The sequence below is a fragment of the Mustela nigripes genome, chromosome 12 (assembly GCF_022355385.1).
Source record: "Mustela nigripes isolate SB6536 chromosome 12, MUSNIG.SB6536, whole genome shotgun sequence".
Taxonomy (NCBI): Eukaryota; Metazoa; Chordata; class Mammalia; order Carnivora; family Mustelidae; genus Mustela; species Mustela nigripes.
This window is the reverse complement of record NC_081568.1, coordinates 119,055,279-119,343,636: the sequence shown is the minus strand read 5'-3', so window position 1 is coordinate 119,343,636 and position 288,358 is coordinate 119,055,279. Positions and strand designations below refer to the sequence as shown.

The following is a 288,358-nucleotide window of genomic DNA, read 5'->3' as shown; positions in this document are numbered from 1 at the left end:
CTATCAGTGGGAACATTAGAAATGGGGTAGATGGGCCTCCCTCTAACCTGTACTGATAGGGTGCTTTCAAGTTCATCACACTTTTACATAGAAATTTTTCTACAAGATGCGGCTCTTGAGGGCTTTTCCTCTTGTCTGTAAGAATGTTCAGAAGCCTTTCCCATTATTTGGATAAGCATTTCACTCATATCGAAGATACAAGGAGTATCAAGTAGGTCACATATCAGTTGAAGGGGAAGGAATGCTGCATTCTGTCAGGAACCAGATTCTCATGGAGCCAGTGGTGTAATTCACATCTGTTCATTATTGACTAAAAGACCATAGACAGAGGGTGCCTGGGCGGCTCAGTCTGTTAAGGGTCTGCCTTCCACTCAGGTCAAGATCCCAGGGTGATGTAGCCCCACATTGGGCTCCCTGCTCAGCTGGGATTCTGCTTTTCCTTTTTCCCCCTGTCTTTGTGTGAATGCTCTCTCACTCTTTAAAATAAATAAATATGGGGCGCCTGGGTGGCTCAGTGGGTTAAGCCTCTGCCTTTGGCACAGGTCAGGATCTCAGGGTCCAGCATCAGGCTCTCTGCTCAGCGGGAGCCTGCTTCCCCCTCTCTCTCTGCCTGCCTCTCTGTCTACTTGTGATCTCTGTCAAATAAATAAATAAAATCTTTAAATAAATAAATAAATAAAATAAAATAAACCTAAAGAAAGAAAGAAAGACCATCGAAAGAGTTTCAGAAAAAGAGCACAGAAGGTAAACTAAAATAAAATTTTAGCTTTAATCTGCGGTTTGTTCTTTTTTTTTCCTAGAGGGAAATATATTTTTTTATTTTTACCTCCAAAGTACATTTTTTGCCATTTAAAAATTTTTCCAAATAAAAGATACTTCAGTTTTCTCCTCCATTTCCTCCTCCCTTTTTTCTTGATTGGCAACCGGGTTGATCAAATGGACACAAGTCCATGAGAGTTGAGAGAAGGAAGAGATCCTCTCCCATCCTCTGCTCAAGCTCTTCATTTTTCCGCCTCTAGTTTTTTTCTGGGTCTTTTCTAGGATCAGTGAGGGATGTAGGCAGCTGGAAGGAAAGAGAAAAAATCCTTTTGTTTCTCTGGTACTGCTTATCCAACTTTTTCTTTGTCATTGATGTTTTCTGTGTGATAAGCTCATATGTTTCTCTCTTATGAATTTTCTCTTAATGTTTTTGGCTCTCTGCTCAAATCCTGAGTGTCTTTCAAATTACGAACTTAGATTTGCATGTGTCTACCAATAAGTTTCCTACTGAACACATGCAGTTCTACAAATTTCTGAGAAGAGAATTTTACAGTTTTAACCTACATCTAAGTAAGTCACTAAAAAAACAAAAACAAAAACAAAACAAAACAACAAACAAACAAAAAACTAGTATTGTTCCTCGGTCCAACATATCAAAACTTCCCAATATTCTAAGGGAATTACTTTTGAACTTCATCTTTAAGAGATCCGAATCCAAATTGTCAGGTATAATAGAGTTAGTTCACTGAGGGGCAGAATTCCTTTTCAAAGTATTGTATCCCTTCAAGGGTTTATACAAGTTTCATTTATAATTGATTGACCCATAACATTTTGCTTTACCATTTTATGTTGTGAAAAATAACCTTAACCCCTCTACCACAGCGGAAATGTGATTTTTGTTTATCATTTGATGGAATATTTCTGTGCAATTTATAGCAACCTGGTGGACATAAAGGGAAGCAAAGCAAATCGAAGACTTTTCCATGATCATCTCTTCTGTACTGAGAAAAATGTCATTCTCAATGTACGTTCACTTTCCTTGAAATGCTCAGAACATCAAGTATTACTTTTAGAGAAGAAGGAAGCACCTGTTTGCTAATATGAAGGAAAACAGGAAGAAAAACATGAGGGTTCTATATATTTAGCATAGATTAAGCAGCTTTCAGCTCAGCTATTCTATTAAAAATAAGGCAATCTTTCTGTTTTGGAAGCTAACAGAGCTTTCTGCTTTGAAAGTGTCAAATCACCACCACTTACAGACAAGTGAGGGTAGCAACATTGTTCATTTCCCAGCTGTTTACTGTGGATACATTTTGGCAGAGTGCTACCGGGGACGGTAACCACCTTTGCCCTCATTTGAAACATTTTGTGTCCCTGTAAATATGTATATGTGTATGTGTATGGATGTTTCCTCCTTATAAGAATCACAATAATATACGCCTAGTAAAAAATCAACTACTACAAGAATTAGAATGAAAAGCAACAGAAACTCTCTCTACTCTTTCCTACCTATGGTCACACTTCTCAGAAGTAGTCATTTGTAAACTTTTCTCTTTTAATTTCTGATGGTTATTTACCCAATTCTAAACAACATTTGGGGTCACTATATCTTAAAATAGGGGTTTTTTAAGGGTCTTTTGACTCCTGGTTTGAAATATGAAGATTTCATATTGGAGTAGACATTCCTCCTACTCCAAGTTTTATTATTTTTATTTTAGTTCCTCTGTTACCTTTATATCTTTATGCAATACACATAAGCCTTGGTTTCTGCTTCTATCAACTTTAGACATTATCTCTTTAACCTCATATGTGTGAGACAGCAATGACTAAAATTTTGGAGTTTTACTATTTGCCAAACATGGTTAAGAGTCTTTTACATGAATTATCTTATTTCATCCTGATAGCAACCCTCTGAGGTGTCATTCCTAATTTATAGATAAGAAAAATAAGATATGGTGCGTAGGGAATGCCTTGCTTCAGGTCACAAGGCCAGGAAGGTGGCAGAGGGACCAGGTAATCTGCATCTGAACCTATTACCTTCCACAGGAGGGTATTACATCCTGAGTGTCCCTCCCTCCTTCCTCCCTGTTCCACTTCCACCATCTGTCAACCAGATCTTCACTTTTACAGCATTAAGCTAGATAACATTGCCAGTCTATTATGTAATTATATTTAAATCTTCTGTTTTTTTCCTTAGAGGTCAGATCCAAGGTTGAAAGTCATAAGTACGTTTACATATTGTGACTATGCAAATATTATTCTCAGCAGAACTAAGAAGTATGCCAAGATTACATTTTCTTCTCTATCTCCCCCAAATATTTGAACTCCTTCCTTCTTTCATTTCTTCCTTTATATGCTCAAGAAACATCTGAAAGCCTACTAAGTGTTAGTTAGAATTTGGGGAGAGGAGGGAGAGATGAAAACAATGAAAAATACAGTGCTATCAAACCCATGGCTTCTGCCCTTAAGAATTTACCCTTAGTAGGGGCACCTGGGTGGCTCAGTGGGTTAAACCTCTGCCTTCAACTCAGATCATGATCCCAACTGGGATCAAGCCCTGCATCGGGCTCTCTGCTCAGCAGGAAGCGTGCTTCTCCCTTTGCCACTCCCCTTGCTTGTGTTCCCTCTCTCGCTGTCTCTCTCTGTCAAATAAATAAATAAAATCTTAAAAAAAAAAAAAAAGAATTTACCCTCTGTATAGAATTTACATTGAACCTGTGATCAAGGAAGGCTTTGAGGAGAAGAGAGCATATAAACTGGATCTTAAAGAATTATGAGAATTTGGAAAATGGGTAGAGGGGACATAAGGAAGTGATATTAAATGATGGAGATAGGATTATATTTTGTTTGTTTTAAGAAATGAGATTTCTAAATTGCTTGCTGAGAAGCAGGGGTTTGCACTAGAGAGGTGTAGCAGGTGAATGGAAGCTTAGTTGTCCGCGGCTTGAACACCTGGTAAGGATTTCCACATAGAAATCAGTGGGTGTTAGAAATGTGAACAGGAGCACATGAAAAATTCAGAGTTGGAAGTTGTAAAAAAAAAAAAAAAGTGATAAAGTCTTTACAGTGGATGTGTCTGTTAAGAGAAAATACAGATCAGGAAGAGGAAGGGACTTTTGGAGGACAAGGAAAGGGAGAGAGAAGTAGAGAGGTCAGGGACAGGGGAAGAGCTCAAGAACATGACCCAGAAGTCAAGAAAGGAGAGACCCATTGGACTGGGTGGGGATGATTCAGATCACACCTTTAAGAGATGACATCAGGGGAAGGTAAAGGCTGAAACTTCGCTACAAAGAGCTAAGAGAGTACGGAGGGAAAACAGCTGCTGGAGTATGGAGGCTGTTTTTTCCAGAAGCTTACAGTTAAAAAGGACAAAGAGAACCACGGCAGTGGTTGGGGAGGGAGCGGAAGGTAGGCAGAGGTTAAGAAAGAGCCTTGATTACAGTAGGAGAAAATCAAACATGTTATTGCACAAGGAAAAAGTGAGGAAAGGACAGAGGAGTGAGATCCTGGAGGAGGCACGAAGGAACAGGGTGGAAGTCTGGTTTTGGGGATCAGTCCACAAAATACGCCTTGCCGTTTTTTTCCAAAGTACATTGGAAAACCCCCGGAGGATATTGGGCAAGGAAGTGACATAATCCAATTCACATTTTAAGACTGTGACTCTGACTGCCATATGGAGGATAGATCGGAGCAGGACAAGATTTGATGCTTCTCTTTAATACACACAGCCATCCTGGGGTTAGAAATGCCATCAGTGACTTTTCAGTGCATACCAGAGGGGCAAGCAGGTTGGGAGAATCTTAATTTGAACCCTGACGCTCAAGAATCCCATTCCACATTTCTAAAGTCCAGAGTGCTGTGTGTAAGTGACTTATGAAAGTGCTAAGGTAGAGTGGTACCTAAAAGAATGAGCTGTGGGGTCCAACAGCCACCACTTACCAACTACTGTTCTGCATTTCCTCCCTGGGCCTCAAATGCCTTCTCTGGAGATTGCAGATAAAAACGGCTCACCTTGTTATATTTTTATGGGTACTAATGAAGGAGGCCTAATATCTCAACAATAATCATACAAGAACCCTCTTTATTGCTTTTCCACATTTTTTGACTGCCTGCATGATTATTTATTTACGTAGTCAATCTATAGAGGCTTCAGAGAAGGTGACTCTGTTGCCATCAGGAAAAGACCAGTTGACAGCGGAACAAAGGAAGTCCTTAGAACTCAGGAGCTACAAAAAAGTTAACCACTCACCAGACTAGGATAGAGACTTTTAATGTCCTTTGTTCATAACCACCTAAATTTCAGGGAATTTCTGTCAAAATTTCCAAATCCTACATGGCTGCCTGTCACACCCTAAGGTACTTGCTAAGAGCTACCTTCTGATCATTTGTGGCTGTTTGGTTAACCTCATTCCCAGGACACTTTTACCCTGGTCAGGGGCCTTGATTCCCCTAATTAGAAGGCAAGTTTGTTTGATTCTTTACTGATTTTAAGAGTTCACATTTTATTGAGGCGCAGCACTTGTGTGACAATGTCTTGTCGGCTATAGAGCTTAGTAGTACTGATTACCTTTTCTGAAGATTGCTATAGCCCCATATTTATGGGACTAATTTTTTGGTTCAAGCCAAGAATTATGCTCTATGTGGGTTCACAAATCATTTTAGGATAAGAAAGGTATTAGGATGCTTTAAATTGCAAGTGTATTTTGATCAGAGAAAGTACAGAGCAGAATGATTGCTGGGTAAATGCCCAACAGTTTCCAAAAGGATGTTGGCCCCCCCCACCCCCCCCGCCCCTGTCCCCCCCACCCCCCCGCCCCTGTCTTAGCAGAGTGCTGAGCACATGGGCTTTGGAGTTAAGTGGCCTACATTTATTTATTTATTTTAAAGATTTTTATTTATTTGTTAGAGAGCGAGAGAGAGAGAGATACAGAGTGCAAGCACAGGCAGACAGAGTGGCAGGCTAGAGGCAGAGGGAGAAGCAGGCTCCCTGCCAAGCAAGGAGCCCGATGTGGGACTCGATCCCAGGACGCTGGGATCATGACCTGAGCCGAAGGCAGCCGCTTAACCAACTGAGCCACCCAGGCGTCCCTAAGTGGCCTACATTTAAAGGCTGGGTCAGGAACTTACTCCACCTAGTCGTTGAGGGTCTGATGCCTCAGTGTCTTCATATACAAATGAAGGAGGATAATTTAAGTACCTACATAGAAGGGTTGTAGCACACGATCAAATGGGATGGGGTCTGGCATAGCCTAAGTGCTCAGCGTGTATGAGTCAAAGTATGATACTTTTACTATCAGTAAAAGTATGCTTTTACTGATAGTGACCAATGTTAGCAGCATCAGGGGGAATGTTCCGAAATGTTCCGAAATGTTCCAAAACCCAATCAAGGCTTTTGGGAATATCTTCCGGTATCTTTGGAGCTGCTTATCGGCCTTAAGGCCATCACCGTGAAAGCTTTAAATGAGGTTCAGCAACTATTAGTCAAAAGCCACTTGGATTTTTACCTAATCTGCATTCAGATCCATTGGGGATGTTTGCTCTTCAGAAATTCTTCCTGAGAGAGAGCTCTTTCTCTTGCTGGGGTGTTAGTGGCAGATTGCCTTTCTGGAGGATTCGTGTCTTCATTATCTCTGCCACATCAAGGTATTAGTGGAGAAAACTCACATTGATGCCAGCAGCTTTGGGATGCTGCAGGAGGTAATAAGACCTGTAGATTTCATGGTGCCGGACCCTTTTTCACAAATCCTTTGCTGTGAAATGATTGGATACATTATTTGTGAGAATTTGTTAAGGGATTTTTGACAGTTTGAATAGTTTTTAGGAGGGCCATAGAAATAGATCTAGAAATTTCAGAGGGGACAACACCTGCAGAATCACATCAGCTTCCTGACCTTTCAATGATTGCTCTGTTCCATAGATAGGTAGCTGTCTCTGCCTACACTATTAAAAAAAAAAAAAAGTCCACAGGAAGTAGGTTGACCTATCTTGCTCCCTTCTGAATCAAAGTCCTATAGTAGTACATTAAATTGGTGCAGCAAACTAACTGTAAGAGAGGCTGGGAATTTGAGTCTAACTTCCTTGGGGCAGTGGGACTGAAAATGTGAGATAATTGTACTAAAAATACCAAATAGCCACCAAATGACACAGGCCTGACAGACTCTTCCACCTCCCCTACCAATCTACCTCCCTGGGTTCTGTACAGTTCCTCCTCATGGAAGTCTTCCATAAATTGCCTGTTGCTGAAGGACTCTCCCTCGATGGCCTAGAACTGGGTTACCCACACTGTAAGGTCATAAGGAGGCCATGTCTGTTTTCCTTGGCACTGTCGCCTTAGTATCTAACACAATGTGCTTGGCCCTCAGTTGTCGCTCAGTAAGTTTGTTGAATGAATGTAAAGCTATTTCTTCTCTTTTGGAAATCCACTCCAATACCTCCACAGCTACCCATTCAGTCCTAAGTTATAATTAAGACATATGAAATACTGTCATATTTGTAGATAAAATATATTTTGGAGCTACATTTTGTCTCAGTAGGTTGCTAAATCACACACGGAACACTGTTCTATGTCAAGTTACTAAACTATGTAGTTCAGCCCAGGTGCTCAGGGCAGGCCATATGCTGGCCATTCTTTTTTTGTCCTATATTTGTCCTATATTTTTTTTGTCCTATATTTCGGATTTGTCCTATATTTCGGATTTCATGTGTGAAAATCCCTTCAACAATAACAAAACCCCGTTAACCTCACTGATTTTATGGGGCTGGGGTCAGTAGATCAGAGTCAAAGAAACCAGCCAAAATTGACAATGCCACAAATACCACCAATAATGCCACTTATATTTATTAGGTTTGCTTTATAGTCAGAAAAACACTTTCATATATAGTATGCCATTGATCCTCAGAACAATTCTGTGCATAAATCAGGGCATGTATTATTTCATTTTGTGGGTGAGGAACCTGAAGCTCCATGAGGTAAAGTGATTTGCTGGAGTCTTTAACGGTGACCAGCGGGAAAGGTCAGGGCAGCAGTGTAGCCTTTCAACTCTGTCCAGGGTCTCTGCCCTCTTGCCATGCAGCTAGAGTTACCACTGAGACATAGGGTGAGTCCATTCTAGAAAGATATGAGCAGAGAGTCCTCTACCCCCCAGAGGAGAATGTCTGTCTTGGTTGGGTCAGTTTAGTATCCCAGAACAGACAGTATGGAAGTTTGAGGCAGCTCTGTAGCCAACTGCACTGTTCTCTTGACTCAACATGCACTCAGGAGAGCATCTTGTTGGGAATAGGAAGCTGAAGCACAGCCCACTGGTGTGCTTGTGACCTATGTCTCCAAGGAGCTTTTGGTCCATGTGGAACAGAGCCTGGGTACAGCCTACAAGGTCAGGAAGAATGTTCCTGTATGACTCAGAGAGCCAGTTCTGTAAACATCTGATGCCTAGGAAGCAAGACCCTGGGCCAGCCACCATGGCGGAAAGAGATGAATGAAACGTGTCTGCCTCCCACGGCGTGTGCATGTGGACAAGGGGCACGGGCATGGCACTGGTCTAACATGAGTTTCACCTTCTTCATTTGTAAGCATAACAGCTAATGATACGTTTTGAAGTCTCAATCTTGAGAGTGAGGCTTCTTGGAATTCTTTTGCGGTGGATACTGTTTGCTGTGTGTGTGCCTGTGAACCAAGGACATGGGGAAGTTTGGAGATGATAAGAATATACTGCCAGCATTCCACACCTCACTTTTATTTCATTGTTAATCTTCTGTTCTGGAAATGAAGTATTAGCTATATTGACTATTTATTTATTTACCGTGATTACATTAAGAGATTCTCTGGGCTCTTTAAAGGCAGCATATATAATAAGTAAAATGTTGGCTTGGCGGAGAATTGTCATGTGGCATAAATCAAGTTAACTTTATTACTGAAGATAAATACTGTCACCCAAATTTAAGGTTCTGAGAAATATGAGAAATAGTATTCTTTGGCATAAATCTCCAAGTCAAATGACTGTCACGGATCATCAAGTTATTAGCTCAAGGTTTATTAGGCGCAATTAAGTGAAGAGGAGATTTATAATTGCACCACAGCTCAATGTTTGCGGTAGCCAAATTGATCAGATACAAATGATCACTTCTTGAGGCTTAAGAGCAAAAACATGTTAGTAGAATCTAGCCTTCAGCCTCCTAGCCCCTCCAACCTGCTGTTCCTTGCTCTTGCTCTCTAAAACGCCTACCCCGAACCTTGCTATCAGGCCCGTTTTTTACACATTTTGGGGACCTGATCACGACTTCATCCTTTGGACATGATTTCTATTATTTTCCCTCTCGCTCTACTTATTTTCTTCCTTTTTCTCCATCCTGATCCCTCGGGATCCGCCATCTAGAGCTGGACATAAAGTATGTGTGTTCAGTCAGGATTAAAATAAACTGAACATAAAACATTTATTCTCCCTCATATGTGGCTTTTAAATGTAAGCTTACTTTGAAGTAACTGCAAACAATATTATGTTATTGCTATGATCCTACCTCTAACTCAAAAGCAAGGGCATAGGGTACACAGTAGCAATTGTACTCTGAAAAGCCTCTGAAGCCAGCCCAGCTAGATTTTCAAGTAAGTTACATCTATATTTCCTAGCTATGTAACTTTGGGAAAGTCACCTAATTTCTCTCTGCTCTGTCTCCTCATCTGTAAAACAGGAATGATGATGATGATGTAACTGCTTTGCAGGGTTCCATTAGAAGTATTCATAGAATTGACACACAATGTTAAATTAGTTTCAGGTGCATAGTATAGCCATTGGACAAGTCTACACATAATGCAATACTCACCACAAGTGTAGCTACTATCTGTCACCATATAACACTATCACAAGAAGTATTATTATTTTTACAACATTGCTATTGTTTTCCTCGTTACATTAAAATTTATTGAGATTTTTTATGTGCCGGCACTGTGCTGGGTATTGAGGAGAAAATGATCACAAGATGCCATTCCTTCCCTCCAAGTACCCACTTCTAGTTGCGGACACGGCCAAACAAAAAGACAACAATACCCGGCGTGATGAGTGTGTGCCAGGGGTAAGCCAAGGTGCTCCAGAGCACATGGGAGGCTAACCTAACCTGGCCCTGGGGAATCTGAGAAGGCTTCTTTAAGGAAGTGACATGACATGGAGTCCTGAAGGATGAGAAGGAACGAGTCAGGCAAAGGGTAGAGATCACATCTTAAGCAAAGAGAACACAAGGCTGGCGGGGTCGGGGGGTTGGAGGAGAGTAGGCCACACTTGGGGGGAACAGCAAGTGGTTCAGAGAAGCAATTGTAGTAAGGCCCAAATTAAAAAGTTCATCAAAAAGCTGAGGCTCTGAACGAAGAAGCCCAACTGAGGGTATCAGGATGCAGAAAGCCCAGATAGGAATTGGGTTTTTAGAGAAAGGGGAGTAATGAGAACTGGTCAATCAGAGTCCATAAGATCCAGCAAGAGGTAAGAGATGGAAAACTCAGCAGAAAGTGAAATGAGTAAAACGGGGAGATTCAGATGGGAAAGCTAGTAGTTTCAATTTGATATGGTATCACGTGGAAGGGACCCATGAAGACAGTGCCCCCATGAAAACGCTGTCGGAGATGTGGAGAGTGGAAATGCACCAAGCCCCACGGAGGGGTCAGCGTGGATCTGTGGCCTGGTTAATGGAATGAGAGCAGCAGAGCTGAAGTCACAGCACAGTGCACACGATTCCCTCCAGTGAGAGGTGAACTAGCTCTTTAAATGTCCCTGGGAACAAGACAGTCACCAGGATCTGAGGTAGGTAGGGTTTGAACATGCTCTGGGAAGGTGGCGGCTGGTATCAAATTGCTCAAACCCTAGCAGACTGAAACATATTCATATCCCTGAAAGACTAATAATTTATCCCCTTCCAAATTAAGATTCTTCAAATAGTTGTTCAAAACATCCTTATGGGGAAGGTTGGCTTCTTCCGGTGGGGAAGGGAGAATAGTTTTACTGCGATTGTCTCGGCCACCCAGCTGGGGTTGCACAGTCATTCCCACACTGCCCTTATCAAGAAGACCCGCTCTTCCTTCTCTTTCTTAGATGGCAGTAAGTTGAATGTGTTGCTGGTGTCTCTCATTCTGTTTTCCGTCTCAAGGATTTTAACACTGTTCCTTCTAGCTCCATATAGTGGTCTCCTGGATGGAAGTTGCAGAAAATACGATTTTCCCCATCAGGTGACATGTCCAGTGATGTTTTAGCTGGGTGGGAGGCATTGAAATATTTAGTAGTCACTACTGCACGTATAGAGACCACAGACCAACGAGGATGGTAACTGCCTGAACACAGAGCAAAGCCTGTTTGCCCACGGGGCCAGGCATTAAATCTTTTGTCTCTGGTTGGTGATGAAGTCCAGAGTGGGGTGAGATGGGATGGAGAATTTCTGGAAGTTGTAAGGGAGAAACTAGGGAGACCAGGATGGTGGTCTGGAGACTTGTGGGCTCAGGGAAGCTATATAGAAGTCTTTCAACATTTTAGCCATTGGAACAACTATGATGTGCATACTCGTGAACTATCAACCCTGATTTTGACGCACACGTCAAAACTTTGTGACCTAGAAAACTCCTTAGCTCTCCTATTTTTGAGCCCAGCTCTGGGCGTCAGTGGTGGTAGGAGAGGTAGAGGGGTAGAAAAGGCAGGTACATAGTCCACATGTGGAACGTTGGGGTTATACTTGAGAAAGAAAACACAGACCCACAAACATATATGAGCACACATGTGCCCATGCTTGTGTTTACACTAATCACCAGGGAACCGAAAATCACCTTCTTCTGCAACTTTCCATCCCCTTTTACCTACAAGATCAAGAAGGAGATGTCTTGGGCCTCAAATTCAGTTGACTGTGGAAGCAGATTTCAGTGTAGTTCAAGTTGTTGAGTAAGTGGTAGAGAGGTGGAAATGACCCAAGTGTGGCCAAAGTTGTGGTGCAATTGCCTCAGATTGGCAGTGAGCCAAGGTTTAAAAAATGTCATCATACCCCCCCCGCCCCCGACAAAGTGCCTCATTGCTGAGTTATGAAAAGGAATGGTAGTCTTCACGCTGAAATCAGAGGTTGCTGTGCAACTACCTAGGGAATTCCCACTAGGAGAATTGATCTGGTCATACATCTGCCCACCCATTTGGGCTGACCTTTCCTCCAAAGCCTTTTTTTTTTTTTTAAAGATTTTATTTATTTATTTGACAGAGATCACAGTAGGGAGTGGGGGAAGCAGGCTCCCTGCTGAGCAGAGAGCCCGATGCGGGGCTCAATCCCGGAACCTCATGACCTGAGCCGAAGGCAGAGGCTTTAACTCACTGAGTCACCCAGGCACCCCATCTCCAAAGCCTTCGTGACACACAGTTGTTTCAAGAACGAGAGATACAATGTATGCTGTGAAAGTATTTTGACAGTTACTGTTTATATTCTGCAGTTCAATTTCATTGGATATTATTTCGACTTTCTTCATAGGTTCAAAGTACTTTTCCATAGGCAAGAAGGCTTAGTGGTGAGTATCACCATTACAGTTGTTACCATGGTCATGCTGATGCAAACATACAGGCTGTTCTCCCATAGTGTGTTTTTCTTTAACACTAATTTATACAGTGTGTTAAAAGATAAAATGAGGCATAATAAAGATTTTAAGCATTTATTTGAGTAACACTCAATTTGAACCAGGCAACGTCAGACGACATAGTCAGGAGTGTGTCTGTCACAGACAGAAACTAGGGGAAAGACACCTATAGAGAAGAGGTGGAAGCAACGCAAGAAAATTATTTGGCTGTAGCTTAAACATTTATATCTGGGAAAGTGTTGTTGGCTCTTTGTGATTGGTTGTCCTTGGGTTGCCATTTCTTAACCTTAAGGCATTTACAAGCTTATGTTTCGGATTGCCCACTTAAGTTGCTGAGGTACTAGAATCCCCTCAGTCTCATGGCCTCCATGTTTAATTAATTTAATATATGTGATTCATAAATTGGAGAATGAGGTCAGTGTATTACGGAAGTTGTGTGAAGGCTGCTCTTGGATTGCATTTTCAGTTTCGAAAATGGTGAAACTGATTTCTGTGGAAGTGCCTGTCTTCAGGGACTTTATTTCAAAAGGCTAAGTAAGCATGACTCAAGTGTAAAGGGCCACCGAGATTGCAATGACTGAGATTCTTTGGCAAATGCCCATGGAATTTAGCTATATTAGGATAATTTCCTATTAGGATTTTAATTGGTTTTGTTTTGTATGTTGATTTCAAAGTTGCGTTGTTTTTGACTATTCTGCCCTTAATGCTATTTTTCCCCATAGACCCTATTGTTTTTAGTGTGCAATTTTTGCAAATGCAAAATTTTTAGGAACACATAGAATTGTTACTGTAAATTCCTATCTTTGTCACTCAAACAAAATAGATGAAAATAAAAAGTGAGGGTGTTTAGAATTCTTTTACAACATTGGCATTCATTGATTTGAGTCTATATATCTGCTTAATTTTATATTTATAAAATTTATATTTTTATTTATAAAAATCTATTTATAAATCTGAATAAAATTATGGGCTGCTGACTACTTCATCAATATCTGTTTACATACTCGAGGGGTCTATTGAAAAAATGCACAGTATTGATTTGCATCAATGTACAATCTTTTATTGACCTTTACCACCTTCTAGATGGCCAGTCTGCTAAATACATTGCATGATCATCTCATTTGTTCTCACAACAGACTTTAGAGGTTGATATTATTACTTGCATTTTATAGGTGAGAAAAATAAATTTTCAGAAGACTAGGTAATTAACTCTGGGAGCACGTCTGTATTTTTGTGTGTGTCTTCAAGACTGCTCTTAGGCAAGAGAGCAGGATTATTTAACTCAAGATGGGGTAAAAAATGGCAGTGAATACAGATTTCCTCCAATGAAGTAATGTCTTTTAAAAACCCACCTTTTACTGTTCTTTCTAAGTAAATGCTTCCCCCGCTTTGGGCACAAATGCAATTGTTAATGATAATAAGAGTTTGCATGATTTTGCCTGCCTTTCTAAGCTGCAGGAAAGCTATCTGTTCTTAGCTGAAGTACTTTGAGGCTGATTGGACTTCAAACTTGTAACACTATCTTCTGTTACCTTGGGCACTCTTCTCATAAAACAGAATCTTCAAAGATTTATCTATCTGAGAGAGAGTACGTGTGTAAGTAGGGGGAGGGAAGGAGGGGGAGGGAGAGGGAGAGAGAGAGAATCTCCAGCAGACTCCACAATGAGTGCAGAAACCCATGTGGGGTTCATCCCACAACCCTGAGATCATGATCCGAGCCAAAACCAAGACTTGAATGCTAGGTTCATTCACTGAGCTACAAGGAACCCCCTCACAAAACAAATTGTAAAATACTGCATGGGGAAATCAATCTTTCCAAAGCCACATTTCATTGTGAATTTCAAATTTACAGCTACACTGGCCTGTGTGGGAAAGGAACTTTGCCTTTCCAGGCTTGTTCCCTGGTTTATAATGTGCATGAATACAACTCAGATCATCCAATCCCTTGCTGGAGGAAAATGGGTCCACTGGGCCAAATTAAGTTGATAACAGTTGCCTTTCTTACCTAACAGGTGCCTTTATACCTTCCAGTTCTTGTATCTGCCCATCTGTACCATGTTTAACTAGAGATAAGTATACACAACATTGGAACTGAATTTTGGAGTAATTTTTGGAATTTGATAGTATACATATTCATAATATGTGTGAGGCTAAGGCAAGTGTAGCCTTTTTGTATTGGACTCATATAGTCAGTTTTACCTGTAGACTTCTGATCTATTTTTGCTACAGTCTAGATTCTGTTCTCCCTTACCTTCTGTCCACAGGTTATTTCCAACCAGAACAGAGAGCAACAATATCTACCCTGGAACCAGGCGCCCCAGTCCTGTCCTTAGAGAATACAGACTGGTCTTTCCCTCCTTTCCCTATCTTCTAGACTTGAAGGCAGATTGGCTCTTCTTTGTTTTAGCAGAGCTTCTGGTCTTCCTCCTTTATCTGCTTAACTCTGTTTGTGTTCAATGAGCGAACCTATGCCCACACTCCCAGCTCGGCCCAGTCTCTCAATTCTGCCCGCGAAGTAAATCCAGGGACATGATTTTTAGCCACGTAAGAGAAATGTTTTAATAAAATATTTCTACGAAATCAAATTTAAAATAATCTACCATCTACTACATATTATTCTGCCTTATTGTGGGTAGAGTGCATTCATATTTCAAGGTAGATGAATCATAAGATAATTTAAAACAGTTTAGCCATGAAAATCCCTGCAGCGTGTGCAGAACTAAGATTAAATTTAAGGCAATAATAATTCCCTGTCAGGAGAAAATGAATATATTCATCAAGGTACTTATTTGAAAAGTAATTGAGTTACCATTTCTATTCACATTGCCATCTGAACATTGTAAAACTAAATTTAAAACTATGGGATTTTAATATGGTTTTTTGAAAAATCTATTTTAATTGTCAGACTTGACTATGAGCCTCTGAATCTAAAATAAGTTATTTTTTCAAAAGCAAGAAAGTACTAAATTATATTTATGGGACTATAATACCATTTTTGTTGCTGTTAAATAGAGGTCCCATAACTTGCTATAAATTTTAACTAGAAAATTCTGGGAATGAGTTTTCCCTCAAAATTTATTTCCAAACAAACATAGGAATGTAAGTTTCTTGAACCACAAATCTAGTATGCAAAAACGGTATTTTTTTTTTCTATAACTGGCTTGAACTGACTGAACTACCCTGATTCTCAAATCCACCCAGTCTAGAAATTCAGGAGTCAAAGCACAGTTTTCTTAGTGGATTTTGGGATTCTGCCTTGCTTGTTCAGGGTTTATTTTCTATCTAGAGATGGGGATGGGGATTTATGGTCCCCAAAGATTGGGAATGTTAGAGATAGCATTCTTGTCTTTGGTAGGCATTCGTCCTTACTTCTCATAAAAATAATAGTGTTCATCTGTGTTTTCTGTGCCAGACATCATACTCCTTAGTATATAAGGTCAGAAAAAGTAGTGACACTCTTTTTGCTACAGCACATCCAGGAACCTAAGAGCCTTGGTCCATTAGAATAGAAGAAGTGGGAGTTTGGAAGAAAACCAAGTTTAGGATTCCCAGAGTGAGAACTCACTCTTTGTTGGATGAATGAACAACTGAATAATGAATGAACGAATGAATGAATACCTAAGTGGATGCTTTCACTGATACCCTTCTGAGGTCTTGGAGGCGGTGTGACCCCCTTTCCACATAAAAGAACCACTCTAAGTTGATTGCCTTTTCTCTCCTCAGCTGTCAGAGGACTTGCTGCTTGCCTTGTATGCCACAATTTTTATCTGCACTGTTTTTGCTGTTGGTCTCCTTTATTCTTCCTGGTTTTCTCTTTTTTTGGTATTTCCACTGGCTCTTGTCCTTTTCCCAGTGTCTCCGCTTTCCCGGGAAAAGGTTAGTATTTCATCACCATTCCCAGCTCGAGCAGTCAGGCACTCCTGGCTCCAGCAGAAGATATGCAGTCGTATTCTTTGGCTCCTCTGGAACGCATATTGGCTGCTTCCGGGCTGGAGAAGAGGATTACCAGGAGACAGATACGGTACTCACTGTCCTGGACTGACTACATCTAGCGAAGTCAGCCTCACTGTGCAGGTCTGCTGTGTTGTTTGGACGCAAACCTTCAGCAACTAGGCAGAGAAAAGAAGGAAAGCAGCGTCAAAAAAACACTGACCTCACCTATCAATCAAGCGGTCCAGCTGAACTGTGGTAGCACACCATGCCGGACACTGATCTGTGTCCTAAGTCTGCAGAGGGCTCTAGACTTCTGTTTTCCTCAGTGTTTAGCTTATAATCTAATGAATTTGTCAATGCTGGCATCCCTGCCCATTCTTCCTCAGTGAAAGGAGACACATGATTTAAGTCATGGCATAGTCCGAGGAAGTTCACCCAACTTCGACAGAGACAGAGTTATTACTTAGAAAAGTACTTTCAGATAATCAAATCTCAAAGTCATGCCTTCGGTTAGAAGAAATTTTTAATTACTATAATGTATTAATTAAATATAGACCATAATTTAATTATCACAGGCTTTTAATTACCTGAAAGCCTTTCTTATCAAAAATAATTTTCATGGCTGCTGTTTATATGTTAAAATAGGTATTTTTGAAGAAGGAGAAAGAAAGTGAAAGAAATTGAGCAGCCCAAGATGTTTTCTGACCCCCTCAAGCTCTATTATTAGGCCTATTACTCTAAAAGAGCATTTTTACAAAATGGGCACCATGGGTGCTGGGGTAGGGACAGGTGGACAAGTGGGTGATGGGGAGAATTCTTTGGAATAATAGGTAGGAAAGCAGTGGCCTGGAGAGAGCTGAGGAGCTTAATTTTGTATTTTTAATTTTTGCAAGAGTCTTTAATAAGGGACCCATTAATAACATGCCAGTAATGTAATATAAATCTCCAAGGGGGGAGTGCCAGGGGGTGGCTCAGTCTGTTAAGCATCTGACTTCAGCTCAGGTCATGATCTCAGGGTCCTGGGATTGAGCCCCACATCTGGCTCCACACTCAGTGGAGAATCTGCTTGTCCCTCTGCCTCTCCCCCTGCTTGGGCTCTCTTTGCCTCTCTCTCTCTCTCTCAAATAAATCAATAAAATCTTTTTTAAAATTAAAAAAATAAAAATAAGTAAAAAATAAAAACTAGCAAGATTTAATGGAAATCAATCTTATTTCTATTATTGTTCAATCAAATAAAAGCTTATTTAGATAGAGGGAACTTCTATTTCAACGTTTTAATATATATAGTAATCACAAAATTATCTTAAAGAGTTCGTAAGAGCCCTCTCCCCAGTTTGAGTTCTTTATTCAATAGGAAGGTGTCATCAGGACAAGTTTCTCATAAGCAATATTTCAGCATCCATTTATTTCTCTCAACTCTTCTTACTTACAAATAGGGGCTTTCTGATTATCTTGGTCTAGCACATTTTAAAAAAGATTTGTCTCATGTGAACTTAACATTTAAATGGCATTTTCCTGAACACTCATTATGCCATTCCAATGAGCAGCTGATTACAGCACCCAAATAGGACCTTAAATTCATCATTTGTCCCTTTTTTAAAAATTTACTTCTATCAGCAGTAGCAGTTCTAAATCAACTAATCCTTTTACCATTACTTCTCCATTTCTGAATTTTTGAATTTTGACATATTTTCTCATTGTACAGAGAGGGAAGAAGACGTGGGGGTTTGGGAAAGAAAACAAAATACGAAATTGTCATCCACAACTTCACTTCTCAGAGTGCGATCCTGGACCAGCAGCAGCAGGATCTCTTGGGAGCTTGTTAGAAATGTAAAATTTTATGGCCCCTCCCAGACCTACTAAATCAGAATCTGCATATTAGCAAGATTCCTAGGAAATTCATATGCACATTAACATTTAAGAAGAACTGGTAGAGGACACCTGTTCTCAAACTGGTTTGCATATTGCAATCAACTTGGGAGTTATAAAAGGTACTGATGTCTAATCTCCTTGTGGAGATTCTGATTCAGTGTACAGTCTGGCCTGTGTCAGGATTTTTTAAAATTCGAATTCCAGTATAATTAACATACAGTGTTTTATTGGTTTCAGGTGTACAACATTCAACAATTCAACAATTCTATACATTACTCAGTGCTCATCAAGATAAGTGTACTTCCTTTCATCTATTTCATCCATCCCCCACCCACCTGCCCCCTGGTGATCATCAGTTTATTCTCTAATTTAGAGTCTGGTTTTTGGTTTGTCTCTTTCTTTCTTTCTTTTAGGTTCCTTTGCTTTATTTCTTAAATTCCACATATAAGGGAAATCATGTGGTATTTTTCTTTCTCTGCCTGATTTATTTTGTTTAGCATTATATCCTCTAGATCCATACATGTGGTTGCAAAAGACAAGATTTCCTATTTTTTATGGCTGAGTAATATTTCATTGTATATGTATATATACCTCTTATTTATCCATTCATCTATCAATGGATACTTGGGTTGCTTCCACAATTTGACAATTGTAAATAATGCTGCCATAAACATGGGGGTGAGTAAACCTTTTTGAATTAGTATTTTTGTATTCTTGGTTAAATACCCAGTAGTGGAATTAATGGATCATATGGTAATTCCATTTTTAATTTTTTGAGGAATCTCCATACTCTTTTCCGAAGTGGCTGCACTAGTTTGCATTCCCACAAATAGTGTAAGAGGGTTCCTTTTTCTCCCAAGTCTCACCAGCACTTGTTGTTTCTTGTGTTTTTTATTTTAGCCATTCTGAGAGGCGTGAGGTAGTATCTCATTGTAGTTTTGATTAGCATTTCCGAAAAGATGAGTGATGTTGGGCATCTCTTCATGTGTCTGTTGACCCTCTGGATGTCTTCTTTGGAGAAATGTTTGTTCAATGTCTAATGCTCATTTTTAAATTTGATTATTTGCTTTCTGGTTTTGAGTTGCACAAGTTCTTTATATATTTTAGATACTAATCCTTTATCACATATGTCCTTTACAAATATCTCCTCCCATTCCATAGGTTGCCTTTCAGTTTTGTTGATGATTTCCTTGCTCTGCAGAAGATTTTTGTTTTGAGATAGTCCCAATCATTTATTTTTGCTTTTGTTTCCCTTGCCTCAGGAGACATATCTGGAAAAATGTTACTGTGGTCAATGTCAGAGAAATTACTGTCTGTGCTCTCTTCTAGGAATTTTAGGGTTTCAGGTCTCACATTTAGGTCCTTAATCCATTTTTAATTAATTTTTGTGTAGGGTGTAACAAAGTGGTCCAACTGATTCTTTTATATGTAGCTGTCCAGTTTTCCCAAAACCATCTGTTGAAGAGATTATCTTTTTTCCCATTGCCTATTTTTTCCTGATTTGCAAAGATTAATTAACCATATGATCATGCTTTTGTTTTTGGGCTCTCTATTCTGTTCTAATGATCTATGTGTTTATTTTTGCCCTGTGCCATATTGTTTTGATCACTATAGCTTTTTAGTGTATCTTGAAATCTGAGATTACAATACCTCCCAGTTTTTATCTTTTTCAAGGCTGCCTTGGCTATTCAAGATCTTTTGTGGGTCCATAAGAATTTTAGGATTATTTGTTCTCATTATGTGAAAAATGCTATTGGCATTTTTCTTTATTTTATTAACATACAATCTGTGATTTGCTTCAGGGGTACAGGTCTGTCAGTCCTCAGTCTTACACAATTCACAACACTAATCACAGCACATACCCTCCCCAATATCCATCATCCTATCCCCCCTCACCCCCAGCAACTCTCAGTTTGTTTCTTGAGATTAAGAGTCTCTTACGGTTTGTCTCCCTCCCTGGTCCCATCCTGTTTCATTTTGTCCCCCCTCCTCTCCTCCCACAATCCCCTGCCCTGCCTCTCAAATTCCTCATATCGGAGAGATCATATGATAATTGTCTTTCTCTGATTGACTTGTTTCACTTACCATGATACCCTCTAGCTCCATCCATGACATTGCAAATGGCAAGTTTCAGTTTTTTGATGGCTGCATAGTTTTCCAGTGTATATATATATACCACATCTTCTTTATCCATTCATCTGTTGACAGACCTCTAGGTTCTTTCCATAGTTTAGCTATTGTGGACATTGCTGCTATAAACACTGGAGTGCACATGCCCCTTCTGTTCACTACATTTGTATCTTTGAGGTAAATCCCTATAGTACAATTGCTGGGTCCTAAGGTAGCTCTATTTTCGAAATTTGGGGGAACCTCCATTCTGTTTTCCAGAGTGGGTGCACCAGTTTGCATTCCCACCAACAGTGTAAGGGGGTTCCCCTTTCTCCGCATCCTCGTCAACATGTGTTGTTTCCTGATTGGTTAATTTTGGCCATTCTGACTGGCATGAGGAGGTATCTCACTGTGGTTTTGATTTGTATTTCCCTGATGCCGAGTGATGTTGAGCACTTTTTCATGTGTCTGTTGGCCATTTGGATGTCTTCTTAGCAGAAATGTCATTCATGTCTTCTGCCCATTTCTTGATTGGATTATTTGTTCTTTGGGTGTTGAGTTTGATGAGTTCTTTATAGAGTTTGGATACTAGCCCTTTATCTGATATGTCAATGGCAAATATCTTCTCCCATTCTGTTGGTCGTCTTTTGGTTTTGGCATTTTGATAAGGATTGTAATCACTCTGTAGATTACTTGGAGTAGTATAGACATTTTAAAAATATTTGTTCTTCCAATCCATAAGCATGGAATCTTTCCATTTATTTCTGTCATCTTCGGTTTCTTTCATCAGTGTTTTACAATTTTCAGAGTACAGGTCTTTTACCTCCTTGGTTAAGTTTATTCTTAGGTATTTTATTTTTTTTAAAGATTTAATTTATTTATTTGACAGAGATCACAAGTAGGCAGAGAGGCAGGTGAGGAGAGAGAGGTAGCAGGCTCCCTGCTGAGCATAGAGCCTAATGTGGGGCTTCATCCTGGGACCCTGGGATCATGATCTGAGCCGAAAGCAGAGGCTTGACTCACTGAGCCTATTCTCAGATATTTTATTATTGGATATTATAATTAATTGGTATTATAGTATTATATTGATTTTATATAGGTGTATATTAGGTGTTATAAATGGAACTATTTTCTTAATTTCTTTTTTTACTTCATCATTAGTGTATAGGATTGAAATGGATTTCTGCATGATTATTTTGTATCCTGTAACCGTACTAAATTCATTTGCTACTATTTCTAGTAATCTTTTGGTAGAGTTTTGGGGTTTTATATATATAGTAGTGTCATCTGAAAATAGTGAAAACTTTACTTCTTCCTCACCAATTTTGATGCCTTTTATTTCTTTTTGTTGTCTGCTTGCTGTGGCTAGGACTTTTAGTACTACATTGAATGAAAGTGATGAGAATGGATAGCCTTTTCTTGCTCCTGATCTTAGGGGGAAATCTTTCAGTTTTTCATCATTTAGTATGATGTTAACTATGGGTTTTTCATATATGAATTTTATTATGTTGAAGTATGTTCCCTCTAAACCTACCTTGTTGAAGGTTTTTTTTATCATGGATAGATGTACTTTGTCAAATGCTTTTTCTGCATCTATTGATATGATCATATAGTTTTTATTCTTTCTCTTCTTCAGTTGGCAAATATTTGTTGAGGACTTTTACACCAATGTTCATCTGAGATATTGGTCTATAATTCTCTCTCTTTCTCTCTTTTTGTAGTGTCTTTATCTGGCTTTGGTGTCAGGGTAATGCTGACCTCATAGAATAAATTTAGAAGCTTTCCTTCTTCTTCTATATTTTGGAATAGTTTGAGAAGAATAGATATGAACCCTTTTATTTAAAAAAATATGTGTTTATTTATCTGAGAGAGAGTGAAAGCATGTAAATTGGGGGAGGGGAAGAAGAAGAAGAAGAAGAAGAAGAAGAAGAAGGAGAAGGAGAAGGAGAAGGAGAAGGAGAAGGAGAAGGAGAAGAAGAAGAAGAAGAAGAAGAAGAAGAAGAAGAAGAAGAAGAAGAAGGAAGAGAGAGAGTCTCAAGCAGACTCCTCGCTGAGCAGGCCACAGGACATGGGGCCCCATGTAATGACCCTGCGATCATGACCTGATCTGACACCAAGAGTTGGATGCTCAACTAGTTGAGCCACTTGGGTGCCCTGAACCCTTCATTAAATGTTTGGTAGAAGTCATCTATGAAGCCATCTGGATCTGAATTTTTGTTTGTTGGGAGTTTTTTGATTACTAATTCAATATCATTGCTGGGAATCATTCTGTTCAAGTTTTCTATTTTTTGCTGAATCCCGATTCAGTTTTGGGAGGTTAAATGTTTCTAGGAATTCATCCATTTCTTTTAGGTTGTCCAATTTGTTAGCATATAATTATTCATAATATTCTCATAATTGTATTTCTGTGGTGTTTTTATTTCTCCTGTTTCATTTCTGATTTTGTTTTGAGCCCCTCCCCCCTTTTTTAAATAAGCCTGACTAAAGGTTTATCAATTTCATGGGTCTTTTCAAAAAACCATCTCCTGGTTTCATCGATCTGTTCTATTGTTTCTTTCAGTTTCTATTTTGTTCATTTCTGATTTCATCTTTATCATTTCCTTCCTTCTTCCTTTAGATATAAGGTTAGGTTGTTTATTTGAGATTTTAAAATTTAATTCTTTAAATTAACATATAATGTATTATTTGCCCCCAGGGGTACAGGTCTGTGAATCATCAGGCTTACACACTTCACAGCACTCACCATAGCACATACCCTCCCCAATATAACCAAACCACCCTCTCCATACACCCCTCCCCCCGCAACCCTCAGTTTGTTTTGTGAGATTAAGAGTCTCTTATGGTTTGTCTTCTTCCCAATCCCATCTTGTTTCATTTTTTCCTTCCCTACCTCCAAACCCCCACTTTGCCTCTCAAATTCCTCATATCAGGAAGAGCATATGATAACTGTCTTTCTCTGATTGACTTATTTCACTCAGCATAATACCTTCTAGTTCCATCCACGTCATTGCATATGGCAAAATTTCATTTCTTTTGATGGCTGCATAGTATTCCATTTTATATATATACAGCACATCTTCTTTATCCATTCATCTGTTGATGGACATCTAGGTTCTTTCCATAGTTTGGCTTTTGTTGACATTGCTGCTCTAAACATTTGGATTCACGTGCCCCTTCAGATGACTACATTTGTATCTTTAGCATATATAGCCAGTAGTGCGATTGCTGGGTCATAGGGTAGCTCTATTTTCAACTTTTTGAGGAACCTCCATGCTTTTTTCCAGAGTGGCTGCTCCAGCTTGCATTTCCACCAATAGGGTAGGAGGGTTCCTCATTCTCCACATCTTTGCCAGCATCTATTGTTTCCTGACCTGTTAATTTTAGCCATTCTGACTGGTATGAGGTGGTATCTTATTATGGTTTTGATTTGTATTTCCCTGATGCTGAGCTATGTGGAGCACTTTTTCATGTGTCTGTTGGCCATCTGGATGTTTTCTTTGCAGAAATGTCTGTTCATGTCCTCTTCCCATTTCTTGATTGGATTATTTGTTCTTTGGCTCTTGAGTTTAAAAGTTCTTTATAGATTTTGGATACTAGCCCTTTATCTGATATGTAGTTTGCAAATATCTTCTATTTGAGATATTTCTTGCCTCTTAAGGTAGGCATGTATTGCTATAAACTTCATCTTAGAGCAGCTTTTGCTACATCCCAAAGATTTGGACCACTGTATTTTCATTTTCATGTATTTTTCTTTTTCTTCTTTTATTTCTTGTTTGATCATTCATTGTTTAGTAGCATGTTACTTAATCTCTATATATTTGTGTTCTTTCAAGATATTTTCTTGTGATTGATTTCTAGCTCCATAGCATTGTGGTCAGAGAAGATTCATGGTCTGACTTCTATCTTTCTGAATTTGTTGAGGCTTGTTTTGTAGCCTAATATATGATCTGTTCTGGAGAATATTCCAAATAAACCTGAAATAGGCACTGCAGTGGAATATATCATGCTACTCTCTTCTGGCCTGCAAAATTCTTCTGAGAAATTAGTTGGTAGTGTTATAGGGTTTCCCCTTGTGTGTAATTGCTTTCTTTTCCTTTGTTGCTTTTAATGTTCTCTCTTTATTGCTACTTTTTGCCATTTTAATTGCCATGTATCTCTCCCTGGTGTGGATCTCCCTGGGTTGGTTTTGTTTGGGGCTTTTTGTGTCTCCTGGATCTGGATTTGTATTTCCTTCCCCAGATTTGGGACTTTGTCAGCTCTTATTTCTTCAAATAAATTTTTTGCCCCCTTTTCTCTCCTCCTTCTGGAATTCCCATAATGTAATACTATTATACTTGGTGTTGTTGCTGAGTTTCCTTAATCTATTTTCATTTTTTATTCTTTTTTCTCTCACCTGCTCAGCTTGACTACTTTTCATTATTCTATCTTCCAGGTTGCTGATCCATTCTTCTGCTTCCTCCAGTCTACTATTTATTTGCTGTAATGTATTTTTTTAAGATTTTATTTATCTATTAAAGAGAGAGGGGGAGAGAGCATGAGAGGAGTGTGCAAAGGGTGAAGGAGAATCAAACTCCCTGCTGAGTGGGGAGCCCAATGAGGGGCTCTATTCTATAACCTTGAGATCATGACCTGAGCCAAAGGCAGTTAACTGGGTGAGCCAGTAACTCTACTATATGTATTTTTCATTTCAGTTATTGAGTTCTTTATCTCTGATTGTTTTTTATGTTTTATGTTTTTTATGTTTTATCCTTTGCTAAGGATCTTACTGAGGCCTGCCACTCTTCTCAAGTCTAGTGAGTATCTTTATACTAATTACTTTATATTCTCTATTGAACATATTACTTATCTCTGTTTCATTTAGCTCTTTTGTTATGATTTTGTCTTGTTCTTTCATCTGGGACATACTCCATTCTCTCATTTGGCCCACCTCTCTGTGTCTGTTTCTGTGTGTTAAGAAAGTCACCTATATTTCCTGCTCTTGAAAATAGTGGTCTTAGGAAGAAGAGGTCTTGCAGGACCTCTTGTAGGACCTTGTGCAATGTTTCCTGTTCATCAGAACCTAGCATATCAGGGGTGTCTCCAATGCATATTGCATGTGCCCTACTGTTGTGATTGAGTTGCATTTGCCTTCAGTTTGGTTGTCTGCAATAACTCTCTACCTATTGTGAGTACTGTTTGGTCCCTGTGTTGTTAGTGAGTCAGTCTGGGGCTGCCTAGGGCTTGAGTTGAGTCAGACCAGGCAATTGCCAAAACTGCAGTAGCACCAAACTGCTGTTCACTTTGTCTGTGTTGTTTCCCGAGAAGCTTTTGTTGGCAGGGAGTTCCTGCAGTTAGATCAGATGTCAGCCCCCAGCCTACTGCTGGGGTCACTATCTGACTGGTGTGTGTGTTATATTCTGCTCTCCTCAGGTAGTCACTTTGGAGTGGTGCTGGCCCTTGTTGGTGCTGCTTGCACACTGCCAGACTTGTGGTACTTCTTTGGATGGATTCCTGCCAGTGCTTTGCTAGAGGGGTATGTCCATAGGAAAACACAGTGGCTGGCTGGGTACATGGTGCCAGCAAGGTCTGCACAGATTCAATATGTAATGGGGACTTGCAGCTACCCAGGAAAATATCTGCTGAGGCTGGGATGGAGAGGGTGTTTCCATAGGAGAATGAAGGGGTTGGGTAGTGCAGTTAACAAGGAGGTGGAAAGTGTTCATGCTGTGCTGGTTCCCATGCCTGTAGGCTGGTAGGCAGGGGAGGAAAATGGCCCTTGCCAGCTCTTTTGTTCTTGGGGATGTCCCTCATAGATCCATGTCTCTGCAGCATATACATTGATATTAGTAAATAAATCTCCTTCCCTGGTGTTTTCCAAACTGCTGCTTCTATGCTATATCTCAGCAGGGCTGTTTGTTATGCTTTCTCTTTAAAGGCAGTTCCCTACTGCCCTCTAGTCTCTCAGGTCCAAGCCTGCTGATTTTTAAAGTTCCATGTATTAGGCACCCTGATTGTAAGAACTTGCAAAGTTACGACCCTCTTGTTTTCAAAGCCAACTGTAATGGAGATGCGTCTTCCCAGTGGGGGATCCTCTGTACCTTAGGTGCCTGTTGTGGGGTCTGGTCCTTTTGCCTCTTTAAGCCCTAGGCATCCCTCCCTGCTGTGGACAGTCTTGTGGCTCACTTTGACTCCCAACTGCGTCTCTGCCCTTCCTACCCTCTTTGATATGGCCTCTTCTCTACATCTTACTTTGGAAAACCTGTCCTGCCAGTCTTTGGGTCATCTTCTGGGTTATATACTGATGTGAGTGTTATCTAAGTGCATTTGTGGGAGGAGGCTCCACACTCGGCATGGGTTCTGTTTGTCCCTCTGCTGTCCGCCTGCTCACTCCATCTCTTTATGTCTCTACCTCTAAAATAAATGAATAAATAAAATCTATTTTTAAAAATGGGGTAATGACATTATGTCCAAGTCTCTTCCCAAATATACTGGAATGTTAAAGCATTCTATTCCTCAAAGTTTGCCAACTTGTCTACAGAATAGTGTATATATTGCATATGACAATCTATGTTACTAGGGAAAAAATGAAGCTCTAGTGCCAATAATGTATAATAGTTAAACTGGGAATAGAAAAATCAATAAAAATAAGGATGTCAGTTTATAACAACACTAATTATAGTCATTTATTCAAGCTCCTCGCCATTCAGCCTTCATTATGTTGCAAATTATTAATTATTACACATCAGTAAATATATGACCTATAAACTTGTCTCTTTAATTGACTAATTTATCCCTATAAATTAAATTATACTTAACCCACACACTTCGGGCTGATGTGGCAGGTTTGTCTACTCAAATTTTTAAAAATTATCAGAACTATTGCTCATATTCCAACATTCTCTGTGTGACCTTGGGGTATTCATTTAATCCTTCCAGTCTTCCTTTTCCTCACCTGAAAATAACAGCTAAATTAGATGATGCCTAAGACCTACTGTAGCTCTAATAGTCATGAATCTAAATTTATTTAGACATGCACAATTTCATGTATATGCAGGGAGTAAGAAATTATGTAAATACATGACTTAAAATCTGATTCCCTCATTTAGGAGGGAGGACAATGATTCTAATTTTCTGAATATTGAGAATGAAATGAGTGGAGGCTCCCAATGGAGCTATTCCATAAAAAATAATAAAATGAGGTCTTCTGATTTTGGTGGTGGGGGTGTGGAGGAAAGATCGCAAATTTAAAAATGTTCTTAGTAATAAAAGCTGAACAAACAAACAGGGCATAATTTAACTCCTGGATGAATCTACTCTTGATACATATTAGATAATAAAACAGAAAGGTAATAGAATGATCACAGACATGTTTATAGAGATGCTTATGTCAGGTTCTAACTCAGTCGTAAAAATGAGAAACCAAGGAAGGTCTCCAGGAACTTCAAAGAGGTCCTTAAAGCTACCCAGTGATTATATTATACTTTCTTGGTCCAGTAATTCTTAAATGTGAGTTTGTCAGCTGGGATATGGGGCACATATCCCTAGGCCTAGGACCGGTCCTACTGCAGCAGCTTGGCCCTCCGTATTGCTTTACTTCTTTATTTGGTGGTGACACACACCAAAGGTTGAGAACTGTTGCTCTGATCTGTTTGCACTTCTTTTCCCCTTGAACAGTGGTTCTCAACGTTTTCTGCAAATTAGAATGACCTGTGGGGCTTTTAGAAATACCAACACCTTGTTTTGGGGAAGGTGGCAGAGTAGGAGTGTGTATACAGTATGTACCCCGCCCCCCCCCCCCAGTTCTGTGGACAAGTTTGCAAGCATTGAGGAACAGAATGCTTTTGCACCCCAGCATATTTGGGAAGACTCAGACATAATCGTCTCTAGCCCACTTTTTTAAAAAAAAGATTTTATTTATTTATTTTAGAGACAGAGATAAAGAAAGAGAGAGTGAACGGGGGCAGGGGCAGAGGGACAAGCTGACTCTGTGCTGAGTGCAGAGCCCAATGCGGGTCTCAGTCTTAGAACTCTGAAATCATAATCTGAGCTGGAAACAAGAGTAGGACGCTTAGCCAGCTGAGCCCCCAGGTACCCCTACCCGGTTTGTTCTCTCTCTTTTCTCCGCCTCTCTTCCTTACTCCTCAAAGCTACAGTGTCTTGGCTTCTTTTAAAATAGGAGATGAGTGCTTGTAAGTAAACAACCCTAGCATCCTTAGCGTTTGGATCAATAGCCCTTTCAAAACATTTGCTGAATTCTCTCCAAGGGAGGTAGAGTGCCGGAAGCCATACTGGGCAGAGAATTCTGAAAATAAGGTCTGTTTCGAGCACTCCCTTGTCCTCCACTCCCCCTGTGACCCTCTCTTTCGTGTCTCCCGACAAGCACAGAGAGCCTGCATGCTACCTTCTGCTCACTTAGCCTTCCTTCCCAGGGACTCTCCTGCCAGGCCTGCCCTGTTACTTACTTCTCTCAGGAAACCAAGCATCTGATAATTAGGCAAACTAAAATGTTCATATGCTGAAGAGTGACCCCATGATTTTAGGATCTTTCTACTGCGCGTAGGAAAAGCTGGTTGTGAACAGCTTAAGCCACAAAGGAAAAAGGTACTTAGTGGAAGGAAGATGAATGAGACGGGCGTCTCTGAGAATTTAAGAGTCGCATCACTTAGTCCTGGGAAGTTCAGGAAATGGGGTAGGAAGTGTACTTGAACCTTATCCGAGTTCCTGACTTTAAGATGACTCAGCTCTCTGTGTGTGTGTTGGAGCTGGCTCAAAGTGGCTTGGGAGAACCCAATGTTACATTTTCAGGAGTTTTGCAAACCAGATGATAGTATATTAGTAGCTGGAAATTGGCCACAATGTATGAACACCAAGGAAATCATCAAAAGCTACAAACACCATTACTGTCCGTTAGCTCTAATTTTGTTCCAAGCTTCCAATTTTAAAGAGAGGTTGTTGGAATAACGTGGTCGAGGCATCCATTTCTCACGTATGGCCATGAGCACAGGGTTAGAATATAGGGGATTTTGATGAATGAGGGCAGCAACCCAGAGGGCTTTCTACACAGCTACTGTCCCTTTTTCAGATAATATATTTGCACATTCACCAGGGTTAAGCCATTAGGAAATTAGGAGATATGACTGGTGCTCTTGGTGGGAGCAAATTTACGAACCCAGCCATGACTGATGGATCCTGCAGCTATCCCAGTAGGACACAGCAGCCTGCATATCATAATCCCTTGGGACCTTTAAAAATAGACACATGCTAGGGCCCCATCAGACAGAGATTCGGCTTTAACTGAGTTTCAGTAGGTTTTAAAAGCACCAACGAGGTGACAATAGTTAACAATACTGTTTTGTGCGTCTGACAGTGGCTAAGAGAGTAGATCTCAAAAGCGTTCATCACAAGAATAAAAAATTGTGATTCTATGTGGTGATAGATGTTTACCCAACTTATGGTGGTAATCATGTCACAATATACACACGCATCAAACCTTTAGGTTACATCCCTATTCTAATCTGATGTTATGCATCAATCATATCTCAATTTAAAGGATAAAAAGCCACCCCCATGTAATTCCAGTGTGCAACCAGGGTTGCAAAAAACAAAGATTATGAGTTGACATCATTAAGGGTCTTGGGAGGACCTTTACACTGTAATATATGGCAGACTTCAATTTTACATTGTTACAGACTCCGAAGTGGACCCTGATTGGTCGTGGAAAAGGAGGAAAGAGTGAAAATAAAGCAGTCAAGGTGTCCAGGGTCAGGGGCAGCCTCTCCCTCTGGAGAATGAGAAAGAGTTTAATTTGGGGTTGATAACTGAAGAGAGATGTCTCTAGGAACGTGGCAGTGATGTGTCGGGTACCCTGTTGGGGTTAATAAGTCAAAGTTAAAAGTTTTGAGACAGATGGTGCAGATTAGAGAGTTTTCATGATTGGAAAGATAGGAGTTCTTAAGAATGCATATGAGCAGCCTTTACTCATTTATTGATTCCATTCTTTCTTTCAGGCAGCAATTATTAATTGAGCAAGTATTATATGCAAGGTACTGTGTTAGGCTACAGATGCAAGGGTTCCCACGATACTTTCAGGTTGGATGATGTGCTGCAATAACTCATAGAACTCAGGAAAAGTACTGCACTTAAATTATAGCTTTATTGTAAAGGGTGAAAATCAGGAACAGCCAAACACAAAGAATCCCATGGGCGAGGTTTGAGAGGGTTCTGACGTGAGCCCCTAGGCACCCTCAGTACGTCTCACTATCCTGACACACTGATGCATCTCACTGACCAGCGAGCTCACCATCTCCTCTACATCCAGAGCTTTTCCTGGGGTTTTATTACACCGTGTGTTTCTTTTGGGCGGGGAGTGGCTGGGAACGTGAGACTGATGGGGAAGGCTGGAAAATGACAATGCGGGACCATCTAGAATGTGCTGATATATGTCCTGAAGGTAATGAAAGCATTTTAAGAATAACGTCATATAATAAAGAATTTGGCCAGTTTTTGTCCCTGGTTCCTGAAAGATAACCTCTAAATCTGTGACATTTCTTGGGTAATGGGACTGTTCAGTATTCATAGTGAACCCCTTGGACCATTCCTGAGTTTATGTTAATGAGATACAGGCTGTGAACCCGAAAAAACACCCATGTCATTAGAGCTTAGAGCTTAGAGCCACATGATATCAGCCTGACCTCTGAGGACAGAAGTGGGCTGGAGATTGACTTCTGTCACTTGAGTGGACGATTCAATGATACCTTAGTAATAAAACACGGGGCTTGATCCCAGGTCCCTGGGATCATGACCTGAGCTAAAGGCAGACGCTTAGCCAACTGAGCCACCCAGGCACCCCCCCCCCCCATGAGTTACTTTAACGTATAATCGAACCTGACCGTGTTGTGGGAAGCCCTGAATTTGTAGCCGGCTTGTCAGAAGTGTAGGTGATGGGGAATCCCTAAACTTGCAACTGAGGTCTGAAGTAAGGGCTGTTCTGTGGGAGGCTGTGCCCTTGACCTATGAATTCTGCACATATTCTGGGTAGTTGGTGTAAGAATTGCAATGCAAATAAGTGTGTGTGTGTGTGCACGCACACACACGTGTGCATGTGTGTGTTATGGCTGGTGATTTGCTCAGTTCTCCTCCCGTGTTGCTGTTTTAGGCTCCCAACTTCGATCTCTCAGTTCCTCATAGAAATCTTTCCAGCCCGTTGAAAGCAGAGGTTGTAGCTTATTACTTGTGTCCCCAAAGGCTTTCATTTTCTTCTCTGTTCCGACGTTTACCCAATGTATTGAAATGATTGGTTCGCATGGCTGAATCAATCCCTGCACTCATCACCCTTGAGGACAAGGAGTTTGTCTGATTCTTCTTAAAGTCTTCAGGCCCCAGCCCACGCCCTGAATAAAGGAGTAAATGAATGAGTGACTGTTCAGGTGGAACGCTGGAGAGGGACCTCAGCAGTTTTTATAGCTTCTTAGGTGGCTTCATGCCATTGTCACGGATGGACTTTGAGAGGAAATAAGTGGACAGCAATGAGGAAGTAATACAGCAGGGCAACTGTCCCATAAGTTTAAGAATTCAAGTTGCAAGGCAGTAACTGTTGTATTACTAAAATGCATATGGATAAAGGTATACATCTGAGCCCCCGTGCTTCTCAAAACTAGGAAGAAGGGCAACCTAGATCAAAGTGTGTTTCTTAAATTGTAATCCTTAGCCTCCTGGCATTGGAACACTCCCAAGGACTGCCAGATCCATCTCAAGAGCTGGTCCACCTCGGACTTACTCAGTCTGAGCCTTTGCCTGGAATGGGCAAAGAATATTTTTTTTTTTTCTGCAACCGGGACAGTCCACATAACAATCTAGACATGTGTGTATTTGTAGAACCAGACATCTGCAGACAGCTGCGGATTATTCCTGGCCTACCAATGCTCTTTAACTGCTTTGCTGTGTCCTATAAAATCATTTTGAAATACTATATGTCTCTTAAATATTTAGAAAATTTAAATCTACCCCTAAATTTTAAATATCTAAAATACCAAGGTAGTTTTTAATGGTTACAAATGATGTAAATTTTGGCATGTTGTAAATATCGACATTTAAAATTCCTATATTACATTTTAAAAAATGTCCAGTAGAATATGAATGCCGTAAAGATTTGATATCTAGCATATTTGTACTATAAGATGAACATGTTCTTTTTAAATAGCTGGAAATTTCTCCCTCCTCCCCCCTTAACTTCCTTCCTCCATCTTTAACCTAATACATTCTATGATTGAAAGGCTTTACAATACCATAATTTCCTGAAACAAAAATATGCATATAAATGGAAATATAAACGAACATTTAATTTCCAATGACCATAAGGCTTAAATAATTTAAGATTTTTTTTTTAAGGCTTAAGTAATTAAAAAATCTTCTGGCTGGCCCTATCATTTTAATCATAACCAGTGCACCATTGATCAAAACAACAAAAATATATTATAAGTTTTGATGATTAAATTATTTAACATTATGCATCTATTAAGGAGATGAGTCTTATTCTTCAGGCACTGCATCTCTGTGTGACTATTACTAGAATGAGTCAGGATTCAGTATCAATTTTATTTCCATTTTGAATTATTTTTATATAAGTGCTGAAAAACTTTGTTCCCATAAGTTATTGGTGGAGAGTCCTGAGTTTTGTTCTTGCAATGTCACTCAATTACTCAATTCTTTGAACTCCTTGCCATTTAGATGCCAAAAATCACCTAGCAATGTATCAGTCAGAAGTATTTTTAATTATCTAGTATCTAGATTTGGCTTTAATTTTATTGCAAGCAAAGATTTAGAAATCATTTTCAAATGAAGAAGGATTTGTTACCCAATCTTTAGAGGCCTTCACTTTCTCAATATCAACATAAATAGTTCACCTTTCTCTTTATTTGCATCATGGAGGTTTTCTCAATGGAGGGATTGCTTCATAGTAAGAACAGCCATGGAGAAAGGTTGGCTTTTTTTTTTTTTTTCCATAAAGTGAAAGCAAAGGTGGAAAGGAGATCCTGTATCACCCCAACCCCCAGGGTTGTTCTCAGACCCTGTTTGGATAGGGTACATATGTAGCTGAGGCTCTGAAACTGATCACCTAGGGGCCACCAGTCTCCCTGGGTGTCCCTTAGGTCGTCTTTGTATGTTCCCAGAGATCTGATTATTCCTTGTGGAGACGCTGACCTACTTATTGAGATTTGTGGTAACTAACAATTAGGATGGGCCTTCCTTATTTGTGAGCCTTGCTACTCTGGCTTTTTTTTTTTTTTTTTTAAGATTTTATTTATTTATTTATTTGACAGATAGAGATCACAAGTAGGCAGAGAGGAAGGTAGAGAGAGAGGGGGAAGCAGGCTCCTCACTGAGCAGAGAGCCCGATGCGGGACTCGATCCCAGGACCCTGAGGTCATGACCTGAGCTGAAGGCAGCGGCTTAATCCACTGAGCCACCCAGACGCCCAGTACTCTGGCTTTTGAAGTATTTATTCATGTTGCTACAACTGAGTTTAGTTCTCATAGTGCAGTTTAAATACTTTTTAAAAGATTTTATTTATTTATTTGACAGCAAGAGAAAGAGCAGAAGCAGGGAGAGTGGGAGAGGGAGAGGCAGGCTCCCTGTTGAGCCTGATGGGGGTGCTCAATCCCAGGACCATAGGATCACGACCCAAGCCAAAGGCAGATGCCCAACTGACTGAGCCACCCAGGTGCCCCTCATAGTATAGTTTAAAACAGGGTTTTATCAGAAAAACATGGTTATATAGGAAAAACACACTGTAGACTTAGACTTTAAAATCAGACACATAGAGATAATAAATAACCAAATAATCAGCATTAATTTTTTAAAGCATCTGGCATTGCTTTACATTATTCCATACAAATAAGTTTTCTCTACTTAGGGATATTCCATTTTATTGTTGCTGTGAAATGATATTTGACGGGAAATTCTGACCCCAGGGTTGGTATTTGAGACTAGCATTTGAGCTTCTATCTGGCTTTCATTTGTGTTTTTCAAGATCCCTGTACTGATTCGTGCATTTAATGGGACAGTGTCCTGTCCTCTGTGTCCTCAGGGAATTTGACAGGTCCCGAGGACCCCATCATGTGATAAGAATCACTCAGCAAGTTTCAGAGTAGTTTCAAAGTGGCATGTGTCATAACCTACTTGGCAACGCCAATTATCCTTGAAACTCCTGGGTCAGTCAACGGAAGGGTTTCACCTTTCTCAAGAGGCAATGTCATAATTTTACATCAAGCCACAATGTCATAATGATATATTTTTCACTGATACCAAAGCTATCTTTTCAACCACCAGTATATTCCTAACAGCCCTGTAGTGTTCCTTAAGATCTGGAAGGGCTCAGCACACAGGATTTACTAAAATAAAAAGCCCTATTTCTACTGGTTCTAAACTGGTTATGTGCTTAAGAGTTACAAAAAGAGTCCTTTTTAAAAAAAATTTTATTTATTTATTTGAAAAAGATAGAGATAGAACACAATTGCAGGTGGGAGGCTCAGAGGGAGAGGGAGAAATAGATTCCCTGCTGAGCAGGAAGCCCAGCCCTGGGGCTCCATCCCAGGAAGGAAGGACCCCAGGAAGGACCCCAGGATCATGACCCAAGCTGAAGGCAGCCATGCTGCCTTCTACTACAAACCCATGAGTTAAACATGTTGACAAACTATCCACATATTCTAGCAAAATGAAAATGGATTTATTGAAGAAGATTCTTGTGACAGTGAGGTCATCAGAAACATTTTTCTTTCATCAAACCTCACTTTAATTGTAGATGTAGTTGAATTCCCGAACCAAAAATCCAATGCTACTCACAAGTTAGGGCAACGCTTTATCCATTCTATGGAGATATACCTAAGATTTCAAGTTAATGTTGAAAGTATCCTCCTTTGTTTGCAGATACGAAGACAGAGATGTATGGACAGAAGACACAGAAGACACATAGGGTGTTGCAATTGGAAAAAGAAAGTCCTGTCAATGAATTTGTATACTGTTTTCCTAGGCAAGGTGAGGTCAGGAGCCATGTGACTAAATTCTTTTTATTTTGTTGTCTTCTCAGTCTCTAAAGTAGTGATCTATGTATAGTAGTACCTCATTGAGCCAACATTTTGAACTGACTTTAGAATGGAGTTCATACTTCTTAAAACATTTATGTATTTTCCATCTTGTAAAATATGGTTTAGAGAAAGGAGAGCTTGCAGTTCTTGAGTGAAAAATGGAAACTTAGAAATTTTAGGGCAGAAAATTTAGGGTAGGGCCCTAGGTATTATCTAGAAGAGTGGTTTCAAATTTTTTTTAGAATCTGAGAAACTCCTTTGCCCAAATTCACGAGTTTGATATCAGTAAACAAAATTGACATTTCCCAATAACTTTATAAGGAAGATCTATCTGATCAAAACACATAGGAATGAACATGGACTCTTGAAGTTTAGGATCCCGTTTTTTAGAGAGGCGTCATGGAACATAAAGAGATTGTCAATTTGACAAAAGCAATCCTAAAAATGTCTCCATTTACAGGTTGAATAATGCAATCAATAATTTTAGCTTCAAAGTATTTATTGGTTCCGAACCTAATTAGCCTAAAGGAACTGTGAATTCAATTCAAGTGTATGCAAGAGTATTTCTATCAAGAAATCTAAAACTTTGGGGCACCTGGGTGGTTCCGTGGATTAAAGGCTCTGCCTTCAGATCAGGTCATGATCCCAGGGTCCTGGGATTGAGCCCCACATCGGGCTTTCTGCTCAGCAGGGAGCCTGCTTCCCCCCCCCTCTCTGCCTGCCTCTCTGCCTACTTGTGATCTCTCTCTAAATAAATAAAATCTTAAAAAAAAAAATCTAAAACCTAAGATATTTGTTGCATCATTCTTCCTTTGTATATTTAAAGTCATCTGTTACATATAGCACATTTTCAGAGACTAAATGTATTTTACAAATCCTGTCTATTTTTATAAAGATGATATATTTTTATGTATAAAAAAATCACAAAATGACACAGTTGGAAAGGACCTGGAAATAATTTCCTCAGATTCTTTAAGTTCTACACATTGCTCATTTAAGAGGAAGACTGTAAGGATTTTGGTGAAACAATCTAAACATAACACCCTACTATATTCTTATATTTTTTTCTCAGTCTTTCACAGCGGTTGTATTCACACCCAATTCTATTGAACTTTATTAAGATTTTCCAAAATAATCAGCTTTATCTTCATAGATGCAACAACAACTTCCCTTTACTACTCATTGTTTCATCACACTTCAACAACCTAACTACATCAAGGACACAACTGACATTAACAGGTAGGGAACAAACACAACTGACTCCTGGCCAGCATTTACCTCAGCTGGGAGCACACAGATCTCTGGCACACCAGGACCAAGTTTGCTGTGAGGTCTTATCAGTCAGCATGTTTTCCAGAGGGACGAGAAAGCTTGGCTTAATCCAGAAATCAGTTTTTGTACCCAATTACTGTACAATCGGTATGTTAGGTGGAACTCTTGTTTAAGCAAATTTACTCTTTACCCATACCATTCCTGAATGTTCGACCCCATGGAGCTGGCTGACAGGTGCCATGGTTCTGGTTATTCAGAGAAGAGAAAAAATTCTAATTACTTCCATCTCAAAATATTCTCACTGCTTTTGTCATATAGAATGGTTTGCTGTAATAATAAGTGAAAAAAACCTTGAAATTCAATCAAAGCTATAGCTCTCCTCAACCTTAGCTTGATCTTGCTTCAAGAGACAAATCTGCAGGGGGAAAAGAGGTGGGCACAGGCTAGCTGCTTTGAGAGAAGCAAGTTTCACATCTACCTCAGCTAAGCCTAGATTCTGGAGGAAGCAACTGCAGCATTTCCCTGACCAAATGTTATTCCAACGACTGATGGGACAGAAAAGGACACTGTAGGCTATATCGAACTGATGTGACTTGAGAGAGGCTACACGTTCACATTTTGCAATGAGACCCTCTGGGACCAGGTACCGGGGGGTATTGATCCAACTAGGAAATGGAAGGAAGGCAGCCATTGCACAAACTGCAGACTGGCCTTATAACCTATAAAAGGAATGTCCTCCTTGTCTTTCCAAAGTGCATTTGCATGCCAAGGACAGATTTGGAGGATCCAGAATGACTATTTCTAAAAAGAATGTCATTACTATGGCTGAAGCTCCCTGTACCAGAGGCAACTGTTACCCTGAATTTTGTTTGTTGTTCTCTTGCTTTTAAGCTTGGGAACACATATACTACATAAGCATTTATTCCTAAATAACATATTGTAATTCATTTTGTTTTGTTTTGTTTGTGCATTTGTTTGTTTGTTTGTTTGTTTATTTATTTTAAGGTAGATTCCATGGCCAGTGTGGAGCCCACTGCTGAGCTTGAACTCAAGACCCTGGGATGAAGACCCCAGCTGAGATCAAGAGTCAGAGGCTTAACCTACTGAGCCTCCCAGGTGCCCTGAGGTTTTTGTTTCAGAACTTACATTATTAGTATCCCATTACATATTATCTTTTGCTACATTATTTTGCCGAATATTATATTTGTGAGATTTGTCTATACCAGTGCACACAGCAACTGTCCATTTATTTGTCCTGCTCTATGTTGTGTTCGATTATATGAATAGCGCATTTTGTTGATGAACACTTGGATTATTTCTAGTTTTTAGTTATCACCATACTGCAATGAAAATCTTGGCGCATGTCTCCGGGTACCTCCTGCTACAGTTTCCTGAAGTTACGTACCTGGATGAGGGTGGAGGGTTATATACACATCATCTTCCGTTCCAAAGTCAATTTGAGGCCTCAGATGATGTTATGGAAATCATTCCCTTCATCAAGTATCAAAATCGTCCTCCTTTTTCGGGGTATCCTTGAGGAACTCAAGCTCGCCGACAGTCTGCATGGGCTGTTTTCCTTCCTGATTTATCTTTCCTCCTGGGATGCTGTCTTTGTGAGACAGGGATTCCTGGGGTCCCCACCTCTGAAGGGCCAGGACCCCAACTTCTTTGAGATTTCTTTCAAAAGGATCTTGAATGTCACTCCTTGACATCTTGTTACTTCTTTGATGCATTGGGTAAGATTCTTTTCAAACACTTTCAAGCTTTTTTCATGGTCACTGGGAGAATTGATCCAATTTACCTAGTCTTCCACTCACAGAAGTAGAAATTCCACACTTTCAACTTTACTAGCTAATGCCAGTTTGCTGTCTAACAGGGTTAATCCACCCACTAACAGTGAATGGCATGTTCACTGATGAGAGATATTTACTTTTCCATGTGTCCCATTTTGTACTCTTGGCCTTTTGTGTTCTGTGAATATATTACTTATTTAAAAATACATATAAAAATTATTTAAAAATATTATGAGTGAGTCATCATTAATTTGGAAGGTAGATGCCCTCAAGAAAACTAAGCCACATGTTGTAATTTCTTAACCCTGCTTCCTAGTATTTTCTTTAATTCAATATTGTGCTGATTTTTATTTCAGTCAGACAGGAAATTTTTTTATACATGACAATATCTATATTCACAGAATCTAAAATGATTAGCATCACTGGATTAGAATGGATCAAAAGATCACAGTGATGGGGTGCCTGGGTGGCTCAGTGGGTTAAAGCCTCTGTCTTCGGCTCCGGTCATGATCCCAGGGTCCTGGGATGGAGCCCCACATCAGGCTCTCTGCTCACTAGGGAGCCTGCTTCCCGCACTCTTTTTGCCTGCCTCTCTGCCTACTTGTGATCTCTGTCTGTCAAATAAATAAATAAATAATCTTTAAAAAAAAATAAGCCTTTAAAAAAAATCACAGTGATGAGAAGAATTCAATCAGGAAGTCTTAATGTGTATCAGAGAAATGACTAGTTCTTTTGTTGCTATGGGGAAAATGATGTTTTCAGTTCCTTTCCCATTAAGGGCATTCTTAGAGTTAGTAGAAATCAAAACAGGTCAGTATGCCAGGAGTACACAGGCTGTAGGATACAATGTGGTAAAAAAAAACTCAGATGAATTTTAGAAATTCACTGTATTTTATTTAGTATATGGAAAAATCTTATATGTATATGAAAAGATATTAAAAGATAAAAGAATCTTTTATCAGGGCAATGATATCTACATATATGTGTAAGTTATTTGGGATTAGACCACAAGGGACTTCAGAATTTGTTTAAAGTCCTGAAAAAGCAAAATTAAAATATCATGAAGAAGCAAACTATTAATCTTGATTGCCAGTGAGTGAGTAATTTCTTAACATCTAGATTATTATGAAGTTTATTGGCCTTCCCTCCTTCCCCAGGTGTCTAGAATTGCTGAAATGTAACATGTTTAAAACTAAGACAGATTCCCATTCATCAGAGATAATGTCAGAGTGAGCTTTGTTCTCATACTGAAGGATGGTTCTGAAAGTCTTTCACTCTCTCTTTACCCTGAAGATTCTATAATCCCCCCAAATGATGGGTGTACCACTATTCAGGGTGTGTGGCAAAACTGCTTAATTGGAGAACCTGTCTATAATGAATAAACTAGTTATTTTTTGGAAATAGCCTACTAATGCCATTGATTCTCAGTTAATTTTTCCTCTTAATACATATTTACCTAGGTAATATTTATGATTGAGAATTTAATATTGGAAAAGACTGACACCTAATAAGTGCTCAATAAATGTTTACATTATTACTATTACTAATACACATTTATACTGAATCTAGAGCCTTTTGTATTCTTAGTAATCCATTTACATTCAATAACTAGATTTCTTGGGGCACCTGGGTGGCTCAGTGGGTTAAAGCCTCTGCCTTCGGCTCAGGTCATGATCTCAGGGTCCTGGAACTGAGCACCACATCGGGCTCTCTGCTCTGCAGGGAACCTGCTTCCCCACCTTCCCCTCTGCCTGCCTCTCTGCCTACTTGTGGTATCTCTCTCTGTCATTTAAATAAATGAAATCTTTTAAAAAATAATAACTAGATTTCTTTTTTTGAAATGTATCAATCTTTACTTTGTGGTCATAATTAAAATCTAATAACCGATAACAGATTTATAAATTAGATAATCTCAAAAGATGCAGAAAAAGCATTAGACAGAATACAACATCCTTTCATTATAAAAACCTTCAACAAATTGCATATAGAAGGAACATACCTCAACATAATAAAGAACATATGTAACAAACTTGTATCATCCTCAACAAGAAAGGTTAAAACTTTCCTTCTAGTATTAGAAAAAGACAAAGGTGCCCACTCTCTCACCACACTTATTTAGCACAGTACTGGATGTGCTACCCAGAGCAATTAGGCAAGATAAAGAAATAAAAGCTTCCAAATTGGAAAGGAACAAGTAGAATTATCTGTGTTTGCAGATGATATGACCTTATATACAGAATAGAAAATCCTAAAGACTCAACAAAAATGCTGTTGGAATTAATTAACAAATTCAGTAAATTCACAGAAAGAAAACACACATGCAGAAATCATTTGCATTTCTACATGCTAACAACTAAATATCTGAAAAAGAAATTTTTAAAAATTCCATCTGTAATAGTATCAAAAAAATAAAATACTTAGGAATAAATTCAGTCAAAGAAGTGAAAGATCTGAAAACTGAAAGACTTTGATGAAAGTACAAACAATTGAAGTGGACACAAACAAATGGAAAGATATCCCAGTTCATGGATCAGAAGATTTAATATTACGTAAATGTCCATACCACACAAAGCCATCTATAGATTCAATGCAATCCTCATCAAAATTTCAATGCATTTTCATAGAAATAGAAAAAAACATCCTAAAATGTGTATGGAAGCACAGAAGACCTCAGTTGCCAAAGCAATCCTTAAAAAGGAGAACAAAAAGAGAGTGAAAAGGAGAATCACACCTCCTGGTGTCAAGCTATATAACAAACCCATAGTAATTAAAACAGCATGGTACTGGCATAAAAATAGACACATCAGTGGAACAGAATCAAGAGCCCAGAAATAAACCCCTACGTACATACAAACTAATATTTGACAAGGGAGCCAAGAATATGCAATGAGGAAAGGATAGTCTTTAATAAATGTACTGGGAAAACTGGATAATCACAAGCAGAAAAGTGAATTTGGATCCCTATCTTACACCACTCACAAAAATTAACTCAAAATAGATTAAAGACTTAAACATAAGACTGGAAACTGTAAAACTCTCAGGAGAAAGCATAAGGAGAAAGCTCCTTGACTGGATCTTGTCACTGATTTTTTATGTCTGATACCAAAGTGTATGCAACAGAAGCAAAAATCAACAAATGAGGCTATATCATAATGAAAAGCCTCTGCAGAGTGAAAGGTACTATTAGAAGGAAGAGGCGGTGTGCAGAATGGGAGAAAATATTTTCAAAATATATATCTGATGAGGGGTTAATATCCAAAATATCTAAGAAACTCATACAACTCAACAACAAAGATAGCAACAATAAAACCTGAGGTAAAAATGAACACAGTGGGGTGCCTGGGTGCCTCAGTCAGTTAGGCATCTGCCTTCAGTTCAGGTCATGATCCTGGGGTCACAGAATCAGCCCCAGGCTGGGGGAGAGGGGTTCCTGCTCAACAGCGAGTCTGCTTCTCCCCCCCACTTTGCCCCTCCCCGACTGTGTTCTCACTCTCTCTCAAATAAATAAACAAAATATTTTTTAAAATGTGCACAGGAACTGAATAGGCATTTTTCCAAAGAAGACATGCAGATGCCCAAGAGGTAGGTGGAAAGATGCTCACATCATTCATCACCAGGGAAATGTAAATCAAAGCCACAACGAGATATCGTCCCATACCTATTAGAATGGCTGACATCTAAAAGTCAAGAGAGAACAAGTGTTGACGAAGACGTGAACAAAAGAGAATACTTGTGCACTGTTGGGGGGAATGTAAACTGGTGCAGCCACTATAGAAAACAGCATAGAGTTTCCTCAAAATATTAAAAATGGAACTACTATATGATCCAGCAATACCAGCTCTTGGTATATGTCTGAAGGAAATGGAAACAGGATATTGAAAAGATATCTGCATTCCCATGTTTATTTCAGCATTATTCAGAATAGCCAAGATATGGAAACAACCTAGATGTCGATCAGTTGACCAATGGGTAAAAAAGTTGCGGTATATTCAAACAATGGAATATTATTCAGTCACGAGAAAAGGAAATCCTGCCATTTGTGACAACATGGAAGGACTTAGAGGGCATTATGTTTAGTGAGAGAAATGAGAGAAAAAGGCAAATCTGATATGATCTCACATATATGTGGAATCTAAAAAAAGCAAATTTGTAGACACAGAGTAGAATGGGGGTGACCAGGGGGTTTAGAAATTGGGGGGATACAGGCCAAACTTGTAGTTTCAAGATAGTGAAGTTCTAGGGATCTAATGCACAGCATTGTATTATAGTTAACATTAATGTGTTAACATCCTTGAAAGTTGCTAAGAGACTGCCAGTCTTTAATGTTCTCATCACACATACATACACACACACACAAATGACAATTGTGTGACTTGATAGAGGTGTTAGCTACTGCTTGGTGGCCAGAGGCCATATAAATGTATGAAATCAACAGGTTGTACATCTGAAACTTACATAAATTTATGTTAACTATATGAAAAAGACCTATCCATGAAAGACTTGACCCTGTAATAGAAAACAAGTAAGAAGTAATTGGGGCTAGACACCACAAAAGGCTGCAGAGATGCCTATGTTTTCAGTGGTTCTGTTCTTTTTGTGCTTAGTAGGAAATTTTTCCTTTCTTATAAATGGCAGGAGAATTCCAGGCTTAAATTTTAAAATAATTTACAAGAGGGGGGTGGTTCATTTCTAATAGGCCTAATTTATCCCCGTAGCTTTAAATAATTAGTCTATGAATGAAAAAGTCTTACTTGGAAAATAATTATGAAACCTAATAAATTGACTTTAATTTGACCCGGTAGTTAAAATAATGGTCACTGTTTGAGGACCCACTACTCTTCTATTACCCTCACGGGGCTTCAACCACTACAGGGTTCTCAGTGTTCTTCAGATGAGCATTTGGGAACTTTCATTGTTTTCAATGCATGCCGCGGGTAGGAGGCAGGGGAAAGGCGAGGTAAAGAGGAAAAGTGAAATGGAAAGTACTATTACTGTCTTTCAAATTAAAAGCAGCCGATTCCAGAAAACATTTTTGTACTTTAATACCTTAAGCAGAGGAAAACATTTCAGTGTTATTTTTTAACTTCTTACTCACGTGTCTTCTACCTCCAGCTGACTTCGGAAGGAAGATGAAAGAACATGGGTCCCTTGCGGCCATGAATTAAAGGGCTCACTAGAACTTCTCTGAGACTCTACACTTTCACCCACCCCTACCTCCCTCTTCCTGTGTTCAACTAAACCCGAGCAAGAAAGAAGAAAAACCACACATTCAAGGCAGGGGTCAAAAATTCAGACACTTTGAGAGGTCCATGGGGTAATGGGACTATATGAACCTACCATAGTACCATGGTTAGGAAACGATGTGCTGGCCAACTAGAGAATGTAGAGCCAATTCACATGTTTAAAAACTAATAAACCACCATGCTGGCTAAACTGAGAGGCTACGTTCACTCCACCAAGATACCCATTTGGAAGCATTCTTTAACTTTTTTTTTATTTTTAAAATTTTTTGAAATCACACACGGCCTGAACTCATGAGATCAAGACCTGAGCTAAGATCAAGAGTTGGACACCCAACTGACTGAGCCACCCAGATGCCCTGGGATCATTCTTTTATTTTTTAAAATTTAATTTAATTTCATTTACATTCAATTAATTAACATATAGTGTATTATGAGTCTCAGAGATAGAGTTCAGTGATTCACTTGTTGTATAGAACACCCAGTGCTCATTACGTCATACAGCCTCCTTAATGTCCATCACCCAGTTACCCCCTCCCTCTGCCCGCCCTCCTTCCAGCAGCCCTCAGTTTGTTTCCCGTGATTAAGAGTCAGTCTCTTATGGTTTCTCTCCCTCTCTAGTTTCATCTTGTTCTATTTTTTCCTCTCTTCCCCTGTGATTCTCTGCCTTGTGTCTCAGATTCCACATATGAGTGAAATCATGTAATTGTTTCTCTCTGAAGGATCATCCTTTTAAAGTAGTCCTATGTAAACAGGATTAAAAGGAATCGGGTTCATTTGAACAAGATGAAGATCCTTGAGCTTTACTTATTTCTTTTTGCTTTCTCAAACAGATATTCAAAATAAACAAAGCTTAGAGAAAGGCCAGACCTCGGAATAGACAGCAGTAATTAACAACTTATTTGAAGTTTCTGAAAGTTCTCCCTGCCCAAATTCTCCTCCCCACAGGTTTGCCGCAGCACCTAAAACATCGCGGGCCACATCACTAGGCTCATGATGGAGGCCTGGAGGGAGTGCTCAGAGTCTGGGAAAGGACGTTACTTTCTCACAGTAGCTCCAAGAGCACACAGGTGAGTCTGGCAGATACTTAGCTGGAATGTAGCTGACAGGCTACAGCAAAATCATGAGACAAGTGAAAAGGTATCACAATTTTGTGGAACAAATGCGATTCAAAAGAAATTAAAATCTCTGGCCAGCCAGGAGCCCTGACAGCTTGAGAGCACAAAGGCTATGAGGCTGGGGAGTGAAGGAAAGCCAGGTGTCTGGTGGTGGGGAATGAGGGACACATCAGATGACTGAACTAAAGTCACTGAGTGTCTATTCTGTGTCATGTCCTGTATTTGGTACTGGGGACCCAAAAATGAATAAGCTATGGGCCCATCTATCATGCAAGACAGACTTGTAGCGAACACCAATATTTTATCAACTCTATGACTCATGTTTTTTCATAGCTAAACATCTCCAAAATTGATAGCATCTCACAATTTTCTTGGCAGTAGGTTTTCCCCCCTTCTACCGTAGTACATAAAATAATTACATTTGTTACAGAAGAAATAGAGTAAATAGATTGTGGCATATTATTACTGAATAGGAAGAACAATAGTTAAGATGTATTGTATAGATTATAGTGAACTATAGAATTTTTTTTAAAAAAGATTTTATTTATTTATTTGACAGAGAGACAGCAAGAGAGGGAACACAAGCAGGAGGAGAAGGAGAGGGAGAGGCAGGCTGCTTTAGCAGGAAGCCCAGCGGAAGGCCCAGCCCTGGGATCAGAGATCAGGACCTGAGCCAAAGGCAGACACTTAAGGACTGAGCCACCCAGGCGCCCCTGTTAAAAGCTTTTAATTAGGGGAATGACATGTGAAATCTCTGTATCCGCTCTTCCTCTCCTCCTGCTTGCTCCTTGTCCTCTTAGTCAATAATTTTTTGGAGCACATTCTATGGGTCCTGTTCTCTGTTATATCCCAGAGATTCAACGGTCAAAAAGAGACATAACCATTAACCAATGGGCTCTAATTGGCATTTATAGAATACTTCTTCTAATGGTAGCAGGGTGACACATTCTGCAGCACACATGGAACATTTGCTGAGACAGACCACAGTCTGGACCATAAAACATACTTTACCAAACTTAAAAGAATAAATATCATACAAAATATGCTTTCAGACTATAATGGACTCAAACTAGAAACAAATCATAGAGAGATAGCCAGAAATCCCGAAGTAGCAGAAGACCAAATAACACACTTCTAAATAACACATAAGTCAAAGAAGATGTGTCAAAAGAAATTAAAAGTATTTTGAACTAAAAGTGAAATATATTTTTTAATTTAAAATGTAGGAACCCTTTGCCAGCGATGATAGAGCTAAGGCATGACTGGGTTGGGGGTGACGTTGGGAAATTTGAGGGAAATTAGGCAGTGGAATTATTCTGGTTTCTCAGAGGGCTAGACTCTTTTGGTACCTATATCTTCTCTTGCCCTCAGAGAGATAAAGCAGGGGCATCTGAGAGTTGGAAGAATTAGAGTAAGCTAGGAGAAGCAGGAACTAGGGGGACTCAGACAGCTAGAAGAGTATGTATGAAGTCATGGGTCTGGAAGAAGAACAATGCACTAGAAAAAATAAAAGGCTAGTATGGGGGCACCTGGGTGGCTCAGTGGGTTAAGCGTCTGCCTTCAGCTAAAGCTTTGATCCCGTGGTCCTGGGATCAAGCCCTGCATCAGGCTCCCTGCTCAGTGGGGAGCCTGCTTCTCCCTCTCCCTCTGCGTGTCATTCTGCCTACTTGTACTACTCTCTAGCTCTCTGTCAAATAAAGAAATAAAATCTTTAAAAATAAAAAAAACAAGATATAAACTAAAAGGCTAGTACGGCTAAAGTGCAGAGAGGAGGGTGGGAAATGAGGCCCTTGAGGTTTAGGTGGAGGAGAGGACAACAGATGATGGGAGGAGGTGGGGCTCATCTAAAAGGGGAAAAGAAACAGGGAAAGGCCCTACCAACTCACATAGCAGCCACTGTCGGGCTTCCCTCCTTAGTGTGAGCTACCTCCTGATTTGCGTGGGTGGGTGCATTAAGGTGGGGTGGTTAGTGAGAGAAAGGCCAGTGCTAAGAAGAACTCTTTTCAAGGGAAATGTCCCAGGGAAGTGGGTCTGTTGGAGTGAGAACGTCATCAAGTCCCTACATTCATCTGCCTGGCCTGGGGAGTCTAGGAAAAGGAGTCTTCCATGAGCAGGCTTCGATTTTTGTGTAGGAGATCTTGTCCAGGGCAAGATGCTTCAACACAGGAACCCGAGTCTCATCCTCTTGGAGGCCATGGGAAAGGGTGGGATTTTCTGTCTGAATATGTAGATATATGGAAGGAAGATAGTGAAAGAAAATTAAAGTATTAATTTGTGTGTTTTTCTCCCCCTTCTTGTTGAGTCCTCTATCTCAAGCAGATAACTGAGTTTTTCATATACTTGTTTTAGGTCATTTGTGTGCCCTAAAGCAGAACTTGCTCAAAAGCAACATCTGACTGTGAGAAAAGCCAAATATTTGGGTGACTCAGTGGGGGGTGGAGGAAAAGGAAAATAGCAAGAGGTTATTTTTGAATTCTCAACCTAGGTCAAGGTGAAGTTGTGTACTCCCAAAGGTAGAAGGAACAAGTGTACCACCAGGTAACCATGTCCCTGGGGAGGGCCCAAGATCTCAGAGAGGCTGGGCATACCCCGCATTCAGGAAGGTTGGCACCTAGGGCCAAAACTATCTCTGAACCAGCAAGGCCTGGAAAAGCAGATACCCTTGACTTGAAGCTGAAGAAGTATCTCCATGGCAACGAGTAAAACCCAAGACCCGGGGCTATTTTGGCAGTGCTTAAGGCCTTCGGACCGTGGTTATGCTCTAGGGGGAAGGGTGAAATGAGGCCCATAATAATTGAGACTGGATATCCCAACAATCCAGTGGGATGAAATCTTAAGGTAGAATTCATTAATTTAAATACAATTTTAAAATGTGTTAAATTTTGCACACTTAAGTGAGGGACCAAGATTCTTGTCTATTTGAAGGAGACAACTTTGCCTGGTGTGTGGAACGCTCTGTAAGGAGGCAAGCCAGAAAGGAGGAGAATTTGGAGGCCGTTGTACTATCTAGGCAAGAAATCGTGTGGCCCTGGATTAGGGTGATGGGAACAGACCTTTGGGGAGAGGTAAGGTAAGAAATGGTGTCAAAATTTCTTGATACCTGTGATGGATAGACACCTGAGGTGACCCCTCTGATCCCTGCCTCCTGGTATCTATGTTCCTGTGTGATCCTCTGCCTGAGAGTATGGGCAGGAGCTGCCACTTGATGCCAACTAATAGAATGTAGCAAAGGTGATGGGATGTGTATGATTTTGTGATTGTGTTACTTATGAGTATAAAGCCTCTCAATCAGATGCCTTGATTGAGTTGCTCCCTGCCTTGCTGGCTTTGAGAAGGTAGATAGCCTATGTTGGGGAACCCTACATGGTAAAAAACTGCAGGTGTTCCCTAGAAGATGAGGGCAGCCTTCAGTCAACAGCCCCAAGAAACTGACAAGCTCAGTCCTAGAAACTAAAGAAATTGATTTCCTCAACAGCCCAAGTGAGCTTGGAAGCAGATCCTTCTTTAGTCAAGCCTTAGATGAGACCACAGTCTCGGATGACATCTTTATTTATTTATTTATTTAAATTTTTTTAGAGGCAGAGAGGGGAAGAGGGGAAGGGGCAGAGAGAAAATTCCAAGCAGACTCCATGCCCATCTCAAAATCCAACATGGGGCTCAATCCCACCACCCTGGATCACAACCTGAGCTGAAATCAAGAATCAGACGCTTAACCTACTGAGCCACCCAGTTGCCCCCTGGATGACATTGTAATTACCATCTTGTGAGACCCTTAGCAGAGGACCCAAATAGGCTGTGCCTCTAAGCCACACCCCCAGAAACTGTGAAGCAATAAATATTCTTGTTTGCAGCGATCAATTTGATACATAGCATAGCATGGCATAATACCCTGTTCTTTTTTTTTTTTTTTTTAAGATTTATTTATTTATTTATTTGACAGACAGAGATCACAGGTAGGCAGAGAGGCAGGCAGAGAGAGAGGAGGAAGCAGGCTCCCTGCTGAGCAGAGAGCCCGATGCCGATGCGGGGCTTGATCCCAGGACCCTGGGATCACCACCTGAGATGAAGGCAGAGGCTTTAACTCACTGAGCCACCCAGGCGCCCCTAATACCCTATTCTTAAGTGCACCTGTCTCTTCCCACTCACAGACAAATCTAAAGTTCTATATAAGAAATCAGTACCTTTTTTTTTTTTTATTAACATATAATGTATTATTAGCCCCAGGGGTACAGGTCTGTGAATCACCAGGTTTACACACTTCACAGCACTCACCAAAGCACATACCCTCCCCACTGTCCATAACCCACTACCCTCTCCCTACCCCCTCCCAAGAAATCAGTACCTTCTATTCACACACTTTCTCAGCTTGTTTTCCTGGCTGAATCTAGTTGTAGCCTCTCTGCTTGAGACCCAGTTTTTGGATTTCGTTTGGTTCTAGTTGGAAGGCTATCTTCTCAGGACTTTATTTAGGTTTCTGAGTCCATGTTTTCACTGGACAATGTTTTTGATTCTGTGTCCCTCCTGTCCCCTCCTTAGACCCTTCCCCCACCCTGTTCCCCACATACTCTCCCCTTCTCCCATCATAGTAATTGCTTTTTTTTTCTTTTAAAGATCTTTATTTATTTGAGAGAAAGAGTGCATAGGGAAAGGGAGAGAGAGTCCACAAGCAGACTCCCCAGTGAGTGCAGAACCCCAACGTGGGGCCAATGTGGGGCTCGATCCCACCACCCTGAGATGATAACTTGAGCCCAAACAAAGAGTCAGATGCTTAACCAACCACGCCCCCAGTCGCCCCTGGATGGTAGCTTAGACAGATGACAGTATAGAAACCAGATTGAAGAAGAGGAAGTTAGAAGTTACAGTACTAGTTAAGAGGGTATTTATAATAGCACAGGTGAGATGGCTGGAGGCAATTGGAATGAACAGGAGGAGAAGGATTCAAGACACCGTTTGGAAGTAATATTGACAGGCCCGGGGAAGGTTGAGGGGTAAAGGAGCAGAGGTCCGAGATGATAATGTTGTGTTAATGGCTCATGGCTCAGGGGACTAGATTGAAGGCAAGATCACAACAGCACTTGCCCCTCACTGATCCCTTTTAAACCAAGATGGCAGGCAAGTTAACCTACACTAGGAGAGCTCTGAGAAGCAGAAGCACTTCATCTCTAGAATTCATCCTGGTTCCACCAGTCACCTGGCTCTGTCGCTGCCTCGCTGTACACCCCAGCGGTAACTTACCTAACAGAGCTTCTGTTTTTCTCACTGGAAATGATAACAGAACATACCCTAGAGTGTTCCTGAGAATTAAATGATGCATTTCATCTGAAGCGTTTGGCACAGCACTCAGCACACAGGAAATGCTCAAAATGCACCAGTTTTTATTACTGAGATGCGCTGCCTTTGGCCACTCATGCTTTTACCAGTTTCAGTTTCCTCCTGCTTTGAGAGCTCCTTTCTGAACTCTATGCCTCATCTCCCCATTTTCACAGAGCTCCTGGATAGGTCTGTCTTTTTCTTGCTTTGACTTTGGTACTCGTCTAGGCTCAGGACATGATCAGGAATCCTTCAACCTCCTTTTCCCCTCACGTTTCAGCTGGGCCCAAGGGACCGAATGCCCAGGCCTGCTTTCCTTCTCGATCTGCCAGCAGAAAAGTCTGTAACAGCAGATTTTTGCAAGGCTTTGCAGGACTGCAATTTTAAATACATTTGAGTACATATTCTCTCCTGTAAAATGCAGTAAAGTGAGTTTTAAAGCTTTGTGACAGCTTCAGGCTCCTTCATGAAATTTTAGAAATGCAGCTTCAGTTTTGTTTGTTTGTTTCAGATTTTTGCCACTTCAGAAATTGACCATGCCTGTGATGATGAACAGAGAAAAGCAGGATTGGACAGGGGTGTGGATTCTGCCTGGTTGGTTGGGCAGGTCCACTCAAGGATCAAGGGGCTACTCCTCTCACATTAGGCCAATATAATTCTTTTTTTTTTTTTTTAAAGAATAATGAATTTTTTTAAAAAATATTTTATTTATTTATTTGACAGAGAGAAATCACAAGTAGGCAGAGAAGCAGGCAGAGAGAGAGGAGGAAGCAGGCTCCCTGATCAGCAAAGAGCCTGATGCAGAACTCGATCCCAGGACCCTGAGATCATGACCTGAGCTGAAGGCAGAGGCTTTAACCCACTGAGCCACCCAGGCACCCAGGCCAATATAATTCTAATGCATACCTCAGGGAAATTACCAACGACTCAAGTTCTAGATATGGAATCCTCCCCCAGAGAGTCAAAACGGCGAATAGTAAATCCACGGCTGATGAAAGTCTATTATGTGTTCATTTTTTTGCTGATGTCCTGGAAGGCAATGATATCACTCACAGAATATGACAAGACTGTGCTGAATGCGCACATTGTTTAGAAAGGGGGATGTTAATCAATCCTCAGAACACACCCCTGATTTAAAACATCGTTGTGAGTGATTATTTCGTATGCCATATTTCTAAATGCTGATTTGATCTGGTCTTGCTGTGTCGGAAAAGACAGATTCTGGGGCAGATTTTTTGCCATTCAAATTTACAGTAGAACTGAGCTTTAAGGACACTGAAAGGCAAGTAAAAGAAATACATCTGAGTGTGAATGGTAGGAAAAGTTTCTAATTCCTCTTTATCCCTCTCTGACACACGCACGCACGTGCATCCCACTTAACAAAGCCTGACCCATGGAGCCATAGGCTCTCCTCCCTTCCTGGTGTCACAGTCCTTTTCTTTTGGTTGCTTTGCATCGCCCGTGAAATTTCTGGGGCTCTCCAGACTATCCAACAGTCAGTTGTAGAGAAGATGTGATGATTCTGCTTTGCAGCTTCATCAAGGAGTCTGTCAAAAAATGGAGTGGACCTGGGGTGCCTGGGTGGCTCAGTGGGTTAAAGCCTCTGCCTTCAGCTCAGGTCATGATCCCAGGGTCCTGGGATGGAGCCCTGCATCGGACTCTCTGCTCAGCAGGGAGCCTGCTTCCTCTTCCCTCTCTCTCTCCCTGCCTCTCTGCCTACTTGTGATCTCTATCTGTCAAATAAAATAAATAAAATCTTAAAAAAAAAATGGAGTGCACCTTAGTGGGGGGTGCTTATCTGAAATTGAGGGACATTATCAAAATTACTTAAATCAAGTTGGTTGATGTAAAATATAGTTCAGGTTTAGGCTTCATTGGAATCTAGGTCAGTCAACTTCAAACAATGTATGGGAAGTGAAGGAAAAAAAAAACTCACATGTCCCATGCGACACAAAGGACACCACCTTCCATTAAGTGACTATTGGAGTTAGTGGCTTATAAAATTGAGACTGTGATTTTTTTACCTCTCTTAAAATTGCATGCCGCTGATAGCCAGTTCAGTAAGCTTTAATCCAAAAAGAGCTGGTTTGTTGGAAGTTTGCTGGATGGCGCAAAGGCCTGAAGAACTAGCCTCAGGAAGGAGGCAGCTTCAGGCCTTGAGGGAGAGATCAGAAAATATGTACAACAAAGGGATCTCACAAACTCTGCCCCTTATTTCTTTTTGTCCTCTTTGATATGGGGTTCGTTTTCTTAGGCATTGTCCCAGTGGAAATTTGGCCCTGTTAAGTCCAAGGCCGTATTCTTCCAGCACTGGGATCACACACACACACAAAAAAAAGATAAAAGAGGCTTCTCTGTCAGCATCAGCCGGAACAATGCTGGGCAAGGCCTCTTATTGCCCTGGCTTTTGTCACATGTCAGTCCTTGTGAGACAGGGTAATGGGAGGGACTACATGAAGAACTCCTCCTGATTTCTTTTCTCCTTTCCTCTTTCTTTTCTTGCTAGGACCTACACCCCCACCTTACATATGACTTATAGTAGAGTGAATGTAGGTCTCCTTATAAAGGCCAAGGAGTTAATGGTTTTTTGTTGTTGTTGTTGTTGTTGTTGTTTTTGGACTCTTCCAGCACAATAGATAACATCTGAGGGGTGATCACTTGAGGTCATCCCGTATGTTTTCCAGACACCTTGACGCCAAGACCCCTGGCTCCAGGTCCTAAGTGATTTATGAGGGACACCTGAACACTCACCCTTGTTTTGACCAATTCCTAGATGCCTGGAGGATATGTACACCAGATTGCAATTCTTAGTAAAACCCCCAGACCCAAGCAAAGACCCAGTTTCCCAGATGGTCTATCTCTAGTCTTTCTACATCTTCAGTAAATTCTGCTCTCACTTCCTCTTGGCTTCTATTTCTAACCTGCATGATGCCAAGGACTGTATTGGTGGGTCCTGTGGAACCTCTTCTGCATTCTCAGACCCAGCCAGCCTATGTCACTTGGGCTAATCACTGTGGCCAGAGAATGGGGTTGCTATGTTCATCCTAGACTGAGATTGAGTTATGAAACTATGCATTTTCCAGGAAGGGAAGAACACATGCTGAACAGACAAAAGTGGGGAGAAAAGCCACTAGAGACATTCAAAGATAATAAATCATAACTTGATGGTTGGCAGTGTGTTTATGTCACAGAGATAAATAAATATTCATCATTCACCTAAGCGTCCCATGCCTCTCATTAGATTTACCATCAATTTTCCAATTACTGTTTTTTGTCCATAAAGATGTTCAAAATTACTTGGGACCTCCTTATAATTGTTTTTGTATTTGTTCAGTTTCTTTTAAAAAAATTATTTATTTATTTGACAGACAGAGGGGGAGATCAAGCAGGGGAGCAGCAGGAGAGAGAGAAGCAGGCTCTCTGCTGTACAGGGAGCTGGAACGGGGCTCAATTCCATAACCCTGGGATCGTGACCTGAGCTGAAGGCAGTTGCTTAACTGGCTGAGCCACCCAGGTGCCCCTATTTGTTCAGTTTCGATACAGTTTAATATTTGTGGTGCATATTGTAACTGGCTTACTCGGTATGTCTTCCCACCTTGTATCAGAATTCCTCACTCCACCTTAGAGTCTGGAGAGCAAATACTTCTTTTCCCACATCTTCTTGCACCTAGGTTCTGGGTGTTCATTAGGCTCCACCAAACAGAAGCACTGGTAGGGCAGCTGAATTTGAAACTGAGTTTTAAGTGCAGAGAGAGGCCCGGATTGAGCTACTCATTTTGCTGGACAGACTGTAACATCATGACATGGTTCCGAAGCCAGCCCCTGTGCTAGCTGACGCCCAACTGAGCAGATGGCTTCTGAGTTGTGGCAAGAGAACTAGTTCCAATGGTGGCCAAGTTCTACATTATGGCTTTGGAATTTGTTCTTGGAAGCTCCCCCTAGTGTGTGTTTTTAAAACTTCTGTATGATTATTATGTAAGTCATGTAAAAGCCGGCAATAAATCCTTTTTTCATTAAAGAGCTTGAAAGGATTCTGTTCTCTGTGGTTCAACTCTCACTGAAGCAACATAGACATTAGTCTTTAAAATGTCACTGGACATTTTGGCTGTTTCATTCTTCTTTTCCATCTTTTAAATTACATGCATACTAAACACAAAATGAGGTTGGCTGTATTTATTATTTGTTGCTTTCAGTGAACAGGTGAATTGGAAAGTGATCACAGTTCCTGCTAAGGGGTTTGTTAGATTCTTAGGGAACACCTGCTATTATTCAATATGCCTGTGTTGGAGATCTTCCATTTGTCCCTCCAGATCCACAAAGCATGCATGAATTTACTGCATAAGAAGTTCTCATCTGAGCAAAGCAGATCACTCACTGACATCTGGAGGCCTTGGAGGCTATAGCGATGGGCTGACACACCTGCCACAATTGCAAATGAAGAAAAAATCACCTAATCCCAAAGCCCATTTCTTGCTGAACTGTAAAGAAAACAACTTGCCTTGCTCTCACCCTCTTTGGGGCCGGGGACAGAATGTTATTATTTTTTTTTTTTTTTAAAGATTTTATTTATTTTACTTGACAGAGAGAGAGATCACAAGTAGGTAGAGAGGCAGGCAGAGACAGAGGGGGAAGCAGGCTCCCTGCTGAGCAGAGAGCCCGATGCGGGGCTCGATCCCAGGACCCTGAGATCATGGCCTGAGCCGAAGGCAGCGGCTTAATCCACTGAGCCACCCAGGCGCCCCGAATGTTATTTTTATATTACAAAATATCCTTGACTGGAGAGAATATGCAGAACAAAATATATTTTGTTATTTTTCAAAACGAACATAAAATTGAGAAATAAAAGTTGAGAAATACTGTTCCAGTGACCTGGAACCCCAAACTCTCAAAGGGAAGGCTAGGAAAGAAAAGATAGGAGATAGCCTGAGTACAGTAAGAAAAAGATCCCGGGGGTGTTGGTCCACTCACCAACTTGTAGCATTTGATCAATATGAAGCCTGTGTTTTCTTGTCTTGTTACCTCATTTACCCTCAATTGTTTAAAGATGGGCTTTTTTGGATATTTCAGTCCAGTCTTCATGTTCTAAGGGGAGCGGAGAAATGGTTATCTGATTTGAAAAAGCAGAGGAAATGTTTTAATGTGGGGAGCATCAACTCTTGGGGGCCCGAGGGTCCCTAGGGGGTGGCGGGGAAGTTCCTGGGAGGCTATCTGTATCCCCTTCCTACCCTGAAGCATCTCCTAGATTAACTCTCCTCTACTAAATGCCCAAGGATTCAGCATTTCCCAGAATGAGTCGCTGGGCGGCTCCGGTTCCTTTCGGAGGCGGGCCACGAGCTCGTAGCCCATTTGCAGAGACGAGATGATGGACACCGCTTGAGTCCAACTGGCGTGGAGCGCGTGCAGTCTCCTTGGAGGGGCGAGCTGGAGTCCAGCCTGGGTCACTTTCCGCAGCACCCACCCCTTCTTAATGTTCTCTAAGCCCTCGCTGCGCCGGAGGGTAACCGTCGAAAACTACAGCCGCAAAGACACACTCTGAATGGTCTGCGTTCGGGCAGGAGTGCTCCTCCCCACCGAAGCCCCCTGTACTGCAACGCGGCCGTTTCCCTTGCGCGCAGCACGCATTTGTGAATTCCCGTCCGGGGTCCCGCGGCCTCGTTCGCGCGCCCCCACGGCTAGCTTTCTCCTTCCCCAGCTCCCGCCTCCGCCGGGGGTTCTCCGGCGCCCGTCAGGAGCGCCCGGGCCGACGCGCACCTGGCGCGCTCGCGCCGCTGCCCGGGCTCCGCTTTCACTTTCTGTTCCGGGGTAGCGGAGGCCGGCGGCAGCGGCGCGAGGGCGAGCTGGTCGCGTCGCGGATCACCCCCCAGGTACAGCGCGCAGGTCCCCAAGGCACCCCTCGGGGAGCGGTCGCGGGGCTGGAGAAAGGCTTTCCGGGCAACCTCCGGATGCCCGCCGGGGAGGCCCGAAGACTCCTGGCGCGCGGCGGAGGAGAGCGAGGCCGGTGGACGCCGGGCCGGGGAGAGTCGTGGGACGGGGGCCCGGGTCCGCGGGGAGGCGCTGTGTTGGGCGACCAGCCTAGCCTTGCTCGGGTCCTTCTCGGGCGGGAGAACGCGGGGGGCTCAGGGCCAGTGCGCCTGTTCCGCGCGTTCTCGCGGCCGCGCCGCTTCCCGACTCGCCGGAGCCTCCCTGCGGTGCACGCCTCGCCGCTGGGCTCCTGCCAGCCTCCGGATCCCCCCCGCCTCGCGAGTGGCGCCAAATGGAGGGGGCGGGGAGGACGGCGCGTTCGGCTGAGAAGGGTACCTTGGGGATAGCTGGCAGAGAAGCGAACGTGGCTTGGCATTAACTTCTGGTTGGGCGTGTTGAAGGATCGGAGTCCATGAAATGTCCCCAAGATCAGTTCTTTCCTTGCTTCTCCTGTACTTACTCCCAGCAATGGTCTTCCCTTCACTCTGGCTCTAGCTGAGTTTTATTCAGATAAAGTTCTACTGTTGGAGCAGACTACAGTTTCCTCTCTGGGTGCCTTATTTGCCAGGGGAGCCTGCAAGTTCATTTCATGGAAGGAGAAGAGCAGCCCCTTCCTTGCCATTTTCCTGGAGGTTCTTTGTGTAGGTCGGGTTCGGTAAGAAGAGCTCAGTTTCCTGGCAGATGCCCACCCGGAGTATCATCTGCTCTCAACTCAGGAGGAAAAACAAGAACAAAAACCTTTAAAAAGTTGGCCAGTGCTTTGCTTTTCCCAAGGATTTGGAATTGTGCTGGTACCATAGCCCATTTTCAGGTGGGCCTAAAGGAAAAAAATTCTAATTGGTTAAAAAAGAATATTCAAGTTAATTCAGCATTTTTTGTTTGTTAGCCAGCAGTGACGAACTATTACAATGCCTGTTAATTTCATCATTCAGACCATTCTGGGAGAAAGTCCCTTACCTGTTGGTGGTAGATTCCACATTGAGGAGTGTTCCAATAAAGGGAAGGCTGAGCTAATCCAGGATCTGTTGCCTCCGCCTCCTTCGTGCCTGAGAAAAGTCATAATCACCCAAGGCGGGCTAAGTAAATTTCCTAAAGTAACTTGAACTCTTCCTGGCGGTGAAGTTAGGAACTCTGTTACCACCACCTTGACTGGAAGAGATGCTTTATTTAGTAAAATCAGATGCCAAAGGCAGGTACTTTTTAAAAACTGTAAAGAAATGCAGTAAAGGACAGGAACCTCCTTGAAAACTTTTTTTAATCTCTGTGCCCTAAACACGTGTATTCATCTGTCTGCTGGTATTTTTCCTTGGATATCTCAGAGATATCACAAACATTTAAAAAATGAACCGTCAATGCCCTCTCCTCCCGTTTAGAACTCTCCCACCTCTGGTCTTCTTCTCGGAAAATGGCACCTAGGACTGCCCAGATGCTCATTCTAGAAACCTGGCAGCCTTTCTGATGTGTTCTTTCAGTCACCCTGCACTTCCAGTCCACCCCAAATGTAGATGCCTGAGTGCATCCATGCGTCTGTCTCTCCCCTCTCCTACTCCCTCCCACTCTCAGAGTACAAGCCACTAGTTTACTTTGTCCAGACTCCTTTCTAACTGGTTTCTTGGCCACCCCCCAGCTCCTTTCTCGAGCCATGTAGTTTCTTAAGTGTGAACTGCATCCTAGGACCTTCTAGTTTGACACCCAGTACTACTCATTGCACTTGGGCTGGGAGCCCAATTCCTTAACAAGCCTACAGCGGAGTGGTGGTCTGGCCCCCATCTTCCCCTCCAGAGGCGTCTTTCTGCTCTATGCTGTGCCTCAGCTTCCCCAACCCTCATAACCAGGCCTCTCTACTGCCTCTGTGCCTACAAATACGCTTCCTATCCCTTCTGTCTGAAAACTACCTTCTTTTCTTAGCTAATTTGAATTTGTTCTTTAAATCTCAGCTAAAATATCCTCCACGAGCCCCCATTAGAAATCGCTCGGCCTTTTACTCTCTTTCAAGAGGTGTGTGTGTGTTTTAACCACCCTAATCGCGGTTAAAAATTCCTCCCCACCCTGAGCCCCATAAGCAGTCTGAGGTTACAAACTTATATTGCTAGTGTCCAGCCAGATCCCAGGCCCATAACAGGTCCTCAGTAAATATTTGTGGAATGAATGATTGAGAATATTTTAACTCAGTCTTTACAACATGCTGTGACAGAAGTATTATTTTCTCAGTTACCCATGAAGAGAACGAAACAGGGATTAAATAACCTGTCCAAGGTCACATAGTTGGTGGCGGAACAAGAAAGCAAAACCAGGTTTTCTTTTCTGACTGTAAGTGTAATATGTATTACATATCAGTATAAGTCTTCTGACATTTATGCCATACACGTTACATGTTCCATCGTGGTTTCCTGGCATTCTGTCCTCTTTTGAGACACAGCCATGTTCCCTTTGATTCCGTCTCCTCATGGACTCAACCTTGCAAAGCCTTGGACATGGGTCCCACTGCCAACTCCTTTAGCTGCCTGTAGGCCTGGCTGTCAGCTCAGAACCAGCTGGAATTTTTAGATTTCCTCCTGGACTTTTGGGAACACTTGGGGACTTCTGGGGTCCTCCCGTGCCTGAACCTACCACCTTCATGGTGTTCCCTACCTTCTTGGGGGCCTGGGCTGCACCCACAAAGCCACTACCATCAGAAATTCAAAATGGAAGTCTCACGCAAGTTCCCTTTATTTCTCATGTCCCAGCTTCAAGGGAAATCCATCGTTTTGCCTCTGCCCTAGAATTCTGCCTGAGGAAGTAAAAGGGGGAACCCTTTACGATTTTGATGTTTATACTTCATACGTCTTCAGATCGCTCAGTTCTCCATGGCCAGAAGCATCCTCTAGTTGGTTCCTACACACACATACAAAAAGAAGAAGCACATAAAAAACCTGTTCTCCCTGTTGAAACTTTAATTCTCTCTTCCCTTTCGTCTGGGTGAAGACTTTTGAACCGAGGTTATGGTGCCTCTGTACTTGACTGTCTCTACTGTAGTAGGTTCCTTTCTTTTTGCCTCCAGGTCTGCTCTGTGGGGAGGGGGATGTAGGCACCTTAAGCAGGGGCGCAGGATGGGGAGTGAGGGTTTGGGAGAGCACATCGGTTGTTACCTTGAAGTGGTATTCCTCCACATAGGGTTCAAGACCAGGATTTGGCAAGGATTGTCTAGAAGGTTCACAGATTGGCTTTCCAATAGAATCTCTGGGAAGATTTTTTAAAAATTCTGGTTCCCTGACCTCATCACCATAGATTTCAGTTTAACTATTCTAGACTGGGACCCAGGCCCCTGTCATTTTGAAAGCTTCCTTGGTGATGTTAATACGCAGCTAGAGTTTAGAACCACTGACATAGAGGTAGAATCCCGTGTACCACACTGTAGCAGGACTACTTTTCTCATCTGATCTATATGTTCAGGAGCCCAAGGAGCTTGAGGGAATGGAGACCGCTTACCAGGACTCATCTAACAGATGCATCCTGGCAAACACCCATTCAAGAAGTGTCTTTGTCTAAGAGAGAGAAATGTTCAGTTCTCAGCCATGGTTGCCAACTCCCTTATAATTCACATTCCTTTTGTGTCCCCAGACCTTTAAAATAAAGTGTCTTTAATGCCCTCCCTTCATTTCCAAACCCAACCCATCCTTCCAAACCATGCTCCAGTGCTCTCTGTGCAGCAATGTCACTCTCTTCTCCCCCAGCAGTATCTGTCATTATCATTCTTAGAATGCTTCACACTTTCTCTGTTGCATTCTGCCATTTGTGTATGAATGCTTTCTGCCTTTCCAGATTTTGAAGTCCTTGACTGTGGGGTTTGTGTCTTGTGTATTATTATACCTCACACCTACACACAGGGAAGCAGGCTCCCTGCAGAGCAGAGAGCCCAATGGCAGAGGCTTTAACCCACTGAGCCACCCGTGTGCCCCCAAAATATCTTTGTTGGATGACTGTAAGAGGGTATCCAGGAGATTGTTATGTTTGACACAAACTATTGCTGTGAAAATCACCATAAACCCTTTAAGTCATCCCTGGCTAATACAGATTAGATGAACTGTTGGCATGATATTTGACAGATACCGCTGGTATTAAGGGTTACTGTTAATGGATACCTGCCCCCCCCACCCCCCTGCTACTCAGCATCTGTGTCTCCTACCTATGCTTCCTGTATGTGACAAATTCTCTATTTGGAAGCCTGGCGGGGAGCCAGACTGTCCTCTACTGACTGCAGCAGCTGTGAAATCCAGATTCTTGCTCTTCCCACCTCCCAGACTGGTGGTGTGATACCCTACCTTGCCTGAACAAAGTCCTGCGAAGCTGCAGGGGCAGTAGGGACCTCACATTGGCAGTGGCTGCGGCAGCATCCAGTAGCTGGTCCCTACACAGCAGGGCAGCTTCCTCCAAGGCCCAGGGTCGTGGGGCGTGGCCATCAGGTCAATCTCTCCGACATGGTTCTGGCTGTCCATGTTGGCCTCTTTCATGTGGCTGGCTTCCCAAGTGTCCTGACAAGTCTGTGACACTTTTGGAGAACTACTTAGCTTGTTCTGTTGCTTTCAACCAAGAACCCTGACAAATAGAGTTCTTTTAAACTTGGGGAGCCAAATGATACATTTTAATAGGTGTGAAGATTGTTGTTAACCAGTAACTTCTTTCTTGTGTGAATCAATAGCATAGGGAAGGTCATTTTACTTTCAGGTAAAGACCTAGAACTTTTGGAAGTTTGTATCAGTTAATCCTGGGTAGATACATTGTGAAATTTTGCTGTCTTGATAATATTTTAGTGACTCAATTTTTTGGGGGGGGGGTGCTTTTATATATTTTGCCGCTAGGTAGTTGGAGCAAGAAGATGTTATCTCTGTTCATCAGGTGGCCACCGGTGACCATGCCATTTCTACCATCCTTACTGTTGATTCTCTTAACTGTGTCAACTCCTTCGTGGTGTCAGAGCAGTGACACTTCATCTCCAAAAGCTAGCAATGGGACTCCATTCCCTTGGGAGAAAATGCGACTTCCTGAGCACATCACCCCAGTGCATTACGATCTCCTGATCCATGCAAATCTCACCACTCTGACTTTCGAGGGAACCACGGAAATAGAAATCACAGCCAGCCAGCCTACGAGTACCATCATCCTGCATAGTCACCTCCTGCAAATATCTAAGGCCACCCTCAAGAAGAGAGTCGGAGAGAGGCTGTCTGCAGAACCCTTGAGAGTCCTGGAATACCCGCCTCACGAGCAAATCGCACTTCTGGCTCCCGAGCCTCTGGCTGTCGGACTCCTGTACACAGTTGTCATCGACTACTCTGGCAATCTTTCTGAGCATTTGAATGGATTTTATAAAAGCACCTACAGGACCAAGGAAGGGGAAGTGAGGTACTTCTTTCTATTTTTTTTTTTTTAAACTCCAAGTGCTGCCCGTGCTATTTCATATGGATTATTTCTTAACACTCCCTTGATGGTTGAATGTTTTGATTTTGTGTTTCATATGTAGCTAAAAATAGCCCATAGATTCTTTTGTTTTTTGGATCTCATTTTTTTTTTCATTCTGTTTTAATCAGTTTTCTTTCCTTCAGCTCTGCCAAAGTAACTATTTGTTTATTTGTTTAGAATTCTGATATATAATAAACATCTTTAATTCTCCTGGCCTAGGATAAGCTCCCTAGAGCTGCTATAATGAGGTACCATAGACTGGGTGGCTTAGAACAATAGAAATTTCTGCTCTTTCAGTTCTGGAGGCCAGCAGTCCAAATCCAGGGATCAGTAGGGCTAGGCTCTCTCTACATCTCTGCAAAGAGCCCTTCCTTCCCTCTTTCTAGTTTGTGGAGGCCACCGATTGTTGGCATTCCTTGGCTCCTACCGACATCTCTCTGGACTCTGCCTGTTATCATGTGGTCATTCCCCAAGTTTTCCTCTTCTTTTAAGGACACTAGTCTTACTAGACTAAGGTCCAACTTCATGGCCTCATCTTCATTTGATGACATCTGCGAAGACCCTTTTTCCAAAGTCATCTTCACAGATACAAGGGATTAAGACTTCCATGTATGTTTGGAGAACGCTATTAGAAGAAAATTTTTTTTTTCTTAGTTAAAGCTTTTTTAAAGACCCTCATCTGCCTTGCTTTTGTTCTGTTTTTTTTTTTTTTTTTTTTTTAAAGATTTTATTTATTTATTTGACAGGCAGAGATTACAGGCAGGTAGAGGCAGGCAGAGAGAGAGGAGGAAGCAGGCTCCCTGCTGAGCAGAGAGCCCGATGCGGGGCTCGATCCCAGGACCCTGAGATCAGGACCCTGAGATCATGACCCGAGCCGAAGGCAGCGGCTTAACCCACTGAGCCACCCAGGCGCCCCTGCTTTTGTTCTGTTTTTAAGGAGGCAATCTATTTTGGGGGATTTTATGCTGAATTTTATTTATTATTTTTTAATGTGTTTATTTGAGAGAGAGAGAAGTGGAGCAGTGGAGGGACAGAGGGAGATGGAGAAAGAGACTCCCCACTGAGCAGGGAGCTGGGCCTGGGCCTCCTTCCCAGGACTCTGAGATCATGACCTGAGCCAAAAGCAGACCCTCAACCCACTAAGCCACCCAGGCACCCTTATGCTGTATTTTAAAATCAAATTTTAGGGACGCCTGGGTGGCTCAGTTGGTTAAGCTGCTGCCTTCAGTGGTCATAATCCCAAGGTCCTGGATCGAGTCCCGAATCGAATTCCTTGCTGAGCAGGGAGCCTGGTTCTCCCTCTGTCTGCCATTCTCCCTGCTTATGCTTATTCTTTCCTTCTCTCTCCCTCTTTCCCCGCTTCTCTCTCTACATCAAATAAATAAATAAAAATCTTAAAAATAAAGTAAAATTTTGTTAGTAGATTTAAAATTTTGTTAGTAGATTATACTCACTTTTTTCTTTTCTTTTTTTTTTAATATTTTATTTATTTATTTGACAGACAGAGAGATCACAAGCAGGCAGAGAGGCAGGCAGAGGGGGATGGGGAAGCAGGCTCCCTACTGAGCAGAGAGCCTATGCGGGGCTCGATCCCAGGACCCTGAGATCATGACCTGAGCTGAAGGCAGAGACCTAACCCACTGAGCCACTCAGGTGCCCCTATACTCATTTATTTTTCTGATTCCATATTATTCTTTTGAGGTAAAAAAAGGTCAGATGCTACCCAAAATAATTTTTTAGAAAGTAAATTTTGTCCCTATCACAGCCCCTAAAAATAACTACTACTTTTATTTTAGGGATCATACTTCCAGACTTCTCTCTGGGTATGGATATACATTATATATATAATGGAGCTATATTTTCCATCTTATAAAGGATCTTATTTTAATATGTTGAGGAGATGTTCATGTGGATATCTATCACTGTATGTTATTTTAATGAGTTTATTAAATGTATGTGCTCTGATTTAACTCATACCCCATTGACAGAGATTAGGTTGTTTCCACCCTTTCAGCAACAGCAATATCTTTGTTAATTATTTCCTTAGAGTAAATTCCTTGACATAAAATTGCTAAGTTGAAGGGTTTACAGTCTTTTGATATCCCTTGCCATATTCCACATCTGTAGCCAATACCATATATGGGCAGTCTTTTTAGAGCCAAAAAGCCAATAGATATGTCCCTGTAACTTACAGTTCATTGATTATTAAGGAAATTGAGCAGGTTTTGATAAGTTTACTATTTGTAGGTTCTTCTTCAGCGAGTTGCCTGTTTATTACCTGTACCTGCTATCCCCCTTGGTTGCTGGCATAATGTTACTTCTTTTTTTTTTTTAAAGATTTTATTTATTTATTTGGAAGACAGAGATCACAAGTAGGCAGAGAGACAGGCAGAGGGAGAGGAAGGGAAGCAGGCTCCCTGCTGAGCAGAGAGCCCGATGTGGGGCTCGATCCCAGGACCCTGAAATCACGACCTGAGCCGAAGGCAGAGGCTTTAACCCACTGGGCTACCCAGGTGCCCCATGTTACTCATTTTTAAGTGTTCATCCTCTGTCAAGGCTATTAACCCTTTTTGTCAAATAGCTTTCAATCCTTTTTCCCAGTTTTTTTGTTTGCCTTTTTACTTAGTTTATGATAACTTTTGTTCTATGAAAGATTTTTTTTTTTCAGTAGTGAAATCCATAATCTTATGGTATCTTTAGAAATTAAGAACCAAACACACATCTCTTTTAGAGTCCCTGGTGCTTTATGCTGTACTTTTATTTCACTCCCCATAATTTTAGAGTACTGGCATCAACGCACTTTGAACCCACTGCAGCCAGAATGGCCTTTCCCTGCTTTGATGAACCTGCCTTCAAAGCGAATTTTTCAGTCAAGATCAGAAGGGAGCCAAGACACCTCGCCATCTCCAATATGCCACTGGTGAGTCAGAATGCCTGTGTGTCTGCTCACAGGAAAACTCTGTCAACATGCTGTCACTTGCATTACCCCAGGGACAGTTAATATTCAGGTCACCTGTGTTTTTTGTTTTCTTGTGTGACAGCTAGCTTTTCTTTCTTCATTTCCAACCCGTGCTTTTGTTTCAGGCAATAATTTTTCTGTAGTCAGAGAAAAAAAATTGTCCCTAAAAATATGGAGGATTTCTGTCCAAGAGGCATTCCAAGTCCCTGGTATGGCAGGAGAGACACTGTAAGGGACTCATGTCTGGTTTAAATGAGAGTGCCCTTCCCAAAGCACTTTCCCCCTCCTCTTCTCAAATGATCTTATCAAGGCCACACTTGGTCACATAAGGCTATATTTCTAGTATATAGTTCTCTATAATTTCTATATTGGATATACCGATAGTAACCATATGATTTGTAACTATCTATGAAATTGGCGAACAGAAAAAAAGTAATCTTATCTGAATATTACGATACAGAAGGTAAGTAGTGATAGATAGTTGAGTTCCCTTTAAAGAGACCATCATCCTCCAATTCCAAAGCAAACGTGGACAGCGTCCCATCTGATTTTCAAAAGTGGTGAGAAAACGCCCGTGCTGAATGAATGTAACTACTCAGTACGAGCCATGGAGCGATGATTCTAGCAGCTTAGAACAACTCATCCACTGAGCTCTCAGCCTGCCACAGCTGTGGATCATCTCGTGAAACACACAGCCTGTGTTCAGGGAGCTCGCTGTGGATGAGACTCAGGTGGAAGACACTTTGCCCAGAGTCTTAAAGGGTGTCCCAGCTCAACCCTGTGATCACACCAGAGAGGCCGAATTTTAGTGTGGGGCTCTGAGAGCCACAGCCAGCCTCTAGGACAGTAGCTTGCAACACTTAAAACTCTACAGACCACCAGCCATCTCCCCCAACACCCACCCCCCAGCACTGAATCCCTTAAAAATCCCTTCTGCAAATAAGATTCTCCCAGGCCCCCCTAAGAAGGCCATGCTCTTTGAAAAGTGCTCTTCAGCAAATCTCTACCAGCTAAGAACTTCTGTCTACTCCACCCACATTTGTAGGTGAAGAAAACAAGAAACAGTTATGTTGTTCTCCTGATAGAAATTTGAGATCGAGAACATGCCTGTTCCAATTATCCTTCCATTCCTCAATAGTACAACATTGCTCCCAGGTTTGTGAGTTCTCTAATTAGAGAATCAATCACAGCTTTGGGAGAATAAAGACCAGGGGAGGATGAAATCAAGGGGGAGACTGATGACCAAAGAACACCGATAGAGAAACTCATAGGTTTGCAGGGTGAAGGCTGGGAGCTCCTAAGACTTCACAAAGATTACCATGGATATCCAGGACCCGTTTGTTTGGGAAAGGGAAGTCTCTAATGTGATCTGGCTGGCCTCTTGGACAGGAAGGCCCACCCATCGGCAGAAATCTTACAGGACCAGCCTGAAGTCAGGCTGCCGACCCAGAGTTCAGGGAAGGACAGTGGCGTCTCCAGCTATCTCTTCGGCGACTGGAAAAGCAAAAGTGAATTGAAGTGTATGGGCAGCAGGCAGGATTTCATCCCATTTAAAGCTGAATTAATCAGCTTCCTTTCCTAGTAAATAGTGTATTTTCATTCATTCAGGAATGAAAATTTTGGTTAGGGGTGGGTAGAAGGCACTTGAAAAGGTAAGTTGGAGTTTTTCAAGAGTAAACCTAGGTCGGCTCTCAGAGTCAAGGGAGCACAGAGTGACCAGCAGACTCCAGAACCGGTGGGGGTGGTGGGTATTACGAAGAAGGAGGAGGTCACAGAGATGGAGGTGGAAATAAGATTCCAGGGAAGATGTGTTAACGTGTTCATATGGAATTGGCAGGCTCCTTCTTCTCTTGCTCTCCTTCTCCTGGGCCCTGTCCCAGCCCAGTGCTTGGTGTTTCCTGACATATTAGACTTTCCTTTTGGGGAGCACACCGCTGAGACTGTCCCTCCACCACCCCCACCGCACTACGAGGCGTCTCCTGGATTTCACCTAAAGCAGATTCCAGTGAAGCAAATCCGAGTTTGGAGGAAGCTTGGCCATGTGAGGCCCAGGCATGGGTTACTTTCAATTTTGTAGGAAAATAGAAGCTCTTTTTAAAGTTGTACATGGTTACATGTTTGCCCACTGTAGAAACCAAACTAGACAGTGCGTTTCCAGATAATTCTTATACCTGTATTTAAGGTCTACTTCTTGGCAAAACCAACAATCTCAGTTTTGCTTCCTCCCATTCGTATTATCAATCCTCATGAACCAAATATGGGCCAGCTTGCAACTATCTGGGGCACTGAAAATATAGTGCCGATAGTGGCACAACTCTGTGACCATAATAAAAAAAACACACAACTGTATACTTTGAAACAGTGAATTTTATGATATGTGAATTATATCTCATTAAAATTTGAGTAGAATGGCCTTAATCTCAAAATTACAATCAGATATTAGAAAGAGAAATTTTAAAATAATTATACAAATGTTATAATGTATAATGCTATATATTCTGAATATTATGTCTGGTGGCTAGGAAATTTCTCTTTATAGATATTTTCAATGTATTGATAATTGGATTATATGATGATTTCAGTTATTATGATTTTAGGTTAAATCTGTGGCTATTGCTGAAGGACTCCTAGAAGACCATTTTGATGTCACTGTGAAGATGAGCACCTACCTGGTGGCCTTCATTATTTCAGATTTTAAGTCTATTAGCAAGATGACCAAGAGTGGAGTTAAGGTGAGCCCTAGGATTGTCAGATTGTCACACAGGGTGACCAAGTTGTCCTTGCCTGCCTGAGACTGTCTTGGTTTTAAAACTGGAAGTCCCACACCTCTGAATCTTGGGCAAAAACCGGGGTGGTTGGCATCTTCTTGTCACAGATGCTGGTATTTACAATGAGGTTCTTATCACAAAAACGTGGAGAGGCTTGGCCTGGCCTGGGCCATGGTCCTGGCTCCACCATTAACTGGTTTTCTGACCTTGACCATGCTCCCTTTGGAACCTAGTTTATGCTTTTCCAAAATACGTAAGTTGGACTAGATCTTGCAGGGGTTTCTGAAGTTGTTTCTGGCTATCACTTTCTGCTGTTGGGAAGTAAATGTCATTGACCATCTGAACAGATTCTGGCTTTGAGAAGGAAGTAAAATAGAATAGTCGGCTTAAAGTATTACATGGCTCTGGGGAGAACATTTGTGCCAGCGAATACTGGAATACTAAAGAGAATATCTTGTCTCAAGGACCACTTGCCCCTTTTCTGGGTACCATTGTGTAGTGAACAACCTGTTCAACTGTACAAACAATGCAAACAATTTTCTTTTCTGGAAGGGAGGGTTTTGATTTGAAGATACCTCATTTATTGGTGCTGGTTTTCACTGAGGCCTGAACAGGCAGGACTTCTCTGGTGAATAATCTTTTGTTGCCCTAGTGGTTCTTATTCTTGTAAGAACTGCTTACCTGGAGATTTGAAGGTGATGCTTGAGACTTGGATTTAAGGATCGATCTAAATTCAGCAGGGAAACTATCAGGAAAAACACTCACCCACTGAATTGCCTACTCTGGGAAGTCCTTTATGAAAGATTTTTTTTTTTTTTTAATAATGTCTCTTTCATGCCGTGATACTGTGATTTAGGATAAGAAATATATATGTGTGGTCTTTGTCCCAGTCCCTAGCATGGAGCTCTTAAAAGTAGGAATTTTCTGCTACCAGCTAGAAAGGTGTCTCTAGTTAGGTTAATGAGATGACTTGTGGGAAGCACATAGGTAACCTAAATGGGGGAGGGGTTTGGTTGCCAGAGAACCAGCCATGTGATTGGAGGGTTGGAACTTTCAGTCCTGCCCCCTTGACTTCCAGGGAGTGGAGAAGGGCTGGCGTTTGAGTTTAGTTACCAAGGGCTGATGACCTTAGCAGTCATGCCTGTGTAATGAAGCTGCCATAAAAACCGCAGAGGACATTTCAAAGAGTTTCTGGGTCAGTGCGAGTGTGGAGATTCAGAGGGAGCGGACTACCTGGAGATGGCACGGCAGCTCTTTGCCTTTTTGTATACCTTGTCCTGTGCAGTTGTTCCATCTAGCTGTTCCTGAGTCATGTCCTTTTATACTGAGTAAAAGCTTTCTCTCATTTTGTGAGCTGCTCTTGCAAATTAATCACACCTAAAGAGGTGGTCGTTGCACCTTCCAAACGAGAGCCTGTTGGTCAGAAGCACAGGATGGTAGCCTGGACTTGTGAATGTCCACTGAAGTGGAAGTGGGGGCAGTTTTGTAAGACTCGGCCTTTATGTTGTGGGATCTGGTGCTCTCTCTGGGTCGTGTTGGAATCAAGTTGAATTGTGGAGACACCCAGGCGGCATTGCAGAACGGCTCAGAGGTGTGGGGTTATCCCACACACACATTAGAATTGGGGCCCAGAAGTCCTTTTACTATTCGTATTTTCAGGCCTTTTATTTCTTTGAACACATTAAATGTACATTTTATATTCTAGTAACAGTCCTGCCTGAAGTCTTTGTGTGTCTGGTTCTGTGGCTTTTTGTTTCTGCTGGTTCTTGCTTATGGTGTCTAGTTCCTTTGTGTATATTGAATTTACTGCCTGATTTGAAGGTGGATTCTTCCAGAGAGAATTTGTTTGCTCCTGTCAAGTGACTGGGAGCACTTATGGACCCATGAACTACTTTATTTCAAACTATTGGCTTCAGATTTTATTTTTATTTTTTAAAGATTTTATTCATTTATTTGAGAGAGAGAGAATGAGAGAGAGCATGAGAAGGGGGAGGGTCAAAGGGAGAAGCAGACTTCCTGCCAAGCAGGGAGCCCGATGTGGGACTCGATCCCGGGACTCCAGGATCACCCCCTGAGCCAAAGGCGGTCTCTTAACCAACTGAGCCACCATGCACCCCTGGCTTCCGATTTTTGAGCCACCTGGTTCGTGTGAGCCCAGCTGCTAACCAGCACGAAGATGAACATTTACTGATTCTCTTAGGATTTCAGTCGACCTCCCCCATATAGTACGAAGACTTGAATAGGCATTTTTTTCTCCTTACAGTCTCCTTGCGGAAGGGGGAAGCTATTTTTAGTTTACCTTTACAGCAAGGGTGTGGTCCTTAAGGGTCCAGCTTTGTGCCTGGTACATCTTCTCTTGGGCTTCCCAGCCTGGGCAGGCTCTGAACTTGATCTCCTAGCCCCTGAGACCGTCAATGCTGGGAAAACTCCATCTGCATTAGGTTAGTGTCCTCGGGACAAAAGCTGTCTGCAGTCATCCGCTGTCTACGGAGGGCCCTACCCTTACCTCGTTTTTGGCATCTAAGTTTTCTTTACTTTTCCACTATGTCATAAGAACATCTAAAAAGACATTTTTGTATATGTTACCCAGCATGTTGTAGTTTTCAGAAGGGGAGTTAATTAAAAACAGCACAAAGACAAGAACTAGAACTGCTACTTAATTGGCAACCATGTTGCAGAAGATGAAGGCTTTAATGTCCATCTTCCATACAGTTGTGGAGAGAAGCCATGAGAGCATTTGAAAAGCTAACTTTCTTTCTCTTCAGGTTTCCATATATGCTGCACCAGATAAGATACATCAGGCAGATTATGCCCTGGATACCGCAGTGACTCTTCTGGAATTTTACGAGGATTATTTCAGCATTCCGTATCCCTTACCCAAACAAGGTAAAGATTTTGCACAGTTTTTGCAAATGGTGGCATTGAATGACGTCAGCTATGGATTATAGCCTCCTAATTGGTATTCCCGTGGTTATCTCAGTAGCCTTTCAGATCCTTAAACTCTGGCAGGTGTCAGCCATCAGGTTGATCCTTCTGAGCCCTAATCTCTACAGTAAGTTTCTAATTAGAGCAGAAGCAGATCTTGATTAGGTTCTGAGGCACATGTCATGGTCATTTTATCTTCTGACTTGAAAGATAAACCTGACTAAATTAGTGGGCAGAGAGTGAAAGGCAGAAGCTGTATTTCTTTTCTCTTTTTTTTCCCCCCCCCCAGGATTGGCACATACTTGGGAGGAATACAGAGGGTGCTCAATAAATTGTTCTTAACAAATTTATAGTGTAAGGAAAATCTGCATTTTCCTTCTTAAATGGGCTGTTAGGACCATCGTGTGTTAGAGATTTTAGGCGAACAGGAGCCTGGGATGTCCCAAGTCTAGTGGATTACTGAGGAATTTGTTAATATTCAATCCCCAAACTCATGGACAGACAGCTGGAAAGGGAGTCAGGAGGCCTGGGGCCCACATCTGACTTGGTCATACAGCAGCAGAGCAATTCAGTGAACCATGGAGCCTCTTTTTCTCAGTTGTGAAAGGTTCTTCCAGCCTAGAACAGGATTCCGAAAAACCAACCTGGCTTTTCTTAGGATCCCTACACCCATCCGTTCTGAATGTTAGTGTGTATGGATGAGATCTCGTTTAGAGGCTGGTAACAGATTTTTGTGTCCTTCCCGAGATCTTGCTGCTATTCCTGACTTTGAGAGTGGTGCTATGGAGAACTGGGGACTGACCACATACAGAGAATCGATTCTCTTGTTTGACCCTGAGACGTCTTCAGCATCAGATAAGCTTAGCATTACGATGACGGTGTCACATGAACTTGCCCACCAGGTACACAGTTAATCACGCTTTTAGAAATTGTGGTGAAACTACATTGCTTTTATGGGACAGAAGAGACTATTCACACTGACATATGAAATGGATCAATTATTTTCCTATGGAAAAAAGGCAAGTAAAAATGAAAACTCTTTAATGCGTTAGGTAGCGTGTTTTAAAATGAACATGGAAAGGTTTTTTACTCTGATAAAATATTCTGTGAATGTTGCCCGTATACCGGCATCGCACATGTGAACTCTTTCCTCCTGAATACCTCATGTTTACGGCTGTGTAGATAATCCGATCTCCCTAGAAATGTGTGAATATGTACTATTTTCCTTTTAGTGGTTTGGGAACCTCGTCACCATGGAATGGTGGAATGATCTTTGGTTAAATGAAGGATTTGCCAAGTTTATGGAGTTTGTGTCGGTCAGCGTGACTCATCCTGAACTGAAAGTTGTAAGTACTTACTTTTTAACAGGTTGATCTGTTTTATTCAACACTGCTGGAAAATACTTACTGATCCTCAGTGATAGAACTCCTAGACCTATCAACTCCTTGATAGTTGAGATAGGAATCAGGTTCACTACCAGGCATGGTAGGGAACTTTAAAGGTATCACAAAGGCTTATTTCCAGACTGGTTTGCTTATTTCCAAATCTATGATTGTTAAGAAATGAAGTCAAATCTTACCCTCCTTTAATATCAAAGAAATAGAAGTAATGACACCCTATCTGTTGCATATCACTTCCTCGGCTTTCAGGTTGCTCACTGAAAGATTATCAAGTACAGATAACTGTTACTTCAGTAGGATACCACTTGTCAAATCAGATAGGATCCCATTTGCTTTAGGTAACTGCGGGTTTGTTTACATATAAGCCTGTACTCAGGAGTCTCAAACTGAATGCTTTGGAACCTTTGTGTTTATTTGAAAAATCAGGTATTCAATTTCTGAAAATCACATGCAGTAAAGTTAGAGAGAAACTTCCTTTATGTAAAAACAAAAAAATTTCAAACAATCCTTTGCCTTACTATAATTTTGAGTTAAGCATATATCAACTTCCCCATTTTCATCTTCCAATATACATTATTTATAATGTCCATATAACTGTTACACTACAATGGATCATAAATATTCTCCCATTTCCACATAACCCTTACTAATAAAAATGATTCTGTGTGTATGTTATCCTATTGGGTAATATGACCTAAGAAATCAGATTACACTTTGAGTTTGTTATCCATTTTTTTTGTTTGTTTTTTACTACATGGTTTAAATCTAAATTTCTTTGCTTTAAAATATGATTGGAGATGTTGCAATCACTACACACTTCAGTTGTTTTGATTCTATTTGGCTACAGGCCTCATGGTTTTGTTTTTAAGAGAAAATGGTCTTCTAAAGCAATAGGTATTTTAAGAGGAACAAATCCTAAAATGTTAACCTAAAATCATTTCTTGGAGTCTCTTTAGCAATGACAATTCTAGTTTATTTTGTAAACTCTATAAATACAGAAGAGGTTTGGACCAGAAAATGGAAGTATAAACCTATTACTCCAGACCAAACATTAGTCCTTTCATATTTATTATCTAAAGTAGAAGTCACATGGGTGATGTTGTCTCTGTGTCAACAGGAAGATTATTTCTTCGGCAAGTGTTTTAATGTGATGGAGGTTGATGCGTTAAATTCCTCACACCCTGTGTCAACCCCTGTGGTGAAACCTGCTCAGATTCGGGAGATGTTTGATGAAGTTTCTTATGAAAAGGTAAAAATGGATAATAAGGGGACATTTTGGACACCAAACTGCTAAAGACTTGGATGGAAGGATGATAGATAGGATTGTGGGGTAACTTTCCTTCCTGAGGAACAACCCAGGTTGAATGCCTTCTGTGCTGCCCTGTGCTGCTGGCTGGAGTTCATTCTTGAAGACCCAACGCAGTTTGATCGGTAATCCTGAAGAGAAACTTCGAGTCGGTTTCTCCCTCAACAAACGGGTCTTGACTGGGCCTCACCTTTGTACCAGGCCGAAAGTCCTGCCTCCTGTAGCTTGGCTTTCAGTGCCTTCAGAAATAGCTGGTATTGTGGAACTGCAAAATACGGTCCTATACGATGTGTTTAATAACAGAACCGGAAACGGTTGCTAACATTTAATGGGAGATCTTACGTAACAGTCTTCACCTGGCTTCTCTGGACGAGGGAAAGGGAAAGGATTCTAGTCACGGTGGTCACACGGGGCCTGTGTATTGCCCTCAGGAATACAAGCCAGAGCTAAAGTCCAAGTCCCTGCTTCTGTGAGATCAAGCTTCTGCTTCCCCAGTTCTCTTCCCATTGCCAACCATTCCACTGTCTTCAACAAGGCAGAGAATGTCATTTATCATGGTACTTGGCCCATTTATTTGTAGTAAACAGTATTTGTAGTATTTCTTTGTTTCCATCAGCAGTGCAGGGGAGATAAAAACAGACCTACAGAGGCCTAGCCCAGTGGAACAGAGGAGAGCCCAGAAATAAATGCACACTTATGTGGCCAATTTTTTTTCTGTGTGTGCCACAGTCATGGGGGTGGAGAGGAAAAGACTCTTCACCCAGGAATACTGGGTCTTGAGGCATTCTCTTGCTCCTTTTCCCTGCATTCCTCTGGCCCTCTCTGCTCCAGGATGCCTGCCCTCCTCTGTTCCTTAACTGGGACCTCTGTTTCCATCTTCTATTATAGCTACTTTCCCCACTGCTGGGCTGGAGTGACCCCGGGGAAGGCAGGAGGTGGTGCCAAGTGTTGGTTCTGCACCACTGTCCACTAACCTGGGGACAATGGCAGCTGGCCAGTGGTGGTCATTTGCCCTGTGGGGAGCCTTGGTTGCTGTTAGAAAATGATGGCACTAGGGGGTGAAGAAGAGAAACAGTCCTGTTCTGACCCCTGCCCAGATAGGTCCAGGTTTACCCACTTCCTTGAAAAGCACTTTTTTTTCTGTAAGTGCACTTTCTTTAATTGCGTCACAAATCACAGACTTTGAAAATGTTACCGCGGTTGCATTTTGAAAGAGTTCTTCCAAACTAAAAGTGTGACAACAGATCAGATGATGATTCAACTTAACAATTACCCACGCTGTCTTTACAGGGAGCTTGCATTCTGAATATGCTAAGGGATTATATCAGTGCTGATGCATTTAAAAGTGGTATTGTACAGTACCTCCAGAAGTATAGCTACAAAAACACAAGAAATGAGGGCCTGTGGAATAGTATGGCAAGTGTGAGTATGGTTTGGTTTAGTCTCGGCCTTGGGGATTACCAGGCTTATTACCATGTTTTGTTTTGTTTTCTTACACCCTGTTAATCCTTCCGAGAAGAATCCTGACTGTTTTCTAGAGAACCGGGAATAACACATTCGGTTTGGGTTTTTAGATTTGCCCTACAGATGGCTCAGAAAGGACGGATGGCTTTTGCTCCAGGGGTCCTCATTCATCTTCAACCTCAGTAAGTTCTTGCAGCTGTATGTGGTACCCCGAAACACCTGTGTTGACTCCGTGTTCTTTGAAGGAAGCCTCGGGGCCAACCTCTCCGAGGTCTTTCATTCTATCACCGTAACTCCACATAAGACTGTGGTTAGGGGCGCCTGGGTGGCTCAGTGGGTTAAGCCGCTGCCTTCGGCTCAGGTCATGATCCCAGGGTCCTGGGATCGAGCCCCGCGTCGGGCTCTCTGCTCAGCGGGGAGCCTGCTTCCTCCTCTCTCTCTGTGCCTGCCTCTCTGCCTACTTGTGATCTCTGTCTGTCAAATAAATAAAATCTTAAAAAAAAAAAAAAAGACTGGTTAAACTGTAGCAGACTGACAGCCTTTTTACAGTTTTTTTTTTTTTTTTTTTTTTTTTTTTTACAGTTTTTACAGTTTCCCTGAAAAGCTGTCTATGCAAGGGTGTGGCATAGCGTTTGTGGGAAACATCTATCACTGGTACTAATTTGTTCAGCTTTGTTCTCTGGAAAGCCGTGAATTTATGACCTGTTCCTGTGGTAGACTGGGGCTGTGTCAGTCAGCCCATGTGGGTCACTCCCCTAACTTTTCATTCATGAAAAAACAAACGAGGGCAGCAGGCAATCTCGAGCACGTAAGCATTGGGCACGAGCTGAGCACTTGACTCCTTTACATCTCGGAGTGAGCCTGTGAGCTTAACTGATGGGGGTGTGAAATCCAAAAGCCTATGTTGGGTCAGTTGCAGAGTGGGGATTTGAATTTAGATCTAATTCACATTTTTTACTGCTGAGCTAGAAAGAATCCTTAATATTTGAGTCCCAAAATCACGTGAGTCTGTTTATCTGGACTTGTAGAGTTTTTTCATAGGAAGTGGAAGTTGAGTCTAGAGAGGCAGCTAAATTTTATTCACCCTATTGTCATTTTTGAGGTCTTTATGGCTTTTAGAGACTGCCTTACTCCGTGATCTCTAGATTTGTTATGTAGTATGTTTTATCGTTTGGCTCTTCAATATCCTTAGAAGCTTTTTTAGTATCTAAGAATAGATCAGTTTTTAAGACAGCTAAATGTGGACCGTCTTGATGTTAGCACTGGGAAGGACAGGCTAGTGGCTGAACATTGTCTCCCACCTTGCCTGTCTGAGCCAGCATTGTTACATGGTTGTTGAACACCTGACCCTTGGTCTCCCTTCCCTACTTCATTCATTCACTTGCCTGCTGGAGGCAGGGTGCCAAGCCCAAGGGATGCCCAGTAGAACCAGATACAGTACCTGCTGGGGAGCCTAGACCTACACAGATGGAGGAAGGGAATGGAAAGGCAAACAGTCAGTGCTCCGGTGAGAGTGCTACTGTGGGACACAGTGTGGGGAAGGGAGGAGGAGAAGGGGTGAGGAAAAGCTTCGAGGGACTTGTCAACAGGTCTTAGCCCAGGAGAGCAAGCCTGGGTTCTCCATTAGCATCGGGCGAGTGGTCACGTATCTGTTTTCTGTCGACCTCAGCACTGGCGACAGGAAGGCCTTGATGTAAAAACCATGATGAACACATGGACGCTGCAGAAGGGCTTTCCCCTGATAACCGTCACGGTGAGAGGGAGGAACGTGCACATGAGGCAGGAGCACTACACCAAAGGACCCGAGGACGCCGCAGAAACTGGGTAATGTTTCTGTTGTTGCCTTGGTAACACCTGCCTTGTGCGACAAAAATTCATTTTTCAGAGCATTCTCGTCTTGACCGCTAAAATATTTCAACTAAATCTCTGCATCCTCTGAAGTCGAGTTACACACCACCATCTTCCAAGAGGATAAATGTGGCTTTCAACCTTGGTTCTTCTCAGTAAAGCTGTTACTGTATCATTATTTTAACATTGCCATGTCCTGTAGTTGGATGGGTTGGTAATTCCGGGTTCTGACTGGAAACGAGCTCTACACGAGGCAACTGCCCCTGAAGGCCGATAGTGCCTGGCGTTTGGGTGAGTGGAGGACATAGACATGCGGGTGTTACCTGGGGCGTAGGGGGAACTGCGTTGGTTTTTGGAAGTCTGCGTTAGATCCTGGAGCCTGTTTGTCAGCTTTACCACTTCAGAAGGGCGTCACTGGAAAGCAGATTGTGCACCTTGACCGACCCAAATGGACAGTACTTCAATTTGTTTTGAAATAATTTCAGGGGCGCCTGGGTGGCTCAGTGGGTTAAGCCGCTGCCTTCGGCTCAGGTCATGATCTCAGGGTCCTGGAATGGAGTCCCGCATCGGGCTCTCTGCTCAGCGGGGAGCCTGCTTCCTCCTCTCTCTCTCTCTTTCTGCCTCTCCATCTACTTGTGATTTCTCTCTGTCAAATAAATAAAATCTTTAAAAAAAAAAAAAAAAGAAATAATTTCAGACTTAGAGGAGTTGTAAGAAGAGCACAAAGAATTCTCATGTATTCTTTACCCAGATACACATGTATGTTAACTTTTTACTACATTTACTTTATCATTCTCTCTCTCCCCTTCCCCCTCTTCCTCCCCTCTCTTTACATATAACCTGAACTATGTGTATAAAATGTAAAATAGAACCTTTCCACGTATAATCCAAAATATCAGTTAAAAATACACTCTTTAGGGCACCTGGGTGGCTCAGCTCAGTTGGTTAAGCGACTGCCCTCGGCCCGGGTCATGATCTTAGAGTCCCAGGATCAAGTCCCACATTGGGCTTCCTGATCAGTGGGGCTCTGTTTCTCCCTCTGACCCTACCTGCTTTCCTGCTTTCTCATTCTTTCTCTTTCAAATAAATAAAATCTTAAAAAAGAATACTCTTTACCTTTTTATATGCTCTCTACATAGCATATATATTATTCATATATTATTGAAGTATAATTGACAAACAGTATCCCATTTCATATATAGTCATACTGATTCATTATTTTTACATTGCAAAATACCAATAAGTCTTATTACCATATGTAATATGGTAATAATTATTATTATATTTATTATATATATAATATATATAATTATTATTATTATAAATATTATTACATAATAAGTCATTACCATATGTAATATGGTAATAATGTAATAAGAAAATTATTACAGTATTACTAGGGCAGCTGGGTAGCTCAGTGGGTTAAGCCTCTGCCTTCAACTCAGGTCATGATCTCAGGATCCTGGGATTGAGTCCTGCATCAGGCTCTTTTCTCCTTGTAGAGTCTGCTTCCCCCCTTTCTCTGCCTGCCTCTCTGCCTACTTGTGATCTCTCTCTCTGTCAAAAAATAAATCTTTAAAAAAATTATTACAGGGGATGCCTGGTGGCTCTGTGGGTTAAAGCCTCTGCCTTCAGCTCAGGTCATGATCCCAGTGGGATCAAGCCCCACATTGGGCTCTCTGCTCCGCGGGGAGCCTGCTTCCTCCTCTCTGTCTCTGCCTGCCTCTCTGCCTACTTGTGATCTCTGTCTGTCAAATCAATCAATCAATCAATCTTTAAAAAAAATTATTACAGTATTGACTGTATTCCTTATGCTATACATTATATCCCATGACTTATTTTGAAACTGGAATTTGTAACTCTTAATCTCCTTTACCTACACCCTCACCACCCCGCACCACCCCCCACAACCAAGAGTTTGCTTCCTTTATCTATGAGTCTTTGTTTTGTTTTGTGTCTCAGATGACACGTAAGGGAGATCCTACGGTACTTGTTTCTATCTGTAGGAATTCTTTCACGTGGCATAATATCCTTTAGGCCCATCTCTGCTGTTGCAAATGGGAAGATTTCATTCTTTGTTTGGCTAACACTCTATTGTGCGTGTATGTACGTATGTGTATATATACATCTTTTTATCAACTTATCACTGGACACTTTGGTTGCTTCTATATCTTGCTATAGCTACACAATGCTGCATGAACATACAGGTTCATGCACCTCTTCAGAGGGGTGTTTTCATTTTCTTTGAATCAATACTCAGAAGAGGGATTGCTGGGTCATAGTGTAGTTCTACTTTTAATTTTTTAAGCAACCTACATACTATTTATGATAGTGACTGTACCAGTTTACACTCTAACCTTCAGGAAAACGGAGCCTTCCATTTCCTCAACATTCTTACCTATACTCGTCATTTTTCTTGTTTTTTATTGCTTTATTGTCTTTTCATCATGATGACTGTACTTGTGAATCCCCATTACCTATTTCACCCCCCCCCTCCCCTTTGGTAACCATCAGTTCTCTATGGTTGAGAGTCTGTTTCTGTTTCCCGGTTTCTCTTTTTGTCCTGGTTTGTTTTATTTCTTAAATTCCACGTAGGAGTGAGGCCATATGGTATTTTTGTCCTTCTCTGTCTTGTTTTACTTAGCATTATACTCTCCAGTTCCATCCATATCATTCCAAATGGCAAGACTTCGTTCTTTTTTATGGCTGAGTAATAGTCATTATATCTGTATATAATCCCACATCTCCTGTATCCATTCATCTGTTAATGGACACTTGGGCTGTCTCCATAATTTGGCTACTATAAGTAATGCTGCTGTAAATATCGTGGTGCATGTATCCCTCTGAATTAGTGTCTTCATATTTCTTGGGTGGATACGCAGTAGTGCTATTGCTGGATCATAGGGTAGCTCTATTGTTAATGTTTTCAGGAACCTCCGTACTATTTTCCCGCATGGCTGTACCAGTTTGCATTCTCACCACCAGTGCAGGAGGGCTCCCCTTTCTCTGCATCCTCACCAACACTTGTTTCTTGGGTTTTAATGTCAGCCATCCTGACAGATGGGAGGTGATATCTCATTGTAGTCTTGATTTGCATTTCCCTGATAAGTGATGTTGAACATTTTTTCATGTGTCTGTTGGCCATCTGGATGTCTTCTTTGGAGAAATGTCTGTTCATGGCTTCTGTCCATTTTTTAACTGGTTTCTTTGTTTTTTGGCTATTGAGTTTGATAAGTTCTATACATTTCGGATACTAACCTTTTATTGGATATGTCATTTGCAAATACCTTCTTTAGGCTGCACTTTAGCTTTGTTGATTATTTACTGTGCAGAAGCTTTTTATTTTGATGTAGTCTCCATAGTTTATTTTTTGTTTTCTTTCTCTTTGGTTCTTTGGTTTTCTTTCTTTCTCTTGCCTCAAGAGACTTATCTAGAAAAATGTATCAGAAATTACTGCCTGTGCCCTCTTTGAGGATTTTTATGGTTTCAAGACTCACATTTAGTCCTTTAATCCATGTTAAGGTTGTTTTTGTGTATGGTGAAAGAAGTGGTGTGGTCTCCTTCTTTTTCATGTAGCTGTCCAGTTTGCCAATATCATTTGTTGAAGAGCTTTTCCCCACTGTATACTGATTCCTGTTTTGTCAAAGATAAATATATGATCATGGGTTTGCTTCTGGGTTTTCTGTTCTATTGATCTATGTGTCTGTTTTTTATGCCAGTACCATACAGGTTTAATACTACCATTTTATAATATGACTTAAAATCTGGTGTTGTGGTACCTCCAGTTTTTTCTTTCTCAAGATGGCGTTGGCTATGTGGTTCCATACACGTTTTAGAATTGTTCGTTCAAGCTCTGTGAAAAATGCTGTTGGTATTTTGATAGGAATTGCATTAAATCTGTAGATTGTTTTGCGTGCCATAGCCATTTTAATGATACCTGTTCTTCTATTCCATGAGCATGGAGTATCTTTCCATTTCTTTGCATCATCTTAAATTGCTTTCATCAGTGTTTTATAGTTTTCAAAATAATAGGTCTTTCACATGTTAGGTTAAGTTTATGCCTAGATATTTTATTGTGTCTGGTGCAAATACAAGTAGGATTGTTAATTTCATGTTCTGCTGTTTCATGGTTAGTGTATAGGAATGCAACAGATTTCTGTACACTAAATTTGGATCCCACAACTTCACTAGACTCAGTTATCAGTTCTAGTAGTATTTTAGTAGAGTCTTGAGAGTTTTCTGTGTATGGTATCATGTCATCTTCACATAATGAGAACTTTATTTCTTCCTTACCAATTTGGATGCCCCCTCCTTTTTTTATGCTGTCTGATTGCTATGGCTAGGAATTCCAGTACTATGTTGATTAAAATTGGTGAGAGTGGACATCTTTCTCTTTTCTTGACCTTAGGGGAAAGCTCTCTTTTTCACCATTGAGTACAATGTTGATTGTGGTTTGCATATAAGGCCTTTATTATGTTGAGATATGTTTCCTCTAGACCTACGTTGCCGAGGGTTTTTTTTTTTTTTTTAAGTTTTTATTTATTTATTTGACAGACAGGGGCTTGGGGGATAGGAATGATTTTTTTTTTTTTTTTTAATGTAAGATTCGGTTTGCTAATGCCTTGTTAAGGATTTTTGCATCTATACTCATGAGAGATATTGGCCTGTACTTCTCTTTTTCATATTTCCTCCTGTGATCTTTCCTTTTCCTCTTATGACTCCTTAACATTTCTTATAAGGCTAGTTTGTGGTTCTTCTTAGTTCAGTGAACATCTTTATGACCATTATTTTGAACTCTTTATCAGGTAAATTACCTATTTCATTAGGGTTTTTCTTTTTCTGGGATTTTTTGGTTTTCTTTTGTTGGGAATATAATCCTTGGTGTCCTTAGTTTGTTTGACTTCTATTTCTGTGATTTACTGTTAGTTGTGTAGGTTGCGTGTGCCTAGTGGCTTTGGCTGGCCAGCTGAAGCCAGAGTGGGATGGGAGAGAAGTGTCCCAGGGCAAAGTGAACCAAGGCTGTTCTGGTGAGATGGTTGGAACTGGAGTATGCATGGGCTGGGGAGTTCTGAGACAATCTTTCCCTGGGCCACCCTGGAGAAATTGCTGAAGTTGGAGGAGATGGTGCAATGGTTGGAGGTCTAGAGCTGGAGTGGGAGCAGGTTCAGTCCATGGGGTCCCAGGTTGTCCTGCGCCAAGGCCACCATGGTAGGATGGCTGGGGCTTGACTGGGTATAAGCCAGGAGGGTCCCAGAGTACTCTTCTGGGGCCACTGCTGCAGGTTGACTGGAATTGGTATGGGCTAGGAGTCTTGGAATGGCTGGGGTGGCCCTACGCAACTGGCTAGAGTGAATGAACCCTGCCCCTGTCCACAATATCACAGTGGAGGGGGAATGTACACAGTGGTTCTCACCAGCGCCTATGACTTCAGAGAGAGTTCTAGCAGTTTGCCCACTGTTTGGTGGATGCTCTAGAGTTGGTCAGTGGATTTTCTTCACTTATAATCTAGTTATCCTCTAAATTGCATTATATTCATCACATCTCAAGGTGGGCAAGTCTGATAGGGGCCTTCGGTAATAGCCCTCCCTCATTACCTTGGGATGGAATTTCTGTTATCCTGGCTCTTTTTCTGCCTTCTGTGTGTGGTCCCTCTATCATTTATCATGCAGAAGCTATTCAATCAGCTCTTGATTCTTCTTCAAAAGGAATTGCTCTATATGTAGATATAGATTTGGCGTATCCACAGGGGAGGTGAGTTCGATGTCCTCCTATGCTGTCCTCCTGGATCCACAGAAGCGTATATATATATACATATATACATATATGCTTATATATATATATAATATAAATATATTTATATATATAATACAGATTTTATGTATTTTATGTATGTATATTGCACAATGTAATACATATATATATATATATTTTACTACAGGTAAGTTGGAAACATGATGTTCTCTACTCTGAAATAGTTGTGTGATATTTCTATAAAAAATAAGAATATTCACCATGTAAGCACAATATAATATCAAAATTATGAAATAAAATTGATCTAATACTTTGATCCATAAACCTGACTTAACTTTTCCACCTTTCCTAATAACGTCTTCATAGCAAAAGAAAAAAGCTGCAGTTCAGGATTCAATATAGGCTCACATTGCATTGTCACACATGTTCAGTTGTATTTTTTTCTTCTTTTCCCGAAACTGTTCTTTAACATTTTTCTTCTTGCCCTTGATATTTTTGAAGAACACAGGCCAGTTCTGTTCTGTTCTGTTCTCTTCTTTCTTTTTCCTTTTCCTTTTCTTCTTTTAATAGATTGTCCTCCAGTCTTTGTTTTCTGCTGTTTTTTCATGATGGGATTCAGGTTGTGCATCACTGACAGGAATTCCACTGAAGTGATACCCTATTCTTTTTAAGATTTTATTTATTTATTTGACAGACAGATCACAAGTAGTCAGAGAGGCAGGCAGAGAGAGGAGCAAGCAGGCTCCCTACTGAGCAAAGAGCTTGATGTGGGGCTCGATCCTAGGACCCTAGGATCATGACCTGAGCTGAAGGCAGAGGCTTAACCCGCTGAGCCACCCACGCACCCCTGTGATATTCTATTCTTAATAAATGTTGTAGGAGTCACAGGATGGCTATCTGTGCAATTTATAGGGGTCCAGGTCTTTAAGGTAGGACCTCTGAGCTCCAACCTCTACAGAGGGTGCTGAGGTTCACTGGAGCCCAAATTTCCAGCTCTACTGAAGAAGTCTGAGAAGAATGAACAGTGCTTGAACTGGTGCCCCTTGCAAAGCTGGAAAACAGGCTGGTGATATCTTGACCTCTTGGCTCTAATAGTTTTGGTACCATCATTAAAACTCGCCCGTGTGTGGCATATGATAGATGATTTAATAACTGTTTGTTGGTCTGAATCAACAAATAATCTGTCCTTTCTCTAAGGTACCTGTGGCATGTTCCACTGACATTCATCACTAGCGAATCAAACTCAGTCCAAAGATTTTTGCTGAAGACAAAAACAGGTAACTGATCGTAGAAATAACTACGTTAAATACGGAAGAAACTGGAAATGTGTAAGACTTGCTAAGTTTGTTTTACTGTTGATCATGATTAAAACAGAAGGATCAGGTCAATCTTTATATTAAGCAAATTGTTGGCTTTCAATTTCTAGTAAAGAAAGGATTGAAAATATTCTCTGGTAGCAAAAAAGAAAGCCAGTGTCTTGCCAGGTGGAGAATAAAGCATCTGAGTTATATATGTTGAGAGGGAGGGATTACGAGTGAAAATTCCCCTTTTTGAACCCTGCTGGATCATATCATGTGTATGGCCTAAAGTATGGCTGTATTCTCATAGATCTATAAATCTCAAAATATTGGTGGTCTAAAGCTAGTGCTGGCCTTTGCCTATTAGAATGGACTTTTCTGTTTTCTGAAAGAAATGTGTCCAAAAGGAAACTCATTTCAGTATTAAAATTGTTCAATATTAAACTTGCCTTTAGTTTCTTTGTCCAGTCTCTGATCAGAAAAGCTTTCATGAGCCAAGACAGAAAATGGAGCTCTGATGTATTTTATTTGCTCTAGATGTGCTCATCCTCCCAGAAGAGGTAGAATGGATCAAATTTAATGTTGGAATGAATGGCTATTACATTGTGCATTATGAAGATGATGGATGGGATTCTTTGACTGGCCTTTTAAAAGGAGCACACACAACAATCAGCAGCAACGATCGGGCCAGTCTTATCAACAATGCGTTTCAGCTCGTCAGGTAATGACAGACTCCTCAAGGTCTTGGTTTATTTCTAAAAGCCGCTATTAGCGTTCAAACGCTTGATTTCTAAAGACAAAAATGATTGCTTGCTCGTAAGAAGCTAGATGGTGTTTTCTCCTAAGTTCTTAAATTCCAAGGTTGCGTCTAGTCTTAGGATTAACCAACCATGTGTCTGTGTCTTAGAGTAAAGCTAAAGCAAGAAACCTGTATTTTAATGTTGCTAACTAACGACATAGATCAGACTGATGCAAATGTATAGAAAACCAGGAGACCAGCCTTGCGGAGAAGCTTCTGGTCCCTAAAGCCTTGTCTCGTAGCTTTTCTGGCCCTGCTGAAGCTTAGGAGGTTTCTGCCCTTGTGGGTCTTTCCCATTTTTAAAACCTTCTTAGAAGACTACGTGGGTTAGTACCCAGTTGTTTGCATTTGTGTCTGGGGTTAACCCAGATTTCTCCCCCCAGTTCTCAAACTAGATACCTGAATTTCATGGAAGGTTTCTGGAATAAAGCTTAGAAAATGTGGCGCAGCCACATGATGTTGGAGTTGTTAAGGATAGTGTTCATTCTTTTTATTTTTTTGCCTTATGTCCATGGTTTTTAAGGAAATGGTTCTTAAGCCTGAAACTCAAATTTGCTCAGTATTTAGGCAGAGCTGCAGTCCCCAGAGGAGTCACGCAGGTGGGAAGACCTGATTCTGTAATTCTCATTTCCCATGTCCCTTTGCTCTAAATTTTGAGTTCATTTGCTGGACCTCTCAGGGTGGCCAAAGGCAATGGGGGATAAAGATAGAAGTGGTTTTTCTAGTTGTTTCTGCCTACCTGAGACTATTTCCCTCTGTAATATTGCTGAATTCTTGGAGGATTTGCACTTAATATATACCCTGCCACTAAGATTTTGGACACCTGCCCTCCATAATGAAGGTTTGTTTTTTTTTTAAGATTTTTAAAATTTATTTCATAATGGAGGAATTTATCTATGTTCACTTTCTTTTTGAAATGGAGACAAGAATGTGTTTAATGCAGATGCTCAGACTTTTGACTGGGTGGCAATCTCTCTAAGATGACTGATTTTGATAAAAATCACTATCTTACTCTGGTTGTTGAGCCCCCTGTCTGTTGTTTCTCAGAGGGTCAGATGCTGATCTGTCTCCATTTTGTCTTCACCAAGAGTTAGCACTGGCTATATTATTATTCAAGAAACTTCCTCCACAGTGGTAAATAAGCCAGTGCTATGTGTGAAAGAAAAGACACTTATATAAAGGCCCCGTTAATAAGGCAGCATTTATATCTGATTGAATGTTTCACTGGAAGATTAAAGTATCTTTTAGGGGTGCCTGGGTGGCTCAGTGGATTAAAGCCTCCGCCTTCGGCTCAGGTCATGATCTCAGGGTCCTGGGATCGAGCCCCGCATCGAGCTCTCTGCTCAGCAGGGAGCCTGCTTCCTCCTCCTCTCTCTCTCTCTCTGCCTACCTGTGATCTCTGTCAAATAAAATAAATAAAATCTTTTTTTTTTTTTTAAGTATCTTTTGAAACAAAAAGTTGACTTCCTGATTTTTGTTTAAACTGCTAACCATGGTTTCTCTTGACCAGCAATGGAAAGCTATCAATTGAAAAAGCCTTGGATTTAGCCCTGTACTTGAGACGTGAAACTGAAATTATGCCGGTCTTCCAAGGTTTGAACGAGCTGATACCTATGTATAAGTTGATGGAGAAAAGAGATATGAAGGAAGTGGAAAATCAGTTCAAGGTAGAAGCCTTCGATAAATTGAATACTTACATACTGCTTTGCTTTTGTGTGGGTGTGGGAAAGCATCCTTACCATTGTGTATATGGGTATATCTCTAGAAAGTACATCAGAATTAGTATTCGGATTAAATAGCAAAGATTTGGGTTTCATCCTGACACTAAAGACAGAGCACAGTAAGAATCAATACTTAAGTTTTATGGATTTGTTATTCCCTTCTTTTTGCAAATCCTTTATTTCATTTTACTTGTCTTTTGAGGTTTACTATTTAGTTTTTATTATATTCAAGTTAACATATACTGTATTATTAGTTTCAGGGGTAGCACTTAGTGATTCATTGGCTGCATAGAACACCCAGTGCTCATTCCATCACATGCCTTCCTTAGTGCCCATCACCCAGTTACCCCGTCCAGCAGCCCTCAGTGTGTTTCCTGTTGTTCAGAGTCTCTTATAATTTGCCTCCCTGTTTGTACCTTTTATTTTTCCTTCCTTTCCCCGATACTCCTCTGTTTTTGTTTCTTTAATTCCACATATGAGTAAAATCATATAGTATTTGTCTTTGACTTTTTTCACTTACCATCACACCCCGTATTTGGAGCCACATCATTGCAAATGGAAAGGTTTCATTCTTTTTGATGGCTGAGTAATATGACACACACACACACACACACACACACACACACACACCCCACATCTTCTTTATCCATTCATTTGTCAATGGAGTTCTGGGCTTTTCCCATATTTTCACTCTTGTGGACATTGCTGCTATAATATTGGGGTGTAGAGGCCTCTTAGAATCACTCTCTATCCTTTGGATAAATACCCAGGAGTGCAATTGCGGGGTCATAGCTCTATTTTCAACTTTTTGAGGAACCTCCATGCTGTTTTCCAGAGTGGCTGCACCAGCTTGTATTCCCACCAACAGTGTAGGAGGGTTCCCCTTTCTCCACATCCTTCACAACATCTGTTGTTTCCTGACTTGTTTAATTTCAGCCATTCTGACTGGTGTGAGGTGGTATCTCATTTTGATGGTTACTCTTAAGATACTCCATGACTCAGGTACTTGAGGAAGAGGGACAAAATCGTTTTTGGCAAAATGTTATGAAGTCCTATTGTATGATTTGCTCTCAAACTTTAGTTCTATAAACCTGGTTTCAAAAGTGGCAGTTCATCACAATTTTTAAATCGGTAAAGGTATATTTATAAAAGATGCTTATGCAAATAGTAAAATCATGATTTTCTTGTTTTGCCTCCTTTTATAAATAAATATAAATAGAATCATGTGGTTTAAAAAAAAAGAGTTGGATCCCACTTTACCAATTAATCCCCACCCCCTGTGGGTATATCAACTCGTCTAAAATACAGGGCAGCCCAGGACAGTACTGGTGACACGTGTGGCTTTCCCACAGGCCTTTCTCATCAGGCTGCTGAGGGACCTCATCGATAAGCAGACGTGGACAGATGAGGGCTCCGTCTCGCAGCGAATGCTGCGGACTGAGCTGCTCCTACTTGCCTGTGTGCGCAAGTATCAGCCCTGCGTGCAGAGGGCAGAAGCCTATTTCAGAGAGTGGAAGGAAGCAGATGGAAATCTGAGGTCAGTGCTTACCAAACAATGAGTCTGTTCCTGTAAAGGCTATCTTTTCTGTTTTTCATCGTCAGTGCTAGATGTTGGGAGAAAAAAACAAGTAGAGCCAAACCTCCCATGCTGTACTTCTTGGGAAAATAAATTGCTTCTTGAGATTTTTCTGTGTATCTCTCAACTTTCTGTTTTAAGAATGCTAGGAGGGAAATTCTATATATAAAAATCAAATATCTGGAGAGTTAAAGTGGGATCAGAATGATTTCCGTCTAATGGAGGTAAAGACCACAAGTGAAACAGCTGTCCTAGAGAGGAACACTGGCAGTGCATGCACGCCACAACAGTAGCTTCGTTGGGCTTCCAAAGTCCCTGTGTAGTAGTTGCTGACACCATTGAAGCAAAGTAGGGTCTTCCTGTATTTAGAATTTATTCTTGAACTTTAATATTTGGAGCTTAAATCTCTCTAGGAGATATTAAGCCAACAATCTACATGGCTCCATTTAAAGAAAAACCTGCAAACAGTGGTCCTATTGGATTCCTGACTTTTGTTCATGGACTACATCTTGAGTCTACTTTGAATTTCTTTTGGCCTGAGAAGTGACCGTCTGTCCTGTTCCCCAGCATCATGGTGTTATATATGTAGGTATTTATCAAAGTGGCTTTTCCCATTATGGTTTTGAGAAGGGTACTTAAAACCTAATTGTAGATACTTCCTTGTGCCTCTCCCATAAAATCTGAAGAAAGAGGTAATTTTTGTTTATATTTCCAGGCATGTTGCTCCACTCACTGGGCCAGTTTATTAGTTTGTCATTCGTCATCACTCTACATCCAGACACACTTCCTGCCTCTCAGACTCTCACCAGCGATGTTCTTTCCCACAGCCTGCCCAGCGATGTGACCTTGGCAGTGTTTGCTGTGGGGGTCCAGAACACTGAAGGATGGGATTTTCTTTATAGAAAATATCAGTCATCTTTGTCTACTTCCGAGAAAAATAAAATAGAATTTGCCCTCAGTATTAGCCAAGATAAGAACAAGCTTCAGTGGTGAGTAATTCATTCATGTTCACGTGGCCAAGAGGAATTAAATGAGCTCAGATCCTTCCGACATCTCTTTGTTCTCTTGGCTGGGAACTGCCTTTTCTGCTGGGAACATTTATTCAAGTGGGCATATGTGTAATGAGTGTGGTCATTGATTAGGGGAGAGGCAGGTGTTAGGAAAAATATTTAAAGGGATATATATTTGTGTCTCTTTAATATGTTTAGAAACACATATGGCAAAGGCCTTTCTTCAGTTGTTTTATTAACAAACGAGAATACATGAGCATGGGTGTTGGAAACATTATTTAAATGTGAGTTTTTATTATGGAGCTATAGCAACTATCTTGTGCTTATTATGGACAGATGGGCTTTTTTTTTCTGTCACACATGATTTTACTAAAGAAATTCATAACTTTTCTAGGGACTTCTCATTGTTAACATTTCATCTCTTAATCGTTCTAGGCTACTAGATGAAAGTTTTAAGGGAGATGTAATAAAAATTCAAGAGTTTCCATATATTCTTGGAGCTGTCGGCAGGAACCCGGTGGGATATCCATTGGCCTGGCAGTTTCTGAGGGAAAATTGGGATAAACTGATAGAAAAGTAAGTAGTGTCAAAACTTGTGCTGTGCCTAGAGTGGTCCATGAACCTGCATGTGTTTTAGCTTTGTTTGTTAAACAACAGTTAAAGTCTAGACGGATTTTTTTGATTGAAGAGAGCAAGTAGAGGTACTTAAAAAACTCTTCTTAGGAAATACAACACTTAAATTTAGTGCTAATGAATCTGGATAGTCCAGTGTTCCAGTCCATCTGGAATAATCCTTTTCCACACCCACGGACCAATCTCAAGGCCTCCTGTGCGCAGTTCACCCCAAACCGTGGGTTAGCACTTCGGCTTGTTTGTCTGTGCTCTTGCCTTGCTCTTGGAGCACTTACGAAGCCTCTACCACTTTCTTTTGGGTACTGAGTCATTTACTCAGCAGTAGGTGTATTTTTTTACAACTACATCTTAACACTTTTGAGGGTAGAGATCATGTCATGGATTTTTCATGCCTAAGCAGTTTCTCGTTAAATACTGTAAGCACATAAGGTGCTTAAAAACACATGCTGAGGGGTGCCTGGGTGGCTCAGTCACCTCAAGCCTCTGCCTTTGGCTCAGGTCTTGATCCCAGGGTTCTGGAATCGAGCCCTGGGTCAAGCTCCCTGCACAGTGGGAAGTCTGCTTGTCCCTCTCCCTCTGCCTGCCTCTGCCTACTTGTGCTCTCTCTCTGTCAAATAAATAAATTAAACAAACCACAAGTCGAATGAATCAATATTTTATGATACATCTTGACGATTTCCATTTCCAGGTTTGAACTTGGCTCAACTTCCCTAACCCATATGGTCATCCGAACGACAAGCCAGTTCTCCACAAGAGCACGGCTTGAAGAGGTAAAGAAAACTTAAATTTAAGCAACAATTAGCTAATAAATATGGGGTAGACAAAATAAGGGTGTGATGAGTTAGGAATGGATTTTGTCACTTAGTAGATATTCTTTTTGGATGCTCTGGTAACCAAAATTACTTACAAATGAACTATTGAAACCTATGCACTTCCCCAAACATCACAATAAGAAGCTTGGCTCTGCCATTACAAACCTTTGGGCTTAAGAAATTACTGGAGACATTTAATTCTGTATTTCTTAGGATATTAAAAGTGATCATTAGAGGTGTACATGACCTACATGATCATCTAGCATATTATGAATGAGGCAGGTCTGGAATCTTGGCTCTCTGCTATCTAGGTTCAGGATTTCTTGTTACTTATTTATATGCATTTTGAGAAATAATTTTAGGCAACTTACAAGGTCCATATATAAAAGAAAAGTGAAATAACAAGAAGCTGCATGATTGACAGAGGTAACTGTATCAGGGATTTATGCTGAGGATAATTTATTTCCATTGAACCCTAAATACAGCAAAGGTTCCTAGCAGTCAGGAAAAAAATGAGAAAACAGTATACGTCATTCTCATTGTCTAGGAAGAGGGAAGGAACCACAGAACATAAGTTTCCCACAAAAGCAGACTCTTCACTCAGTCCTAAACTTTGAGGAATTTGATGTCAAGGTCATTGATGTGCCCCTTCTATAAAAATGTTTCCAAAGGCATAGAAAAATTTTACAAGGCTTTTAAAAATAGGTTGCACATAAATAAAAGCTGAGAGCCTAATACTGATCTTTTTAGGAAAACTTCCATTGTATGTTCTGGTTACACCATGATAGAGCTTGATATGGGGAGAATGCTTTGAAAATGAGTAAGAAATGTCCCATCCCTTCTCTCTAGTTTTCATGCAGGCTTGTCAAATTAACTGGCACATAATCCAAGGTTGAATTCGAGTGAGCAGAGCTATTCTGCGTGATGATGGGGACCGTCAGGAGGTAGGGGTAGTTAAGACAGTTGTCCATAACCCGAATCTGTAGCAACAAAACATTTCATTTAGTCAGTTGCTCATTCCTTTGTTTTCTCAGTAGTTCTCTAAAGATACATTTTTACTGTAAGGCTGATGTGGATTTAGGTTCTAGGGCTATGGCAAGGAACAGAGTAGACAAAGCCTTTGTCCTCAAGGAGCTTAAATTCTGCTGGGGGAATAAGTTATACAGTGACCTACGTCGGGCTATGTGCTCAGAAGATGAATGAGGCAAGGTAAGGCGAGTGTGACGGGATAAGAACTTTGTTTTACGGGATGGTGAGGAGACTTTTGAGCAGGGACTGAAGGAGATGCAGGTGTGTGTTGTGTGTGAAAGGCCTGAGATATATATAGGGCATGGAAGTGATAAAAGCCCGGATGTCATCAGCAGGGAGAACGTTCTCCTGTGTAGGAGTCAGCCCGGAAGCCTTCTTGGCCTCCACATCCATGTCATCCCGGAGCCTGCCTGGCTCTGCTCCCAGCATCTCTATTGTATCTGTGCACTCGGCTGCAGTTACTCCACCCTAGGCCTCTCTCCGCTCTTATCTGGCCCACGACCAGAGCCACCTGCCTGGCTTCCCACTTGGCCAACACTAGACCATTTTCCACATTTAAATCTGAAAATAAGCCCATGACTGATCCTTCCTTGAAACTTGACCTGTGGCTATCTTGGAATAAATGCCAGACCTTCCCTCCCCACATGCACGCAACCATGGTGCCTGGGGTCTGGCCCACCTCTCCAGCCAGGGAGCACACACTGTCCCATGTCACCATCCTGCAAAAACCTCGAACCACTCAGCTGCCTCCTGCTCCTGCACCAGAAAGTGCTGATCCTGTCTCAAAGCCTCTAAACTTCTCTCTGCCTCGCTTGGGTCTGCCCCTACCTTGTCAGTGGAAAGGCTCGTTGAGTCCTTCGATCCCAGGTCACATGTCACCTTTCCAGGCTGCTCTGTGGAAAGCAGGCCACCTGTCCCAATCAGTCTTCCAACCTCCGTGTATTTTGTCCACGATAGTATATTAACAGTAGCTGTGTTGACTGCTGCTTGTCTTCCCAAGTAGAGTGTAAGCTCTAGGAGTCCATGGCTTTCTTGCCTGGTCCCTTGCCACCGCCTCCGTGTCTAGCACAGTAATTAGGCCAGAGTGATGAGGACATGTTAGAGGACATGTTCATGAAGAGATGGATGAGGTTGAGTCCCGTTACAGACTGAGGTTTAAGCTCTGCCTTGACCCACATTACATAACTACGTCCTCAGCAGTGCTCTGGGAGGGAGAGCTCATCCTTCTCTCACTAAAGAGGAAATTGAATCCCAGAGAAGTTAAATCATTTACGAAGGGTCAAACAAGTTAGTAGGATAAAACTTCCTCCCCACCCATCCCATCTCTGTATCACACTGCTGATTGCACAGGACTCTGAAGGAGGCAGGTTTGAATCCAGGGCTCATTTGGGATGCTGCATTTTCCAAGGTAGATGAGGGTAGGAGAGAGAATCTGGAGTCAGGAAAAGTCCGAGGGCAAGGCTTATCAGCTGGCTTGGTTACAGCTCTTACAGGTTTTTGTTTGTTGTTGTTTGTTGTTTTTTTTAGTGGTACTACTGTGTGAAGGGCTCCTTCAGGATTATTTCAAATAATTTGAAAATATTTAAGAAGCCATGCTTAATCATTAAAAAGTTAGTAAAATTGGGACCCCCGGGTGACTCAGTGGGTTAAGCAGCTGCCTTCAGCTCAGGTCATGATCCCAGCATCCTGGGATCGAGTCCCACATCGGGCTCCTTACTGGGCAGAGAACCTGCTTCTCCTTCTGCCTCTGCCTCCCACTCTGTCTGCCTGTGCTCACTCTCTCTCTCTCTAATAAATAAAATCCTTAAAAAAAAAGTTGGTAAAATTATCGATGTGACTGGACTGCTGAAAAGAACAGTTGTTCTCTGACCTGAATATTAATCTGGAGTCTGAGAGTCTGAAAGAGTGGGCTTAAGCTTCAAGCGAAGGCAGGACCTTGAGGCATGGTCTGCGTTCTTCAGGCGGCTACAGCAGGAGGGCGGGCCTGGAGCTCCCTGAAAAGTTGTATTGAGATAGTTTGAAAAAAAACCCAACTCATTTAAAATTGGAATTTGACCTTCAAAAGCCTGTTCTTACCCTTCTCTTTTTCTTAAACTTAAGATATCATAGCACAGATTTTTAAGGAATTAACTGTCTGGAATCCATGTTGAATAAATACTACATCTTGGCTTACACTTACTTCCTGTCTCCACAGTCAAAAATTTAAGGATTAATGCTGTGAAAACTTAGGGGGCAAGGTTAAGAACCTTTTAAGGTGAAACAATACTACAATAGTCCGTGCTGAGGCCAAACCAGACAGTGTCTCACATGAGCTTAAAGGAGTTAAGAAACCCAGCCCTGAAACAAGAGGAGGCAGCGCTCTCTTATCTCGTTAAAACCATGGGCAACTTGGTGTGGGTTTTAATCTTAGAGGAACAATACACGAATTGTGAATTAGGATAAAAAAATTGGCAACGCTTGGGGAATTACCACCATAACTTGCTAAGAACCCTTTTCCTCAGTGTTCCTCTAATTATCTGCAAGGCCAGGCCCATGGAGAAAGACTGCACTTGTGTGACCGAAACTGTTTTACTTGGCAAAGAAGAAACTGCACATTCTGCTTTTTAGACACCATGTTTTAAAAAAGTTTGCATCTGCCTGTATATAAAAATACATATTAATACACTCAAACCCTAATTATTAAACGGTACACAGTGAAGTCTTTTACAATCTGGCAACTGTGAATAAATAAAAAAGCTGCGGAGAAAAATAAAAATTTGACATCATGAGGCATGAGCTCATTTCATATAGCTTCTTAAGTTTATGTGTACATAATTGTATCCAGACCCCTGGCGCTGCCTGCTATGTAGAATTTTGATACATGCTGGAAATTTGGCTTCGGTTTTCTTTTAACTAGCCCAAACTTAGATTTCTGTAATACATTTTTTAAAACTCTGGTTTTCCTTACCAGGTAAAAGAATTCTTTGGCTCTTTAAAAGAAAAGGGTTCTCAGCTACGTTGTGTCCAACAAACAATTGAAACCATTGGGGAAAACATCCGTTGGATGGACAAGAATTTTGAGAAGATCAGGGTGTGGCTACAAAGCCAGGAGCTCGAACTGCTCTAACAGTTTGTTCCTTGCTGGTTCCTGTGATGTGTAATCGCTACAACGTTGTTGTCGAATGGGATTATTTTCAAATCAGAGATGGCGGTTTTGGCTCCACTGAAGAGGATTCCTTTTCCTTCTTCCTCCTTGGACTATTCCTGTGAAAAGACTGGTGACTAAATTGTCCATCGATGGGTTACTGCTACGGTGTCTTTTGATAGGTGTTGCCTTGCTCTGTCAACCCAGGGGGTGGGTTCCCGACTGTGGAGGAGTACCTTATTCCTTTTGTTTCCTTACACTTATGCCTGGTGCTTTCCAAAGTCCTCCCCATGTATGTGTGTCACCCATAAGCTGTTGAGTCACTGTCTTCTACAGACTTGTGAATAGTGCAGACTATTGAACAGTGAACGGTTGGATCGATGACGAAGCCGGTACGTTCCACCTTTCCGTTCCCTGCTGCAGGCCGAGGCTGACTTCTAGACCCATGTCCTCAGGCTTGTTTGCTCTCTTTTGGTCAGTCTCCCAGGAAGGCAGATGGGAGCCGGGGTAGGAGAGAGTACGGGGCGGGGGGTTTATTACCAGGTTTATTACCCTGGTTCCCTTGGAGGCTGCCTTTGGCTGACCTCCACTCAAGCTCGGCTCCTGAGAGGCAGCCCCCCCCCCCACCAGTCCTTACCACACCTGCCTTCTGGAAGCCGCTTCCTGCTCTCATCCCTCCAGGCTGAGGGAGGGGTGAAGGGCAGGCCTGGCTCTCACTGGCAGTACTTATGGGTTCCTTCCATCCTCCCCACACCTTTGTTGAGAAAACAAAACTTTATAGACCCTTCCTCAAATATAATTTGAGTGTGTGGTCTACTTCCTCAGGGACCCCGACTGATACTGTCCCTTTGAGAAAGCAGGGAGCATTCATTCAAGTCTAGCAGAGAAGCCTTTCATCTGAAGTTGAACCTGAGAGCTGTGGACACTTGGGTAGGTGATGCTGCTTCTCCCTGCTCCATATTTGGCCTAGCCTGTAACTCCCCAATAACTTGTTACTGGCACTTACTGCCACCAAGTTACAGCAGAGTCTCCCATAAATTATGTACTGTAAAACTGAAAATACTTATAATTAGCTTATGTGTGGACAAATGTATTGTCTCTGAAGCCTTTTATGAGTTTTAATATACTGCAAAATTTAGGATAAAAGAATGATCTGAAAAAACGTCAATGTGTTCCAAAACACTGTGGCACAGAGTGACTTCTGGACACCAATGTGTTTACAATTCTATTTTGGTATGTATTGTATGGTCCTCATGGTTTGAGAAATCAAAACAAAACCAGAAATCACTGGTAATTTCCACCCCCCGAGGGATTAACCTTTTAAAAGACATACAAAGCCAAAATTTCAATGTAAAATATTTTTAATCGTGGGTAATATTTTTGTATTTTCATTTAATGAAACATGGAAATGGTGGTTTTCATTTTTGGTCACCTGTGGAACCTCTTCTAATTTGCTTTTGTTGGCGAAGTCCATTTTCTAAATAGATATAATATTGCTACACCAATGTACAAATTCCTTTTTTTGTAATAAAAGTTGTCTTCCTGGTCTCTGAGCAGACATCTGCAATGATTTCCTCCTCATGAGACAGGTGCAAGAAGACGATGATTCTATAACTTAGTCTTGCCATCACTAATAACCAGTAAACACCCAAGTCTTGAAGCCCTTTGTGATGAACAAAAAGGCCTCTGTGGAGAACCTTTTCTGTTTACTATCACAAGCAGGTCTTCAGGCTTTGGATTTAGAAGTACTTGTATATAGCATGGGAGTCTGTAATACTGCAGCCAATTCCCTGCACACTGTCAATGCCAACAGTTTCACTTCAGAAAACAAAAGCAACCCCCCCCAACTTTATACTACCTAGTTAAAAGAATTAGAAATAGTTAAATCCCAGAGGAACAGTGTTTTTTTGAGTGTGTTCTCATTAGTGCCTTGGAAAGGGCTGTTTAGTCACCCTAACACCAGCTTTTATTTCCCAGATTTAGAATGATAGAATAATGCCGGCATCTCTCATGGGATAGATACACAGCTTTTAAAGCGGGTGAAGCTTGAAACCCTATAGGTATGTGCATGTTTTTTGAAGAGAATTAATTTTATGCCCCATTCTAAGCCGTTCTTTTGCTGTGGTTGCCCTCCCCCACCCTTCGACAGTATTAGTGATACTGAGTTTTAGTGAAGTCAGTTAAGTTCTGATAAAAACTTAAAATACCTGCTTGACAAGGCTGGTTTCTTTGGAAACAAATTGCAAATCAGTTTGACGACAAGGACCTGATATCTTTTCCTGCCTTCAGGACCAAGAAATAAAGATGATATTATTTATCAGAATCCCCTCAAGGCTATCAGTGCTAGGTTCGCAAACAACTCATTCCAGAAGATCTGAGAAACCCACGTCTAGGGTCTCAGAGTCTGGTTCTTAAATTACTGAGGGGGGAAAACCAGGTTTTTAAAGTCTGGATAGCTTTTTTTTTTTTTTTTTCTTTAAGTAAAAGTTTTTGTATTTGGTAAACCCAACTTCCATGAAGCCAGTCGGGATACAGTGCACAGACTAACGTGGCAATGGCTCTAAGCAAACAATTGCTGCTCTGGTTACGTGTGTCAGAAATGGAAAGCATAGCTTAACACAGTAACCCAAGTTCAAGGCATATGCATATTCTAAGGATTAGATTTTACTACTCTCAGAACGCATTATGTGGTGACACAGACGGCATTTTGCTTCTCTGACTTGATTCAAGTCTCAGTATCTTTTGTGCTGGCTCTAAGGGGCAGAAGCCCTAACCTCTGGCAAAAAAGGATACTGATGGCAGTATGTCCTGGTCTGTCCAGGTTATCTATTAATTTATTAGCAGCCCAAGAGGAGATAATGTGCCCAATGTACAATATTTTAGGTTTGACTTATAAACATTAACCCAAAGAAATCTCAAGTACAATTCCAAAGCCCAAGAGGAAATGGATCATGAGAAATCAGGACATTCGACATGTTCAAAGCACTGTTTTCCAAATGCTAACAACAACAAAAGAATTAAGTGCTAACTGAAAATACTAATGAGATTTACAGGCACTGTGTGTAGACTGTGCAAAAGTTTGCAAAGGTTTTTCCTTTTTTTATGCGTTGCTTTAAGAAACTATCAAATATATCTCATAGAAATATAAAGTTCCCGTCTCTCCCAACTGAAGGCATTTTTTAAAAATTCAAAGTTTATCAATACTCAGTACAGTAACACAGATGAACCACACAAATTCATTTTCTTTCTGGGAAAAGAATAACCAATGTTTAGGATATCAAGATTGGACAAGTAACACTGTCTAGAAGCCACCCAGAAAAATCTGCTCCTGTTCAAAGCTTTGTCCTTCAAAAGTCACCATCCACCAGCTGTAGATTTTATAGGCAGATACCTTGAAAAAGTCAAAAGGAAAAAAAAATCTAGTAAACCGTTTGATATGTAATTTTCTTGACATGGGCAGAGTCAATTTAACATTTACTAAAAGCACTAACAGACAACAGGGAATTTCCTGTAAGTAAACATGAGCATCTTAAAAAAATTCTAGAATTTAGAAAATAAAAAAACTTGTAATTTGGGTGAATATCTTTGGAATAGGTATAATAAGGATACCTCCCTTGTTAAAGGAAATACCTTACCATGGTGACAGAAACTAACCCAATCTAACCTACATTATTAATTTCTTTAGGCTTTGGTCAGCCAGTGGTCAGGAGGTTTGAGGGTTAGAGTAAGACCCATTCCTTGGTAAGAGGAATTACACAGTACGAACGGTAAGGGCTTTCAGCATAAATCGGAGTCCTTCATCTACATTAGTTCTTAAGTCACCATCAAGTAGGATTGACCACTTTTGTTCATCTTAGTTTTTTGCAATCTTTTTTTTCACCTTTGTTCCAGAAAACCCTGTAATTTCCACTAGACCATAAGGGGTACTGCTGTCTAGCCCACCATGTTGGTCTTTTGAGGACATGAGCACCCTAAGAACACTGGTCTGTAAGATGTCATAGGCTAATTGGGCTTTGTCACAGTAACCGGTAGTCACAAACATTTGGGTTTTGAAGGCTCGGCTAGACTTAGGCGGTCATTTTCTTTAGGAACCTGGCTTGATATTTCAAAAGACCTCATAATTATAAAATTATTATTTTTAAACATTGTAGTAGCCCATGATTTCATTTATTGCTTTCATTGAATTAACCTCTGGACACTGCAATGTGCATTTCATGCCAATAGTTAACAGAAAGCACGAGTAAGAAGCAGACTTGGTTTCCCTGCCTGTAACACAGGTCTATAGAAGGTACAGTTTTCATTTACAACAAACACCCAACTTACCAATAGTGTGAACTTTAACTTGTATTTTTTTCATCAGCCTTTAGCTTCTTAGTTTCCTCCTTCGCCTAAAAGGAAAAGCAGAATGATCACTGAACTCTTTCTTTCCTGGATAAAGTATCACAAAGCAGATCTATCAGAAGATGCTTAAGAAGAGATGGGCTTTTCTGAATTAAAGGGTCCAAAGATGACAGGTCAGTGGAGGAAAGTTAGATTAACCTAAGGATTTCCTTTTCATTTTAGCCCAAACTATGAATTATTCTCCTCCAAGTCTGTAAACTAAAAATAACCTTAGGCAATTTAAAATTTTTTACTCTAATTTTTTTTTTTTTGAAGGCTACGATAGTTGAAGAAAAACACAGGAATTCTTGAATGCTATTCATTCATTCTATAGTGATTTCTTTCTTACTTGGGGGCACTGTTGGGAAGCTAATCCACTGAGATACAAGTGCATGAGCAACTAATTATCAAGTCTGGTTTCCTATATTGATTACGGGTTTCACTCCATTTTGAGGTATAAATGGACATGTAATTAGTTTCAAGTGTACAACAAGGATTTGATATTTGTATATATTGCAAAATGATGAACATAGTACATCTAGGTATCATACACTGTTAAAAATGTTTTCCCCTTATGATGAGAACATTGAAGATCTCTTTTGGCAACTTTCAAATATGCAAATACAGTGTTATGAACAGTAGTCACTAGGTTGTACTATATATTCCCATGACTTTTTTTTTTTTTTTAAATAACTAGGAAGGTCTGTATCTTCGTATCTTCTGACCTTCACTCTTCTCACCCACCCCACATCCCTCTCTCCTATGGCAACCACCAGCGGATGAGTTTGCTTTTGTTTTTAGATTCCCCATAGAAGCGAGATCCATGTGGTATTTATCTTTCTTTGAATGGCTGACTTCACTTCACTTTATCATGATGCTCTCAAGGTCCATTCCTATTCTTACAAATGGAAGATTTCCTTCTTTTTTATGGCTGAAGAGTATCCCATTGTATGTATCCACACATCTACTTGGTCCATACAGCCACTGATGGCCACTTGTGATTGTATCCATTTCTAGGCTACTGTAATTAATGCTGCCATGAACAGAGGGGAGCATGTATTTTCCTAAGTTTTCCTTTTCTTGGGATAAATACCCAAAGGAAGAACTGCTGGATCACAGGGTAGTTCTATTTCTAATTTTCTGAAAAACCTCCATACTGCTTTCCTTTGTGGCTGTGCTAATTTATACTCCCACCAACAGTGTATGAGGTTCCCTTTTCTCCACACCCTCCCCAGCACTTCCTTCTTTTTGGTAATAGGTATGTATCCTAACCGGTGTGAGGTGATAACCTCATTGTGATTTTGACTGGCATTTCCTTGATGATTAATGGCGATGAGCATATATGCGTGGGCCTGTTGGCCCTCTGTATGTCTTCTTTGGAAAAATATTCTATTTGCCCATTTTTTAAAATCATGTTGGTTGCTTTTTGTTATAATGTTTTTTATACATTTTCAATATTAAGCCCTTGATAGATGTAGGATTTGCAAATATTTTTTTCCCACCGGGTCTGCCTTTTTTTTCATTTTGTTGGTGGTTTTCTTGGCGGTGGAGAAGCTTTCTAGTTTGATCTAGTCCCTTTTGTTAATTTTTACTTTTGTTGACTTTGCTTTTGGTATCAGTTCCATAAATCCTGGCGAAGACTAATGTCAAGGAGCTTACCACCTACGTTTTCTTCTAGAAGTTTTATGGTTTCAGGTCTTAAATTCAAGTCTTTAATAAACATTTTGAGCTTTTCAATGTATGGTGTATAAGTCGGGTGTCCAGTCTCCCCAACACTACTACAAAAACTTTCCCTTCCCCCATTGTATATTCTTGACTCCTTTGTTGTAAAATGACTTTATACATGTGGCCTCATTTCTGGGTTCTCTGTTTGGTCACCTAAGTGTGTGTTTTCATACCAATACCATTACTGTTTTGGTAACTGGTTTAAAATTGGGAGTGTGATGTCCCCGGCTTACTTATTCTTAAGATTGTTTTGGCTGTTCAGGGTCTTTTGTAGTTTTACAGAAATTTTAGGATTTTTAAAATATTTGTGAAAGTGCTCACTTCAGCAGCACATATACTAAAATATTTGTGAAAAAATGCCATTGCAGTGGTGATGGGGATAGAACTGAATCTGCATACTGTTTTTGGTTGTATGGACCTTTTAATAATATTAAATCTTCCAGTCCGTTAAGTACAGACGTTACTTACATTTAGTTGCGCCTTCAATTTCTTTCATCAATGTCTTAGAGGTTTTTTTTTTTAAGGTTTTATTTATTTATTTGACACACACAGAGAAAGAGATCAGATGTAGGCAGAGGCAGGCAGAGAGGGGAGGAAGCAGAGAGCTCAATGTGGGGCTTGATCCCAAGACCCCAAGATCATGACCTGAGCCGAAGGCAGAGGCTTAACCCACTGAGCCACCCAAGTGCCCCAATGTCTTAGAGTTTTTAGTGGATAGTTCTTTGAGCTCCCTTGTTAAATTTATTTCTAGGTATTTTAGTTTTTGATATAATTGCAAATGGGATTATTCCCATTTTATTAACATATAGAATTGCAAGATTATTATCAGTTTTGTATGTAGCAGCTTTACTAAATTCAACAGTCTTTGGTGGAATTCTTTGGTTATTTTGTATATATAATATTCTATCATCTGAAAATATTGAGTTTTACTTCTTCCTTTCCAATTTCGTTGCCTTTTATTTTTCTTGCCTAAGTGCCTAAGTGCTCTGCTTTTTTGACTTAACAGAATATTGAATAAAAGTGGTAAGTGGGCATTTATGTCTTCCTATTTTTAGAGGAAAGTTTTCAGCTTTTTACCACTAAGTATGATGCTTTGGGTCTATCATATATGCCTTTTGTTATGTTGAGGTATGTTTGCTATATACCAATTTAGTTGAGAGTTATCCTAAGTGAAAGCTGAAAGTTATCCATTGCTTTCTCCACTTCTTTTGAAATGATAGGATTTTTTCCCTTCATTTTATTAATGCGGTATATAGCACATTGAATAATTTGGGGATGGTGTACCAGCCTTATATCCTTTGAAAAAATTCCCACCTGATAATGGTATATGAACCACTTAATACTATTTTGAGGATATTTCAAAAATCTATGTTCAGCAGAGATACTGTCTGGTGATTTTCCTATGTCCTGTTCTGGTTTTGTTTTCAGGGTAAAGCTGGCCTGTAAAATGAGTCTGAAAGTGTTCTTTCCTTCCCTATTTTTGGGAGGAGTTTGAGAAGGACTGGTATTAATTATTCTTTGAATACGTAGTAGAATTCTCTAGTGAAGCTGTCTTGTCCTGAATGTTTGGGAGGTTTCTGAGGACTGCTTTAATCTCCATGGTAATTAATGAGTATTACATCCTGCTTTCAGTCTTAGTAGGATGTAGGTTTCTCTCTTCTCCACGGTCCATTATGTTGGCATGTAACTGGTCATTATGCACTCATTGCCATTCTGTTAATTGTTTTTTGGCTGTTTTGTAGCTCCTCTTTCCTTTTTTCTCTATTCCTTTGTGATTTGATGGCTTTCTGTATTTGTAAGCTTATATTCCTTTTTGTGCATTTACTATTTTTGCAGTTTTTGTGCATTTACTGTTGATTTACTAAGTTTACATATGACAACGTTAAAGTCTATTTAAAGTTGTTAAGAAGTTTGCCCTAAAGTTGTATATTTTTACTCTTCCCACTATGTTTTTTTAACATCCATTTTACAAATTTTAACTTGTGTACCCCTTAATGGATTATTATAGTCTATTTCTACTATTTTTGTCTTTTAACCTCCATACTGGCTTTGGACGTGACTGATTTATACCTTCACATTATTCTATATTTTATTATATATTTACCTTTACAGTGATATTTGTTCTTTTACAAGTTTTCCTATTACTAAGGAGCACCCTTTATTTTCAGCTTCAAGAAGTCCCTTTAACCTGGCTTGTAAGGCGGGTTTAATGCTGATGAACTCTTAGCTTTTCCTTGTTTGGAAAACTTTTGTTCTCCTATTCTGAGTGACAACTTTGCTAGGTAGAAGATTCTCCATTGAAAGTGTTTTTTTTGTTTGTTTGTTTTTGTTTTTGTTTTTTAATATTGGCATTGTTAACAGATCCCGCCACTTGCTCTGGCCTGCAAAATTTCTGCCAAAATCTTCTGATAGAGACAAATGATTTCTTTTCTTTTCTTTTTTGCTATGTTGAAGATTCTCTCCTTGATTTTTAACTTGTGATTTTTCAATTATAATGTTATTTGGTGTGAGTGTCTTTAGTTTCCTCTTTTTGGGGAATTGTATGGATGTCTGTTTCCTTCTGCAGGCTAGGGATTTTTTCAAATAAGTTATTTCTTCAAATAAGTTTTCTGCCCCTTTATCTCTTCTCCTTCTGGGACCCTGGTAATATTAATGTTCGGCTCCTTGATGTTGTTGTCTGACAACATCTTAACCTATCTTTATTTTTTTCCCCCATTCTTTTTTCTTTTTATTACTCTAATTGATGAGTTCTGCTATGTCCTTATGTTCACTAACCCTTTCTTGTGCTTCATAACCCATTCAGTGTTTTAGTTCAGCTACTGTATTCTTTAGCTCTGTGACTTCTGTTTGGTACTTTGTCATTATTCCCATCTCTTGTGGAAGTTCTGTGCTCATCCATTCCTCTCCCAAACTGGGTGAGCATCTTTTTCTTTTCTTAAGATTTGAGAGAGTGTGTGTATGGCAGGGAGAGGCAGGGAGAGAATCCCAAGCTGACTCCCTACTGAGCATGGAGCCCGTGGGGGTTGACGTCATGACCTAAAACCAAATAAGAATTGGAAGCTTAACTGACGGAGCCACCCCTGGTGAGCATCATCTTAACTATTATGTTGACTTATCAGGTAAATCCCATTCTGTTTTTTGTTTGTTTTCCTCCTGAGGTTTGATCTTTTTCTTTGATTTGGAACCTGTTCATCCACTGCTTCATTTTCCTTGACTCTGTGTTGGTTTCTCAAACAGACAGTAGTAGTCCTGAACCAGGAGATGAACCTTATTATTCAACCCTGCCCGGGCTCTTGGTTGTCTCTCAAACCTTTGTGACAGGCTCTTAGACAATTTTCTTTTTAGTGGCTCCTGGTAATTTGAGAGTGTGCCATGATCTGTTAGGGTCCCAAAGGGGAGAATCTCTTGTCAGCATCTAGATGGAAGCTGACTGGAAGCTAACGCCTTACACAGCATCATTTAAAGAATGCACATATAAACAGTCCTGTGAGACCACAATCTAAGTCCTGCTGGCTTGCCAGAGCCCAGTGATCTGGGGGTCCTCCCTTTGGTGGCAGTCAAAAAAAAACTAGCTCTCCAAATGAATATATTAACTACTTTCCAGGAGATCCTGATAACCTGAAGTGAGGCAGGTGGAGACTAGAAAGAAGGTGTCCACCACCCTCTGTCTTGCCAAGTATTTGAACCCCCAGACAAGTGCTATGTAAGATGCCTGACCCTCGGCCCAATGTGGAAGATGAGCCATGACACTTTCACAGAAAGTCTGGGTGCTTCTCAATTGGATGCCTCCATGCTGGACTCTGGAGCAGATGAGTCTGTGTTCTCAGGCCCTTTCTCTCTCAAATGCAGGTCTTAAAAGGACAGGTGCCTAATAAGGGGTTCAAATCCTTTGCTCCTCAGGAAGAAGCTGTGGGTTTTGAGTTCCCTTTTGATTACGGGTCACGGTTCCTGGGGTTGGGTTTATGTTAAAACTATTCCTGTCCTGGGGCACCTGGGTGGCTCAGTGGGTTAAGGCCTCTGCCTTCGGCTTGGGTCAGATCCCAGGGTCCTGGGATAGAGCCTCGCGTCGGGCTCTCTGCTCAGCAGGGAGCCTGCTTCCCCCCCCCCACACCTTTCTGCCTACTTGTGATCTCTGTCTGTCAAATAAATAAAATCTTAAACAAACAAACAAACAAAAACAAAACTGTTCCTGTCCTGCTTCCATTTGGGATGTTCTCATTTGCTAGATGAGTAGGAGTCACTCAGCCAGTTTTGGGCTTTTTTTTCATAGGGCATTGTTGGATATGTACCTGGAGATTGTCCACAGGAGAAGGTGAGTTCAGGTCTTCCTAGGTCACCACCTTGCTTCTTAGATTTTTGATGCAGCAGGAGTATGGTTTTTAAACTATAACTTCAATTTCTCATTATAGTCAGAGGATCATAGTACTAACCATTTTAACTAAATTTCTATGTCCTTGGAGTAGGAAAGGATCTAGAAGTTGTCTCACCTAACTTGCATTCTTGCCTTGAGCATGTGGAGTAATTTTGAGTAACAGTTTTGCTTCATTAATGCCCAGCTCTAAGAAACTGGACCTTATAACTTTTTTAGTAAGTTTTTAAGTAATCTCTACACCCAACATGAGGCTTGAACTCACAACCCCAAGATCAAGGTTTTCAGCTCTACCGACTGAGCTAGCCAGGTACCCTTGGACCTTGAAACTTCTAATCAGTCATTGGTCTTAGTACATCATTTTACATGTTGCTCTAGAAAGTAGAACTAAGAGTTGTCCTTTCAAGGTGGCATCTAATGAATATTCTGGATCATAGAAACCCTCGGATCTCCTCTAATTCTGTATGCTACTTCCATGTCCTAAGCTTTATACCAACCCCATTTCCTGGCATTATCTCCCCCACCGCTGCCACTTAAATATGTCTGAATTTGATATGGTTTTTACAGTGCATAACATCACATAAATTGCTGACTTTTTTTCTTAATGGCATTTTTTTTAAATAACTGGGGATTTACATTTAATGAAACATAGTACATGAATCTGAACTGTCAATGTGTTATATACATAGTAGTGATGTGGGTCTTTAGAGGGGGGAAGGTATAAAAAAATTCACCCTTCCCAGTATTAGCCAAAGGCTTAATCTATCACAGGCTCAACTCTTAATGCTCCAAAGCCAACTACTGAGAGATCAAGTAAACGAAGGATTGATAAGGACCAATGAACTAGCAACCAGCAAGTCATCACTGATCACAGGCAGGGCTCAAGCAGAGGAAGCAGGAATTACAGGTGTCTTAGGGAGGTGAACTTATGGAAGGAATTGGGCTGTAGGCTTATAAGTTGGAGAACTGCTTTTAAAGTGGGGAAAACTAGAAAGTTTATAATACAAGGACAAAGCATCAAAATGAACAGACTGAAGAGAGTTGATTATTGACCACTCAGACAGAAGGGCCATATCAGGGCAAGGAGGGGAGAGGGTTTCCAGTGGGAAGGTTGGTAGAGGACTTTTGGGATTTCGTGCAGAGTGGTCTCAATTTTCTCCATGAAACTGAAGGCAAAGCTAGCTGCGCACACTGGCAGGCAGTAGCTGGAACTGATCATGGGCTACCACAGCTTGGTGGGCATTGCGCACCGTAATACTTTGTGTGACAAGGGGGGGGAATGCAAGGAACTTGAATTGGGTTAAAAATGATCATTGAGGGGGGCGCCTGGGTGGCTCAGTGGGTTAAAGCCTCTGCCTTCAGCTCAGGTCATGATCCCAGGGGCCTGGGATTGAGCCCCGCATCGGGCTCTCTGTTCAGTGCAGAGCCTGCTTCTCTCTCTGCCTGCCTCTCTGCCTACTTGTGTTCTCTGTCAAATAAATAAATAAAATCTTAAAAAAAAAAAAAAAAAAGATCATTGAGGGGGCATCTGGGTGGCTCAGTGAGTTAAAGCCTCTGCCTTCGGCTTGGGTCAGGATCCTGGGATTGAGCCCCGCACTGGGTTCCCTGCTTAGCAGGTGCCTCCTCTCCCACCCCCGCCCTGCCTACTTGTGATCTCTGTCTGTCAAATAAATAAACTCTTTAAAAATATTATCATTGAGATTTCTAAAGGACCACATACTTTAAGTCTCTAGAACTTCAATTTCTTTAGCAAGATGTACTCTGGCATATACAGTGCTTAAACTATTAAACTACTATTTTATTCTGAATAGATTCCAGTTAGAAACAAAATGGATAAAAGGATAAATGCCACTCCATGAAGTTGCTACATTGTAGTAATATTTAGAACCGTTTACCTTGGCAGAATCCTTTGCTTTCCCTCCATTCTTGGGTGCTTTGGAGCTGGGAGCAGTTCTCTTGACTCTGTCCTAAAGCAAAGGCAACGTAATGAGGCCATTGTTATCATCAGTCCATTGAGTGCAATTAAATAATGGAAAACTTTCAATATACATAGAAGTGTTTAAAGGTAGAAAGTAAAAAGGATTAAAAATACAGAGGAAAACGTGGGTCACACTGATATTCTGCCAATGTCCACGAGGACATTTGCTCATGAAAACAGCTTGTTTCTGTCAGTACTGGTTTTTATGTGCAAACAGAGCAAGGATGGGATACTCATTTTCTGTGTTAAAGAAAACAAATTTAATAGCAGAAATTATCACAGAGAGCTAGAGGCAAGTTTTCTATAAAAATAAAGTCCTGTTTGCTAAAAAGGCATTATTTACCCAGGAGTCAGAAGCAGGATGCTGAGGGAGTTAGGAATTCAATCACCCAACATGAAGGGGACTAACAATTTAGTGATTGGGAGAGCTGTTTAGTAAGAGCAAAACAAGAGCAAACAGATCTCCACTATTAATTGTTCTGAAAATGGCCATCAAGTGCACTCAATTCACTTTTCTATTTGATTTATATAAGGGTGTATTTACAGGTTAAAGGCCACATACTTTATTTTCATTCCTCTTTAATCACTTGCTCTGAGCACCTACTCTGTCCCAGGAATTTTGCTAATGCTGACCACAGCTGCTGCATAAAGTGCACCACTCCCTGGTATAATAAACGGACCAATTATAGCCCCGAGTACAGGAGAGCCCTTCACTGGGTGTGGGCAGGGAGAAGCAGTGAGTGTGCCTGAAGGAGCTGATGCTTGACCTCGGCCCTGAGGGACAGACGGGCAACAGCCATGAGAAGGTGCAGTGCAGGTGGGGGCTGCTCTCATCTTCAATGAGCAGAGACAGCATTATTGCCCAGCACCAATAGTGGGGCCATCAAACACGATGGCTGTGGGGAGGGTACAGCGACATGAAAAACACTTACGAAATAATATTAAGTAATGTATTAGATATGGGCTTGAACTTATATTACCTAAAGGAATGTATCACAAATACACACTTTAATATTTAAATACATATAAATATATAAGTATATACTACTTTAGTTATATATATATATTATATACACATTAGATATAAATTACATTACATACAAATATATAATGTATCATAACATATATATACAGGAAAAGATAAATATGCCCAATCATGTTGGCAGGGTAGTATAATTATGCATTTTTTCAACTTCTCTATGGCATCACTGAATTCGTTCTGCAGCCTCCAGTTCTAAGTAGACACAGAAAGTCCATATGAAGAAGCAAAGTACCTCGGCTGTGTTTGACGTTTCCTTGGGTGCAGGACAGCTGTCAAAATCGCCTGAAAGAGCATCGATGGGGTCATTGTCATCTTCAGGTTTCTGAGATATTAACAGAAATAACCGTGAATAACCAGTGAAGAAGCACAAGGCAAAAATTCCGTAAGGGACGTTTTCCCCCATCACTGAAAATAAGGTATTAAAAGAAAAAGGAAACCTTGCTGACATTCCTTTCCTCAATTTAGACGTGAAATTCCTTACAGCCTTCCTTCCTTCTCTTTTAACAGTTTGCTTAGTATTGAGCCTCAATTGTTCAATCTGAAAAGATGGGTCTGTCTAAACATGCTCTCGTGAGGGCTGGAAGAGAGAAATCACACACCCTACTCATCTTCGCATAGTACCAACCCCAGGGCAGGCATTCAATAAATTCCAGATTTCAGCTAGAATGAAAAAACAAAAACAAAAACAAAAAAACCATTGTTTATGGGAACACGGCTGCTGTGGTATTTACCTTTGAGTCCTTGGGTTTCTTTGCAGGTGGCTTTGCTGGTTTGCCCTTAAAAACAGGTAGGTTACTGGTTAGACATAGCTCTTTGTAAAGGTTTCCCTAGACATAGCTCTTTGTAGACTCTCTGGTCTGATGCCTACCCTGAGATGTGCAGGAAGTGATAAATCTCGAGTCTGGTCATGGAAGTGAAGGAAACAACTGTTTAGGAACTTCCTGCCATCATGTGTTAAAAATTCAACTTCCAATATTACAAGAAGTAACTCGTGTTTTTTGTCTTAATTATAAAAGCTTATAATACGTTGGAAGCATGTGAGGGGCTGGGACGGCATACAACTTTTCTTCAGGATTACAAGTGTAACTCTGCGGGGACCTTCCCCATCTTCAAGGTCAAGGACGTTAAACGGTACCTCTCCCAGGGAATTCAAGCAGGGTCAGATAGCACTACCAAAGCAGGGAGGCTTCTAGCAGGATGCAGAATGGCTACCTTCAGGAATACAGAATGCAAGCAAGGAGAATTCTCTAAGAGACACTGAAGAAAACACCTCAAGCCCAGGAGTGCTCAGCCCCACCACCAGCAGTAGAGAGTGCTCAGCCCCACCACCAGCAGTAGAGACTGGGAAGGCTCTGAGGCTTCCTTGCTTCTCTCTCAATAGGTGCAGAACGGGTGATTTGTCATCTTGCTGACTTGCAATGCAGAGCTAAAAGCTGAGGGTACAGGCCCACCTGACCTGAGGACAACTGCCTGCATTTAGAGACAAAGGGCCCAAGACCTGACAGAGTATCTTTAGATCTAGCAGGAGGACTTGGGATGGGGAATCTGGTCTCGCCTGTCTTTACTCAAAACAGTGCTACTGGTGGTATCGTGCATTAAAAGCATTCCTTCATGTCACATTTTTATGCTGTTGTGAAAGTGCGCCTCCTCTTCCTTGCAAGGGAGATCTGGATGTACGAAGCTTTGTGCTGTCTAGCCAACCTCAACCTCGGCCTTCATGTACCTCGTTGTCGTTGTCCAGGAGGTGCCTGTACTCAGGCGGGATGGTGTCATCTCTTTCTCCCAGCTTGTCTCTGTGTTCGGCTTTAGCTCTTTCCTGAAAACATGAAACAGATTGAATATTTGCTCCTTCACGTAGACAGTACTTTCTAAAACCTAGCAGCCAGAACTTACCCTACTTTCCCGAAACAAACACTCTATTTTCTAAGTAACAAGACAACAGGTAACTTCAACAGACATGACTTGATGGGGGGAAAAAAAAGTGAACCTCGGTGCTTCTACACATCCATCTGTACGTGTGGATTTCTATCTGTAATTTAAGATAAATGATGCAATATCTGTCCCTAGAAACCATGGAAAGAAAGAAAACCCAACAGTATAAGCTATCTTTGGTCATTATGTGAGTTTTTTAGATAAAAAGATCAAGTCACTGTATTTTGATATTTAGAGAGGAATTATTTACCACTCTGACATCTCAGAGCAACCCCGAAGGACCAGCTGGCACAGCCAATCTGAGTGAGTGTGCGAGTGTGCTGACTGCTTGAGCTGGGGCGGGGGGCGGGGGTGGCGGGGAGCACCTGCTGTTGGAAGCAGCAGCTACACCACCTTGCATCCTCACCTCTCGGGGGCACATCTGTCATAGATTCAGAGACATACACTCCACACCACACCCTCTCATTTGTCAAATACAGGTCAAGTTCACATCAATGATCCTATAACAGAATGAAGACCTAAGGATCCTTTGAAATGCCCTGGGCCATGGATCTGGCTGGTCACTTAGTTCCTGGTTCCAGGCTAAACGGACTATTGTTAGCATGGACAAGCACTTACTGATGTGCTGGGAGGTATGTAGAGCTAACAGTGTGTGCCTTGCACACGTGCCTCTGCTCAGTAGCAACCATTGGCCCAACGCTTCATTTAGGGCTTTGCACGCAGAGATATGACGGCTTAGGAGACTCCTAGGGAAACCTCTGACAAACAGGGGAACTGTGCCCCTACAGGCACAGATTATGTCACCCTAAAAAATGCATGCATTTCTAGATGATATACGTGATAGTGCTTTTTGCCAGATCCAAAGACAAGTGAATATGGGAGGAGAACGTAAAGTAAAGCTATACTCTCCCACCATAACTAAGTCTGTGTTCCTGAACAGGACATTCTGCCCAAGCATGTGCCCTAGCATAGTCCTCCTGGAGGCAAAAAATTCAACAGACTACAGAGAAGGAAAAAGTGAGCATGAAGTTATCCAACGGTTCACTAAAACTCCCCAAGTTGGAAGTGCTTCCCCCCCCCCCCCGCCTTTTATGTGCACAGTAGGATACCCTATGCTACAAAAACCTTTAATTTCACTTATATATTTTTTACCTTGACCTTATCCTCCATTGGTTTGTTGTCGTCAGGATCAGGCTGCCTTTGTCCTAGACTGTCCGAAAGTTGGTCCAGGGCATCGTCTAGTTCTTTGTTGTCGCGCTGCTAAAAAGCCAATGTCAATTAGTCACTGCTTAGCCAAATAAATCAGTCCTCTTAGTGGCCCCAACGTGGCCACTAAGAATTCCATAAACTCCACGAGACTTTCATTTGGGAGATGGGCAGACCCTTGGATGGTGCTCCTCATCTTTCTCTCTCTACACTTGCATGGGCCTGTCTACCTACCCTCTACCTACCCCCAGATGCTTCTTTCCCCTCAAAAAAAAAAAAAAAAGTCCCCTCCAAAAAAAACGGGGAGGGGAGGGGGTGTTCCTGGCCTGATGTGTTAGAAAAACCTACCTTCCTATGCGTTCAGTGTATGCAACACTCCCGGGGACAGTCTGATGTCCCAGAAAACACAGGATGATGGCTGATTCCCACATGTATTCATTTAAGTTAAGACTGGGTTTGTGTGATGTCTTAATTCAAAATATTAAATGAAACTAGACTTTCTGGCAGGAAATAGAATGGGAAAGGGGTCATCCTGATTCATACTGGTAAAGGGCACAGAGGCTCGGGATTGCTGAAGTCCACCCCTGCCTCAGCCAGCACAGAGCCCTCATGTCTTAAGGACAGAAGGGTAAAAAGCAGCCTGGGTCGTGATGCTTCTTCCTTTCTGTGCACGGGCACTTTCATCATTGTGGGCAGACACACACATACACAGGGCATTTTCCTGGTCTTAAGTGCTTCGTTGGAGCCCAGGATAAGAGCTAATCATGGTGGAGCTCCCCACGGCTGAGTCTGGACTTTGTCATTGGGGCCTCTGGATACTTTCAGATGATCCTGAGGCTGACCCAACAGGAGGAAAATTCATGCAGAATCTCCGACTAGAGCATTAAGCAGGCTTTGATGCTACATCAAAAGGAAAGGAAGCGTAGCTGACTTCACTAAAGCCACTTCATCTCCATCTAGCAAATGAGGCACTTGTTCTTATCCGAAGGAGATGGGGATCTGGTTTAGGGCGATCTCTTTGATGTGGTGTGGTCTCCTCGCCTCGATAATGTATAATTGGATACTGCGCAGAAAATTAATCAAGGAAGTCTGGAAAAGCTTTGGTCCCACAGAATTGCCTCAGGACATGTAAATAATTAAAACAATCCTGATGTTGAGGATTTTGTATTGCTATCATGAAAATGACAAAGTTTTCCTGGTATGAATGGGAGGGAAACTACTCTAATAGGACATACTTGAATTTTTGGGAGGAGCCCAAACACTGAGCAATTCCATAAAATAAACCTGAGCTTCAATAATGGGCCATGTTCATAGCATGCGTCAGGAAAAATATAAAGAGGAGAAAATAATCAGGAAAGCTAAAGAATTTGTCAAATCTAATAATTCAAATATATGCACAATGCACGTTCCAGCTCTTTCAATTCTAATAAAGCAACAGTAACATTAAGCTCCTGGACTATGTGTAAAATACTTCATACACATTGTTTCATTTACTTACTTCACATATTCTGTCATCTCCCCAAATCACCAGTCTTCTCTCTTCTAGGTGCTTGGTCTTCCTAACGATTTTGTGTATTTTCATATACTCTAAGGCAAGGGCCCTATTTTCTTTCTTCTTATTGTTGTTACTATAAAAACCTATTTCGAAAATGCTGCTTACCTTAGCATCAGGGGGTAGGCCAGCAGAGTGTGTGGTAGGAGCTGGGGTTTGAGAAACCACTTCAGAGATGACAGCAGAAAGGTTAGCGTCTTCAAATTTCTTTGTTAAAAAAAAAATTATACACACACACGTATATAATACAGTACAGCTCATATATACAGGTCAGTAATGTTATATTAAAAACTATGCCTGTAATGCCATCACTTAAATACGTTTTTTTAAAGATTTTTTTTTTTTTAATTTGTCAGACAGGGCGGGAGGGGAGGGAGGGAGGAAGTGAGCAAGCACAGGCAGGGGGAGCAGCAGGCAGAGAGGGAGAAGCAGGTTCCCTGCTGAGCAAGGACCCCGATGTGGGACTCGATCCCAGGACCCTGGATCATAACCTGAGCCAAAGACAGATGTTTAACCAACTGAGCCACCCAGGCGTCCCTAAATACATTTTTTTTTTTAAAGATTTTAAGAAATCTCTACACCCAGCATGGGGCCTGAACTCACAACCTCAAGACCAAGAGTCATAGGTTCCACCAACTGAGCCAGCCAGGAGCCCCTTAAATACAATTTTTAATACAGCTTTATTACTATTTATTCCCTTCACCCAAATGGATGCACAATAACACAAATCTTAAAAGCAGTTCTTGGGGCACTCTAATGACTTAAGAGTTACATGGTGTGTTGACACATTTTTTCAGTGTACGTTTTGGTTATCTGCAGTTTTTCAGCTTCTTCTTCATAATTGGTTGCTCTAATTTTTTTTTTTTAAGATTTTATTTATTTGGGGCGCCTGGGTGGCTCAGTGGGTTAAGCCACTGTATTCGGCTCAGGTCATGATCTCAGGGTCCTGGGATCGAGTCCCGCATCAGGCTCTCTGCTCGGCGGGGAGCCTGCTTCTTCCTCTCTCTCTCTCTGCCTGCCTCTGCCTACTTGTGATCTCTCTCTGTCAAATAAATAAATAAAATCTTTAAAAAAAAAAAAAAGATTTTATTTATTTGACAGAGAGAGATCACAAGTAGGCAGAAAGTCAGGCAGAGAGAGAGGGGGAAGCAGGCTCCCCGCTGATCAGAGAACCCAATAAGGGGCTCAATCCCAGGACCCCGAGATCATGACCCGAGCCAAAGGCAGAGGCCTAACCCACTGAGCCACATAGGCACCCCTCTGTGTAAGTTCCAACAGTCGTTCTTTTTATGGTGCTGGCTCTACCTTGCCAAACTGTCCTGCCTCTCTGGAGCTACTAGAAATTCATACTGTGAAAAGCAATAAATGAGCAGGCTTGCTTTCTGTGGCCTCCCTTGCTTCAATCAGATATTTGTTACAAATTTATAATTCTGATACAAGGTATATAATGATGTCCCAGTGTTGCTTTATACCTGGTATAGGTTGTGTGGTTTTAGTGTTATTATTTTTTTCTTAATGTTAAATAGTATATTATTCCAGAATCTTTCTGAAATAGGGATTTATTCTCCTTTAACAAATATATGAAATCCTTTACGTTAATTTTTCAATTTTTTCCATTGATCTATAGCTTTGCATTCTGAATCAGAATGGAATTTACCATCATCATATAACTCAAACCCTACATTTTCCTGTTTTTATGCATGATTTAGCTTTTCTAACATATTTTAGAATACTTTTATTGAGTTATATGAAGTATGATTTTAAGTTAAAAAATTGACTTACAAAATGATTGTAGGGATTTGTTGTAATTCTTTAAAGACATGGAGTCAGACCATTGTAGATGTTTTAATTTCATGTTCTCAATTTTCTGCTCATCTACTTCTCTTTTCTTTAACATCTGACGTCTTATATTATTTTCCAATCTGTTACTGATGTACAACACAGCATGCACAATGGTATCTACAAACATGGTATCTAGAACCAGAATATCGACAAATGCACAGATGTTCCTTTTTCATACTTGTCATTTATTTTTCAGGTGTTGTTCTTGATTCTTTGTACACCATTAAGCAGAAATGACAATAAAATCAACTTCTTATACTTTTGTTCTAAAAGAAATGCCTCTAGCTTAATTCTGAATATTTGATTCTTGAAGTTAAATAGATACTCTTTAATACATTAAGGGATTATCTACTTTTTAAAGGTTTTTATTTAAAATATAAATGCATGTGAAATTTGAAATACATCTTTTATATGGACATTACTGATTTTTTCTCTGATACCCTACTATGCTATATGGATTTCCCTGCTATTAAATAAATCTTGAATTTCTAACAGTGGTAAATAATTACTTTAAAATTCTATATTCTGTTTGTTAAAAATTATACATCTACAAATTTAAGTGATACTGTATTAATGGTATTTTAAGATTAGGACCATAATTACTTATAGAAGCAACTATGTAGGCCATGTTTTTGAGAACATGTTTATGTCACATGGGACTATCTGGTATTAAACATTTAAGAGTCAATTTTAAACTTCTCTTAGAATCAACGTTTGAAAATAGTTCTAATCTCTTCAGTTTTTCTTCTGCTTAGGTATTATAAATGGTGTGTTTAAGAAAACGTATTGCACATAGCTGTTTTTAGTAATTTAGCTGTTATACCACTTAGATCTCATTTTAAGTTTTGGGGACACCCGGGTGGCTTAGTTGGGTAAGCATCTGCCTTTGGCTCAGGTCAAGATCCCAGGGTCCTGGGACTGAGTGCCCCTAAGGGCTCCTAGCTCAGCAGGGAAGCTGCTGCTCTCTCTGCCAGCCAACCCCTGCTCCAGCAAATAAGTAAAATCTTTTAAAAATTACTTAAATTAAGTTTAATTCATATGATTACTATTATTTCTACCAATATTTTATAAAATGCTAATGACCAATTATTGATTCTTTCACTCATTTATACTCTCATTTTAAAATCCAATCATATTTTATGTTAAGACTTTTTTTCTCTTTTACAGTTGCTGGTATCTTATATAAAACTTTAGTCAAATCAAGGAACTGTGGGCCAGTTTAGTCTCAGGCTGCGATTTTCATCTCCTACTATACTTGACTGCTACTTTCTTTTGGGTAGTTAGGTGATAATAGCTTATTTAAATGTAAAATAATAATTTATTTCTAATAATAGCTTTATAATAGCTTAAATTTGAAATTCAAAATCCAATAAACATTTGGTTAATCAGATTTCTCTTTTCCTTCATTACTGATGAAGGTATTTATGATAATGTATCTCATGAATACTGCTTTGGCTGCTTATCCAAGATTTTGATTTGCAAATGTCTTATACTTGATTTTTTAAAATAGTCTCTTCAGAATGTACTTCTTGATTTTAGTGATAGCAGTGGAATGTTTTTAACTTTCACTTATTTTTATTTTTTTAAGATTTTATTTATTTGAGAGAGAGAGCAAGAGAGCACAAGCAGGGGGAATAACAGAGGGAGAGGGAGAAGCATCCCCCGGCTAAGCAGAATGCCTTGACATAGGGCAGGATCCCAAGACCCTGGGATCAGAACCTGAGCAGAAGGCAGACGCTTATCTGGCTGAGCCACTCCAGAGCCCCTAAATTTATCTTTTTAAATAGAAGTTCTATTTTATTGTAATCAAAGAACATGGAATGCACAGCCAGCTCTCCTTTGTATTTGAACATTAATTCTGAGTCAGAATATAATACTTTTCCTCCTAAGTTCTTAGGACTTCCCCCAAATACTTTTCTACTTTGACCTTTTAACTCGCCATAATTGGGCAATTGGCTATTTCTACTTTGTCCATAATAGATGCTAATAAATTTTTCCCTTTGCCAGATTAATTTTCCAAGATTATAATTTTTAAAAATGGTTATATTATCTCTAGTCATTTCACTGCTATACCTCTTCTTGGGTGGGTATAAAAATTCACTGTTGTATTTTCTTTGAACTTCTAAAAGATAAACCCCAACTATTACAGTAATAATACAGATGGTATGAGGAAGGGAATTAAGGCACTGGTTCCCCCTCATTTGTTGTTCTGCATCATTGTAACGATATGATTCCACTTTCCTGGGATACTGCTCACTTTATATTCTCCCCTAACTTAGGACTCGGAGCCTCTCTGTACTGTAATGTTTGTATGGAGGAGGAAGAGGGGAAGGTCATGGAATGGGGTGACTTTTACTGCCTGGTCATGCTGATTTCACAGGAGTCCCGTGAGCACCATGCAGTCGTTAGTAATCCCTTCATGAAGGATTTATTGCTTCATCAAGTCCAAAAATGAGCAACTCCAAAGAATCATTATTTCTTCTAGTTGCTACTCATTCTGTTTCTCGACTGATATTGTCTACATAAGAACCTTGTAAATAGATAACCTAGATCCCACAAAAAAGGTCTGGAATTATACAAGTTTGGGCACTCCAATAGACTTACAATATGTTTGCATATAAATAAGCTCTAACAATCCTATAGTAGAGCAACCTGCTTACCATTACCAACATTTCCTAAAATTTCCAGTAACAAAATTCCCTGAGGAACTATCTGTCCTACAAAGACCGAAGTTTTCCTAGGAGGTAATTATGGAAGATGATAAATTGTAGAAATATCAACAGAAAAGTTATTTGAGATGTAAATTCTCTTTTTCCAAAGTATACTTGATAAAGAGTACATACGCTTTGGTTTCAGTCAATTACATTGTTGCAAATACCCACTGTGCTGGTATACTGTTTCATGATAGAACACCTCTATCTCAGGGCCACAACGGGCTAAAGAAGGCCTTTAATTTTGTGACTGTTTCCTTAGCTCTAAGGTCAGATTCTAAGTCACTAGTTTCCATTTATTTCTGCCACCCTCCAAGCAAGGAAATGAACCAGGAGTTTCAGACTTACAAGAGGTACAGAGTTTGGGGAACCAGCGAAGTCCTTAGATAAAGCATCCAGAAGGAAGTCTTCACTCATGGCCTGTAAGAACCAGGAAATGTATCAACAAATGGCACCCCCCGCCCCACCACCACCAATCTGTTTCCTCTACAAAGGATGTCAGGGCCATGTAAGAAAGATACGCTTAGAGAAAACTGGTTTTGCTTACCGGAAGTGATTCCCTGGGTGTTTTTGTCAGGAGTGGTTTTCCATCTTTATCCTATTTGGGAGAGAAAAACATGGCACAGATTCATTTCCCTTGATTTATCCTGGGGGATTTATCCCAAGTATGAATGCCTGTAAACATTGTAAGGCATCTACAGGCTACATCTGATGTTGTGTGTTATAAACCAGAATCATCATTTCAGGAAAAAAGATTCTTTCACTAGGGAATATGCTCTAATTAATTCATATGGACCAACAGCTCACATGTATCAGGCATTCCATAGGCATGGGGACTAGAGAACAAACTGTGCAACCTGTGACCTCAGAAGCCCACACACTAGTGTAGCGGAAACACAGGTGCATAGTTGAAGCAGCGTGATACGAGGTCCTGGGTCAGGCCGCATACAGACACGCTGGGAGCATAGGGACACACTCTTCACCTGCTTGGGGGATGGGCACTGCCAAAGTTCCCTGAAAACTGGTTAATTTCATGGGCAATGCATTCAACTACTATGCACTGATGCTGGCCGATGCCCTGTAGTAAGCCCTGGGAAAGTTACAGAAACTAGGATAGACAAAATGCCTGCCTATCATCTGAGCACATCCTTATGGCTCAGAGAGGCCAAGCCTGAGATGACTCAAGTGCCACTTCTGAGAAAGAGGACAAAGTCATGAAATCATCTGCAGCTTTTCTGTAAAGGAAAATTTATAAATGGCACATATATCCCATATATCCACATATGTCCACATATACATGAATAACTCATATATCCATATAGCCACATATACACAAATAACTTGGTGCAGGGCTCTATATATGTATGGTTGTATATAAATGCAGTTAAATATATATACATTTAGTTGAATATGCTCTTAAGTATGCTTAAATAGCAGCATCATATGAAGATGATGGATATGTGCTCTGTCCACACGTGTGTGTCCCTGAGTAAGTGATTTCACTTTAACTACACATACAGAATGGGGTCTCTCCACTGTGTCACTTGTGCTGTAGGATCTGTACTTTCAAAACGAATGAAACAAAATAATTATCCTTCTACTTAATGTCAAACAGGCTTTCTTACTTTTTCAGTATATATCTAAGAGTTGCATATTCTTCCTAGGAAATAATTATTCCTCACTTTATTTTTCCTAGTTACATAAAGGTTTTCTAAGTTTTTCTTTGTTTCCGGTACCATATCAAACCATGTATCAAATGGGGGAAAAAATCAGGCAGGTTAGGCACTGGATTTTTTTTCCACTTAAGAGTGAAAAGTCACTGAGGAACATTTTAACTTCACAGCTGGTATGCCAAAAGAGTATTAGCAAACTATGTGGCATCTGAAACATTAAAAACAAGCTCTTTATACTCTAGGCCTGTTTCCATGTCCCTGCTTTATATTTATAAAATTCAGTATTGATTAAAAGAAAATAGAAAAACACCTCAGGCTGTTTACCTTGGCCTCTTCTAATCTATAATCAGGAGGAATTGTTTCTTCTTTTTCACCAAGTTTTTCATGGTCCTCTTCTTTGGCTTTTTCCTGCATCAAGATTACACCATTTTCATGAGTAATACATCTCCATAAAGCGGATGTCTACGTGGCTCCATCCGAGATAAGTAACCCCAGAACATACCTACAGGCCCCTGTGTAGAGTTCCCACAGCTCCCTCAGCTTTCCCAGCCTCCCCTACTTCCACCACCCCTTCCACTTCTGCCCGATAGGCTGAAAGGCAACATGGGGGTGAGGGGCAGCTGCCCCTTCCCTGGGGACTCCTGGGCAGTGGGAATGGACAGGGCCCAGGCAAGACTCAGAGAATGTGAGCACACCCCCCACCCCGCCGGCCACCACTAGAACCAAACACTGATGCTTACTTGGGTTTAGGTCATAAAACAGGTATGCTTCCTAATGGATAAAGCCAGACGGTTATGTGTTGTGGGAAATATGGGGGGAAAAAAAAAAAAGGTGACTAACTTCCTTGGGAAGTGAAGACCACCAGTGACAGCTCCTTTCTAGAAGAGACTGAGCTGCTATTACCTTCACTTGATCCACCATGGGCTTTCCATCCTCTGGATCTGCTTCCTTCTTCCCCAGGCTGCCAGCCAAGGCTTCTACCGCATCGTCTGGCACCATGCCTTTCTAGAAGCACATTTGTGGATACACTAAGGAGGTGGTTAATCACTCCTTTTAAAGGAGACTCCATCAAACAATTCAGAAGGGCATATCCTTATTTCAGGTCTAGATAAGAAGTAAATGTCATCTTTTAATAATTTAATTACCAACTGAATTAGAATCTAGGTTCAAGAACCTAAAATGTTAGACATTAGGCCAAGTCTCCTATGTTAAGCATTAAGTGGCACCTAGCCACTTCCGTAATCCAACTCAGTGTCATGGTTTGCAAATAAGACAATGGAATGGGAAACCCTCAGAGCAGAAAGCCAGATAAGAAGTGATCTTTATGGGGATCATTCTAGAGACTGCACAGGAAAGATGTTCAGAAGGGCCTAGGAGCAGACATTCTGCCCCATGCTCTGTGAAATCAGCCTGGCCTATCCTGGAGGTGTTGGCTCGGGCAGGGCCTCTGCTGAGATGCAGACACTCATGCTCTTTACATGGCTTCCGATGGTCAAGGTGGATTCATGCTAATTCAGGGGACTGCCTGTGACCAACTGACCTGAGTGCCACAATGGGAACGGTCGACCTGGGGTCCCACTATTCAAATGGGAATGTGCTCCTTCATAATGTCCTAATGAAAATGGATGAAGATAACATAAATGACATTGGAGGCTAAAAGACAGGAGTAGGGCTAGAAGATGGGACTTGATTTGACTTCTTCCAAACCCATCATGATCCATCCATTAATGGCTCATAAAATCAACAGTTCAAGGGCAGGTCTTTTTTTGTCTGTTTTTTTGATGATAGAAAATAGAATGCATAATACATAGCAAGGATAAGTACTATTCATTATTTCTATTGTATAGATACTGGGTTGAAATATCAATGAATTTCTTATTGCTGCTTTTGCTCCAAAGTATGAAAGCTTCTGAATAAAAACATTTCAAAGTTTATTCCTATAAAATTCTTGGACTTCACAGAGAGTACATATTTGAATATTAGAGTAGAAGTGTCTTTGTTTATATGCCTTAACCATCATCAATGTAAGAAAACTTTTTCTGCTTAGTTGCACTGCAAGAGTTCATCCATGAGACAATGGAACCGGAGTGGAAGGTGATCTATCGCCCTCTAGTGGTTAGACACTGCATAGATTTTATTCCTAGAAGCAACAAAAATCCTTGATTTATCTAACCTGTTGGGATTCTATCTAAAATGCAAGATGTGGGGATGCCCGGGTGGATCAGCTGGTTAAGCATCTGCCTTCAGCTCAGGTCATGATCCCAGGATCCTGGCATTGACCCCACACCGGGCTTCCTGCTCAGCAGAGAGCCTGCTTCTCTCTTTCCCTCTGCCTGCCACTCTGCTTACTTGTGCTCTCTCTCTCTCTGCCAAATAAAATCTTCAGAAACAAATACATACATACATAATAAAATAAAATGCAAGATGTACAGTGATCAAAGTTTTAACCAAGCAATCTGAATTGCCAGCTTGATCTAAGACATGCGCTCACACTTCAGCTCTGTTTTCTCCTTACTCTTTGCTATAGAATCTTTGGAAACTACTACTTGCTGTTAAGCCTGTTTCCCTTGGCTTAAGAAACAGTTAAAACAGTTAAAGCCTCTGCCTTCGGCTCAGGTCATGATCCCGGGGTCCTGGGATCGAGCCCCACATCGGGCTCTCTGCTCGGCAGGGAACCTGCTTCCCTCTCTCTCTCTGCCTCCTGTGAACTCTGTCAAATAAATGAATAAAATCTTTTTAAAAAAATAAATATACCAAACAGAGGTAGCAAGGCTAGGAAACATAGCAGTCTTAAGAATGAAGCAATCTGGAAACAGGACTAAGGGCTGAAACTTCAATTTCTGTAGTATTTCATGCTGTCAAATTCACAACTAGAACTCGCATTTCTGGATTTCAATAAACTTTCTTCTTACACAAACAAGAGACACACGGGGTACACACGCATTCATCTCCTTCTCCTGCTCTTTGCTTCCTTTTGCTCACTAATCCTCAAGCCCTTGTTGCGTCCTCTGACATTTGTCACACTCCGTGGCTACTCATTCTGGCACCCACGGCTGTCACAATTCCAGAAATGCCAACTAACTTCAGGGACGGTAATCTCAGCGACCATGGTCTCCAGAGCAGACGGAGCAGATGCCCAGAAAAGATGGTCAGAAAATGGAAAAGCAGAGCCCTTTCCTGTGCACTAAACATCCAGTGCTTGATGCCTGGAGTCAGGCTCAAAAGGGCAAGGAAGGGACCCTTGGAGGTCCTGGCTGGCACCTGGGGCACAAGAGGTGGAGGACGCTCACTTAGGTCACAGAGTTCTGCTCTGGAATTTTGGCTATTGTCTTTTTGATTCCACTCACCACCTCTGTTCTTACTTTCCTCACAAGCTCATCCCACATTCTCCTCTCTTTTCCTAGTCTTCACCACCGTGGCCTGGGTCTTCGTTCCCACAATGTCCAAGTTCTGGAGCGTACCCAGAGATCTCAAAAAAGAAGTCGTATCCTATGGAAGGCAAGAGGGAGACCCTGACCTTTGAGGGGATTTTCCCTTGGCACCAAGAATGTCCCTGGTGGGAAGAAGCCACTCAGGGCACTCAGGGCACGGGTCCCACAATCTCTTCACCCCGTTTTCTCGAACAACTAGATGCACTAAACCCAACTGCACCAAACGCTTTACCCCTCTGTGCTGGCCTGTCCTTGGCTCACTGTTCTCCTCAGGAAAACAGTGCTATTCCAGTTTCTTAGTGTGATCATTCCCTCCTTTCTGTATTTCCCAATTCCTCCTGAGGGCGGGTCCCTTTGGCCAAGTTCCTCCTGCCCTTTTTCCATACAAGAAAGATCAAAATGTACTGTTAAAGGCTTGCTATCTGGCCACATCCACACTAGATGCTCAAGGAATTAAGAGCAGGAGCCCAGGCTCTGAAAAGTTAAGTGGATTGTTCAAGATCAACTCAAAGCTTCATTTCCCTCACCTGTAACAGACAGATATCAGAACGGGGCTTCTAATATCCTTGTGAAAGTTTAATGAGAAGATATGCGCCTGGGTGGCTCAGTGGGTTAAAGCCTCTGCCTTTGGCTCAGGTCATGATGTCAGGGTCCTGGGATCAAGCCCTGCATCGGGCTCTCTGCTCAGCGGGGAGCCTGCTCCCCTCGCCCCCTTCTCTGCCTGCCTCTCTGTCTGCTTGTGATCTCTGTCAAATAAATAAAATCTGAAAGAAAAAAAAAAAGATAGCATCAAGCATCTACAACCAGTTAACTCTCCAGAGTGGAGGTGCACTAAGTCTGTAGTAAGAAAGCCCAGAGCCATCAGCTGTTACTCTGAGTCCGATTCTACCTGCTAACACAAAACCCACTGAGATCAAAAGGAAAGACACAACTACTTAATTACTATACTTCACACAAAAGTTAGGGCATTCGAGAGAGGCAGGTCAAGAAGAAAAACGGGAAGGAATTGAGTGAACCTCCCTTCAGGTGAGAGTTGGGGGAAGTCCTGCTGGGTCCTGTGCGGATTATCCCACCGGAGAGAGCAGGAGGCCATTCGTGAAGCTTCAAACACGCTTGCAGGATATGGGAAAGTGAAAAAGCGTGATTATCCACAATAACCACAATAAAGGCAGCAGAAAGCCTTTCAGAAGGTGAACGGAAAAACACCACTTGCAGCAGTTTAATTAAAAATTTAAATCGAGCCTGAATTTGTCACACACCATGAAGCCACGAGAACAGGAGATACTAGAGCTCTCTAAGATTTCCCTATTTTGCTAGAATCAAATAGCCTGATGGTAATACACAGCAGCGAGCGCACAGGAGGACAAACACTGTGCTCTCAAGACTTCGCCCTGTGTCCAGGGGATCACTCACCAAGGTGGGTTGCTTGGGCGGCGCCGACTGTATACTACACAGGGAAGTCCGAGACACGGCCTCGCTCACAGGAGTTAGGGCAGCAGGCTGAGAGTCCTGCGGAGAGAAGGAAGCCCAATGAAGGGTTTCTAGAAATGCCTGGTCAGTGGACTGAACAAGAACAGAAAAACAATAGGCTCTCCTACGTGACAGGCTGTGAGCCTGAGTTTCTTAAATGCTGAAGGACTGCTGAATACTGAATCATCAAGGTGTGTTAAAATTCTTCTACCATTATTTCAACTTGGTTTTACCTTTTACCTTCGGTAGGTTACTGAACCTCTCTGAGACTCAGTTTCCACATCTGCAAAATGAGAACAAGGATAGTACCTACATCTCAAGGGTCAACGTGAGGCTTTCAATGAGATAAAACATACCCAGTGCTTTGCATACTACGTAGGAACACTGTAAGCGCAACAAAATCCGCAACTATGATAATGCATATTATTTTTATATAATATATATCATATGCCAATTATGTAACACAACGTTTTTATAAATGCATCATTTTTATATATTTAAGGGCACCTTATCAATTGTAAGTAGGTATGTACAAATGCAAGGGAGTAAGACTATCCCAGGGGTTCTCAAAGTATGTTCCCCGGACCAGCAACAACCAGGGATCTTATTACAAATGCAAATTCTTGGGCCCCCACCCCAACTACTATGGAAATTCTGGAGGTGAGGCCCAGCAATCTGTGTTTTATCAAACCCTCAGGTGATCTTGGTACGAAAATCTGAGAACCACTGTGCTATCTTATTTTATCACAGGAGTTCAATTTCAGACAAACTGGTTTTAATCCAGACACTTACAAAAGCTTATCCTATATGTAGGGCGCTCAGTAGATGCTCTTTCTTCTTTCAAAGAACTTACTATTGACTATTTTACTATCTACCATTTACTATTTTTTAGTAAATATATTTAGTATTTTTTAAATATTATTTTTAAAATATATTTAAATATATTTATATTAAATTATATTTATATTAAATTATATTAAATACATTTAAATATACAAATATATATAAATATGTAAATATAAAAAATAGTATTTTTAAACATTATTGAGTACTTTTTAGTAAATATAAATTTACTAAATTTACTATTTACTATTACTATTAGTAGGTAGACATGTCAGAGGGGAAGACCTAGACAGGTAAACCCTGCCTGTGATAAATAACTTAGCAGGGATATATAATGAACAACAGAGCCCCGGGTGTGGTGTATTCTGTAGGAACGTCTGGAAGAGAGGTAACCTTTGGGGAGGGAAGAGGAGGAGACAAAGGCTATTTTGAGAAGAGCTTTAAAGGCATGACTGACATTTTAGATGACCCCAAATTAGGAGGGAAGATTATTCCACACAGGAGGACCCCATGAGAAAAGCCAAGGACTCACACACACAATTATTGTCACAGTTTAGTAATGGAAGGATACACCTTGGTAGGGACGGAAGCTGAGGCCAGAGCACATTAAGCAGGGACTTTTATTCTGTGGGCAATGGGGAGCTTCCGAGGACTGGAGCAGGGGAATGATGTGGCTACTAACATGCTTGCTTGGGAAGCACTAACTTTAGGGGCATAGGAGAGGGACTGAAATGAGACTGTTGACAGAGGCCCCTGCCACCACGAGGTGAATGCTGATGACAACTTGAACTAGGTCAGTGTCTGGAGGAGGAACAGAAAGGAAAGCAGGCGTGTGAACGCTTTCCTGAAGGGATTATTATAGGACTCCCATTGTAAGAATATCAGGGTCCGTTTGGGAAAAGAAAGAACATCTAGAAAAAGCCAAGATGAAAACTGCCTGCAGGGACGCCTGGATGGCTCCATGGGTGGAACATCTGCCTCCGGCTCAGGTCCTGTTCCCAGGGTCCTGGGATCGACTCCTGCATCAGGCTCCTCGCTCAGTGGAGATCCTGCTTCTCTCTCTGCCTGCCGCTCCCCCTGCTTCTTCTCTCTCTCCATCTCCCTTTCTCTCTGACCAGTAAATAAATAAAATCTTTTATAAAAGAAAAGAAAACTGCCTATAAAAGAGATGGCACAAACGTTCTCCATCAACTCCTTCATGCTAAAATCATTTGGGCCTCACATTTTTCAGATTATAGACAAGTCTTTTTTTTAAAAACCACAGAATTAGAGACATGTATTTTTAGAAACATACTTCTGTTTTTTCAGATGGCTTAGATCGTTTTCCTTTACTTTTAGGCTGGTTAAAATCTTCTGAAAGTTCATCAATGAGTTCTGATTCACTCAGGGGCTGTAATATAAGAAACATTACATTATGAAGGGACTACTTTTTTTTGTTAAAAACAAGGTTTTCAAAGAATTTTTTTGTTAACACACATTAGGCCATACTTTGGGATCTAAAACCAAAATTTGGGGGATATTTTTAAAATTTAAAATGTAAGCTAAAAGTCATGCTATACCTAAAGAATACTGGACACCCGAGTATCACAGAAGTGTTTATGATTCATTTAGTCCAAAGTTTTCCTGATCTTTCAATTTCCGAAGGATTCTGTTCAAATAAAACTGCCTATTCTTTCCGATGAAGATCTGTATTAGTTTCCTTCTTAGGTAATTTTTTTTTTAAACTATTTCCTAGTGACTTCCTTCTGACCAGCTCAGAAAACATGGGTCATATACTCCTTTCCTAAGACTGTCTGGGAACTGGGCAGGAAAGTTCTCCTATCCCTAGTTCCTTCAGATAAAATTCATTTAGAGCATGTGGGAATTTTGACTGCTACCAGTCATCTATAACAGAACTGTTGTGACTGAAAAGCCATGCCTCTGTGTTGGACAGCCTGAGTTCTGGGTCCTGGCTTTGCTCTTTTCTAGCTGTGTAACCTTGGACTGTTCAAGATGGCTCTGTTTCCTCACATGTAAAATGAGAATGATAAGGGTGCCTTTTGCATTCAGTGAGGACCCAACAAGGTAACACATTGACAGGCATCCTGTGCAATGTCAGCCACGTCATAAGTGATTGATAAATGTTGCTGCTTATTTTTATCTTAACTGGCAACTATATGGCTTAAGGGAAGGCAGAGTAGAATCATTAGAGTAGCTGATGTCATGATGCCAAACCTGAACCATCCTGACCTCAGCTCCCAACATCCAGTGAATATCACCTAGAAACCCACAACATCCTAGTCATCATTCATGAGGAGAATCATCATTAGAATATGTGTAAAGGAATCAGAGATATGAGCCAAGGGTCACCATCACAAGTTCCCCTTTCTTCAATACTAGGTTGGCATTCGAGTCTCCATTGGGAAATTCTGTCAAAATTATCACAACTCATCCACTCATACTCATATCACAACTCAGTTTTGTTTTTTGATTATTGGAAGAATCATTTCCTAACCTTGGATTTTTCTTCATGCTCTGGCAATAGTGGTTTTCCATCTTTATCCTGAAAATAAAATAGAAAATTCACTGAAAATGAAATAAAACACTCTTTTCATGGCCTGTTAAGTTTGTTTTTAAGGAAGGATATGAGAAGAGAATTTTTTTTTTCTTCTATTTGAGTGATCTGGTTTTGGGTGAATTTCTTCTATTCGAGTGAAAAAAATTCTCAGGGTTCTTTTTTTTTCTTATCAAGGATCAGAATAAAGAGTTGAACTATTTAAAAAAAAAAAAAAGAAATCTCTGTTCTCCAACCCAGGGGAAGAGGTAGATCTCATTCCTACAATTGTTTTCATTTTCTGGAGACAGGGGTTCATAATCCTGGGTATTTCTAAAAGGGAGAAACTTCCCACATATAAGCACATATGAGAATTGAAACATTTTCCATCATGTATTTGTGTGTATTTTTTCAAAGAAAAATTACAGAAATGGTTAGTCCACCACCCTCACTTTAAACCAAGACCAACAACAATAAAATGTACCGTGGCTGGTTTTAATCTGTACTCTGATGGGACGGTTTCCTCATCTTCACCACACTTCTTTAGTTTCTCTTCTTTGGCTTTTGCCTGATCAAAATGGAGGCGGGGAATAAAACACAGAACAGTTTGGTAAGGCAGATAAGAAGATATCACTTCACGTACTTCATGAGTGATGCAGTGAAAACTGTACCAGATTCCAGTGTGTCTATGTGCTTTGTCGACTGGCGAGCACAAGACCGTGCTAAGTGCTGGCTGTGAAGGTGAATCAGGTATCATTATAGATACCGATTTTCTGTTAGGATATAAGAATGGTGAGTAGGCATGGATGCCTTCTCTGAAGCATCACACAGCTTTTCCAAGGAGACCATCTAGTGTGGAATGTACTGGAATGGCTCTGGACTCCTATGGGATATGCAACTTAACGAGGCTTATCAAAACACCACACTATCCGGGAAGTAATACATTCACTACTGGGGCTAAAAATTAAACCTAAGAATTCACAGGACTGGAAGATCTTAGGAATTATTTATACTTTGTACATAATTAAAAAGGAAAACTAGTGGAAAATAGCAGCAAAGAATGTGGAAACTAGTAGAAAGAACAATTCATTCAGTTAAAATTTTAGCTGACTGCGGTGGAGGTCTTCTAGAGGAAATCTAGTACATTTATATGCATACCCAAAACTACTCACCCCAGCTGCTTAAGAAGTCATTTCTATGTAACATTTTTTACTTTTATTGATCTGATTTTAGTTGCTCTAAGATTCTGTCCTGAGATTTAACGTTATACCTTCCCACCCCAAATTACTGTCTTACTAAATCTCACCAATTACGAGTAAAAAGCCTGAAGCAAAAGGGCAAGGGGCTCACTGTCCTGGAGCTCTCTGGGGGCAGAACAGCACAATTCCACCTGGTCTGACACCCCCACCCCACCCTAGGGTTTGGCCAGGACCACCCTCTCCCTGAGACATCTGGTCTAGGCGGCTGCTCTAATTAGGTGTCTTGCATTAGGTGTCTTGCATAGGAAAGTTCCCCTTCTTTTCAATACATTACTTGGTCTTGGAGGACAAGGACTGCTTCCCCCGCTCCCTTGTGTTCGCCTTCACAAAGCTTGTCGTGCCACACTGCGCCCGGTAAGCCCTCAAAGAAAGCTGAAGATAGAAACTGGCCCATTTTGGACCAGAGGAGTCCTAGACTCAGGGAGAGTTGCCGGGAGTCGTGAGACTCACCTTCCTCAGTGGTTCAGAACAGGAAGTGACAGCAGAGGCAGCAGCATTGTGACAGCAACACCTGCCAGTGCCCCTCCCTGCGCTGATAGGCTGGTGCTCCTCAGGGTCCCCTGGACTAGATTTCCATGTCCCCCAACTCCACTGCCTCGTTGGCAATGCCCACGGACAACTCCCTCTTTTCCCTCCTCTTCCATCCCAGATGACTCAGTTGAAAAACTCTTTACAAACTGTAATTTAATGTCAGAATGCTTCTCACCAAATATAAACTTGCTTTGGCTCAGAAGACTTGTTAAGATGTTGAAGTGTGGTGGGATAAATACCACCCCGGCATCACACTCGGCGCACACAGGAACTCCAGTTATAGAGTTAATTGTTGCTTGATTTCATTCTAATTTGAGACATGATTTTCCACATTTTTCTCCATAGTTATAAAAAGAAGGCTCTCTCTGTCCCATCGACAGCATTCTCCCTCCTTCCTTACGAAGAGAAGCACCTGGCACCCTTCTGAAAATATGAATTTCCACATCCCCAAGGGCAGACAAACTTATTCTCCACCAGGCCCCTGCCTCCATGTTATCTCGGTTCATCAGGTGTCACTGAAGCAGTGGCAGAGGGGACTAGCATCCACTTTAAGTATTAAAAGTCTAGATGGTTTATAAGACATACTCTCAACGACCCTTCTTGGTTGCTAACTACCTAGGAACGAAGATCTGAGTTAACCAGACTCTGAAAGTAAGACAGAATGAAGAGCAGTTGGTCTTTTATCTCCAATAAAGAAAAGCTGTGTGAGAATTCTAAACATGCACACCGCATTTAGTTTCATAACCTGCAGACTGACAAGCTCTATACACCAACTCCAAGGTCAGTACCTCATCGACTTCCTTAATGGAGCTGAGGTCGAGCTCGGGTTCTGGCTTCCGGCTGCCCAGCGACGCTGAAAGAGCCTCCAGTGCTTCGTCACTCATTGCGTCCTGCTGAAAAGGAAAAGTTCTGTGCATTAGAAAAGAGAACATCTCCTCAGCCTGAACCATCCGTCCACTACTTTGTGAAACCCCAATTTCAAATGTAGGAGCCGTGGATAAGGGAAGGACTTTCGGAAGGCAATGTTATCTGAAACCCAGCGGGAGAGAGAAAGAGAAGAGAATTACCAGTGAGAGAAACTAGGACTGAGACACTTCTGGAGTGCCTTACAGGGCGTGTACCCTCACAGGCACACTTCAACCCTTAGTTATCAAGCTATAACTATGATAATATTACTATGAAATACTTGTATCAAAAGAAAAGCTGTAAGAAGTCAACTTTCACTTTTCTGGTATTCTTTTTTTTTTTTTTTTTTTTTTTTTTTAAACGTGTCTCTAAAAATAATTTCAGCAACCCTGTCCCTTAGCAAACTAGCTAAGCCCAGGAAGCTGGGAAACCCGGAGTGGTCCCCGCAGCCTTCTCTGAAGGCACAATGGCTGATGGCTGTGGGAACTCCCACTCTCAGGGTGTGGTGCTGTCAGGGCTGTGCTGAGCCCACCAGATAAAAATAAACTGTCCCCTGCAGGAATGGAGAGACAGAGCAGATCCAACAGACACTGCCCCCCTTCAGGTCTGTGCTGTCAGCAGACAGAGCCCGCTTTCTCACCCAGCCTAGAGCTGCAGGACCGACGTGCCAGCTTCATGACAATTAAGTGATCATGGTTCAGAGAAGTGAACAGAAGCAGCTAGGAAAATGTCCCACTGGTGACCCACAGGTCAAACACCATTTAAAAGGTCACTGAAGATTTACATCCTGAGAGTACCATTTTTGGGGGGTCTTGTCTTCCTATGTTTTTTTTTTTTAATGGTGAGAGACTCTTGTTTCACAACCAAGAAAAGTGTGTTGCCATCGTGAACAGCACTTGTAGAAACACAGAAGGCCTGCCTGGAGATAATCCACAGAACCCTGACCAGGTCCACTGGTCCACACAGACCAGAAGAGAAAAAGATGCTCCAAATCATGAACAATGCTCTGGGGGGATTATCCCGAATCAGCTCCTGCAGCCTCAGAAAAGCAAGTGCTGTCAGACGGACCATGGTTACTTTCTAAGAAATCATTATTTAATACCTCCTCTGCCTTTCTTTTTTTCTCTTGGGATGAAGCAGCACTTTTGATTGCCGTGGCTTGTTGAGCTTTTAAAACCTCTTCTCCTGTGGATTTCTGAAAGGCAAAGCACAAATGGTTAGACTTAGAGGTAAAAGAAGAGTCACTGTAAAAACCAGGACTACAAAGAAGTTGTCTGAAAATGTGACATGCCTTCTCAGAAGCTCCTCCACCCCTTTTCCTGCCCCCCCCAATTATTTTGAAAACAATACCTCTTCCTTTGCTTTCTTTCCACCAGGGGTAGGAGCACTGCAGGTGAAGTCAGACGACAAAGCGTCTATGGCATCGTTGGGGCCCATGGGCTTCTAAATGATGTGGGACACATGACAGTCATTCCAGTTAAGGACCACAATACAAACTCAGCAAATGAAGAAGGACTTGGCATTCCTTTGCTACCAAATGAGGTACGTTATCCAGTAACTCAGATGAAAGCCTGTGTTGGAAGGGAATGGCTGCTCACGCATCCTAGTTTCCCATTTCCAACTCTTTTAAATGGATTCCATGTTAGGATATTTTCATCTGTTTTTCTTAACATTTATTTTGCCCCACAACTTTCTTGGCTCCATTCTTCCCTTCAGAAAAACTCCACAGGAAACCACGAGCACTGACATAACCCCATGCCCATCTCTTCCTCGGAACAGATGAAAACTTAATCTGATTTGGAGATGAGCCACAGACACAATATAGAGAATCGATGCTCCATCCCCCAAGTAAAGATTTTTTTTCAAGATTTATTTATTTGAGAGAGAGGGAAAGCGAACTCAAGTGAGGGGAGGGGCAGACGCCCTGCTGAGCAAGGGCCTGACGTGGGGCTCGATCTCATAACCCTGAGATCATTACTTGAGCTGAAACCAAGAGTCGGATACTTAACTGACTGAGCCACCCAGGTGTCCCCCACAACTAAAGATTTTAAAAAAGGTTAACTTGGATCTTAGAAGACATTTATGTAAACTCACCGAGGAGTCTGGAGGAGGCTCTGTGATACCTTCTTTTTTCTGAAACAAACATTAATTTGATCATGTGGAGAGCCCCAAATTAATTTTTACAACAGGCAAAATGCACTTCTCAGTGAGCATTATGGGTTGAACTGTGTCTTCCCAAGTCATGTTGTTGAAGTCCTAAATCCCTAGCACTCCAGCATGTGACTATATTGGGAGACTGGGCCTTTAGAGAGGTCATGGAGGTTAAACGAGAACATTAGGATGGGCACTAATTCCATAGGCCTGTTGTCCTTACCGAAGTGGGGAAACATGGACCCAGAGATGCTGAGGAAAGATGGCCTATGCACAGACCAAGGAGGGAGGCCTCAGCTCCTTCCCTCACACCCAGGCTGCCCACACCCACTCCAGTCTTCTAGGCTCCATGACTGTAAGAAGATGTATTTCTATGTTGCAATCCACCCAGCCTGTGGACTGAGCTATGGCAGCCCTAGCAAACAGATACACTGGCAGTCCTTGTAGTTATTTCACAAGCCCCACCATATTTTCTAAATTTAAAAAAACGTGAATATATTGATGGGATAATGATTATGTTCCAAAAAGCACACAGTAAAGTAAAAGTAAATGATTATTTAACTTACTGCCAAAAGTTCCCTGTATTTTGGAGGAAGTGTAACTTCTCTTTTACCTAATTCCTCTATGTAGGTAGAAGTCATTGGATCCTGCAATAAAAACCACACACAGGGATATTATGTAATTAATTAGTTGAGAATGTTATATGCATATTCTATATTACTGTTTCTGTTAGTAATTTATGGAGCTATAGAAATGAAATTAAGCCATTAAAAAGCCAATGCTTTACACAACACTGAAATTCTCAGTTTATACAACACTTTATTTAATCAGCTTAACCCATATGTGATACTAGAAAATATTCAAGCCACTATATTAAATTTGAGTCATATTAAAACATATTTTATTTTAAAAAGTTTTTCATTGTTTATTTACCAATACATGCAATGTTACAGTTAATAATACATTTCTCTATAACCTAATATCCAAGTCTTTCAGATGTAATTTCTAAGAGAAAAAGAATCAGATAATGTATCCTGTTTAACTGGCTACAATCTCATCCACCTTCCTTGTCAGCCAGAGAAAGTCCCCATCTGGAACTTTATTATAGCTATGGACTTAAAACTGAGCACACTGTAAAACAGTTATTCCCTATACAGGCATCCACAAACAACATAGAGCATTACTTTGCCTTTTTTTTTTTTAATTGAAAAAGTACAGAATGCTTTACTAATTTGGGTGTCATCCTTACAGAGGGGTCATGCTAAACTTCTCTGTATCATTCCATTTTTAGCATATGGGCTGCTACTAAGCACTACTTTGCATCCTTTCAAATGTTAAACAAATGGCATCATATTCTAGATATTCTGTGTTTTTATTCAAAATTATGTTTCTGTTATGTATCCATGTTGATACATGTATAATTCATTTTAACCACTATAAAGTGTTCCACTATATTATGCTGTCTGCTGTTGTCCAAAATCCTTTCTGAATGTTCCATCTGCTCTTGTAACTCCTGGAACACCTGGGCAAGACCCCCTCCAGGGAAACTCTCTCGAGGTGAACTGCCAACGAAGGGTAATAAGCACATCTTCAATACCCACGAGCCCCACACGAGTTGTCAGACTTCCACACTTGGGCCAATCTGAGGAGTAGGCAATGCTCTCTCTGTATCTTAGTATCATTTCTCTACTTATGAGAGAATTTCACTGCCTTATTAGCCAAACAAGTTTTCTTCTGCTTTTCTAGTGGGTTGTCTTTTTCATTTAAAAATTCTTCATAAATTCTAGAAACAAACCCTTTGTCACTTCTGTTGCAAGTATTTTCCTCCAGTCTATGGCATGTCTTTTTAATCTTTTTAATATCAAGGGATGTGTAATCTTTTCGCTTTTTAGGAGTTAGGAATGGAGATGAGCGGAGGGTGGTAAATTTCTGGAAGTCAAAATAAGTTCAAGTCATCGAATGGGAAGTCTCTGAAAATCAAAAGAAGTTCAGGTCCAATAAACTTAAATCTCAAGGTCAAAAAAATCTTTGTGACCTGAGAAGGTGATTCCCAGCGTCAGTCACAACATGGACAATCAGTCAATGTTTGCTGAATCAATGTTAAAAGTAGAGCTACCATAGAACAAACCATTTCTATTCCCAGCACTTTTAGTTGGCATTGACAGCGACACCGTCCTACTTCTCTCCATGCAACAGAACATTAGGTATCCTTTGGTGCCACATGGCCATGAACTTACTTGCTTTTCTACCCAATAAGTATGAATCTTTACAGAAATCAAAATCACGTACTGAAATTTCAGGTCCAGTGTACACTGTGTTATCTTCTTCAGTTTCTGCAGGTTCTCCTAGGGTGTCTACTAAGTCATCCAAAGCAGCATCCATGTCTGACTAGAAAAGAAAGAAAGAAGGTATTTAAATGCTATTTGCAATATATATTTCACTTCTGATGTTTTAACTAAAAAAAAAAAAAAAAAAAAAAGAAGAAAAGAAATCAAAACAAAAAAACCCAAAACAACAAAAAAAAAAACAAGAAAACAACAAAAAAAGAGGAAACCAAAAACAAAAAAATAAAAAACCCAGAAACAATAAAACGAACATTCTGTTCAGAAAAACACCAAATATGAAAGGTTCTTCAAACATCAAAATAGTTAAAAATTTGGTCTCTGATTGACTTTATTACATAAGGTCCTAGAGTACACATTCTAGGTTGGAAGAACAGAAAGCCATGTTCAGGTAAGAATCATAACTTCAGGGGTACCTGGGTGGCTCATTCGGTTGGGTGTCTGACTCTTGGTTTTGGCTCTGGACTCAATCTCAGGGTTATAGGATTCAGCCCTGTGTAAGGCTCCACCCTGGGCAGGAAGCCTGCTTAAGATTCTCTCTCCCCTGGGGAGCCTAAGTGGTTCAGTGGGTTAAAGCTTCTGTCTTCAGTGTGGGTCATGATTCCAGGGTCCTGGGATCAAGCCCCGCATCAGGGTCTCTGCTTAGCAGGGAACGTGCTTCCTCTTCTTGCTCTCTCTCCCTGCCTCTCTGCCTACTTGTGATCTCTGTCTATCAAATAAATAAATCTTAAAAAAAAAAAAAAAAAAGATTCTCCCTCTGCCCTTCAGCCCCTTAAAAATTAAAAAATCACAACGTCAGTAAGTCTAATGGCATTAACTACATGAACAAATGGATAGTTTGTTAAAGCTGCCAGTCCAGTGTAATAACAGTTAAAAACAAAATAACAAAACAAACAACAACAAAAAGAATAGTGTAATAGTATGTTACTGTATGCAATAGGAAAAATGGCTTGATATTTATTGCTTATCAGCAGTTTTTCAGAGTTTCATATTGACAAAGAACTCTAACAAAATCTCTATACAGCTCCTCTTCCAAACAGAGTATTTAAAAAATGGATGGCCTGTGTTCTTTCATTCATTTGTGGGTTTTTTATTCACTTGCTTGCCTGAGGATGTTTACAAAGCAAATTATGCAAAACGGATGTTAAGCTTACAAGAAGTGACAATTTACTCTGCTGATATGTGCTTTAATCAGTATAATGAATGAAAGAGTGCCTCCATCCTATCTGAGGTTAAAAATGATTCAGTGTGAACAGTATGCTGTATTTAAAAGAGAAAACAAGAATTCTGGGAAAGACCCTTTATTTACTTTGCTTAACTCAGATTAAAAAATGATTAATTTTTTTTCCCCTTCAACCACCATATTCCCACTACAATTTAAGGAATTCCCCTGATCATGTCATATAATTTGGGACCTCTTAGCTTTAGACCAATTCACTTGGGAATTTCAGAATGAAGAAGTGCCTTATACTCTTTAGGAACACCTCTGGTTAAAGAAGTCAAATTTCCAAGAGAGAAACTGAAATGTAAACTTCATAGGATGTAATCGAGTTCTCAGAAGAGAGGGTTAGAATATAAAATGCTACAAACATACCCCCCCATCACACTTTCAGCTTATAGCAATAATTCATTAGAAAGGTCTTTTTTTTAATAGATTTTATTTATTTCACAGACAGAGATCACAAGTAGGCAGAGAGGCAGGTAGAGAGGAGGAAGCAGGCTCCCTGCTGAGCAGAGAGCCCGATGCAGGGCTCAATCCCAGGACCCTTGGGTCATGACCTGAGCTGAAGGCAGAGGCTTTAATCCACCGAGCCACCCACGTGCCCCCATTAGAAAGGTCTTTAAGTAAATCCCACCTCACATGGTTTGCCCTTGAAAAAAAAAAATCAGATCAAGAACAACTATAGAGACCCTGAATAAATAAGTGTCTTATGTAGAAACACACTGCTATCTTCCTACCTTCCCAGATGGTTTACTCGGCTTGGATTCAACTGGTACAGCTGACGTTGACGATTTCTTTTCTTTTTTCTGGTGGGGTTTTAGAAAGAAATAAAAAATCCTCACATATCTTCATTCAATAATTTAACAAATTCAAATCAAATTATTAAATAATTCAATAAAATTCAAAGGATCAGTAGCGTCGAACATATACTGGACACCTGCTCCATGACAGGTTAACACGTTGTATGCATTCTCTCCTCAATCAGAGCAGTGTAAATAACATTAATTTCATTTACTGATGTGGAGAGCAAGACTCAGAGAGGTTAAGTAATTTTTCTCAGGTCACACAGTAAAGGAGAGACCAAGGTTTGAATCCAGAACTGCTATCTCTTTCCTCCCGGCTCCTGGTTGCCCTCCAGGAGCCCACAGTCAGCCTGCAGCACTCAGGACTTTTTTCTCCAAATGGCCACTTCCCCATTGCTCTTTCAGTCTGTGCCTGCACACAGTAAGACCTCCACACTCCTGGCTTTAGCATTTCATCAGGCACTCCTTTCTTCATCTCCCTACAAAGAATTTCCTTCCCAGCACTGTTTCAGTTGCTCTTTCAAACACTGCTAATAACCCTCCGATCCGCAATCTCCATGCTTCCCCCAGACAGAATCGTCTCTCAAGTCTGACCTCAGGAAGCACCCCTCTCCCAACTCCTCTCTCACGGCAGCTGCGGCCAAGGGCATCCCAGCCCTCCCCTGGCATCTGTGCCATCCGGTCTCTGCCACCTCTTCTGCTTTGCCCCCAACCCTACCCACTGTACATGTTTCTGCCCTGTGCTTGGGGTCTTAAGCAAAATCATCCTCTGGGGCCAGGGCTGAATGCTTGCAGGGACTGGTGGGAACTAGATGGGTGAAGAGGTCGGATTGAAGACAGCAGGACACCATTGCACTTGGATGTCTCTGGAATGCAGGCAGCAGAACATGGGGGGTGGAGAACCCACCAGCTCCCATGCACTGGCTGCATGAGCCCTCAGGCAGCTCAACCTCTTCTGTAGCTCAGGACCATCACGCATGACATGCACGATCTATCTTGGGGCCTTGTGAGGACTGGAGAAACCCATCTACTGAGTATGAGAGCCGGTACTCCGCAATGTGTTAAGCACCACCTAGGTACATGTTGTATGATTCAGTGCTAACTAAGTGATGACTGCAATTATCAAGAACACCATGGGGGCCAGAGGGTGAGAGGCTGAGTCTGGGCAACCGAATCCACTTCCAGGATTCAACCATAACCCTATGCAGATACTCCTTCCTATCTGTTCCTTCTCTCCCAACCTCCTTCTGCTCACACTCTCCATTCTCCTGGAGTTCAAAACCACATTCGTTTCAACTGCCTCGCTACACATCTCTCCCCAACATTCCAAATCAGCCTGTCCAAACTCAGACCGCTTTTCATGCTCAACCTCTTGACTCTGTCCACCGGTCAGTGGTAACTGGGGACCAGCTCACAATTTAGGAAGGCATTCACTCTCAGCATCGGAGCAGGTCTTGGGCTTGCAGGAACCTGACAGAGCCCTCCACTCCTTTGCCTCGCCTTAGGGTTACCTACCCTTGTTCATGCAGACCCTGAAGCCCCAGATTATCTCAGAGTTGACGTTACCACTGCCTACCGCAGGCTATCATTTTCTAAAACTGGAAGATTCTCCCTTGGCAATGCCTCCTACATTCTACATTCCCACTACCTCATTCTATCTCAGTGCTAAGTTACACTAAATTAGGACTCCTCAGGACCAGGGCAGCGGTCCGTGGCCAGCTTTCTGGTCTCTGCTCCCATTCCATCCATCCACTGCGGTTGCCCAATCCTATAGCTGGGTGCACTCCCATCATTCGTCTGTTCTTGAACCTTCGACACTGAATAGCTACCACCCCTGTAAGCTGCTCTCAGCATTCCCCAGCTGTGCCGGGACCCGTCTTTCTGGTCTTACAGTCCCACTGCTCACCTCCCTGGTGCCCCACCCACAGTGGAATGCACTTTGTACCCAGAACACACCTCACACTTTTCCACTCCGATGCATTTGCAAGCCCGCAATTCTAGTCATCCTTAATGCCCAACTCAAATTGATCTACTCAGAGTCCGGTGGATGCCTGCAAACTCACAGAATCCCTCCCTCGGGTCCTCAACCCAAGAACTCCTTGTAGGGGCCTGTCTTAAACTGCGCCGGAATGCAGTCCCCGGGGATTCAGTCTTCTTCCTGCCCTTGCACAAGCTAGCCTGCAGCTAGGGTGTCCTGTGGTCACACCACAGTGCTTTAAACACAGTACATACCCCTCACTCTCCAAAAGGAAGGTCTGACCAATCCTATTTTATGGGGGACAAATCAGAGGCAAAGGAAAGGGAAATGCTTTGCCCCAAGTCAGTGGGCGCCAGACTTCCACCGAAGTCTCTTATTTTACTATTTAGCTTTCACCTTTTCCTTGGCTACTTTATACCTAGCACAAAATTTCAGATTGATGACATTTTTAAGGCTTTTTGAACAAATCTAATCCTCTATCTTAAATCTATCCATTTTTTCCAAACCATTTCATATAAGTACCCCTCATCAATACCACACAGTCACGTGTACCCCCAGAATGGGGATGAGAGTGCGAGTCTCAAGGTCATATACAGGGGCACCTGGGTGGCTCAGTGGGTTAAGCCTCTGCCTTCGGCACAGGTCATGATCTCGGGGTCCTGGGATTGAGCCCCAAAATCGGGCTCTCTGCTCGGCGGGGAGCCTGCTTCCCCCTCTCTCTCTGCCTGCCTCTCTGCCTACTTGTGATCTCTGTCTGTCAAATAAATAAAATCTTAAAAAAAAAAAAAGAAAAAAAAAGAGAAATAATTAATCAAGGTCATATATAAGTGGTCTGCTGAAAGAAAAAACTTATTTTTAAAAAATTTGAATATTTTCATGTAAAGATTCATGTAAGTTTTGTTATCACTCCACAGAATATCTGCATTACTCCTCCTTTTCAAGATCTGAGAAAAACTGATGTTTCCGGGAGAGATGCCATACTTTTACACTAGGACTTTCCTCTCCACTTAGCCTGTAGGGTGATACCTTTCCTGTTTTGAAAAGCAGGAAAACAGATAAATAAATGCAACTTTTTGAAAAAGTTTCATTTCCATCTTATTATTGCTGCCATTCCTTGCTTGTGATTTCCAGAGAGACGGTAGCATTTCTAGAGAGACACGATTAAATCTAAACTGATTACGGAGTCTGCCTTGCTATGGGCAGACACAGCAGACAACTTCTCATCTTACATTTCCCAGATCGCATCTGCAGGAGCTCCTCAAATGATCTAAGCAAGACTCACTCATCATGAGGAGGAGGGACACACATCCTCTCTCCTGAGAAAGCTGAAATGTTTCTTTCCAAAACTTCCCCTATCAACTCACGCAGAGGTCAGGACTGTTGGTGACCTACTCCTATCAACACAGGTGCTGTCCCTGGTGAAAGCTGAAAGAAGTGCTCGTTCAAATATTCTAATTTTATGTGCTTTATTTCAAAGCTATAAATCTTGAGACCAGGATCTGGGTCACCTCACATTTTAATTTCTCTTGGTCCTAATACCATGTCTTCTCCACCGCAGGTGTTCCAGACAGATTTCTTGAATATATGAATTCTCCTAACAGTTGTGCTATTCCACTCATTCTACGTCCCTTAGATGGGTCCCCTTCTTTACTAAATTCCACATAAAAGCAATGTTTGGTTTTCCCAAATACTGGTTATTTGAGTGTGGTAGCACCACCACCCAGAACGGTCCCTGAGAAGCAGACGTAAAGCCCAGGCTGGAAGGGGCCGTGAGCGAGCACGCGCTTCTCCAGGAGCAGACCCCGCCTGTGGCGAGGCCCGCGTAAGTCTTGTCGCCCGTGTGCGCTCACCTGTTTCGCCGGTGTGGAGGATGCCGCAGCTACACCACCACCAACCGGCTCCCCGCCGGCAGAAATCGCATCCTGTGATTTAGTCTACAGGTGGGGAAAAAAGATGAACAGAACTAAGTATCTCTGAATGACTATGTTCAAGACCACACATTGCAAGCATCTCTACTGAGCACTGAGCCAGTTCACCAGGACAGATGTCCGGCAGAGGGAGGGTTACCAGCTCCTACCATACTTGACACAGCACTGGGCCCCGCGGGAGGCTGCACTCTACAGCCGACAGAGTCCATGCAGGCACAGGGAGAGGCGAGCGGGCCAGGCAGGGACTGAGATGAACTGGACCACAGGTACCAGGTATAAAGCTCCTGTCAGTTGTTGCTATATAACCTGATTTTTGAAGAGAAGCTGGCAATTTGGTTTTATGTGAAACATTGTGACTTGAATTGTTGGCAGCTTATTAAAAATGATTTTAATAATATTGTAAGCTGGGGCACCTGGGTGGCTCAGTGGGTTAAGCCTCTGCCTTCGGCTCAGGTCATGGTCTCAGGGTCCTGGGATTGAGCCCCGTGTCGGGCTCTCTGCTCAGCAGGGAGCCTGCTTCCTCTTTCTCTGCCTGCCTCTCTGCCTACTTGTGATCTCTCTGTCAAATAAATAAATAAAATCTTCAAAAAAAAAATAATAATATTGTAAGCCAAACAAAATAGATTTGAACAAAACACATAATGGCTGCATTCAGCTGGTGGGCCAGAAACATGGACCCTCTTCTTTCAAGTGCACTGTGAAGCAGGCCTACTTGACATCTTCCAAGAGCCCTTGATCAAAGAGTTCTTCCTGTAAATGTTTATTCTTCTAACAGCTGACCTCCATGAGCTGTGCAAATATGGAATCTATTTATGGCTCTATAAATTCATCTCTTCTATGACAAAATTCTCAGCACCTCTCTCAGATTCCCATGTAAAGAGCAGATCAGGCAGATCGTGTGTGCTCTTTATAACCCTAAGGAGAAAGGTCCAGGAGGTGAGCACTCCCGTGCTTCCTATCTATGAGAAACCAGAGCCTACTGCCTTACAGTCATGACTGGGCACCGCTGGGCAGTAGAGACCGGACTGAACGTCCCCACAACCCATCCGATGTACTTCTTAGGGCCAAGTTTCCACAAGGCTATTTGCAAAACCAGCCAAATGATAGCCCCAAATCATTGCAATACAGAGTACATTCAGCATAACTCCATATATTCATCAACACAGGTCCGTGTAGATGGAGGACCTGCATCTTATTCACTAGTTGATGGTAGTGTTTTCTTAGCAATCCAACTTATTTACCTTTGGGTTTATAGATTTCTTGGATGTCGGCTGTTCACTTGATTTGGACACTGGTTCTTTATGAACATGCTTACTTTCTGTATCTGATGCGTGCTTGGGCAGGCTTTTTGGCTGAAACACACAGACAGAGAGAGGGACACACACACACACACACACACACCACTGTTAACAAGATGAAAAATACCAATGCTTTTCTCTGTGTGATGCCAACTGTTTCTAACAGTTGTGTTCTATGGAGTTTTGAATTGCATTGATCTCAATTCATGTGGCATAAATGTGATTACGTTAAGTACAAAATTTGAAATATATATCCTTCCTTCCATTAGTAAACTGCAAATCCTATTACTGCCACACGGTGGTGCCATTAGAGTCAGAAAAACAAACGCAAATGACAGTTCAGAATTCCATTCCTCGCATACAAAAAAAGGCTTCACCAATTATCAAGTCCCAAGGATGATCATTTACCTCTTTGTGTTCCTTTGGCTTTACTTCTTGGGTTTTTTTCTCATGAACTACAGATGGCTGTTAATTTCAAAAGAGAAAATCTCAATTACATTGGAGGTGTTTCTTTTATTATTTCCAAACAGGCTCAAGAACAAAAATCCCAGTTAGACCCTTCTGCCCCTCTTGGGAAAGGGCCACTTAGAGAAATACACATGGGCTACCTGTCAATAGTTATCCTCCCAACAGTCTGATAATGACGATAAGAGTAATGAAAAATTTAGTATTTCATTGAGAAAGATTTTTCAACTAGGTATGTAACTCTAACTTACTGGCTGTGTTTTATAATTCATATAGATCATTTGATAACTGCAGGTCTAAACACAAAGCACTGAGACCTCTGGATTTGTTGACAGGGAATCCCGCTCTAGAAGTTCTTTTAAAAATCTGCCTTCATAGGAGATAAACGTTGTAATTTAATGATTTACACTCTTTTCTGTATTACAACAAGAGAAGGAGGTAACACCAGAAACCTGGTTCTCTTGAGATTGTATAAACAGTCAAAACATTTAAATATGGAATAGTGGACAATGTCCAGCTTGCTGTTGAATTCCTCCTCTACAGTGGACTATGGAATTATCATCCTGAGGGGAAGAGCAATCCAGAGGTCCTACATAAAATCAGATAAGCATTACCTTCTACCCAGATAACCTCACCTCTGCCTCCATTTAAAGTACATCTCTGTGCTTTCTTTCCCACAGGAAAACTTGCATTCTTATCTGAGTGTTTGCTTAAGCACACTTGCTTAAAAGAAGTAATATGTAGCATCTCATGAAGGAGAAACATTTGCCCTGCCTGCAGACACCTGGGGACAATCTCTACATGGATATAGACTGGCTGTCAGTCTAGACAGCCATGAGTCAGGAAAGCCATTCCCAAGGGAAAGTCAGAGCTGCCTCCTGAGAAACTGACAACTAGTTCCACAAACTGAGATAAGACTGTTCAGATAAACCTACAGGCCTCTTAGGAAAGACTCATCTGTAAATCATGTAGGTGCTCGGTTCAAAAGACACATTTACTCTTGCTGTCCCATCTTTAGAGGAATTGGACGCTCATTACCCTTTGTCCTTTCTTCTTTGCTCCTACAGTTTTTTAATAGTTACTTCACCTATAACAAAAATCTTGAACAAAACACCTTCTGAAATATACTGTTTTCATGTATAAAATATTCATTTTAACAATATATATATTTATTATAATTATTTACTTATGCTCTGTATAATCATGTTTAAAAAGGTAATCCAAAATTGGTCAAATTGGCTGAGAAAAATTCCTTTTCCCATTCAATAGCACCAACAGAGGAAATTGGATTTTCATTGTTATTACGAAGAACCCAAATAACTCACTAGTTGACTTAAATCACTTACCTTCGTTGACTGTGACTTCTTTTCAGCTTCTGTTTTTGCAGCCTAAACTCAGCAAAATACAGAAAGGAAGAGAGGAAATGAATTAAGGAAGAAAGGAAAAGCAGACCTAGTTTACAAGGTTTACCATAGATTTTCTTCAACTAAGAAAGCTCAGAGGAGATGGCTTTGATGTAAATATAAACTTTAGAAGTTTACTATACTTTGCTTGGAATTTTAACTCTTTAGATAAACACTAACGCACTCAGATACCCTGTTCTTCCCTTCAGAGCAGTTTACATCTTACTTTTGTTATGTGTATCAAACGTATGTAAACATTTATTACCATGAACATTATAGCTAATACATAAATAAGCAAAATAAAATACAAATCCTCATCCTTGAAAGGCAACAACCGATCTCTGAGTGAAATACCAGGGGTTCTGGCTGCCTGCGTGAAACAATGGGATGGTGACAGAGCCAAGAGCTAGAAAGCAGTGACATTAAGTTTTAGTGCCGGAATATCAGCGACGGGTCACGAAGGCCGACCAGCAAGTCTGTGACGGGTGAGAGAGTTACGGGAGATCTGGAACTGCCGTTATTAGTGTGTGCTGAGCCGCTCAAAGTGGCCGTTAGCAAACATACATGTCCCCTAGTACCGTGAACCCCATCACCTGTTTTCTGTGTCTTTTCTTGTCAGGAGAATGCTGTCGCTCCATCTGTTTGCTGACTGGAATAGCCTAATACAAGAGCACAGCCCCAAGTGTGATTTTATTTTATCGGACCATCGCATAGGTCACATGTATCATTGGGCTGTATGTTTCTCTCAAGTCCCCTTCCACTCAGCTACAGCATCTCCGCCATGCCCATGCATGTAACTCCGGGAAGTTGCACACACAGAAATTCTAAAGGCTCCAGCAAATACTGTAGTTTGGATTTACTCTATTTTCGTGGTAAGAATCTGCAAGATTGCCCTTAATAAAACTAACTTCTGACCCCTTTCCTTCACCTTCTCTAGGTGCTTAGAAAGGCTGCTTGGGCCATTTTTTTCCAACTGTATCTCTAACATTTGTTTACGAACAAATCAATAGTCACAAGTGCTGTCAAAAGTTTTCTGAAATTTTGTCCACAGGCTATTACAATTCCGTGACTAGTGCATTGGTTTTTATTGCACAATATAATCTAAATTTCTGGGACTGCTTCAGTCCCAGAGCTGCTATATTGGCTTAGTCAGTTGAGCTTCGGACACATGATTTCAACTCAGGTCATAAGCTCAGGGTCCTGGGATCGAGCCCTGCATCAGGCTCTGCACTGAGCATGGAGCCTGCTTGAGATTCTTTTTCTGCCTTTCCCAATGCCCCTCCCCCAGCTTGCACTTGCTCTCTATTGAAGGGGAAAAAAAATAATAAAATAGTTGGCTGTGACTTAGGCCCTCTACTGGAATATTTTACACAGTTTTACCCAACCAAAGGTCATCTATATAAAAAAATACGATTCCTTAAGTATATACATGATTTCTCAGTACAGGCAAGATATGAAAACTGGATTAAACATTTCTGAACTTTTCAGATTAAAAGATTAAAAATTAGACCCAGTATTTCCCACCATTTCATTCCCTTTTATCTATTTGGTGGCATTAACATGGACTCCTATTTTTAATTCTATTATCTAAAAACAAAAACAAAAACAACAAATAGCTTCTTAATTTACCATGCCATGAGCTTCAGCCATGAAGAGACAAACGTTCCTCCCATAATGGACCCTCACTATACCGACACATGTATTGTTTTGGGAAGGGGAAAACAAAGTTCACAGTCACAGAACCCTTTCAAAGAAATTTCAAATTTTGGATCCTTTCAAACTGGATTTTGTTAATTAGTTTCTGTATCTGCTACTATGCTTTCTGATTTTATGCAAATGCAATTTATTAAATGATTAAGAAGGAAAATAAGCCAGCTGGTATTGTAGTGGCTTGGATCTATTAATAGGTTCTACTATGTAATTTGGTAGTCAAGATTTTGCATGGAAGAACTCTACAAAACAATTACAAATGCACACTCACACATGCAAGCAACTTATAATAAAGAATATTTTTACTAGGAGTCGCTAATACATTACCTAAACTTATTTTTGCTGAAGGTAGTGGGGCTTAACATTGTAGTGATGACAATGATAACCAATGTTTACTGATTACCTCTTAGTATCAGGGACTGTTCTAAACTTCACATGTGCCAACTCACTCAGTCCTCGTAAGAATTCTATGAGACAAGTATCATCACCATCACCATCATCATCAACAACATTATCTACCCACTTTGTGGATGAGAAAATGAGGCCCACAGAAGTGAAATAATTCCCCACGGACTACCAGGGAGGAGCTGGGGTTTTGTGGGCACAGTCACTGTGCTGCCTTGTCTCCCCAGGACTAGCCTGCTCCTGCTAGGCACCTGCTGCGGGATAGGCCCTATCGAATACGCTTACGTGTTTGTTTCCTTACACAGCCTTGTGAAACAGGTGCTATTATCCAAACTGTACCAATAGGGAAACCAGAGCAAAGAAGAGTTTCCAAACACAGCGGCTGGTGGGAAAGGAGATCCCAAACCAGGCCATGGGGTTGCATGGCTCCTACTGTTTAGTCTTACAAGGATCGTGCCCTGAGTAGAAATGACTAGACCTTCCATCTTAAGCACAGCAATGTGACCACCAGTTCTAATGTGCCAGAGCAAGAGGGACAGAACTTAGTTCTAGACATATCACCCGCCTTTCAGAGGTAGGTAGGCTTTTATTTGAAAGGTGTAGAACAAGACAAGATTTGGTATAAGTTATTATCTTGAATTAATATCTTTTCTATAAAAGCTGAAACTAGTTGAAGAAATCTGTTCAAGTTTACAAAAATCTTCAAGAGAAGGCTAGTGTGAATGTTATGACCCATACATCAGAAGCACATGAATCTAATTAATGAGAACAGTGTGAGTGAGATCCACCCCAAAAAAGACAGCTGATGTCAAAGGTGGTCCCGGGGTGGCCACTGGTGATATTTCATCCTCAAGATCTTAGATTTGTCCCTCTCTCTTTCCTCCCACTTTCTTCTCCCTCTTCTGCAGGACTGCCAGGAGTTCTCATGATTAATGCTTAGCAATAGTTGAAGGGTCTGTGGACACTTGCTCTAGGCAATAGGACACACTTGAAATAAGCATTGGTCCTTGGGCAGAGTCAGGGACAAAAAAGCAGGGCCAAGCAATGGGTCAAATGAGAACTACAATAATAAAGAGGAAATCCTAGATTTGTGGCTCTCCTTTTTGTACTTTTCATGGACTCTGAGTCAATGATAATTTGATTTTGGCTGATGTTTCTCCTATAGTCTTAAGACTGAGATCAGATTTTTAAAAATATCTTAAGATTAACCTTGGTCTAAGAAAGTAGTGACAATGAACAGATAAATTAAGGATCAGGTCATGTATACTCGGAAAACAAAAAATTCAGGTAAAATACTAAATAACAATTTTAGACTAAAAACTTTAAATCAAAATGAATGCTAGATAACAGAAGAGATTGAATAGTGTATTTCAAGATATTGGCAATATCCTTTAAAAACAGTTCAACGTGAGACCTGAGGATCTCTCGACAGCACGAAATTATAGTGCCAGTACCAACTTAAGGCATAGGATCCTACCAGGATAGCAAAGCAGTAAGACCGAAAAATCATGTCAGTGATTTTAAACAAGGGCAACTAAGTAACAGAGTAGATTAGCTCTTAAAACACCCAAGAATAATGGCTCATAAAAATTAGATGAGAGCATCTTGATAACATCCCTGCTTTAATTCTCCAACCCAGAATAATCTCAAGAAACAGCCTGAGACAAGCTGATGAAGGTGGAAGGTTGAGGCAGCTTCCTCTGCAGAACTAGGTTTATTCTATGCGGCCACAACACTGGATCACATTCTTTTATTGTTTCTTCTCAAATGCCAAGAAATAATTTTTAGAATAAATCTCAAATAGATCTCAAAGGTTTACCAGTAAGATGATGTCCTGCATGACTGAAATTTCACAAGGAAACTTAAGCATTCAAAATAACAGCATCTATGTGTCACTCGTCGCTTAGTGTAAACTCAGTGTAAACTTTTTCTTACATTTCATTTTAAATGGTCAGAATAACAAAACCATCTTATTAAGAAGAATTCATATTCTTCACTAGATCCACAGAAATGCACTTAGATCCTCTAATAATTTAAAAACTCCATCAAGTCTAGAACCAGGAAAAAAAATATCTCTGGATGATCTAGAATAGATGACCCATTTTCTAGATCTAGAAAATGTCTTTTCTAGATACTCTGAAACAACATAGGAGTAGACAGAGGACATTTGAAGCAAATATCAAAAGCCTAGGTGGGTTTCCAAAGACCCCTCTAATCATGAAGAAAATGTTTCCTTCTGTAACTTAAGCTTGTTCGGACACAGAACTCATTTGTTAGTCTACATGCATTTTGCTTTACAAAATAATCACTTAAGGGCAGCATTCACCCCAGCACACCCACGAAGACTCTTCATACCTTGGCTTCTGTGGGATTCATACTGGACGACTTGCTGGTGGAGGCGGAAGAAGTTGACGCCTAGAAAGTAAAGAAGCAGAAAGTGTGATTCTAGTTCACCTACAAATACTTTGTCTTTCGGCTCCTCTTAACCATACTTGTTCTTAACTCTGCCTTGGTTTTACCTCTTCTAGAGGACTACTCCCATACAAGTCCAGTAGGTAATACTGCCTGTGGGCAAAAGCCTTTATAACCAGATCAGATGGGTTCAAATTTTGAGTGTACTACTTATTAAATAATCCTGGGCCATTTCCTGATCTTTATAGTTTCCCCTTTCTCAATTTTCTTTAGTAGAGAACCATCTTGGAAGGTTCTTACTACCTGGTACATAAATGCTCAGTAAATATTTTGATTATTGTATTACTTTTTGAAAGAACAGAGACTTGAAAACTTGACAACATTTTGTTCAAACACAAGCTCTGCCAATTACTATCTTCGTGACTTTCAGCCTTAGTTTCCCAGCTATATAAAATGAGGCCAATACCATCTCTTTTGCAAGATCTGAGATATATATTTGAGATATATATTTGAGATACATATTTGAGATAATAAAATATCTGGCATATCTGTAGGTGCTTCTTAAATTACTAATGCATTATTCCCAAGATATTATACAAGACAGAAGAGCAGGATGTAGGGCTGGAAAACAGACTGAGGAGGATCCGAATTGTCCTTTCAGTGTCACGTAAGGAGGAGAAAGTGGGAGTGGGGTTGCAAAGGGGGATGCTGCTCTATTATGGATCTCATGCAGGCTCCTCCTGGATGGCAAGAGGTGATGAACAGTAATTGAAGTTTCATGATACACCATTCCTAGTGTGCACGGGGGCGGTGGAACTAGTCCCTGCAATCTAATCAACCGAGCAGCGGGTTATGCATATGGGCGCTTGCATGGTATGGAACACCATCCTAGACAGCAACTTGCATTACCCTGGTTAATAATAAATCCATCACTACCTTTGGGGAATTCCAGCCTAGGCTCATTTAAAACCTCCTTAATATTTAAGTCTGTTAGGTTTTAAAGCTTAGGGATTCCATCTGGCAGAAGTTGCCTTCTTAAGTAACCAGCTGTCGGTAAACAGCTGCGGACCTGCCAGTAATACTCAGAGCCTGTTTCTGAAGTCTGGCCCAGAGCCATTTCAGAAGCTCAGTCCCTGGACAGGATAAGCCCAACCTGGCTGGCCCCCTAGATCCCTGAGATCACCCGCTCAGGGGACTGTATGGACCTACTACAGCTCCTGGCCCGGGAACAAAATCACCTTCCCCACAGATCTACTGAATGTAGAACATGTTGGTGCTATTAGTAAATTACCACAATTTACAGATGAAAAGCCCAAAGTTTTATTATACTGATTTTTTCCCCAAGACTTTATTTGAGAGAGAGAAAGCAACAGAGACAGCGAGAGAGAGCGTGAGCGAGCAGGGAGGGGAGGGAGAAGCAGGCTTCCAATGTGGGGTTCAATCCCAGGACTCTGGGATCAAGACCCCAGCCAAAGTCAGACACCCAACTGAGCCACCCAGGTGCCCTGGTATATTGATATTTCAAACAAACCATATGAACTTTATTCCCAAGCACCCTTAGGCACCAACTGGGCACCCGCTCACTCCACAATATACCAAACCTGGTCATTGTTGCAGGCATGGTGCTGTCTCTCTCACATTCTCTTTGGGATAAAAAGCGAGATGTACCAAGGTGAATTTTCCCATCAAATTAATGGACAAATATATGGGTATTCATTTTTCCTTGAGATGTTTTTATTTGTGAGAATTAACACACCCATTTGCTACAACCCGTTCCTTCAATGATTTCCTTCAATCATATAAAAACGAAGACCAAACACTCTACATAAAAGTGCTTTTTAGGGGCGCCTGGGTGGCTCAGATGGTTAGGCCTCTGACTCTTGGTTTCAGCTCAGGTCATGATCTCAGGGTCATGATTTCATGGGTGGTGAGATCAGCACCTCCCCCCACATAGGGGGTGTGGGAGGTCAGGCTCTGAGCTCAGCAGGGAGTCTGCTTGAGATTCTCTCCTTCTGCCCCTCCTCCCTCTCTAAAATAAATAAATCTTTTTTAAAAAGTGCATTTATTTATATTATTTCTAAATATTATTTAATATTATTTCTAAAATATTATTTCTAAATCTCTAGGTTTATTAAAACATTCCTATAGTCGGGGCATCTGGGTGGCTCAATGGGTTAAAGCCTCTGCCTTCGGCTCTGGTCATGGTCTCAGGGTCCTAGGATTGAGCCCCGCGTCAGGCTCTCTGCTGAGCAGGGAGCCTGCTTCCCTTCCTCTCTCTCCGCCTGCCTCTCTGCCTACTTATGATCTCAGTCTGTCAAATAAATACATAAAATAAAATCTTAAAAAAAAAAAAAAAGAAAACAAACAAAACAACAACAAAAAATTCCTGAAGTCACTTGGTCTTGGAGTTTCCAATTTGCCTCACTACATTATTAAGCAACAGCTGGATATGATCCTCAAAGCCTACAGACTTTCAAAGGCCCCTCTCCCCCGACCTGAGAACAGTAAAATCGACATGGGTAGCCATCAATAAGCGTGGAGAGATAATCATGGGAATGCAGCTGAAGGCCTTGGCCACACCTGTTCTCAGCACAGATCCCAATGTGGAAGTTCTAGCCCATCACAAAGCCACTAAATGCTCTGAACTGAAAGGAAAGCTACTTCATGGGATCGGGATCGGAAAGTAAGGAAAATAATCCCACCCTGTTGCGAACCCATTCAATTCCCGGCGAACCGCGGTGTGTTCCATTTTATTCTATTTACAAAGACAGTGCATTTTTACTATTTGTTATCTCTAGTGAGGGACTGAATATATTTTCATTTTAAATCTTCTGTACTATTTGAGTATCTAAACATTGGTGTGAATAACTGATAGTTAAATTTTTTGAAGTCTATCCACAAAGCTTTGAATGGAAGAACTTTACAAGATAAACCTTTGATGGGTTTCTAAACAGCTGGAGAGCGTGGTCTCTCATAGAGGTTAAATGCCCTGTCACATTTTCCACAGTTCACCAGCTCCACAAGTATTTACTTATCCAGCACATGGTCTGTGCCAGGTACTATGTCAGGGGACAGTAACACAGTGGTGAAATTGCTAGACATGTTCCCGCCACTGTGGAACTTTCAGCCTCATCAGAGAGGCCATTCATAGAATAATCACTGCAATAATTACTCGTGTAAGCGCAATAAAGGAAAATCACAGACGCCCATGCAAACAGAGACCTGGCAACCAGAGTTAGTTCATGACACAGTCGGGACAGGTGATGCCGAGGATGTGATGTGGAGATTAAAGGATGAGGGGGCATCACATCACCCAGGCAAAGGCTGGGGGTTGGTGGGGAGAAGGGAGAAGGGGTGGGGAATGCCCTGAACTGGGTGTGCCTGGACTGGGACCTAGGCCACCTGACTTCTACCTCACTGATTCTCTGCTGTAGGACCCACTGCATAGGCAGTCCAGTTAATATCAAGGGGCAATTTTAAAGCACAACCATCAGTGCTGACCCATACCAAAATACTTCTGTAGGATTAGCGCTGTCCATGAGAGTGAAGTGTAGCTGTAACAGTGTCTCCCTCCCCAATGACCCAAGAAATTCTCTTCATATCCAGAGTGTTATTAGTCAATTACAAACTCAAATCAAAGTAGCTATCAGGGTAACAAAGAACAGGGAAAAAATACATTATAATCAGACTCTACCCACCCTTTCAACAATTGTGATTTTAAAAGCAATGAGCTGGGGGCTGAGTATACCCAATGAAGAGGACACAAGCTCTGCTTCCAAAGGGTTCAGAGTCCGGAAAGATAACCCGCAGCTGCTTTAGGTTACAAACGAAGTGCTCTAACAGAAGCTGGAAAAGAATCCCATGGAACAAAGCCACTGTCTGAGTTCTAAGCTTCAGGTCCACCTCAACCAAGCTTCCTGTGCTGTCGACTTGCATTAAAATAAACCAATGCTGTTAAGAGAGAGCAAATGAAACCTAGAAAAGAGTATTTAATCCTGTGCTTAATCAATATGACATTACTCAACACAATCTCTTTAAATTTGTTTAGTTGTGACAGTGAGAAATTTGGACATTTACTCCAGTAAATGATTACAGATAGGAGGAGAAGATGGTATGCTTTTAAGACCCTTGGAAAATAGAAACTCCTTTCCTTCCAAATGTCCATCAACTGATGAATGGATAACGATGTGGTGTATATATACACAATGGAATGGTTTTTTTTTTTTATACACAATGGAATATTACTCAGCCATCAGAAGAATGAAACCTTGCCATTTGCAATGATGTAGATGCAACTAGAGGTCTCCACAAGAGAACTAAGTCAGAGAAAGACATGACTACACCCATATGCAGAATTTAAGAAGGGACATGGATGAATAAAAGGGGCAAAAAAAAAAAAGAAAGAAAGAAAGAGAAAAAGGCAAACCATAAAACAGACTCCTAACTACAGAGAACTGAGAGTTGCTAGAGGGGAGCTGGGGGGATGGATTAAACAGGTGACAGGTTTTAAGGAGGCACTTGTGATGAGCACCACCTGTTACACTGAAGTGATGAATCACTAAATCCTACTCCTGAAACCAAAATTACACTACGTATTAACTAACCGGAATTTAAATAAAAACTTTAACCAATCAAACAAAAAAGAAACGGCTTCCCTTTTTTCACATACATTTTGCAAAAGTCTCGTGAAGTCCAACCTTTCAGCTCTCTTAGCCATTCCAGACAGATTAATCTTCCTGTATAGTGCTCGTACCCACATCCAAATTAGAAACAGTGGGGGCTCCTGCCGCCCACTGCATCATACAGGAATCCTTTCTCTTGCTTCCAAAGACCCTGTGCTCCAATCCCTCCCCAGCTCCCAACGCAGAACAGCAGTGCCAGCCTGCCAGCCAGCCAGCCGTCCCCTTCCCGGAGCACACCTCCCTCACGGCTCCCTATTTCATTCACACACGTGCTGCTGGTTGGTGTGTTTCTCTTTGCAAACTACCCCGGCCCTATGTACCCTTCCTTTCAGGTATATCTCGCTAGCTCCCAGCCCCAGCATCAGAGCCTCCGGCATTACAACCACTGCCAGCAGTCCCCATGGGCATCTTCCGAGTCCATTCCAGCACCTTCTAGGGTCAGGCAACCGCGTCACTGCCGCAGGAACTGCTCCTCCCCTAGAGGGCGCCCCTTGGGAAGAACAGATGTCGGGTACACTCATCGGCCAACCCCACTCTTACCCATGGCACCATTCTGTCCATGGCTTAGCCTTGATTCTGAAGGGTGTCTAGTGAGGACCGAGCTCAACCACCGTGTGGTGCTGGATGTGACCACAGGAGGTTGAGCTCACCCACACGCCCTGCTGAATGGGCCCGACTGGACCAGTTAAAGGATCTCTTAGGAGGGTCTGGGTCCTTGAGGATTTGCTCATCCATTCTGCTGCCATTGAACCTGGCTGATGGAAAAAAAATTACTTCCTCAGCTCCTCAGCTACCTACCACAAAAACAGAGTCCACTCCCTTGCCTGGGGGTGCCGGAAGTCTCAGTTCTCTGCCAGTGCTGCCAGCTGGCTTGAGGGAGGGAGTGTGCCTTACCTTCCCTCCTGTCCTTCGACCTCACCTTGCTCTGTGGGACAACCAGCCAGCCCGCCAGCAGATGAGTCAGCGAGTGCTCCTGAGCCCAACCCATCTTCCTGTCCCCGCCCCGCACAGGCACCATCCCCAGGTCCTCCCACCCACAGTACGAATCACCCTTCCCACATCCGGCCGCCTCTGCTATGGAGCCTTCCCAGAACACCTGCCACATGTCCGCACATGCCTCTTCCAACCGCCGACGGGTTGACGGTTCCCTTTTCAATCCCTGACCATCCTCTCCCTCGTGGTTGCTGTGCCAGAGCAACTCCGTGCTCTCTCCCACCCTCTGAATCCGCTTCCTTCTGGAAGCCCCTTCTGATTCCTCCATTCTTCTATTTCAACCTCAGTCATGGGCCCTCTGCCTTCTCTCACACTGTTGCTCCCTCAGAAAGCTGATTCTTCCCAGGACTTTACCACTCATTATGTGAACAATTTTCTATTCTTTTCAAGCAGCCCTACTTTATCACCAAACTACTTTATTTAGCCCGAAAATGAGGACGTCGAGAAAGACCGCTGTGGGTTTAACTCCCTGCTCCAGCACTTATTAACCCACGTTAACCTCCTGTGGCCTCCATTCCCGCAGCTCTAAAATGGGAGTAAAACCACCTGCATCTGGTGTTGCTGTAAGGGCCACATGACCTAATGCAGGGAAGGCATCTGGCCCTGAATCACCTGGGGTCAGGCCCAGGGCTGCTTCCAGTCCTCATCACCATTCTGTCCTTGTCACTTCTACTGCCACCCACACTCCTGCTCTGGTCACATACCTCCCACACCCGGATTCCATCAAGGCCCTCTAATAGTTTCCATGCCTTGTTCTCCTACCCCCTGACCTACCCCATTCTCTAGCTTCCATCTCTTTCTGTGGCTGCCTACTTTATCTGAAAAAAAAAAAAAAAAATGTGTACCATATTCTCACTGTGATGAAATAGGAAGCTCTCAACAGCTTCGCACTATATCTGAGATAAAGTCCAATGTCTTTGACCTGAACTTCAGACTCTTAATTTGGCCTGCTTACTCCACTAGTTCTCTCACTGTGACCCATGCCACGCCTTCCCTCCAGCTAGGACAGTGTCCTTCCTGTCTCACAGGCAGCATAACTCACTGCTTAAGAGCATGAGGGGGGCTCTGGGCTCGAGAACGCCTGGTGGAATTTCAGCTGACTGTGAATTCATGTGCAACCTCAAGTAAGTTACTGTGCCTCGGTGTCCTCATCTGTGATAGGGGAATAGTAATAATTCTCACCCCATATGGGTTAAGAATAAGCAAGTTAATGTACATGAACTGGTAATAACATTGTTTGGCAAGCGGTAAGCAATGGGCAAACGCTAGTTAGTATTACTACCACCATCACGCTCCCTTCCTTCTCTGGGCCTCTCATCTTGCTATTGCCACTGCCTAGGAAGGCTTTTCCCTGCTTGACTCCACATGTCCATACCCTCAAAGACTGAGCTCAAGATACAACACAAGAATCTGCTTTAGCTCACATTACTTTCTCAACCCCTATATATGTTTGTACTTCTCATTTGGACGCTTAGTCACATGCTGTGTTAGAGGAGGTTCCTGAGCTCACTTCTAAGCATATGTCACTTGTTATCAGTGAAGCTAAAATCATGAGACAGCGGTCATTTCTGCTCCCCACAGTGTCTACCACAGTGCTGAGTACATAGTAGCAGAGAGGAGCTAAAAAGTCACTGTTGAGGGGCACCTGGCTGGCTCAGTCAGAAGATCACGCAACTCTTGATCTCAGGTTATGAGTTTGAGCCCCACGCTGGAGGTAGAGGTTACTTAAATACAACTTTAAAAAAAACACGGTTGATTTTAACCTTTGTTTCTGTTTTCTACTCATCAATTAAAGTCTCATTTGAACAAAGATACTGGTTTTGTTTTCAAAGATTTACTTGAGAGAAAGAGAGTGAACTTCAGCATGCACCAGGGAGAAGCAGAAGGGAAGAATATCAAGCCAATTCTCTGCTGAGCCCAACAGGAGGCTCAATCTCAGGACCCTTAGGTCATGACCTGAGTCAAAATCAAGAGCAGGACATAGCTGACTGAGTCACCCTGGAGCCCAAAAGATACTATTTAATAGCCTCTTTTTTTTTTTTTTTTTTTAAAGCTAGAATCAGGAACATAGTTAATACATTGGAAAACTTAAGTTTCAGTCTTCTGGCTTCTCAGTGACCCTGATTCCACAAGCAATCCCACTAAACCTAAGCATCTGGTTTCCCATAATGGGAATACCATGTACCCTACAGAGTTATCGTGAGGGTCAAGTTAGACACCAAATATTAGGGCAATTTGGACAAAATACAAAATAGATACTAAACATTTTCTAAATTAAATGATTTTTAACTTTTAAAACTGCTTCTGCTAGATGTACTTGAGAAAACCAAATCATTTGTTACTAAACCAGACATAATACGCTTATTTAATAACACATCTCAAAATAACAAAAGAAAGACAATGATAGATTTTTTTTAATACGGAAGTTCTTTCCTCACAGAACTTATAAGACAGACCTGAATGTGAACTCCACGAGGTCAAGAGCCATGCCTGTCTCAGTTGCTGCACATCCCCAGAGCCTGGCAACGGCAGTTGCCTAGCAAGTATTTGTTAAATATATTATGAATTTGTGCATGAGTAAACACAAAGAGTATTATCTGATGGCTCAAAATCAATCTTGCATAAGTTTTTCTCAATCATCAGAAATTTTATTCAAAGCACAAGTCAGAAAACTGATTAGAAAAACATAATTTAAACAGCTAGTCATTTCCATCACCACTGTTTTCCAAAGGGAGTTGCACAAGTTTAAAAAGCACATATAGAGGGGTTCCTGGGTGGCTCAGTGGGCTAAGCCTCTGTCTTCAGCTCAGGTCATGATCTCAGGGTCCTGGGATCAAGCCCCACATCGAGCCCCGCTTCGGGGGGGGGGGTCTCTGCTCAGCAGGGAGCCTGATTCCCCCTCTCCCTCTGCCATTTTGCCTACTTGTACTCTCTCTCTGTCAAATAAGTAAAATCTTTAAAAAATAAAAAAATAAATAAAAAGCACATAGAGACACAAAAACATCCCTAAGCCACTTCCTGCACAACACCTGGAGCAAACAATGGGCAGAAGAGGGGTTTCTGAGAAAACATGGACATTCTTCAAAGACACCATTCATGGATGCAGGTTTACGTTTTTCTTTCTGTAACGACCAATTATTCACTTCAGGAAGTGAATATTCCGAGGTTTAAGTTTGTCTATTGTTTGCATGCTGTCACACCATGACATACATTCTTCCAAAGCCTTTAATTATTTAGCATAATAATGATGTTCCTAAGGAGGCTTCCAATGCAGTCACCTAACAAAGAGGGTGTGTAATCATTTCACAAAACATGATTCCAATGACAGGTAAGCAATGACTCATCTAGGAATGAAGTGGAGCCCTCTTTGGGGGAGAACAGGCAGATCTACTTTGCGCCAGAAGACCTACTTAAGACACCGATTTACACCCCAGCCTCGACATAACGGAGATAATAAGGTTGACTGTGATAAGATCTTAAGTATGTGATATTACAAGAGATAAGAAGAGGGAGAGCACTTCTGAGACAGGTGTTGGAAGATGGTTAGGAAAGCCTTCACAGGAGAGAATGAAACTATTATTTACTGTAGTGTCATCAACAGGTAGGTGGGGACCACAGAATCTCCCATGTTCCAGAAAGGGAGACAGGTGTTTTCCGTATCTGATTTCAGCTATCTTCAAGAAATCCTAGGAGGTAACCTTATTATCTGCATTTTATAAATGACAAAACTAAGGTTCAGAGAAGTTAGGTAACTTATCAAAGATTTCACAGTTAAGAAGCAGCAGGGCTTGGATTTGAGTACGGATATGACAGTGATGCCCATGAACTTTGCTATAACGAGTGGACTCCCCTTTGTCCAAAAATTAAAATATTTGGACTTTTTTAAAAAAGAGAGAGTGAGGTGCCTGGGTGGTTCAGTGGGTTAAAGCATCTGCCTTCCGCTTAGGTCATGAACCCAGGGGCCTGGGATCGAGCCCCGCATTGGGAGGGGCTTTCCCCTCTCTCTCTGCCTGCCTCTCTGCCTACTTGTGATCTCTCTCTCTGTCAAATAAATGAATAAAATCTTAAAAAAAATTTTTTTAAAAAAGAGAGAGAAAGAGGCCGAGACAGGACAGTCATCCCAGGCAAGCAAAACAGCTTGAGCAAGACTCAGAGTTGGGAAGAGATACTCAGTCCTAAGTGTAGCAGACGAAATGAAGGAAAGTGGTGCAAAAGGAGGCAGCCTGAACACCACCTGCGGGAAACAGGGGATTCCATCTCAACGTTTGTGAAATATATTAAAAGGGACACATACACTTAAGATAAAAATAGAAGTCTCAGCTCCTCTTGCTCTGGGAAGTGGAGAGCACATAAAGTTTTGGCCTCTGATGCAACATGTGGGCAAACCTCAAAATAAATATCCACACGTTGCCTGGCACCGCAACAGCCAGGGCTCATCCCTGAGCTAAATCCAGGCCAGAAATTACAGAAGTTTTGGCCACACCCTGTGAGCGTCTGAATATAAACTCTGACACTGGGCCACCCCAAGCAGCTGGAAAAAAAAATCCACAAAATGCATGAAGTTGAACTTCCGGTACAAGGCAATTTTCACTCCTTTGCACATTCCAGTTTTCCAGTGTGTTTTGTTTTGTTTTGTTTTTTGTAATGATAATTATTTTGTGAGCAAAGGAAAGGGCAAACCATAGAGCCCTGTTCAGCCATCGAAAAGTAGTAGAAAGGTGTTTTTTTTTTCTGAAGATGTGTTCATGCTTCTAGGGATCCTGGCTGCTTTTCTTGATGCATGAAATAATTCCAACTGTGTCTGACTTTGCCCAAGATAAAGCAGAGAGGTTAGACCTGGAAAAGACAGCCCAGTTTCTTCTTCTTCTTCTTCTTTTTTTTTTTTTTAAGATTTTATTTATTTATTTGACAGAGAGAGAGAGAGAGATCACAAGTAAGCAGAGAGGCAGGCAGGGTGGGGGAGGGGTGGGAAGTAGGCTCCCTGCTGAGCAGGGAGCCCCATGTGATGCTGGATCCCAGGACCCTGAGATCCTGACCTGACCATAACCCACTGAGCCACCCAGGCCCCCCCCCCCCCCATTTTCTTCTTCTTATCCCACCCTAGGAAAGGTAGTCTGGGCAGGATTTTCATAAAACCGCGAGTCAAGCAATTTCAGCATAATACAAGATCCGTAATAACAATGAGGAAAACTGACTACTCTTGTCAAGCTGTGTGACCTTGAGTTTTAACCCCTGTGGAACACGGTTCCCTCATCAGTAAGCCATCAGGCTTGAGAAATCTATACTTCAGCAATGCTGATATTCTATGCTGTAATGACGTGAAGCTTATTAAATAATGTACCCAATGAGAGATGTTCAAATGGGAAATAGGGGCGTTTAGCCTCTGGAGTCCCACACACCTGGCGTCTAATTCCAGCTGTGTAACTTCGGCAAGCTGCTCAACTTTTCCAAACATGAGTTTTTAATTTGTTAAATGGGTATAAAAACAGTAAGGGTTAAATGAGGGTATGTTTATAAAGTGCTTGGCTCCTAGCACAAGGTAAATCAATTCAAATCACTGATTTTTTAAAAATTATGTTAATACCAATAGCCTCAAAAGTTTCTAGTTCTTCAGTCTCACCATGGTAGAAGCATGTTCTGTGGTGACCACTGCCTTGAGAAGTTAAGCACAAATGTTATTTACCTTTCTTAAGGAAAAAAGGGTACTATTATTTGACATTATGAAATTTTCTTTGGATTCAATCTATGTTCTAGATCTACATTCCATGCAATATGGGAACAGGAATCTTGGTAGCAGGAGCACAGATTTGTTTTACAAATCCTAAAAGATTATGTGGTCATTAATGCATATATGATTACTGATGGGGTGATTATTATATATAAAAAAATACTCTAAGCTCTGCTGAACAATTGTCTCAGAGCCTTTCAGCTTGGCTTCCATTGGGTTTCCAAGTTCATTCCTTCGCTGTAGACCTAGTGGAGAGTGAGGGGACATGAGAACTTCTGCTAAGTCCTTGTGCTATAAAACCAACTTCCAACCTCAATCTCTACAAGGATGACAGACTCTAACAGGAAACGAGAGGGAGTTTATGAAGAACCAGTCATGTGGGAACTGAGATATGGGCCTGTTATGGACCATCAAGCTTCCCACTGATGCATGTTCTTAATAAGAAGCCTTCAAAATAAGAATTGTAACAAAGTCGCCTTGTCCTAGCTGATTTTCAAATGACCAAAATGAAAATGTAACTTGACAACAAATGGCATTCCAGAAACCGTATAAGCAAAACAAATTCACAAATGTCTGCAGACGGCAAGTTTAATCTTTTCCAATATTAAAGAGGTGGTTTTGTTTAGTGGTTAGGAGAATGGCTCTGTAGGCAAACTCCTGAGTTGCAATGCCAGCTCTGCTATCAGTTGTGTGAATTTGAGCAAATTCCTTAACTGCTCTGCACTCAGTTGCCTTGTCTATAAAACAGGAATAGTAATAACAGTGCCTTTCACTGCATTTTCCGACTCTGCCCTAGGAAAAAAAAAATGCCATGAAATACAAGAATGGATTTTAAAGTAAGATTCTTTTGAAACTGATGTAAATTGATCATTTGAGTTGATGAACATTGCTGCTTGCCTAAGTAAAAAGTTCTGTATTTCCTCCATGAGAAGGGACTTCTCAGTTATATTCTAATCTGCCATTTAAAAATTTCATATTCAAAAATGGCTAAGTTATCCCTTCTCTGTTGCCTACTTAAACATCTAAAGAAACCCTGTCAACAAAACTATTATTTTTTAATTCCAGTGTACAATACTCTCTTTCACACAAGCAGGAAACCTCAGCCATCAGAGAATTCCAACCGTATTAAGATATTGAGTATAACAATAGAGAACACAATATCGATTTCTAGCGCTTTTTTGAATTTAGATACACATTCATCTCTCAGTTATTTAAACTTCCTAGGTATAAACTACTGAGAGGAAGATTTTATAAGACCAGCCTACTGAAAAGAACATTAGAATCAAATAAAACCTTGCTATCTGTGTGACCCAGGGTAAATTAATCTCTCTGAGCCTTAGTCTTCTCATTTATAAATAGGTCCTCATACCCTCTTACCTAGTTGCAAAATATGCAAGCAACTCTTTAAAAATTTTTAAAATTTATTCTTTTTAGTAATCCCTATACCCAATGTGGGGCTCAAACTCATGATCCCAAATCAAGAGTCACGTGGTCTTCCGACTGGGACAGGAGGTGTCCCACAAAATCTGTAACTCTTAAGAGGATGAAATGAAATCCTATGTAAGTTACTTAACACAGTAGTTATTTGATAAATTAATAAATGGTTGGTTTCTTTCTGTTTATTTTTAAATATATGGATCCTCGAGATACATACATGCTACTGGACCTAAACCCTCCCCCAGATGATTCTAGAATTATTTTCAGATTATCAGCACTAGCTAGAATGTTCTTTGTTAAGCTTTTACTTATTTGCCATTGACTGTCCCTCCACTTTGAATAGCAAAGCCTTCAGTTTGCTCACCTATAGGAGAATGTGGAGAAGTTATACATACACAGAGAAGATGCGGTTTATCACCAGTTCAATTGGAAATCAATTGGGGTATTGTACAAAGATTTTAATTGCAAATATGTACATCACTGTTCATCACATTCAATCTTTGGAAATATCTGAAGAAGTATACAAATATGACTGTCAGAAGGACAAAAGAAGGAAATAATTCTTATTTGCAAGGCTAGGAATCCTATCTCACCACAAGAACATTATTTGGGAATAATTCAGTACCAATCACTGCAATAATTAAAAGATTCTTGAAGGCAACAGAAGCCTCAAACTCAATAGCCAAAAGAAGTTAACCTTCCCTTTTGGATCTCTGAATATTCTGCAAGGGGGTACAATGTTTCTTAGTGACATAGACACTTTATGGCTAAAATCCCATACAATGATTAATTACTTGACTGATTGATGTAAAAGTCAAGTTTACAGTAAGGTATCATATGGATGATAATTGAGGGGTTTTTTGGTTTTGTTTTTTGTTTTAAAGTCTTTATGCAGACATATTATTTCATTTCTCTTCCACCTAGGAGTGGAATTATTGGATCACATGGTAAATTTACATTTATTTTTTTAAAAATTAACCTATATTATTTGTTTCAGGGTCACAGGTCTGTGATTCATCAGTCTTACACAATTCACAGCACTCGCCATAGTGATAATTTAGTCTTATAACACTGCTAGGGACAAGCAATCACTAATTTGAACTGATCAAACTTTATGCAAAATAAACAGGAACATGCAAAAATTGAAACGTTTTGTACTAAAAATGTGCATAATGTTTGCTGGCAATCAGTTATGTCAGACCACTGGGTAATGTAACTTGCCAAGCTTTAACACCTTAGCTCAGTGTTTCCAGGCAGTGTTGGGGTGGGGGATGGGAGATAGTGAACACTCAGTAGCCTGTGAAAGGGAAAGGGTGGGAGGAAGAGGGAGGAAGGCCTGCAGACTGAAAAGCTTTATGCCTCTCAGGGGATTCTGAAACTCCTTGATATTGAGAGGAGCACTGCTTTAAATAGTTTAAAACAAGATGGTCTTACAGTAGGTCAGAGAAATAACCAACTGTTTTCTACCACCTATAATCCACTGGCATTTTTCCTGGTGGCAAACTTTGTTCCTTCGTCCTTTCATTGGGTCAGAAGGAACCAAAGAGACTACATAAGATACTAGGACAGATCACAGAATTATTTTGCAAAAATACTTCCCAAGCAGTTTTTAAAAGAAGATTTTTGGTGTTGATAATGCCAGCCCAAGTTAATGAAGAGTGTAGACGTTCCGTAAAAAGACAGCCCTACAATACCTCAAGGATACCTGTCCTCTCCAATCCGTGTATTCTAAAACCCAGGGCTACTTGATCCTTGTGATTATGCCTATATCACCTTCCTCTCTAAGACAAGAGTTTACAGCAGACAACACCAATCCCAGTACTGCTGTAGGCAGGTCTTCTGGACCAGTAGGAAAACTCATAATACTGCACACATCCAGTATGCAGCTCGTAAGTAGATATACACATTTTTTTTGTACACACACACACACACACACACACACACTTAAACATACATACTAAAAGAATCCAATTTTCAAATGACTAAGTGAATTTTTAGAAAACAGTATTTGTCTACCTTTGTAGACTGGGGTCTAAAATTCAAACGAAAATATGTGCTAGGTGATGTCAAGGAGTCTGTCTAGTCAGTATGAAGAGAGTGTAATGGGCTTTGTGACCAAGTAGAATACACATTCCCCATCTAAATGCTTTCAAACATTTAAAATACATCATGCATGCCTAAAAATATTAGTCCAAATTCTGATGGAAGAAGCCCGGAAGAAATACTGGATAAATTTTGACATAAAAAAATTAAAGACAGAGATAAATAAAGAGAGTGAATATAAAAGAGAAGTTAAGACTCCTGGAAGATAAAAATCATGGCCACTAGTTTCAATTTCCTGCTGTAAACCAAGCCCTTTGATACATAAATAAAATATCATGAAAAGATGCCCGTGTCAAAGCATGCAAAGTATTGTTACATATTGGTATGAGAATATTTACATTCCAGGATTCTGATGATGACTAGCTATAGGAATGGAGTTATAGCAAAATATTTTATTTGCCATGCTGGATATAAACACAATTTTCTATCTTTATGATAAGGAGGAAATATAAAAAACACGTGTAGCTGAAAAATGTACAAATAATTCTACTGCCCGCTCCTTCCTCTGGCCACCCTCTTAGTATAGGTAATAAAGAAATCCTATGCCACAGACCGAGACCCTGGTTACTCTGCAGGCACAGGGATCTCCGACCTCTCCACTAACAGCTCTGTTCAGTCCAGCTCCCAGGGCTCCGAGGTCTGGTCTAGGTCTTCATACTTCTATCACTTGTGTGGGGGACCTCAACCCAGCACAGAATCCAGAGAGTTTACAGAATCCAAAGCTGGCCTCCATCTCCTACAGCAATTTTGAGTGAATTGGAATTGGTCTAGGCCCCTGCTTGTGAAGGTCATGAACACCAACCAGGCAGTTCATGAGGAAACCTCAGTAAGATTCAGAAGTCTGAGCTCCCATGCACAGCTAGAATGTTTAGTAAATTCACTGAGACTGTACTGCCTTGCTAACGTCAGAGGAAGACTACTTCTAGAAAGACTCTGGAGAGACCAACTTACTTCTTAGAACAGTGGTTATCAGATTTTACAGGTGTACAAATTTATCTCGAGAGTTCATTAAGGCATGTATTCCTCTTTGATTCTGACTAGGTAAATCTGAGGGAGAGCCTGGGAAATTTCCATTTTTAAATAAGTATCCCAGGTGAATCTGATGCACATACTCTCCAGACTACACATCATGAAAATGATCTTAGAGAATTTCAAGGGGGTGCAACACATACTAGGGCAAGGATTGGGAGAGCCCCAGGGCTATAGGTTAGCCTGGAATTACCTTATTGGCCTGCATTCTCTGTCTGAAGACCAATAACCTTCCCTTTAGAGTGCTTTAACAAATCTCTTCAATTAAGGACGCTTCGTTTTGATGACAGTTACAATCTTCATTCCTTAGATGGAACTATTTACTTTTCCCCAAATGCCGAATTGGTTGGTCCGGTTTAAATAAAACACCCACAAGCTATGTTCTCCTGTCTACATACTTCTCTTTGTAGCTTCTTTTTCATTATATCTTACAACGCTCTCATTTTGGAAACTAGACGAATCTGGAATGTATGTCTTAGCACCAATGTGTCTGACTTTATAACAGGAACATATTTAATTCTATAGTTTTTCTGATATACTGAATCATCTGCATATTAGGAAAGTACAATGGTTGTCACAATCGCACTTCATATTTTCTATGTAAATAGCCTTTAAAATAAAAATGTTAGGGGCACCTGGGTGGCTCAGCAGGTTAAGCCTCTGCCTTCGGCCCAGGTCATAATCTCAGGGTCCTGGGATCGAGCCCTGCATCGGGCTCTCTGCTCAGCAGGAAGCCTGCTTCCCCCTCTTTCTCTGCCTGCCTCTCTGCCTACTTGTGATGTCTCTCCCTCTGTGTCAGATAATAAAAAATCTTATAAAAAATAAATAAAAATATAAAAACGTTAGGGCTGTCTATGTGGCTTTGTTGTTTGAGTAGGTTGAACATCTGTCTTTGGTTTGGTCACCACTGAGCATCTGCCTTGGGCTTTGGTCATGATTCCAGGTTCTTGGGATTGAGCTCCTTATCCCAGTGGCAGGCCACCTGCTTAGCAGAGAGCCTGCTTCTCCCTCTCATCTGCTCCCCAATAGCCCCCCAACCAAGAGCATAAATAAAATCCTTTAAAAAAATGTTATCTACTCAGTGTTTCTCAACAGGGTACTTCCTGGCATTTGGGCTGACAGTTCTTAAGTATGAAGAACTGTCTCTTTCCCAGTGAATGCTAGGGCATCACCAAAAACACGCTCGTGTATTTTAATATACCTTTTAATAGGGTGCTACCTCCCCTGGTTAAGAACAAGTGAGCTAAACTATATTTATGGAAAGCCATAATTGCTCAAACCCATTATTTCTGATTTCTAAGGGTACTTTACAACATCTCTTAAGACATGCTAACTTCTGAACAAGACCATATACTTTGGTCCATTGGTCTATATACCACTGGAGATCTGTTAATCCTACTGTTAGCAAAGTGATGTTGTTGTCCTAGTGCCCTCCTACCTACATTAGGCAGTAATAATAAATCATCAGAAAGTAACTATAATTGGTTTCAGAACAAGAAGAGATCAGCATAATCTGTAGGGTGGTCACAGTTATTGCTACATTTAGTGAAAACTACTATGTCCTAGTGGTTAGCTGAGTACTTCACATTACGTGATGATAATGCAGTCATGAGGTCGAAACTCTTATTATACCCATTTTACAGATTAAGAAAGTAAGAGCCTGACCTCTTACCTATCACACTACATTGTTTCTCAGGACATATTTAACAGCTCCCTATAAAGTATTTTCCCAGGGCATGAAAAGTTATCACATAGTAAAGTCTCATTTGGTTACATAGTCTCAATTAGCTCTGTTACTTCTGTTCTTAGAATGCCAGCTTCTTGCTATACTGTATCCCTTGAATACAGGATCCATATATTTGTTTCCCCACAGCATCTACCAAGGTTATTTCCACATAGTAAGTGCTCAATATATATTTCTTGAATTGAAAAATAAGACTGGTTTTATCAAGTGAAAAAAAGATCAAGAGGAACCCTTCTTTGATCAATTCTGAGAACAATCAAGGAACTAAATTCACCACCAGTACTATATAACCAACCCTTCTCATGCACTAGGAATCTTTTTTAAAGGCATGTGAACTGAGCCACAGCTAACATTTATACTTGAATGGGCTGTTTCATAAACACTGTCGTGCAGTCTGCAAAGCTCACTTTTGTATAATCGATACCAAGGGTCCTTGCTGTGCATACGTGGATTTCCACTCCACCCTGATTGCTATTGGCCACTTTCTCCATTAGTCAGCAGATGTAGCCTTTCCAGCTTCAGCATGATTTGGCTGAATGTCACTACTTTAATACTACGCTGTCTTCTAGAATCCCGACATCACTCCCTTCCCACCACATTCCCAGCAACAAATACCCTTTTAAATACTGAAAAATCAGTGTGCAAAAGCTGAATTCACTGCCCACAAACAAAACATCAGGAAGACACACTCGATAGCTACTCACTAGAAAACAGTTTCCCCCTTTGAACAGCGGGTGCCACTCCTTACTGACCTCTGCAATGCAGAGGTTTTCACTCAACAACACACCTCATACAGCAGAAACTTCCCTGAGTAGCTGACTGAGCATTCTGGTTCCTCCGATGTATAGGTGGATTACTAGAAGACTAGTCAGAGAACCGAAGGTCTTGCCCCCTTAAGGAAGTTTCTCCTAAACTCTGCCTGGTTTTCTCAAGCTGTAAAATAGGAATAAAGAATTTGCCTCTTGCCTGTTCCTGAGGAACACTGGGACCCTGTTAGTGCAGCCGAGATTGTTAAAATCTCTGTGAAAACACCTTGCGTTCTTGAAAGACAAAGTACCTCTCAGGGATGTTATCTGACCACAGTCTCGGGTTGTGTTCAAGGAAATAGAACCAAAACATGTTACAACATATACCACACCACACCCAGTATGTATCAGGTACGTGGAAAGGTTATACAGAGTGAGCTCACTCTCTAAAACGGAGGTCAGCACAGTAGTGAGGGCAGGGCTGGGGGGCGGGGGTCGGGGGGAGCTTGGTAGGTCCTAACCTTAAAAATGCCAAACCAAATAGAGCTTCTGCTTTTCTTCTTTGCTGTTTTTTCCAGGTCACACAAATCCCTGGTTTTGTAACCCAACCGCGCGCGTCCGGTCACCAGATACATTACAGCTTTAAAGCCAGCACAGTGTTACCGTCCGGGAGGAAGGGGGGAGAGAGGGAGGGAGAGGTTTACAAGTAACACAATGTAACTTAGAGCCCATTTGGAAAGAAATGCATCTTCGGGGTCAAGAGACTAACTAGTAAGAACGCAGGTCCAAGCCGGGAAGCCAGACGCAGGGTGCGAATGTGCGCCGCGCAGGGCCGGGCGCGAAGGGGGCGGCTCAGACGGCTCGCCGGGGAAGGGAGGCCAGCGGCCGAAATCAGTACTCACTCTGCGTCCCACTCCCCGGGCCCAGAGACTTCCGCTGGGTTTTCAGGCGGTTTGCATTCCTGGCTGGGCTCAGCCCCCGCGGTTTCTGCTTAGAGCCTCAGCCCGCAGAGAGCAAGGGGCGGGGCGGTCCCGGGACGCGACGCACGCCGCTCCCCGCCCTCCTCTCACCGCGGCGCCGCCCGGGAGCTCCGCGCGGGTCTGCGGAGGGAGGCGTCTGCGGAGGGAGGCGTCCGCTCTGCCCACTCGTCTCGGGCAGGCCTCCCGGAAGCCGGCTCACTTATTAATAAGGCCGCCTGGGATACGGGCGGCGCGCAGGGCGCACAGCCCCGGCTGATGGCAGAGGTCTCCCGCGCCCGGGCTGTCACCCGGTGACTCCACCAGAATTAAGGGAGGCAAGAGGGGCACTCTTACAAATATATGGCTCCAAATATCTCTTTTTTTAAAACTATAAAACAAATTAAGAATGACCATCAGCAGGGATTCATCCTGCTGATCATCTCAAATAGTATAATGCACCTCGAAGAGTATAATGGATCTTTTAAAGAGCAGTTTAACGGAGTCAAACTCCTACTAAATTATAGCACATAATATATTATTGTGATTAAAACGATAAAAAATCAGAAAAATTGATTTTAAACCAAGGAATAAAATAAGGATTCACAGGTCCGTACTACTATATAAATTCATGAATGAATGAATGAATGAATGAATGAATGAAAAGGCTCTAGAAGAATGCCAATTAATTAAATACAGAATGATCGTGTTCATAGAAAAGAGTTATGAAATTTTAAAAGAAATATGGAAAGTCAACTCTTCCCAAGGCTGCAAACTAGTCACAATAAAAACTCTGGACACTGTGCCCAGGGTGTGTCTGGAGGAGGTGGTGGTCAGTGACTGGGGAGCAGAGACCTCAGGCCTAGCTAGTGACAGCTGAGCAATGACTCAGTGCTGCAGCCAGCCAAGGCTGAGGTGACACCAGCTGGCATGAAAAAGGCAGAGAGCTCCTCTGCACAGCTTTGTACTCCACTTCCTCTGCAAGGTGTTCCTCACAGTCTCCTCATTAGTTTTCATTTTTTGTTTTCTGTTAAGTAAAGCTGTTGAAGTAAGACCCTTTCTAATATTTTATAATTCCTTGAACAGAAGACCTTGTCCTTAAAATTATTCTCCCATGAAAATACAGCTTAAAAAATTCCCCTTCTTAGGGGCGTCTGGGTGGCTCTGTTAGTTAAGCCTCTGCCTTCAGCTCAGGTCATGATCCCAGGGTCTGGAACTGAGCCCCATATTGGGCTCCCTGCTCAGTGGGGACCTGCTTCTCCCTCTGCCTCTGTCCCCCTCCCCTCCGGGGCTTGTGCTCTTTCATTCCACAAGCTCTCTCTCTCTCTCTAAAATATATAAATCTTTTTAAAAATTTTCTTTTATATCGTTAGTATTTTCTTTCCTTTTTTTTTTTTTTTTTAACGAAACTTCAGCTTGCTTGGGTTCCACTGACATTCACTTCCTCCTATGACAAACAGCACATCATGCCTTATTTGAGCCACACCCCAATGGGATAAGTCCCAGGTACCACAGCCCCTAGCATTAGGTAGCACATCTCCCTCAGTAAAGGTGAGTGATCCTGTGTTCCTGAAGAGTACAGATGAGTAATTACATGTTACGAAATAAAATTTTCAATCTTATCCTGCGGTTCATGTAGAACCTTCCTTTTCTTACACAGGAAGAGGAACTTTATTACTTCTTGATGTGCTTTGGCTGCCCCAGTCCTAGAGGTTCATCCTTTCTTCCAGTGTGGTCCTCAGGTCATCTGTATCTGAAACACCTAGGGGTAGGTATATAAAGTCCTGGGCCTTACCCTACCCTCTTGAATCAGCATTCTTGGCTTGGAACCTGAGAATCTGTATTCAAACCAGTTTCTCTAATCACCGTTGAGGTAATCTAAAGGACAGGTGGTCTAAATGACCCACCATCAAGAACAGTTCAGCATCCTTGCCACTCAACCTGCGCTTGCCAAGCCAGCAGGATCAGCAGCAACGAGGAGCTCATTAGAAAAGCAGAGTCAAAAAAAGAAAAGAAACGAAAAGAAAAGCAGAATCGCAGGGGCACCTGGGTGGCTCAGTGGGTTAGAGCCTCTGCCTTCGGCTCAAGTCATGATCCCAGAGTCCTGGGATCGGGTCTCGCATCGGGCTCTCCGCTCTGCAGGGAGCCTGCTTCCTCCTCTCTCTCTGCCTGCCTCTCTGCCTACTTGTGATCTCTGTCTGTCAAATAAATAAATAAAATCTTAAAAAAAAAAAAAAAGCAGAATCCCAGTCTCACTGCAGGCTTCTTGAGTCAGAATCCTCATTTTAATAAAACCTCACTGAGTCAATGTGAATATTAAAATATGAGACGTACTGCTCTGAATCTTGTTTTCCAAACATTGGTTACTTGTGCATTGCCTGTCATATTTGTAATAGGTTATAAATGTATTACGCTTACTTAATATTTTAAAGATTTATTTATTTATTTATTTGATGGACAGAGGTTACAAGTAGGTGGAGAGGCAAGCAGAGAGAGAGAGAGAGGAGGAAGCAGGCTCCCTGCCAAGCAGAGAGCCCGATGTGGGGCTTGATTCCAGGACTCTGGGATCATGACCTGAGCCGAAGGCGGAGGCTTTAACCCACTGAGCCACCCAGGTACCCCTACTTAATATTTTAAAAAATAGATTTACTTTTTAACTTTTTAACTTAATTTACTCTTTACTTTTTAAACTTTTTAACTTAAGCAAAGCTATCCTTGGGATCATGAATCTGAAGTGTTATTTTATTTTTCAGCACATTAAAATATATATGCAATTATTAAAATAAAAATGCTTGCCTAATTAACACAGAGTCATCCCCCAAACCACACGTGGTACTGGGGGTGAGGCTGACATTGACCGCGGGAACACACACAGTTTATCCTGCCTCTCACTCATCTTATGGATGAGAATATTGGCACCTGAAAGCAGAGCTATTTATGCCAACACAGCTATTTATGGCAAAACCAGGAGCAAAATTCACGAAAGAATTTTCTGATGGGTGCTTATTCCTTTGCAAATCTTTTCCCCTGTAGCTGAGAGAAAAGAAAATGTCTGTATCCCCTTCCATTCTAAAGGCCTAATATTGCTAAACAACATATCATGATTCATTTACCTTCCTGTGCAGTGAGGCAGTTCTCCTGTTTTCCTTTCTGTAGAAGATATATGTCAGTTTGCAGCTGGCCACACACCTGAATACTCTCACTTCATATTGATAAGTTTCCCACCTAATCAACATGCACTTTCCCAAAGCAGAATCCAGAGTGCTCACAATCCCAGATTCCCTCGTAACAGGGTGGAGGCCTGTGACTCACACTGGTCAATCAGATGTGGCATAAAGAATGACACTGGGAACAAGCAACGAGCAATGGGAAGAGACCACTGCCCACCAAGAAATCTGTGTCTGACAAGGCATATGTGTCATCATGATTGGCAGGGGCAGAGTTTCTGGTATCCGGTCCTAAATGTGTCCTAGCTCCTCAAGCTGTAGTGGCAGCAGAAGCAGCTCCCGTGGTATGTCAGGGCACTGTTCTTAGCTGTGAAACTTTACATTCCCGCTGCTGGAGCCTTCTGGATCTTTCCATGAGCTACCCCTGCTATCCTTAAGAAATTCTTTTTGGGTTTGAAACACTGGATTCCAATAGGAAGTAATAGTCTTAATAGTTTTTTAATAGTTTTAGTAGTTTTAATAGTCTTTTTTGCGGGGGGGGGGGGTGCCTGGGTGGCTCAGTGGATTAAGCCTCTGCCTTTGGCTCAGGTCATGATCCTGGGATCCTTGGATCAAGCCCCCCATCGGGCTCTCTGCTCAGCGGCGAGCCTGCTTCCCCCCTCTCACTCTGCCTGCCTCTCTGCCTACTTGTGATCTCTCTCTGTCAAATAAATAAATAAATATATAAATATATATAAAAACATATTTTATATTTATATATAATATAATTATATTATAAATAATATAATAATAAATAAATATAAATTTAATTATTTATTTGAGAGAGAGTGAGAGAGAGAGCATGCTCGGAGAGGAGAGGGAGGAGCAGCCCTTCCCCTGGCCAAGCAGGGAGCCTGCCATGGGACTCTACCCCAGGACCCCAGGATCATGAGCTGAGCTCAAAGCAGATGCTTAACCGACTGAGCCACCCAGGCACCCCAACAGACATATTGTTAATAGTTTCTGCAGCCACATTCCTAACAGAAGTTCAACCTCGATTTCCCTGCCTGAATAGGAAGTGGTTACAACACATAGGCCTCAGAACTCCGCCCACAACACAATCTCATGACTGCGTGTGGATCACAACTCTTTTCATGCTGGCATTAATAAAAACATGAATCATTTCTGAAGCCTCATTAGTCCTCATTATTAATTCATCAAAAATCAAATATTAATCCCTCAACATCTTACAATAATTATTTTGACTTAGAAAGACTATGCCACTGAGGCACTTTGGGTCTTCCAAGCCCAGAAGTGCATGGCAGAACTGGTCTTACTTGCGCACAAAATTACTCATTTTGTGAGAATGTTCATAAAACCGTTCTGCAATACACGGTAGCCATTCTATATTACACAGCTTATGTGTAGCTTCAAATGAGATGTTTAACTTTTCAGACAGATTGTGAAATTTTCTTTATAATGGTAAAATTATCATTTATTTTACCCTTTAAGTTCACTGTGTCAAGAGTCAAGAAAACCAAGACTAATTCTCACAGCCAATTATATCTACTATTTTGTCACATGTGTCAGGGTAATATGATGTTGCCTGTGTGTGTTATAAGAATTAATTGTATAATAAAAGGCTTCAAGTGATCACAAATGCTATTACCTGCAGCTTTTCTCAATGATGCATGGGAATGACTTTTTCTTTAAATTGATGATCATGCTGGAGCACCTGTGATGGCTCAGTTGGTTAAGAGTCCAACTCTTGACTTAGGCTCAGGTTATGATTTCAGTGTCCTGAGATCGAGCCTCAAGTCAGGTCATACTCAGTGGGGAGTCTGCTTGAGATTGCCTCTCTCTCTCTCTCTCTCTCTCCCTCTGCTCCTCCTCCCTGTCATTCTCTCCCACTCTCTCTCTCTCTCAAATATATAAATAAAATCTTCATAGTGATCAGGATGCTTAGTCGAAGCCCTTTCAATCAGGCATCAAAAGAAGAAATAAGCAATTATAATATGTCCATATATACATATATATATTCTTCCAATATTCTATAAATGTTAAAGATAACAAGATAGAAAGGAGTGAACAATCAAACCCCAAGGAAACCAATATTCAAAAAACTGGTGAAGCAAAGCAAATCAGGAATCTATATTGAGAAATTGTAACAGGAGAGAGAATAATGTAGGTAGGGAGATGACAATGTTTTAGAACTTAAAGAAGGAATGACAAGCTTGACATTAAACAAACACTAAACATGTGGCTAAAATGTCTCCACCTCCCAGCTATGCCCCCCTCCCTCAGTTTCCTGAGGCAGAGCAGGATTTGGGGGAGATGTCAAAATTCTTTATAACTGAAGAATGATTGGATAATAACTTTGTGTGTTTAAAAAAAGAAAGAAAGGAAGGAAGGAAGGAAGGAAGGAAGGAAGGAAGGAAGGAAGAAAGAAAGAAAAGGGACTGACTTCTTCTTATGGCTAACTTCCAAGAGAAAACTGGGTGTGATTTTCTATAATGTACTAACCACCACCCTGCGCAAGAGTTTAGATGATTCCAAAATTTGGAAATCACCTGCAGATGATCCACTAAATCTCAGAGGGCTGGGGTTTCCTAATGAGGCTTCTTATTTTTAGAAGCGTAATTTAAGCATGAGTTAAATCAAAGTACTTTAAGACAGGACATAGTTGGAAAATCTTTGTTAGTTCCAGACATCAAAACAACAGAGTATGAGGCTAACAAGAGTAGTCACAGCAGAGATACATTTTCCCAGCACCTACTAAATGCCAGGTTCAGGGATAAGAGTTTTATATATATTTTATCTTTATTTTATTTCAGTCTCTCAGCAGATATGTCAAGAAAAGTCCAATCCCTGTTTTACAAATGAGGAAACTCAGGCTCAGTGGGGCTAGGTCAACTTGCTAATAATAAGTGGCAAAGAGGCAGGTCAAATTTGTTTGGCTATGAAGAAGACTTCCGACTGATACTGAGAACTGATGCTGTAGCGTCCCCAAGTCTGTTCAACTCTGGCCATCTTCTTCTCATTTCTCAGCTGCACTTTGGTTTGGGCACCTTTAGGGGCTCCAAGAAGCACTAAAATATAAACTCTTAATCAAGCAAGCAACCTATATGAGAAAGTCTGCAGACCTCCATAAGAAAGCTACCAGTTTTTAAAGGAAAAATGCTTATTTAAAATAGTTGTATAGACAGTCCTGAAGTTAAGGTTTTTGATCATCTCAGACATACTGGAAGACCACAAGTTGAAATGGGCCACACATAACTAATTTTAAAGACTGAAAACTACTAGCTAAAATTGTAAATTTTTTTTTAACTTTGAAATATGTTGTTTCAGTGATTTTTATAAGTTGCAAAGCTCCCAAGTGCTGTATTACACTAACAGATGCTTGGTTAGGGCATCTCAAGTCCAGCAGTGTCGAGGACCCTGTATGAACAGGAAGCCTGGGTTTGAACCCTACCTCCAGCTTTGCAATCTTGTCAAGGATGCTTAACCTCCCACAGCCCTGGTTTCCTCAGGTAAAAAGGAATAACAACTACAACACTGTGAGGAGATTACATAAGATAATTATATAGAGCATTTAGCAGAGAGCCTGGTGTGGCTAATATGCACAAAGAGAATCTGAATTATTTTCTGAAGAGGTGAAAGCACTATATTTCTACTCCCAGTATATGCCAAAGTCCAATATTATTTATAGGTATTATGATAATAATACTGATTGGACACTTACAGTATAACAAGATTTAAAACAAGGTTTTAAATCACTCAAATCATTATTAAGAAATTACATTCCTCCCCTCTCCCCCAGCATAGAAATGATATTTTGTTCACAACTTATTGACCTGAAGACTAGGAGTCTTTTCACCTTCAAGAAATGACTGACGTTGGGCGCCTGGGTGGCTCAGTTGGTTAGGCTCCTGCTTTTGGCTCAGGTTATGTGGAGTTCTGGGATCGAGTCCCATATCAGGCTTACCCTGCTCTGCAGGGAAGCCGTTTTCTCCCTCTCCCTCTACCTCTCCCCCTACTTGTGCTCTCTCTCTCTCTCTCTCAAATAAATAAATAAAATCTTAAAAAAAAAAAAGGAAATGACTGACCTTGGTGGCCGGGGCTGTTCCGCCAGCATGGGTTCTGGAAGGCTGACTGCTGTCAAGGCTTGTTGTTTTTTTCTTAAAAATAAAAAAGTATTAGTTTCAATGGGAGAACTGTCTTACCAATGTAGACAAGGCAAATTTTCATATCAATACAAATATCTTCTCAAGCAACCTTCAGACTAATATGCCAATAAGCACACACAAAAATAAATATGTTTTAAGATTTTTTCATATCTTTGCCTGAAGGCCATATAAACATTGAAAAGGAAGAGGAAGTTGACCAAATCCCTTGCTCAATAATCAGTGCTTCTGGAGAACTGCAAAACTCCTCACATGGGCAGTTGCCATTTCCTCCATGGAGCACGACTGGAAACAACATTCCTCTTACAGTGCTGGAGAGAGCTGCGTTTAGTACAATCTCCAGGTGGGTGATTTAGCAGTAAGCATCAAAGATGTAATTCTATTTCTAAAAATTGATCTCAAGGAAATAAGAAGAGAGAGAGCAAAAGCCTTTTTTCTTCAAAGATATTCATCGCAGTATGATCACGTCAAAAAAACCGAACACAATATAGGTAATAATAATGAATGTTTACTGACCATTTACCATGTGCCAGACAATGATTCTATCAGAATATTACGATGCTACAATAACAGTAACAATGCTTTAGTAAGAGTATCTATTTAGAGCATTAATGTAAGCACTCTAAGTGTTTTAAGTACGATGTATACCATGTGTCATAACTTAATCATTACAGGAATCGATACATTGCTGGTACTATTGTTATCCTCATTTTACGGGTGAAGAGACTGAGGAATGGGATGAGTACATAATGCGGCCATTGCCACATCTGATTAAAAAAAAAAAAATAGTATGTCTGCTTCAGACCCTATTCTCTTCCCTGTCTGGACTGCCTCCCATGATAGCGGGTTGTGCTATGGACATCTACGGGATGAAGTACCATGTGGTCACTAAAAATCATGCTTAGAAGAACATTTCATTAAATGAAAACATATTATGCATATTTTACATAAAGAAAAATCAGCTTATAAAATAGTATGGACAGTATGATCACTGAAGTTCAAATGAGGTTATCTTCTGATGGTGCAGCGATTTTAATAAAAATATTCTTCTTGGGGTGCCTGGGTGGCTCAGTGGTTAAGTTCTGCCTTCAGCCCAGGTCATTATCCCAGGGTCCTGGGATCGAGCCCCACATTGGGCTCCCTGCTCAGCAAGGTGTCTGCTTCTCCCTCTCCCACTTCCCATGCTTGTGTTCCCTCTCTCACTGTGTCTCTCTCTGTCAAATGAATAAATAAAATCTTAAAAAAATAAAAATTAAAAAAATCCTTCTTTGTGCTTTTTTGCATTTTCTTATACAAGTACACTGTTTCAACTGATAAAAAAATAATAAATGGAGGGCAGAGAAAAGGAAAGGTAAAATACAAAGCTTCTTTCTCAACAAGGCCTATCTCTTAAGAAGATTTGTACTTCAGAGAGGCAAGCTTACAAACTAGAAAGTTTTATAATGCCAAGTGGCAAGATTATGCTCCAAAAGCTAAAATGTGTGTAAGATGTACTATAGGCACTAAATATAGGAGGGACAGTACTGCTATTACATAGATATTAAAATGTTGTCTGTCAGGGCACCTGGTGGCTCAGTGGATTAAGCCTCTGCCTTCGGCTCAGGTCATGATCTCAGGGTCCTGGGATGGAGCCCCGCATCGGGCTCTCTGCTCAGCAGGGAGCCTGCTTCCTCCTCTCTCTCTGCCTGCCTCTCTGCCTACTTGTGATCTCTGTCTGTCAAATAAATAAGTAAAAAATCTTAAAAAAAAAAAAAAGTTGTCTGTCACTATAGTACTGTGTTTTTTTTTTTTTAAATACATAATTGAGAGTAATCTGGCTTAATTCTTTTACATTTAGCAAGATTTGTATTTTTTTGAAAATTCCCTCCATGGAATCTTGGGCTGAAGCCTTCTTTTCCTTCAGGTTAAATATTGCCTCAGGAAGCAGAAAAGTCAAAACTTAGCTTGCTGTCCTCCAAGTTTCAGCCTTCTATATCCATGGCTGACCGCACCCAGAGCACTTCCGGAAGGTCACTGTAGTGACAGGAGGGACACATGCTCATGAACTGGGTATCCCAAGAGGCCTCACCGGCATCTGCAGGAGTCCCAGGCTCCCAGGCATGGCTTGCTGACTAAAGTCTTTCCCAAACATACATGCAGCGCCCTTGGCCAAGGGAAGAAAAAGTCTTGGATAAATGGGATAGAAATAAAAGAGGCTGTGAAAAAGCTAGAATCGCGACTGTGGTACGGGAGTTGGTGAAAGGAGAGGATGGCCTAAACCGAATCCAAATCATGAGTCTCTTTCAAAATATAAAGTATACGAACAAATAGCTTCTGACGGCCATAGTGTATGCATGGATTTGGTGTAAGGGGGTGGACCTAAGAAATAAAGACAAGAATACCGCAGTGGGGGTCATTGATTTCAACCTCACTGTGCACTTCACAAAAACAAGATGATTTCCGAGAGTGATGCGTGCTGTCAAGGCAATGAAACAGGGTCATGGAACAGAGAGTGGCGGGCGGAGGCTAGCTCCAGACCGGGTACAAAAAGAAACGCCATTTGATGGAGACCCGCCCGACTACACATAACCTAATCGTGAAACTATGGGACGGAGGAGGGGAGGCATTCTAGATGGACAGACTCACATGCACAAAGGCCCTAAGGAAAACAGAAAAAAAAGTTAGTGCAGGTGAAGCAGGGTGGGTCTGGGCATGTATGATAAGAGATGAAACAAGATGCTGGGTGAAGATATTTAAGCTAAAGGAATGCAAGGTTAGGAAGGCCCTAGAGTCGGGTATGTTTGAGATTATCGGTTTCCTCTAGATTGAGCTTGCTTCCTGATCTTCTCTGGGGACCATCTAGCCCTCGTGAGTCCTCCCTGATCTCCAGCTGAAAATTCTCAAAGTCCCCTGCTTCATGTCATCTTGTGTTAGTCATGCAGGCATCTTTTTTACCCTCATGCCCCCAGCCCCTTACCATCAGCCGTGGCCCCTGGAAATCCTCCTACTCTGGCCTGGGCACCAGTCCTAACTGGTTAGGTCTGCATATCCACTAATAGTGATAAGGCTGGATCCACCCTCAGAAAGAAGAGAATTCACCCACTCACAGTAAGAAACTCTCACCACGGGGTGCCTGGGTGGCACAGTGGGTTAAAGCCTCTGCCTTCGGCTCAGGTCATGATCTCAGGGTCCTGGGATGGAGCCCTGCATGGGGTTCTCTGCTCAGTGGGGAGCCTGCTTCCTCCTCTCTCTCTGCCTGCCTGCCTACTTGTGATCTCTGTCTGCCAAATAAATAAATAAAATCTTAAGAAAAAAAAAAAAAGAAAAAGAAAAAGAAACTCTCACCACAAGCTCATCTGGCTATGACTCTGCATTTCCCAACACACAGAATTACTCCAGTCTCTGAAAGATTAAGACATTAAATGAGGATGCCAAGACTATAATGACCCAAATTTTGAGTCACATTATTTTTTTTCATGTTCATAAATCGATAGACTAAAGGGCCATCAGGAAGATTTTCTCCTTGCCAACCAACCCCAGCCCTTGTGATGTTTATGAGCACTTCTTCGTTTAACTGAAGTTTTATAGAAATGAAGTGATCAAGAAGTGACCGCCCCTTATCCCTACCATCAGGTCACAGGCCTGGCTGAGTCATTCCCTCCTTGTAGTTGATGGAGCAGGCTACAGGCCTCAGTCGTAATGACTGACAGAGCATGTGTGATCTCCTGGCAATGGTGAGTGTCCCTAGGCCATTTCCATGGACTAGGAATCCACATGTCCTTTAAGCAGCCTCTCCTACCTCTGAAAGTGGTTCAGAATCTGTCAGTCAAGAGACCCGCCAAAGAGGCATGCCATGCTTGAGTTCAGTGAATACACAGATTAGATCACTTCTAACTGCAGGGGTAGAAAGGTATGAAAAGGATGAATTATATACTGTTTTTCTATGTCTGCCATAGTTCATGGTATAGATTTTTTATTAAATGAGTCAGAACTCAAGTCTCAAAAACTGTTTCCAAAGCATTCACAATGTTCCAAGAGCCAGGCAAAAAGCGGCCGTGTCACCATCTCCCAGAATCTCAAGAAAGGCCCCGAGGGAAGCCTCATGTTGTCCTGAGACTTAATGACCACAAAGAAAGGTGTCAGCTTCCCTAGAGTAAAGGCTCTATCTTTTGATTTGCATGACCAGAATCCTGGCTCCACCAAATGCCCACTGAGACCATGGGCCTGTGTAGGCACATTTCCTTATTTCTTTCTTTCTTTTTATTAACATATAATGTATTATTAGCCCCAGGGGTACAGGTCTGTGAATCGCCAGGTTTACACACTTCACAGCACTCACCATAGTGTATGCACATTTGTAAGCACTATTTTTCTCATCTGAAAAAAGAAATAACTGTACCCACACCTAAGACAGAAGACTGTGAGGATCAAAGGAGATGAGGAATGGCCCACAGGTTGCAATTCCCTGCACTAGAGAGACCCCAAATTCTTGATCAAGTAGGAATGGAAGAGGCTGGTCTCTCCAACAGGAATCTCAATAGGCCTAGTTTTTGTTTGTTTGTTTGTTTGTTTGTTTTATTTTAAAGACATCTATTTATTTATTTGACAGAGAGAGAGAGAGAGCGTGCACAAGTAGGCAGAGAGGCAAGAAGAGAGACAGGAGGAAGCAGGCTCCCCGCTGAGCAGAGAGCCTGATGCAGGGCTTGATCCCAGGACCCTGAGACTATGACAGAGGCTTTAACCCACTGAGCCACCCAGGTGCCTCCCAATGGCCTAGTTTTACCTCATGAGAAATCTTAGTGCCTGCTGAGAATTTTCCATGAGCTTTTAATTATATAATCAGGAAAAAAAATATTTTCTTTCGTTAGAAAAAGGTAGTTTTTTTCTTAGGACTGGCCACGATTCTAATAATGGACACCAGTGAGTTATTTGAGAACAGTTTGATCCTCTTGAAGTTCGCTTTCAAGCATTGTTAGTTTGCACGAAAGCAGCCTTCAAAATAGGACTAGTTTTTCTTTTTTCAATACAGAAATGATACCCCCTTCTGAGTACCCTACCCAGTGACACTGACTGGGGGGAGCATGTCATACTCCTAGGCCTGTGTGTGCTCTGGGGATTACATGAAGTATAAATGTGAGGCACAAAGCCCACAGCCAGATGTAGCATGATTACTCACTAAATGCCGGCTAAAGGGGGGCCTCGGGGCTACTTACAGGATGAATGCTGGAAACCCTCTCTCTTGAGTGAGGCCTGTTAGAGTCCCAGCAACAGGTGCTGTGGGCCTGGCATCAGACACCAAAGATGAAGTGGACAGCTGCTGGCATTGTCACACAGGTCCCGTGTGTGTGTATGTATGCAGGAGGAGTGATGCAAGGTCAAAAAATAGGCAGGAACAGACATGACCTCAGTGTGTTTCCTGAGAGCTGCAAGGACCCTTTTGAGGCACCTGAAGGTGTCAGATGTTAAGATACTGCAGAGATGATTTCAATAGTTTTGTTGCACATTGAAATAGTGGCAGACTACCTGGAAAGCAGTACAACTCATTAGTACCTCAACAAATGAGTAAGTCAGTGACCAGGCTTAAGAATGAGAAACACCTCACCGCCCACCTTCAAAACTGTGCTCAAACACCTTCAGAGTAAAGGAAGGAACTTAAGTTTGTAAGCTGGGCCACATGCTCCTTTCAAGTCCAAGTTATACTTATGAAGTCTGTACATAAGGAAATGGGGACTTAAAAATATAAGGAAATCCAGATCCCAAAAGGAGGATCCTTTTTTGTTCCTACCCTGAACAACTAAAGAACTCCCAGAGAATAATACGAAACAGTGGCTTCAGACATGGGACACCAGGCAGCACTGGATGTTCCCTGACCAGGAAACGAGTGAAGGCAACCCTAGGACGGCCCCAGCTTCCTGCCTGGAGAAGTTTCCAGGCTGCCTGAACATGGAAAACATGGAACGTGGAGGAGGAACCCAGGAAGATGCCATCCATCTCTATGGGTTGAGGAGGTAGAGCCTGTAGTTCCAAAGACCAAGGGACCTTATGGGGTTCACAAAAAAAGTACTAGAAAGAAGAGAGCAGCAAGAGAGAGCCGCAGGGGTCTGCATGTGTGTGTCTGGGAAGGAACCCCAAGCCTGGGTCAAGAACACCAGAAGGAGCAGAGGTATAACCTAGAGACCAGGAAAAGAGTGTGTTTGCAGCAGTCAGAATCATCAGTAGAGTCCGCAGAAGGACAAGTTAGTCCTGCTCTAAAGGCCGCTTGGGTCCAGCCACACAAAGCTTAAAAGCAAACCTCAAAGGATTCAACTATTTCCAGGTAACTTAACTGTGTCCCAGAACATAACTCAAGCAAACTTAAGGCAACAGGGCAACTAACAAGCATCAACAAGATGAAATTCACATCTGTCTGACCTCTAATAAAAAATTATAAGGCATGCATAGAAGCAGAAACATACAACTTTATTTTTCATAGGTAGGAAAATATAATGTTCAAAAAAGCATAGTATCTTGATTGAAGTGCTGGCTACACAAATCCATACATGTAACAAAATGGCACAGAACTTACATACATATGTTGTTCCAGTGTCAGTTTCCTAGTTTTGACAAGGTACTATGATTACATAACATGTAACCAATGGGAAAACTATATGAAGGGTCCAGGCGAACCTTTCCATAACTATCTTTGCAACTTCCTGGGAATCTAATTATTTCAAGATTGGAAGTTTTTTCAAAAGTAAGTTAAGGAGAGACATAAAAGATATTTTCTTAAAAACCACTCAAATCAAACTTGTAAAGATAAAAAAAATGCAATATCTGAGATGAAAAATACACTAGGATGAAGAACTGATGGACTATTGCAAAAGAAAAGGTTAGAGAATGTCGATGCACAGCAACTGAAACTACCCAAAATGCAACAGCAAGTAAAGACCAGGGGATAGGGAACAGAGGGTCAGTGAGCTGTGGGACAACTTGAAGCAGCTAATATTGGTATAACTGCAGCCTCCAAAGACCAGGAAAGGCACAGAGACAACCCAAAATATATGAAGAAATAATGGCCAATACATTTCCACATTTGATGAACCCACCAATCCAAGAAGCTTGACAAATTCCAAGTAAGAGTGAGGGGTTGGGTATGAATAAAGGCACAAGTTGGTTTTTAAAGACTCATTCCTCAGAGATTTCCAGTGATGATAAAAGCTACCTGTGTTGCAAGACCTCTGTGTCCTGCCCCAGCTGACACAACGCCTTCCTTGCCTGAGAGTTGGTCAGAGTTTCTGTAGCCACAAATTCAGTGATTCTCTTCTCCACCCACAATGCAGGAAAATGGGGCATCTGCGTGGCTCAGCTGGTTAAGCACCTGCCCTCGGCTCAGGTCATGGTCTAAAGGTCCTGGGATGGAGCTCCACATGGGGCTCCCTGCACAGTGGGGAGTCTGCTTCTCCCTCTCCCTTGACCTCTGCCCTCAACTCATGCTCGCTCACTCTCTAATAAATAAATAAATAAATAAAATCTTTTTAAAAATGCAGGAAAATGGAGCTGGTCTACTTTTCTATCAAAATGGTAGCAAAGGGCACCTGGGTGGTTCAGTGGGTTAAAGCCTCTGCCTTTGGCTTAGGCCATGATCCCAGGGTCCTGGGATCGAGTCCCACATCGGGCTCTATGCTTCAGCAGGGAGCCTGCCTCCCACCCTTTCCTGCCCCACCTCTCTGCTTACTTGTGCTCTCTGTCAAATAAATAAATAAAATCTTAAAAAAAAAAAAAGTGGTAGCGAATATCCCCTGAGGAGCCCCTAATTAGCAGATTAGGGGATTCTCTAGCTTACAATGGTCTATAAGTAACAGATCAAATATTTTATGTGACAAATTTTTGAGCCCACAGATACACAAGAACTTTTGCATTAAAAGAATATGAAACCCTCAAAGGTTCAATGTGGCTGCTGACATACTCAAATCATTTCTCAAGATATTTTTGAATATCTGTTCATTGAACTGTTTTCAGAAACTGCAACACATTATCTGATTATCCTTAGATGCAAAACAAACATTTATCCTCTAAATGGAGACTTCAGTTTCTGAAACTCCCAAAAGTTCATCAGATTCACATGTGGTAATTATGAGAAGGCTATTGAACTGGATGATACTGATTGATTTTAGTGGGGGGGGGGGGAAGCACTGAGGAAGAGATGAAATTCTTCTGTGCCCTGAATATAAAAGTGGAATTAGTTTCAGCACTGTTTGGACAATGGAAAACATCTTAACTATATAAATTTTCAGGTTATCATTGGATTTCATCTTATTGAATGAGGCCACCAATTTCTTTCCTTTTTCATACCTCTTGCAAATGGATACTTCTTAAAATCACTGGAGAGGGGGTGAGGGGACAGGAAATGAAGGGTACACTTATCATGATGAGAACTGAATAATACACAGAATTGTTGAATCATTGTCTGTCACCTGAAACTAGTAAAACACTGTATTCCAATTACACTTCAATAAAAATATCAGTATAAGAAAGATGGGGTCAGAGGTTAAGTGATGGTTTTATTTCCTTTTTTTAGCATTTTCTAATTAGGGCATTTTTAGATCAGTGGTTTCTCAGACTTGATGAAATGTACTAGTTCTCTGGATAAAAACTCTCATTAAAATATCTGTTTTCATATTTGCTAACAAATCAGTTCTATTACTTAATAGTTACCCTATAAAATGACAAGAAATATTGTGTTTCCACATGAAAACACATGCTAAATTGGAAAACAGTATCTGGGAAATGACTGCCTTTCAAAAGGGTAGGCAGATTCCCCAACACTAGCAATTATAAAGCTTGACTTTTATCTACAAATGTTCCTTTATACCATGGTTGTAAATAGTGTACAAATAAGAACAGGTTGCCTTTATTAACAAAAGAAATGTAAATGTATGCTACCACAAATGCAATGCGATAAACAGGATATGTTAGCCCCTGGGAAACACTGATAAAAAAGTCTTAAAGAATAAATCTTGGCATTAACTCCTTGCATAGAATTTCACTGACTGAATGAAATGCCTGTGCACAGCGGTCTTAATAACACTCACTATAGTAGTTGCACTCACTGTGTTTGGCTATATTCTCATGAGTCAATACCCATTCATCATCTCCCAGTCAACTCAAGTCTTTCTAGTCCCGAGGGGGCTGCCCTGACAAGCAGCCAAATGCTATCCTTCTGACTCTGAGTCTGCTGTGACTCAGTTTCCCTCCCTGTTGCACTTCATAACCCCCCCAGAGAGGGAATGGCTGTCCCTATCCTTTCTTACATTTCAGATTCCTGGGAACTGGAATAATTTACTCTTTTCTTTTTTAAAGATTTTATTTATTATTTATTTGACAGACAGAGATCACAAGTAGGCAGAGAGGCAGGCAGAGAAAGAGGGGGAAGCAGGCTCCCTGCTGAGCAGAGAGCCCGATGCGGGACTCGATCCCAGGACCCTGGAATCATGACCTAAGCTGAAGGCAGAGGCTTTAACCCATTGAGCCACCCAGGTGCCCCTGACACACACTGTTACATTTGTTTCAGGTGTACAACATAGTGATTCCACTTCTCTGTTCCTTATGTTAGGTTCACCACGAGTGCAGATCCCAACTGTCACCACATAATGCCATTGCAGTGTCATGGACTCTATTCCCTATGCTGTGCCTTTTATTCCTGTGGAATGACTTAATAATACTTTACGAACTTCTTTTTTTTTTTTTTTTTTTTTTTTTTAAAGATTTTTTTTTTTATTTTACAGAGAGATCACAAGTAGACAGAGAGGCAGGCAGAGAGAGAGAGAAGCAGGCTCCCTGCTGAGCAGAGAGCCCGATATGGGGCTCGATCCCAGGACCCTGAGATCATGACCTGAGCCGAAGGCAGCGGCTTAACCCACTGAGCCACCCAGGCGCCCCTACTTTACGAACTTCTTGAGTGGAAAGAAGGCACAATCCAAGGAGAGAGATGGAAAGAAGAGTTACAAAAATTGACAACAGTAGTAAGAAAGTTTTTTGGTGTTGGTCTTACATCGAATTCTTAAAATGAGTAATTTTATGAATACTATCAGATACTAGTTAAAAGCACAGACTCTTTAAACTGAATCAATTCTGAACTTCACTACCAAATACCTGTGCGACCTTGGTATTAAATAATTTATTTAATCAAGTTTTGCCTCAACTTCCTCATCAGGAGAATGGGATTATTGTAAGAGGGGTGTGTGTGTGTGTGTGTGTGTGTGTGTGTGTGTGTGTGTAATGGCTATATTTGTGTTAGCTATTATTATCAAACGCTCTCTAGTTCTCAACTACCATAACCAATCAACAGAAAAATTGTGCTACATAATTCTCTTCTTTTGTCAAACTACTTCTCACTAAGATGTTAATAATTAATACTTTCTCTCTCCTAGGAATACCCATAATTTAAAAGCAAAGCCAGGGAAAGGCAACGTTTAACTCAAAGTTATGTAAGCTGCTAACAAGGGAATTACAGGCATCAATAACAAGCCAAATGGGAAATTATTATCAGATGGTACCTCCTAAAAATACCTGCTCATGAAGATTGCCCCTGCAGGGGTGACGATAGCGTGTATATCTAAATGTCTTTAAACTGTATGCCACATATTAAGGGTGTTTTTTCATATACACACATGTGTGTACTTCTCAAAGGAAAAAGATCAGTTTTCATCAGATTCCCAAGGGACTATGAACTAAAAGTAGTTAAGAATCCTTGCCCTCTGGGTCCATGGATGGCTCAGTTGGTTAAGTGACCACCTTTGGCTCAGGTCATGATCCTGGAGTCGTCGGATCAAGTCCCGCACCAGGCTCCCAGCTCCATGGGGAGTCTGTTTTTCCCTCTTACCATCTCCCCTCTCATGCTCTCTCTCTCTCTAATAAATAAATAAAATCTTAAAAAAAAAAAAAGAATCCTTGCCCTCTAAGCAGTCTTACTTAAATCCTTACTCTGTTCATATCTAAGAGATTCACTTCTATTTAACACACACACACACACACACGTACACACACAGCAGCAGCCTTGTTCTGGAAGTATCTCTGAGAGGGTCCAAAGAAAAAAGGCTCACATGTAAAATACTCCTCTCTTTAAGGTCTAAGGCCTCTTCCATTATTCTTCTATTACCTAAGGCTGTTTTCTATTCTTTTCCTTCTGATGAAAAAAAGACATTAAACCTAACATAAACACTTTTCTCGGGCATCAAAAGTTCTTTGAAGCATGGTGTTAAAGATGCCTTGGTTACTCTATCTGCATCATAACTTCAATTTATTACTGCTCTACATGTGTTTCTCTCCTAGCTTGTGATTATTACAAACACAGTGATAAAGATCCTTGTGCCACCAAGCACACCTCCAATTATGTACTTGAAACAAATTCTGGACTTGGAATTTCAGTGTCAAAAAGGTTTGTTTTTCTTATTTAAGTCTCTCGGTTATTTTACATTTTAAAATACCATTTATGTTTTTATTAAAGGAAAAAGCTTAGTTATGTATTTCCAATCTTACAATGTAGAAGTTTTCAAACATTTAAAGAAAATGTATAAAAGTCAAAATCAACCTCTTTTTTTTTTAAAGGTGTTATTTATTTATTTGACAGACAGAAATCACAAGTAGTCAGAGAGGCAGGCAGGTGGGAGGGGGGGCAGGCTCCCCACTGAGCAGAGAGCCTGATGCAGGGCTTTATCCCAGGATTCTGAGACCATGACCTGAGCAGAAGGCAGAGGCTTAACCCCCTGAGGCACCCAGGCGGCCCCAAAATCAACCTCTTAAAACACACACACACACACACACCCCTAATATATACTAATTTACAAAGTCAAAGTCAACAATGTACCATAATGAGAAGTTCCTCTTCTTAACCACTGGGTGTCCCCTGAACTTTATGTCTATAGCATTTGGGCAGTAATCACACCTAAGAAGTATCCCAGCAAGCTCCTGTCCTTATGGCTGGTAGTAGGAACCTTCATTATCTTTTAAATGAATCATTTTAACATTTATTAGTCATTCAGCTTCCTATTCAGCTTTCATTATTCAATGAACTAGATGTCTGGTTTCAGATTTTACCGAGTCTATTCAGTGTTTTAAGAAAGCGCACAAAAAAGTAAGTAACAAAATTATATTCAGTGAAGCAATTTTTATCCCAAGTACTGAGTGAAACCAAAATTGGAAGGTGAATATGAAAGCATTTTAGCCTTCAGTTTCCTGTAAGATAAATGTGTTTCTTCAAAACCATATTTGCAGATTTCAGATTCCAGAGTGATATACTTCTGGAACGTACTGAAGTCCAAAAAATTCTGCTCCTTTAGCTCCAGTTAGACCACTCAGGAATCAGAGGCTTGATTCACAAAAGAGCGAGCAACGGGATGGGAACCCTGATGGGAATAACCAAGCAGAAGACTGCAGTCCTAATGATTAAGATAAACATATCTTTAGAATTCACTCCTGAGTTCCTTCCAAATAATGTCTTTCATATCTGTTATTATTCCACTAACAAATGAATCCGTTTATCCATACAATTGACAAACAATCCAAGAAATCTGTACCATAGGATGCATCTTTGCCACACTTAACTCTTTTTGTATAAATAAACACTCAGTCCAACTCCCTCCCCACCCCCCTTATCAGATGTTCATTACATAAAATGATGTACATTCAAAAGTCATCAGTGCAGAATCGCCACTTGCTCAGCACCCTCATAATCCTAACAGTAACAGCTCCAAAGGGGACAAAAGAAATCCCAATCCACAATCAAGAGCCCGTCCCATAACTTGGCAATTATCAGCCTGGACCTTTCTTCCAGTCTTCCCATTGACAACACTGAAACATACAGGTCTACCTTTCAGCGGCCTCTCCTTTGACTTGTTCACTGATTTCTCCTTCCCACCTCCCCCATATAGGGATTTATCAACATTTGCTTTTGCTTTCTCTCTTTGCTCTCTCTATGCTCTTTTCTTCAGTAATTTCAACCAAGAATGTTGGCAGTGAGGGTAAGATAGGTAGATAGAATGGGAGCTTGAGCAATTTTAAAGGACATATTTTAAAACCATTTATAATGAGGAAGACTGAACTAATATGTAGTCTGAAGAGGAGTTATTAAGCAAAGAGTGAAAGAAGGAAGAGCTGTAGGGACAAGGTCCTAGGAAAAGAAGAAAAAAAAGGGTTAGTACCTGCCTCTCCAACCAGATGCGCCCACAGGATCAATGACTCTTTGAAACTACAGCACTCTTAACGTGCTTCGGAGTCACGCCATCCCCAGAACATGGCAGAGCAGACTTGGGCCAAGGGGCAGGGTGGGGAGATCCTCTTAAAAAGAAAGCAAAGAAAAAGAGAACAAAAACCAGGAAAGAAATGCTCATATGTACTGGGCACGGTGTTAAGCACTCCATAAGAATTATCTCAGAATTACTAAAAATGTGCTCAGAAGACCATTGACATAAGAGCCATCTGGGGTAACTGGTAAAAACAAAACAAAACAAGAAGCAAAAAAAGACAACAAAAACCCTGATTCATTGACCCTACCTTAAACCTGTTAAATCAACATCTCTGAGGATGGGGCCCAGGTGTCCAAATTTTTCATACTGTCTCTAAGCGATTGTTAGGTACGTTAATACCTGAGAACCACTGTGTTATTTCATGTAGCATCCTGGGAAATTAGGAATAGGGAGTTTTTAATAATTTTCTCTACTAACACAGTGCTCTATGCATTTGCTAGGCATTCTGTAATAATGTCGATTGAAACATACAAGACTTGGTGATGTCACCTTTCCATTAAGTTTTGCTTTCACTAAGGAACTGCTTTTATTTTATTTTATTTTTTTAAAGATTTTATTTATTTATTTGACAGAGAGACACAGCAAGAGAGGGAACACAAGCAGAGGGAGTGGGAGAGGGAGAAGCAGGCCTCCCGCAGAGCAGGGAGCCCGATGTGGGGCTCAATCCCAGGACTCCAGAATCATGACCCAAGCCGAAGGCAAACGCTCAGCAACTGAGCCACCTAGGTGCCCCAAGGAACCATTTTTAAAAGACTATAATGAGCTATTATGCCCACTGCTGTATGATAAAATGTTGTTGACTTTATGATAAGAATCACACATTTATCAGTCCTCAGATGAAACAGCTATTTTGCTATGAGTATGATTTCAGGTTATTGTCCCTTTTTAACCAGTCATGCCATTATCTTTGAGAAGCTAATAAAATCTAAAGAGAGGAATGAAAACAAATCCATATTTTAAAACATAGTATATTTCAGGAATAATATTAAATAATCTGTCCATCAGGTTTCCAGGACTTATGATTTACTCTGAGGCCAGTAAATTTAACTTCCATTCAGTTCCTTTGCTAATTTGTTAACATTTGATCCCAATTCCATGGACAGCTTTTCAGAGACAGTTCTGGTGGGATCTAAGGTTTTAGTTAATTAGGCTCATAAATTCAAAGTACAATAATGAAGGGGAAATTATGACTATATGATATAATGTTGATATATTTATATGCTCACTGATAAAGGCAAAGTACTTATTGTTTTTATTAGCCATTTCCTATCCAATGATATAACAATTTTTATATCACAGACGTTTAATTTAAAAGCACACTATTTTCATCATCTTTACTAAAGCTCTAGCTTTCACTTCTGATGAAACAATTCATTGAATGATGATGTGTAAGGTCTCTGCTTTCTAGCTTTTGACATATGTTTCTGAGTTTTACATGCAGTTTTGTGCCTTTTTTTTTTTTTAAACAGAACAGCTACTGAGCTTAGTGAACTACCAAACTTCCTTTTTTAAATGGGAGAGACTCTGCAATATATAATCAACAAAAGAATTTGAATTCTGTCCCATCCCATGGCTAGAAATCAATAAAGGGTGGACTTTTATGGCCATGCAAGCTAAACCAAAATAGGAACAATAATTAAATAAAACATTTCAGGAAGAAATTAATAGAGAGAAACAGATACATAGGCACATCCTGCCAATTTTTTAAATTGTAAGAACAGCAACAAAATTGCATATGCGCCAAGACCAGAAAAACAGGGTTTATAAAAATAAAACTAGGCTGCCCTAGACATTTTATTTACAACTCTAAAGCCAGAAAAATCAGAAAGCAACAGATAGAGAATTTTGAGGGACCAGAACTGCTAGTCAAGGATGTTGTGCAATTTTGTATTTATTTCATGTGTGAGGTCAGCACCAAAGCATGCTTAGATCCACACAGACTCAGAAAACACCATTCATGCTCCCTCCCTGAAAAAATTCTGTTAAAAAATATTCTAGGGGTGCCTGGGTGGCTCAGTGGGTTAAGCCTCTGCCTTCAGCTCAGGTCGTGATCTCAGAGTCCTGGGATCAAGCCCCACATCCGGCTCTCTGCTCAGCAGGGAGCCTGCTTCCTCCTTTCTCTCTGCCTGCCTCTCTGCCTACTTGTGATCTCTCTCTGTCAAATAAATAAATAAAATCTTAAAAAAAAATATTCTAGTCAATGAAGAAATAAATCAAAATTTAGAACTAAAAAAAAAAGGGAGGGGGTAGAAAATGAGGAAACTGCAGTCCAAAAGAATCTCCGGTGCCTCCCTTAGTTTGACCTGCCACATCAGGTAGGCGGTTGGATTCTGGGCTGGCTCCTGGTATGGGTGTCCAGGAGAGCCCAGAGGGACTGCCTTTGGGGCATATCTCTGGCTTTGTCTCTCCCTGGGCACTGGGACATGAGCTTACACAGCCACAGTCAACTACCCACAACTACTATGGCCTCTGTTGTCCTGACCCATAATCCCTTAAAAGATGTATGCTGTACTACTCTTCCAGAATTTTCTACAAACAGCTACACCACTTGCTTGTGGGAACACTGTCCCAGAAGACTTTTTGAAGTATGTGTTTCTCCCTCAAATACACGGCAACAAAATAAAAACCAGATTAAATGCCACACTAAATGCCAAGATGCCTGAATAAAGATTTTCTTAAGCCACCCACAACGATAACTTTTTTTAACTGGAAAGACTGATCTTTCAAAAAGCACATTATTTTTTTCTAGACCCTCCTAATGACAATTCTTTGTTATCTCAGCTTTAAGATAATATATACACAGAAAAAAAATGTAGGGAAATACACCCAGACAGAAGTAGCGGCCATCTCTATAAATGCTAGAATTCCAGATGATGGTATTTTTTAAGTCTTCAGTATTTTCTCAATTTTCTTCAGTGATTGTGTTTTAGCTGTATAAAGAGTTGCTAAAATCAGGGGCTCCTGGGTGGCTCAGTCAGTTAAGCAGCAGACACTTGATTTTGGCTCAGGTCATGATCTCAGGGTCATGAGATGGAGTCCCACGTTGGGCTCCACTCCGGGCATGGAGCCTGCTTAAGATTCTCTCTCTCCCTATCCCTCTGTCCATTGCTCATTCTCTCTCTCTCTCTCTCAAAAAAAAAAAAAAAAAAAAAGTTGAGAAAATCAGTATATATATTATGAACATATGATATTATCATATTAATTTAAGAATACACAAAAAATTTCATAGCAATAGTTACAACTAAGTGGCAGAAAAACAGGTAATACTGTTTTTCATAAGTACATATTGCTTTGGTGATTAAAAAAAAAAAAGACTGATTGGGGAGCAGCTGCATAGCTCAGTCTGTTAAGCCTCTGACTCTTGCTCTCTGCTCAGGTCATGATTCATGGGTCCTGGGATCAAGCTCTGAGTTGGGCTCTGCACTCAGAGGGGATTCTGCTTGGAGATTCCTTCCCTCTGCCCTTCCCACCCTGCTCATGTTCTCTCTCTCCCTCTCTCAAATAAATAAATAAATCTAAAAAAAAAAAAACAATAAAAAAGACAAAATCTATAAAGAGAAAAGGTATAAAAAATGTTGGAGTCATTCAATACTTCATGCATTTTAGAAGAAGGAAAGGTAAATACTGAAGAAAAGAATGCCACCAATGCTGTTATTGATGGTGAAGAAAATCTGCCCCTTATCTTTTCCTCTAAGGTGCAATTTCTATTGTCTTGTATTTATAGCTCCTTTTCTGTGCCCCTAAAATCATATGTTATTCAGTTTGAGTTCTTATAATTGGCTCTGTAAGATTGTGCCCATTTTACACTTTAAATTCCATTCCTCAGGCTTTCACTGAAATATGTTTCTAAAATGCTCACAGTCCCCCAGCGAGGCCAGATGTGTTAGTCAAATACTTTAAGTAGATATGACTGCAGGTTTGGAAAGGCTTCTCTGCTCGGGTGTCTTTAAAGGAGCTGGTGTTAAATGTTTCCATTTTTCTTTTTCTTGCTCTAGTCATTGTATCTTTGGCTTGTTAGTCAATGCAACTTTTCATTTTATAATTCCTGTACATCGGAGGACAAAGCCAATTCACAATGATTGGTACAAACAAATAAGTGAATTCATTCCCCTAGACACTTAACTCTAGTCATTCCTCAAGCATTTGTATGACAAATGGTTACTTTGGTTGTAAGATTCCGTTAAAGTTGCTGCCAACTTCTTAGGATCATCTTAGGATCATTAGTGCATAGAAGTCAAACACCAAACAAGTAAGAACTATTTATAATTTCTGGAGAGAAAGCTCTCATCTTCACCCAAGTGTGTTTACATATTACAATATAATAGTGGTTCTTACCTTACCCTAATCATTTTTTCTCCGGATTACATCTTCCTGAAGTCCTCCTATGTATCTTTTCTCTTGAGCTTCCAAATAAAATGCAGCAGAATAATAAAGAGAGAAAGGAAAAAAATACCAAGAAGTAGCCCAGAGCCTAGAAAGCCCATTTTCTTTTTTTTTTTAATTTTTTTTTTTTTTTTTTATTTGACAGAGAGAGATCACAATTAGGCAGAGAGGCAGGCAGAGAGAGGAGAGGAGGAAGCAGGCTCCCTGCTGAGCAGAGAGCCCGATGCCCGATGCTGAGCACCCTAGAAAGCCTATTTTCAAACTGACTTTGCTTCAAGGGCCTGGGTTTGTTTGTGGAAGCAGAACCCACATGTTTGCATACTATGCTATTTAAATGCTAGTTAAACTTTGGAAGTATATATTAGTCTGCAAATGGATTGCCAAAACCCAAATGAAGCTTCTGGATCTCATTTCTTGTTCAAGAGAGCAGTAGGTAATGAAATATTTGGGAGAAGGGGTTAGTTTCAGGAAATCTCTCGGTAATTTTGAGAAGGAAAGAGGATGGTAACCAATTGTGGCTGATAGGTGGGGCAGATAACAAACCCAAATTACACATGATTTTATAACTGTGCACAGTTATAACGTCTGAGGCAAGATGGTTTCCTCCAATTCTCTGCAGGGCCACAGTATCTCACCAAGGACTAATTTGTATGTGACATAAAGAATGAGAGATTCCGGGGCACCTGGGTGGCTCAGTGGATTAAAGCCTCTGCCTTGGGCTCAGGTCATGATCTCAGGGTCCTGGATAGAGCCCTGCATGGGGCTCTGCTCAGCGGGGAACCTGCTTCCCCCTCCCTCTCTGCCTGCCTCTCTGCCTACTTGTGATCTCTGTCTGTCAAATAAATAAATAAAATCTTAAAAAAAAAAAAAAGAATAAGAGATTCCCTGGAGACAGACTGAACTAGAAATATGCCTTGACTACCAAGTCATCCCACCTGCAGGTCTGTCTACCCTATCCGATGAACACGGACAGAATCTGGGGAGAGGACGAACAATCTTCAGTCTCAAACTGTATTGAATCTCTGCAGTGATTTATGCCGCAGGAGTGGGGAAAATCCTCTGTCCCCTCTTCACTTCTGCTGGCTGGGACAGAGGAAAACAGACCAATCTGTCCTGGCTTGGCACCAAGTACAAGAGTTATAAATCTGAGTTTCTCAGAAGCATTGTGAAACAATACCAGAATTCCTTGAATGGCTGATAAAGAAAAGAAAAATTCCTTCTTCCTTTCTTTGAGGTGAAAGTTCAGCCTTTGGTTTCAAACTTAAAGTGCAGGCTGCCTCTTGGCTGCATTTATAACAGAGGTCCTTATTAGTTTCCTCAAGCCCCTTATAAATATGGAAATAAGGTACTTTTTAGCCTCGTTAGGAAAAAAAAAAGCAAAAACAACCTAACACTGGGCTAGCAGTTGTTGCCTAAACCAACAATGCCTGTACATTCAAGATATAATATTTAAGCTTTCGCATAATAACATACTTGGTGATATATGAACTAGCTGACTATTTATTTGACCACAATAGAGATTTCCTTTTTTTGTGTGAATAATTTAATCTCAACTAATATTAATAGAGAATAACATCCAAAATTATTATTTAGAGATCTGGAGAATAAAGAAATATTAGAGTTTTGAAATCATAAATTATTTGATAGATAACTTATCTGGGGATATATTTAAAAGGTGGGGTAGAGGGCACCTGGGTGGCTCAGTGGGTTAAAGCCTCTGCCTTCAGCTCCGGACATGATCCCGGGGTCCTGGGATCGAGCCCCCTGCATAGGGCTCTCTGCTCAGCAAAGAGCCTGCTTCCCCCCATCTCTCTGTCTGCCTCTCTGCCTACTTGTGATCTCAGTCTGTCAAGTCAATAAATAAATAATCTTAAAAAAAAAAAAGTGGGGTAGATAAGGAGCTGAATGACACTCAACAGATTTTCATGCCAGTATAAAGGGGAAAATGTGTTTTTTCATATGGGAGTATATTTTTTAATAATTTAACCAAGAAACAGGATAAAATCTTAATAAATGTTTACTCTTATTTTCTAATTTTAAAGAAACATCTGCCTTCCATGGGTACAAAAAATTCATTACCAATGTGCTTGTGAAGAAATAATCTATTTCAAGCAAAACTTGGTGGCAGATGATCGAAGCTGTCTCATGCAATCTAAGCCCTCTAGGCAAAAAAGTCTTACCTATTCCAGTGCTCTCTCCATGAGACCAACTGTTACACAGACTTAAACAGTGTAAAATAAATAAATAAATAAAATAGAAGTTATTATGGAGGGTACATATTGCATGGAGCACTAGGTGTGGTGCATAAACAATGAATTTTGGTACACTGAAAAGAAATTTAAAAAATTAAAAATTAAAAAAAATAGAAGTTGATAACTAAAAAGGAAAGACTCTAAATTATATTTTCATGGGTCCTGGTCATGAAAATGACAGTAGAAAGTTCAGCGAACCATAGTGCAGGATCCATAGAAGCTTCTAGCTATAACAGCCTCCTTATATATTGAATATATCAAAATATATTAAATATTACAAAATTGCAGAAAAGAAGAGCAAAATTTCTTTTTTTTTCTTTTCTTTTAGAGATTTTGTTCATGTATTTGTCAGAGAGAGAGAGAGTGAGAGACAGAGACAGAGCACAAGCAAGGGGAGTGGCTGGCAGAGGGAGAAGCAGGCTTCCTACTGAGCAGGAAGCCGGATGTGGGGCTCCATTCCAGAACCCTGGGATCATGACCTAAGCCGAAGGCAGAAACTTAACTGATTGAACCACACACACAGGTACCTCAAGGATCAAAATTTCTAAAAACATTTTGATAATGTAGAGAAAAACATAATGGTCAATGTATGCTTTCCAGTACCCTTTGGAAGGACAGCACATTCACAGGACCTGTCCATGGAGATGTCGGCCAGTGTTGACAGGGCACATAAAGGAGCATCATCAGGAGGAAGAAATTCAGTGTCAACAAAAACTCACCCCCAAGTGGAAAGGCTCCATTTTACTCTTGTTTCCACAGAATTGATCCAAATATAAACAGTCTTTCTCTCTCCCATTTGTTTATGAACCTGAATAAGGACAAGCAATCACTGTCCTTCTTCTACTATACCCCCGGGAAGAAAGATGTCCTTTTCCATTACAGCATTTGGTTCCTCCCTGTAAATCTGTCATGTCACCAACAAAATATTTAAGGTTCAGCAATTCCTATAGGGAAGCCACCTTGAATAACTGGCTTCTATTCCTAAATAGAAACTATTTCTAAGGGCACCTGGGTGGCTCAGTCATTAAGGATCAACCTTCAGCCCAGGTCATGATCTTAGGGTCCTGGGATCGAGCCCCCTCATCAGGCTCCCTGCTCAGCGGGAGGCCTGCTTCTCCCTCTCCCACCCCCCTGCTTGTGTCCCCTCTCTCGCTTTCTTTCTCCCTCTCTGTCAAATAAATGAATAAAATCTTAAAAAAAAAAAAAAAGAAAAGAAAAAAGAAAGCATTTCTAAAGGTTCTTTCCCCAGGAACACTTTATTTTTATTTTTAATGAGTTATACTTATATTCTTGAATCAAATCTTAGTTAAGACTAATTTGCCAATATTCTAGTAGGAGCTCTTTGCAACCTCATTATCTATTTCAAGATAGAATTCACAATTAAAAGCAAGAGAAAAGGAAAACCCGGTATTGCGGGAATTACCTCATCTGGTCCTTTCTTTTCTCCTGACTTGGAAGGCGAGCCACTGGTTTTTTCACTGACATGCTATAGGAATATAAAAAGAAAAGAAAGAAAGATAATGTTTAAAAGAAGGAGGTACTACAAGGTAATATAATAGTGACTTTAATCCTGAAGGGCTAAATACATAGCCTGTAAAAACAAGGACCCCTTTAATCTTCCTTCTGAAAATGGTGATAAGTCTAGAGTGACATGGGTGGCTTTCAAAAATCAAGAGGAGCTACAGACATTCATTTGGAGTGTAGAGAGTCAGTCTGTAATTAACCAGACACAGATCTGATGGTGCTTCCAAGATGGCATCTCGTCTCCTACAAAATGCCTCATGCAATTTTAAAGCCCAAATTGTCAGTGTGGGAGACATGTGGCTCCTCGTGGAGTTGTGGTGTCTACGGACCATGTGGAGCCTAAAGCCATACTTAAGCCCCAGTTCAGCAAGGACTCAAGGGAGAACCACAGCTTCCAAAACTGCCATCACTTCTGGTGATTTTTGGGAATTCCTCGGAGTTCTTCCTTGCTTATCTCCCAGGAAGACAAACCCTGCAGGGGGACGACCATACCCGCAACAACTTCTATTTATTATGGCTTTTTGATTTCGTTATGCCCAGAAACAGAATTATTTTTCTCACCAGCACAGTGAGAATGAAAGCAAGTATTTTTATGTGGCACATAAAATCTTCAAGTAGCTAATACAGTCATTTGTCTTGATGATAAGATAAAATAAGCCATAAAGTTTATTGACTTTTGTTGAGAAATTAAAAAATATATATATGTTCCTGAAAAGGGTTACAAAGAATTGTTTCATTTCTTGCACATTGTGGGATATGCAAGAAAGTGGGAAAAAATAACCTAACTATAAGGAAATAAAAGTTCACCAAAGTTGGGTTCAATCCCAACCATCTTCAGTAAAGCCAAAATACAAAATTATACAACATTTCCCAAAGCAAGTCATAACCTGGGGATGTAAGTCAATGGAATTATTTGAATTAAGAAGAGTGGTAGTAACAGTAATACTACTAATAATAATTTATATCATTCTTTATTATTTACTACAATACAGATTCTTATTTGATACAAAAAAAGAGGCTCATGAGATTTTTAGGGATGAAAACACTAAGAATAAGAACTTACTGATCTTTCATAAGGACACAGACTTAGTGAATGGGACACTTTGCATTTCAGGTTTTCCGACTGTCACTATTCCATGCTAAACAGAATAAGGTAATATTTTCATTAGTCATATCAACATGTATTTTAATTAAAACATGAATCCAAGAAATATCAGACACATGGATGAAACCCTGCATTAAGAGCTCTCTGTGTGATAAACTAGGAGGAAATCACTTTCATATATGGAAAATTCTTCCCAAAAAGTAACACTGATCAGTGAATGGAATCTACTCACTGAAAAACCCCCAGGCTTCAAGAGCTTGGTGAATGAATCCCAGTACAGGGCCCGTTTCACCTTGTCCCAGGCCATAGTGGAGGGCAATCAGTATTGAGTAGTTAATGAATCTGGGAAAAAAAAAAAAATCTAAAAACCCACACATGTATCAGTGCTAGATGGTGAGAGCTAAGTTTTCGAAGTTTCCTGAAGGCCAGACTAGGGGGCAGAATCACTCACCATATGCAGATAAAATTTAAGAGGAATGGATCTACAGTGAGAGATTTACCTGATCTGTCTCTTCCAGAAGTGGCAAATTTAGAACACTATCACACTCATTATTAATATCTTCAGATCCCTATCTTTCTCAGATTAGAGGCAGACAGTAGCAACAAAAACACGCACTGTTTTACTGAATGTACTGAGTGCCTCCTTCACTCCTTGGGAGTTATTAGTGGTCCACTTTAGAAAGGAAAAAGCTTCAAGAGGCAGTTGCTCTTGTCTGCTAGAAAGTTCCCTGCACTCCACAAAGTCTCCCTCTGCTTCCTGTTCCATGGCTAATATATATTATGTCCCACGGCCATATAGTAAATATGCAGACAGCCCTTTCTCCCTAAAATTTAGGTATACAGATGTTTTTCTTTAAAAATTCTTATACTTTTTTTTTTTAATTTTACTTATTTATTTGACACACACAGATCACAACTAGGCAGAGAAGCAGGCAGAGGGAGAGAAGGGGGAGGAAGCAGGCTTCCTGCTGAGCAGAGAGCCCGATGTGGGGCTCCATCCCAGGACCCTGAGATCATGACCTGAGCTGAAGGCAGAGGCTTAACCCACTGAGCCACCCACTGAGCCACCCAGGTGCCCCCTTTAAAAATTTTTAAAAGAGGCCCCTGTCTGGCTCAGTCCTTAGAGCATGTACTCTTGATCTCATGATCATGAGTTAAAGTCCCACACTGGGCATACAGCTTACTTTTAAAAATGAAAATAAATAAATAAATATAAAAGTTTTTGGAAAGTCATTTCCTCAGGATGTTCGAAAATTTCAGTCCCACAGATTAACCAACACTATCAGTTACTTGTTTTCGTTTAAATGCTCAAAATATAAAAAATATAAAGCTCAGTATAAAGCATTTTTTACAACATAAAGAGGTATAATGACATAAAAAATACAATCAAATGAGAACATTTTTTAGGAAACTTATGGATTTTATCTTCCCAGGTTTTTTTTTTTATGATTTTATTTATTTATTTGACAGGTGCCCCTCTTCCCAGTTTTATTTTTAACCTAGTTTTTTTTTTTTTTTTTTTTAAAGTAGGCTCCACACCCAACAAGGGGCTTGAACACATGACTTTGAGATCAAGACCTGAGCTAAGATCTCAAGTCAGATGTCTAGCCAACTAAGACACACAGGGGCCCCAACCCACCCTTTTATTATAAAGTTTTTCTAACACACAGAAAAATTAAAAGAATAATCCAATGAGCACTGATATTCTTACCACTTAGACCCAGTAACTACTAAGATTGTTGCTACATTTGCCATATTTGCATATATTATAGATGGATCTATCTCTCTATCTGTATGTGGATATGGACCTGCATTTGAAAGTAAACTGAAGGTATCCTAAAACTTTACCCCCTGACCATTTCACTAAACATCTCCTTAAATTGAAGAATTTTCTCCAAGTAACTCCAATATCATCATCACTTAAGAGAATTAACAAGAATTACCTAACACTACTTAATTTCTAGTAAATAGCAACTTGATGAATGAACCACTGCCCGGACCATTTTTCAGGGCTTATTCAATAGTCAGCAATCTATTAGCAATGTAAAATCAGTTTTATCTTTTCCCTGACAGAGAGTCAAAGTATCTGATTTTTTATTTATTTTTAAAAATTTATTATTATCATCTTTTTAAAATTTGAGTATAGTTAATACCAAATGCCTCATTATTGAACTCGTGGCATAATTACACACTTTCTACATGACTGAGCTGATGCAATGAAATATTTGGGAATGATTACTGTCAGATTCCATCCAGTTTAGGAAACATGCTGCAAGAGGCAAGAGAGAAAACTGTGTCCACTACCACGCTCAGTGGGTGGGGTGGGGAGAGGTGAGAGAAGCATGGAGAAGGAAAGCACTGCTAGGTCCAGAAAGAGAACCACAAAACTGGGAAGCCCAGAGAGGGCTTTTCTTTTTTCTTTTCTTTTTTTTTTAAATTAATTTATTTATTTTTATTTATTTTCAGCATAACAGTATTCATTATTTTTGCACCACACCCAGTGCTCCACGCAATCCATGCCCTCTATAATACCCACCACCTGGTACCCCAACCTCCCACCCCCACCCCCCGCCCCTTCAAACCCCTCAGATCATTTATCAGAGTCCATAGTCTCTCATGGTTCACCTCCCCTTCCAATTTCCCCCAACTCCCTTCTCCTCTCTAACTCCCCATGTCCCACAGAGGACTTTTCCGATGAGGGAAAGGAAACCAGTATGTCCCAAGCTTCTACTTACTCTGTGCTAGCCTCGTGCTAACCACTTCCCGTAAGAGATCCCCTTCACCCCCCACAGCAGCTCCAGAGGTACATACTGACGCCTCGTTTACAGATAAAGAAATCGAGGATCTGAAAGTGAGGTACTCCTCCATCACACCACATATCCGGATTATATTCTATGGGCCAGAAACTGGGCTACTCTGGACCTAGTGAAAAGCTAGCAGAGATCTTGGGATTCAGATCAAGAAAGCCTCAATCCAGTACTCTAAAATGAAAACTACAAACCAAAATAGAACCTATGGATTCTGAAACTGGTTTGCTTTACAAAATGAATTGAACAGCCCTGTTTGGGGATGCCAGGGTGGCTCAGTCCTTAAGCATCTGTCTTTGGCTCAGGTCATGTGGGATCCAGCCCTCCACTGGGCTCCCTGCTCAGCCAAAAGCCTGCTTCTCCTTCTCCCACTCCCCCTGCTTGTGTTCCTTCTCTCACTTGTCTCTCTCTCTCAAATAAATAAATAAAATCTTAAAACAAACAAACAAAACCAGCCCTGGTTGTAAATTCAGCCCTGTATTAATTAGCTGGAGATGAAAAGACTGGAAGCACAGGATGCCAACCCTAATGCAGTAGCAACTGCATGTGGAGAATAAGGCTACAGAAGACAGCCAACGCGTGCAGTTAAGATCAAAGAGGCAGGAGTTCAGAAGCAGGGAAAAAGCAGGCAAGGGATTCCACCGTCTTCCCTCAAAAAATAATAATATTCCAAACTGTTTTCAGCCCTGTGGATCACTGTGTGTTTGGCAAGCAGAACTGCCCTCTGTCCTCATTGGAGGAGAAAGATTTTTATATGCTTAAAATCTTCTGCCACAGCAAACCTGTGGGGGCTGGGGGCTGGGGGTGGTGGTGGTGGTGGCGATCAAGAGCCAAGAGCAATAGGACCGGCAGCCTGTGAGCGCCCCCCAGCGGAAGACTTGTGCTAGTGAGCCATCTGGGCACCCTCCCCACCACTACCCACATGCACAAGGGCATAGGTAACACAGAAGAAAATAAAAGCAAACTTCTACACATATATAAAAGATGGAAGACAGAAAAAAAAAAACCAGTTTCAACAAGTGGAAGCCCAACTTAGAGAGTGCAAATGCTGTGTGCTTCTGAAATACCTTTGCTTCTTAAAAAAAAAAAAAGTCAGAGTTCTCTTTTAGGGGATGACAAAAACATTCTAAAATTAAATAAAAGTGATGCTTGCACCACTCTGTGAATACACTAAAAAACATTGAATTATACTGCATGTTTTGGGGGGTGAATTCACAGTTCGTGAATTATATTTTAATAAAATTGTTTGAAAAAACAATAAAAACTGTTATTTGAAAACAACTCAAAATTTTTTTCTTCTTCAACTTGCAGGCAAGGCCACAGAGATCAATATTTGCATGTCCAGTGAGAGCTGTGGCAAAATCGTGAAGCAATAAAAGGTTATCTTGGTGCCCTCTGGACTTTCCTCATACACAGAGCTCAGCTGCACACCATTGCATATGGTAAGAAAAGCTCGTTTGGAGGTCCTTAAGGTCAGAAAGCCCTCACTTAGCAGTAGGTCTCATTCTTCAGTGTAGATCACAAGCAGCCGGGACCCTTGGAAACACTCATTCCAGAGTGTAGGAAATCAGTTTGTCTAGAGTTGGGTGAGCATAGATGTATTTTCCTAAGATTTCCCAGCTGATCCTAATATGCAGCCAGGACCGGAGACGACTGGTTTGCAGAGATCTGTGGGCTTGGTGACAGGAAGCAGAGGCTCTGCTCTTCAAACCACCCCACTGAGTTGGCATCCACAGGGAGATTCCCCTGGTCAGGCAGGCTAGGGCAGCTCTGGGGCTCCTAGGTAAACTCTTGATTGCTCAAGAAAGGTGCCCTGTGTTCACACCAGCATTTCCTGACTAATTCTGAGCCTTGCTCTGTTTATGGCACATTGTATCTTCCTATCTGCTCATTAGTCTCGATTTTCTTAGTTTCTTAAGCAAACAAATGAAAACTTTATTTTATACTCTCTTGCTTACTGATTCCTTCATAAATGTATATTTTGTCTTCCCAACCAGAGGGCAAGCTATTATTTTTCTGGCCCTGTGGTAGGGGAGTGACAAATACTTCTTGACTGAATGACTGTTATTTCTATAAACCTCTAAACACTGCCTGAGAAGTACTTTTACTCCGTTCAGGTCAGTAAACTAGATAAAAAAGAAAGAGGTCCCTCCCCCTCATCCCCCACCCAAAAAAAAACCAGCTTGAAAAATTAAAAGATAACGTATACATTGATATATCCAGCAAAATTCCTTAATATTTATTCTTGTGTGTATTCTGCTTGCTAAAACAGTAATGTTCAAGCAAACAAATAGAAGGACCAAGACGTAAAGTTGGTTTTGCTTTAAAACCATCTCCCTGGAGCGGCTCTGGGCCTTTCTACCCTCAGGTATATTCCTTGCCCTGGGGCCCTGCTCCCCGTGCTCCCTGGACCAGGGATATTTGGGATGGATGGTCTCGGGCTTGGGAGACAGAGACAGGAGACTGGAGGTGGTGAGAGGGTAGCCTTTCCCCTTCCTTTTTGCCTCTGGAAGGCTCTGTAGAAATGTCTTCTGCAGGAAGGGCTAGCTGCAGTTGGGAGTTTCCACAGGGAGATCCAGCTCTCTGCTAGTCCTTTCGGCACAGAAATGATAGCCGCTTCCTGAAATTTCTAATCTCTGGGTTGCCTCACCCTCCCCAGTTGGCTTCCCATCCTCTTGTTACCTGGGTAACCGATTCCCTGCATTCCATTCTCTGACAAACTCAGATGGGACAGAAAAAGCTTGGCTGTGAAAGGCTATGTGACCTTGGGCAAATAATTTAACCTTTCTGTTTTCTACTTGTAAAATGAAGCTAATAGTACATAGCCCAGGGGCTGACATATTTCTGAAAGGAGCTGATGTTAATGAGGAGCCTGGCCCATTGCCTAGTTCGTTTTAAGAATACAATAAAAGTTATTCCACTCCCTTGTTTTTCTCTGGCATCAACAAGATTGTGCTGAATTATGAAACAGTAAAATGAATAAGAAATGTAAGCAAAGGTTTAAAGGTTTCATTTTCTAAGACTATAAATGTTAGAGCAGAGAATTTAGTTTCTTATTTTTTCTAGGTACAAAGCAACCAGGTTCATCTGATAAATTTGAGTTTAGTACTTTGTCTCTTACGGTTGTGTATTATATTGTCTCCCATTTCCGTATTACATCTAAGGAAACAAAGTGCACAGCGAATAAAGAATTCCTTTTCCAAACAACCCATCCAAACTGGTCACAGGCATGACCCTTAAATGTGCAATTCCCCATTTTTAAAATACTTCAGGGACACGCCTGGGGGGTTCAGTAGATTAAGTCTCCAATTGTTGATTTGAACTCAGGTTGTATCTCATGATATCAGGGTCTTGAGAGCCAGCCCTGCGTGGGGCTCCAGGAAGGATGTGGACCGTGCTTAAGATTCTCTCTCTCCCTCTCCCTCTGCCCTTCTGCCCCCATCGCCCAACCTCCTTCTGCACTCAGGCTAGCTCTTGTGCACGCTCTTTGTAAAAAAAAATTTAGAAAATAACATAACACAAAATTAAATACTTTGGAACACAGAGGTGTGTGTGTATATGCGTGTGCACGCCCGTGCGCACGTGCATGTGTGTGTGTGTGCGCGCGCGCGTGCTGGTATGTTGGTGGGGCTGGGAGTTAAATAAGAAGAAGAAGAAGTAATATTGTGTGGCACAATACTACCACGCGGATAATTATTAAAGATGATGGGTATATGAAGAGTTCATTATATTAACCTCTCTTCTGTGATAAACAAAAAGTTTTGAAAAAGTTAGAAGCCTCTTATCTCAAGCATATGTATCTCCCTTGAGTCACCTAAAGGCAGTATCTTAGCCATTTCTCTTGGCTTTCACACTAAAAACTCTTAACTCATAGAGAAGAATAGAACTGATTTATTTTTAAAAAGTGGGTGAGTAGCTACCATGTGCTAAGAAATGTATGGAGAATAATTACTCAAGAATATAAGTAATAGGTAAATATAAGAATATATAAGAATATAAGAAATAAGTAAAAGGTCTGGCCTGTTAATACATGGTATCTTTCTGCTCCTCTAAAAACATTTGTTATCAAATTCTAAAATTATAGGATAATTTTCTGGGATTCTCATATAAACAACACATTTTAAGGATTAACTGCATGGCCATAATTCTGAAATCCCAATGTTTCTCCTAAACCCTATGTATGCTTTTTCCTACCACTTGAACATTCTCATGGATAAGTCAAGATGACACTGTTAAGGGCATGCTCCTTTTGTCCAGTTTTCAGAGGTAGCATCGATTGCTTCTTTTCCAAGTTCAGCTTCTGGGATTTACCTGGATTAAGACTTCCTGAATTTTCTCTAAGTAAGAGATGCCATGAGAATTTCAACAGTTACTTTGTTGCTTTTGGAGTAATCATTAGGATGCCCTTGTGATTTTTATTTATGAGAAATGCACAGTTGCTATGCCCATGGAACTTTTTTTTTTTTTTTTAAGATTTTATTTATTTATTTGAAAGAGAGAGAGAGATCACAAGCAGGCAGAGAGGCAGGCATAGAGAGGAGGAAGCAGGCTCACTGCCGAGCAGAGAGCCCGATGCGGGGCTCGATCCCAGGACCCTGAAATCACGACCCCTCGAAGGCAGAGGCCCAACCCACAGAGCCACCCAGGCGCCCCTCCATGGAACTCTTTCCAGAACCTGACACATAGCAGGTGAACAATAATTACCTGTGACCATACTTGGCCTTTATCAAACCATTTTTGTGTTCTGTAAGTTCTCAGCAGTCAAAATGAATTCCATGCTTTTTTAAGGAGACTCTAACCATAGATCCCTTTCTCCCTGGGATAAATGCCGCCTCCAAATGAGAAGGCAACTTACATAAATAGTGTTAATTGGGTGGAGTTATTTCACATTTTTCTTAACTGAAAGACACCTGATACACTTTTATTTTTACAATAGAATATAAAAAAAATAAAAATAAAAAGCAGGGCGCTTGGGTGGCTCTAGCAATAAGGCCTCTGCCTTCGCCTCAGGTCATGGTCCCAGGTTCCTGGGATCAAGCCCCACATGGGGTTCCCTACTCAGCGGGGAGCCTGCTTCTCCCTCTGCCTGCTGCTTTCTCTCTCTCTCTCTGACAAATAAATAAAATCTTAAAAAAAAAAAAGACTATGAGAAAAAAAGCAACACAGATACTTGAACACAGTGCTATTTATTGAAGCAGATATATGTAAGCCAAATGGAGATTTATTTTTAATGGCCTAAGAGTTTTCGTTTTGCAAGATACGTGGAGTTCTGGAGATAGATGGTGGTGATGGTTGCAGTTCAGCTGGAGGAGCATGCTACTCTCCATCTCGGGGCTCTGGGTTCAAATGCCACATTGCGTGTATTTAAGATTATTTGAACAAATGACACTTAAAAAAATGTGAATGTACTTAATTCCACTTAACACTTACAAACAGTTAAGGTGGAAAAATTTATGCTGTGTATATTTTACCACCATGAAATTTAAACAAACGAATAAAACAAAAAAATCTCAAGAAAAAGAATAGAATAAAGAAGGGCTGCTCAGGGGCGCCTGGGTGGCTCAGTGGGTTAAGCCTCTGCCTTCGGCTCAGGTCATGATCCCAGGGTCCTGGGATCGAGCCCCACATCGAGCTCTTTGCTCAGCAGGGAGCCTGTTTCCTCCCCTCTCTCTCTGCCTGCCTCTCTGCCTACTTGTGATCTCTGTCTGTCAAATAAAATAAATAAAATCTTTAAAAAAAAAAAAAAAGAAGGGCTGCTGAGAGAAGGCTTGTATTATACCCAACAACCTGCTCAGAACTAAACGCCTACCCACCCACCTTAGAATCTCAAGAGGCCACCCATGTTTCCACCCCAGCAAGCTACATCACTGTTATAAAAAGTGCTTGTAGAATATAATTTACTTTCTGGGAAGTGCCAAAACTGATAAGATAACATCCTCAGATGATACTCTCAATTTATTTATTTTTTTTTTTAAAGATTTTATTTATTTACTTGAGAGAGAGACAGTGAGAGAGAGCATGAACGAGGAGAAGGTCAGAGAGAGAAGCAGACTCCCCATGGAGCTGGGAGCCCGATGCGGGACTCGATCCCGGGACTCCAGGATCATGACCTGAGCCGAAGGCAGTCGTCCAACCAACTGAGCCACCCAGGCGTCCCGATACTCTCAATTTAAAAGTCTTATCTGCAATGGGAAGCAAACCAGTTTCGAAACAGCAACCAAAAGGGCAAAGTTGTGTCTGACCTCTATTCTGCCAGACTCTCTCAAGCCTGTGCACTTTGTTCAGAGTCTGTTATTTGCATTTCTTACTCCTAAAAGTCACTGCAACCAAGTGGTTTGTCCTGCCATGGAAGGCTTCTGACATTCTTCCCAGACTGGCCACGACGATGGGGCCTCCCAAATGACTGTGCTCCTTGATCATGCCAACCCTGGGCTCATGGCTCTAATTAGACTAAGAAACATCTTTAATTAACATGGCCTAATCAAGTCTACTTATGACTCAGGAATGTGATTCCTGATGTCAACCACTGACTCTCCTTCACACTTCATCATTATTACAGTGCTCATCGGAATTTTTTCAGATCTAGCTTTTTTAAGTTATTCTGTTGGTTTCTTTTTCTACAGCCACATAATTCTTTGGAAGATGAGATAAATGATATTGACGGTATTCAGTGTGAAAATACACACTGAAATGTGTTTCACTGACTGGCTTTATAGGCAGCACTTCCTTAAACAAACATCATAAATACATCTTTTAATTATTTTATCTTATTCTGCCTAGATTTTTAAAGTTAGGTCATTCACAATCTTTTTCAGTATTTAAAGAATCTTAACAAAGATATTTTAATTATAGGATTTACCAGATACTTTAATTATAGGATATACCAGAAGGATATACCAATAATTAATATATATTAATATATTAATGTATATATTAATATTTACCTATATAGAATATATATACATACACATATGATATATGACAAACATGATTAAAATACATATATAAATCATATACTTATATAGTATATAATTATTATATAATAGTATATAATATATATAAATAGCACTATGTAATTATATTATAGAGTATATAATGCTATATATCATATTAATATCATATATTAATAATATCATATTATTGCATATTATAATTTATATTATATATATGTGAAATACGGTGTTGTAAATTGGCTCCGTGGACCTTTAGAGGATTTATGGGTGAGCTTTTGTGCATTTGTGTGTGTATTTTGCTAAGGGAAAATGGTCAGTAGTTTTCATTTAATTCTCAAAATGGTCTTTGATCACCCCCTCATAACTATCAAACAAAAATGATTAGGAAGCCATGTCTAGAGCTATACTGTCCAATACTATAGCCCTTAGCCTTTCATGCCTTTTGAGTACTTGAAATGTAGCAAGTATGAATTACTATAAGTATAAAATAAACACTGGATTTTGAAAAATTAATATAAAAAGAAGATCTAAAATATATCAATGGTCTGTACTTTGATTATATGCTGAAATAATGTTTGGAATATAGCAGGTTAAATAATGTGTATTATTAGCACTAATTTCACCTGTATTTGCTTTTGTTAATGTGGCTACTAGGAAATTTTAAAGTATGTATGTGACTCTCACAACATTTCTTCCAGATGGCACTGGTTTGGGAAGAATCAAAGCTCATCACAGACAGTTTGCTGATTCTAAGAGGCAAAAAATTTTATAGTAGTTCCCAAATTGAATTATGAGAGATTTTAGCAAAATGAGAGACTACACCTAAACGTAACAGGGTTAGGGGTGCCTGGGTGGCTCGGTCAGGCATAACCTGCCTTTGGGTCAGGTTATGATTTCAGGGTGCTGGGACTGAGCCTGCACAGGGCTCCCTTCTCAGCAGGGTGTCTGCTTCTCCCTCTTCCTCTACCCCTCCCCCACCACTCACATGCTCTCTCTCACATAAATAAAATCTATTTATTTATTTATTTATTTATTTGACAGAGAGAGATCACAAGTAGGCAGAGAGACAAGCAGAGAGAGAGAGGAGGAAGCAGGCTCCCCGCTAAGCAGAGAGCCCGATGTGGGACTCGATCCCAGGACCCTGAGATCATGACCTGAGCCGAAGGCAGCAGCTTAACCCACTGAGTTACCCAGGCGCCCAAAATCTTTTAAAAAATTAAAAAAAAAAAAAAAAAACAGGCTTAAAGGCAGTGATTTAAACTACTTCAAACATTCCAACATAATTTCCTTTAGAGAATCATAAATTTGAAAAGTCTGATGTTAACTATGAAATACTGCCATCCATCTCTGCAGATAATTCATATGGTGCTTTTGATAAGAACCTTAGGACAATAATGACTCAAAGCAAACTTTTGCTTTCAGTGCATAAATAAGACACCACATTTTAAAAGTCCAGGAAATGTAATGAGAAACAATTACAATGAAATATCTATAGGGAAGCCGAAATTTCCAATCATTAGAAGCTATATGGGTATGGTACTTTGATTCATGAATCTTATCAGTCCTCACAAACCCTTATGTGGTGCCTATTATCATCCCCATTTACAGATGTGAAAACAGGTTCAGAAAGGTTGACTCATTCCCCTTTGAGAAAAAGAACTACCGTCTTATTCTCTGCTGTGTACACAGTTTACTGATTCCAATATAAGGTTTCTCTCTAAAGAGTGTCTGGATCACAATAACCTTGCTTTTCCTAATACCACAAGCTGAGAAAGAGGTGTACTTAAACGAAGTTTTTGAAATTCTCACATCAATCAATGGGAAATAATTATTTTGATGTCACCCATCAACACACCTTCTGCGTATTTTTTGTGGAATAAAGTACAGAACAGATCTTGCTCTCTCTGTCTCATTCTCAACAAAGGTCTTGATCTCAGTTTCTTCTGCTCCTCGGACTTTGGGTTTTCTCCTTGCCACCCCTCGGGGCTGCCTCTCCTCCTTCGTGTTGGAAAACGCACGTCCGAGAACATCTCCTCTAAAAGTTTCGAGCTTTACTTACAAGTTAAAAACTCTAGATCTATGCTCTCTGCGAGCTGAGTTCATCCAGGAATCCGCATCCAGGGGCGGAATTCCTCCAGCAACAATTCCTGCCCCATTCAACTGGTGAGCCCAGCAGAGAGCCTCCTGCATCGGCTCCTATCGATTCGCACGCTCGGGCGCGCGCCTGCATACCACAGTAGGGTGAGTCTCGGCCTCTCCCAGAGCCTAACCTCCAGTCCAGAGAGGAGGTCGCACCTGGTCCCCACCCCTTCCCAGCCAAAACCCGGACAATACTTCTTCATCCTCACTCCCGGAAAGGCAAGGGGTTCAAACACATTCCCTTCCCGTTCCTGCCCAAGCACGACCGCTCCTATTTACCGTCTTGTACCACCAGCTTGCGAATGCCATGGCGACAACCGGTTTGTTCTGAGCCGCGCGGCGGAGGGCGCGGCGAGGACGCGGGGTGCGGAGCAGCAGGCACCGGGCTATCACTGCGCCTGCCTTGGAGCGGGCGGGCTCTGAGCTCTGCAAGCCCTGAAGCCGTCGGAGGCAGGGCACCTGGGCGGTGTCTGAAGCAGGCCCCGCCCCCGTCGGCTGACCCCGCCCCCGCCCGATTTGGCTCGAGGTCAGTTAGGGAAGCTGTTTTATTGCTCCAGGCAGCCACGCCCTGCAGCTTGGGCTTTATTTTACACCCGAGAGAGGGGTCCGTGGTCCAGTTAAACTACCCCACCCACTCTGGGGGGTCCCGCATGAACTTCCCCCCCCTTGCACCCCTGTCCTTACTTCACCCACCTCTCACCACCTAACTTTTCCCGACGCGGGCTACCCCCTGTGGAGCTCGGGCCACGCCCAGCTCACTTGGCCGCGGTGGGGAAAACCCGGCCACCTCCAGCCACCTGCCCTGCGTCGGGCACCGAGCCCCGCGCCCTTCTCCGGCCCGGGCGGGGACGCACGGGCCGGGAGGCCAGGCAGGCTACGGCCGGAGGAGGTGGTTCACGGCTCCGGGGCAGGGGGTCCTCCCAGCTCCGAGGCAGGGGGTCCTCCCAGCGTTCCGCCCTGCGGCTCCGGGAGGAGCGACACTCACCTCCTGGGTATGGCGGGCCGCTGCAGCGCGCCGGGGCCGCGGGGAGGCAGCGGGCTTCTGGCCCGGCTGAGACATCGCAAGGCCGCTGCAAACGGTGCCTCCGGGAGGGCGCTGCGGACACTAGAAGGGACGCCCGGGCGGGGCGCTCTGGGAGGGAGGGAAGCAGCGGAGGGGCAGGAGGGCGCGCCCGTGAGGCAGCTTTTCCGACCCAGCCCCGAGCCCGCGCGGGGGCTCCCCCTTGCCTGGCCGGGTCCTCCCCTTCCTGCCCGCTGCTGGCTGCTGTCCCCGCTGTAGCGGTCCGGGGCTCCCGGGGCTAAAACTTAACACCCTCGGCCCCGTTGTCTTCACCCGGAGGTCCTCCCCGGTCTCCGCGGCTACCCGTGGTCTCGGGGAGGAGGGGCTGGAGGTCTCAGGGTCCCTCCTTCCACTTGCCAGGACAGAACGTTCAGTTGTGCAACGGGAAAGTGGGACCAGGGCGTGGCCGGGCTACGCCTCGTCCCTTCTCCTTAAAACATCTCCAGAATTAAACACCTTTTCTGCCGTCTGCCTGGTTTAGTTTGGAGGAGAATTTACCAACCCAAATCTGGCCCAAGCCTGGACCGTCTAGATAAGGAAGAGGATCACAGAAACAAATTGGTCTGTGCATGGGGTTTGTGTGTGTGTTTGTGTAGGTGTGTACGCTCGCCTGTGTATGTTTTATGTCATCTCACTTTGGTTTTTTTTTTTTTTTTTTTTTTTTTTGGGAGGGGGTAGTGATTTTGAAAGTTTAAAACGTCTTATAGGTAGGAAAACTTAGGCTCCAACTCAAACGGAAGAACAGTCCCCAATTTAAACCCTTATAGCATTTCTGGAGCCTGGTCGGTTTTGTTTCCGAGGCCAAAGTGTTTTTAGTCTTTGACTCATCTTAAACAGCACTTCCTGGTTTGGACTTGGAAGTGAACTACAACAGGCCTGTGTAGAAAATGTTCATCTGCTGAGACTGTCGGCCTCCAGTTTTGCGGGTTTGTGATCAGACCTGCCTGGAAAAGCCTGTTTCCCTGGGATAGGATTGACACTTTGGACCTGGGGGTGACCGCTCTCTGTAGTGCTGTGTTTTAGACAGTTGGAGAGAGAAAAAGGCAGATTGTAGGAAAAGATTTGTCATGCTATATACTGAGCTTGGCGGGATGAATTCTTGTTTCTCTCTCCCCTCTCATTTTTTGATTTTGACTTCCTTTACTGGCTAGCTGCATTCTTGAGGGAAGTTACCAGCAAGGTGGGATTTAAATGCATTTCCTCTTAAAAGGCTTTAAGTATTATATATGTAACTAGTATTTCCAACAAACAGACTACAGTGTGAGAATTTATGCAGAAAAATGAAATAATTTAGATAAAGAGTCTATTATTGTCCACTCAAGAAAAATCGGTTGGTGGCGTGAATTACATTCATAATTGGGGAAAATATGTCATAAGCCTGAAAAAATGACGTTATGATTGCGACCAAACACCTACAGTAATTTAAACACGCACACAAGCTGCAGGGACCAGAGGATAGGCAGCTCCATCTCTAGGCCAAGGAACCAGAAACATTTCCTTACTTCAGAGCCTATAGGCCCTAGGTTCAGGTTTTAGAACCCTGACTCCTTTATTCTAAGTCTGAAAGAAGAATGATTTGTTGATGAAAATTTGAGGTGTTTTCTAATGGAGTATTTAAAATTGAACTTAAACCAGTCAGTTTTATGATCGTTTGGGTGACAATGAAAGATGGTTAGGTATTAATAAGTACACATGTGTTTTGGGACTTTGGGGTTGTCTGGGTTTGGGTGTTTTTAGGAAGGGAGAGGAGGCTTGAGTGGGCAGGCTGGCTGGTGGGATATGGACAGAAGTAGAAAGGGTGGGGCTGTTCAGGAAATGCAAAAGAGCCTACGGGTGTGGCTGTAGCTGCTGGTCCAAGTTTAGGAGTAATCAATCCATTTGCCCATTTACTGTTTACTAAGAGCTACCGTGCTAGGTGATATAATTGATATCAAAATCTGTAAGAGATCATGACATTAGCCTTCAGGCTTTGCTGAAGGGTTGGAAGTCACTTAAGCAGAACAATTATGGGCTGAACTATGCGTTGATGACTATGAGTCAAGAAGAATTACAAATAAGTTGAAGAAGAGGGTGGTGTTTTCACTTTCTCTTGAGGTCAGTGAAGCATTTGAACTTTGATACCACGACCAGCAGTTGAGCATCTTAGGGAAGATCATTTGAAATATATATGGCAATTTTTACTATATTTTTATTTGCACACATTTTTTTTTAAAGATTTTATTTATTTATTTGACAGAGAGAGATCACAAGTAGGCAGAGAGGCAGGCAGAGAGAGAGAGAGAGGAGGAAGCAGGCTCCCTGCTGAGCAGAGAGCCCGATGCGGGACTCGATCCCAGGACCCTGAGATCATGACCTGAGCCGAAGGCAGCGGCTTAACCCACTGAGCCACCCAGGCGCCCCTATTTGCACACATTTTAAGTACTTTATTCTTTTATTTACTCAGTAACAGGATGACTGCAGTGTGTCAAGCTCCATGGAGGTGCTGGGGACCTCACAATTTAGGAAGAAAGACAGACAAATTCCCCATCACATGACCATGGGATAAGGGTAAGGGCTGGCCGAGGTATGCCTAGAGCGCTATAGGATCTTGAGGGACTTCTCACTCTGACCATGGGGTGGGCTCTCTGGGGAGGAGGAGAGCTCCAGGGCTCCTTCCTCCCCTCATGCTTGACTTGATGGAGTTGAAACCTCTCTTGGGTATCCTCCACTTCGTACCTTCTCTTTATCTCCGCTAATGCTGTAGCTGTGCAGGACCTCATCACTTCTCATCAGGAAACATGTAAAACGAGAAAAAGAAAGGCAGGATGGAGTCTCGAGAAAAAACCAGTGGGAAACTGAGAAGGAGCTACAGTGGGGCAGAAGGAAGCTAGTAAAGACATAGGTACCAGAGGCCAAGGGGTGGAGGAGCTTCTGAAATTTTGTGCCCCCCCCCATTCACATATTAGAATCCTAACGCCCAGTGTGGTGGTATCAGGAGGTGGGGGCATTGGGAGGTGATTAATTCATGAGGGTGGGGCTCTCAGGGAGATCAGTGCCCTTAGAAAAGTTGCCCCAGGAGAGCTCCTTCGCCCCTTCTGCCATGTGAGAATACGAGCAGAAGTCTGCAGCTGGGAAGAGAGCCCTCGCTGAATGATACTGGCACCCTGATCACAGACTTCCAGCCTCCAGAACTGCTAGAAAAATATTTCCGTTGTCTAAGCTCCCCAGCCTGTGGTTTTTGGTTACAGCAGCCTGAGTGGACTAAGTAAGACACCTTGCTTTTCAGATCACACTAGGCTCACGCGCGGGTGGCCGGTGGGGTAGCAGGCGGGAGAAAGAATGGAGATGGAAAGATGGAGGGACAGAGGAGAAAGAGAGGAAAGAGACCAAACAGCAGATGAAGTATTTTTTAGTTTTCACGGTTACCAAACAAGAACTTCAGTCGCCCACATACCTCTAACTAGGCCCGCAGGGTTTACTTCTCATCCTTTACTGTCTCATGCCTGCTGATAGTGAACCGCTTGCAAAATACCTTCAGGCCCTGTTCTTCAGAAGGACGGAACTTCCTGTTTCTTGTCCACGTGGACCAAAGAGGAATGGGATCATATCCCCTTTTCAGGGATTTATTCAGGAGGACTCATGGGATCAACCCGTGTGGGAGGGAAAGAAGGATGGGTCAAGGGAGAAGTCGAATGGGATGCAGAGCCAGTAGAAGCCCCCCATAACCCTGAAGGGAATGACCATGACAGGGTACCCTTTGGAGCAGGTGGAGGCTGGGGAGAGAGGGCTGAGGCCTTAGGAGCCTGCATCACTAGTCCATGGGTATGGCTGAAGGGAGCATGGCTTGGGGGAGAGAGCTGCGTCCCTTAAGCTGGGGCAACCCCCAAAGGGGGCTGAGAGATGAGGACTGTCTCCTGGTGGCACTCCTAGGAGCTGGAATGAGGACTCTTACTCCTGACAGGAATTCAGGTAGCTCATCACATCCATGACAATCCTCGGTGCGATATAACACCAGAAAACTTTGCAGGTAGGATGGAGGGGCGAATTAATATTACTAAAGTATGCTGTCGGGTTGCTCTCTAACTAAACATCAGGCCTGAAAATACTATCCATTTAATTAGATTTCTCCCCATTTTACCACGACTTGGGCTTTCCAGAAGCATCACTGAAGAACAATTTGTTTCATACAGTGGCCATGCTGTTAACACTGGCAATCAAGATACATAGAAACAACAATTTTAAATTTTGATCGCAAAGAATGATTAGAAATGAAGGCAAAACACTTTTTTAAATTTTCTAATTTTGTCTAGTGCTTTTAAAGCAAAACGAAAAAAAAAATATTGATGTATAGGTCTAGCAGCAAACAAGGAAGTAGGTGGAAATCACCCCTATTTGCTAGAAAGCTATAAGCCTTTTTATAAGCTGGAAGTCTTTTGCTTTCCTTACTAATTTCCTGTAAGTTTGTGGCTGTCCATGGGTGCATGAAGAGAGCTCAATTCTGAGTCAGTGTATTCCTAGGGCCAACAACTAACTAGTGCTATCTGAATCATCTCTCTTGCTTGTTTACGTCCAACAGGATGAAGTTCAGATCCCTTACTACGTCCCCCTAGGACCTGCAGGATTTGTCCTGGACAGCCCTTAATGCCTTATGCCTTCCTGTGCTTGTGCTACAGCCCTGCCCTCCTGCTTTCAGATCCTGGAACGTTCTGGGCTCTTCCCCTTTCTGCCTTCGCTTATCCACCGCCTGGAATTCTCTTCCCTTTCCTTTCCCAAAGGGCTAACTTTCCACAGCATTGCATTTTATTGCAATTCTCTGTTGTCCATATAAAGTCCAAGATACTCATGGTCTAATCCTAAATGCAGTTTATATTTAAAGAAACATGAGTCTGGTATCCCAAAAGTAACTAAAAACATTTCGATATTTAGGGCAGTCCTCATACTGCAATTGAAAATGCAAATGCCCGAGTGGGCACACAATGAGAACGCTCAGGAAAACATTTAGAAGTCCTTTCTCTTTTTATCTACTTCCATTATCTCCCCCATGCTCTAAAAGTTCTTCTATAAACTCCCCGAAAAACAATCAGAAGATGTTATCTTGTCTTGTTTCTTTTTCTCATCTCCTTCTGCAATTATGTAATTCTCCCTGGAGGGTCCTGAGGGGAAATTGTTGTGCATACTAACACATTCTTTGGTCCCTGTCAGACTGTTGATCTGCACCCACTGCTAGACTCTGATGAAAGGGTCATTTGGTCTTATTCACAGAACTTGAGGCTGTGCATGGCATACAATATGTCCTCAATAAACATTTATGGGTGCATAAGAAGAACACACTGTTGGTTTCTTTCTAGGCTAAACGTCCTTCTTCAAAAGATGAAAGACATAGACTGGGGAATTTAGAAGGACACTTGCAATTGAAATGGTCTCTGGTTATGTAGGATTAGAAGGTCAGGAGAACTATGTAAACACGCCAGGGTACTAATTCTACTGAATGGCTTTCACAGCTGATAGTGACAGTAAATAAATAAAAACATATAGTAGGGGCACCTGGGTGGCCCAGTGGATTAAAGCCTCTGCCTTCAGCTGAGGTCATGATCCCAGGGTCCTGGGATCGAGCCCGCATCCGGCTCTCTGCTCAGCAGGGATCCTGCTTCCTCCTCTGCCTGTCTCTCTGCCTACTTGTGAACTCTGTCAAATAAAAAAATAAAATCTTAAAAAATATATATATATAGTAATTACTATGTATTAGAACAACTATGTATTAGAAACTTTTCACTGTTGTTTTTTTTTTTAAGATTTTATTCTTTTATTTGATGGACAAACAAGGGGAGCATGAGAGGGAGAAGCAGGCTTCCCGCTGAGCAGGAAGCCTGATGCAGGGCTCGATCCCAGGACCCTGGGATCATGACCTCAGCTGAAGGCAGACGCTTAACACCTGAGCCACCCAACTGCCCCAGAAACTTTTAAGTTTTTAAAGACTTTGAATATATTTGCATACATTTGTTCATTTCACCCTCATGAAGTAGGAAACATTATTTTCCTCCTGTTATAGGAGAGGAAACTAAGGCCCAGAGAGGTTGAACAATTTATCCTGGGTTACACAGCTGCTAAGTGACAGTGTTAACATTCAAATCAGGTGGTTTAGTGCTTCTAACCACTTCCCCGTATTTATTCTTTGCTATATACAAAACAAAATTTGTCATAGAATTTGGAGTGGAATGTTTGCATATGGGTGAGATATATGATGCCATGGGGTGGGGGATTGAGATTATATTTTTACATGAGTGATTTAATATCTGGAGTGGTAAAAGTGAATCTAAGATACTTCAGCTATCTGTTCTTCAGAGTGTACCTGGAGAATATAAAAATAATTCTAGTCAGTTATAAAATGTTATATTTTATTCATTTATATGATATGTCAGAATATGCAAATCTGTACAGACAGAAACTTGGGGTGCCTGGGTGGCTCAGTAAGTTAAGCGTCTGCCTTTGGCTCAGGTCATGATCCCAGGGTCCTGGGATCATGCCCCACATTAGGCTCCCTGCTCCACAGGCAACCTGCTTCTCCTTCTCCCCTGCTTGTGTGTGCTCTGAAATCTTTAAAAAGACAAAGGCAGTGTGAAGAATCCATAGATAGCATTTTAGTATTATGAAAAAATAAAAAAGATATATATTTTATGAACTTCCGGGGTGCCTGGATGGCTCACTGGGTTAAAGCCTCTGCCTTCTGCTGAGGTCATGGACTCAGGGTCCTGGGATGGAGCCCCACATCAGACTGTCTGGTCGGCGGGGAGCCTGCTTCCCCCCCACGCCCCTGCTGCCTCTCTGCCTACTTGTGATCTCAGTCAAATAAATAAATAAATAAATAAATAAATAAATAAATAAATCTTTAAAAAATATATTATTTTATGAACTTTCTATATAACCACATATGTATTTGTTCTGCTGGCTATTTCTGGAATGATACACAAAACATTACAAGTAGTGGTTGCCTTTGGGGAGGAACTAGGGAGAACTAGGGATGTGGAGAGAAGAGTTACCTTTCACTTCTGTCTTTTTTTATTATTCTACTCAGTTTTTTTAAACACATACAAAGTCCTTTTTGTTCAATGCAGTTCTAGATAATAAATCTATATTAGGTGCATGTATAACTTACAGATTAAACCGTATCACTTAAATTTCTACAATTTATTTATTTTTGCGAAAGAGAGAGAGGGAGAGCGAGTGCATACATTGGGGGAGGGGTAGAGGGAGAAGCAGACTCCTTGCTGAGCAGGGAACCCCAGGCGGGACTCAATCCCAGGACTCTAGGATCATGACCTGAGCCAAAGGCAGATGCTTAGCCAACGGAGCCCCCCAACCCCCCAGAATTCCTAGAATTTTTAACTTTGCTTTTTAAACCGCATTGGGTGGTTTGTTGCTGCCTCGTGCCATATACAGAACTAGGAAGGAAGGTCAACAACTGTTCACGGCTCAGGTCTCCGTACTGCAGGCTCAACAGTACCCTTCTGGTTTCATTATATGTTGTTTGTTAATTAGATGCAGTTCAGACTCCAAAGGCATTGGCTGCACTTGTTACTTCAATCGGCATAATTCTGTGGTGAGAATTGCAAAGAAGCTCCTTTGCTTATCACTTTATGCTATATTAGCCAAAAATCACTTTTTATCTTTAGATCCATTTCCTTTATCTCAGTGTTAAGGGTTAGCTGGGTTCCTCCAAAAAAGGTATGTTCGAGTCTTAACCCCATATCTCGGAATCCAACCTTATTTAAAGATAGGGTTTTCCAGAAATAATCTAGTTAAGTTGAGGTTATTAGGGTGGTCCCTAATACAGTGTGATGGGTGTTATAAAAAGGAGAAATTGGGACATTGATGAGCACACAGGGAGAATGCCTTATATAGATATGCTTCTGTAAGGCAAGGAGCTACAGAGAAGCTAGGACAGCAGCCTCAAGTGGCTGCTCCCCCAACACCTTCAGAACCAGCATGGCCCTGCGGACCCATTGCGTTTGGACTTGTAGCCTTCCGAAATGTGACACAATAAATTTCTATTGTCCTAGGCCAGTCTTAGCTAAAATTGTGGCCACTCTAGCAAACTAATAACACTCATAATGGGGACTAGTAAGACACAAATATAAAAGACCCCAGTTCATGGGGCACGTGGGTGGCTCAGTGGGTTAAAGTCTCTGCCTTTGGCTCACGTCATGATCTCGGGGTCCTGGGATTGAGCCCCGCATCGCATGGGGCTCTCTGCTCAGCGGGGAGCCTGCTTCCTCCTCTTTCTTTCTGCCTGCCTCTCTGCCTACTTGTGATCTCTGTCAAATAAATAAATAAAATCTTAAAAAAAAAAAGACCCCAGTTCAAAATGAGCTCAGGCCTTCTCCAGTTTCCTCCTATACTAAGAAACGTCCCTGGCGAATGTGAATTCTGACTGTGACATTTAATCTAGAAAGAGTAACTACCTTTTCGATTTAGATTGCGTTTCCACAACATTCCTAGGAAGAAAGCCTAAAAATACACTTTTCTCTGTGAAGACTAATCTACCTTTTAGGTTATATTTCCCAGGAGCACGGTTTTGGATGCTTTTATGAAAGTTGTTTCTTCTTCCCCTCTTTCAAAAGTCACTTTCAGAGTTTACCTGAAGACTCACCTCCTCATTGGCCTTTCCAAGATAACTCTTCCAGAATATCGTCCCTTGGCCCACAAAGGTCCTATGTTGTCAAGTCTATGCTCCTGACCTAATAAACCTATTTATTTCTCACTGTGTATTGAAGCATTAGCACTTAAGTTAGAATATTTTATTTTATTTTTATTTAAATGATTAAAATCTTTGAAGGAGATTTTCTTTAATAAGTGTTCATAATTGTAACAGTTACAAATTATAGGGTACTTATTCTCTGCCCTGCAAACCTGGGAAAGAACACACACACACACACACACACACACACACACACTTGTTCATGGTCTCACAGAGCACAGAGCCAGGAATTCATCACAGGTCAGACTAGCTCTGCAGCCCCTGGCTGTGGGAATCCCCTGTGAAGCCAAGTCTGACTCACCCAGTAGTGACTTCACCTCTCTTGCTTACTGAGCTATCCCCAGGGCCCAGAAGAGTGTCAGCACATGGTATTCATATTTTTGTTGCAGGAGTTTTTGGTACCTCTGTACAGGAAAGTCTGTGCTATAGAAACAGCCAATCATAGGGAAAGAAGCCCCTCTACTTTGGTTAGTAGGTCGAACCATCTGAAACTGCCTATATTCAAAATGTCTAACCTACAGCGGTAGCAATTTCGTACAGTTGAATCTTATACAGTTTCTAACAGGATTTAAAGTTGGGGGGCGCCTGGGTGGCTCAGTGGGTCGGGCCTCTGCCTTCAGCTCAGGTCATGATCTCAGGGTCCTGGGATCGAGCCCCGCATCAGGCTCTCTGCTCAGCAGGGAGCCTGCTTCCTCCTCTCTCTCTGCCTGCCTCTCTACCTACTTGTGATCTCAGTCTGTCAAATAAATAAATAAAATCTTTAAAAAAAAATAAAGCTGATAGAAGTTTCGGGTTTATGCTGCTTGATTTGTTTTTAAAAACAGTTGTGTGTTTCATGTCAGCAAGCCTCACATCACCCTGTAGCCCTTGGTTGCTGGCAAGGACAATGCATTACTGTTTCTTTCACTGTGTATTCCTGACCTTAGAGGCTGTCTGATATTGCAACACTTTGTTTCAATAGGCATGATTAAAGTTCTTCTCCCTTGAAAGGTCACTGGTGCCTGGGACTGGGAATGTAGCCTCTCCCAGAATCCATTTTTTGTCATGTCTCTTAAATATCTTGAAGTCTAGGGGCCAAATATCTCAAGTCCTTTTCCTGATCTGCTCTGTGGCCTAGATCAAGCCACCTTTGCCACCTTGGTTTCTGCCTTGATAAGTCAGTCTGAGGCCAGTGGATAAGTGTGTCTGAAGTGTCCTGAGAACTATATTATTTGATTCTATCTCCCTGCTGTTGCAAGTCGTGAATTGATCCTCTAATTTTCTTATCCTCTCTCCAGTGTCCTCTTTGTGAGTCTCCCATCTTATCTGAGGTTGGAAAGGTGTAGTTACTGCACTGTGTGAGGTAGAAGAAAGGACCCGAGTCACTAACTACCACCTGTGATTTCCCCTGCCTCCCTCTGTTCAGCCCCTGCCCCAGCTCTAAACCCTGAAGCTACAAAGTGACATTCTGCCTGGCCCACTGGACAGTAATTTCTCTGCAGGCCTGCAGGGTGCCCCTCCACAGGCTGTGAGAGTCACTTTCCATCGGATTCCATTTCCACTTGCCATTGTCCATGATTGGGTGGGTCTCAGATCTCCTTATGGTCTCCTGTTCCATTCTTTTAGCCTCAGGGGTTTATAACTTGCCTATTTGTTTTAAATTCATTTGCTCTCCTTTTAGTGAGGTTTCTGGAGGGAGAAAAATAAAGACATATGTTTAATCTGTGCAAAGATCAGAAGGTCACTGTAACCTACTTTTTAAAAATAATAGCCCTGCAAGGTACAGATTAGTAGGCTCAGTTTACAGATCAAGATACGGAGTCTCAGAGCGATTCCGCAAATTGCCTAAGAGCTCATAGCCAGGTATCAGAGCTGTGATTCAGACCTATATTTAACTGAGGCTAGAGGCCATGCACTTCAGCAATATAGAATCCTACCTGCCACAGTCACCTGACCTGAGGTCACATGACCACTGTCAGCGACAGTCCTAAGAAGACCCAGGATTCAGGTCATGCAAGATCTAGACAATCCTGAAGTCTCCTCCATCTCTGGTTGTAATGTTTCCTCTTGCTTTGTTTGATAATCAAAGTGAATGGGTCACAGAGCTATTTTCAAGCAAAGATAGTTGATTTCATATCATTTTAGTTGAAGTATTAAACAGTGCTCAGTTAAAACCCTGGAGGAGACACACAAACAGAAGACTGAACTGAGTAATCCATGGTACTTAATTATAAATCAGCTACAGATCCAACTGGCCCGTGGTCATAGACAAAGAGGAAAATACATGTTTAGGTGACTCCTCTCCGAAGCCTCCACTTAAATATCCCATGTCACAGAGCCTGCTGACTTACAGCATTCAGCCGAAATCCCCGAAGGAATGAATTTCTTACCATTTGTTTACATTAACATTCACATTGGACCAGCATGATTTGGACACATGATCATCTCGTTTGTGTTAAAATGACAAAAGGGAAAATATAATATGTGATACTTGCAGAGGAAAAAAGCTGGGGGCAGAAATGGTGGTCACAGGGCCTCCAAAAATGAAAGGCTAAATATTGTATCTTTCAAGAGTGCACACAATGAAAATACAGAAAGGGAAATTAGAGAATCGATTCCATTTACTGTAGCACCAAGAAGCATAAGATACCTGGGAATAAACCTAACCAAAGAGGTAAAGGATCTGTACTTGAGGAACTACAGAACACTCATGAAGGAAATTGAAGAAGACACAAAAAGATGGAAGACCATTCCATGCTCTTGGATTGGAAGAATGAACATTGTTAAAATGTCTACACTGCCTAGAGCAATCTATACTTTTAATGCCATTCTGATCAAAATTCCACCGGTATTCTTCAAAGAGCTGGAGCAAATAATCCAGAAATTTGTATGGAATCAGAAGAGACCCCGAATCGCTAAGGAAATGTTGAAAAACAAAAATAGAACTGGGGGCATCACGTTACCTGATTTCAAGCTTTATTACAAAGCTGTGGTCACCAAGACAGCATGGCACTGGCATAAAAACAGACACATAGACCAGTGGAACAGAGTAGAGAGCCCAGATATGGACCCTCAACTCTATAGTCAATTAATCTTCGACAAAACAGGAAAAAATATACAGTGGAAAAAAGACAGTCTCTTCAATAAATGGTGCTGGGAAAACTGGACAGCTATATGTAGAGGAATGAAACTCGACCATTCTCTTACACCATACACAAAGATAAACTCAAAATGGATAAAAGACCTCAATGTGAGACAGGGATCCATCAGAATCCTAGAGGAGAACATAGGCAGTAACCTCTTCGATATCAGCCACAGCAACTTCTTTCAAGATATGTCTCCAAAGGCAAAGGAAACAAAAGCAAAAATATACTTTTGGGACTTCATCAAAATGAAAAGCTTCTGCACAGCAAAGGAAACCAGTCAAAAAAACAAAGAGGCAACCCACGGAATGGGAGAAGATATTTGCAAATGACAGTACAGACAAAAGGTTGATATCCAGGATCTAAAATGAACTCCTCAAACTCAACACACACAAAACAGGCAATCATATCAAAAAATGGGCAGAAGATATGAACAGACACACTTACACCATTTAGAATGGCCAAAATTAACAAGACAGGAAACAACATGTGTTGGAGGGGATGTGGAGAAAGGGGAACCCTCTTACACTGTTGGTGGGAATGCAAGTTGGTGCAGCCTCTTTGGAGAACAGTGTGGAGATTCCTCAAGAAATTAAAAATAGAACTTCCCTATGACCCTGCAATTGCGTTCCTGGGTATTTACCCCAAAGATACAGATGTCGTGAAAAGAAGGGCTGTCTTTACCCCAATGTTTATAGCAGCAATGGCCACAGTCGCCAAACTATGGAAAGAACCAAAATGTCCTTCAACAGATGAATGGATAAGGAAGATGTGGTCCATATACACTTTCCATCAGAAAGGATGAATACCCAACTTTTGTAGCAACATGGACGGGACTGGAAGAGATTATGCTGAGTGAAATAAGTCAAGCAAAGAGAGTCAATTATCATATGGTTTCACTTATTTGTGGAGCATAACAAATAGCATGGAGGATATGGGGAGTTAGAGAGGAGAAGGGAGTTAGGGGAAATTGGAAGGGGAGGTGAACCATGAGAAACTATGGACTCTGAAAAACAATTTGAGGGGTTTGAAGTGGTGGGGGGGTGGGAGGCTGTGGTACCAGGTGGTGGGTATTATAGAGGGCACGGATTGCATGGAGCACTGGGTGTGGTGAAAAAATAATAAATACTGTTATGCTGAAAATAAATAAATTTAATTAAAAAAAAAAAAGAGTGCACACAGTTGGGGGCCCCTGGGTGGCAAAGTTAAGAGTCTGCTTACGGCTCAGGTCATGATCCCAGAGTCCTCGGATCGAGCCCCGCATTGGGCTCCCTGCTCTGTGGGCTCGAAGTCCGCTTCTTCCTCTCCCGTTCCCCCTGCTTGTGTTCCCTTTCTCGCTGTGTCTCTCTCTGTCAAATAAATAAATAAAATCTTAAAAAAAAAAAAAAAGGAGTGTACACAGTTATACATAGTATAAGCTTTTGTACGACTTTACCCCGATGTTATCAAGAATAAGTTAATCAATAACTTATTGTTATATCAGAATTGAGGGACAAGAAAAATGAAGAGTAAGAAAAAATAAGAAAGTAGGACCTGAGTTTTCGAGTATGTTGCAATGTATTTGAAAATGGAAGCTAACATCAGTAAATGAGAATGATTCAAGAGGACTCAAATTATGGAAGTCCCCAAAAGCCAGATAAAGGAGCCTAGACTTTCCCTCATATTATTTTTATTTTATGTCTTGTGTTTATTATAAAAATAACTAAGAAAACAGGGGCGCCTGGGTGGCTCAGTGTGTTAAAGCCTCTGCCTTCGGCTCAGATCATGATCCCAGGGTCCTGGGATAGAGCCCGCCATTGGGCTCTCCACTCAGCGGGGAGCCTGCTTCTTTCTCTCTCTCTGCCTGCCTCTCTGCCTACTTGTGATCTCTGTCTGTCAAATAAATAAATAAAATCTTTAAAAAAAAAACTAAGAAAATATAAACCAGGAAAATAAAACTGAGATAAAATTACTCCCCAATCTGAACACACAGTTAACTTATTGATATACAGCTCTATAGGGAGCTCTGTAATGTACATGTTATTTTGAAAACACATTTTCCACACAACTAGCATCTTGAACATGTTTCAAGGACAGTAAATATGTAGTAGAAATATTTCAAAGAGATCGGAAAAGGAAGAGAAAAATGTGGGGAAGTGATTGGCCAGTTCTCACAGTATGTGGGGTTTTGCTGATCCCAGGAGAGTGTGCAGGATTTAGATATTAAGGGGATGAGACCTTACAGCAAGAACGACAATGGGCAAAACTACTAGGAACGGAGAGCCATGCATGGTTCATGCATGGTGGGCGCGGGAAGACCTCTTGTGGGGGAAACAGTGGCTTCCTGTGGAGATAGGTGCATAAGGCTCAGAGAAGACAGGCAAGCAAAGGGAAGGTTTAGGACAACTTTTCTTCCCCTCCTCTGAACACCAACAGGGGGAAAGGATTTGACTGGTAGCCCACAGCCAAATGGAGATGCCTTTCCCCATTAGGAGAATTGGTGAAAGTGATGTGTGGTAGTGAGAGGAGGTGTTTTCTAGTTATGCTCTGAATTTGTGAAGACTCTTATGTTGTTAAGCAAGAGAAAAAGCCCACTGTTCTAGGTAAAACAGAAAGAAGGGATGTCAGTTCCAAGGATATAGGGACCTCCAAGAACTAGGGCTGAATGCAGCTGGACCTCACTGGAGAGGGCAACTCATTGCTAGAGGGCTGCAAGCAAGCCGGCCTTCCTCCGTCTCGGTCTCACCTCTCCACTTCCCTCGTGGGCCTGCCCCAACCCTCTCTGTAGGCTGGCTTCCTGCAGTGTCAGTTCCCACAGTGAATCCTTCGTCTGCATGCTCCATGTCACAGCTGTGCCACTTAGGAAGTTTTAATCTATCTCCCTCTTAATTTCTTTATCTGGTCCCCACCTCCCATTGAGGAAGGCAAACCCATTTGCGTCAGTTCAGGTCAGGTCTACCTTTGGTCCAGTCAACTGTGGAGCAGGAGGAAGGGGCTAAGTCATGGAGCCCTGCTGGCCCCTGGGATTCTGTTCCAGAGGAGAAGAAGAACTGGAATGGGTTGGGAGAATGTTCCAAATGGTCCTTGGTGTGAGCTCTCAACTCTCCCCTCTCCAGAAATTAGTGGATCAAAAAATCAGGATTATGCAAGTGCCCCCAAATAACTTTGAATATTATAGCCAAAGTGATACTCTTTCTCAACAAAAGGAAAGTAAATCTGGACATTTGATGAGCTCGCAGGCCATGCAAGAGCGTCTCAGAAAGAGTACATTGTGCTCCTGTGCCAATCTGAGCCTGAAACAGCAGACATGTAGAGAAAGAAACAAAAACAGAACTAGGCCCAACACCATTAACTATGTAATGTGAAATGATCTGTAACAAGTAGATCACAAAAGGTGACCAAAGAGAGTCGGCATTAGGTACATGTTGATACACAAAATCGTGCTCTGTGTGATGGCTTTTACTTGCTTGGTTAACCCTGACCACGTTTTGAGTCCTATCGCGCTGTTTGGGTGTGGTGCTAGAAGTCTGCGTGAGTCATGGCGATGACCAGTTGTGGTTTCTTTTTCTCTGTAGTGAAGAAATACGGCTTCTCAGCATCTCAGCGGAGTCGAAATACCTTCCAGATATGCTACCAGAGACAGTTATTAATAGGTGACAGACGTGCGGAGAGAAGAGATGAGGGTAGGGCCTGAGGACAATTCAGATGACTGCTTTCTGAGTGGGGGGGCTGGGTGGCATATACGGAAAGGATAAGATCGTTTGAAAATCTTCTATATCACAAAAACATTAGTACGTTCTTGTGATATAGAAGAAGCCACTTTGTCTTGGTAAATTCCAGTCAGAAACAACCCATTAGAAGGATTAATCTGGCTGTGTTAAGCATTTGAAGTGAACAGTCTGCTGTGCAGAGACTTGGGTTGCTAAGACTTCGCGGTATAACTTGATTTTCAGAGATACACTTGCCGGGCACAATATTAGATTGTATGACTCAGCTTCCTGTGTCACATTCGGGACCGATGCGACATAAGGAACGTCAGGATCCTAGGATGAGAACAACTAAAGGATATTGGGTCTGATGTGTTTACTACCAGGAATATGTCATCCCAAACTTGTTTCCTTTGTTCCCTAGCAAAAGCTAGACTTGTTTCAAATAACCAGCCTTTCTCCCAGCACAACCACACATTGAAACAAATACTTCAATTACATTCAGACTTCCTAAGGAAATGGGGAAAGCACCCATTCCTGGGAATGAGCACTTCCAGGCGAATTCTGGCATCCCACGCAGTCAGAGAGGTGGGTCTGGATCAGGGCTTTCCTAGAATCCTGCTCAGCTCCGGAGCACACTCTGGTCTGGTCAATGTCTGGAATGCTGGCTGAATGGGAGCAGCTCTAAGACATTCATCAACTAGATAAGGAGTAAGATCCAGCCAAGAATGGTTTTTCCCTGTGGAAATTCTGGGGTTTAAAAAAAGTGTTTTTTTTTTTTTTTAATTTTTTAAAGTAATATTCTGGTAGATATTCTGGGGTTTTAAAAAAGTGTTTTTTGTTTGTCTAAAAAACAGTGTTGTTGTTGTTTTTTAATTTTTTAAAATAATATCTACACCTAACATGGGGCTTGAACTCACAACCTTGAGATGAAGTGTCACATGCTCCACCAACTGAGCCAGACAGGAGCCCTGAGAGTTTAAATATTTTTGAATCAATAGTAATAATAAATACACTATAATAATTGCATTTAAATGCAATATAATAATGGTGCTTGGGTGGCTCAGTCGGTTAAGTATCTGACCACTGATTTCAACTCAGGTCATGATCTTGGGGTCCTGAGATTAAGCCCTGCATGGGGCTCCATGCTGGATGTGGAGCCTGCTTGAGATTCTCTCTCTCCCTCTCCCATTGCCTCTCCCCCTCCGCTCTCTTAAAGAATCAAAATTAATTTAAAAATGTTTAAATGCAATATAATAATTGTAGCCAGCACACTTATCATACAGGAGACACTATGCTTAATGCTTTCATATATGAGAATAACCCTGAGAAGTGCATACTCAGTTTTATTATCCATAGGTAACACATAAGGGAACCGGGTTTCGGGGTGATTGAATAACTCACTTAAGGTTACATAGTCAATAAGTGAGAGAGCTGGGATTTGAACCCAGCTGTGGGGACCTCAGCTTGAATGCTTTATCCACTATGCTGTATTGCCAAAATATGAAAATGATATTCACCTTGGTGTTTACTTGATTCTGTTCTTTACCTTCTCTATAGGAATTCTGATTCAAGTATGTATTTTTTTTAAGATTTTTTTTTTTTTTTTTTTGACAGACAGTGATCACAACAAGTAGGCAGAGAGTCAGGCAGAGAGAGAGGAGGAAGAAGACTCCCTGGTGAGCAGAGAGCCCGATGCGGGCTCGATCCCAGGACCCTGGGATCATGACAAGAACCGAAGGCAGAGGCTTTGACCCACTGAGCTACCCAGGCGCCCCTCAAGTATGTATTTATATAAAAATACACTTCTAATTCTTTTTTTAAAAATCAATTCTAAATTCTAGAATAGTTTCAAATTTATACAAATTTTGCAAATCTAATATAGAGAATTCTTAGAAGTCTGCTCTAGGTTCCCCTACTGTCCACATAGTATATATATTGTCGTGGGACATCCTTCACACCTAAGGAACCAACACTGATGTGTCGCTCTTAACTGAACTCCATCCTATATTCTTGTTTCAGTTGAGTTCCCCTTTGATGTCCTTCTTCTGTTCCAGGATCCCATCCAGGATACCACACTGCATGTGGTCGTCATGTCTCATTAGGCTCCTCTGTACTGTGACAGCCTCTTAGACTTTTCTTACTTCTGATGACCTTGATGCTTTTAAGGAATACTGCTCAGATACTTAATAGAATTTCCCTCACTTTGGGTTTGTGTGATGATGTTTTTCTAATGTGAGGGTTATGGATTTTGGAGAGGAAGGACCACAGAGGTGAAGGGTCTTCCTTAGAACATCATATCAAGAACATATCCTGTCAACATGATTTATCACTGAAGATGTTAATCTTACTCATCTGGCCCTTGCAGGGCCAGGTTCCCCTGCTGTGAAGTTACTTTCTTATACTTTTCCATATGCTTTTAAAGTAAGCCTCTAGACACAGCCCACACTCAAAGGGATGAAGGGTTAAGTTCTACCTCCTTGAGGAGGAAGTATCTATCTAAATTAGCTGGGGTTCTTTTGTTTGGGTTAATGTCTTTTCTCTTTTATTTACTTATCCAATCATATATCAGTATGGCACTACAGATTTTTATTTTATATTTTGGGTTATAATCTACGACTGCATTATTTATTTTGTTGCTCTGATTTTTCCGGCTTTGGCCATTGGGAGTTCTTCTAGGTGAGTTCCTGCTTCCCTTCAACATGCTTCCGTCATCTTGTTTCTGAACACTCACTTACTTTCTGGCACTGTGAAATGGTCCGGACTCATCTTATATATACCTTGTCCCAACAGTAGAATTATTCATTTCTTCAAGGACTTCTGATTCCTTTTATTGGAAAATTCTATTAGAAACCAAGATTTAGGTGCTGGGTTTGATTGCTGATACTGGGGTATCATTGCTTCTAGGACAGAGCTCAAAGGATAGAGCTGGGAAATATATGTATAAACCCATGTTTACACACAGATCTATAATTATTACTGATTCCATTCATCTGTATGTTAAGCTCAACATGAGTTTATACACATGTCTCCAGCTCCTTGCATACCACAAGGTTCATTTTAGACTTCTTCCTAGCTTATCTGTAATTTTCCACTCCAAAGGTGAAAAAACCAGATCCCATCTTCTGCTACTGTGTATTTGTTCAATTCCAGCTTATGCATACAGTAGTTTCAGAATTCTTAGTCTTTACTCCCATGAGAAACAACTTTACTAACGGTACAGTGTTTATGTGAAGTTCCCTTTGTCTTTATTCTTACAGTCTCTAGTCAAAATTCTGTTTTCCAAAGTTACCTAATTCTTTTTAAAAATTCTTTTTGTTATGAAAACAATATAGTTTTATTGTTGAACATTTGGAAAATAGACCCAAATTTAAAGAAACTTCCATAATCCTGTATTAGCCACTGTCCAATTTTGGTTCTTTTTTCCTCTTTGTCTCTCTATATATGAAGATACATACATATGCGTGTGTGTGTGTGTGTGTGTGTGTGTGTGTACATATACACACACGGACAACAGTACAATTATCTCTATGTTTATTTCCCTATGTGTAGTTCTCTCCATAAATGTGTATCTCTGTATGTTTGTTTTAAGCATCAAAGAAGCAATGTAGTAAACGTGACTATACAGGAGATTTAGAAATGTATCTATCACCGTATCTTGAGCTGAAACTTGATAAATAGAAAATAATTCTAGTATATGTCAGTGGAGCTAAAATGCTTCTAATGCATTTCTGTCTGGTGCCATAACTTTGTATAACAATAGCACTTAAGTCCTTTAAATGATTAACCTCATATCTATTAATAGGGCCTGAATAGCAATCATATCAAGACTAATCTGTCTGCAGAATGCTGTAAGGGCAACTACTCTGCTTTACTGACCAAAAAAGGATCCCTAAGCAGTAGATACGCAAATGTCTGGCAGCAAAGATAGCATACCTCTGTAAGAATTTTGGCTCCGGGTACGTGCTTGCTCACTGATGAAAACAACGCCACCAACCCAAAAAGGTGGGCTACAGAGGAAACTCCAAGAAAGAGGAACTCTTCTCAAATATGGTTTCATATGTCCTTAAAAACATGGATGAGGGGCACCTGGGTGCCTCAGGGGGTTAAGCGGCTGCCTTTGGCTCAGGTCAGGATCCCAGGATCGGGGATTGGGCCCCGTATCCAGCTCCCTGCTCAGCGGGAAGCCTGGTTCTCCCTCTCCCTCTGCCTACTTATGCTCTCTATCTCTCTGCCATATAAATAAATAAATTTTTAAGAAAAATGGATGAGTGTTTGGTTGAGATTTTAATTCTCTATTACACAGAGTACAGAAGAAGTCACTGTGGCCTCTATCATTTTAGGGATAGATCCTAGTGCGTAAGCACTTTGATCACAAGTGTGGGTTCAGAAGCTTCATGGTAAATCCTTCACTTTGCCTATACCCTCATGACTTAGAGTGATTTTCATCTTTCCCCGGTAAGTACGATGAGTAGGTCCAGAAATAGGAGTCATATAATGTTAGTATTGATCTCTTGATGCTGGACACGAAGCAGGACCAAGAGCCAAGATGTGGATTGGAAACCAAAAGGATGAAAAGGCTCCCAAGATAACACAAGCCACCCCCCAGGCCCAGTGTGTCCAGTGGCGGGCTGTGGCTTTTTGGTAATAATTCCTGTAAATGGTATAGTAGAGAGAAGGAGATGAAACAAAGGGATTAAAAAATGCTGCTGTGGTAAAAGGTTTGTCTGCAAACTTATGTATGCTTTATTTGGAAAGAAACTCTTGGAATTAGATGGAGTGGCTATAAAATATTGAGCCCCCTGAGTACAAGTGGCCCATGGAAGGTGAAAGTATCCTTAGCACTGTTGATAATGGCCATGAATAGGTTCCTGTTGGCAGATTGTGTTCTTATTGTGTTTATTGTGTTCTTTTTTGGGTATACCAGAAGAGAGTGGTTTGAGTTCACTGATCAGAAGATACAGGAAGGAAGAAACTTAAGCTGTCTTGCATAACCCCAACCTGGTACTCTTTGGCACAAAATACCCAAGGTAGTTAGGAAGATCTCAAGGGTCTTCTGAAGGGTGTCAAAGGCTTTTCCAAGAAAGAGAAGTAGTTAAGGCTGAAAGGCCCAGGAAGGCCACTGCTTAAAGCTGTGCATTTTGTACCAAGCACAAAAATACCCAGAGAAGGAGTCCTACCTCTCCTTTGCCAAGCCTTTCGTCCTGCCTGAGACTTCATCCACTCATAGAAAATGGATTTTTCTAGTGGTTCTCCCAGAGAGGAAGCTTTTCCAAAGTTCTCATTAAGGTTTTATTAAAAAATAGGGTGGCTCAGGGGTTCAGACATTTTTCTCCAAGGCCAAGTCATACTTTTCCTCACGCTGTGAATCCTATATATGAGGCTAATCTTTAAATCCTTAAATTTACTTAGATGAACAGAATATTATATATTTCTTACATTATAATATTTTGCTTAAATAGCAACATTTTTTCACATGGCAAGGTGTATTTTATCAAAAAGAATATTGACTAGTTACTTATAAAAATGTTTTATATTTAAATGAGAAAAAAACTCTTTTTTCTTTTATTGGGTTTATTTAAAAATGTTTTTAAAAGATTTAATTTAATTTTTTAAAGTAATCTCTATACCCAACATGGGGCTTGAACAACCCAGAGATTGAGTGTCTCATGCTCCATTGACTGAGCCAGCCAGGCAGTCCTATTGGGTTTATTTTTAAAGTTATCCTGGGGAGATACATTTGGCCTAATTCTTAAAGGTTCATAAAGCCAGGCCAGTCCTCATCTGTTGAATGTTACTTTACAGTCCTAAAATTCCTCTGGTTATTGATCCTCCATAGTTCACCCAGGTAAGTTATTTGCAACATGTGTCCCAAGAAGCTGAATTCATTCACTCATGGACTGGGATTATTCAAAATGGAACACTGGAATGTTGGAAAGCCATGTTCCAGAAAGGTAATATAAATTTGTGGTTATATATGACACTCTGGGGTTCAAAAAATCCCTGGGTACCCATGTGAATGTATTAGCTGAGTTGACTTAGGCAAGCTCCCTGGACTCCCTGTGCCTCAGTTTATCATTTGTGAAATGGAGCTTACCTTATATGATTGGTAACTGAGATTAACTGAAGATTAATTGAGAAAAGAAAAGTAAAATGCCTATGTTTGCATTTGGCACACAGTAAATACAGTATTAAGACTACATTTGTCTTACCACAACTGCTGTTGGATTGACCTAAGACAGAAGTGGCCAAGCAATCAGCTTGTTTTGTTTTATTTATTTATTTATTTTATTTATGTGTTTATGTATTTATGTATTTGTATTCAGTTTCATTTATTTTTTTATTATTTTTTTAAGATTTTATGTATTTATTTGACAGAGACAGAGATCACAAGTAGGCGGAGAGGTAGGCAGGGAGAGAGGGAAACAGCTCCCCACTGAGCAGAGAGCCCAATTTGGGGCTTGATCCCAGGACCCCAGGACCATGACCTGAGCGGAAGGTAGAGGCTTTAACCCACTGAGCCACCCAGGCACCCCTGTTTCCAGCTTCTTTTAAAGATTACTTTGTTCACTTCTGCAAAAGTACATCATTTGCATAAAGAAAGATGCTCATCTTTATATTGGGGAGAGAAAGGGCATTTATTTACTTTAATCAACTGTGCTGTAATTTTGTTTTTTTTTGTGATTTTGCATTTGACTCTCATTAACTGAGAATTTATTAAAAAATAATAGGAGTAATTTCTAACAAGTGAAAAGATGGCTCCTTTGCAGTTACAACATGAGAAATGCAAATTCAATTTATGCTTCATTACTGTTTTTCAACCTCTCAGAACTGGTAAAGTTTCTGAATTATATGTTATGAATTGTAATTGATGAGAAGGTGGAAAAACAGACAATCAAATAATCATCAATAGCTATCAAAATTGCAAATGTACCTACCTTTTGGCCCAGCAAAAACATCTAGAAATGTATATGACAGGCATATTTCACATATACAAAATGGTCTATGATCAAGGCCATTTTTTTCAATTGAAGTATTGCTTTTAATAAGAACATTTTGGAAACAACCTAAATTTCTCTCAGTAAGGCAGTCATGAAATAAATTTTGCTGCATACAATCATAAGAAAGAATGAGGATGCTCTTTCTGTTTTATCACGTAATGCTTTTCATGATATATTCAATAAAAAGCAAAATACAGAGAACTATGAAAAAATGGTATTTGGCTAACAGGGGACAAAAAAGAAATGTACATGCTTGAATATGTATTGGATACCTATGGAAGATGCACAGGAAACCACTCTCATTAGTTGTCTTTTGGAGGAGGAACAGATGGCTGGAGGACAGCATCAGAGGAAGAGTTTTTGCTGCATTTTTTTCACCTTTCTTGAATCTTTAATATGTAAATGAATGGCATATTTAAAAAATAAATAATTTAAAATATACCTCATTGGTCAAGAGGTGATCATTACTCATACCCAATTTTGGTGGTAGTTTTAAACTTAGGCATTGATGAAATAATAAAAAAAAAATCTGAATTTCTTGAAGTTTCAGATTTTAGGTAGAAATGATTTCACATTGAACTTTTTTAGTGTAATATGAAACTAAAATTTCTTTCTATTTAAAACATTCCCCAGGATTATTATTTGTATCTATCTATCTATCTATTTTCGAGAGAGAGCATGAGTGGGGGTGAGGGGAGGGGCAGGGTAAGAAGGAGAGAGAGAATTTTTTTTTAATTAAAACAAATTTTTTTTAAAGATTTTATTTATTTATTTGACAGAGGAGAGAGATCACAAGTAGGCAGAGAGACAGGTGGGGTGGCGGGGGGAGCAGGCTCCCTGCTGAGCAAAGAGCCCAATGCAGGGCTTGATCCCAGAACCCTGAGATCATGACCAGAGCGGAAGGCAGAGGCTTAACCCGCTGAGCCCCCCAGGCACCCCAAAGGAGAGAGAGAATCTTAAGCAGGCTCCACACCCAGTGTGGAGCCCATCGTGGAGCTCAATCCCAGGACCCTGAGCTCATGACCTGGGCAGAAATCAAGAGCCAGACACTTAACTGACTGAGTCATCCAGGTGCCCTCCCGTGATTGTTTTTGTTAGCATTTGAGCAGCCTTTCAGCACTGAAAAGGAAAAAGAAATAAGTGCATTCCATATACATCACATTTAAAAATTTTTAGAAAGAATAGAAAGAATCAAGAGGGAAAATGTGCCCACTGCCTCAGAATTACTATTTCCTATCCTAGTGCCACTCTGGTCTGAGCCTCTGACACCTTCATATTCACAGTTCCAACCTTGTACACAGAGAGAGGCAACTGATAGGAAAACCAAGAGGAGGATTCTGATCTCTTCCGGAACTGGCTCCTCCCAAGATGCTGCTGAAACTGAGCCTTCCCAGAGGGACCTGTGGTTGGGCGTGGCTGCTCCAGAGGGGAGAACTCATCATCCCCCACACTTGTGCAGATAGCTTATGGGGATGCCGGCAGCCGTACTGACTCCTTCTTCCTGGGGCTACAACCACCACTGACTCAAGCTTGTACATAAAACTCTTTCTTGTAAATTTACATTTGAAAACATTTCCAAAATGCTAACCTGTCTTTCATTCATTCAACATTTCTCGTCACTATTTTTCTCTTTTCTTAGCTCTGCTTTCATTTCCATCATCCTGAATCCAACAAAATATCTAAATATTAGTTAGGAGGTCAGTAGCAATAATCTAAAGGTATCTGAATAATTCTATTTTTTTTTTTAAATTCTTGTCAAACAAACTGCTGGGCATACTGAGGAATTAAAGAAAGTTTTAGAGAAAAATGGGAAATGCCTGTCTTTAAATAGGTTTTTGAGCCTAAATTCAGAATCAATTCCTTCAGTACAATGTAAGATTAGGCAAGTTGTGAGTACCTGATTTTTCTTGTTATTAATAATGCTATTCATTGAGTGCCACTGTATTTTATTCACTTTTACACCAACCTGTAAGACGGGTCCCATACTCATGATCAGATGAGAGAACAGTCACAGGCCTTACTTATGATGGGGTGAGACTTGAAATAGTGAGTAATAACTATTATAGAGTGCTTACTTTGCACCAATCTCAGGGGCGTGTACTTTACATAATTTCTACACAGCAAACCCAGCAAAGCTAGTACTATTATTATCCTTCAGCAGATAAGGAAACCTGAGTCACAGGGACATCAAGCTCGGAATCTATACCTGTTTGACTCTAAAGCTCCTGCTCCTGCCAGATGGCTATATACCTGGGCCAAATGGAAATGAACAATTCTAAGAGTAAATGTTAGTTATTGAAAGAAACTGCATGGTTAGGAACGAGGAGGGAGATGGAGTTGCTGATAGAGAAAAGTAGAGGGAATTAAGCCATCTAAATGTATTTATTATGAGCCATGCTGCAGAATCTTTAAAATAACCTGAAGCAGAAAGAATTTTCTAGCTAAGCACAGGAGAGGGTCGTTTAATGTTTGACAGAGACATCTGAATGGCAGTAGCCTAGTCTTGGAGTAGCTAGTAAATTGGTGGTGAGCATCTGTTCCTGATACCCACTAGGAAACAACAAAAGCTTGGGACTTAAGTCACAATAAGAGATACTTCATTGCACTGATGTAAAGGTTGGCTTGGAATTGAAAATTACCAAGGAGACTAGAGACTCTATATCTAGAAACTTTAAAATATAGCTTTAAATCAGTCTAGGATGGTTTTTGCCTTATCCTGCCTCAGACCAGAGAGCTTGATTCAAAATCCTGTCCACCCTCTTGTTTCTCTATATGATCCCCAATTTCCAGTCAGTTCCGAGAGCGACTGCATCTAGGTTTGCCTTCGGTGTGTGCAACATTTATTCCTTCCGGGCTTCCTCATCTCTCTCCCTCAAATTTTGGATTTGGAAACAAAGAGAAAAGCAAACTCCATATAATTTGCTTGTACCTTTTATTATTTCTCCTTATTTTCCCAGAACACCCCACTACAATGGTTCCCTCAGGTCAAGAAGTTTTAAACATCCTCACCCTGTCAAATGTCAAGTCCTATTTCTAGGTACATTGTCTGCTCACCCGGCTCTTTCTTGCCTGGCATGCTCTTTGATGTAAGAATTCTACCCTCTACTGTGTCAGAGCTTACTCAATACACCAGGTCTCCCTCTAATCATAGAAACTCTGAAGACCATCCTCTTGTCAGCATTTCCAGGATACTCAAAGTCTTGAATCACAGGTTCAGTGCTGAATCACCCTGTGATTCTTTGGCATTACGTAATATCTACCCTTCCACTAGACTGTGAGTTCTTCAAGTAGAGAAACCCGGCCTAATGCTTTTCTGAATCCCCCATATCATTGAACAATCAGAATACCCATAGTTGCTTGTTTTTAATCACCCATAACTTTGTGGGCTTCTTTCCACCCTTGTGTTCTGATAGGCTTAAGATCTCAGATTAAAAACTGTTGACCTGCTGGAATATATTAGATGTTGGTCGAAAGTACAAACTATGTGGGGCACAACATATTTCACTTCAAAGGGAGCACTACGCCATGCTTTTTATTGATGGGATTTAGAAGAGAGGTGCCCTTGACACTCAGGAAATGAGGTTGCTTACATTCTCCCCAATCCCGGATCTCTGGTCCCCTCTTTCAAGAGAAGAGTCTATTCTGCTTGACTCCGTTTACCTGAAATTTATGTGTGAAAAACATGCCATATACTAAAAAAGAGAGAAGAGGAGGAGAAGTAATATGTTGAACATCTATTCGGCAGGGACTTTAAGTTCATAATTTCACATAATCTTCATAACAACCCTTTACTGTAGACACTGAATTTCATGAAAATTAGACAATGTACTCAGGTCAATGAATAAAAGAACACAAAAGTGAACCCCTTCTACTCTCTCTGGTCCCTATGATACAGGTTAAACTGATCTAAAATCACAATAAAGAGCAAAATGGAATATGCATACTTTGCTAAAGAAATTTGTACCTTCTTCCAATATCAAAACATTGCTTTGTGTCCTTAAAAAGATTAAGTGCATAATAGAGTCGATTAACACAATCATAGTATACACAGAATAATATTGGATTTGCTCAAGGTATTGATACTGCCAGGCTAGCCTGAACTCAGAAACACATTAAGAAAACAAAGAAGTAATTTCTCCCCCTTTGCCAAACTGTTTAGGGGAATTGGGAGGAGTCGTGAGTCATTCTAAACGGTTGGAAAATGAGAGAAGAGATGTGCGCTGACTGTGATTAAAAGGAAAGGAATAGATCTGAAGAGAGGAAAGACTGATGCTCTCTCCCAGCAAGATCAGTAGAGAGTACGCTTCTGAGTGAAGTTGAGCCTTTCGCTACGATTACCGAGAAGACATCAGACGTTCATTCCTAGCTCCGTTCCCAGACTTTGCTACTTCTGTCATGCTCTTGGCCTCTCAAAACTGAAACATTATCATGCATTTCCTCCTCTTCCTCAGATTTAACCAGCCACTAAGTTCCAATAATTCTGAAGTCTTAACACCTCTCACATCTTTCCCTTTTCCGCATATATTTACCTACCTCAGACTCACTTGCTCACAACCATACCGCAGCAAGTTCCAGCTGGGAACTCTCTAGGTCTCCATCTCCCCAGTCCAAACCCTTATCGATTTTCCTCCAACATCGGCAGAATCATCCTCCTGGTGTACCCCCTTTTTGTGTAGAGAGGGAAATACCAGCTCTAGTCATTGCTCCACCTGTGTCTCTGGCCTCATTCCCCACCTGCCCTCTCCTTGGCATTCCTAACTGATATTCTCAGGCGTATTGAAAAGAGTGGTGGCAATTATGTCTTCCTTTATCTGTTCCATAAAAATTTATGGGGCCCCTATCGTATGAGCGCCCTTAAACAAATCTTAGGTACAAAAAAAGATAAATAGAATGCAGTCTCTGCCTACAAATAAGAGAATTGACATTATACCGATTTGAGTTTGGGGGTATATTGTGGTGGGGGTTAATAATACAGGTCTCTGCCTGGTGGAGAGAGAAGGTTGAGTGACGAGTTATTGGTTCTCACTTGGGAGAAATGAGGGTCAGGGAAAATGTTACATAAGAGAAAATGTTTCCTCTGAAAATCAAGAAAACAATTCCATTTACAATAGCATCAAAAGAAAAAGGAACACTGAAGAAAAATTTTAATATGCCAAGAACTACAAAGCCCATATACTGAAAACTACACAACATTGCTAAAAGAAATTAAAGATCTAGATAAATGAAAAGGTATCCTGTGCTTATGTATTGGAAGATTTACTATTATTGTTAGGGCAATACTATTGAAACTGATCTACATGTTCAATGCAATCCCTCTGAAATTTCCAACTGCGAGGGATACAGACTAGTCAAAACAATCTTGAAAAAGACCACAGTTGAAGGGCTCACATTTCCCAACGTCCAACTGACAAATCTACAAATCTACAGTAATCCAGACAATGCGGCACTGGCATACAGGCAGAAATAGACACCAATGCAAGAGGACTGAGAGTTCAGCAATAAACCCATGCATTTATGGACAAATGGTTTTGGCAAGAGTGACAAGGACATTCAATGGGGAAAGTCTTTTTTTTTTTTTTTTTTTTTTTTTAAACAAATGGCCAGGAACAACTGAATATCTACATGCAACAGAATGCATGTATACGTCTTTCTCACACTACAGAAATCTAAGTTGTCTTTAGGAAATGCAAAACCATAATATTATTTACTTCCCACTAGGATGACTATAGTAACACACAAAAAAAGGCATTAGCAAGTATTGGCAAGAATGTGGAGATATTGAAATACTCATACACTGCTAGTGGGGATTTTAAATGGTGCAGCTTCTGTGAAAAATGTCTTAGCAGCTCCTCAATATTTTAAACACAGAATTACCATATGACCCAGAAATTCTACTCCTAAATATATACCTGAGAAAATGAGGACAGGTGTTCATAGATGTTCACTTGTATACAAAGGTTCGGAAAAATATTTTTTTTAGATTTTATTTATTTTATTTGACAGACAGAGATCACAAGTAGGCAGAGAGAGAGGAAGGGAAGCAGGCTCCCTGCTGAGCAGAGAGCCCAATGGGGGGCTCGATCTCAGGACCCTGAGATCCTGACCTAAGCCGAAGGCAGAGGCATAATCCACTGAGCCATCCAGGTTCCCTGGTTCATAGCAGTATTATTCACAATAGTCAATAAGTAGAAGCCATCCAAATGTCTATTGGCTGATGAATAGATAAACAAAATTTGGTATATATACACATTGGAATAATATTGGGTCATAGAGAAAAGTAAAGTATGGACCCATGCTATAACATGGATGAACCTTGAAAACATGACGTTAAATGAAAGAAGCCAGACACAAAAAAGCCACAAATTATATGATTATAATTCTATGCAGTGTCCAGAAAAGGCAGATAGGAGACAGAAGGTCGGAAGAGTGGTCACCAGGGGGTGGGGGGTGGAGGAGAACTGAGACTCACTGGTAATAGGCACTAGTGTTCTTGCTGCAGTAGTGAAAATGTTCTAGACTTAGCTCATGGCAGGTTTAGTATATTCAAAACATAGGGAATATACTAAAGGCTACAAAAGTATATACTTTAAAATGGTGAATTTTATGTCATGTGAAGCTAATCTCTTTTTTTAAAAGTGCTCTTAAAGAAAAAAGAGAAGATGGGGGCCTGGGTGGCTCAGTTGTTAAGCAACTGCCTTTGGCTCAGGTCATGATCTGGGATCGAGCCGGAGTCAGGATCCTTGCACAGCAGGGAGCCTGCTTCTCCTTCTCTACCTGCTATTCTGCCTGCTAGTGTGTGTGTGCTCTCTCTCTCTGACAAATAAATAAATAAATCTTAAAAAGAGAGAGAGAGAGAGAAGATGCTTTAAGTAAACCATGAAGATGCAGCAAGGGAAGACCCTAGGAGTGGAAAGTGGAGAAATGAATTCTAGGCTGAGGGGATCCGATGTACAACAGCAGACCCACAAAGCAATATATTCAGTTCGGGACTCTACAAAGGATTACAAAAACCAGCCCACCAGCCAACCTAACCCATCAAATCAGTTGTAGGCAAAAACAAACAAAACTTTTAAAGCTTTTCTTTGTGAGTCAATATGACACTTCATTTCTTAAGTGATTAGAAGATGATTTTCTTCCCTCCTGCCTTTTGGTCCTCACCTTGGAAGTAACTTAGTTGATCCATAAATGAAGGGTGTATGGGTGTCATCCCCGTGCCTGGAATGCTCTTTTCCTGACTCTCCATGGCTCACGCTTTCTTATTTTTCAGGCCCGACTTAAATGTCTTTTTTTCAGGAGGGAGGCCTTTCCTGACCCTACCATCTAAGTGGATTCCCATTTCTCACTGTTATTTTCCATCACAGCATTCTGTTAGTTTCCTGCATAGGAAATAATGTTCACTTACTGGTTTTGGATTTTTTTAAAAGAATTATTTAGTTATTTTAGAGAGTGGGGGAGGGGCTGAAGGAGAAAGAGAGAGAGTCTCAAGCAGACTCCCCACGGAGTGTGGAGCCTGACGCAGGGCTCAATCCTACAACCCCAAGATCATGACGTGATCGAAACCAAGACTTGGGCACTTAACCAACCACACTACCCAGGTGCCCCATGGTTTACTGGATTTTTATTTCTCACCCTAGACAATAAGCTCTGAGGACAGGGAACATGATTGTTTTATTCAGTTCTAGTCCCCAATGGTAGGACAGTGTTTCATTAATATGAGTTCAAGGCAGAAAGCTGTGATGGGTAGATCAGACCGCCTCAGGTTACTGACCCAGTGCAGTCTGGCATTGTCTTCTTGTTCTGAGGCTGACACGGTTGAGAGCCCAGTCCACAATATCCCAGGCTTACCTGGTCTAGGACTTGGCTGTGGTTTAACTCTGTGTTTGCAAAATTTATGGCCCTTGATAGCAGAGAAATTCATCCCTGCCAGAGTCAACACCAATAAGTGCTGTGACTCATAGCTCAGCCTGTGTTAGTCAAGGTTGGGCAGAACAGGCTTGAAAGGGCATTTCTCTTATGCAGCAGAGGATTGGGTTTAAAGTTGGGAAGTGGGGCGTCTGGGTGGCTCTGCTTTTGGCTTGGGTCATGATCTCGGGGTCCTGGGATCAAACCCTGTATCTGGTTCTCTGCTCAGCGGGGAGCCTGCTTCCTCCTCTCTCTCTGCATGCCTCTCTGCCTACTTGTGATCTCTCTCCCTCTGTTAAATAAATAAATAAAATCTTAAAAAAATATATATAAATATAAAAGTTGGGAAGTGAGCAAACACACTGCTTGGGTGAAAGGCTCATGGTAGGCATGTTGGGGATGAGGTTGGAATGCAAGTTTGAGGTACAAGTTAGAGTGTGAAATCTAACTCTAGAGCAACCCTCTTGTTTAGCTCTTGTTGAATCGCCGGACTTCTGAGGAAAGAGTGATGCTTTCAGTTGTGGGCTTGGTTCTCCGAGGGAGATGCTGAAGACCAAGTTTGTGGTATGAGAGATATATAAGGAATAACACTTGTGGACAGAAGAAGACTTGAGCAGTGGGAGAAACTGGATTGCAACAGAGGCTTGGCCAAGCGTGGGCGAACCCAGGGGGCGCTCGGGGAGGAGAAATGTAGGCAGAGTTGTCACATATCCTGCCAAATGTTGGGCCTTTATTACAGCCCCATCCCCATTCAGTGGCAACATACAGGCGGCCCAGTAAGGACATGACCGCAGGTGGAGCGATTCTCTGCAGCTGAGCCGCTGAACAGAGCTGACAGCTGGGAGCAAGTCCTTGTTCAAGGGGTCTGCTCCGTATCACAGCTTCTCCCACCTCAGTGCTGGAAGTGCTTCTTTCTTTCATGGTAGACATTTTCCATAGACTAGTTTTCCCTCATATCTAAGCCCATATGAGATGTTATCAAATTCTTTTCCCATTAAACATTAAGTTGTAGGCACGAGGGCTACTTCATCTTAACTCTTGCTAAGAGGTTGTCAGGCCAAAGAGTATATTTTTCTACCCCTAAATTTGGTTTGGCTTTTAAAATATAAATTTTTGCCTTTTGATTTTTAAAGATTTTTATTTATTTATTTGACAGACAGAGAACACAAGTAGGCAGAGAGGCAGGCAGAGAGAGGGGGAAGCAGGCTCCCTGCTGAACAGAGAGCCTGATGCGGGACTCGATCCCAGGAGTCTGAGATCATGACCTGAGCCGAAGGCAAAGGCTTTAACCTACTGAGCTACCCAGGTGCCCTGTTTTTTTTATTTTAAAATCATTTAGACTTTCAGGGTGCCTGGATGGCTCAGTCGTTAAGCGTCTGCCTTGGGCTCAGGTCATGATCCCAGTGTCTTGGGATTGAGTCCCCTCATGGGGCTCCCTGTCCAGTGAGCCTGCTTCTCCCTCTCCCTCTGCCTGCTGCTTCCTGCTTGTGCACTCTCTCTCTTTCTCTCTCTCTCCCTCTCTCGGTGTCAAATAAATAAATTATATCTTAAAAAATAAAAAAAATAATTTAGACTTTCAAAATCATCAACTGATAAAGAGAGACTAATGTTTCTCCATTTGGTTGGAAGCTGTTTAGTTCTACCTTTACTGTTACTGTATTCAAGGAAAGAGAAATACGAAAGGAAGGGGGAAATGAACTTCACTGAAGCCCAGTACCAGGCTCTTGGAGCTGACTTTTCCATATTTTATGTCATTCAAATTAGGAGGAATTGCCTTGCAAACACAGGTCACTGATTTCGAGGACTCAGAGATATCGGCTGTCTCTTATGCCAAGCAGCTAGGCATTATTTGTTATAAATGCTAAATTCCTCCAGATACTTCAGGAAGAGATATGCAGTGCAGAACTCCAGTTCACCAGGAACCTCCTTCCCCAGGGACATCCTGGCCATTCTAGGGCTAAGAGGGGTGGGCGCAGATAAAAAGCCGTTGTGTAATCTTATGACAGTTTCCTTCAGTGATGAGGTCTTTGTTAATTGCTTATGTTCTAAATGCACAGGAAACATACTTCCTGTCTAATGTGGGTTGTGAAGGTTAAACCAATTGGGTAGCTTTGAGAAAGTCACTTAGCTTCCCAGGTCTCTGTGACTTATATTATCTCAGAGTATTATTATCCTCCCTTTACAGATAAGGAAGCAGAGTGGTGAGTGATGAATGACACCCTAAGACTTCACAGCTGGCAAATGACAGAGCCACGCTTGGGGGCAGATCTGTCTGCCTGGCTCTGGACTCACACTGCCCCCACCCCTTTTGGTTTTTTTTGGAAGAGAGGGAGTGAGCTGGGGTGGGGAATGGGAGTAGAGACAGAGAGAGAATCTTTTTTTTTTTTTTTAAACATTTTATTTATTGGGGCGCCTGGGTGGGTCAGTGGGTTAAAGCCTCTGCCTTCGGCTCAGGTCATGATCCCAGGGTCCTGGGATCGAGTCCCACATTGGGCTCTCTGCTCAGCAGGGAGCCTGCTTCCTTCACCCAGATTCCCATAGAGAGAGAATCTTAAGCAGGCTCAACACTTAGTGTAGAGCCCAATGCAGGGTTCAATCTCATGATCCTGAGATCATGACCTGAACTGAAATCAGGAGTCCAATGCACAATGGACCGAGCCACCCAGGCACCGCAAACCTACACACTTTCAACAACATCACCCAGTCTCCCACGAAGAGGTTGGGTGTATGATTTCTGTATTTTTCCATTTTAAAAATTTTGTGCACTATCAGGCATACTTACCAGACAGAAATAGAAACTTTATTCAGTTTACATACACAGTATTAATGCTATATGTTTATAGAGAGGTTAAAATTGATTCTTGCTCTCTTTGAGGATATTTCCTTTGAGCAGTAAGATATTAGATGACACCCTCTGAATTTCAAAGTCTTAGCCATGGGAGACTGTCTGATCGGCTAAAGCAATTTATTAACTTCCTCTTTTATAGAGCATTAAAAAACAAAACAACAACAACAACAACAACAAAAAAAAACAAATGAAGGTAAACTGCCAAAATTTTTTAGAGCATATTCTTACAAATGGGGCCTTTGTGTAGTGATGGTGTCCGGTAAGTCTTTTCAGTATTTGGTAAGATGGTATGTGGTAAGTTTCTATAAAAGATAATTAAGCAGAGAAGGTTTTGTGCACTGAAATGGTCACTTTTGAAAGGATGCTTTAAAAAATTATTTCCTTTCTAAATGTTTGTGTAAGAAAGGGTAACCTTATATCCACTTTCAACTGGGATTCTGCTCCTACAACAGAATCTCCAATGGAAATCCAGCAACTCCTCTTTCCTCTTCACTGTGCAAGGTAAGCCACACATCCTGTGAAATGAAAATGAAAGTATGGCTAAAAAGTAAGTCTCATCTTCCGGGTTTGCTTTATGACCAAGAAGTCTAGGTGCCTGAGGCCTGGGACTTGAAGGGGGTCCTAGCGCCTCCTAGTGGTATAAAGGAGCAGATCACTAGCTGAGACCCTGCAACCTTCAGGATTCTGAGCACTGACTGAGCTTACCTTTCCCTTCAGAAGTTTTCTCAAGATGTCCTGTGTTTAGGGGCGCCTGGGTGGCTCAGTTGGTTAAGCGTCTGCCTGAAGCTCAGGTCTGATCCTGGGGTCGTGGGGTTGAGTCCCACATGGGGTTCCTTACTCAGAGGGGAACCTGTTTCACACGGGGCCTGCTGCTCTCTCTGCTTGTGTGCACTCTGTCTGTCTCTGGCAAATAAATAAACAAATAAATATTTTTTTTTTAAAAAGAATATTCTGTGTTTTAAAAAAGGAATATTCAGGGACACCTGGGTGGCTCAGTGGGTTAAGCCTCTGCCTTTCGCTCAGGTCAAGATCTCAGGGTCCTGGGATCAAACCCGGCATCTGGCTCCTTGATTGGCAGGGAGCCTGCTTCTCTCTCTCCCTCTGCCTACCACTCTGCCTGCTTGTGCTCTCTCTCTCTCTCTCTCTCTCTGACAAATAAATAAATAAATAAGTAAAATCTTTAAAAAAAAAAAAAAAAACAACAAAAAACTTTGTCAGACTTTTAACAACCAATCTCTGAAGAAGGTGAAGCAAGTCTATGCTCGCCTTACCTGCCAAGAAGTGTGAACTAAGAGATGTGAAGTAAGGAAGTCTTGTGAGGCTGACACTGCTCATCTCCAAACCACACTTGGGCCATCAAGGCCCTAGACTCTGGGCTAGAATCGTGGTTTAGAGGCTTAACAGCTAGGAAAGCTTGGGACATTTTAGTAACATCTGAAGGCCCTAGAAAAATTGTAATCAGCTTGCCTTAGGGTCTGTTTTATTTTTTAAAAGATTTTATTTATTTATTTGACAGACAGAGATCACAAGTAGGCAGAGAGGCAGGCGAGAAAGGAAGGGAGGCAGGCTCCCTGCTGAGCAGAGAGCCCGATGCGGGGCTGGATTCCAGGATCCTGGGACCATGTCCTGAGCGGAAGGCAGAGGCTTAACCCACTGAGCCACCCAGGCGCCCCTAGGGACTATTTTAATATAGGGCCAAAGGGCAGATGAGTTTTGGTTGGTTCAGTTACTTACTCTTTTTTTTAAAAATTAGCATATAATGTATTATTAGCCCCAGGGGTACAGGTCTGTGAACCATCAGGCTTACGCATTTCCCAGCACTCACCATAGCACATACCCTTCCCAGTGTCCATCACCCAGCCACCCCATCCCTATCAGTTGCTTCTTCTTGGCTCACCTGCAGATTAGAGTGACCTCCTCAAGGCCAAGGCTATTAGCTAAGTGCTTCCTGGATTTCTTAGATTACAAGCAGGGACCCCTTTGCTCAGCCAGCAGAATCCAGTTTCTGTCTCTTATTTTCCCTATGGTTTTGTACTCCTAGAGAAACACATATAAGGTGGTTGGAATTGTTCTTCAAACACTAGCCATCTTGGAAGGTCCAGGAGCTGCCTGGTCTCCTTCAGTAGTTTCCTTTTCTTCTTAAGAAATTTACTAGGGAGGGACATCTGGGTGGCTCAGTGGGTTAAGCCTCTGCCTTGGGCTCAGGTCATGATCTCAGGGTCCTGGGGTTGAGCCCAGCGTTGGGCTCCTTCCTCAACAGGAAGATTGCTTCTCCCTGTCTCTCTACCTGCTATTCTGCCTGTTTGTTTGTTCGTTCTCTCTCTCTCTCTCTATATATATATCAAATAAATAAATAAATAAATAAACCTATCTTGAAAAAAATAAAAAGGTCAAGGGTGAGTAAAAGAATAGAAAGGATGTCCTTTATTCTGAAAATCTAAAACTACATCCCCGAATGTCTGGGTGGACTTCATAGGTATAAACTGAATGGACATTAGATAAGCCAGCTTCTACCTCCCATAACTGCATGAATTTTTTTTTTTTTTTTTTTTTTTTTGGCTGGGACCACATTGGTTGAACCTAAAGTAAATAGTAACCTGAAAATTCTTTAGGGGTTCATGTATGTGCTTGGCCAAAAAGAAAGTGACCTTTTTCATTCTTTCTTTCCTTCTGTGGCATGACCCTTCACTATGGAGAAAAAAGGAGTAGAGGTTGTACTGGAGGGGGACAGAGACAATTCTAATTTTCTCTTTTCAGTTTTTCACTTTTGACTCAGACTACTTTTCCTTCCTTTTATTAGTTTAGATGATTTTACTGATGAGAAACTGGAAGCACAGAGAGGTGAGGGGAATTGCCCAAGATCACAGAGATTGTGATAAGTTGTGATCAGAACGCTGACTTCTAGCTTTGTATACCATTCTATTGCCGTTTTTAAGGATTTACCAGGAAAGCATTATAAGGAGAGAATACTGGACAAAATGTTGAGAATCCTGGACAATATTGTATTTGGGTAAATATTAAGAGAAAATTCATATTCTACTTTCTGTGTGTGCATGTGTGTGCAAGTGAATGAGCACACCGGGAGAACCTTAGCTGGAAAAACCATCATTGTTACACTCTACGCTAACCAGTAATCCTAAACAGAACTTTGTTTTGTGACCTTTTTAAGACAGAATTATCATGAAAAATGTGATGTTTTCAGAATACTGAAATTAATAAAATTAATGAAAAGTAAAATTAATGAAAGTAGCCACAGAATTACTGTTATTAATGTGAATTCTGAGAATCATAACTGAATCTCACTTCAGCTTCAAATATTTACAACACAGTCTCACAGGGAATTGCCTTCATTTAGATGGACATATGCCCATAACAAATAGCAAAGTACTAGGAACTCTTCCCTGAATCCCTATGTTGCCATGGAAACAGATAACCAAAATGACACCACGAGATTTCTTATTTCTAGAAACAATCTTTGCACAAATGGAATGCGAACACCAAGCTGTACAAAAGAGATGAGCCCATTTGCTTTTTAAACGATGCTGGTTCACAGTGATTAAGTCCATGGAAAACTTCAAGCTTTGCAACTTTTTCAGACTAGTTTATCTTTCCAGCTAATGAAAAAGTGACGAGATATTGAAGATTTTTTATTGTTAATGACATTGATAAACCACAAATGGGTGCAAAACTAAGAGGCCTCGTGCTATATGGCTGTGCCTCCAGCCACTTATTGCATGTTTCAAGAATTCACCTGCCCGTTAACACTATCACTTTTGGGAGGAGACCTGAGTGGCTCAGTCTGTTAAGCTTCCAATTCCTGATTTTTGCTCAGGTCATGGTGTCCGGGCCACGGGCTTGATCCCAGCATTGGGCTTTGCACTCAGCGGGGAGTTTGCTGGAGATTCTCTCCCTCTCCCTCTGATCCTCTCCTGTTCACACACGCTCTCTCTCTCTCTCAACTAAATAAAATCTTTTTTTAAAAAAATTAAAAAATGAAAATATTACTTTTGGGGAGTATATACCCATTTATTTTAGGTAATTTTGAAAACACTAAAATGAAAAAAAAAATAATTTGGGATCCTACATTCAGTGTTCTACTGCTATAAATCAGGTATAATTTTTTTTCCAGATCATTACATGCATATATTATGGAACAAACTACATTTGTTTGTTTATAAGATTGGAATCGCACTCTTTTTCCTACTCTTCTAAGCTGGTTCAATGCCATATGCCTAGTTGGGGGGTTGAAATGCTCTACCATCTAAGAACAATCGTCTCTTTCCCAAAGAAAGTTGTGCCTAGAAAACTCACACGCCGGGTGGGTATCAGAACATTCTTTTCTTGAATTGGTTCCAGATATTTTCTCATTATGCCTATATAAACATTTGTGGGGAGGCCCCGTATAGCACATGGATAAAAGACAGGCCCTATGATAACCTAGGAAAATGTACAGAAGGCTGTGGATGCTACTTTGGTCTGGTTGAAATAATATGATTTGTATTTCATTGAAGAATTAATAAAATTACTGTGATCTTCAAAAGAAAGTTCTAACATTTCTTTCCTTTTCTTCCAAGAAGGTATGTTAAAATGATATCAGAGGAGAAAGGAATTTGAATCTTCATGAGGAAACCAAATGTAGGAATAAAGAGCATAGATCTGGATTCAGACAGACCTAGATTTAAATAATGACACTACTAGTTGATAGCAGTAAGACCTTGTGCTGTACTTTCCTATTCTGAAAAATGGGAATGTAAATATTCCTTCAGTGTGTTGTTGGGAGAATTTAATGAGAATGTGTATGTAAAGCTATTAGTAAAGCATCAGGCTCACAGTGGGTACTTCCCTTGACAGTGGCTATTATTACTATTTAAAAAAAAAAGATTTTATTTATTTATTTGACAGAGAGACAGCAAGAGAGGGAACACAAGCAGGGGGAGTGGGAGAGGGAGAAGCAGGCTTCCTGCTGAGCAAGGAGCCGGGTCCGAGGCTCAATTCCAGGACCCTGGGATCATGACCTGAGCCGAAGGCAGAAGCTTAATGACAGAGCCACCCAGGCGTCCCATCTATTATTATTACTGAGTTGTGAGAAGATTAATTCAAGGGTCCCATGCTCAGTCCCACATGCTATACTATGAATTTAGCAGTGTCCGTTAACTTTAATATTCCCTCACTGCTTGTTTTAACAACTAATAAAAACAAATGTTTTTTACTGTGTTTAAGATTCTGCGAACGGTCTGTTGCTAAGACACAATCAGAGAAGAAGGACATCAGGTTATACAAATTACTGAGGTACGTTGGGTCTGATGCAATTTATGAAATACCAGAGATACAATCGATTTGTGGAGGAGAACTGATTTACATTCCTTGTGAAATGAGGCATTTCACTAAGAGACACAATTGGATGTGGCTGACTGCTTTGAATTCAGAAAGCAGTATGCACTGAGAGCTCTTTTCCCATCAGGGCTAATATACAGTAGCTACTAGAGTTGCTGCTGGCAGTGTATCATCTCCTTCTAGAAGGTTCCCCAAAGGATGAGTCTGCACATGGCAATTACTTGTATATTTCAAATCTTGCTTTTCTCTCTTGAGAAAAGGGCCTGTTCATTCTTATTTTTTAGTTTAAAACAAATATACACCTGGTTCCTTTGTTTTCAAAGTTTTCCCTAACTAGGAGCTGCTCTTCAGGATACTTCATGGTTCTTACTCCCTCCTGGTCAGTCAAACTCACATATCTAACGCTGCTTCCATCACGGGTCATAGCTGTCCTGTTTGTGCAGCCAACTCTAGCACTTATTGCTATTTTTAGCTGAAAGTGTGATTTAGTTTATTGCCTGTACTTCTGAGATTAAACCTAAATGTTAAAGAGAATCATGTGTCCATAGACAAAGAATCAGGAGAAAGCAGGGGGGGGGGCACACCGTGAGAGACTCGTCACTCTAGGAAACAAACTGAGGGCTGGTGGAGGGGAGATGGGTGAGGAGATGGGGTAACTGGGTGATGGATATTGGGGAGGGCACTTATGTAATGAGCCCTGGGTGTTATATGCAACTGACGAATCACTAAATTCTACCCCTGAAGCTAATTAAAAAAAAAGAAAAGAAAAAGAATCAGGAGAACATATTGGGCATTAGGTTCAGTACTATGTGCATTGTATCCATCTGACCTGTTTAGGAATGTTAGCTAGAAAATCCTAGCTCCAGTTTGCAAGTTGCAACAAAGCTGAAATGACTAATTCCTTCTGTGTCAGAAATTATCCCATAAGATTAATTTTTTCCTCAGCAATCAGCCACCACTATATTACCAGTTCTAAGTCATGAGCTTAATGTTCTTTGGTCATTATGTATTTCTTCTGTGAGTCATGATCAATAAATATTAGAAAAGAAATAGCCTTTGTTCTTCAGAATTCCTGGCTACTTTCAGAATTTTATTTTATAACACAATTGAAGAGCAACCAGGAAGTTATAAATAGAATCTTAAGAGAATGTAACAACCTTTAAACCCACAGATAAGTGAAAAGTTTACTGTGGTTTTTAAAATCCTCAGACAGGGGGCACCTGGGTGGCTCAGTGGGTTAAAGCCTCTGCCTTCAGCTCAGGTCATGATCCCAGGGTCCTGGGATCAAGCCCCGCATGGGGCTCTCTGCTCAGCAGGGAGCCTGCTTCCTCCTCTCTCTCTGCCTGCCTCTCTGCCTGCTTGTGATCTCTGTCTGTCAAATAAATAAATAAAATCTTTAAAAAAAAAAATCCTCAGACAGAACATCCCTTGGAAATCTGAGCTAGTTAACTAGCAATTGAACCCAACCCCCTCCAATGTTAGTATAATGCCCTTCATTCTTTCTTGTATTGGTCATTGAGGGGTGCCAAAATTTGGTCTGGTCACCAGAAATGTGGGACAGAGAGATCTGTCACTAGCATGACTGATTAACTAGCCATCAGGGAAAACAAAGACAGAAGTCTTGACCAGTGTGGCCTCTCCATTTGGTGCATTTTCTAGGTGCATTCTCCTTTCCTTCCTTAGTATCTGAACCTTACTTTCTGTGAGGCTGCAAGGTGCCCGGAGAAGTGCCTATTTCCCAGTTTCTTTTGTAACTACTGGTGACCTTGTAATTAAGCTCTGGCCAATGAAATGCAAATCTACGCGTTGCCAGGGTCTTTTTGGAAGACTCCTTAAATGAAACGGACTCAGTCAGCAGGTATCTTTTCTGCCGTTTTCCCTTGCTTCTTTCTTCTGCCCTTAAACGATCTGTAATGATTGGCGCTCCAACTGCCTTCTGGACCCAGGAAGCGACCACGGGACTGGAATCCAGCACGGTGGGAAGGGAGTGAGGATGCCGTGGCCCAGGATGGCTTTTAAACTACCATCCCAGACCTTTTATGCGAGAAAGAAACAACGTCCGTCTTGCTTAAACGACTGTTTGTGTTTTCTCACACGGGCCACTGAATCCAGCCTAACAGATACAGCCATTAAAGGGTCAAAGTTGAATGGATAAAGAAGATGTGGTCCATACACACGAAGGAATATTACGCAGCCATCAGAAAGGATGAATACCCAACTTTTGCATCAACATGGACGGGGCTGGAGGAGATGATGCTGAGTGAAACAAGTCAAGCAGAGAAAGTCAATTATTAGATGGTTTCACTTATTTGCAGGGATATAAGGAAAAGCATGGAGGACATTAGGAGAAGGGAGGGGAAAATGAAGGAGGGGAATCAAAGAGAAAAACGAACCATGAGACCCTGTGGACTCCAGGAAACAGACTGAGGGTTTTAGAGGGGAGAAAGGGTGGGGGGTTGGGTGAGCTTGGTGGTGGGTATTAAGGAGGGCACGTATTGCACGGAGCACTGGGTGTTAGGTATAAACAATGACTCATGGAACACCGCATTAAAAACTAAAGACATGCTATACGGTGACTAACATAACACAATAAATAAATAAATAAAAATACAGCGTCAAAGTCTCTGGTATATGAATCTGCTTTCAAAAGAGACAAAGCCTTTTTTCTTTTCTTTTCTTTCTTTTTTTTATGAGAGAAGAGATTAGAATGCCAACACTTTCAGGAGTTTCTTTTCAATCATTTAAAGTACAGATGACGGTTAGCAGACTCTGAGATGAAAGACTTGGAGTTTGAGGCATGTCTGTGGGGAGTGTGGAGAGAAAGAACCTGTGGGAGGGAGAGAAAAGGACTCAGAAAGGGGGCTGACATCTGCCACGTTTTCATCCGTGCTAACCTCCTGTGCCTGATGGAACCGGGGGCCTTGGACCTTGCCTGGAGAGCCCTGGGGCCATGGAGGAGGAAATGTCTGTGTCTGCCCCGAGGCACCCTGAAAGACTGGCCCTCCAGGCAACAAGAGAGAAGACGGCCATTCTGCTGCCTGTCTGCCTGCCAAACACTGGGCAATTACCTGCGTCTTTGGTTCCAGTGTCATCAAGAACCCCTCAACGTGGGGTATCGCCTTATTTTGTGGATGTGCAAACTGAGGCTCAGAGAGATGAGACATCCCGCCCAAGGTTACTATCTGAGACCCAGTAGGGTGACCTACTGTCCCGGTTTTCCCAGGACTGAGGAGTTTCTTGAGATGCAGGACTTTGAGGACAGGACCAGGCAAGCCGAAGGGTTGGTTGGTCTGGGCTGTCTGCCTGCAGAGCTCTGTTATACCAACTGTAGCCCCAACAGAGCAGACAGCTCAGATTTCCCCAAGAGCTGGCTCTAGCATCCTAAAATGCTCAACCTTGACCTGTGATCTGGGAATCTGCTCTCCTTTCTGGAAGTAGGCCCTGGACCAGACCTAGTGGGATGGTGTGATGGAACCAGAGTCTCCTCTGTGTTGTTTTACCACTCCAGGCTCAGATCCCCAAATCCACACACCCAACAGCTAACACCTCGAGAGAGCCCAGTGCTATGCCAGGAGCAGAGCCTTGTCCCGCATGGGGCAGAGCCCAGGGCCTTGTCCTACTGTGCTGAAGTGTTCTCCAGATCCTCTGCCCTCCTTGTCCACCAGTTGTGACCACTTAAAACTATTAAAACATCTCTACCATTAAAATACTTTTGGGGGCACCTGTGTGGCTCAGTGGGTTAAAGCCTCTGCCTTCGGCTCAGGTCATGATCCCAGGGTCCTGGGATCGAGCCCCGCATCGGGCTCTCTGCTTCCTCCTCTCTCTCTCTCTCTCTGCCTGCCTCTCTGCCTGCTTGTGATCTCTGCCTGCCAAATGAATAAATAAAGTCTTTAAAAAAAAATAAAATGCTTATTTTCTAGAGTTTTGAAAGTACTATCATTTGTCTGCCTAAAGATGCAAAAGGTACAAATTAAAGGTGAAGAACTTCCAAATTCTATTCCTTTCTATCTTAGCTTATCCCTTAATAAATGGCACCAATGGGATTTTGTGAGTCTCCCTGTAAATAAAACCAAATAATGGCCGTCTAGGGTATAGGTTCCCAGCCTGGGGTTTCTAGATGGGATTTGAGGATACAGGACCCTCCCTGAAATTGTGTGCCCTGATGTTTGTGTGTGTGTGTGTGTGCACACCTGCACACACACATACTCTTTTATAGGGTAGAGGGTCTGCAGCTTTTACCACATCCTCAGGGGACTCTATGACCCATAGCTGAGAAGCGCTAGAGAATTATCTTGGGAGAGTTTTTTACTTTCTATACAAGGTGTCTTTGTTTTATGAAACGATTCATAGAAGAAACTTATCACAGTATATGAGCCTATGAATCAGGCTCTGGCCTTGATGCAGCAAAGGAAGAAGGCAGGGAGCCACAAGGACACAAGGAAAGGTGTGGTCAAGACAGCAGCAGGGAAGGAGAGCTGAGAGCTCTAGTCATCTGGGCACCACGCCCTATGGTGACAATGAGAATCCTCAGACCCAGAGTAAAGAGCCATGGGGTCTCTGGGGTCCAGAGCCAGTGGCCAAAGACTTCCTTACTCTCTTTGCCTTTAACCTATCTGTAGGTGATCAATTTTTTGTTTTTGGTGTTTTCTTTAATATTTTTGCTTGTTTGTATTGTTGCAAAGTGCAACTTCTCTCATAAATACATTCGTCCAGTAAACATCTAATGAGTACCCTAGGTTCCTGTCTGAAAGCTCACAGAGTGGAGCCTGGACCTCGGACATGGGTTTGTAGCTCAGCTCTACCCTTTATAGACAAATATAGCCCTGGGGAAGCAGCCTGGCCCCAGTGGCATGGACCTGGTTCCCTATCCTTCTTTTTCCTAGAAAATTCTGGAAGCAGAAACCCTTAAATAATAGGGCCATGGATAATCTGCTTGTCTCCTCATGAGGTTGTGTCCTCATGAATAGTTCAGCAGGTCAAGCCTGCTCTCGGTGGGAGGGTCAGCCCAGCACAGCCTTGAACCCCTCTTTCCTGTCTGTTTCATTTTCCACAATGCCTGTCTGCCCCACTGGTGAGTCTGAGAGCCTGTGTGGTGCGTGCTGGATGATGAGGAGGCCGATCTCCAACAGGAGCCAGTGATGGCAGAATAAGGCGAGATGAGGAGGTGGGACCTTCCCAGGGACTGCAGATGACACGGAACACTTCAACCTGCTCTAAGGATAGGAGTCGCGACCACTGGGGCCTCCCCAGGCACAGGCTTATGCTTGAGAAGTTTTTTAAAATGGAAAACCAAGAGTCTGTGATCCTTCTCAGTGAGGCTGAGGTGTTTTCCCCTCACCAAGTTGATGGTGGGAACATGAGGAGATGATGGATTCCTTTCTTTGGTGAAATTTTTTTGTTTTGTTTTGTTTTCAGGCTCAGATGACAAAAAAAGAACTGAGTAAAAGGGATGGCCTGTGGCTCCTCAGGGGTTGGGGGCGCCTGTGGCTAATGATCTGACAGGGGCCTCATGGTCCACAAGCACACTCCTTGGGTTTTCCTGGAATCTTTGGACTCTAATTCAGGTTTATCTGCCTGAACTGTTTTCCCTCCCTCACCCCCAAGCGAATGAATCATTTCCTCCTCTCATATCCTGCCAGACATCTCAAACCAGGCCTCCCGTTCTTGGGTAAGTGCCCAAACAGAACTCCTGGGGATGAAAAAAAGCAATGGATGGAAAACAATTTTTCATTATCATTTACAAGCCTCTCAGAAGAGGCTTTTTGGGAGAAGCCTGTGGGCATGATACCCGTCCCAGCTGGTTGCTCCTGGTGAGTGGCTCATTGTCAATACTGACACGCTACAGTGGCTTCTGTGTCACCGAGCCTCCGGAGCCAGGGGAGCCTGATTCATTTCCTAGAGACAGACTAACACATTGGGCAGCTGCCCGTGTCCAAGACACTTCATCCACAGCTAAGTGGAAAGTCACTCAACATGAAATGATGAGCTTCTGCTGCCATCTGGTGGAATTCTCACCTTTAATCATTATTAATTAGAGAGTCACTTGTCAGACACTGTAGAGCAATGGTTCTCAAAGTGAGTTCCTAGGACTAGCACTATTGACATCACCTATCATTTACCACCTATGGCATTTGGCCAGTTACTTCATCATCATCATCATCATCATCATCTTCTTCTTCTTCTTTTTAAAGATTCTATTTATTTGAGAGAAAGAGAGAGAGAGATCACAAGAGGTGGTTGAGGGACAGAGGGAGAGGCAGACTCCCTGCTGAGCAGAGAGCTCAAGGTGGGACTTGATCCTGGGACCCCAAGATCAGGACTCATGACTTGAGCTGAAGCCAGCTACTTAACCAACTGAGCCACTCAGGCGCCCTTAGTTAATCTTTCTAAACTTCGTTTCCTTAGTGATAAAATACCTAACTCACAATATTATAAGGATCGAAACAGAAAGGTAGATAACATGAGCAGTGATAATAAAAATGTAAGTGCCTCACATTAAATTTAACTAAGGATGTGAGATTATGACAAAATGTAAAACTTTTGTTTGAAAGACATTTGTGAATGCCTCAGTGGAAGAGTTCTCCCCAAGAGCAGAGTCTCAGGCTCTACTTTAGACCAATTGGATAGTAGGATCTCCAGGTTATTTGTAGAAACATCAAAATTTGAAAAGCACTGCTTTTGATGAGATAAATGCTTATTCTTATTATTCCTACTTTGTGACCCTAAACATCCTCATGTTGTTTTGATTTTTAAAAAATGCTGTCATCAAGGACACCCGTCACAAGACAGGATGTAAAGTTAAGTTTAAGAGCACTGGATTTGGGGTCAGCTCCCACTTATTTTGTACCCCACCTCTGATCACTTACTACCGAGGATGTGTGCCGGGGTGCTTATTCTTTCTGAGCCTTGGTTTGCTTAGTTGTGAAATAGTCATGAAAATATCTAACTCCAAGCAGTGTGAGGATTTAAACAGAAGATGTAATTAACTTAAATAGTAGTAATAAAAAAATAAGGTGCCCAGTATTAAAACTAACAAAAGATGTGTGATTATGGGGGAAAAAAAGTATAAAATGTCATTGCAAGGCATTAGAAAATACTTAAAGAAGAAACCACGTTCAAGCATAGGAAGACCCAATGGAGTAACACTGTCAGTCATCTTCAAAGTAATCTCTTCTAATGCAATTCAAATTACAACCTCAACTGGGCTCTTTGTTGAACTTGACAGACTGATTCTGAAATTCATGTAAAAGAAACAGACTAAGAATAGCTTAGACAATTCTGAAAAAGAATCAGATAGGAGAGTCCCTCTCCCACATGCCAAGACTAACTATAAAGCCATAACAGTTAAGGTGAGGTGGTGTGACACATGGATGAATTAGTGGAAAAGACCAGAGTTCAGATTTGGGAATTTGACAGATGAGAGTGGTGGTTATACCAATCAGTGGGAATGCCTGAGCTACTTGATAAATGACTCTACTATAATTGACTATATGGAAAACCCCCCCTCCTACCATATAGACACAGAGAACTCTTCTTTAAAGCACACACTAAATTAAATTATTTTCAGATTGATCAACTATCTAAAGGTATACAGCAAAACTAAGAATTTTGAAGAGAATACAGAAAAATTTCTTTGTGATTTTAGTACAGGAAAGAACATATTAAGCAAAACCCCCTGTGCCAAAACTATAAAGCGAAAGATTCTGATACATTTGACTACATTAAAATTAGAAACGTCTGTGCATGAAAAGACAATGTAAACAAAGTGAAAAGACCAAGCACCCTTTGGGGGGAGAAATTTTCATACATAATAGATAAAAGATTTGTATCAGAATACATAAAATAATCCCATAAATGAAGAAAACGAAAGATAACCCAACAAGGGGCACCTAGGTGGCTCAGTAGGTTAAGTCTCTGCCTTCAGCTCCGGTCATGATCTCAGGGTCCTGGGATCGAGCCCCGCTTTGGGCTCTCTGCTCAGCAGGGAGCCTGCTTCTCCCTCTCTCTCTGTCTGCTTGTGATCTCTTTCTCTCTCTTTAATAAGTAAATACAATCTTTAAAAAAAAAAAGATAAGCCAATGAAAAGATGGACAAAATATATGAACATACCCAGCCCAGAAGGAAAAATACTGGTATCTCTTAGATGTATGACAAAGTGTTAAGCCTCAGCACTTAACAGTGAAATGCAAATTGACAGATGAAATGGTATAAACAATTACAAAATAGAACTGCCATATGATCCAGAAATTCCACTTCTGGGTATTTATCTAAAGAAAATGGAAATACTAACTTGGAAAAATACCTATCTTCCTGTATTCACTTCATCATTATTTACAGATTCCAAGATATGGAACAACCTAAGTGCCCATCAATAGACGAATGGATAAGAAAAAGTGAGATACACACACACACAAATACACACACACTCACACACACACATAGTGAAGGATTATTCAGACATAAAAATAAATAATTCTTGCCATTTGCAAAAACATGAATGGCCCTTGAAGAGATTATGCTCAGTGAAATAAATCAGACAAAAACAAATATCATATGATCTCACGTATATGTGGAATCTAAAATAAACAAACAAATAAGCAAAAACACTCATAGGCAGAACAGACTGGTAGTTGCCAGAGGAGGAGGGCAGTGAGTAAAATGGGTAAAAGCCAAATGGTTTCTCGAGGAAGGCAAGATGGAGGAGGAGTAAGGCAACCCATGTCACCTGGTCCCTTGAATTTAGCGGGACATCATTCAAACCATTTGAACACAAAATCAGCCTGAGATGTGAGAATATATAATTGGATCTCCACAAGCAGAAAAGTGACTGCCTCCTGCAAGGTAGGACATGTGGAGCCGTGAATCTGTGGGGAGATATTGGAAGATAAGCAGAAGGTGGGGAAGCCTCCATAAGCTGGCTCCTGGAGAATGATTTAACACCAGAGCACAAAATCAGGACCCTTAGACATCTGCTTTAGCGAGAGACATCTCTCTCTGAAAGGAGGGTCTAGAGAGGAAAAGGCAGAATTCTAGGTAGGGCATTGCGGTCTCAGGGTACAGAGAGCCACAGAACGTGAGGGAGTGCCTGAACTGGTAGAGTGCCTGAGCAATGGAGCCAGGAAGCAGGTTGTGGTCAGCGAGCCCAGGAGGGGATTCTCAGCTCGGATCACCATAAACCTTGAACCAGGTTCAAGGTGGGTTGGTAATCGCTCTCTTCTTGAGCAGCCTGAAAAAGACTGGAACCTGAGCCCACCACCGGGCAACAGCTTGGAGGGTGCTAGTGGCCCAGAAAGGACATTAGGGTGGTAGCGGGACATGATCCAGGACCTCCGGGTGTGTGTGTGTGAGAGACTGAGGCCGCTTGTGTTTTTTGTTTTTTGTTTTTTTTTAATTTTTTAATTTTTTGTGTGACAAAGATATTTTCTTCTTCTTCTTCTTTTTTTTTTTAATTAACGTATAAAGTATTCTTTGTTTCAGGGGTACAGTCTGTGATTCATCAGTCTTACAAAATTCATAGCACTCACCATAGCACACGCCCTCCCCAGTGTCCATCACCCAGACACCCTATCTCTTCCACCCATCTTCTGTACAGCAACTCTCAGTTTGATTCCTGAGATTAATAGTCTCTTATGGTTTGTCTCCCTCTTTGGTTTTGTCCCATTTCATTTTTTCCTCTCTTTTCCCCATGATCCTCTGCCTTGTTTCTCAAATTCCTCCTATCAGTGAGAGCATATGATAATTGTCTTTCTCTGATTGGCTTATTTCGTTCAGCATAATACCCTCTAGTTCCATCTATGTTGTTGCAAATGGCAAGGTTCCATTTTTTTTTTTTTTTGATGGCTGCATAATAATCCATTGTGCTTGTGGTTTTGGAGTGGTAAAAGGCAGTGGCACTCCCTGGCCCCTGGGATGGCCTGAGAGGGTTGCTGTGAGTGTGCACCATGGGAGGCTGCAGTTTTCAGGGGCACATACAGAAGAGGAGACTGTTTGTCCTGAGGGTTTACTAAAGGGCAGACTATGAATTTTCTGCTCTGGGCCAGAGGTCTGGGCATGGCCCATGATCCTCTGAAGAGGTATAGAAAGGCTCCACAGAACAAAAGTCAACAGAAGACTGGTTTCTACTGAGCCCATGGCCATGACATGGTGGGTGGGGCAACCTCACCCAGGCAGGGTAACCTGAGAAAGAGCGCGGCAGGCCCCTCCCCCAGAAGACAGTCTGGAAGAACAGGTGAATAGCAATACTATAGTCCCCACAGACTGTAAATTTCTCACTTCAGGGGAAATGAAATAGTATGTAGAGCTCCAGGTGTTGCCTCACAACTCATTTATTTTTCAGATAAAATTCTCCTTTTCTATTTTGTTTTCTTTTTCTTATGCTTTTTACATTTTTTTCTTTTTGCTTTTTTCTCATTTCATTAGATGCTTATTATACCAACTTATATTTCATAGTCACTTTTTAACTTGTGTTTTTTCACATCTACATATTTTTATAGATATATGTTTCATTTTTGTCCTTTTTTCACTATTCAATTTTATCTTTATATATATATTTATAGTTATATGTATCCATTTATATGCATACATATTTATATATGTGTATATATGTATATATAAATATATGTATGTATATAGATTATGTATATATGTATATAAATATATATCTATAAATGGCAACATAAGTAAAAGTTTATATATACACATATAAATTTATATATATACATGTATATATATAAAATTTTACTTTCCTTGCAATTTTGGGATGCACTGTCTTCTAACACACAGACCAAAATTCGCCCAGGAACAAGTGGGACTCCCAGCTTTGTCCATGCTGTGAGATTATAGTCCCTCTTCCCCTCCCCCACTTTTTTCTTTTTACAATTCTATTCTTGTGTTTCATTTTGGCTTTGTTTTTCTTTGGTGGCTTCCAACCACTCAGGGTTTTGTTAGGATGCATCTTTCTTGGGTCATAGTTGATATATTGGACTCAGCTCATTCACACACCCATCGTTCTCAGGACAGAATGACAAGGAGGAACACACACAAAAGAATCAGAGACAGTGTTCTCTGACACAGAGCTAATAAATATGGCTAAAAGTAAGATGTCAGAGATAGATTCAGGATAGCAATAATAAAGTTAATAGCTAGGCTTGAAAAAAGCATAATGAGGGGCGCCTGGGTGGCTCAGTGGGTTAAGCCTCTGCCTTGAGCTCAGGTCATGAGCTCAGGTTACTGGGATCAAGTCCCACATGGGGCTCTCTGCACAACAGAGAGCGTGCTTCCCCCTCTCTCTCTGCCTGCCTCTCTGCCTACTTGTGATTTCTCTCTGTGTGTGTCAAATAAGTAAATAAAATCTTAAAAAAAAAAAAAGAAAAAGAAAAAACATAATGACAATATAGAATCTCGAAGGGCAGAAAAAGATCTAATCAGGCCAAACTTGAAAATGCTATGAAAGAGATGCAGTCTAAACTGGATACTCTAACAGCTAGGGTCAATGAGGCATAAGAGAGAATAAGTGATCTAGAAGATAACGTGATGGAAAGAAAGAAAGTTGAGGAAAACAGAGATAGGCAGCTAGTAGCCCATGAAAAAAGACTTAGAGAGTTTAATGATGTCATTAAAAGTTCCAATGTGAGAATTACTGGGATCCCCAAGGGGGTGGAGAGAGAGCGGAGCTAGAAGGTATATTTAAGCAAATCATAGCTGAGAACTTTCCTAATCTGGGGAAGGAAAAAGCATTTGTGTCCAAGAGGCAGAGAGAACCTCTTGCAAAATAAAAAAGAAAAAAATAGATCAACATCCTGATATATAATAGTAAAGCTTGCAAATCTTACAGCTAAAGAAACTATCTTGTGAGTAGCTAGGGAGAGGAGGTAACTCACATATGGAGGGAGAAACATCAGATTGACATCAGACCTAGCCACAGAAATGTGGTAAGCCAGAAAGGGGTGGCAGGACATTCAGGGTAATCGTGAAAAGAATATGCAGCCAAGAATACTTTATCCAGGAAGGTTGTCATTCAGAATGGATGGACAGATGATAAAGAGCTTCCAGGACAGGCAGAAACTGAAAGAATATGTGACCACCAAGCCACCCTGCAAGAAATATTAAGTGGGATTCTGTAAGTAAAGAGAGACCCCAAGAGGGAGTGTCTAAAATACAGTGGGCACTCAATAAATACTTGTTAACAAAACTAATGAGTGAGTGAAAGAATCAATCTTAATGATTTGGAGCACTCCCAAAGGAGGGCCTTTTTTTTTTTTTTTTTTTTTTTTTGTGCCTCTTCCAAAGTCAATACAGACCAGTAACAGAGACAATCTGCAGAAACAGGGACTTTATAGGCAATACAATAGCACCAAATTGATATCTTTCAATAGTTACTCTAACTGTAAATGGGCTAAATGCTCCAACCAAAAGACATATGGTATTGATTTGGATAAAAAAGCAGGACCTATCCATATGCTGTCTATAAGAGACTCATTTTGAATCTAAAGACATCTCCAGATCAAAAGTGAGAAGATGGAGAAACATTTACCACGCCAGTGGACCTTAAAAGAAAGCTGGGGTGGCAATCCTCATATCAGACAAATTAGATTTTAAATTAAAGATTGTAGTTAAGAGATGTAGAGGGACACTGTATCATACTTAAAGGGTTTATCCAACAAGAAGATCTGACAAGTGTAAATATCTATACCCACCCCAACATGGGAGCAGCCAATTATATAAAACAGAAATAACCAAAATAAAGAAACATATTTATACCAATACATTAATAGTGGGAGACTTCAACACTCCACTCATAGCAATGGATAGACCATCTAAGCAGAAGATCAAAAAAGAAACAAGAGCTTTGAATGACACATTGTGTCATATATACAGAACATCCCATACTAAAACAACAGAATACTCATTGTTCTTGACTGCACATGGAACTTTCTCCAGAATAGATCACATACTGGGGCATAAATGAGGTCTCAACCAATAAAAAAATATTGACATTATTTCCTATGTATTTTCAAACCACAATGCTTTGAAACTGGAACTCAATCACAAGAAGAAATTTGGAAGGAACTCAAACACTTGGAGGTTAAAGAGCATCCTGCTAAAGAAAGAATGGGTCAACCAGGAAATTAAAGAATAACTTAAACAATTCATTGACACCAATGAAAATGAATACACATCAATTCAAAACCTATGGGATACAGCAAAGGCAGTCCTAAGAGGGAAGTAAAAAGCCATCTAAGCCTCTCTCAGAAAATAAGAAAATTCCAAGTGCTCATGGATTGGAAGAATAAACATTTTGAAAATTAATAAGATCAATAAACCTCTGGTCAGACTTATCCAAAAGAAAAGAGAAAGGACCCAAATTATTAAAATCATGAATGAAAGGGAAGAGATCATGACCAACACCAAGGAAAATAGAAACAATTGTTAGAACTTATTATCAGCAGCTAAATCCCAACAAATGGGGCAATCTGGAAGAAATGGATGCATTCCTGGAAACTTATAAATTACCAAGACTGAAACAGGAAGATGTAGAAAATCTGAACAGATCAAGGAAATGGAAAAAGTCATCAAAAACCTTCCAAAAAACAAGAGTCCAGGACCAGATGGCTTCCCAGGAGAATTCTACCAAACATTTAAAGAAGAAATAATAACTATTCTACTGAAGCTGTTTCAAAAAATAGCAATGGAATGAAAACTTCGTAACTTGTTCTATGAGGCCAGCATAACCCTGATACCCAAACCAGATAAAGATCCCATCAAAAAGGAGAATTACAGACAAATGTCCCTGAAGAACCTGGATGCCCAAATCTCAAAAAGATCTTAGTCAATAGTCTCCAACAGTACATTAAAAGGATTATTCACCATGACCAGGTGGGATTTATTCCTGGCATGCAAGAGTGGTTCAACATTCACAAATCAATTGACACACATGAACAAAAGAAGAGACAAGAAAGATGATCCTCTCAACCAATGCAGGAAAAAACATTTGACAAAATACAGTATCCTTTCTTGATTAAAACTCTTCAAAGTATAGGGATAGAAGGAACATAAATCAACATCATAAAAGTCATCTATGAAAAGCCCACAGCAAATATTCTCAATGGGGAAAAACTGAGAACTTTTTTCTTAAGGTCAGGAACACAACAGGGATGCCCACTCTCATCACTATTGTTCAACATAGTACTAGAATTCCTAGCCTAAGCAACCAGACAGTAAAAAGAAATAAAAGGCATTCAAATTAGAAAAAAAAGTTAAATTCTCTCTCTTGGCAGATAATGTGATATATTATGTGGAAAACCCAAAATATCCCACCCCCAAATTACTAGAACTCATATAGCAATTCAGCAACATGGCAGGATACCAAAGCAATGTACAGAAATCAGATGCATTGCTACACACTAACAATCTGACTGAAAAAAGAGAAATTAAGGAATTGATTCCATTTACAATAGCACACAACACCATAAGATTCCTAGGAATAAACCTAACCAAAGAGGTAAAGTATCTATATTCTAGAAAATACAGAACACTTATGAAAGAAATTGAGGAAGACACAAAGAGATAGAAAAACATCCCATGTTCATGGATCGGGAGAATAAATATTGTCTATGCTTCCCAGAGCAATCTATGCATTCAGTGAGATCTCTATAAAATATCATCAACATTTTCCACAGAGCTGTAACAAAGAATCCTAAAGTTTGTATGGAACCAGAAAAAACCCCGAATCACCAGGGGAATGTTGAAAAAGAAAACCAAAGCTGGTGGCATCACAATCTGGACTTCAAGCTATTACTATTGCAGAGCCATCGTCATGATGACAATATGATATTGGCACAAAAACACATAGATCAGTGGAATAGAACAGAGAGTCCAGAAATGGTCAACTAATCTTCAACAAAGCAGGTTGTTCAAAAGATTGAATCAAAAAAAGATAGTCTCTTCAATAAATGGTGCTGGGAAAATTGGACAGCCACAGGCAGAAGAATGAAATTAGACCATTCTCTTATACCTTACACAAGCATAAACTCAAAATAGATGAAAGACCTCAATGTGAGACAGGAATCCATCCAAATCCTAGAGCAAACATAAGCAGTAACCAATTCAACATTGGCCACAGCAACTTCTTTCAAGACACATCTCTAAAGGCAAAGGAAACAAAAGCAAAAATTAACTTTTGGGACTTCATAAAGATAAAAAGCTTCTGCACAGCAGAACTAAGAGGCAACCCATGGAATGGGAGAAGATATTTGCAAATGACATTATGATAAAGGGCTGGTATCCAAGATCTATAAAGAACTTATGAAACTCAACACCCAGAAAATAGTCCAGTCAAGAAATGGGCAGAAGACATAAACAGATTCTTCTCCAAAAAAGACATACAAATGGCTAACAGACACATGAAAAATGTTCAACATCACTAGCCATCAGGGAGATTCAAATCAAAACCACAATGTGAGTTTACCACTCATATTGAGATATATGAGATACCACCTTACACATGTATGACATACCACCTCACACCAGTCAGAATGGCAAAAATTAACAAGACAGGAAACATCAAGTGTTGGTGAGGATGTGGAGAAATAGGAACCCTCCTTACACTGTTGGTGAGAATGCAAGTTGGTGTAGCTACTCTGGAAAACAGTATGGAGGTTCCTCAAGATGTTAAAAATAGAGCTACCTTATGACCTCACAATTGAACTACTAGGTATTTACACCAAAGATACAGATTTAGTGAAAAGAAGGGACACATACACTCTAAAGTTCATGGCAGCAATGTCCACAATAGCCATGGAAGGAGCCAAGATGTCCTTCAACAGATGAATGGATAAAGAAGATGTGGTCCATATAAATAGTGGAATATTATTCAGCCATCAGAAAATTTGAACACCCACCATTTTCATCTACATGGATGAAACTGGAGGGGATTATGCTAAGTGAAGTAAATTGAGCAGAGAAAGACAGTTATCATATGGTTTCACTCATATGTGGGACATAAGGAATAGTGCAGAGGACCACAGGGGAAGGGAGGGAAAACTGAATGGGAAGAAATCAGAGGGAGAAAAACCACCAGAGACTCTGGACTCTGGGAAACAAACTGAGGGTTATAGAAGGGAGGGGGATGGGGCGATGTGGTAAAAAATGATGGGTATTAAGGAGGGCATGTGTGGTGAGGAGCACTTGGTGTTACATGCAAATAATGAATCATTGAACACTATGCCAAAAACTAACGATGTACTATATGTTAACTAATTGAGCATAATAAAAATAAACAAATAATAAATAATAAAAATATAAATAAAAGAGATGGTTTCTCTGAAAAAAACTTAAACATACAAACTTCCAGTTATAAAATAAATTACTGTATAACATGATGATCATGATTAATAATACTGTATTGTATATTTTAAAGTTGCTGGGAGAATAGATTTTAAAAGTCCTCAACCCAAGAAAAAAATGTGTAACTATCTATAGTGACAGATGTTAGCTAGATCTATTTTGGTAATCATTTCTCAACATAAACAAATATCAAACCATTCTGTTATACACTTGAAAATAATATAATTTTGTATGTCAATTATACTTCAATACAATTTAAAAAAAAAAAAGAGAAATGAGGGATGCCTGGTGGCTCAGTTGGTTAAGCGGTTGCCTTTGGCTCAGGTCATGATCCCAGCGTCCTGATATCGAGCCCCATATCAGGCTCTTTGCTCAGCAGGGAGCCTGCTTCTCCCTCTGTCTCTGCCTGCCATTCTGTCTGCCTGTGCTTGCTCTCTCTCACTCTCCGTCTGACAAATAAATAAAATTAAAAAAAATAAAAAAGGAAAAATGAGATTGTTTTTGTAATAACCAGTTTCAGTATGATGATATCAAGTGAAGAAGTAGTAGAGACTCTCTGTTCCTGTTGGCAGGGGCTAACAACCAGCCCAGAACAATTTGAGAGAGTCACCCCCTTGAGGACGATTGGGCATGACTCTGTAAAGTTAAATGCACCACCATATAAAACCACCACTCTCACTCCTATGCATTTGTCCTGGAAATGCCTTAGCACAAGTGCCCAAGGAGACGTTTACAAGGACTTTATTGAAGCTCTCCTTGTAAAAGCAAAAAATGTGCAAACAACCATTTTCTCATGGTGCTGAATACTATACAGGAGTTAAAACAACTGGATTAGAGCTGCACATAACAGTATGTACCTCTGAGCTAATTTGGACCAAAAAAAAAAAAAAGCAACTGTCAAATATATATGAACAATATAATATCATTTATAAAATTTTAAAATCTGCAAAACATTATGAAAAGTGTTTCTGTATATGTTCAAAGGAACTACAAAATAATATAGGCATATGAATAATAAATAGCAAATTTAGGATAGTAGCTCCTTTTATAAAGGGAGAGATCATGGCATTCTAGTAAGGATGGCATTCTAGTACACAGTTTCAATATGATCTGTAATGTTTAATAATTTAAGATCAGTGGTGGAAATATTTTTTGTAATTTCTGGAATTTTTATATGCTTGAAAGAGTTTGGAAAGAAAAATAGTGTACGTAAAGTGAATGGTACATATTAACATATGACTGTGACTATTAAGGAGGATGGAAAGTCTCCTAAATAAATGATTCTGATATTAAATATTTATCTCTGGGAGGAAATTAAAAAAAAAATAACACCCTTTAAAAGATCTCCAGCACCAGCTTAAATCTACTTTTTGTAATCAACATGTCTGCAGAGCAAATTAATCAACCAGTAACTTTTTTTTCCTAGGCATGTGTCAGGCGACTGGCCAGCAAGCTACTTACTGTGTGTTTGTGGGGTGGGGGACATAACAGGGGAAGAATACTTAGCCTCTAAACTCTTTGAAATGAGGAAGAAAAGGGAGAAAGAGAAAGAGAAGGAGAAAAGAACAAGAGAAGGAGGAAGAGAAAGATAATTATTCTAGGCTGAATAGAGTTAATCTGCATAATAGGATAACTATTTTTATTTTTTATATTTATTTGAGTACAGTTGACATATAACATTACATTAGTTTCAGGTATACAACACACTTCAAGATGTGTACACACACATACACACACACGAATATTATGCAGCCATATAAAAGGATGACATCGTGCCATTGAGACAATATGGATGGACCTAGAGAGCATTATGTTAGGTGATACTTCCATTTTAACAAGCACACTATTTCAAACATAAAAATTAAGGCTATCGGGGTGCCCGGGTGGCTCAGTGGGTTAAAGCCTCTGCCTTCGGCTCAGGTCATGGTCCCGGGGTTCTGGAATCGAGCCCCACATCGGGCTCTCTGCTCAGCAGGGAGCCTGCTTCCTCCTCTCTCTGCCTACCTCTCTGCCTACTTGTGATCTCTGTCTGTCAAATAAATGGATAAAATCTTTAAAAAAAAATGAAGTCTATCTTTTTGAAAGTATCCCCCCAATGACTTGTAACATTGATCCTGGAAATGCCACTAATAATAAAAATACTTTTGGAACTTCTTTTAGAAGTACCTTCAGAGTATACAGCACTCTAGTTTTAGTTTATAGAGTGGGGATGATTATCTGGGAGGCAAATTCCATTTTGAAGAAGAGCCAAGAACAGGGGCGCCTGGCTGGCTCAGTGGGTTAGGGCCTCTGCCTTCGGCTCGGGTCGTGATCCCAGAGTCCTGGGATTGAGCCCTGCGTCGGGCTCTCTGCTCAGTGGGGAGCCTGCTTCCTTCTCTCTCTGCCTGCCTCTCTGCCTACTTGGGATCTCTGTCTGTCAAATAAATAGATAAAATCTTAAAAAAAAAAAAAAAAAAGAAGAGCCAAGAACAGTGGTCAAGTCAGGGGATATGGCTTTTGGTCAACAAGTTATTGATGTGATGTGACCAACTTGTAGGGCTTCTCTTTGTTTTCCCTAACACAAAATGGCACGCTAGCATAAAAAGAAGGAAGCTGTTTATGACCACAGTAGTTGACGTAGGGAATCCTCCCAGCTGCCACCATCTCTGTCCAGCCACCCCGAGAACTGAGGAATTAGCATCCTTGATGGTGGCACACAACTTTGCCCCGACGCTGGCTGAGAGCTCTTTAATACAGGGCAGCTGATCTTCCTCACATTGTGCCCCATGACTGTGTGCGGCAGAAGCTGGCTGTTGCTCACCAGTACTGTTTCCTCTAGTTGGGCATAGAGAATTGTTGGGTCCTGCTCAAAGTTAGCTTGGGGGTCACTTGATTGGATTTTGGCCGGTAGCCTAGGGAAGCCCCTTCCAGTCCTGACCATACACCTGCTGAGCAATTATCTGTGCTCTTTCTCAACTTAAAACCCAGCAATCCAAGATGGCAGACTCACACAATAGAAAGAGCCTTCGTTCCTGATTCGTGATTTGGAACAGAGACTCCACTAGAGCTCCCTGACCTACATTAGAATATGATGAGTTTGAAATAAACTTTTATTATTGAAATAAACTTTTATTATAACAGTAAGCCAATGAGATTTGGGGATATTTTGGTCATGCAACATAGCCTAGTTCATTGTGACTGATGCAGAGGTAATTTCAAAGAACACATTCCAAAGCTATTCTAAGCAGTGGGAGCAGGATCATAAACCCAGAGTCTCTTAAACTGGTACTGAAGGACAACACTCATTGTCAAGGGCATCGGCACTGGTGGTTTTACCTGAAATATAGTATTATCATTTTAGAGTCATGTGAGCCAGTGTTGTATGGGCAATATACGTGTGCCAAGAGCCACATTTCTCCTGAAAGAGCTGGACCTCGAGGTCAGGTTAGGATTTGAATGGGTAAGAAAGAGAAGGGAGAGCATTTCAAGCAGAAGGGAAATGGAAACGCAGGAAGAGAAGTCTCTGAGTGAGTGTGGGGAGGTAGAAGCAACTTATTAAAAAAGAGGAAAAGATATCACCTCCCTACTTTTTAGCTCACACAAAGTACCTAAGAGCAGTTGGATCACGTAATCATCTGCCGGTTTTGACATAAACAGATTTCACTTAATGTCCGTCCCTGTACTCCAAAACTGAGAATATTTTAAATTGTCATTCAAGACAGAGAGGCTTCTGGTAGTCACAATACCAAAAACTGATGTTTCCTACATATTTTACATGTTGCAGGACATGAGCACTGAGCTGGAACTTAAACTGGAACAGGCCTCATCAGTGTTCCCCGGGAGCTTCTTGGAAATACAGAATATCAGACCCCACCTTGGACATCCTGGATCCACGCCTGCATTCGAACAAGATCCTTGGCTGATTTGTATCCACGCTAAGGTTTGCGAAACACTGCTTCAAATGCTTTATGCAAAACCTCATGTTATCTTACTTCAAACATCTCCAAGCATTTCATATCATCATTAAAAACAAAGGCACTTCTAGAAGTCATAATACCAGTAGGTGATATTTATTATTTTACTTGTGCCTCAAAAATTCTATGAGGCAGGCACAGGTATTATTATTATTATTATTATCATTATTTTAAAGATTTTATTTATTCATTGACAGAGATCACAAGTAGGCAGAGAGGCAGGCAGAGAGAGAGAAGAGATAGCAGACTCCCTCCTGAGCAAAGAGCCCAATGCGGGGTTTGATCCCAGGACGCTGGGATCATGACCCGAGCCGAAGACAGAGGCTTTAACCCACTGAGCCACCCAGGCGCCCCACAGGTATTATTATTAGCCGCATTCCAATAGAGAGGAAATAAGACTCTCAGAGATTAAGTAATCTACCTCCCAAATACAAGCCAGTATTAAATATCATCTATGGGGGTGGGATTAAACCTCCGCCCAGCTAACTCCAGAATCTAAGCTTTTACCTCCTACCCTAGTGGTCTCTCCTTGTGCTGTGGAGAGCTTTGTGGTTAGAAATTAGGCTCACCAGTGACAACCAATCTGACCTGAGGAATACTTAATTGGGGAGTGTGGCCCAGTAACCTGAGACATCTGGAAAAGCAACTGGGAAAGGAAATCTTTGCAAAGGTGAACAGATGAATAAATACATACTTAAGCACATGAAAGAACACCCATTCACACACAGGCAGATATACCAGTATTAGTATGTAACAGTGTCATTTGAAGTGTTGACTGAGAACTTTCGCAAGTAAAGTCTAAAAGATGATTTTGTATTTCTTTCTGAGGGAGAATTCAATTATTTGGATATCTCTTCATTTATTAAATTTATTAAGTCAGAAGGATAAAAATTAGGAGTTGATTTTAATAGGGCCCAATGGTGACTGGATGGAAAGTGTTGTGGTTTGACTTATCGCTAACCATTTTTATCACTGAGAGGACCTGCTGTAATACTGTACCACAGTGCTTCCCAAAAGTGATTGCATCATGGGGTGCCTGGTTGGCTCAGTCAGTTAAGCGGCTTCCTTCAGCTCAGGTCATGAACCAAGGGTCCTGGGATCGAGCCCCACATTGGGCTCCCAGCTCAGCAGGGAATCTGCTTCTCCCTCTCCCTCTGCTGCTCCTCCTGCTCCTTCTCTTTCTCTTGCTCACCCACTCTCAAATAAATACATAGAATCTTTAAAAAAAAAAAAAAAAGTGATTGCATCAGAATCACCCAAGGAGCTTATAACACAGATCGCTGGGTCCTATCCCCAGTAGATCTGGGGAAGAGCCCCAAGGTTTTGCATTTCTAATATGTGATCCTGCTCTCGTTGGCCCGGAGACTACATCTGGAGGAACACTAGATCGCATAATGTTCGAGATACGTGTTAGACTCCAAGAGCTATGTTTCCAGTTGTGCACAGGTAAACCTTCCTGTGGTCAGAGAAGATAAAGAAGGGTGATCGGGAGCTTCGGTTTTCTCACACTGCGGGCCTTCCTTGGGGTAAAATTTCTCATTCTTTCTGAGCCGACCTCTTGCTTTTAGCTGTATTTCAAGAAACATATGAGAAGCATGAATCTTTATAGGGTTGAGGCAGGCCTAAGTAGGCTTCCTAGGGCTCTTTCTGGCCTCTCTTCTCAGCTCTGGCTTCTCTTCCTCCCCCAGGCCTTCCCTCTGTCAGGCCTCACCCTGACTCCCAGCCATTCCCCCAACACATCCTGCATTACACACCTGGCTCATCTTATCCCTAGTAACTCAGAAAGTAGGTACTATTCTTATGGTACAGATGGAAAAACTGAGCCTCAGAGAAGTCAGATCATTTCCCAAAAATGATGAAGCCAGGAGATGGTGAAGTGGGGTTCAAATTCAGGTTCATATGTCACAAAAGCTCTTTTTCATTGCTCTCCAATGCTCACTTAGGGACAGTGGTTGTCCATATAGCTGCCTATTAGGATCATACTGATGTTTGGGCCCTGGTTGGTGGTATTTTTTTTAAAACCTCCCCAGGTGGTTGAAATGTGCTGTGAGGATTGAGAACCACTGCTTTATGAGTATCTGTGTGACTCTATTAGGTGTGTGTGTGTGTGTGTGTGTGTGTGTGTATAATATAGTATACTATTTCAAAAACAATTACGTATATCATGTATTTTATATTTATCTACATAAGATATACAGTATTAATACATATTGTAAGTATGTATATATTTTTTAATTTTTTTATTATTTTTTTATTTTATGTATTTATTTGACGGAGAGAAATCACAAGTAGATGGAGAGGCAGGCAGAGAGAGAGAGAGGGAAGCAGGCTCCCTGCTGAGCAGAGAGCCTGATGTGGGGCTCGATCCCAGGACCCTGAGATCTTGGCCTGAGCCGAAGGCAGCAGTTCAACCCACTGAGCCACCCAGGCGCCCCAATATGTATATATTTTAATAATTCTGTCTCTACAACACTTTGACCCTCCCCCCCAATGGAGGAATGATCCCATATTTGAAAGAGAATTTAAAATCTCACCATCAGGAGTAGCTTTGTCTAGGACATCCAAAAGTTTCTTGAAAACACAGTTTCCACAAACTGTATTAACAGGCAGGGAGATTATGATTTTGAAATACTAAATTATCACACCACAGTAACTAGATTTAATAGCAGAAGTAGAGTATCAGTCTCTAAACCGAGTCTGTTATTTACATGGAGCTGATGATGCTGACTCCATTTTCTGTAAATAATGGTTTCTTATTAATAAAACCTCTACTTTACCTTGTTGGATGACATAATTGTTCTAAGGCCCCGCTCAAAAAAACTATGTTCTGTTTGTTTGGAACCCCCTGTCCTCCCCCACCGAGACTCCAGCTATATGCCTTTGAGCATGAGGTATACCGAGTATTCTTGTTATTTCTTATTTGACCATGGCTGGGAGTGAAGTGAATGACCTCGGATTTTCTTTTCAGGCTGATAATGATTTTATTCATCTAATGAATGCAATTAACTAAGAAAACTTAAAGCAAAGGTATTTGAAAACATGAGGGCTTAGAATCAGGCAAAGCCGGGTTAAAATCTGGCTTTGCTTCTTGTTAGCTGTGTGAACGTGGGCAAATCTAATGTCCTGAGTTGTCATTTCTCCTCTGTGTGGCTGTTGATATCTTCGTGGGCCGGTTGTTATGAAGCTTGGCACACAGGACACGGCAGACCGTCTATGGAAGGCAGCTATTGGTGAGTGTAATAATGTGCATGGGACTCACATTTGAAGTTCAAGGCTTCACCTGCATGTTTCTCTGGAATTTCACACCGTGCGTTAGAGACATAGATCTACCCTTTGCTTTACTGGTTTACCTCAGTGTGTGGCAACACCATCACTTGACCCCCTCGGTAGTGAGAGAGCTTGGAGTCAACCTCAGTGTTGTCCCCTCACTTCACCCCCTCTGTGCATCACAGAAATGTTGTCAGTTCCCAGTTTCTTTGGCCTTGTAAACCCATCTCTCTTCTGGTTCCACAGACACCAACAGAAGGCAGGTTTTCACCATCTTCTTTTACCTGGATAAATGGCAAGGCAGTAGCTAAGGGATATTTTTTCTCCAGCCTTCTTTGCCTTTTGCTTACTGAGCCCATCCTAGGAGCTGCTGACCATGATATAGTTTTTTGATCACACATCTTTGATACATTGTGATAGCTAAAGAATAAAATCTAAATCTTATGTGTGGAAATTGAATAGCCTACCGTCTGCCTTCTCTGACTTTTAGCCCAATTTCTCAGCAATCCCATGTTCTTTGTCCTCCAACCATCCAAACAGACTTAATGATTCAGTCTAAAAAGCAAGCCCAGGGCGCCTGGGTGGCTCAGTGGGTTAAGCCGCTGCCTTCGGCTCAGGTCATGATCTCAGGGTCCTGGGATCGAGGCCCGCATCGGGCTCTCTGCTCAGCAGGGAGCCTGCTTCCTCCTCTCTCTCTGCCTGCCTCTCTGCCTGCTTGTGATCTCTCTCTGTCAAATAAATAAATAAAATCTTTAAAAAAAAAAAAAATAAAAAAAAAAAAAAATAAAAAGCAAGCCCATATTCTCTCAGTGGACCCTTTAGCACTCTGCTCCAGTCCTTTTACATATTTGGGGTGTTTTTCCATCTTTACCTATTCAACCTATTCAAGTCCTACAAAGGTCAGTTCCATTACTATGACCTTGGTATCTTCTTCCCACAGATTTCCAATCACAGTGAATTGTTCCCTCCCTAATACATCTTTGCCACATTGTTTAAAAATTGCCATATGGTGCCTAGCATGATCATTATCTGCACTCATTTATCTGTTCCAACCCATATTTCTTTTTTTTTTTTTTTTAAAGATTTTATTTATCTGACAGAAAGAGATCACAAGTGGGCAGAGAGGCAAGCAGAGAGAGAGAGAGGAGGAAGCGGGCTCCAGAGAGCCCGATGAGGGACTCGATCCCCGGACCCTGAGATCATGACCTGAGCTGAAGGCAGAGGCTTAACCCACTGAGCCACCCAGGTGCCCCCCGACCCATATTTCTAAAAGATTTTGAAGACCACGACCTAGGGTTGTCTATCACCCTATTCCAGACAATCAGGTGATTGTAGGAGAACTGGGATTTTCTCTGCTTTATTTACCCTTGTATTTGCAGTTCATAGCACATTGTAAGTGTTCAAAAACATTTGCTGAGTGAGTAAATAATTGGGGAAAAAGGTTAGAAAGAAACTTTATACAATCTAGGATGGTATCTAATATGTTGCATTTGATTTTTATTGTGATCCCTAATTTTGTGCAACATCGAATCTGTTTTAAGCAGAGTTATTGTTATCTCTTATGTCAAAGGCAATGGAATATAAAACCTTCTCCAAGAAGTAGGATGCTGGGGCACCTGGATGGCTCAGTGAGTTAAAGCCTCTGCTTTTGGCTCAGGTCATGATCCCAGGGTCCTGGGATCGAGCCCCCATCGGGCTCTCTGCTCAGCAGGGAGCCTGCTTCCTCCCCTCTCTCTCTGCCTGCCTCTCTGCCTACTTGTGATCTCTGTCTGTCAAATAAATAAATAAAATCTTAAAAAAAAAAGGAGTAGGATGCTGATCACGTAGTTAAGACCCAGAGGGAAACACACACACACACACACACACACACACACACACACAGAGCTGAGCTGTGGTATCATACAAATTGAAGGAGAAGCTATTTTCCTATAACAAGTGACTAGCAGGAGAGCATTTTGTAGAACGTTTCAGAAAGAAGTAAAGTTTTCTTAGCAAAATAGACAGGAAATTTTATGTGAGCTGACAGTGATAGCTGATGCAGACCTGTTAACAGTATTACAAGAAAGAAAAATCTCACGTGAAGTGGTGTGGGACAGAGAAGCACAGGAACAGAACCTGAATCATGAAAGAAGAAGAAAAAAAAACAACAAAGACTATTCCTGGCTCTGGTAAAGCTTCCTAAGCTCTTCAGTGATGACATACTTCAAATTAATATCAGAAATTCAATAATGTCAAATTAAGATGGGATGGGCCACAGAGGGTCTAGCTCAGAGATACCTGCTCGCTCAACCATGGGAATCACTGGGTAAGGCTCCCTCTCCTCCACCAAGCATTTAGGTGAGAATCAACAAGCCTCATCTCATTGACTTTCTTTTTTCTGTATTTTAATGGCTGACCAAGTCTTCTGAAGGACACATTTTTTCTCTTTTCTTTCTTCTTTTTTTCTTTTTTTGTTTTGTCTTGTTTAGGATTTTTTAAAATTTATTTGAGAGAGACAGAGTGAGAGAGAGCAAGTGAGCAGGGGGAGGAGAGGGAGATGGAGAAGCAGACTCCCCGCTGAGCGGGGAGCCTGACATGGGACTCAATCCCAGGCCCATGGGATCATGACCTGAGAGGAGGTTAGATGCTTAACTGAGTGAGTCTCCCAGGCGCCCCCTGGGAGACTGGACAAAAGGACACTGTCCTTCAGTAGCTTGTTTGTCCTTTTCCTTTTAAGCTAAAGGAAACATCTTACTGGCAGGTTAGCCTTGATACAATTTAGTGTATCTTTTTTTGCTCATCTCTGATGGACGAATTAAAGTGACATGGATAGCCCAAGGGGCCCTATCTGTGTTATCATAAACTTCCTCTCCATTTGTAATAACTGACCTGACCACAGGGGGGCGCACATGTTCACAAGCTAAATGGGTCATAGTTCCTCACTTCCCTGGGTTGGTGTTGGTCTGAGGAGGAGTGAGCGCAAAGTCGGGGCGATCCGAGTCCTTCCCTGTGCTTTTCAGAGGTAGGAGAATAGAAACTTTAGATCACGATGCTGTAGGTAATCTCAGAACTGTCAGCATCCATGGTTCTAGCGGTAAGAGAGACTGAGTTCAATACTCAAAGATCAGCAGAGTCTGCTGTTCCACAATCCCCAGATGGACCGGTGTCCTTTCTGGTTACACAAACCACTAAATCCCTCTCCCTTCCCCACCATACAACTTTATTTCCTCTTAATTTAGTTTGATATAAAGAGTCCCCCAAAATATATGTTATGTTATGCATTGATTTCAAAACTTAAATCTCAGAGAACGGTTTTATTCTTTTTACATCCCGAATCAGCAGAGTTTCGAGTACAAACCCAGCTCTGCCTCATTCACCCCACTCCAGCGACCTCGTCCTCCAGTCCCGCCCTGAGACACGCCAGGGCCCTTTCCTCTCCCAGGCCCTTGCACCCGCTGCTCCGTGAAACCACCTTCCCTTGCTACTTGGACAGCCGGTACAGTTGCAGTAGTTGAGTCTCATTCGGTGCCATTTTCTCCCTTTAACAAAGCCCTCTTCTCCAATAAGCTGAGATCACAGTCCTGTTTGTTTTCTTTATAGTACATGCCCTGATATGCATTAATCTTGTTTGTCATCCTTTTTGCTTCACAGCACACAAGCTTTATGACAGCAGGACCAACCTCTAATACTCACCGCCTCCTTCCCAGTGCCTGGCATGTTGCCCAGCTCATAGGAGACACTTAAACATTTGTGAAATATGAAATTAAAGTGTCATAGCGATTGCTACATATACTTATAGTTAACAATATAACATTAACTGTATGCCTTTTATATGCTTTTTATGCCATGGAATGCTTCAGCCATTCTCAATCACCCTTTGTTCCCCGGTCAAGTTCTGAGTCAGAGCGTTTCCTTGGAGAGCCTCACGTGTAGACCACAGGGGCCCTACCCGACTGGGACAGGTGGGATTCTGCTGTTCAGAATGGAGAGGTCAAGTCAGTAGCCTCTCGTAGAGAAAGCTGCCTGCCATCCTGAAGAGCTCAAAGCTAAACCCTAAGAGTTCAGAGGATTTCTAAGGGAGCTGGGAAGACCTTGGCCAAATGTAGCATTTGCTGCAGTTTTTTATTAAGACACTAGGTGGCAGGTGACCATGCTTTTGGAGACAAACCGGACTCCTCGGCACTGCAGTGCTTACCCGATGTTGGATAACTTTCTCTGTTGACATTAAATGTCAACAGGGATTTTAATCATTTGACAATAGGGTGAGAACTGTGATAAGGGCTTTGCACTTGGTCTATGAAGAGTAAGAGGCATTTTGAAACTTTCCTTTCAGATTCACGAAGGATATGGGCAACATGGGAACATTAAAAAACTAATCTAGTAGAAAAAATAAATGGCAGTTCCAAGGTACCACAAGGAGAGATAAATTCTATACAATGAAACTAAAATCACTATTTTCACTGCAACAACAGTTCTATGCCCTTTGGATTAATAATCTAATTCAGTAAATAATTGATGTAACTTTCTTTTCTCTTTTCAGCTTAAACACCAGGGAGAGTTAAAAAAATTCTTACAAGTAGAAACTGATCAGAGAATCTATTGTTTCCTTGGTAACCTTCTAGGCAGAGTTCTGGGCTTGGACAGCCTTTATTTTCTGCTGATGCCACAGAATATTAGAGAAAACAATCAACTGACGGACATATCCAAAAGCAGATTGTTTAGGTATTCTCTTTTCGTTTAATAAAAGTTATCTGCTTTAAAAGTCACCTGCTACGAAACTAAGAAAATAGAACACAAAATGTGATAAGCACAATAAATTCTAATGAATATATATTCCTTTCCATTTTGTGGTCTTTATTTTTACTTTTATTTTTTCAAAATATTTTATTTTTTTATTTGACAGACAGAGATCAGAAGTAAGCAGAGAGGCAGGCAGAGAGAGAGCGGGGAAGCAGGCTCCCCGCCGAGCAGAGAGCCCGATGTGGGGCTCGATCCCAAGACCCTGAGACCATGACCCGAGCCAAAGGCAGAGGCCTCACCCACTGAGATGCCCCCATTTTGTGGTCTTTAAAGAGTGGAAGTAAGAAAAGTAGTAAGAAGAAGATGGGAGGAGAGGCAACTAGAGAAGGAAAAGAGGGGAAAAGAAAGAGTAAGGAAATGAGATATTGAAGGGGAATGGAAGAGAGACATTCCCGTGGAACGGAGAGACCAGAGAGACAACGGGAAGGGAAGAGGCAGAGAGAAAGCTGAGAAGATCACACAAAGGTAATGGTCGCAGGGGAGATGGTAAGTCAGTACACAAAGAAAAGCAGAAGAAACACAGAGGGACCAACATCTAGGGAGGGAGAAGCAGAGACAGGGGGTTAGCAGTTTAAGATGTTTTCACTGGTGGCTATATATCTGGGCCTGCTTCACCTTCAGACTTCAGAATGAAAGCCCCTGTTTTTTGCTGCCCTTTGAAATCTTTATTAATCTGTGAGTCGCTGTTTACTGCTCTTTAACTGATCGAATACTTAAACCTTGGAAGGCTTTCTTCAAATAAATGTGAGTGAGCCTTTTCTGATCCTGAAGGACCAGAGAGAGGCTCAGCCTTGCTCAGATGATTAGATTGTGTGGAAAAGATGTGCAGAGATAGAAGGAAGACAGGAACCACATATGGCTAGGCCTTTCCAGAGAAATGGGACCTTGAAGACCTTTTCGGTGAGAACACAGCCCCAGGCAGGAGGTATCCTGTCACTAGGTCAGTGCTAGAAATCTTTGCTCTTTCTCTGGTTTTTCTCCATTCCTGTCACTTTACCTTTTCATCCCTGCTTCTGCTGATCCTCCAGTCATCAGTGATCTTCTTCCTGCCTCTGAACACACACTCGGTAAGAGAGAGGGTCCATGCTTGGTGGATGGCCATTCCCACTCTTACAGGACAGAGCTCATGCCTGAGGCCATGTGAGTGATCCGCTAGCCTTGGTGGGCCTCTTCAAGGTGGAAGGACCACGAGGTGCTATGCGGGGTGAGACCTTTCTGTATTAGACTGTGTGTACGGCGGGTACCCAGAAAAGGAGAGAACTAAACTGAAAGGCTCATTTGCGGTGGGACCGATGCATCCCACCCTTGCCCTTTGGGTATTTCCCGTCTTTTTGTCTTGGACGTATGTTTCACAAATAACCACATAACCTAGTTAAACTGCCACATGTATGCTCACCTACCCAAAGTCGAAGTTAGTCACTACATCCAGAGGAAATGATATCAATCACTTCAAATTTGCGGCCCAAAGTCAATGGCCTTTGAATTTTCTTTTTTTTTTTTTTTTTAAACCCAAGCCCGATAAAGCACTAATGTGTGATATTTTAGGTAGAGAAGAAGGGGAAATGCAGGGAATGAATGAGCTCTTTGAGGGAAAGGGGAGGAGGAGAAGGAAAGGCAAAAAAGGTTTTCCTGTGGCGAGAAAGGGAGAGAGGTCTGTGGGCAGGGGATAGACCTGCACCCAACTCTGAACTCCAAGGGGGTGGCAAGATAGCAGAGAGATGATGGTGAGGCACCTGGGGAAGGCTATTTCCAGCCTCTACAAACTTTTAGGTACCTCCCATATGACCTGTCTTAAAGTTATCAGACTTCAGGGGACCACGGAGGGCCTTAGGCAGTGTCAGTGGTGTCCGTGATGGATGGAAGAACGCACATGCCAGACAGGCAGGGGGAGGATAGAGGTGTTTCCCAGACAAATGGTAAGACTTCCAGGTTCTTATTGGACCTGAATAAAAGTTTCAATATTACCTCAGTTCTTCCTGATAACTTGATTAGATGTATGCTTGAATATGTATTTCATCTAAGTTACAGAAACGGGTACTTCTTACACCCCGAATTTACAGACTGGAAATCACACACTTGCACTGATGTGAACCCTGGAAGTAACAGTGAATGTTGTCAGCCAAGGGCATATTGGGACCCTAGATATTGGATCTCCCTTTTCTTAAGCCTCATAAATTAAGTTACCTATTTGATCAAGTTACGGTTTTCACATTGTTATTTTTCTATAAACATAACCATAGCTCGACAAGTCTCACTGAAGTTGTCTAACAGTGATCATCTTAATCATCTCTGGCAGCTCTAAGGGAGATACTATAGACTGGGTAGTTTTTTTTTTTTTAATTTTTTATTTTTTTTTAACTTTTTATAAACATATAATGTATTTTTATCCCCAGGGGTACAGGTCTGTGAATCGCCAGGTTTACACACTTCACAGCACTCACCATAGCACATACCCTCCCCAATGTCCATAACCCCACCCCCCTCTCCCATAAACTGGGTAATTTTTAAAGAACAGAAATTTATCTTGCACAAAACTAGAGGCCAAGATCAGGGTGCCGGCATGGTCAGGTTCTGATGGGGACACTCTTTTAAGTTGTAGACAGTCGACTTACGGTATTCTCATGTGGCAGAGAGCAGAGAGAAGAGAGAAGAAATAAGCTCTCTCAAGACTCTTAAAAGGGTACTAACCCCATCGTGGGGTCTCCATCCTATGACCCATCTAATGCATCTCAAAAGCCCCACCTCTCAGTATGACCACCTCCTAATATCATCACAGGGTAAGGTCTCGACATATGAATCCGGGGCAGGGGCGGGGGAGCGGGCACAATCATTCAGTCTCTAACAGAGATCATCTCCATTTCTTAGCTCATAGAAAAACAGAAATAGGGCAATGTTCATTGGTTTGTCACCTAACATCCAGCCCATGTGGCCCAGCTCAGAAGCAACAGAGAGGAAGAAAGGACGCAGAGCCAGGCCATTGCATGCCTTCTCAAAGAAATCACTGTTGTAGCCCTAGAAAATGAGCAGCTGAGGAGGAGATTGTCTCCTGCAGTGTGTAGATGAGTGGAACATGACAGTCCTTCCTAAGCCTGGCCTTAGTGGAGGCTGGGTGCATAGAATGAGCTGGCCGGTGGGCAGATTGGGGACCCTGTCCCAATTTGGAGGGAGAGGCGCCTAGGAAAAAAGGGCTTAAAAAGTATCTTTTCGTGCACTCAGGACAAATAGAAATGAATAGTGGAGATAGATGACATCTTCCTTCAGGCAGACGTAAGCTCTCATTAGGCTTATTTACAGAATTGCATTCCAGTGTTGCCGGGTCTGGGCAGCAAGTCCAACCAATTCTACTCAAGCAGGTTATGCAAGTTCCTATTACAATAAATTCCCGTCAAATGAGTCCCTGGGTCTAGAGCCTCCGGGGCACGCAAAGGGCCATGTTGATCCTCCGGGGTGGCAGAGGGGAGGCTCATCTGACTTGAGGACTGCTGCCCCCCACTCCTGAAGCCTCCTCCCCCTCTGCTTCCCCCATCCCTCTTTCCCTCTTTCCTTCCCTGTCCTTCCCTCTGGATGTCCACCGCGATGGCTCAGTCCTGGTGCCAAGCCACAGAACCACTTTGATCCTCGTTTTACCCACTTAGAGAGGGAGGAGGTCTACTCGGCAGGGTTAAAATGAAGCCTGAATAAATCAGAACACGGCAGAGACACTCTGTAATTATTTGGTAGGAACTAAAGAAGGAAGAGAGAAGGCAGGGGCTTGAGTGCTGCACAGTACATGGAAAGAGAAATCACTCCGTGGAAGTTTTGCTGGGGGGCAGGAGTTGAGGAGGGTGAGTCAGAGCAGACAAGTGTGATGTTGCGAGGTGCAGCCTGTCGCTGCTGCCGCTGACGTTATTTGAAAGAGACAGAAGACTACGTCTCCAGTCGGTGGTAATTAGAGGAGCTCCCTAGGCACTTTAGGTAGCGGGGCTGGTAACCTTCGGGTCTTGTTTGAGACCAGTTCCAGTTTGTATAATTATATCCTGACAGCAGGCGCCCAGCTGCAGGCTTTTTACAAAAGGATAATATTTTCTTCATTGTCCTTTCTGAATTAGCATTTCACTTAGGTGAGTGAGGAAGAGATGACAGCGTGCAACCTGTTTTCCTTCTCTCTCTTTGGGCAGATGGGCAAATTCCTGGGCAGATTGTGACATTAGGAGAATCTTGAAAATGCATGAAAATTAAAAGGTGCTCTGGAGGTATTTTTGTCATGCTTCCCGACAGTCCTCATAACAAGATGAATATGAGGTTATGGACCCTAACAGCAAAAGACCGTGCATTCCTAATGATCCTCTGGCTTGGACTGAATTGTGTCCCCCACCCCCCAAATTTCTACATTGAAGCCCGAACTCCTAATGTGACTGTATTTGGAAAGAGGGAATTTAAGTTCAGTGAGATCATAAGGGTGGTACCCTGACACCAAAGGACTGGGGTCCATATAAGAAGGGAAAGAGACAACAGAGATATCTCTCTGTCTCCATGTGCACACACGGAGGACGGGCCATGTGAGGACACAGTGACAAGACGGCTGTCTGCGAGCCAGGAAGAGAGGCTTCACCCAGAACCAACTTGCCTACCCCTTGGTATATCCCAAACTTCTCGGGCATCTGAGGGCTCTCAGCTTGCATGGTGGCCTGATGGGTGGAGCTTGCATTCCGCTGGGCTTATCTCACCGCACCCCTGTGGTGCGTTGGGAAGAGGAAGGAGACAGTATCGTGCAGCAAGTTCTCTCATTTGCTTGGCTGTGGTTGGTTTTTACGGGCACAGCCATGGTGCCCACAAACAGCTCCGCAGCTTGGTCCGCGCTCCCTAGCCGGTCTCTGCTGCTTTCCTACTGACGCCGTAACAAATCACCCCACACTCGGTGGTCTAAAGTAACGGTTTGCACTCTTTGAGTTTTGGAGGTCAGAAGTCCCAAATCATTCTGAATGCGGTCGAGTCCAGATGTTGGCAGGGAGGTGCCCACGGCGGCTCTGAGGGGAGAACCTGTTTCCTTGCCTTTTTCTGCTTTGGCGCTCGCCCGTGTTCCTTTGGCTTGTAATGGCTTCCTCCATCCTCAGCGCAAGTCACTCCAGGCCCTGATTCCATGGTCAGGCCCCCTCCTCTGCTGGTTCTGACCCGGCCTGCATCCTTTATGTAAGGGCCCCAGGACTGCAATGGGCCCGCCTCCATAATCCAGGATACTCTCCACACCTCAGTAATTTGCTCTCATGGGCAGTTCCTTTTGCCATATAAGGTAATATTCACAGGTTCTGGGGATTAAGACATGGACATATTTGGGGGGGCATTATTCTGCCTATCACACTGTTCTCCCTACCACCCTGGCACAGTCCTCTTAGGGAGACAATCCCCATCTGCAGTTTCCTGTAGGCTCGTTGTCACAGAACGGAGTCTCTTCTTGAACGTCCAGCTCTCATGCCATTTGGTCTAAGAAGCTTTTTCTCATTTCTCCAACCTGCTTGACTCCTCATGTTACCTGAAATATGAGCTCTGTTATTTGCCTCTTATATGTTACACTAAATTCAATTCTACTTGTTTCACATGGATTCGTCTTAGGACAAATTATGTTTCCTATCAAAGCCTTCCGCATTTTCCTCTGTATTCCCCTGAAATAATTTCTTTGGATTTCTAGATTATCTCCTCCTCATTTGGACTCACGGATGCTCACCAGTTTGGTGTCACTCCTGAACCCAATGACTGAGCCCTTCCGTGTCCCTGCTTGCTTGTACCCATTCCACCACTGGTCTTGTTGTGGGTCAGGTTCCTGCACTGGTCCTTTCTGAGTTCTTTTTTTGGGGAAAGACCTCTTTTACTCTAATGCTGTCCAGGACTGGGGTCCTTCCCCGGAGCCCGGAATTCTGCTTCTGATTCCTGCTTTGCTGGTGACCAGGGCCTAGGTCCGTGCACATAAACTCTACAGAAAAATACCTATTTGGTAGGAATCTGGGGACGTAGGCCACTGCCAGGCTTTGTGCATAAACCTGGCCCAAATGTTAAGACCCTCCTACCACACCTTGAACCACTGGAGTTGTCCTTGCAGGAATTAGGCTTTTACTATCTAAATAAATATCCACTTGGCATCTGATGCAACTCTTCCAGCCTTATTTATTTTTTTATTCGACTGGCAGAGATGACAAGTAGGCAGATAGGCAGGTGGGTGGGTGGTGGGGGGTGGGTGTGGGGGAAAAGCAGGCTCCCTGCTGAGCAGAGAGGCTGATGCGGGGCTCGATCCCAGGACCCTGGGATCATGACCTGGGCTGAAGGCAGAGGCCTAACCCACTGAGGCACCCAGGTGCCCGTCTTCCAGCCTTTCTTATGCCTCAATGTACATGTCTCCCGTGAGCACTACCATCCTCACCTTTTATCCTATTCTTCCATGAGTAAGCAGTCAAACCTCACAAATTACTCCAAGTTACAATGTGAATGTCCCAAAATGCCTGACACAGGCTTAGCAGTAGGCCCATATCAACTAAAACCAGTATCAATTGGCTGGAGGATTAGTTTCATTCCCCTTATTCTATAAGGCACACTCAAGACAAATACACTTCGTTAGGGACACATTCTAGAAAGAGAGCTGATTCTTTTGTCTCCTCTTTCTGGAAACATTGAAATTAGCTGCAATTGCCATGTGAAATTCATCTTTGGAGAGAGCCTGGTATATATAAACGGTAGGGATACCAAGATTAAAAAAAAAACAAAGTCCCTGCTTTCAAGAAACTCCTAATCTAATATGGTACACAGAGGAGAAAAACAAATTATAATTAGGGTGAGCTACAAAATTTGCAGTGTCTACTGCAAAATGAAAATGTGGAGCCTCTTGGTCAGCATACCAGAAAAAAAACACCTTTAGCAATACAAAGATTATAAATCTTTTTCCTTCTCCTGCAGATTCTCTTGCTTTGGCATACCATTTTTAATGTGATGTTTAATATCATTCTAAGTAAAGAAAAATTAAAAATTTAAATTGTTAGCATAAATTTTGTTATCCATCTTTATATGGTGCAGAGCCAGCTTTAAATTCAAATATGAAAGCATTTGACTCATAGGCAGAATCACTGAAATTACATAATTGTAGTATTTCATTTTTACCAGGACAGTGGAAATGTTGCACAAAACTCAACTGTTCTTATTTTACTCCTTGATATGCATGCATTCTACCAACACTTGCTACCTGTATCTTGCATAGGTGAGAGAGGAAGGACTAAAAGTAAAGGGACTATGACTGTCCTATCTTTCCCTTTCTCCTGTGTTACCATTTTCAGTGTAAGTGTTCGGCTAACATAGGGAAGTAATAAGGATAGGAAAGATGGTAGGGTTCCTTGCTCATTCTTAGGACATCACTTTTTTCTTTTTTTAAGAACATCATTTTCTCTTTCTGTGTTCCAAGCAAATTCTAGTTGGAAGAGGAAGTATGGTCTCTTGGAGTTGTAAGTGCTGCTTCTTAGTAGGAGATGTAACATGCTTCTCTCGTATTTGTTTTCAGTCTTCTTGAAACCTCATGCATTGTGGATCTACTGGAATTCTGTGCTCCTGGGGCATTGGGAATGTTTTATGTGAAGAGGCTAGTCAGAAAGAGCTGACGCAATTATTGGATGCCTCTCCTCTGCTCAGGGGTATGATCCCTTGTCCCATTGGACTTGGTTTGTGAAACAAAGATTCAAGGATAAATCAAGAATTTCAAGATGGTGACCGCAGAATATTAAGGAAAGTGTGGGGTCCTTCAAAGCAGAGCTCTATGCAACTGTACAGCTTGCACACCCAGGATCCTGGTCCTGATGACAGCAGTCTGAGAAGATTTCATGATATTGTTGTCTATTCCATGATAGACATAACACAGGGTTCCATGGGAACCCATCACTAGAATGGAAGAAGAGAGGGGGGACTTTCTACATACAGGAGCCGACCCTGGAGTTAAAGTTTCAAGGATGAGAAAGGTGGAGACACGGTCAACAATGAAGGAGGAGAGTGTGGTAACAGGAGAAACAGCAGGTACTAAGACACAGAGGCGTTATAAAGCACTGTGTGTTTGGAAACTACAGCTGTTTGATATGGTTACAATGCACATGGGCATGGGATCACAAAGGAAGCTGACTCAAGGAGTCCTAAAGGAATGTGAATTTAAACCACCCACAGAGCTTTGCAGTATCATCAAACAGTCTGAGCAGAAGAGTGACACAAAAGGGTTTGCATTCTCAAGGGATCTCCATGATAATTAGGTGAATGATAGGTTTGAAAGAGGAAAACCAACAAGAGAAGCCCATTTGAAGCCAGTGCTGTGCTGTAAGAGAGAAGCTAAGACTGGGATTCTTTAATTTTGTCCTTTAAAAAATGTTAATTGAGAAAGTCAGACCCATATTAAGGAATGAGAGTTACAATAATAACCGAAAAATTAACTAAAGCACAATGCCATTTATAGTAGTAACAATTGTTATAGAGCTGGGTTCTTATATCAATTTCTAAGTCACTCTCTTCAAAGCACTGGACAAGTGCTTTGACAAATATGGATAAGAAAAAGGTTTTTTTTTCCCTAATATGTTCTAAATTCTGTTATTATTCAGTGATCCTTCTGTTGCCACTGTCAAGGGTTTACTACTGAACAATTCTGTGCATATTTTAGGCTATGCTGTTTTATCTCAAGGCAAAAGCTATGGAAAAAAACAAAAGAAAATAACAAAACAGCCTTGCCAGCCAGGAGCTATTCCTCCACCATTGCTTGGTTGTTGTATAAATTCTACTTAATGGAACTTTGCAAGGAGTTGCGAAACTGAAGCAAATATCCAAACGATTCTGGCTTCTTTGCCTTTTTTTTTTTTTTAAAGATTTTTTTTTTTTTTTAATTTATTTGACAGAGAGAGAGAGAGAAGGAGTAAGCACAAGCAGGGGAAGCAGCAGGTAGAGGGCAAGGCAGAAGCGTTCCCTGGGGAGCAGGGACCCCCGACACGGGGCTCCTGGGATCATGACTTGAGCCAAAAGCAGCCGCTTAACTGACTGATCTACCCCTGTGCCCCTGGCTTCCTCACTTTGGATTTTTCTGCAGGCAAAAAGCCTTGATCTCCCCTTTCTATTTACTTTCCCTCTTTAATCCTTCCCATTAAGTATAATTCATCAGAGTAGGGCATTGCTGCCTTTTTCCATGTAACAGCCCACATAGAGAATGACGATATTGGGAGGCACTCTGCGGTCAATGGATAAGACCACTTGCAACTGTAGCAACTGCTCTCAGGGCTCTGGCTGAGTCAGTCTCCAACCACCTGCACAGCAGCCTACCTCAGCCCATCCACGGCAAACGGGAATGAAAAATCTTTGGCCTTTCCAAATAGCAATGTTAACTAGTTCAGTGCTTTTTAAGTTTTTGAAATTAAATTAAATTAAATTAAATTTTATTTTTAACGATTTTGTTTATTTCCGAGTGAGCGAGCAAGAGAGAGAGAGAGCACGAGCGCACAAGCACGAGTTGGGGGAGGGGCAGAGAAAGAGGGAGAAGCAAACTCCCCGCTGAGCAGGGAGCTCCTACCTGGGTTGCTGGGATCTGGATCATGACCTGAGCCAAACATGAGTGCTTTGCTGACGGAGCCACCCACTTGTCCCTAGTTCACTGCTTTTCAAACCTTCCTATGCTTATGTAACACCTGGGGATCTCATTAAAAATGCATATTCACAAAAAAACGTCTTCTGCTTCACGTCTGAGATTCAGTATTTCCGACAAGGTCCCAGACCAATGAAGTGTGGTTCATGGACCATACTTTGGGTAACAAGGAACCGGATGATTGGATAGTTCAACTTGCTCTGGAAAAATTATGATTTTTTTTCTTCCTTCATTCCTTCCTCCTTTCTTCCTTCCCTCCCTCCTTCCCTCATATTCTTTCTCTCTTCCTCTCTCTTTCTTTATTTCTTTCAGAGAGAGACAGGGTGTGATCTGGGAGCAGGGGAGTGGCAGAGAGAATCTCAAGTAGGCTCCATGTACAGTGCTCAGCATGGAGCCCAACTTGGGTCTCAGACCTACAACCCCTAGACCATGACCAGAGCCAAAATCAAGAGTGGGACACTCAGGGGCGCCTGGGTGGCTCAGTGGGTTAAAGCCTCTGCTTTCAGCTCAGGTCATGATCCCAGGGTCCTGGGATCGAGCCCCACATCGGGCTCTCTGCTCAGTGGGGAGCCTGCTTCTTCCTCTCTCTCTCTCTGCCTCTCTGCCTACTTGTGATCTCTGTCTGTCAAATAAATAAATAAATCTTAAAAAAAAAAAAAAGAGTGGGACACTCAACTGACTGGGCCCCCCAGGCGTCCAAAAATTGTAAAATTTTGAAAAATTAATTTTGAAAAATTACAAAGCTCATAAAATTTCCCAACTCTTAATATTGGCTACAAGAACACCAGAAACTGTGTTAAACAGCCTCTTTCAAGTTAGGAAAAGCTCAACATTCCTGTTTGACTGAACCTGTTTTGTTTCAGTTTTACACATCCAATATATTAGAAGCTTCAAATTAGGCGAAGCTTTAAAATAGGTGACTAAAACCGATTTTAAAGGGATTATAACTGACAGGTCCTCTTATGGGAAGCAGGGGCCTGGAGGAGAGAGCACTACTAAATTTGGTTTCCTTGTAATCAAAGAAAGGTGAGAGCTGATTATTAAGAAAGACTTTTGTGCTAGATGGAACATACTCAAAGAATAGCTATAGTTATGTTAAATGTTACAATATTCTCTAGGTCCTTGACTAGAGAAGTTATGCTATTAAAACAATCACCTGACCTTAAATAAAATATCCTTTTTTCCTCCAACTGTGACTAAAACTTTTTGCTCTTGAAATTGTTACTGTTTCTTTCCAATTGTCAGAAACGCAGACTCAGAGACTTAGGTGTTATGTCCCATTTCTTACTGGAAAAAAATGTTTTTAAGGCAAATGTAAAAATGACTTTCACGTAAAGCTGAAAGTGGCATTTAAGAGAAGCTCAGTGGCATTATAATTTCTTTGAAAGAGTAAGTGAATTCCCAAGATTCAAAACATTTTGAAAATAAAAATTTAAGCTTTCTATTTTTATCCATACCAGTTTTTGAATAAGAGAAACCGTGAAGAAGCTGAGATTGCAAATGAAACATACTTCTATTCAAATTAAAATCATGAAAATTTAGGACATGTTTACAAAAATATTTATTTATATAAGATCCAAATGCTTTCTTTCAATCTCTTCGAAAAGCTCACAGAACATTCAGCAATTTAGTCTATGCATCCCGTGACAGAAACACGGAGTGAGACTTTGGGATGTAAATTGATTAGTAGAGAGTGAAATTGACATTATTTAGAAATCCACTATCTTTAAAATAATGTAAATGAAATAATTGTTTTCTGAAAGAAAATGACTTTGGAAGGAAGGCTAGCTGCAGGAATAAGCTTGAAAAGCTGGGGAAATTATCTAACTTTATAACCCAGGGAAGAAAAAATGCTATGTGGGAAGACAGATGAATGATTCTGGGAGCCAAAAAAATTACTAAACATTCGAAGGAAATAAATTATGACATGAACGGCAGAATTCGATTAACAATTTATGGAGGTGCCCCTTCCAAGCAGCGATTAAAAAGGTGGGCAGGGATTCTCTAGATGGAGTCAATAGTTGATTAATTTCACATCAATCCTTTCTTTGAAGATTGCATAGAGAAATCATGGAACAAAATGTTTTGACTCTGGATGAGTAGTTTTATGGTCAATAAATTGTAGTACATGGTGTTTTACATTAGAGAAAAGGGCAATCAGATT

General features: G+C 41.5%; 2 protein-coding genes, 1 long non-coding RNA gene and 2 other non-coding genes across 16 annotated transcripts; 3 read left to right on the top strand and 2 right to left on the bottom strand.

Annotated features, from left to right (window-relative positions):
- Positions 1–54,853: 54,853 nt before the first annotated feature.
- On the top strand, positions 54,854–95,425 carry ERAP1 (endoplasmic reticulum aminopeptidase 1). 4 transcript variants are annotated; one of them, XM_059418266.1, is made up of 19 exons: positions 54,857–55,913; positions 60,886–61,392; positions 64,231–64,369; positions 67,006–67,140; positions 69,942–70,062; positions 70,849–71,003; positions 71,334–71,447; positions 72,619–72,750; positions 74,098–74,229; positions 74,382–74,453; positions 75,941–76,095; positions 83,068–83,147; positions 83,706–83,889; positions 85,478–85,634; positions 87,041–87,225; positions 88,092–88,253; positions 88,710–88,850; positions 89,596–89,677; positions 93,699–95,425. In XM_059418266.1, exons 2-19 carry the CDS (start codon positions 60,902–60,904, stop codon positions 93,852–93,854), a joined length of 2,793 nt encoding a protein of 930 aa, XP_059274249.1. In that variant the 5' UTR covers positions 54,857–55,913; positions 60,886–60,901; the 3' UTR covers positions 93,855–95,425. The 4 variants fall into 4 exon arrangements, with proteins under 4 accessions (XP_059274251.1, XP_059274249.1, XP_059274248.1 ...); XM_059418265.1 differs by having other exon boundaries at positions 60,853–61,392; XM_059418264.1 differs by having other exon boundaries at positions 54,859–55,913; positions 60,849–61,392.
- Positions 95,426–96,670: 1,245 nt separating this feature from the next.
- Positions 96,671–209,802, bottom strand: CAST (calpastatin). Of its 9 annotated transcripts, none has more exons than XM_059418274.1 (31): positions 209,531–209,802; positions 195,441–195,503; positions 174,043–174,114; positions 147,316–147,375; positions 142,789–142,830; positions 141,386–141,442; positions 140,921–141,031; positions 139,602–139,685; positions 135,708–135,776; positions 133,696–133,794; positions 131,973–132,053; positions 131,350–131,388; positions 130,606–130,698; positions 130,358–130,450; positions 129,138–129,242; positions 127,044–127,127; positions 126,521–126,568; positions 125,321–125,416; positions 123,127–123,222; positions 119,186–119,287; positions 118,607–118,690; positions 117,157–117,207; positions 116,958–117,029; positions 112,165–112,263; positions 110,451–110,558; positions 109,090–109,182; positions 108,098–108,142; positions 107,599–107,648; positions 106,242–106,313; positions 98,196–98,260; positions 96,671–97,263 (listed from the first exon to the last, which is right to left on the bottom strand). In XM_059418274.1, the coding sequence occupies exons 1-30, from the start codon at positions 209,603–209,605 to the stop codon at positions 98,236–98,238; spliced, it is 2,268 nt and encodes a 755-aa protein (XP_059274257.1). In that variant the 5' UTR covers positions 209,606–209,802; the 3' UTR covers positions 96,671–97,263; positions 98,196–98,235. The 9 variants fall into 9 exon arrangements, with proteins under 9 accessions (XP_059274257.1, XP_059274255.1, XP_059274254.1 ...); XM_059418272.1 differs by having other exon boundaries at positions 107,599–107,688; positions 110,451–110,555; positions 129,138–129,239; positions 209,531–209,799; XM_059418271.1 differs by having other exon boundaries at positions 107,599–107,688; positions 110,451–110,555; positions 209,531–209,797.
- Positions 132,615–132,719, bottom strand: LOC132028958 (U6 spliceosomal RNA). Its single transcript, XR_009407612.1, has one exon. It is a non-coding gene; the product is annotated as a U6 spliceosomal RNA (small nuclear RNA).
- Positions 193,875–193,996, top strand: LOC132029021 (small nucleolar RNA SNORA28). The gene has a single exon (XR_009407658.1). It is a non-coding gene; the product is annotated as a small nucleolar RNA SNORA28 (small nucleolar RNA).
- Positions 209,803–210,075: 273 nt separating the features above from the next.
- On the top strand, positions 210,076–248,187 carry LOC132028814 (uncharacterized). The gene is made up of 3 exons (XR_009407559.1): positions 210,076–210,166; positions 226,765–226,929; positions 248,119–248,187. It is a non-coding gene; the product is annotated as an uncharacterized LOC132028814 (long non-coding RNA).
- Positions 248,188–288,358: the final 40,171 nt, after the last annotated feature.

Coding starts and splice junctions, on each gene's coding strand:
- ERAP1 (XM_059418265.1), top strand. CDS start 60,866: ATGTTATCTCTGTTCATCAGGTGGCCACCGGTGACCATGCCATTTCTA. Junction 64,370..67,005: donor CCATCTCCAATATGCCACTG/GTGAGTCAGAAT, acceptor TTATGATTTTAG/GTTAAATCTGTGGCTATTGC. Junction 74,230..74,381: donor TGTGGAATAGTATGGCAAGT/GTGAGTATGGTT, acceptor TTGGGTTTTTAG/ATTTGCCCTACAGATGGCTC.
- CAST (XM_059418269.1), bottom strand. CDS start 209,605: ATGTCTCAGCCGGGCCAGAAGCCCGCTGCCTCCCCGCGGCCCCGGCGC. Junction 130,699..131,349: donor AGCCTCCTCCAGACTCCTCG/GTGAGTTTACAT, acceptor CACATCATTTAG/AAGCCCATGGGCCCCAACGA. Junction 118,691..119,185: donor CCATGGTGGATCAAGTGAAG/GTAATAGCAGCT, acceptor ATCTTGATGCAG/GAAAAAGCCAAAGAAGAGGA.